The sequence below is a fragment of the Anomaloglossus baeobatrachus genome, chromosome 4, assembly GCF_048569485.1.
Source record: "Anomaloglossus baeobatrachus isolate aAnoBae1 chromosome 4, aAnoBae1.hap1, whole genome shotgun sequence".
NCBI classification, from domain to species: Eukaryota; Metazoa; Chordata; class Amphibia; order Anura; family Aromobatidae; genus Anomaloglossus; species Anomaloglossus baeobatrachus.
Window position 1 is genome coordinate 502,010,568 of NC_134356.1, and position 235,062 is coordinate 502,245,629.

Below are 235,062 nucleotides of genomic sequence, written 5' to 3' on the forward strand. Positions count from 1 at the left end.
AAAATAAATGAAATCATGCAAACAATTTAATGCATAGCTGATCAAAAAGGGAATAGGATCCAAAATTAAAATAATTTTCAAACTTACAAATTTGTTTAATTTGTGTCACTCTAAACAGGTTAAAGGGGTTATCCAATTATTTTCTATGAGGCTAAGCGCCTATCAGCAGGTATTTGCTAACTACCTTCCTGTTTTGGCACTTGATCTCTCTCAGGTCAGAGCGATTACGGATCTCTCTTGGAAGCAATTCTGCTTCCTGTGACATTATGTCTACAGAGCTGTTCCCTCTCTTCTGTTCTGCTCTATTAACGGGGCATTGCCCGAAGTCATGTCGATTGACAGCTGGCTCACCGCACTTAGACATCAAGGAATCGTCTGTCAATCAACACGATGTCAGCAGTGACATTGACAGAGCAAATTAGAAAGATCTGCTCTGTGGAAATGACATTACAGAAGCAGGAGAATCACTGCCAGTAGCATTAGAACAGGCAAGTAGTTAGCAACTACCTGCTGAAAAGTGCTTAGCACCATAGAACAAAACCTCCCAGATAAACCCTTTAAATAGATTCGCTACTATTGGACAAACCAAGTCTAATCAATTGAGTACCCAAATAAAATAAAAACAGTTTATACTCACCTCCTGTAGTGGCTCCTTTCCAACTATATTGGCTTTGCTGTTCGAAGAGAATGACATGCCAAATACAGAATGAGAATGAGTAGCTGTTCTTTGGCTGCTGTTCTTCAATATTATATGAAAGCAGATGTCTGTTTCGATGAAAACAAAAAAGGCTGACGAGCCGACACTCACTGTCTGCAGCCAGCACATGACACAACAAGTCACAATGTCGTGTTGACATCTCTGGAACGGTGCAGATGCAGGAGGTGACTATACACTATTTAATTTTTAATTTAGGTCTTGAATCGATTACAATAAGAAACATATTTTACGAAGATAAAGTCTGTTAAGAAAAAGGAGTCTTCCTATAACTTTAATATACATTGCCCCCAATAAATATCTAAATGAAGTCAAAGATTCAGAACACTATAATTTGAGCATACAAGTGTATCTCAGTAAATTAGATTATAATAAAAATTTAATTTATTTCAGTAATGCAAAAAGCAATGCATATATTATATAGTCATTACAAACAGAGTGATCAGTTTCAAGAGTTTATTTCTGTTATTGTTGTTGACTATGATTTACAGCCAATGAACACCCAAGAGTCATTATCTCACAAAATAAGAATAATTATCACAAAACACCTGCAAAGGCTTCCTAAGCATTTTAAATGGTCCCTTAGTCTGGTTCAGTAGGCTACACAATCATGGGAAAAACTGCTGGCTTGACAGATGTCCAGAAGGAAATCATTGACACACTCCACAAGGAGGGTAAGCCACAAAAGGTCATTGCTAAACAAGCTGACTGTTCACAGAGTGCTGTATTCAAGCATTATAATGGAAAGTTGAGTGGAAGGAAAAAGTGTCGTAGAAAAATGTGCACAAGCAACCGGGATAATCGCAGCCTTGATAGCACCGTTAAAAAAAGGCCATTCAGAAATTTAGCTGAGATTCACAAGGAGTGGACTGCTGCTGGAGTCAGTGCTTCAAGAGCCACCACACACAGACGTATCCAGGACATGGGCTACAACTGTCGCATTCCTTGTGTCAAACCACTCATGACCAATAGACAATGCCAGAAGCATCTTACCAGGACCAAGGAGAAAAAGAACGGGACTGTTGCTCAGTGGTCCATGGTATTGTTTTAATGTGAAAGTAAATTTTGCATTTTATTTGGAAATCAAGGTCCCAGAGTCTGGAGGAAGAGTGGAGAAGCCACAATCCAAGCTGCTTGAGGTCTAGTATGAAGTTTCCACAATCAGTGATGGTCTGGGAAGCCATTTGATCTGCTGATATAGGTCCACTTTTTTTTAGCAATACCAAAGTCAGCATAGCTGTCTATCAGGAAATTTTAGAGCACTTCCTGCTTCCCTCTGCAGACAAGCTTTTTGGAGATGGAAATCTTATTTTCCAGCAGGATTTGGCACCTGTCCACACTGCCAAAAGTATCAATACCTGGTTTAATTACCACAGTATGACTGTGCTTGATTGGCCAACTAACTCGCCTGACCTAAACCCCATAGATAATCTATGGGGTATTGTCAAGAGGAAGATGAGAGACACCAGACCTAACAACAGACGAGCTGAAGGCTGCTATCAAATCAACCTGGGCTTCCATAACACCTCAGCAGTGCCATATTCTGATCGCCTCCATGCCACATTACCGCATTGATGCAGTAATTTATGCAAAAGAAGCCCTGACCAAGTATTGAGGCATTTACTGTACAGACTTTTCAGTAGGCGCCAACATTTCTAAGTGTAAAATCATTTTTTCAGTTGGTCTTATATAATATTCTAAATTTTATCAGATAATGACTTTTGGGTTTTCATTGGCTGTCAGCCATAATCATCAACATTAACAGAAATAAACACTTCTTGAAATAGATCACTCTGTAATGACTCTATATAATATATACATTTCCCTTTTTGTATTAAATTACTGAAATAAATTTTAACATTTTGATGATATTCTAATTTATTGAGATGCACTTGTAGCACTTTAATTAGACACAATCAGACTATGTGGAGGAAATCCACCACATTTATATCAAAATCTCGTTCACCCAGGGAAATAATATTTAATGTTGAATAAAATAGAAGTGTAATGTAACCTATGCACTGGCAGAAATTGTTTTATCTTTGTGATCAACGCTGAGTAATGAATTCTAAGATGATAAAAGAACTCTGAAAAGTGGATACCAAACATTTTCACAACTCACATCTCCCGCTTTCTTGACATATATAATTGCTATAGAGGCAGAACTATTAAAGAAATATGTACACCAGGGAGATTTTTTTATTATTCATTTGCTTCCTAAATCTTGTGTTAAGCAAACTTTATAAATAGGAAAAAGACTGCAGATACAAACTACTAAAGGTTTATTTTTTAAAGTTAGCCACTAATATGAGTAAAAAGCATTTTTTTCATGCCAAGGTGTTCATAGCCTTTAATTTACTTGTAAATAATTAGAAAACAGAAGGTCCATTGTCCAGACTCCTAACATTGCTTAATTAATAGGGATGATCGAATAACACAAATATTCAGCTTCGCAAATATGTGCTGAATAGGTCTCCGCTACTCGACTATTCGCGAATATTCGATGCGCAATGTAAGTCTATGGGAAACCCGAATAACAACTTTTCGGGCTTCCTATAGACTTACATTGCGCATCGAATATTCGCATAGTGATGACCTAGCCGTCGGATATTTGCAAAGCCGAATATTTGTGGTATTCGATCATCCCTCTTAATTATGCAATATTTTGGCAATTTATGTCTTATTTGTTTCATCGATACTTACCACATATGGCATAATTCCCTTATAACAAAAAATATAAGATTTTTCTGAACGATTGTTACCATACAGGGTCACGGAGAGAGAAAGGATTTTTTTTATTGACCCATATATGTCTATTTACAATACAAAAGAAAGATTGCATTGTTAGTAAAAATATAAAGTTACTAAAATTTCATGTGGAACTATGTATATATACATACCAGCTTTGCTTGTTTTCCATTTTAATATGTTCCATATTTTGCAACTTCCAATAATATCATAAAGTTATACACAATATACGGAGTTTTGTAGAGCTGATTGTAATATATACAAAAACATTTAACCTGCTGAGAGTATTCCTTCCAAGGCACATACCTCTGGTTTTGGCGGACTCTGACGTATTATTGGGGGTTTGTGCTTTCATGTGTTATTTGTTTGTATATTTTTATTTAGAACTTTGACAGCTTTTATAGTAGTTGTTGCGCATAGCCCTCTTCCTGAACGCAAATCACATCTATATATGAATAAGAGACCATTATTTATCACATGTCTTTATGAACATTCGAGGTCCATAAGTAGTGTTTACTTATGAACAGAATTTGGCACCTATCCCATAGTTTGTATGCGGGCAATATAACCGCAGTCCTTTCAGCGGTGGAGGGCATCAGCGTCTTGCCTCCTGACTGGTTGCCTCAGACTAAGTTCACTTCCAGATGAAGTAATTGGCAACTCGTTTTCCATGTGGTACTTTATTAGGTGGTTCACATTGTCAAAAACACGATCTTTAGTTCTCACCTATAAGACAAAGAAAAAATTTTAATTACAGCAGTGTGATATTCATAAATTTGTGTTTAGTGTAAATTACTATAGAGAACTGTGTGATAGAGTCTGTATATAGGTCACATTATAGATATTATTCTAAAAGTTCTGCAGTTAATAAAAGCCCAATTCGTACAGAGCAGTTCAAGATGCCTCTTTGTAGACAAAGAAGAGAAGTAAACTAAACATGTTTTCTTTCCCCGCTTTTATCATTCACTCTTGACTTGCTTAAAGGGAACCTGTCACATCTTTCTTCTATATTAAATTGACTCCACTGTCTTCTTAGGGTACGTGCACACAATAAGGACTCGCTGTCCTGGACGCAGCGGGTCCTGACCCGCGGGGCTGCGAGACTCCTCTCCTGGAGAGCGCAGCTGCTCGTGCCCATGATCAGGGTTCGGGGCGCTGCGGTTTCTTGCTGTGTTCTTCCTGCGGAGGACGATTGTGACTCCGCAGAAAACAACTGACATGCTGCAGCTCGGTAAGCTGCACCGCAGGTCAGTTTATGCTGCAGGAAAAACAAGCACAGCGGGCATGGGATTTCTAGAAATCCCATCCACTGCGATTGTACTGTACAACGCAGAATTTTGGATGCAGCTGACACACACTGCATCGAAAACCCTGTGAACCCTGATTGTGGGCACGCAGCCTTAGTGATGCAATGTGCATCGCTAACATGGTGTTCTCAAACAAAAGATCCCATTTTTTATCTTAAAAAAATAACACTTTTTATCATTAAGTAAATGCATCACAGACCTTCTCTTTCAGTCATTCGGGTGGCGCTTTATATAATTTCAGCCACGGTTCTCTTCAAATTATGCACACCCATTGCAGTCTTATTGATTGCACAATGTCACACCAATCTCCTGTTAAATCCCATTCTTGTGCACTGACCATTAGCTCCCCGGACAAGTGCACTGAATCTGGGTCAATGTCCCCAGCTGCATTTCATAAATGCATGGTCCAGAACCACGCTCACAAGGAGACGTCAGATAGCCACTGACTCACAGCGGCTCCGTAGCATACGCATATATGAGATGAAGCAGGGGACATACACCCAAATTCAGTGCACATGCCTGGGGATCTGGATGTCAGTGTGCAAACATAGAATTTAATTGGAGATTACCGTGACGTCGAGCCATTCATGGCAATTCATCACAGTGCAGGGGTCGTGCATAATTTGAAGATAGTCTGACTGAACGTGACTGAAATCATACAACCTAAATACATCTAAATCACATCATTCAGATATTTAAATATAAACATCCAAAAGAAAAAAGGAGATCTAAAGGTGCAAAAAATTATAATCTTTATTTAAAATTTATAAAAAATAGGATGCATATGGGTGCAAAATAAAGGACAGGAAAATGGTCACAATGCCAGTTCATCACCCACAGTAAAGTCATAAGAAATTATAAACATGGCAATGTGTAGTGGACATACACATATGTGCTGCTGTGTATAAAAGTATGCAACTGCAATTATATATGTAACATAGGCACATTAAAGGTGTCTAATCCAAATCCCAGGAGGGGGATTATTATAAACAAACCTCGCCCAAAAACAGAACAGTCCTGAGAGACACATTACAAGGTGCTATAGTGCTATTAAAGTGCAAATGCAAAGAATATAATGCAGACACATAGGGGATGTTTTACCAAGTAGACAGGTGAGGTAACTAGGCACAAGAGATCCCCAAGTGAAGCCTAACAGCCGTTTTGAGGGTCATCCGTCCGCTTCTTTTTTGAGGCGTGTTATGGGACTGTTGGAGTATGCAATATGGGACTGTTGGAGTCAAGAGTTGAGAAGATCTATGTATATACATATAATTGTCATGTATGATTCTGTACATTTATTTCCTTGTACTTTTAAATAATGGTGTGGATAAAACCTATATGATGCATAACTTGATGATACATTGTGTGATTGATATATATATATATAAAAAAAATATATATATACATACACATATATATATATATATATATATATATATATATATATATATATATATATATATATATATATATCTTAACTGTCTTATTAACTTTCATATGTGGTATTATTTCCCCAATATGTACTATATGCTTGTTGGTTTATGTTCACATAACTTACTTTAAAAAAAAAAGTAACACGCCTCAAAAAAAAAAGGGAAGGCCCTGGTGCCAGCCAAGAGACTTTCAATTCTTGTTTGAGGGATTTTCATCTATCCTTCCTTGGAAAAGTCTTCCAGTTTTAGGTCGTCTTGCATGCAGTGCTTTTTTTAAGGTCTAACCACAGATTGTCAATGATGTTCAGATCAGGGGACTATGAGAGGCATTGTAAAACCTTCACCTTGTGTCTTTTGAGGTTGTCTATTGTGGATTTTGTTGTGTTTAGGATCATTATCCATTTGTAGAAGCCATCATCTTTTCAACTTCAGCTTTTTTACAGATGGTGTTACGTTCGCATAAAGAATTTGTTGACATTTCATTCAACCCATTCTTCCCTGTACTCGTGAAATGTTTCCAGTGCCATTGGCTGCAACACAACTCCAAAGCATGATTGATCCACCCCCATGCTTAATGGTGGCAATATACCAGAATGGAACCATGATGTGGGACATATATACCAGGATGGGGGGGACAAATATACCAGGATTAGAGACATATTTACCAGGAAGAGCCCATGATGGGGATCCTATATACCAGGATGGGGAAGATGTATACCAGGATGGAGGACAATATATACCAGGATTAGGGACATGTATACCAGGGTTAGTGACATGTACACCTGGGTTAGGAACATATATATATAACATATATATATACCAGGATGGGACCATGATGGGGATCATATTCCAGGATTCGGGACATATATACCGGTATGGGCCCAGGATTGGGACCATATATAGCAGGATGGGGGACATATATACCTGGAAGGGGCCAGTATGGGGGATATTAATACAGAATTTGGGACATTATCCACATAACAGTGTCAGTAGCAGATCCCCTCATAACAGTTTGTCATGACCACAGTTTTTGCTGCAATTTTTTTCCCTATTTTCTGCCTCTAAAATCTAGGTGCTTCTTATGGTGCAGTGCTTTTTATAGTCTGAAAAATATGGTTATCAGCCTTAAAAATAGGAAGGCCAGATTAGACTTTACAAAAAAACCCCATCTACACTGCAGTAAAGGTCTTGCAAAGCATCAAAGTAGGAAACCCAGTGTTTGGGGACGTCCTTGGCTTCCAAACTTTAGGCAGTCATTACCTGCATAGGATTCTCTTACAAACTATTAAACATGAACATTTTATTTATGGTAAAATTACTTTGTCCAATTATTTTTGAGCCCAGAAATGATATATTTCCTCAACCCCTTTCATTAAACTTGAAAGTCTACACTTCAATTGCCTCTCAGTTTAATTTTTAAATTAAAAGTAGTTGCATGCCGAGCTCAAATCATGAAGATTCAGAAACTGTCCAAATATTTCTGGACCTATATGTTACAGAAATAGTTAAGAATTATAAACTTCATGAAAACTAAAAAAAAAAACTTGGAATAACTTATTGTATAATTTTTTAGAATCCTTTTTTTTTCCATAAAACACTCTCCCAAAAAAATCTTAAAAGAAAATGGATAATACAGTGGGTACGGAAAGTATTCAGACCCCTTTCAATTTTTCACTCTATTTCATTGCAGCCATTTGGTAAATTCAAAAAAAGTTCATTTTTTTCTCATTAATGCACGCTCTGCACCCCATCTTGACAGAAAAAAAATAATGTAGACATTTTGCAAATTTTTTAAACAAGAAAAACTGAAATATCACATGGTCATAAGTATTCAGACGCTTTGCTCAGACACTCATATTTAAGTCACATGCTGTCCATTTCCTTGTGATCCTCCTTGAGATGGTTCCACTCCTTCATTGGAGTCCAGCTGTGTTTAAACTGATAGGGCATGACTTCGAAAGGCACACACCTGTCTATATAAGCCCTCACAGCTCACAATGTATGTCTGACCAAATGAGAATCATGAGATCAAAAGGAACTGCCCAAGAGCTCAGAGACAGAATTGTGGCAAATCTCAAATCTTGCCAAGGTTACAAAAGAATCTCTGCAGGACTCAAGGTACCTAAGAGCATAGTGGCCTCTATAATCCTTAAATGGAAGAGGTTTGGGACCACCAGAACTCTTCCTAGACCTGGCTGTCCAGCCAAACTGAGCAGTCGTGGGAGAAGAGACTCATGAGAGAGGTAAAGAAAAACCCCAGGATCACTGTGGCTGAGCTCCAGAGGTTCAGTAGGGAGATTGGAGAAAGTTCCACAAAGTCAACTTGTATCGCCCTGGTGTTGGTCGGGCTCCTTAGATCCGGGATTGTGGTGGCTCTAGGGGCCCGGACCCGGGTTGGCAGACACTTTGATCCGTAAAAAGGGGGTATTTACAGGGGAGAAGTTCGTGACGCCACCTGTAGGTTGCAGTAATGGGAGTACCGCCGCTGCTGTTAGGAGTACCGGGGCAGATGGAGTTAAGCAGCCTGATGTTAGTCCCTCCACAGGTAGGGAAAGCCCCGGGCTCAGGGTGTTTGGTGGTTATTTGGGAGCGCAGGGTGCAGGGGACCAGGGTACTCACTGTGAGTAATCGTGGTGCTGGATGAGGATTATAAAGTAGACACTCACACTGAAGGTAAACCAAATCCTCTGTGTACCACAGTCACTGCGGGGAGCCCGTCCAGGTATCCACTCCCACCGGTGTCACTTGGTAATCCGGAGCCCACCTCCGTGCATAATTTAGTTGTCTGTTTGTGATCACTTGGCTTGAAGCTGTTGGGGCCTCGCTCACTATGTGTAGTGTAGCTCTGCTCTTGATGGCTGGCACTTGGGATTTCAGTGGGTTGCTTTACTGGAAAACGCTATCCCCCACGGTGTGCTGATGCCTTTAATCTCTGAGCGCTTAGGGAAGTGAAGACACTCTCCCTCCCAGGTTAATTATCAGGACGTCGAATCGGTTCCTGAGCTAGGGTCCTGTACCCCGTCATGCTCGGTACCGGTCAGTTAATTTGGGTTTTCTGATGCCGACAGTCCTCCTAGACTATGGCCATCGCACCCTTTTCCAATGTCACTGCCACCGGTCCCCCAACTCCTCTGGTCCTGGACCACAGTCTGTGACCCAACCTAGGTCTAGCTCCCCAGGAGCTATCTCTCCAGCTCTTCACTCTTTGAGGGCTCTCATTGAACTCTCTAGTTCCTCCCTCAGACCAGTCTGCCTGACCCCTAGGTGGGTGGCCCTATTCCAGCTTGACCAACCCACTGGTGTGTCTGACAGGCCATGATGTGAGGTGTTGATTGGGATTTGTAATGCTGATGGTCGAAACACCAGTTTCTGGGAACCTGGAACCATGGGGGGTAGGTCCTGCACCCTGGGTGAAAAGATGCAGTTCCCTGTGGTACCCTGATATATTCAGGGGCGGCACAAACTCTCACTGCAGCCCTCCACCAGTTGGACCTTTATGGCAGAGTGGCCCGACAGAAGCCTCTCCTCAGTGCAAGACATATGAAAGCCCGCATAGAGTATGTAAAAAAAACAAACCCATAAAGGCTCCCAGACTATGAGAAATAACATTCTTTGGTCTGATGAGATGAAGATTGAACTTTTTGGTGATAATTCTAAGCGGTATGTGTGAAGAAAACCAGGCACTGCTCATCACCTGCCCAATACAATCCTAACATTGAAACATGGGGGTGGCAGCATCATGCTATTGGGGTGTTTTCAGCTGCAGGGGGAGGACGACTGGTTGCAATTGAAAGAAAGATGAATGCGGCCAAGTACAGAGATATCCTGTTAGAAAACCTCTTCCAGAGTGCTCTGGAGTTCAGACTTGGCCGAAGGTTCACCTTCCAAAAAAACAATGACCCTAAGCACACAGCTAAAATAACAAAGGAGTGGCTTCAGAACAACTCTGTGACCATCTTGACTGGCCCAGTCAGAGATCTGACCTAAACCCAATTGAGCATCTCTGGAGAGACCTGAAAATGGCTGTCCATCAATGTTCACCATCCAACATGACGGAACTGGAGAGGATCTACAAGGAAGAATGGCAGAGGATCCCCAAATCCAGGTGTGAAAAACTTGTATCATTCCCAAGAAGACTCATGGCTGTACTAGCTCAAAAGGGTGCTTTTACTCAATACTGAGCAAAGGGTCTGAATACTTATGACCATGTGATATTTCAGTTTTTGTTGTTTAAAAAAATTGCAAAAATTTCTATATTCCTGGGTTTTTTCTATCACGATGGGATGTAGAGTGCATTAATGAGAAAAGAAAACAAACTTTTTTAAATTTGCCAAATGGCTGCAATGAAACTAAGAATGAAAAATGTAAAGGGGTCTGAATACTTTCCGTACCCACGGTAATTATGGCATAATACATCGTACCCTCTGGTCATTTTTAAAATGTGACATTTTCTGTTCTGTTAATAGTGGGTGTGTTTTTGCTTTATGGGAAAAATAGAAAACTAAGATATACTTACTTTACCCTCTGGGTCCACTAGCAGGAGATGTTTTGGATGTCCACCATGAAGGCCACTCAGTACATACTGACCAATTGATGTTGTGCTCTCTCGAACTAAAAAATCTCCATCATGAATGAGCATGCTCTCTGCAAGCTTTCGATTCATCTTCCCATGATACCATGCTTCGTTCAGCACAGAGCTGTTGATGGGTGATTTGCTTGCTTTGCAATTGTCTTCAGGACTTTGAATTACTATGACATGAAGAAAATAAAAATAAATTATGTGTTTCTACTGTTAATAGGGAGCATTGGTGATTAATCTACAGTAGTATGACTACTCATTATCATTAGTATCCTTTACTTAGGACATATTGCCTTCATTAATAAAATAATAAGCTATTTTGTTTATTTAAAAGGTGTCATTTTCTCATCTATATAACTCTTGAAATATTCAAATGAACTATGTCTACACAGTATATGGTTATTCCACCTTATGCAATATTATCTCAGCACAATGTTGCACAGCCTAGTATCACAAATGAGGTCATATGATGTGTAATTAAAGGGAATCTGTCAGCAGGTTTTTACTACCTCATCTAACAGCAGCATGATGTAGGCAAAGATATCCTGAGTTCAACAATGTATCACTTAGATTACTGTTTGCAGCCATTCTGATACAGTGAAAGATTTAGATTTTGTATGTAGTAGTGTTGGGAGAGCTGCCCCCGCCCACACCAGGCTTTCAGTGTACATTTTCTTAGACAGAAGCTGCTAATCACAGAATGGGGAGGAGTCGGACTAGAATTAATGAGCAGCTGAGACCCACAAATGATACCAATAAGAGGCTTAAACTAACATTGCAGGTAAACAAATACAGACAGAGATAAGACACCAGGGCTGAATGTTCAGTTTTAATTCTGCATGCTGTCTTCTGAGTACATTGCAGAAACCTGCTGACAGAGTCCCTTTAACCCCTTCAGCCCCGGGGCACTTTCCGTTTTTGTTTTTTGCTCCCCTTCTTCCGAGAGCCGTAACTTTTTTATTTTTCCGTCAATCTTGCCATATGAGGGCTTGTTTTTTGCGGGACAAGTTGTACTTTTAAATGAAACCATAAGTTTTACCATGTGGTGTACTGGAAAACATTCCAAATGCGGAAAAATTGCAAAAAAAGTGTGATGGCACAATAGTTTTTGGGATGTTTTATTCACGGTGTTCACTATATGGTAAAACTGATGTGTGGGTATGATGCCTGAGGTTGGTGCGAGTTTGTAGACACCAAACATGTATAGGTTTACTTGTATCTAAGGGGTTAAAAAAATTCACAAGTTTGTCCAATAAAAGTGGCGCACGTTTTGTGCCATTTTCCGAAACACGTAGCGTTCTTATTTTTTGGGATCTATGGCTCAGTGATGGCTTATTTTTTGCGTCTCGAGCTGACGTTTCTAATGGTACCATTTTTGCGCAGATGCTACGTTTTGATCGCCTGTTATTGCATTTTGCGTAAAACTTGCGGCGACCAAAAAACGTAATTTTGGCATTTGGAAATTTTTTGCCACTACGCCGTTTACCAATCAGATTAATTGATTTTATATTTTGATAGATCGGGCATTTCTGAACGCGGCGATACCAAATGTGTATATTTATTTATTTTTTAACCCTTTAATTTTCAATGGGGGAAAGGGGGGTGATTTGAACTTTTAGGTTTTTTGTTTTTTTTTATTTTTTAAAACTTTTTTTTTACTTTTTTTTTTTATTTTACTAGTCCCCCTAGGGGGCTATAGCGATCAGCAATCCGATCGCTATTATCTATCTGCTGATCACAGCTATACAGCTGTAAACAGCAGATACAGTCACTTTCTTTTTCCCTCTGCTCCGTGCCAAGGGAAAACGAAAGTGAAACATCATAGCTGCAGGCGTCATCACATGACCCTGTGCTACGATGGCAACCACCGATAGTCACGTGATCACGCACGTGACTTCCGGTGGGGGCGGCGGTAAGTAAAAAACATGGCTGTGCGCATTTAGATCTTGCTGCCAGACTTTGGCAGCAAGATTTAAGGGGTTAATGGCCGCGGGTGGAAGCGATTCCACCCGCGGCTAGCAGGCACACATGTCAGCTGTTGAAAACAGCTGATATGTGTGCCGACCGCCGCCGCATGCCCGCGGCAGGGGGCGGGGCTTAACGGGACACGCTCCATGACGGATATATCCGTCCATGGTCGTGAAGGGGTTAAGCGTTCAGATCATGGCTGCAAAAGGATAATGCTGCTTCTGTCATCTTTCTCGTAATTGAGAAAACCAATAGTGATTCTGCAATGTCCTTGTATGCCACAACTGATGAGGATATTTAATTGGGAAGTACATGTAAGGCTAGTTTCACACTTGCGTTGAACGGCATCCGTTGCATTGCGTTGTGTGACGGATGCAACGGATGCGTTGCATATAATGACACAACGGATGCAACGGATCGTACAAAACAACGGAAAGCTTTTTCTTTTTATTTTATTTATTTATTTTTTTACAGTTTTACCGGCAGCTGACTATTGTGAATGATCAGCTGATCACTCGGCAGCCGGGCACTCAGCTGAGAGCTCTCACATGCCGGCGGCCGGGCGCTCAGCTGAGAGCTCTCACATGCCGGCGGCCGGGCGCTCAGCTGAGAGCTCTCACATGCCGGCAGCCGGGCGCTCAGCTGAGAGCTCTCACATGCCGGCGGCCGGGCGCTCAGCTGAGAGCTCTCACATGCCGGCGGCCGGGCGCTCAGCTGAGAGCTCTCACATGCCGGCAGCCGGGCGCTCAGCTGAGAGCTCTCACATGACGGCGGCCAGGCGCTCAGCTGAGTGCTCTCACATGCCGGTTGCCGGGTGCTCAGCTGAGAGCTCTCACATGCTGGCGGCCGGGCGCTCAGCTGAGAGCTCTCACATGCCAGCTGCCGGGCGCTCAGCTGAACGTTCGGCAACCGAGAGACAAAATAAAGTTTCTGTGATTAAGAAAAAAAAAAAAAAAAGATAAGCATGTGCAGTGAAAAATAGAGGATTCCGCCACTCAAAAAACGTTACATGCTGCGTTCCTTCCGCCCGGCGGATGCAACGCAGCGTTGGCCAGCGGAAGCAATGCAGGTGATTTTGGCACAATCCGTCATTCATACAAGTCTGGGAAACAGCGGAATCCGTTAATGGATTCCGCTGTTTTCCAAAAGGGCGGATTGTGACGGAAGGAAATTAACGCAAGTGTGAAAGTACCCTAACTCACAAAGAAAACATTCAGGAGAAGCTTTGCCTCACTAGACATGCAACTTTTCTGGAACATCTTGTAAGCTTTGGGTAAGGAAACATCACTACATATTGATGCAACAATGTAAAATAGGAAAATAAGATGTCTGCATACTTGATTTTACACAAGCTTTTCCTGAAAACTGAGTTTTATCTTGATTTTCAGTTTTTGTCACTGTATTCATATAACATGGATCATCCAAAATGTCACTGCTGGACAGCATATCTTGCATGTGTTCATTCTGTGTAGTGACACCTGAAAATACAAGTTTGGTTTAATTTATTTGGGAACTAAATTAAAGTATGTAAACTCCAGTTATATAAAGATTTTATGAAACATATATGAAGCCAAAGCAGCTGCTTTAAATCACCACTCCAGCAGATTTTGTTTCAGAGCTAGAGTGGTGTTTTAAACCTAAGCCCCTGTACCCTGTCAAATTCTCACCTTCTGGCGGTGTCATCGTTTTTCGATGCCGCTTCGGTCTTGCGATGCCATCTTGTGCTGGTAACTTCTGACTGGCCGTAAATCACAAGTTACGTCACAAGCTCTCAATGCATCTCTATGAGAGCCAGAATGAGGACAGAATGAGGCTGTCATAGAGATGTATTTATATGAAATACTGGAGCTGTCGGCAGGCCACAAATCACAAGACACCGAAGCACCGCTAACAAAAAGATAAAGCTTTTAGACAAACCCCATTTACCATATCTTTCTACCCTGGCAGGAAGATATATCTGAGGAGGCATAACCAGGGCCATTTAGCAGACCACCAGACAGCAGGGAGCAGACCCAGATCCAGCACTCTCCTAATGTATCCGGGATGGTTGGAACCTATGGATTTATTTTTTGCTCATTCATTCATAGCCATACATTTTTCATTTCTACGTACGGTTTAGTGTATAAGGTCTTGCTTTTTTGCATCTGTAAGACTGTGTACACACATAGTATAAATGCTGCATTCTCCCAGCTTCTTTTTACCTACATGTTTTCTGCAGGTGACTGCACCAAACTATGCAATAACAATCTTCCCTGCTATTGTGTTTTCGCTTTTCTTTTTTTATGTTGTTTTCCCCTTTATTTGGAAAGTTTTTAGTGCAGATTTCAAGCAGCATTTTTAATATGTTTTTTATAGTATACAAATGCTTTGTTGCTGCCCTTTAAAAAGCAACAGCGAGTTTTACACTCTTCATTTTTAGACTTTCCATAGAAGCGTATAGAGAAAAAAAAAGTCACCAAAACTGCAAAGTTCACTGTTCACAAGACTTTTCATTAAAGCAGATCCACACTGCACAGTTAAACAGCAGAATTTCAGTGTCAAAACATTTACCAGAAAAACGCAGCTTTTATCCTCCGAGTGAACACAGCCTCAGTAATGCATTTTTATTACATTTCTTTTATAGGATAAATGGAGAGAGAAATCAATTATGACAGTTTTTACTACTTAATTTACCAATCACCGTAAATAACTTGTTTACTATATTGCACAAATTATTATGATTATAGGGATACCAAATCTAAAATATATCTACAGTTAGGTCCAGAAATATTTGGACAGTGACACAATTTTCGCGAGTTGGGCTCTGCATGCCACCACATTGGATTTGAAATGAAACCTCTACAACAGAATTCAAGTGCAGATTGTAACGTTTAATTTGAAGGTTTGAACAAAAATATCTGATAGAAATTGTAGGAATTGTACACATTTCTTTACAAACACTCCACATTTTAGGAGGTCAAAAGTAATTGGACAAATAAACCAAACCCAAACAAAATATTTTTATTTTCAATATTTTGTTGCGAATCCTTTGGAGGCAATCACTGCCTTAAGTCTGGAACCCATGGACATCACCAAACGCTGGGTTTCCTCCTTCTTAATGCTTTGCCAGGCCTTTACAGCCGCAGCCTTCAGGTCTTGCTTGTTTGTGGGTCTTTCCGTCTTAAGTCTGGATTTGAGCAAGTGAAATGCATGCTCAATTGGGTTAAGATCTGGTGATTGACTTGGCCATTGCAGAATGTTCCACTTTTTTGCACTCATGAACTCCTGGGTAGCTTTGGCTGTATGCTTAGGGTCATTGTCCATCTGTACTATGAAGCGCCGTCTGATCAACTTTGCGGCATTTGGCTGAATCTGGGCTGAAAGTATATCCCGGTACACTTCAGAATTCATCCGGCTACTCTTGTCTGCTGTTATGTCATCAATAAACACAAGTGACCCAGTGCCATTGAAAGCCATGCATGCCCATGCCATCACGTTGCCTCCACCATGTTTTACAGAGGATGTGGTGTGCCTTGGATCATGTGCCGTTCCCTTTCTTCTCCAAACTTTTTTCTTCCCATCATTCTGGTACAGGTTGATCTTGGTCTCATCTGTCCATAGAATACTTTTCCAGAACTGAGCTGGCTTCATCAGGTGTTTTTCAGCAAATTTAACTCTGGCCTGTCTATTTTTCGAATTGATGAATGGTTTGCATCTAGATGTGAACCCTTTGTATTTACTTTCATGGAGTCTTCTCTTTACTGTTTACTTAGAGACAGATACACCTACTTCACTGAGAGTGTTCTGGACTTCAGTTGATGTTGTGAACGGGTTCTTCTTCACCAAAGAAAGTATGCGGCGATCATCCACCACTGTTGTCATCCGTGGACGCCCAGGCCTTTTTGAGTTCCCAAGCTCACCAGTCAATTCCTTTTTTCTCAGAATGTACCCGACTGTTGGTTTTGCTACTCCAAGCATGTCTGCTATCTCTCTGATGGATTTTTTCTTTTTTTTCAGCCTCAGGATGTTCTGCTTCACCTCAATTGAGAGTTCCTTAGACCGCATGTTGTCTGGTCACAGCAACAGCTTCCAAATGCAAAACCACACATCTGTAATCAACCCCAGACCTTTTAACTACATCATTGATTACAGGTTAACGAGGGAGACGCCTTCAGAGTTAATTGCAGCCTTTAGAGTCCCTTGTCCAATTACTTTTGGTCCCTTGAAAAAGAGGAGGCTATGCATTACAGAGCTATGATTCCTAAACCCTTTCTCCGATTTGGATGTGAAAACTCTCATATTGCAGCTGGGAGTGTGCACTTTCAGCCCTTATTATATATATAATTGTATTTCTGAACATGTTTTTGTAAACAGCTAAAATAACAAAACTTGTGTCACTGTCCAAATATTTCTGGACCTAACTGTATATAAAACCAGGTATAAAATGTATAAAAAGTCTGTTATTTGCTAATTCACAATGTTTATTTATTTTTTAAATTGTAATTGTTTTATATATATATATATATATATATATATATATATATATATATATATATATATATATATACTAGCTGTAGTACTCAGGCGTTGCCCGGGATAGTAACTGTCTCTCTCCCAGTCTCTGTCTGTGTGTTGCTGTCTGTTTCTCTCTGTCTCTTTCCTTGTCTGTCTGTTTCTATGTCTCTGTCTGTCTTTGTACCAGTCTATCTGTCTCCATCTCTGTGTCTCTATGTCTGTCTGTCTCTATCTCTGTGTCTGTCTCTATGTCTGTCTGCCTCTCTCTTTTCCCATCTGTCTCTTGCCCCATTTGTGTTGCCCCATCTGTCTCTTTCCAGGTCTGTTTCTTTCCCCGTCTGTCTCTTTCCCTGTTTGTCTCTTTCCCCGTCTGTCTCTTTCCACGTCTGTCTCTTTCCTGGTGTGTCTCTTTCCTGGTCTGTCTCTTTCCAGATCTGTCTCTTTCAAGGTTTGTCTCTTTCCCCGTCTGTCTCTTTCCCCATCTGCTTGTCTCTGTCTGTCTCTTGTCTGTCTCTATTTCTCTGTTTCTTTCCCTATCTGTCTCTTTCCCAGGTCTGTCTCTGTCTGTCTCTTTCATCATCTGTCTCTGTCTGTCTGTCTCTCTGTCTGTATCTCTCTGTCTCTTTCCCTGTCTGTCTGTCTCTATCCATCTCCCCACTGACATCATATTACCTCACATATAAGCTTATTATACTAACACTGTCCTTTGTTTCTATAGCAACCAATCACAGCTGCTATTAATAAACTGTAGTTCCAAGCTCCAGTCACTTTAATGGAGACATGTTTTTTGGAGAGTAACTGTAAAGCGTGGAGTTAAATTTTCCTGTCAAATCATAGTCTACGACGTTCCCTGGGTCACATGAGGCGTCTGTGCAAAATTTGATGATTGTAAATGCGGATTCCATTAGCGGACATACATACATACACACACACATACATACTCTCAGCTTTATATATTATATTTTTTATATATATACACACACACTACAGTTCAAAAGTTTAGGGTCACAGATATTTCCTTATTTTTGAAAGGAAAGCACATTTTTTTTCAATGAAGCTAACATTAAATTAAACATAAATACACTCTATACATTGTTAATGTGGTAAATGACTATTCTAGCTGCACACGTCTGGTCTTTAATGCAATATCTACATAGGTGTATAGAGGCCCATTTCTAAAAACCACCACTCCAGTGTTCTAATTTACCATTGTGTTTGCTAACTGTGTTAGAAGGCTAATGGATGTTTAGAAATCCCTTGAAGATGGGACAACTGGTTTCAATTGAAAGAAAGATGAATGCGGCCAAGTACAGAGATATCCTGGAAGAAAACCTCTTCCAGAGTGCTCTGGACCTCAGACTTGGCTGAAGGTTCACCTTCCAACAAGACAATGACCCTAAACACGCAGCTAAAATAACAAAGAAGTGGCTTCAGAACAACTCTGTGACCATTCTTGACTGGCCCAGCCAGGGACCTGACCTAAACCCAATTGAGCATCTAAAATAACAAAGAAGTGGCTTCAGAACAACTCTGTGACCATTCTTGACTAGCCCAGTCAGGGCCCTGACCTAAACCCAATTGAGCATCTTTGGAGAGATCTGAAAATGACTGTCCACCAATATTCACTATCCAACCTGACAGAACTGGAGAGGATCTGCAAGGAAGAATGGTGGAGGATCCCCAAATCCAGGTTTGAAAAACTTGTTTCATCATCCCCAAGAAGACTCATGGCTGTACTAGCTCAAAAGAGTACTTCTACTCAATACTGAGCAAAGAATCTGAATACTTATGACCATGTGATTTTTCAGTTTTTCTTGTTTAATAAATTTGTAAAAAGTTTTACTTTTCTGTTTTTTTCTGTCACGATGGGGTGCAGAGTGTCCATTAATGAGAAAAAAAAGAACTTTTTTGAATTTACCAAATGGCTGCAATGAACCGAAGAGTGAAAAGTTTAAAGGCGACTGAATACTTTCCATACCCACTGTACCTACAGATTAAACCCGTATCCGCAGGTTAAAAGTATTTTGGGACCTGGCAGGTTCCCTTTAAAGGGTTGATCCTGTGTTATCTACTGTATCTGGAGGTGTTATCCATCATTATTCTGCATGTGATGATAGTGACTGCTGAGCAGTGATCAGATACAAACAGGATTTAGGAATCTGATATTAAGGCTTAGGGGCTACTGTCAAAGCTGTAAGATTTCTCAATTAACTTTTAATACATTGCGATATGGAAAATTGGAAAAATTATGTTATACACTTTTTTTATATTGTTCTATATTACTATAAAGTAAGCTCTAAAATATAATAAATACTGCATACCTACTGTCTTCTGGTTCTCTAAACAATTCTCATATATGTTGGCACTTTGGGGGCAACCCACCTAAGATAGAAAACATCAGTTAAGAAAATATATATAGAGGAAAAGTAACATATGACCTCTGGAATTTATTTTCGACCATGTCATTTTCATTGTACATTGTTGCACATATTAGTTAGTACCCGACTGCAATTCTGTCCTTCAAATGTCAATTAAACCAGTTTTAAGGGCACGATAATGTCATTGGTGTACTTTGTGGTTTAAGAGGAATCTGGAGTTGCCAAAGGAAACCATATAATCTAAACTGTAAATTTTTGTTTCCATTTTTCATCACTAATAAATAATTGCCATGTCTATCCATCCTGTGATTTCCATAATTAAGTAACATTCCTTCTTGGTGTTACCATTTCAATGACAATGTCTATATTGGAAGACTAGGGACAGAATGAGTATAAATAAAAATTAATATACTGCTACATTAAGAACAACATATTGCAACATACGAAGGAACAAACATTTTGACAGTCAATGTGTGGCGCCCTGGACAAGCCAGGTCGTCACAGGTACTACACCAACACACCCCACACCCCGGCTAGGCACACCTAAGTCAAACACAAATCCTTGTTGCCTTCCTCCAGGGGCTGATGTCCACACCAAGGGGTGGGCCAGGCGGTTTGTCCCGTCCACCGAGGAGTTCACAGTCCTGGAGGCGGGAAAAGTAGTCAGTTTAGTGGTAGTGGAGTTTGGGAGAGGAGTGGTAAAGGAGCAGCCTGACGGTGTCCGGGTGTGTGGCCCGGGCACGGACAGCAAGGTTGGCGGACGGTGGTGACCGTCTGCAGGAGAGGCTGATTGAAGTGAACCGTAAGGACCGGGGACAGGCGGTGGCCTGCTGGTACCGGATCGGGGAGTGAAGAGAAGCCAGCACCATTCGGCAGGGCCTACGGACCCCAACCAGGCTAGGAGTCGCCGTAAAACCGGTCAAATCCATTAGCAAAGGGAACCTCCGGGGTTTCCCAGCAGCCAAGACCTGATTGAAGGCAACAGCTCACACCATAGTGGGAAACACAGTCACCGCCAAGGCTACAGTTCCCAGGGCCAGAGCCTGCGGGCAAAAGGGGCTCCCTCAGCATCCATCCAAGCTGGGGAGCGGGTTACCGGTGGGAAGCCATTGGAACCATAAACACAACTCAGGTGCAGGGAAAGGCAGTCACCATCAACCTACCGGAAGGAGAACTACCGCAGCCGCCTGTGGGACCCGTCCATCCAGCCGTTTGTTTGACCAGAGACTCTGTGTGAATTACTGGCTGAGTAAGTACCACCGTGCCATGCGGCACAGCGCTGCCCCCGCGACCCTGCACCTCACCAGGCCCCGTAACCCGCCTGTCATCCCTACCCCCCTCACTGGGCCCCGGGACAACCAATCCCCCACGGAGGGGAGAACCAACATCCAAGCTGCTCCCTGTCATCGCTCCCGGGATACCCGTCCAGAGCAGCGGTGGTGTCACAACCTCACCACAACCGTGGGTGGCGTCACGGACAATATCCCCCCAAACCGCACACCAATTCCCCCTTTCACTCACGGGCGAGGAACGCCGCTCGAGACCCCAGGATCCGGCCCACCGCTCGAGCCACCACCGAGCAGTAGCAGCAGCAGCCGGACCCAAGCAGTGGGTGAGCGCAGCGTCCCCTCCTCCGCCCGCGACAAATGCATTATTTACATGTCATTGGAAAGTTGGGGGACCAACCTTAAGGCCTTTCTTATCTCCATCACTTCTCATATCTGAGATTTCCACCTGCATCCTTTTATCCAGTAATCCTCCAGCAGGGGGCTCTTTTCCTGGTACCTCATTGTAGTACTCTTGGCCTTTTCTTTCCATTTTCTCAGCTGCGCTATTAGTGCTTGATGCTTCACTAAACACAAAAAAATGCAATCATATCAGTTTGACTATAGTAATACATGTCAAGAAGCCATCATCCATTAGAAATTAAAACCCTCTGTCCATTATTGAATTTCAATAGCTAAATAACGGTGCAGAAAACTTTTCATCCTCACTGTCATTTGTGTGCTATCCTTGTATACATTTTTTTTTTGTGACCTAGATTTGTGATCTGTTTTCGTACAACTACATGCAAAAATATAACTGATGAAATACAGTTTCCTATGGTAATAATGAAAATGTATATGTAGGCTACTTTCACATTTCCTTCATTTTCCCTCAGTCACAATTCGTCGCTTTGAGAAAAAGCTGAATCCTGCAAAATAATTTGCAGGATTCCGTTTTTCGCATAGACCTATATTAACGACAGATTGCGACTGATGGTCTTGCGTTGCTTCCGTCGCGCAACGGATCCGTCGAAAAATGTTTGTCGGCGTCCTTCGCTTGTTATAATGGAAGCCTATGGGTGCAGGATCCATCGGATTCCGTGAAATGACGGATTCTGGTGACGGATCCGTCTTTTAGCAACCGAGCATGCTCAGATGTGTGAAATTCCTTTCTGGTTAGAAAAAAATTCTCTCTCTCTCTCTCTTTCCCCTCTCCGGGATGTGTTCATATAGGTTTTCAATTGCAAATAACCTTTGCCATGGAACATACAGTGGTACAATGAATCCGTTCTTTTACTGGATTCGTCGCATCAGTTTTACCACAATCTAAGACGGATCCGTCGTATCAGTCACACAACGGATTGTGACTGATGGAAAAAAACGGATGTCTGAAAGTAGCCTAAGGGCTCGTGCACACGTTGCGTATTTACATGCAGTTACGCTGCATATTGCACTGCAGCGTAAATGCATGCGTCCTGTGTCCCCTGCACAATTTATGTAGATTGTGCATGAGACGTGTGCACGTTGCTTTTTTGAATGCAGCGATTTGGGTGCTAAAATTTTGACCCAAATTTGTGCACTCTTAAAAGCAACATGTCAATTATTTGTGCGTTCTGGATGCAGCTGCCACTCTGTATATGGTGGGGACAGCAGCCATAGCGCATCAAATTGGCTTTTTTTAACAAAAAATACTGCATTCATTGTGCAGTGTTTCTGCAGCGATTTGAAGCGCACATGTGCTGTGAAATCGCTGCAGAATATTCAGCAGGTACGTGCACATGAGCCCTAAAGCTCAGATCCCACACAGATACCCTCTGTGAGATTTAATTTTTATTACATAGAGTTGAATAGGTGATACTCATCTGAGACTTGTCGGTGATTAGTGCATTTTTTTTCCTACAAACACTCATCTGAACAGCCCTATTGAATTAAATTGGTCAGTGTGTTGGTTGATCTTCATTCGGACAGCACACGTGTATAATACTCTAGTCTGAACGAGCCCTTAGGCTATGTGCCCACGGGAGCTCGCACCTGCGGATATATCCGCAGGTACGGCCGCAGGTTTCCCGCATCTGCTCGCCGGAATCCGCAGCTATTTTTACAGCGAAATAGCTGCGGTAAACCTGCGGACATTCATGCGGATTACCTTCGGGAGTCCGATCTCCATAGTGGAGGGCCGGGGTTTCCTCAGGTAGTTCCGCAGAAAGAATTGACATGCAATTACGTGCGGCTGCGGGACATCCACAGCATGTTCCGCAGCCGCACGTATCCGCAGCATGGACACAGCACTCCCCATGTCCCATAGGATAACATGGGGAGTGTCTGTACATGCTGAACCCTGCGGATGTATCTGGACAATCCAGAAAATCAGTGGATTTTCCGCAGATAAATCCGCAGGTTTAATCTCATGTGGGCACATAGCCTTATAACAATTGAAACTAAGATGGAACTGAAGAACAAAGTCTGTATTCCCAGTTAGTTCTCTTTCAAGCTGGCCAAGCAAGATGCTTGATTGACAGCGGTATTTAAGGGGTTATTTGGCCCTGATCGGTTCCAAAACTTGACTCAGCCGCTGTGTGCAGATGTCAGCTGTCATGTACAGTTGTCACCAGCAGGATTGTCGCACACGGGGCAGCGCTATTCACTTATTCCTCACTGCCGTTCTAAAACAGCAGTAAGGCTATGTGCGCACTTTGCTTTTTACCTGCTTTTTACCTGCTTTTTCAACTGCAGCGTTTAATGGCAAAATGGTTGTGTTCTGCTTTTCAAGCAAAGTCTATGGGAATTTGGTTTTCTTGTCCGCACTTTGCAGTTCAAACTGCAGGCTTTTTGTTGCAGAACTTTGGTCAAAAACTCAGCTTTGCAGGGCAAAACCCAAATGGCAAAAACAATTGTCCTGTTTTTGTTTTTGCCATTTGGGTTTTGCCCTGCAAAGGTGAGTTTTTGACCAAAGTTCTGCAACAAAAAGCCTGCAGTTTGAACAGCATAGTGCGGACAAGAAAACCAAATTGCCATAGACTTTGCTTGAAAAGCAGAACACAACCATTTTGGCATTAAACGCTGCAGTTGAAAAAGCAGCAAAAAAGCAGGTAAAAAGCAAAGTGCGCACATAGCCTAAGGAATCAGTACACTTAACTACTGTTTTAAAACATAATGGTGGTCATTAAGGGGTTAAATGTAGAGAAAACATTTGATCAGCAGTCACTGTTGGTGGTATGCTTCCTTCCCATTACATTGCTTTTCTACACAATTTTATCACATATTTCTTCCTGGGTTACAATGTCGATGTCATTTTTTTGTTAATTGCCACATCTGGAAGGTTTCATGTAAAACCCCTTATCATCTTCCATTACAGCATTTTGTGGCCTCAAAGGATTTCTCGGTTTCTCCACTATTCTCCTTGGAAGATAAAGTCTTTTTTTATGTGATAAAACACAAACACGACTTATTTTAATTGGCAAACGCTCTGAAACCTCTCAGAGAAGCACTCAGCGGAAATGTCTGCATTTTATTTCCCAGAACTGCGAGGGTAGAAAAACCATTTCCTTTCTTTTAACTTGTGGATGTTTTCAATTTGTTCAAGTTCTGATATATTTTACACTTGGTAAATTTGCATTTAGGAAATATGCAAAAAAATGTAACCCACAGAAATGAGCAGTGTAATGATTTTTATATTCTTAATTCTTTTTTGCCTGCAAAAAATTGTTAACTTCTACAAAGCACTAAAGAAATGTTTTCTTACCTAAAATAAGACATGATTTAATATTCGAAAAGGGAACCAGTCAATAGGTTCACGCAGCTCAAACAACTGGAGGCGTGATTGCAGTCAGGTACCAGTTTTTCGGATTATAATCACACTTTTTTCCCCCAAAACTGAGGGTAAAATGGGTGTGGGTTTTATAATCCGTAGGCACAGGAGGCAGGGTCGGCGATACTGAGGGCTTGTAGGAGGGGGTGTCACTACAGTAGAGCGGCTCAGGAGGGTCACAGGATGGAGGGTTGGCGATACGGCAGGCGCCATTATCTGACAGCGGGCGGCAGGCGCCATTAAGTTGCCCATGGTTGACGCAATGGACTTCAAGAAAATAGCCGCGGAGGTGGTGGGTGCACAGACTGGCGCAATCGACTTCATGAAAATGGCTGCGGAGTCCTATCTGCACAAGCGCCACCTCCGTGGCCATTTTCCTGAAGTCAATCTCGTCAACCATGGACAATTCAGTGGAGCCTGCAGTCCACCGGCAGATCAATGGCGCCTGTCACCATGACACCCTGAGACCACAGTATCGCCGACCCTCTGTCCACTGACCCTCCTGAGCTGTGACATCCCCTCCTCCAAGCCCGCATCATCACCGACTCTGACTCCTGTGACCTTCCTGAGCCACTCCACCACCACCGCTCCCCCCTGGTGAGATATTATAAGACGCACTAAGATTATAAGATGGACCCTCATTTTAACATAAAAAAAATGTTTTCCTACTTTCCTCCTCTAAATTTGGGGTGTTTCCAATAATCCGATGTGTCTTATAAAACGAAAAATACGGTATGTTTTATTCTGAAACACTGCTGCATTTCAGATTAAGTATACTTAGGTAAACCGGCCAGGGACTAGTTTGTATCAACTGAATAGTCTGTAGATGGTCCTGGGTTATCTTCGCCGCCGAGCACCAGATGACTTATATGTCTCTCTGTATTTATATATGTGAGCAAGGATGGTTGACCTTAGGGAGATCAACATCCACCACTGCGGAGACACCATCACGTGTTTCTCAACGCAGTGATTCTAGAGCAATGCCCCCTGGTAAATATTCAAAGCAAGAAGGCCTGCGGAGTGAAAGACCTGGCTAGTTTCCTGCCAGCGTTGAGAAACATGTGATGGTGTCTCCGCAGGCCTTCTTGCTCTGTATTTATATAGGGAGAGACTTGCCTCAGTCACAGGGGTCATGCGGGGAGAAGCCATGCTTCCCTTTAAGATTTTGCTTCAAGCAGGTGTTATTGCATATATACTGAAATACTGTTTATTTTGCCTTTCTGATTACAAAGCAACTACTTTAATGGGTATTAGAATAGCTAGTGTGCCACCCTTGCAGCAGTCGGACTGCTCAGATCCGGGGTTTGCTGTGGCTCGAGGGTCCCCGGACCCGGGGCTCAGCGGCCACTCAATTAAAAGGGGGAAAATTTACAAGGGATAGTTTTCGTGACGCCACCCGTGGTTCGCGGTAAGGGGAGTACTGCCGCCGATGGGAGTACCCTAGGGTAGATGGAGTGGGGCAGCCAGATGGTGATCCCTCCATGGGTAGGGGAGGCCCCAGGACTCTGGAGGAAGGTGGCGGATAGTGTTGTGCAGGCTATACTGGCAGGCAGGACGCAGGGAGGGCATTGTACTCACTCAGGTCGTGCAGATGTTGATGCAACCAATAAGCAGACTCTGACACAGAAGTAAACCAAGTCTCTGGATAGCACTGCCACTTTGGGGAGCCCATCCGGGTGTCCGTCCCCACTGGCTTAGTGGTCCGGAGCCTGCCTCCATGCACAATTGTGTAGATGTTCCTAGGTGACCCGTCGGCGTAAAACTGTCAGGGTCCCGCTCCCTTTATTTAGTGGAGCAATTCTCTTGATGGCTGGCACTTGGGATCTCAGTGGGTCGCATAAGCTGGAAAACCCTATCCCCCTCGTTGTGCTGATGCCTTCAATCTCTGAGTGCTTGGGGACAGTTCATAAAGAGACTATCCTCCACAGGTTAATTATCAGGTTGCGTGAAACTACTCCCCGATCCTGTACCCCAGTGCTCGGTACCGGTCCGGTTACGCTCTTCAAAACTAAGTCAGTACATCTTTCTCCAATACCCTGCGACCGGGTCTCCGACTCCTCTGGTCCCAGACCACCGTCTGCGACCCAACCAAGGTCACACAGGGAGCTACAACTCCCTCAGCTCCTCACTCTTTGAGGGCTACTACTCAACTGACTAGATCCCTCCCACCAGTCCCACCCCTAGGCAGGTGACCCTTTTCCAGCTAGACCAACCCACTGGTGTGTCTGACAGGGTGTGGTGTGAGGTGTGGTTAGGATTTGAGTGCTGATGGGAGCAATACCAGTGTGTAAGAACCCAGAACCATGGAGGGTGGGTTCAGCACCATGAGAGACTAGAGTGCAGTTCCCTGTGACACCCTGATGTAGTCAGGGGCATCACATTAGCGTTGTTTGATGAACTCTAATGCTTTTATTTTCTTGTGTCTTGACAGCAGGAAAAATTGGCCAGTGTAAGGATCTGAGTGACTTTGACAGAACAAATTGTGATGGCTAGGTGAATGGGTCAGAGTTTCTCCAAAACGTCTCATCGTCATATCTACATAACTCCAAAATACAGGCTGGGGTGCAGTACTCGGCAACAGCCACGACACTGTGCTATATTCACTGTTTAACTCAAAAATATTTCCAGAATCCATCCTTCCCTCAATTCTCAATCTAAGAAAATGCTAGTACATGCCCTCATAATCTCCTGCCTTGATTACGGAAACATCCTCCTCTGTGGCCTCCCTGCTAACACTCTCGCACCTCTCCAGTCCATCCTTTACTCTGCTGCCCGACAGATCCACCTTATTCCTCACTACTACCGCAACTTCTTCCCTCTGCAAATCCCTCCATTGGCTCCCAATTCTCAACCATATCCAATTCAAACTACTAACACTGACCTACAAAGCTGTCCATAATCTGTCTCCTCTGTATATCTCCAAACTAATCTCCCGATACCCTCCAGCATATAATCTACTGTCCTCCCAAGATCTACTTCTCTCCTCTACACTCATTTGCTCCTCACCTAACCGTCTCCAAGACTTCTCCCGAATGTCCCATCTTGTGGAATTCACTGCCTCAACACGTCAGATTGTCTGCTACACTTGCAAGCTTCAAATGGAACTTGAAAAGTCATCTGTTCAGAAATGCCTATAGTCTCCAATAACCCCACTGCCTCAACACCGCTGGAACTGCCGCCTCACCACTGCCAAAGTTGCCGCTTCATCATTGCCAGAGCTGCTGCCTCACCACCGCCTGAGCTTTCACCTCACAACCGCCTGAGCTGTCACATCACCGCCACCCTACCTACTGTCTCCTCCCCAATATTCTATAGAATGTAAGCCCTAAGGGCAGGGTCCTCTTCCCTCTGTACCAGTCTATCTATTGTAACTTGTATATGTATTTTGTATGTAACCCCTTCTCATGTACAGCACCATAGAATCAATGGTGCTCTATAAATAAATATTAATAATAATAATTTACATCCTAAGGACACAATTGTTGAAAACAGTTGATCAGTAGGGGTACTGGGTGTTATACTTCCACCAGTCTGATATAGGTCAACTATCCTGGGTAAAAGTTATCAATATGATGAGGCCAGACAACCAATTTTAAAATTCATCTCATGTAGCAAAAAAACGGATTTTTGTGTACTCACCGTAAAATCGTTTTCTCTTAGCCATCATTGGGGGACACAGGACCATGGGTGTTGTGCTGCTTATCCGTAGGAGGACACTAAGTAGATGCAAAGATGTTAGCTCCTCCCCTGCAGTATACACCCCCTGGCCCAGCCAGGCTACTTCAGTTTTAGTACACAAGCAGTAGGAGAACAAGTAACAAAAAACGTGAGTGAATACTCATAACAAAAAAGTACTGGGAGAAAAAAAAGCTAAGGCCCAACAGGGCAAAAAGGAGGGTGCTGTGTCCCCCAATGATGACTAAAAGAAAACGATTTATACACAAAAATCCGTTTTTCTCTGACGCCTCATTGGGGGACACAGGACCATGGGATGTCCTAAAGCAGTCCCTGGGTGGGTAAACAATAAACAACGCAACCCAAGGACTAGGAACCAGTCCCAGATAGCCAGGAGCGCCTACTGAGATAGGTGCTCCACTATCATTTGCAGAATTTGACTACCTAGGTTCGCCTCAGCCAAAGCCTGGGTATGGACTCGGTAATGCTTTGAAACAGTATGTAGGCAAAACCAGGTCGCAGCCTTACACCTCTGTTCCACTGAAGCCTGATGCCCAAGAGGCACCAACTGCTCACGTGGAATGAGTCCACAGCCCACGAGGAATGGGCTTGAGTTGCAAGCGGTAGACCTCCTGGATCGCAGAGCAAATCCAGCGAGCCAGCGTTGCCTATGAAGCTGCCTCTCCTTTCTTAAGCCTTTCAGGAATGACGAACAAGGAGTCTATGTTCCTAAAGGAGCTGTCCTGGGTACGTAATATCTGAGAGCCCTCACAAGGTCTAGCGACTATAGAAACCTTTCCACCCTATGGACTGGGTGTGGAGAAAAGGAAGGCAGAACAATGTCCTCATTCATATGAAACGGGGAAGTAACCTTCGGAAGAAAAATCCGGAAGGGGGCGTAGAACCACCTTGTCCTGATGAAAGATCAGAAAGAGTTTGCGGCAAGAGAGTGCTGCCAGTTCCGAAACTTGTCTGATGGACGTAATCGCCACTAAGAATGTTACCTTCCAGGAGAGAAGAGCAAGAGAAGATTCCTTAAGAGGTTCAAAAGGGGACCCCTGGATACCGTCCAAAACGAGATTGAGGTCCCATGGGTCCAGCGACCGTTTATACGAGGAAACTAGATGGGAAACGCCCTTGAGGAAAGTCTTGACTTGCGGATTGCAAGCTAGGCGGTATTGAAAGAATATTGAGAGAGATGAAACCTGCCCCTTAAGGGAGCTGAGGACCAACCCCTTTTGCAACCTGACTGCAAAAAAAAAAAAAATCAAGAATTCTGGGGATCACCAGAGGCATAGGTTGGACATTAGATTCCCTGCACTGGGAAAGGAAAGTTTTCCATGTACGGTGGTAAATACAGGATGAAGGTCGGCTTTCGGGCACTGTACATGGTGGCTTTCGGGCACTGTACATGGTGGAGATGACCGCGGGAGAGAATGTCGCTCTTGTTAAAGTCCAGGTCTCAATGGCCAGGCCATCAGCTTCAGGGCTCTGGAGTTCTGATGGGAAATGGGCCCTTGGGTCAGCAGGTCTGGGATGCTTAAGAGGCGCCATGAGCAATTGTACTAATTCAGCATACCAGGCGCACTTGGGCTAGTCCGGTGCTATTAGTATCACCGGGACTCCTTCTGCCTTGATCTTCCTGATTACTTGCGGCAGCAGGGGCAGAGGCGAAAAACATGTAAGGTAGACGGAAACGACTTCAGGAGACTAGAGCATCCGCGCCAATGCACTGTGGATCACGTGACCTGGCTAAGAACGCGGGTACCTTTGCGTTCAACCGTGAGGCCAGTAGATACACGTCTGGTGTACCCCAGCGAGTGCAGATGTGTGGGAACACTTCTGGGTGGAGAAACCACTCTCCGGCGGCCAGGCCTTGGCGACTTAGAAGGTCCGCCTTCCAGTTCTCTACTCCCGGTATGTGTAACGCTGAAAACACAGACCCCCGTCGATTCGGCCCAGGTGAGGATCCTGAGGACCTCGAGATAAGCTGTCTTGCTGCTGGTACCTCCCTGCCGATTGACATAGGCCACAGCTGTTGCATTGTCCAATTGAACCCGAATCAAACGACCTGCTAGCAGAAGGGGGGAATGACCTGAGCACGAGAAGATCGCGCTGATTTTCAGGATGATTTCTAGGAAGGGAAGACTCCTGGGGCGTCCAACGTCCCGAAGCAGTGTGGAACCAGTACACTGCTCCCCAGACTAGGAGGCTGGCATCCGTGGTCATGAGTAGCCAGTCCACTTGGGGGAGAAAACTCCTCGATATAGAAGAGGACTGAAGCCACCAGCAAAGCACATACCTGACTGAAGGTGTAAGGTGAAACGTTCGTCCAAGGAAAAAGGGGCTCTTGTCCCAGGCAGCTAGAAGCGCAAGCTGCAGTGGGCGGTGGTGTGGCTAAGCGAGCAGCACTGCCTCTATAGCCGCCGCTATCCTACCTAGCACTCTCATACTGAATCGTATGGAGCGAGAGGAGTACGTAGAGGGCAGTGTACCGCTTGTTGTAGAGTGGTCGCCTTGTCTTGAGGGAGAAATATCAAGCCTCGAAGGGTGTCCAGGGACATGCCCAGGGAGGTGACGGATTTTGACGAGACCGGGGATGATCTGACTGGAGTCAGAAGCCGCCCTAAGCGGGATAGGATGCCCACAGAGATCTGCACGCTGGTTGAGCCCTTGATGAGGTCATCTAAGCAAGGCAGAGCAGCCACTCTCCTGGCGTGAAGGGCACTCATGGCGGCCGCCATGACCTTTGTTAAGACCCTTGGTGCTGTGGCAGAGCCGAGAATAAGGCAACAAATGAAAGAAAAAAAAAAAAAGAAGTCCTGAACAGCGAAGCGGAGGAACTTTTGGTGAGCTGGAGCGATGGGTATGTGCAGGTACGCGTCCCTGATAGCTAGGGAGGCAAGGAATTCTCTTTCGACCATAAAGGTAATAATTGACCCTAGGAATTCCATTCTGAATCTCCTTACGTGCACATGTTTGCTCAGGTATTAGAGGTCCAGGATGGGTCGAACTGACCCGTCCTTTTATGGGGACCACAAGGGGTTGGAATAGAAGGCCTTGAACCTCTCGCCGTTCGGAACAGGTACCATCGCCCCCGCTGTTTGGAGGGAGTGGATTGCTGAGGAGAAGGCCTTGCGGTGTTTTGGAGCCTTTGGGGGGGGTTGAGAGAAAAGACTGACCAGGGGATCGGGTCCGGAATTCAATGTGGTAACCGGAAGACACAAGGTATCGCACCCATTTGTGGTCTGATGCAGCGGCCCAGATGGAGGAGGACGAGACTCCTCGGTCTTTGTCTAGACTGTCAGGACAAGGTGGACTCGGGGAGGGCTGAGAAGGTCGGGCCCTGCGTGTCTAGTAAAAAACATCCTGGGCTAGAGTTGGGGGAGGGAGGTACTCTTTTTCTCCCGTGGCATCAGAGAAAAAAAGCCTGTCCAGACAATCGGCAAACCATCGGTCTGGAAAGGAGTACTGTGAGAGGCTTCTTAGAGACAGAGTCCGCTCTCCATTATCGGAACCAAAGGGCCTTACGGATGGCTATGGTATTTGAGGTGGCAATAACTGCACAGGTAGCAGCGTCGAGGGAGGCCTGCATGAGGTACTCTGCCGCCGCAGCAATGTGACCTGTTACATCTGTGAGGGTCTGAGGGAAACTGGTAGTCCTGGTGCCTGTGCGACCCACACGGAAGGGGAGAGGGACCCGCAGCCTCAAGGCGGAGCGATCGAGCTGCTCCACTTGTCCGTCTGTAAAAGACAGGAGGGTCCTTCAGGCAGGCGGGAAGCCGGGTGAGGGTCCATTGAGGCCGGATCGGCCCAGCCCTTAGAGACAGCTAAGCCAAAGGGGTACCGGGACTCCATGAGTTTACAGATACCAAAGCGGCATCAAAAAACTTTCTTTTTTTGAGGTTTCTTCACCCTTTTAAAGGAGACCGCAGGGTCAGTAGTAGTGGATGGGAGATCTTCCACAGCAGAGTTTGGTTGATTGCTGCAATAGGGGAGTCCATCGCAGCTTTATCGCTCTTTGAGGTTGAAACCAAAGAATCATCCCGGTACAAACATCATTCCCCTTCCTCCGGTTCCTCAGAGACCGCGGAACATGTGGGAGAACCATTTTTGTGTACCCCGGAGGGAGAACCATGGGGGTCATGCCCTTTTGCTGATCTGTAACTGGTGAAGCAGAGGGCTGAGTCTTATCAGAAGGACCCTCTATAGAGGTGTCATCAGGCTGGTTTCTGTCCAGGGGCCCCGAGGGGTGTGAGGACGATGTTGCATATCCAGCACCAGGTTCTGGGAACTGTGCCCATTCCGGGGGACTGGGAGCCGTAGGCTCTGGGCTGACAGCAGTTGCTGCAGTGCTGGCGGGGGGAGCTACAGGGGCACCAGACTCACAGAAGGAAGAGGTGCTATCATCTCCTAGTAGCTCAGCGTGGCAGGATACATTAAAAGTCTTATAGTTGTTGCTGTAGTTGTGTAGGGCATAAAGCATGTGACTGCAGCCCCTGGCTGATGAGCCACAAACTCTGATTGTAATGAGGGAGCACTGCTCTGCAGAGCTAATGTGTAAGTGAGGATATAACTCACCCAGAACACTGATGACCCCTCCCCCCCTGCTCCTGAGTCTTAGTTCCTGTGGGAAGGAGGAAGCCAGCTCTGAGAGACGCCCACAGGCTCTGATCACAACGAGAGGTGGCAGAGCTCCTGTGTGAGGAGAGTTACCCACGCTTTCATGAGGGGGCATGGCTTATCGAGTGTTGGAGGGGCGGGGCTTAGCTCCGACAAGAAGGCATGAGAAAATATAATAAACAAAAAAAATGGTGGGAAGGGACTCCCCTTCCCCCCTCCAGCCCTGCACAGCAATGGTGGACTAATGTGCAGGTGAGGATATAGAAAAAACTCTATAAGTGTACCACAGCTGCGGGTGCACTGAGTCCTGGTAGCTCTCCCCCTCCCCCCGCCACAGGTGGAATGCTATGCAGGAGTCTGCAATCAGCCCATGTGAATCCAGTCAGGGAGGATCTGACCTTTGCTCCAATTCCTGTCAGGGAGGCAGTGTGAAGATTCTGACGCCTGCTGTGCCTGGTCACAGAGCGTGTATCAACTCAGAGCCTGCCAGAGGAACTGAGGAAGTTTTTTATCTGCTCTGGAAATCGGAAGGATCTCACCTCATGTGGAGATGGCAGTCTGATGCTTGCTGCCTGGTCACGCTGGTGCGGAGCGTGTATCAACTCAGAGCCTGCAAGAGGGACTGAGGAAGTTTTCATCTGCTCTGGGCTCTGGAAAATCGGTGCCATGAGACCCGTCGTCCAGTGAGTAACAGCCCAGGATCCAGCGTCGCAGGAGGGGGTACGGGGAGGCGACACTCCGCGTTCCCGCCTGTTGATGGTTTTTTGAAATCGGTCCCCAAAGGAAACCATCGCCCTCTAAAAACAAAAAATTCTTGCTGCAGTAGTCTGCACAGATGTGCCTCTTATAGACACTAAGCTAAAACTGAAGTAGCCTGGCTGGGCCAGAGGGTGTATACTGCAGGGGAGGAGCTAACATCTTTGCATCTACTTAGTGTCCGCCTATGGATAAGCAGCATAATACCCATGGTCCTGCGTCCCCCAATGAGGCGTCAGAGAAATGTGTAATTTTTAAGGCTACTTTACACACTGTGATATCGGTCCCGATATCGCTAGCGTGGGTACCCGCCCCCATCTGTTGCGCGACACGGGCAAATCGCTGCCCGTGCCGCACAACATCGCCCAGACCCGTCACACTACTTACCTGCCCGGCGACGTCGCTGTGACCGGCGAACCGCCTCTTTTCTAAGGGGGCGGTCCGTGCGGCGTCACAGCGACGTCACTGAGCGGCCGCCCAATAGAAGCGGAGGGGCGGAGATGAGCGGGACATAACATCCCGCCCACCTCCTTCCTTCCTCATAGCAGCCGGGAGGCAGGTAAGGAGAGCTTCCTCGTTCCTGCGGCGTCACACATAGCGATGTGTGCTGCCGCAGGAGCGACGAACTACATCGTTACTGCTGCAGTAACGATAATCGAGAATGGACCCTCATGTCACCGATAAGCGATTTTGCACGTTTTTGCAATGATGCAAAATCGCTCATCGGTGTCACACGCAGCAACATCGCTAATGCGGCCGGATGTGCGTCTCAAATTCCGTGACCCCAACGACTCCGCATTAGCGATGTCGCAGCGTGTAAAGCCCCCTTTATTCTCTACATATGCCACCAACTTTCAGTGAGGTAGGCCAATGCACAGCCATTTTCTGGAATGATAAAGATGCCACTTGTTTATTCACCTTTGTTCATTTATAGTACAGTACTCAGCAAGTACATCCCAACAAATTTGTTAGAAAACCTTTAGTTTCCTTTCAGAATCAACATTTTCTGTGGGATACCCTACTACAAAATACTCCCACACAGGTGAGACATTTATTGCAAAGTAGATTTATTATTTTGGACACAACAAAAAGTACCATATTTTTCGTTTTATAAGATGCGCCGGATTATATGACACACGAAGAGGCAGATGACTGCCTGCCTATACAGAAAGGCAGCCGGCCACCTGCCCGCACAGAGAGGCAGCCGGCTACCTGCCCACGCAGAGAGGGCGCCTGCCCATACAGAGAGGCAGCCGGCCACCTGCCCACGCAGAGAGGCCGTCTGCCTGCACAGAGAGGCCGCCTACTCGCACACAGAGGCAGCCTGCCTACCATCACTCCCTACCCTTGGTAGACATGCATTTTTCCAACATGACAATGCTCCAAAACACACATCTAAGACCACTGCCAGATTACTGAAGAGTGAACACGGTAAAAGTAATTCAGTGACCAAGCATATCTTTTGATCTAAACTCAAACATTGATGGGGAATTATGAAGAGAGAAGATGTCATCACTCTCCATCTAGCTTCCTGGCTCTAAAAGAGGTCATTCTTGAAGAATCGAAAAAGATGTGGCAATATGTCCAGTTTGTTCTTTCCATGTCTAAAAGATGGTATGGAGGTTATACAAAATACTAGATATAATAGTTTTTGATGTGGGGTGTATACATTTTTGCATTAATTAATTTGAATAAAACTAAAGATTTTGTAATGAAAGTTATATTATTAACCTGATTTTCATGTTATGGGTTAAAAAATGTTCTATGAAACTCAGTTTTGTTAAAACTTTAGAAATTGTTCTTGTGTTCAGAGAGATATTGGTTAGAATATTACTTTTCAAAGGGGGTGTACTCATTTATGCTGAACACTGTATGTCAAAATTATTCTCCATCTCTCCTTAAAAAAGCATTAATACCCTGCGAACGTTTGTACATTTTTTCACGTCACACATTTTCAGATGCTGTGTGTAAAACAACAAGCAAACAAAAAAAAATAACGCCCTCCCTCCCCTGGAAATGCTCTGTTTATGGCTGGCTGTATGTGAGAGGAGAGCCAACCTGCTCAATCAGTGAGTTCCATTATACTCGTTTCTTGAGCCAAGCCTGTCAGACAGTCCTGTGGTGTCTGGCTATAGAAGGTCATAGCATTTGGCTGCACAAACTGCTCCCTGACCTTTTAGCATTCCTGCTTGGTTTTCATCCCTTTCCCTCTAGGACCCTGGGGTTCTTCAAGCCTGTTAGCTGCTGTTCATCAGTACTTTCCTTGTCTATATATACCTTCCCTTCCTATCACTCGGTGCTGGTGATATTTGATACATCTTTATCAAGTCTTTACTACAATTAGGCGGCTTGCATACATCAGGAGAATCTTGGTGGTTGTTGCAGCTTTCTCCTCGAGACAACTAGGGATGTTGTTTGTTGTTTTCCCTGTGTGTCCTTTAGTGCCTAGTGGGTTTGATGAAGAGCTCAAACCATCCGCTCCCTACCTAGGGCCCAGATCAGGTTCAACCTAGGGTCAGGTATCCGGTTTGCTGCATAGGTTTAGAACCTGTCTAGGGCGGTGAAGGAAACCAGGGCCCAGCAGTAGGCTTGGTCAGGGGTCACAATCTTCTTCCCTAGACACAGGGTTTTCCATTCCCTTCCCTTTCGCTGTTCGCTTAGTACTTCCCCATATCTAGCATGACAAAGCCCATTAGTTTGAGTCCCCATTTACTTATGTTGGGTTCGGGGTCCAGAAACAAGTTTAGGTCAAGGCTGGGTCCAAAAATAAAGTTTTAACTAAAGTCTAGGCGAACCCGAACATATATGGGTCCGCTCTTCTCTAGGTGGGATCAAAGCATATTCATGTGTGTGAATGGCCCAGGCCCAGTCCAGACCTATATCTCAATCCCATTGAGAATCTGTAGCAAAACTTGATAATTGCTGGTCGCAGACACTCTCCATCCAATCTCAAAGCACTATATAAATATATATTAATTACATACTTAATATTATGCATAATATATATATATATATATATATATATATATATATATATATATATATATATATATATAAAAGCCGATGTGATTACTCGTGGTTACTCGCTAATCCCTCCCCTCCATTTGACATCATCACAGCCGATCGTCCCACACATAAACTTCACCTCATCCAACACCATCACAACCAGCACAACAGAATGCTGCATACACTGAGGAGCTGATCAAGTGACCCCTTACCCCTCCCCTCCATGTGACATCATCACAGGTCCTGTAACCACAGAGACAAATCATGTAACCAGCACAACAGAGTCCTGCATACACTGAGGAGCTGATCATGTGACCCCTGAATTCTCCCCTCCATGTGACATCATCACAGGTCCTGTAAGCACAGACACAAATCCTGTTGTGTACATTGCACACTCGGTTGAGAATAAAATGTACAGGCTGCAGTCAGGACATGGGCGTGACCGGTTTGGCTGGTGGGCGTGGCCGGCGTGGTTGAGGTGATGTTTCTTCCTTTTTACTATACTGATGCAGGAGTGGGCTTTGCCCCCCTGCACCTCCCCCATCTGGGGATCTTACCCCCAGACCTCCACTTCTATTATAATCAACTCTATGCCTACGTGGACTTAGAGAAAGAATGTTTACTCCCTCTGGAAATGTCGGGCTGGAAATGTGACGCCCTGGCCAGCCAGGTGGTCACAGATAGGGCCCCGCATTACACCTGTCCCTCATAGGTAACATACAGCCAAACACATAAACCCTAGTCACCCCCCTCAGGGCTGGATGGACACACCAGGGGGCGGAACCAGGCGGTTGGAAGACGCCCATCAAGGAGTTCAGAGGGCCTGAGGCGGGAAAGTAAAGAGAAAAAGTCTAGAGTTCAAGTTGGAGAGGTGTGTGGGCTGGACCTGTGTGCAGCTCCAGCAGAGGAGAGAAAACCCAATTTGAGCAGGTGCCAGGGTAGGAGCCCTGGTACCTCAGGCTAGGAGGCAGACGGGGGCCTCTGTCTGCAGGAGCCGTGAAGACGGCTCGGTGGAACCGAGGTGGACCGGGACAGGGTAGTGGCCCGCTGGTACCGACCCGGGGAACCGACTCGGAAACTGGAGCACAAAGGGGGGTACTCAAACCCTGAAGCTAGGTCCAGAAGCTACTGGGGGCTAGCTAATTAACTGATTGCGGCCAGGACTAGAGGTCCTGTCCCACCCAAAGTCCCGACTGAAGGCAACAGCCCAATGAGGGGGAAAGCCAACGCCACGGCTCAGAGATCCCACGGGACAGCGTCTGCGGGCAAAGGGCTCCTCAGGCAACCACAAGCCGGGAGCGGACTCCTGAAGTTGCAAGCGCAGGTAGTCCACCATCACCATCAGGTGCAGGAGAAAGGCAGAGACCACCAGCCGGGTGGGGGACCAGACTGCAGCCGGCTGCAGGCACCGACCACCATCACCTTGGTTTACCAGAGACTCGTGTGTTTACTAATAGTGAGTACATCAGTGCCCTCCAGCCGCACATCTCCCTGCACCGCCAAACATCCCCCCAACGGGTCCCAGGGCCACCATCCCTGCCCACGGAGGCGTTAACAACTTGCTGTGCAACATCTCCCCCGGGTGCCCCGTAACTGCAGCGGTGGTGTCCATCTTCACCACATCCCATGGGTGGCGTCACGAACTTAACACGGCCCCAAGCCACAAACCCCCCTTTTGATTGGAGTGACCTCGGGACCCCCGGGTCTGGAGACCCTCGAGCCACCCACTGAGGGTCCGGATCCAAGCGGCTCGGCTGCCAAGCATGGGGCGGTACAGAAACATCAGGCTGCAATTTGAACACGCCCCATCACATGACAAGTTACGTCATACCTGTCAGGAGCCCGTACACTCTAGCATCTGCTTTGCACACTCACACATCTCAAGCTGAGCTAATTCAGCCAATGACAGACAAAGGCCATGTACTGCTAAATTGCAACTCCCAGTATTTTTCACGTCACGTTTTAGTTGATGTCCTGTAGCCAGGTCCTGGTGTGATCAGTAACTACATATATATATATACTAGCTGGTCCCAGCTAGCTAACGCTCTGCACACCCATTCCTATGTTAACGCTGCTGGTGATTCATTAAACTAAAGTTAATAATGACAATAATTACGTGTAAAGGAAGTTGATAATTGACGACTGGCAACGAAAATGTGACGTGAAAAATACTGGACGTTGCAATTTAGCATTATGCGGCCTTTGTCTGTCATTGGCTGAATCAGCTCAGCTTCAGATGTGTCAGTGTGCAACTCCCAGCATTTTTCACGTCACGTTTTCATTGCCAGTTGACAATTATAAACTTCCTTTAGACGTAATTCAACGACTTCAACGCTACTGAATGTTGTCATTATTAACTTTACTGACAGCAGGATAAAGCAGTGGTGAACTGCTCAGGTCAAAAAACTAATGCACTACCAGGATGCAGCCAGACCCCCAACAAATGGAGGCATCACAGGTGCAAGAGGAGCAAATCACTCACACAACTCCAAAACATGGAGGGGGTGATCGCTGGATGATAAAATTGCACACTAGTGTCTTGCATAGGGCGCCATTCACACTTACAGGGAAAGAGACAGGCACAGACAGACAAGGAAAGAGACAGGCAGACAGGGAAAGAGACAGGCAGACAGGGAAAGAGACAGACAGGGAAAGAGACAGAGACAAGGAAAGAGACAGGGAAAGAGACAGAGACAGACGAAAAAAAGAGACAGAGACAGATGGGGAAAGAGACAGACTGGGAAAGAGACAGACGGGGAAAGAGACAGATGGGAAAAGAGACAGACCTGGAACATGACTGACCTGAAACGAGATAAATGGGGAAAGAGACAGATGGGGAAAGAGACAGATGGGAAAGAGACAGATGGGAAAGAGACAGATGGGAAAGAGACTGACAGACAGACACAGAGATAAAGACAGACACAGACAGGCACAGAGAGAGAGAGACAGACAGGGACACTGATACAGAGACAGACAGAGACATAAACACAGACAGATACACATGGATAGAGACAGACACACATGGATAGAGACAGACACACAGACAGACAGAGACAGACAGGGAAAGAGACAGACAGAGAGACAGACACACAAAGACAGACAGAGAGAGAGACAGAGACAGACACACAGAGACAGACATCCAGAGACAGACACACAGACAAAAAGAGACAGACACACAGAAACACACAGAGACAGACAGACAGACAGAGACAGACAGAGATTGGGAGAGAAACAGAGAGACAGTTACTATCCCGGGCAACGCCGGGTACTACAGCTAGCATATTAATAATTTGCAAACAATTACAAAGGGTAAAAAAATCTACAAAGAAAAAGTGTGAAAATGGCAGGTGGTGGTCACTAGCATTATGACTACGACACATTGATTGTTAAATAGTAACACCTGACAGTTATATGGGCCTGACATGAAAGGTTGGGAGGACAACATGGAGTTTCTGTACTGAAAAATCAATGTAAGTCAAAGATTACCTCTCTTCTATGAATGATGGGCTCTTCAAAAACTGTTTAAAACGCAGTTCAAATGCCTGTCCAATTGTATTGATCACCTCTTGAGCTTTGCTGTTTAGACATTCCAAAATGTGACAAGCTAGAAAAATGCAAATTGTAATGAGAAATGCATATTTATTTGCTAAATACAAAACTATATTTGTAAATGAACATAATTAAAGACAAGCTCTTTAGCTCCTCATGAGGGTATGTGCCCACGTAGCAGATTTGAGTGCAGATGTTTTTATCATGTTTTTTTCATGCATTTTTTATGGTTTTTCGTCATGATGATCACGGGGGTTCCTGATCACAGGAACCCAGTTGCTGTCATGGGAAACCTGGGTCGTTACCATGATGGCCCTAGGTTACTGATCTAAGGGGTACTTTACACGCTGCGACATCGCTGCCAATATATCGTCGGGGTCACGTCGTTAGTGACGCACATCCGGTGCCGGTAGCAACATTGCAGTGTGTGACACAAATGAGTGACGATCAACGAGCACAAAAACGTGCAAAATCGTTGCTCGTTGACACGTCGTTCATTTCCATAATATCGGTGCTGCTGCAGGTACGATGTTGTTTGTCGTTCCTGCGGCAGCACACATCGCTACGTGTGACACCGCAGGAACGAGGAACATCTCCTTACCTGCGTCCACCGGAAAAGGAGGAAGGAAGGAGGTGGGCGGGATGTTCCGGCCGCTCATCTCCGCCCCTCCTTTTTTATTGGGCGGCGGTTCAGTGACGCTGCTGTGACGTTGCTGTGACGCTGAACGAACTGCCACCTTAGAAAGGAGGCGGTTCACTGGTCACAGCAACGTCGCAGAGCAGGTGTGTGTGTGACGCTGTCGTAGCGATAATGTTCGCTACGGCAGCGATCACCACATATTGGCCATGCGACAGGGGCAGGTGCTATCATGCTCGACATCGCTAGCTGATGCTAGCGATGTCACAGTGTGTAAAGTGGCCCTAAGGATTGCCTCACAGACCATGCCAGATGCATGATTTGTAAAGTAAAGTGTCAGTGCTGTGATTTCAACACTGACAGATATAATCCACTGCGGGGATCAATCACTGTAGTGGATATCAGATGCAGGAAAAAATGCACAAAGAATTGACATGCTGCAGATTTTTTCTGCACCAAAATCTGCAGGGAAAAAACTGCAACATGTGCACAGCAATTCAGGATTCTCACAGTCTTTGCTTAGATGCGGTTTTCCTTGCAATATTGATTAAAAGCAAGAAAAAAAACACATGAAAAAACGCAGCGTGGGCACACAGCCTGACAGTGCTTGCCGCAATAGAGACCTCCGAAAACATCCTTTGCTATGCCCCTTTCTGTAGACAATTTTAAAAAGGTGAAGCAATGCAGAAGCTAAAACATAATACATTTGGCTCACCCTATGTAATCTACTTTTTGGCACAATTTTAAACAGAATTCTTGCACATTTGCTTTTTACGCCTTGTCTGGTACCATGGGGACAATGTGACCCCATGCAGATTGGTACAACTAGTGATTTTTTTTTCATGGTACCAAACAAGGATTAAATCTCCGAAAATCTTTCTTTCTTCAGGAAAACACATAGATCTGCTGTTACTTTATTCACCACTAGATGTCAGTGCCTCCCAAGGTTGCAATTTATGTTTTCTGCACTCAGTAGAGCCTTATGCTGAGTCTTCATAGCAAGGCATGAACTCTGTACTCCCTAGTGCAGTCATACTGTATATCCTCTGTGTGCTGACAAATAGACTCCTAGTGAATCCGCGTACAGTATTATTTTCCACTAGCTGTAATGATTCTAGGGATAGAGCGCCACACGTCCAATGAAGTACAGTATACATGTATCTGTGACTAAAGTTCCATTAGGTCTACATAGAAAATAATAAGGTAATACTATAAAAGCAGCTAAAAAAGAATGTTTACACAATAAAGGGAAAGGTGCATTTATCAAGAGTATGATTATTCCGTTACCTCATACTTCCACCATAAATGTATATTTCCCCATAGCCCCCCAGACCCAACGATGGAGCACTGCACAGAGAATGATCTTACTTTGACCCCCAGTGGGCTCATGGCCTAATTTTCATGGCCCGTTAGTTAGACAAAATGAATATTCACTGCTTCCCCCGCCCTCCCTCTGTGCTTATGTCGGTGATTAGTTGCAGTCTGCTGTATTGTAGTAAAAAATAAATGAATAATAACAAAATTACATGGGATCCCCTTTATTTTGCTAGCCAGTCAAGGTAAAGCAGTAGCTGTGGGCCGCTAGGAGGTGTCACACAGGCCGGCATCGCAAGCGATGCCGGATGTGCGTCACAAAAACCGTGACCCTGACGATCTATCGCACGATAGATCTTCTGGTGTAAAGCAGCCTTAACTCTGACTCCCAGTCCTCAGTCCGCCCCTCCCACCTGGTCAACTAGTGGACTGGATTGGCTCCACCTCTTGGCGGCCATCCATTGGTCCGACCCTAGCCTTGTACCATTGTATGGGGGATTGTTGGGGGAAACTGGGATTACCTGGAGTTTTTGTCTGTGACCGGCACTGGTCTTCCGGGGACCTAGGGGGTAGGCCCTGCATCCTGATGGGGATGCACAACCTTGTAGCACTCTGATGGCTTAAGGGGGGCTACATATGATTATCCTGTTCTTACCCCCCATTTGCTTCTTTTTGAAGTCCCATAGCCTTTAATATGACCATGTTACAGCACTTAAGTTCGGGTCTCCAGTGACTTATATGGGGTTTTTGTCTGGGTTTGAGTCCAGTTAAAGTCTGGGTTCCCAGACCAAAATTTAGACTAAAGTCCGTTTGAACCTGACGAACCTCAACATCCATGGGCCTGCTCATTAGAGATAAGTGGACTTGTGGAAATCTAGTTTGGCGGGTTCATCCGGACTTTAAATAAAGTTCTGGATCTGTACTTGACATGAACCCCAATGGAGGTCACTGATTTTCAGTTTGGCTCTCCGCCCACATGCAGCCAGCGATAAATAGAACATTTCTGGGGGAGGGAGAGCCGTTTTTTTTTTTCTTATTTTTTTTGGGGGGGGTACACACTGCATCCAATAACACTTGTTGACCCCAGTGCGAGCAGTTCACACTAGTCTTACCTATGCATAACGATGCTCGAGCGAGTGGTTAGCATACATGAAGCATCCGAATTCTGAAGTCGAACATTACTTTTCAAGTTTGCTCATCTCTACTGCTCATCCCTTTGTCACTAGATTTATTTGCAACAATTTATGTAGAATCAGGGCTTTCTTCCTAAACTCATGCCTGCAAGCATGTACCATGTATGTTATATGTACATTTTTAGATCGAGCGCTGACAATTTTATGAAGTCTATTTAGTCTGACATTATAATGAAGCAGCTTGTGTTCCTCATGGAGATACGCAGCGGATGAGGAACCAAAGCTGTTGATAACTGAACAGAAAAACAACTCTGTTACTCTCCCTTCCTGTATCACTGCCGCTGATAAATCAGATTTCCTGGAGGATACTGGAGACTCTGTTCAGCTTCAGTCTGTCTTCTCCATGACTAATGCCAGTCATATAACCACCAAGAAATGCTCTATTTTTTTCCTCTTATCTGTCTAACATATATTGCTTCATATGCCATGTAATGGGATGCCACACAGCTACCCCACACCATTAGGTCCCATCAACAAGGCATTTAGTTGTATCCATCTGAATGCACAGTGGGGAAAAAAATATTTCGTCAGCCACCAAATTGTGCAAGTTCTCCCACTAAAAAAGATGAGAGAGGCCTGTAATGTACATCATAGGTAGACCACGACTATGAGAGACAAAATGAGAAAACAAATCCAGAAAATCATCTTGTCTGATTTGGCAAGATTTTTTTTACAAATTATGGTGGAAAATAAGTATTTGGTCAATAAAAAAAGTTCATCTCAATATTTTATTATATATCCTTTGGCAATGACAGAGGTCAAACGTTTTCTGTAAGTCTTCATAAGGTTGGCACACACTGTTGGTGGTATGTTGGCCCATTCCTCCATGCAGATCTCCTCTAGAGCAGTGATGTGTACCTATGATGTTACTTACAGGCCTCTCTCATCTTTTTAAGTGTGAGAACTTGCACAATTGGTTGCTGACTAAATACTTTTTTTTCCCACTGTACATTGGTATAAATATGTTCATGATATTAAAGGGTAATTCCTATCTCCAAGATCCTATCCCAATATGTAAAAGGTGTAATAATAATAATATTAGCAAATACCTCCAATTAGAAATGTAGTATAGTTAAACTGATATAGCAGTGTCTCTTACCTAATGTGCAGGGCATTTTAGCTTACGTATCCATGGTTCCGGCCATTCATAGTGACAGGTATTTATTTGCTTGTGGTCGTAACCATGGATACCTAAGCTAAAATGCCCTGCACATTAGGTAAGAGACATGGTTATGTAAGTTTAACTATACTAGATTTCCAGTCCATTATAAAACATACGGATACTTTAACCCTTTCACGACCTAGGACGAACCAGTACATCTTAAATCATGAAGAGGTAATCACCGCTGCTGTGAGCAGTGGTCCCGACACATGTCTCCTTATTTGAACAACAGACATGTGTGCCTCGCAGGCGCAGGTGGATCCACGATCCACCCACATCTGTTAACCCGTAGATCACATTTTCACAGCTCAATTTCAATGGTTGCAGTGGGGAAACCACCTTTCCCCACCATCATCAGAGGTCCCGTGACGCGATCACGGGGAGCCTATAGATGCCATGGTAGCGGCGGGTCATGTGATGACTCCTGTTGCTATCATGACATACAGCAGAGCTCTCAACAGAAGTGAATGAGCGATCAGACTACTGATCCTTATAGTAAAAAACTAGTAAAATTAAAAAAAAGTAAAAAAAAAGTTTTAAAAATGTAAAAACAAAAATCTAAAAGTCATCCCCATTCGCCCCATTGAAAACTAATGGGGTTAAAAAGTAAAAATATATATATATATATATATATATATATATATATAAAAATATATATATGTGCATATTTGGTATCACCATGTTCAGAAATGCCCGATATATCAAAATATAAAATCAATTAATCTGATCGGTCAATGGCGTAGCGCCAAAAATTTTCCAAACACCAAAAGTACATTTTTTGGTTGTCGCAAAATTCAATAACAGGTTAGCAAGACGTAGCATCTGTGCAAAGATAATACCATTAAAAACGTCAGCTCAAGATGCAAAATATAAGCTGTCACTGAGCCCCATATCCCATGAGAACACTATGGGTTGTGGATAATGGCGCAAAAAGTGTGCCGCTTTTTTGGGACAAACTTCTGAATTTTTTTAACCCCTTAAATAAAAGTAAACCTAAACATGTTTGGTATTTACGAACTCGTACCGACCTGAGGCATCACACCCACACATCAGTTATACCATATAGTTAATAAAATATCCCAAAAAATAATCATGCAATCACACTTTTTTTGCAGTTTCTGTCGCGGGCAGCGGGGCGCTGCGCTCGCGTCCGGCGCTGCTGCTGCTGCTCGGTGGCTCGAGCGGTGGGCCGGATCCGGGGACTCGAGCGGCGCTCCTCGCCCGTGAGTGAAAAGGGGGTGGGTTGTTTGGGGATTTAGTCCGTGACGCCACCCACGGGTTGTGGTGAAGATGGGCACCACCGCTGCTGGTGATGGGGATCCCGGGAGCGATGGTAGGGAGCAGCTGGGATGTTGTTTTCCCCCTTTGTGAGTAGGGATTGGTGGTCCCGGGGCCCGGTGGTGTGACGGGGAGGCAGGGTTGGTGAGGTGCAGGGTTGCAGGGACAGCGTGGCGCGGTGCCGGTCGGCACTGGTGTACTCACTTAGAAAATCAATGACAAAGTCTCTGGTAAACCAAAACGGCTGGATGGACGGGTCCTGCAGCCGGCTGAAGTGTTGTTGTTGTGCTCTCCCCGGACGGCTGATGGTGGCTGTCTTTCCCTGCACCTTTAGAATGATGTTCTGACTCCTGTGGTTGCCCACCGGTAGTCCGCTCCCTGGCGTATATGTGCCGTAGGAGCCCGTTTTGCCCAAAGGCGCTGGCCCTTGGATCTCTAGCCTGTGGCGGTGGCTGTATATTCTCTCGGTGTGAGCGGTTGCCTTCAATCGGGACTTGGTTGTTAGGAAACCCCTGGGGTTCCTTCACATTTGGATTTGACTATTGGCGGTGGCTCCAAGCCTGGTCGGGGTCCGATGGCCCTGCCTGTGTGTGCTTAGCTTCACTCCGCTCCCCGGTCCGGTAACGGCGGGCCGATGCCCGACCCCAGTCCTTACGGCTCTGCGGAGTTCCACCAACTCCTGCAGATGGCCACCACCATCTGCCAACCTTGCTGTCAGTGCCTGGGCTCCTACCCAGACACCTCAAGTGTTTACTCCTCTCACTTCCACCTCCAAGACTGAACTCCACTTTTCCCGCCTCCAGGCCTGAAAACTCCTCGGTGGGTGGGGCCAACCGCCTGGCCCTGGAGGGAGGCAACAAGGGTTTTTGTCTGACTGTTGTAACTGCCTAGGGTGGGGGTGTGTATGTTGGTATGTATGTGACTTCCTGGATAGTCCAGGGCGTCACATTCCCCCTTGGTAAAATGCAGACCGTCCGCGGGCTGCCCGTCCATCACCGGTTTTATTTTTCAAACTACAAAAATATAAATAACATGGGAAAAACGGTAAAACATGAAACATAAGCATACTTTAGGTCCTCTTAAACGTTATAACACACATAAACATCTTTAATAACAGACGGACGGATGTCTTCCACTCTCCCACCCAAGCAACCTATCCCTGATGCTGCCCCTAAGAAGTGGGCAGCACCCCTTTACCCCAGTCCAGGTTCAGGCTGCCCGAGTGGGAACGGGTACGGTAACTCGCACCCGACTGTCACTTCAGGGGACCCCACGTCCAAGGGGGAACCCCTGACCCCCGGAGGATCGCCACCGGTTACTGTAGTGGCGGGCCTGGGCCATCACTTTCCTCCAGGCCCATCCTCCAAATCAGCCTCTCTGGAGGCGGCAACGGTATCCATCCCACAACATTATTTACAAGCCCACAAGTTCGTGGGTGGCCTGCAAGTTCTCGTCCATGTCCATGAGGAGTTTGTCATGTGGGTATGGGGAGTTAACTTAACAAAAGGGGCTACTCCAGTCCCAATGGGGACGGTTCTCTTCTCGGACGGTAATCTGGTGATTTTTCGGTTTGATTAATTTTCGTTCACTCACATCAGGAACAATCAACATACTGCAGAGGGTCCCAACGGGGACAACTTTGGTGACAATGGTAAACCGCTGCCTTTATTGCTCACTTCCGTACTCCTCACCTGGCTCCAGGTGAAGAAACACAGGCTCCATCCCTTCCAGCGCCCGGCAGGCGCGACGGGGAAGGGCCGCCCGGCATCCGTTATTTCCACTCCGAGGAATGTAGGTGGCCTCCATATCATACAGGCCAAAGATTCCCTCTTCCTCTGAGACAGGCTCCGTGTCAGCTCCCCAGCCACTGTCATCTGACTCCAGGGGGCTGATGACGGGATCTGGCAGGACTGAAACGGTTTCCAACTGAGCCCAGACTTGTGGTTCCTCAGTGGCATGCGATCCGTCATCGGTCGGTATACGGAGGTCTGCCAACGGTTCTTCTGAGTCAACTGTTCCAGCTATTGGTTAGCTGGCGTCCTCTCGGGCCTCCGGGCCCTGGCGGGGCATCAGCGCGGGCTCCACCACTTCCATCGGGGACGGCGGGCTGGGCAAGGCGGTGCGGGTGGATAGCACGGGCGATGGAGCGGGCCCTGCAGGGGCCAGGGATAGATCGAATCCTTCAGCCGCAGCGGCCGGTCCCTCAGGGACACAAGGGTGTGGGTCACTCACCAGCTCTTCCAGCATGGCCTCTATTTCATGCGCCCGCACGACTGCAGCCAGCTCCTCCATCTCAGCGGTCCAGCGATCCAGCAGGTCCCGTACCTGGGCCCGGTTACGACAGCACAGCAGCATCACTTGGGTTTTCAGCCACGCCGCCGTCCCGGGGGCAGGCTCCGGAGACTCAGGCCTCTCAGGTGGTGCGGACATGTTGCAAGCTGCTTCCATGAACCGGGTATGTTGCAGAGTCCTGGCGTCCCTGCTTTTATGGCCTCGGTTACATGAGGCAGGACGCCATCCGTCCCCCCTTGGTTCTCTTCAGCACTTCCCTCTTTAGGGGGCGGGGCTTCGCTTTCACGCCTTCCCTGCTTGGGGAAGATGCTCGAGCGGGAAATCTTCGCGCCAAAGATGGCGGTGCTTCAAATTTTTCGGCCGGACCCCGCCGGCGGAGACTGCAAGGCGCACTTCTACCGGTAGGTAGATCGGTTCTATCTTGTTCGTGACGCTGTGCTCGCTAATGCTTGGGTCCGGTGCTGCTGCTGCTGCTCGGTGGCTCGAGCGGTGGGCCGGATCCGGGGACTCGAGCGGCGCTCCTCGCCCTTGAGTAAAAAGGGGGTGGTTTGTTTGGGGATTTAGTCCGTGACGCCACCCACGGGTTGTGGTGAAGATGGGCACCACCGCTGCAGGTGACGGGGATCCCGGGAGCGATGGTAGGGAGCAGCTGGGATGTTGTTTTCCCCCTCCGTGGGTAGGGGTTGGTGGTCCCGGGGCCCGGTGGTGTGACGGGGAGGCAGGGTTGGTGAGGTGCAGGGTTGCAGGGACAGCGCGGCGCGGTGCCGGACGGCACTGGTGTGCTCAGTCAGAAAATCAATGACAAAGTCTCTGGTAAACCAAAACGGCTGGATAGACGGGTCCCGCAGCTGGCTGAAGTGTTGTTGTTGTGCTCTCCCCGGACGGCTGATGGTGGCTGTCTTTCCCTGCACCTTTAGAATGATGTTCTGACTCCTGTGGTTGCCCACCTGTAGTCCGCTCCCTGGCGTATATGTGCCATAGGAGCCCGTTTTGCCCAAAGGCGCTGGCCCTTGGATCTCTAGCCTGTGGCGGTGGCTGTATATCCTCTCGGTGTGAGCGGTTGCCTTCAATCGGGACTTGGTTGTTAGGAAACCCCTGGGGTTCCTGTCACATTCGGATTTGACTATTGACGGCGGCTCCAAGCCTGGTCGGGGTCCCATAGCCCTGCCTGTGTGTGCGGTCCTTACGGCTCTGCGGAGTTTCACCAACTCCTGCAGACGGCCATTACCGTCTGCCAACCTTGCTGTCAGTGCCTGGGCTCCTACCCAGACACCTCAAGTGTTTACTCCTCTCACTTCCACCTCCAAGACTGAACTCCACTTTTCCCGCCTCCAGGCCTGTGAACTCCTCGGTGGGTGGGGCCAACCGCCTGGCTCCATTCCACCTGGTGTGGACATCAGGCCCTGGAGGGAGGCAACAAGGGTTTTTGTCTGACTGTTGTAACTGCCTAGGGTGGGGGTGTGTATGTTGGTATGTATGTGACTACCTGGCTAGTCCAGGGCGTCAAATTTCCGCACTTGGAATTTTTGGCCGTTTTCCAATGCATTATATGGTAAAAATCAAGGTTTCATTTAAAAGTACAATTTATCCCGGGCAAAAAAACAAGCCCTCATGTCGTAAGATTGATGGAAAAATAAAAAAGTTATGGCTCTCGGAACAAGGTGAGCAAAAAACAAAAACGTTCATGAAAAAGAATAAGACATCCTCTGAAAATATGCTGTAATCCATCTATTGGTGCAAAAAAATAATATAAGACCCTGTCTTATTTTCAGAGACACATGATATATAAGGCTGCAGAGTTTGGGTGAGGAGACCCACAGCTGGCCTGAAAATCACAGTCCATCCACAGAGTGCGAAACTTGGACATGTGAAACCGACCTTACAGGTTCTACTGTATCTACCATCTGAGGATACGTGCCGTCCACAATACCACTATATTTTATTTAAAGAGCCGCCCTCCTCTGCCTACACCGAGTCAGCAGTTGTAAGGCTTTTGATACTACAAACCTCTTCCTAACAATGTTTATTGAATACATTTCTGATTGTGAACTAAGTTAACTGAGAAGAAAAATGAAAATATATAATGTATGTCATACCTCTTTGGTTTACTGGATCCTTAGCTACGTATGCAACATAATCAGTGGTGTCCTGGAAAATAAAGTATATATTCAATATTAAAAATCCATAGATTATGATACTTATGGGAACACTAAACTTAAAGGACAGAGAGTATAAGAGAGTGGTTTACAAAAGAGATCCTAATGACCTTAACTCATTTAATTTGTTTTTTCATAAATCAACAGTGCACATGAAAATAAGCAAGCTTGTAATACATCTTATCAGACAAATCTGCTTCTTTCTCTGCCAGAATTGATCAGTCATTATCAAAATTCACAATTTTGAAGGTAAAAATATGTATTCAGTGAAGACTTTCCCATTACTGAGATAGGAGATGACGGCTGTTACTGATGAGTCTATGTAGTGAAGAGGAGGACAGGCGGAGCTCTGCCTCTAGCTCCTCCTTCTGCCTCTAGCTCCTCCGTCTGTCACTAGCTCCTCCCATCATCATAGAATCTCATCTGTAACAGCCGCTATCTCCTATCTCAGTAATGGGAAAGTCTTCACTGAATACACGTTTTACCTCAGAACTGAGAATTTTGATAATGACTGATCAATTCTGGCGGAGAAAGAAACAGATTTGTCTGATAAGATATATTACAAAGTTGCTTATTTTCACTAATGATTTATGAAATAAAAATGAAAATGACTGTTACCATTTAACACCTTCATGACCAAAGATTTATATATCCGTCCTTGGCCGTGTTTGTCCTTTTAATGTGAGCTTGCACCACTAAGCCCACATTATTCTCCTATCAGAGATCCACCTATGCCTGTTAACCATTTAGACAGTGCTGTCAAACACTGACAGTGTGATCTAACACTCTCCGACAGGGATTGCACTGTTCCTGGGGTGTCAATGGGTTGCTATGACAACATGGGGTCAGATGATACCCCCTGTCGTTGTCATGACATGCCTCCTGTAAGCATTTCTGCTGATTAGAGTGGTACTGAAGCATCGAAGCATCGCTCTGATCAGCAGAAGTGATCAGATAGTGCAGGTATAAACTATAAATATTCACCACTTAGGTAAAAGTAAAACTATACATGTTTGGTATCTACAAACTCGTACTAACCTGGAGAATCATAATGCCAGGTCAGTTTTGCCATACAGTGAGCATGGTAATAAAAAATACCCCAAACAATTGTGGAATTGCACTTTTTTTTTGCAATTTCACTGCACTTGGAATTTTCCCCCCATTTTCCTATACAATATGAGGCAGAATAAATGGTGCAACTTAGTACAACAAGCCTTCATATATTGATAAAAAAAATGAAAAACGTTATGGCCCTTGGAAGAAGGGGAGGGAAAAATGAAAACGAAAAATCGCTTGGGGGGAAGGGGTTAACATACTGTGGCCAGAGAAATATGAGATAGAGTAGCAATCACTGCGCCAGACACTTTTCTGGATATTAAAAGCCCAAATATGTGCTGAGGAATGGTCATTTGTTGGTTAGACATTTGTTATTTGGCAGCGTAAAAAAAAACCATCTCAAACTGCATCGGCTGAGTTGGATTATATTGGTTAATGATACAACCAGAACTATGATTGGCTTAAAAAAAAACAACATACTTTTCTACGGTAACAAATGTTCGGCTGTAGGACTAATGTTCAACTGCACAATTGTTCGTTTATTTGGTCGGAATCAATCATTTCAGCCGGTATGGGGGCCTAATATTACTATTATAGTTGGAGCACATCACAGTTGGCCTCATCCCAGCCCCAAATAATTTCATACATATAGCAGTGTGCCGTTAACAAAGAGAAAAGTGTAATTAGATTATATATAGGATGCGTCCTGAAAGTAATCAGATATAGGCAGGGTGAATACACAGCTTAAGGCTGGAAACACATCTATGCGAGTAAAATCGGTTCGACTGGGCTGAAAAAAACTCGTCTGATTTTAGTTCACGTTAGGTCCGAGTGCAACGCAAGTGCGATCCTTTTTTTGAATAAATTAATGATTTTGCTCGCGTGTGTGTCGCGTTTGTGATGCTAGTTTCCTGCAACATCTTAACTACATTAAATTGATTACACGTGTCATTTATTTTACCTTTGGGAATGGGATGTCACATTCATCTGTTGAATATTTAATGAGCGTAGTTCCTGCCACACTCGCAAATCTGAACGCTGGTGCGCATGTGTGATCCTACTTTTAATCCCCTTCCATAGGAAATCATTGGGACAAATGGTGTGAGAAACTCGCAAAAAAGCAGCATGCTGTGATTTTTTTCTCGATCCGATTAGGACTGAGAAAAAAATCGCAAATGCGAGCCGAATCATTGACTAACATGTGTCCGATTCCAATGCGAGATTTTCTCGCATTGCTCTACTGCGAGAAACTCGCAAGTGAGAAGCAGCCCTTATGCAGTGTTTGTCTGTAGAATGGGTCAGACATATCCATAGTCCTATACTGTATTCACCTGACAAAGACAATAGAGTACTGTATGCTTTTGGCGTCTGTCAAACTACCACATTTTGGTATACCTTTTGTCTGCTATATGGAAATGTGCAGTCCACTGTGCTATTCCATACAGAAGCATATGGTAAAAATATTTATATAATACCATAAAATATATTGTTTTAAAACAGAAAAATATAATACTTACTGGATCTCCACCAGAAGCGAATGATATTGATTGCATATGGTGGTTTGCAACTACCTAGGAAACAGATAAAATTACAAAGAGATCGTGAAAACTATGGGCCAAATTTATCAAAATTTTCACGACAGAATTCTGGTGTAAAAGGATTGAAAGGTCGTTAAATTTTGTTGCAAGTTGAAGTTGTGCCAAAATTTGGCAACTTTTGGCGTTTTCATACTAATTTCTCCTTGATCTGCCAAAATTGTCGGAGCAGACAGGGGTGCGATGCCACAGCTCATCTAATTCATGACAAGCTGTGGCATTCCCTACCTCAGAAATCTCACTCCAGCCCCTTAATAGAGTAAGATTTTTGGCGCACAGAGGTGTAGTCACACTCTTCTGATTCATGAAGACACGTGGATCACTTCATGAATGGTGAGCGTCTGACTCCAGCAAGCCCCCTTATCAAGACAGCCCGTGAACACTTCTGGTCTTGATGAATTAGGCCCTATGACTATGTCACAGTACATCACATAACCCAATGGTGATAAATACCTTCATCCTCTCCTTATTACTCTAGATGCTTCCACAAGTAATTCAGATACTGGTTGGGAGAGCGGTTCATACAACTTTACGTATATTTCCATTTCCTACTGAAATGCTGTCCCTCTGGCCAAAATGAGTATCTTGTACCCAGCTACACCTCCATTCTACAATTCATATATCCATTTGCCTCATTATTTCTTTGTTCATTTGTTTTCCTAACTTGTCCTCTTGCTTTTCTGTCACTTTACCTCTCTTGTATACACGGTACTTCTGAGGTGGTAGGACCATAGGGGTGCTACGGTACAAATCCATAATACAAAATCATGAATTTGAGTGATTGGTGAAAACGTTTCGGTCACCATACATTGACCTTCATCAGGACACCGCTGTTACCCTGCACGCTATCAGTCCAGGCAGCTCAGCAGCTGGCAGTATGTTAACTGAAGGTCAATGCATGGTGACCAAAACGTTTTCACCCATAACTGGATTTGCTGCACTGAAAAATAAAAATATTTGTTTTCACGCTATTGGGAGTGCTCGGATTCATGATTTTACTTCTCTTGTAACATCAGCATGAATTATCAACTAACTAGAAGCACATATTACTTGAGGGGTTATCTGCTTTAGCTTTTTGTCCAAGGGAAATGCTGGTATCCTTGAAACCAATGGATGACATCTATTTTCAAGAGGTGACTATTCAGTATTGGAGAATAGTAACTATATGGATATATTCTCAGGAGGCTGATTTTGTCGTAGACACTTCAGGCTTCTTGTAAAACTGAAAGTGGTGTGTAAAAATCAATTGTATGAAGCTGGTTTTCAATTGCACACATCTCTGCAACAAACCTGTGTAATATACTATACCACAGTCTTCCACACATACCTGCTTGGTGTCAATATTTGTCAACATAAGGCTGTTGGTGGAGATGGTCAACTTGACGTTAACACCAGAAAACTGGAGATTGCTCTTCCCCAGAATGGAAGAAAGGAATTTTACAGGAGGCTAAAAAGAAAAAGACAGAACATCATTTTTAGATTGTAGGAACTGAAAGTCAAAAAGGCGCAGATAGGGTCTTACCTGGGTGGGGGTAATATGCAGTTGGGGAGAGTGCTGCTCACCTCAGGTAGTTGTGAAGGTCACAACTACTATAGGCGCATGAATATAGAGTATCACAGCTCGCCTGTACATGGCCGTAGATTTGCACCCATTGGGCATCATGACTTCACTATATAATATGTTAATTATGAAACTTAATTTTCTACTGTAGACTACATTATTGCTATGCCACAAAAAACTCATTATGTAGCCAATGTCAGGTATGGCCAAAGTCATTTGAGATATTCAGTTCCTGATTATAGAGAGGAGACACTGTTCTTTCTTGAAATTATAGATAAGTTGAAAAAAAGCATTCCACATAAAATTAATTTCGACTCCATTTGCGCAAGTATAAATCAAGTGGTCGGTTCTCAATTCTGTATTTAATACTATGGCTATTCTTAAGTGGTGCGTCATAGATGCAGACGTTATGTCACCCAAAACACTTATCAAGCTTTGTACCCTAATATAAATGTCCCGGCTACTAATGTGCATATTGGAAAATCTGTTTACAGCTTTTGTATATTATGCACCCCTTACATAATAAGTATGGTTCATGACGTAGAACATTCCATGCCATTGAGGCTTATCTTATCTGTTGGATTTAGTATCATTTGGCGACTGCCTTCGTTATAAAACCAGACAAATTTTTGGGATGATGAATTATATGCCAATTTGCTAATTAAAAGGCTGTGCACTTCCCTCTAAAGATTCCTCCCTTACACTGGTCATACAGAGGATAACTTTGCTAAAAACCATCGCAAACAAAGAAGCCTTAGATAACTTCCCGAAGATCACATGTTTGGGATGTTATGTTTCATTTCTTGCTGGAAATTTTATAGACTTGTAAACTGACCTTGTAAACCTCGTTCATTGTAAAATGGCAGCAATGGAACTAGCTGGGTTTCCATTTTCTAATAAGCTCATTATAGTGGAATAGAAGAGTTTTTCTGGACAAGTTAGCAAAACCGGTGTAAAATACTCCTTTAGGGTATGTTCACACAATGTTTTTTTCCAGCAGATTTGGAGTGTGTCCATTTTGCAAATCACCTGAAAAAGCATTCAGAAACCGCTCAAAAGAATGAACACATTCATTTCAATGTGAAAAAAAACAATTGCTGTTCATATGTTAACCCCTTCACGACTAATGCCTTAACTACAGTATATGTCATTGGTCGTGTAGGGTCCTTTAATGTGCGGCGAGCCCCCATTATTCCCTGATCTGATCAGCTAACATGTGCAGCTAAGGTCGGAGTCACACTCACATGAGTCACTTGGCCGCAAGCTCTCCTGACAGGAGCTCGTCAGCTGCATGTATTTCTATGTAGCTGAGACGCTCCTGTCCTTAGAGCGTGTTGCCATGCTGGGTGATGTAATGCGAGATTGTGAGACCCACGCGAGTCACTCGCAAGTGTGACTACAGCCTAACAGTTAGATTGTGCTGTTAATCTCTGACAGCGAGATCTAACATGCGCCATCGGCAGCACAGTGATGAGATCACGGGGTGCCAATCATGACAGTGGGGGGGGGTTAGCTGATGACCCCTGTCACTGTTATGAAAAAGTTCCTGTGAATGCTGATAGACCGCCGGCATTCACAGGAGATCAGCATTTCTGCTTAGGCATCACATTTAACAGCAAGAACGATCGGACAGTGCAAGTTTTACCTATAGGACTAATAAAATCAATGAAAAATGAAAAAATATATAGATAGATATTTGGTATCGCCAAGTTAAAAAATGCCCGATCTACAAGTGCATCTCAAAAAATTAGAATATTATCAAAAAGTTAATTTATTTCAGTAATTCAATACAAAAAAGAAACACATAATGTATATTATATAGAGTCATTACACATAGAGTGATCCATTTCAAGTGTTTATTTCTGTTAATGTTGATAATTATGACTTACAGCCAATGAAAACCCAAAAATCATTATCTCAGAAAATTAGAATAATTACCACTAAAGACCTGCAAAGGCTTCCTAAGCATTTAAAATGGTTCCTTAGTCTGGTTCAGTAGGCTACACAATCATAGGGAAGACTGCTAACTTAACAGATGTCCAGAAGACAGTCATTGACACACTCCACAAGGAGGGTAAGCCACAAAGGGTCATTGCTAAAGAAGCTGGCTGTTCACAGAATGCTGTATCCAAGCATATTCATGGAAAGTTGAGTGGAAGGAAAAAGCGTGGTAGAATAAGGTGCATAAGCAACCGGGATAACCACAGCCTTGATAGGATTGTTAAGAAAAGGCCATTCAAAATTTGGGGGAGATACACAAGTAGTGAACTGCTGCTGGAGTCAGTGCCTCAAGAGCCTCCACACATGGACGTATCCAGGACATGGGCTACAACTGTCACATTCCTTGTATCAAGCAACTCAGGATCAATAGACAACGCTCTTACTTGGGTCAAGGAGAAAAAGAACTGGACTGTTGCTCAGTGGTCCAAGGTGTTGTTTTCAGATGAAAGTAAATTTTGCATTTCATTTCGAAATCAAAGTCCCAGAGTCTGGAGGAAGAGTGGAGAGGCCACAATCCAAGCTGCATGAGGTCTAGCGTGAAGTTTCCACAATCAGTGATGGTTTGGGGAGCTATGTCATCTGGTGGTGTAGGTTCACTGTGTTTTATCAATACCAAAGTCAGCGCAGCCGTCTACCAGGAAATTTTTGAGCACTACATGCTTCCCTCTGCCGACAAGTTTTTGGAGATGGAAATTTCACTGTCAAAAGTACAATACCTGGTTTAATAACCACAGTATCACTGTGTTTGATCGGCCAGGAAACTCACCTGACCTAAATCCCATAGAGAAATTAATGGGGTATTGTCAAGAGGAAAATGTGAGATACCAGACCCAACAATGCAGATGAGCTGAAGGCTGCTATCAAAGCAACCTGGGCTTCCATAACACCTCAGAAGTGCCACCGGCTGATCGCCTCCATGCCACGCTGCATTGATGCAGTAAGGCTGGTTTCAGACGTCCGTGTTTTAGGTACGTGTGACATCCGTTTTTAACACGGATGTCACACGTACCCATGTTACCCTATTGTGCACTCTCACATGGCCGTGTTTTCACCCGGACCGTGTGGCCCCGCTATTTCACACGGAGACGTGCCCGTTTTTTCTCCAGCAGTACGGATGTCACGCGGAGCGCACACTGATGTGATCCGTGTGACATCAGTGTGACACGTCCCGGAGAAAACATGGGTTTTTAAATAAAAAGATTTTCTATAGTTACCTGTATCCAGCGATTCTGTCTCCAGCTCTGCTGCCTCCCGCTCCTGACCCCTGCTCATTATTTTCATTGATTATTCACCGCAGTGAGCAGCTGAGAGCAGGGGCATCGCAGTGACAGCGCTGGAGACAGCACCGCCGAGGATAGCATCGCTGGGGATATCGCTAGTGACAGGTGAGTATCCTGCCAACAGTGTGTGTGCAGGGATGTCCAGGAGGTCATCGGATTTCCCAATGAACTCTGATGACCTCCTGATGACACCCCTGCGACAACTGCGTTACAGCGAGTGTCACGATGGTGACCTCCAGGGGTTCATGAGAGTTCATTGGGAACCCTGATGAGTCCCTGGATGTCACTGCACAAACTGCTGTATACTCACCTGTCACTGGCGATGTCCCCGGTGATGTCCCCAGCGATGCTGTCCTCAGCTGTGCTGTACCCAGCCTGTCCCCGCGATGTTCCGGCTTCCATATCCTCAGGCAGTGAATAATCAATGAAAATAATGAGAGGGGATCAGGAGCGGGTCGCAGCAGAGCCGGAGACAGCATTGCTGGATACAGGTAAATATAGAACATCTTTTCATTACAGAGACACGTTTTTTACCCGGTATGTGTCACACGTATGCAAACACGGATGTCACATGTGTGGCACACGCGTGACAAACGTGTAACACACGTATGACACACGTATGACCATAACCATGCGTGTGACTGGTACCTGATTAAACACGGACGTCTGAAACCAGCCTAATTCATGCAGAAGCAGCCCCAAGCAAGCAGGGCGACCACTAGAAATTTCAGGGCCCCATACTGGCAAAATTTTGGAGCCCCCTCGAGACTCCACCCAGGCTCAACCCCAGCTCCGCCTCCACTTCAGAAACCTTCCACAGCCTCACTGCCACTCTTGGAAAACTGTGTGTGTGTGTGTGTGTGTGTGTGTGTGTGTGTGTGTGTGTGTGTGTGTGTGTGTGTGTACAGTACAGACCAAAAGTTTGGACACACCTTCTCATTCAAAGAGTTTTCTTTATTTTCAGGACTCTGAAAATTGTAGATTCACATTGAAGGCATCAAACCTATGAATTAACACATGTGGAATGAAATATTTAAAAAAGTGTGAAACAACTGAAAATATGTCTTATATTATAGGTTCTTCAAAGTAGCCACCTTTTGCTTTCATTACTACTTTGCACACTCTTGGCATTCTCTTGATGAGCTTCAAGAGGTAGTCACCAGAAATGGTTTTCCAACAGTCTTGAAGGAGTTCCCAGAGATTCTTAGCACTTGTTGGCCCTTTTGCCTTCACTTTGCGGTCCAGCTCACCCCAAACCATCTCGATTGGGTTCAGGTCTGGTGACTGTGGAGACCAGGTTATCTGGCGTAGCACCCCATCACTCTCCTTCTTAGTTAAATAGCCCTTACACAGCCTGGAGGTGTGTTTGGGGTCATTGTCCTGTTGAAAAATAAATGATGGTCCTAACTAAACGCAAACCGGAATAGCACGCCGCTGCAAGATGCTGTGGTATGCATGCTGGTTCTGTATGCCTTCAATTTTGAATAAATCCCCAACAGTGTCACCAGCAAAGCACCCCCACACCATCACACCTCCTCCTCCATGCTTCACAGTGGGAACCAGCCATGTAGAGTCCATCCTTTCACCTTTTCTAGAAAGACACGGTGGTTGGATCCAAAGATCTCAAATTTTGACTCATCAGACCAAAGCACAGATTTCCACTGGTCTAATATCCATTCCTTGTGTTCTTTAGCCCAAACAAGTCTCTTCTGCTTGTTGCCTGTCCTTAGCAGTGGTTTACTGGTAGCTATTTTACCATGAAGGCCTGCTGCACAAAGTTTCCTCTTAACAGTTGTTCTAGAGATGAGAAGATGTGTCCGAACTTTTGGTCTGTACTGTACATATACTTATATGTGTATATATACATATACATACACACAGAATTGTTAGCACCCTTGAACTTGTTCTAGAAAATTAAGTATTTCCCTCAGAAAATTAATAATTCACCCCTACACTGCCCCTCTCCATAATACACCCTCTACACCACCACTCTCGATAATATACCCACTACACCGCCCCTCTCCATAATATCTGTCCCACACTGCCCCATATATAATCTCCCCCCCCCCACACACTGCCTTTCTGGATAATATCCCCCCACACAATGCCCCTGTGTATAATATTTCACACACTGCTCCTCTGTATAATGTCTCTCCCACACACACTGCTCCTGTTACGGTTGCTGTGGCACTGGAGTCTATGTCCAGATTTCTTGCTACTGCACATGTGTGAGCACTGGAGACTATGTCCAGATTTCTTGCTACTGCACATGTGCGAGCACTGGAGACTATGTCCAGATTTCTTGCTACTGCACATGTGCAAGCGCTGGAGACTAAGTCCTATCTTGGAGCCATTGCACATGTGCGGGTGACATCATCGCTGACACGAGGTCACATGTCTCTGACACCTTCTATGCCGATTGGCCGCTGGTCATGTGCTTGTGACACGTGGTCACATGTCTCTGACACCTTCTATGCCGATTGGTCGCTGGTCATGTGCTTGTGACGCTTTGCTCGGTGATAGGCCAGCGTGACGTCATTCCTGTCGTTCTGGCAGCGGATTGGCTCTGGTGTCCTTCATCTTGGATGAGGCACAGAGTCTATATAAGACCCTGACGCACGCCGCTCAGTCCTCTTAGTTCATGCATGAGAGTAGACGCTCTGTGCACGTTCCTCTAGGCATCTCTCTGTCTATGCTAGGTGAGCGCTACCGGCAGGGTAGCGTTCTTATACCTTACAGCTTCGGCTGCAGTCCGTATCCTTACCTCTTAGGGGAGCGGACATAGGCAGGTGCCTGAGGCACATGGTCCGGCTGGGCCTTGTGATTCTACTCGTAGGTGGACATTGCCGCTAGGGTAACGTTCCTTATACTGCGTCTGGCAGTTGTTCGTATCCTCGCACACTAGGGGAGCGAACAGAGGTAGGAGCTTTGTGCGGCTTATGCTGCTGTCTGTCTCTTTTGCACCACTAGAAGAGCGGACCTAGGCAGGTGCCATATCTAGTGGTTCATGTCCTCGCACACTAGTGGAGTGAACGCAGGTAGGAGCTTTGTGCGGCTTACGCTGCTGTTCGTCTCTTTTGCACCAGTAGAAGAGCGGACCTAGGCAGGTGCCATATCTAGTGGTTCGTGTCCTCGCACACTAGTGGAGCGAACGCAGGTAGGAGCTTTGTGCGGCTTACGCTGCTGTCCGTCTCCTGGCACCACTAGAGGAACGGACCTAGGTAGGTGCCATTTCACACTCACTGCCTTTGTCTCTGTGATTATTAACAGAGACCATTGCATACACCCTCCAAGTAAGGGAGGAATTGCCTTATTTACTAATTATATTCCTCTGTGAGTTTAACAGAGGTATTGCACTCTGCCATAGTCTGCAGCAGAGTCTTTACACGGTGGACCCTGACTGTCTGATACTCCTTTAGGTTTTATTATCAGACAGCCCCCTGTAACATTAGGACTGAGCCAAGGGTCTGGCAGTTATGGCAGAATATCAGCAGTTACACCGTTACATACAAGTACTTGAGTCACGGCTCAAGAGTATAGAGGATAAACCTCAGACCATGGTGGCATCTGCACATGATCCTCGACTTGCTCTGCCAAACAGATATTCTGGCGATGCCAGATCATGTCGTGGTTTCATTAGTCAGTGTCAGATACACCTAGAGGTCAACTCCTCTCGCTTCTCTACGGAGAGGTCCAGAGTAGGCTTTATCATCTCCTTACTTCAGGACAAAGCCTTAGAATGGGCGACTCCACTATGGGAGCGCTCTGATGTGATTACTCTGAGACATCAAGACTTTCTTGATGCTCTTAAGGCGGTATTCATGGGTCCGCAGGTTACCCATGATGCGGCCCTGAGACTGTTAGATCTATCTCAGGGTTCGTTATCCACTAGTTCTTATGCCATTGCTTTTAGAACTCTGGTGGCAGAACTAGATTGGCCAGAGAAGGTGTTGATTCCTATCTTCTGGAGAGGGTTGGCAGGCTATGTCAAGGATGCTCTTGCTACTCGTGAGGTCCCTGCTTCTCTGGAAGACTTGATAACAGTGGCAACGAGGATCGACGTACGACATAGGGAACATAGACTCGAGGTCTCTTCCTCACGCCCTAAGCATCGGGCTATTCCAGTTGTTGAGGGTCCACTACCATCTTCCTCAGCATCTGAAACATCTCCCACTCCTATGGAGTTAGGTCATACGTCCTCCAGACTACGCAAGTCTGGTCCTCCTATATGTTACGTATGTCGTCAGGCTGGGCACTATGCCAACAAGTGTCCTAGCCGTCAGGGAAACTCCCAGGCCTAGTAACCATTAGAGGGGGGTTACTAGAGACGTCTTCTGCACCCTCTAAGTGTAGTATCCCAGGTCAGCTCTCATGCTCTGAGAATACATGGCCTATTATGGCTTTTGTGGATTCCGGAGCTGACGGGACTTTTGTGTCCTCAGGATTTGTAAAGAGACACAATATTCCCTCTATCATGTTAGAGGCGCCTATTCCTGTCCGTGTTGTTAATGGAACTATGTTGTCTGACTCCTTTACATTGAGGACAGTTCCCTTGCGCCTTTCCCTGTCTCAGGGTCACATAGAGGAGATTTCTTTTCTTGTTTTGCCTGAGGGTATAGACGACGTCCTTCTGGGTCTCCCATTGCTTCGGACTCATGCTCCTCACATTGACTGGGAGTCCGACAGCATTATTAGTTGGGGTTCGAAATGTCAGTCCCGATGTCTTCCCTTACCACCTAAGGTCGTTGCGGTTGCATCAACTGATCTCTCTCCCATACCTACACCCTATTTAGATTTCGCTGACGTGTTCTCCAAACAGGGTGCTGAGGTTCTTCCACCCCATAGGCCGTATGACTCTGCCATAGACCTTATCCCAGGTTCGGTTCCACCTAAGGGCAGGGTTTACCCCTTGTCGATACCTGAGTCGGAGGCCATGTCGACCTATATAAGAGAAAGTTTAGAGAAGGGGTTCATTCGTAAGTCTGTCTCTCCCGCGGGAGCTGGGTTTTTCTTTGTTCGGAAGAAAGAGGGTGATTTGCGTCCCTGCATAGATTACAGGGGTCTCAACGCAATCACAATAAAGAACAAATACCCGTTACCTTTAATTTCGGAGCTCTTTGACAGACTGAGGGGAGCTCAAGTTTTTACGAAGTTGGATCTGCGGGGTGCGTATAACTTGGTACGAATTCGAGAGGGTGACGAATGGAAGACCGCTTTTAACACCCGAGACGGTCACTATGAATACCTCGTCATGCCTTTTGGTTTATGTAATGCACCCGCAGTATTTCAGGACTTCGTAAACGATGTGTTCAGGGATTTACTGTTATCCTCTGTAGTGGTGTATCTGGACGACATCCTGATTTTTTCTCCTGATCTGGAGACTCATCGTCAGGATGTCGTTCATGTCCTTTCCCGTTTAAGGGAGCACTCATTGTTTGCTAAACACGAAAAATATGTATTCGATCAGTCATCCTTGCCTTTTTTGGGCTACATTATCTCACAAGAGGGTCTGGCTATGGATCCTGCGAAGCTCTCTGCTGTCCTGGAATGGTCCGAACCTCATTCCTTGAAGGCGGTGCAATGCTTCTTAGGATTCATAAATTATTACAGGCAGTTCATACCCCATTTTTCTACTTTGGTGGCCCCTTTGGTGGCCTTGACTAAGAAAGGTGCTAATCCCAAAGTCTGGTCTACTGAGACATCTCAGGCTTTTGAGGCAGTAAAAATACACTTTTCAACTGCTCCCGTTCTTCAAAGACCCGATGAGAATAAGCCCTTCCTCTTGGAGGTTGATGCCTCTTCAGTGGGTGCTGGTGCGGTCTTGTATCAAAAGAACGGTGCAGGTAGAAAAAGGCCGTGTTTCTTCTTTGCTAAAACCTTTTCACCGGCAGAGAGAAACTATACCATTTGGGATAGGGAACTGCTCGCCCTGAGATTAGCCTTGGAGGAGTGGCGTCACTTGCTGGAAGGAGCGAAACATCCTTTCCAGGTCTATACAGACCATAAGAATCTGACGTACTTACAAACCGCTCAGCGTCTGAATCCTCGCCAAGCCCGCTCGTCCTTATTTTTCTCCCGCTTTCACTTCTCCATCAACTATCTGTCTGGGAGTAAGAATAACAAGGCAGACGCCCTGTCTCGCTCTATGGTTTCTACCCAGGAAGAGATTGACGAACCTCGTCTTATCCTTCCCTCCAGGGTTTTTCATACGCTCTCCCCTGTGACGTTAGGCCAAATCCCACCGGGCAAGACCTTTGTTCCGCCTGATCGACAGAATGATATACTGTCGTGGGCCCACACCTCAAAGGTGGGTGGGCATTTTGGTATTAGGCGGACACGAGAGTTACTGGAGAGGTGGTATAGGTGGCCACACTTAGCCAGCCACGTCAAGAGATATGTCGGTTCCTGCAACTCGTGTGCTCGCAACCGTCCATTACGGCAGAGACCGGCTGGGCTCTTGCATCCTTTACCAGTGCCAGATAGACCATGGGAGGTGGTAGGCATGGACTTTGTGGGTGATCTTCCGTGTTCACAGGGACATAGATTTGTGTGGGTCATTACGGACCATTTCTCCCGGATGGTTCATCTCGTACCGTTATCGAGAATCCCATCTTCCAGGGTACTAGCCAAACTATTCCTCAAGCATGTCTTTAGGCTTCACGGCATGCCAGATCGTATCATTTGTGATAGAGGCCCGCAATTTGCTTCCCGTTTCTGGCGAGATCTTTGTAGCCTTCTGCAAATTGAGTTGAATGTCTCTTCGGCATACCATCCGGAGACCAATGGTTTGGTTGAGCGTACCAATCAATCCATGATTATATACCTTCGACACTTTGTTGCTGAGAACCACGATAACTAGTCCTCCCTCCTACCCTGGGCAGAATTTGCCCTTAACAATTCGCTGGCTGAGGCCACTGGGCAGACACCGTTCGTACTCAATAATGGGCAACACCCTAGGGTACCGGTACCGTTTCCCGCTGCTGCACCTCCTCCTCTTGTGGCCGACTGGGCAACTAATGCCAGAGAGGTTTGGGATCGGACTCAAGAGTCGATCCAAGCAGCTAAGGACCGTATGAAGATGGTGTCCGATCGGTTTCGTCGCCCGGCTCCTGTTTTTTCTCCGGGGGACTTTGTGTGGCTCTCTGCAAAACACGTGAGACTTAGAGTGAGCTCTGTCAAATTTGCTCCTCGCTTCCTGGGTCCTTATGAGGTTCTTCGACAGGTAAATCCTGTAGTCTACCAATTGAAGTTACCCGTCCATCTTAGGATCCATGACAAATTCCATGTCTCACTGCTAAAGCCGGCTATTTTACCTCACGCTCGTGAAGTGCACTCTCCTGCCTCTGATTCCTTTCGCTCTAGCTATGAGGTACGAGCCATAGTTGGTTCTAAGATGGTTAGAGGGCGCAGGTTCTTCTTGATAGATTGGGAGGGCTACGGCCCGGAACATCGCTCTTGGGAGCCTGAGGAGGCTGTACATGCTCCCGACTTAGTTGCCGATTACCTGCGTCGCCGGGAGGGGGGCCCTTGAGGGGCAGGTACTGTTACGGTTGCTGTGGCACTGGAGTCTATGTCCAGATTTCTTGCTACTGCACATGTGCGAGCACTGGAGACTAAGTCCTATCTTGGAGCCATTGCACATGTGCGGGTGACATCATCGCTGACATGAGGTCACATGTCTCTGACACCTTCTATGCCGATTGGCCGCTGGTCATGTGCTTGTGACGCTTTGCTCGGTGATAGGCCAGCGTGACGTCATTCCTGTCGTTCTGGCAGTGAATTGGCTCTGGTGTCCTCCATTTTGGATGAGGCACAGAGTCTATATAAGACCCTGACGCACGCCGCACGGCGCTCAGTCCTCTTGGTTCATGCATGAGCGTAGACGCTCTGTGCACGTTCCTCTAGGCAGCTCTCTGTCTATGCTAGGTGAACGCTACCGGCAGGGTAGCGTTCTTATACCTTACAGCTTCGGCTGCAGTCCGTATCCTTACCTCTTAGGGGAGCGGACATAGGCAGGTGCCTGAGGCACATGGTCCGGCTGGGCCTTGTGATTCTACTCGTAGGTGGACGTTGCCGCTAGGGTAACGTTCCTTATACTGCGTCTGGCAGTTGTTCGTATCCTTGCACACTAGGGGAGCGAACAGAGGTAGGAGCTTTGTGCGGCTTATGCTGCTGTCTGTCTCTTTTGCACCACTAGAAGAGCGGACCTAGGCAGGTGCCATATCTAGTGGTTCATGTCCTCGCACACTAGTGGAGTGAATGCAGGTAGGAGCTTTGTGCGGCTTACGCTGCTGTTCGTCTCTTTTGCACCAGTAGAAGAGCGGACCTAGGCAGGTGCCATATCTAGTGGTTCGTGTCCTCGCACACTAGTGGAGCGAACGCAGGTAGGAGCTTTGTGCGGCTTACGCTGCTGTCCGTCTCCTGGCACCACTAGAGGAACGGACCTAGGTAGGTGCCATTTCACACTCACTGCCTTTGTCTCTGTGATTATTAACAGAGACCATTCCACACACCCTCCAAGTAAGGGAGGAATTGCCTTATTTACTAATTATATTCCTCTGTGAGTTTAACAGAGGTATTGCACTCTGCCATAGTCTGCAGCAGAGTCTTTACACGGTGGACCCTGACTGTCTGATACTCCTTTAGGTTTTATTATCAGACAGCCCCCTGTAACAGCTCCATTGTATTATATCCCCCACACACTGCTTCTCTGTACTGAGCTTACTACAGAGATACGAGATCAGAACCGAAGTTACTAGAGAGATACGAGATCAGAGCCAAGATTACTACAGAGATACAAGATCAGAACTGAGCTTACTACAGAGATATGGGAGCAGAAATGTGCTTACTACAGAGATATGGAAGCAGAACTGAGCTTACTACAGAGATACAAGATTGATTAGAACTGAGCTTATTACAGAGATATGGGAGCAGGACCGAGCCTACTACAGAGATATGGGAGCAGAACTGAGCTTACTACAGAGATACAAGATCAGAACCGAGCTTACTACAGAGATACAAGATCAGAACCGAGCTTACTACAGAGATAAGGGAGCAGAATCGAGCTTACTGCAGAGATACGGTAACAGAACTGAGCTTACTACAGAGATGCCGCATGTACACATTTTAACCTATGGTGCTGCCCACAAGTCCGTGTTTTTCCTGCTGAACTAATGACAAAGGCTGATACAAATTTATGGCTCCATGAAAAACCCAAACAGCACATGGATGGCAGCAGTGTACAGTCCATGTGCTATGTGCTGTATGTGTTTAACATTGCAAAGTATAGGCGAAACTTTGTCATTTCATTTTCTATATAATCATACCGAAAAAACACGGATGGCACACTGATAGCACACAGTTTTAATAATGTACACACAAATGGATGATAAAAATAAACACACAGTCAAAACAAAGCGAACCACACATATGTATTTATATATGAATGTGTAAAGGGGCCTAACAGCCACCAGCACCCCAATGTATACAGCGCAACACACAGTATACAGCCCAATATGTCCCCATTATACAGCGCAACACACAGTACAGAGGGCAATATGTCTCCAGTATACAGTGCAACACAGTACACAGGGTAATCTGCCCCCAGTATACAGTGCAACACAGTACATGGGGCAATATGCCCCCAGTATACAGTGCAACACACAGTAAAGAGGGCAATATGTCCCCAGTGTACAGCGCAGCACACAGTACAGAGGGCAATATGCCCCCAGTATACAGTGCAACACACAGTAAAGAGGGCAATATGTCCCCAGTGTACAGTGCAACACACAGTACAGGGGGCAATATGTCCCCCAGTATACAGCGCAACACAGTACACAGGGCAATATGTCCCCAGTATACAGCACAGTACACAGTACTGGACCTTAACAGTAGAGAGTGCAGCACCTCTCCTCACATGGTAAAGTGTAGCAGACCTCAGCCCCTCATAATTAACGTAGCAATAAACCCCAGGCCCATATAATATACACAGCTCAACCCCCCAGCTTTTTATAATATACACAACTCAACCCCACCCCCCTCCCCCCAGCTTCTTATAATATACACAGACCCTAATAGCATACCGAGGTACAGACCCTCTATTAGTCCTCCATCCAGCCCACCACAGTGCATAGTATAGCATATCCGGACCACTATCATGAGCTGTCACCACACATCCATCTTACTAGTCTCTGACTAGCCAGGAGCTCCATGTCGAGGAAAGAAGCCATGAATCACAGCACAGGAGAAGGAGGTGCGGAGCCTGCACTGAAATCCACAGGTCCTGCTCTGGAGCAGAGAAGATGCCGGAATCCTCTTCACGCAGATGATCTGCCAGGACCTGACCACGCACAGTGTGCTATGTAGCCACGTCTGCACCACCAGACAGGAAGATTTAAAGGTACAGTGCCGCCCATGGGCCCTGTGAAGAGGGGGCTGCCGGGGCTTAATAAAGTTATGTAATTACCCCGAGCCCTCCTCTACAGTGGACCTGGTACACCAGTCACGGTTGTAATGCCCTGATGGCGGCCCTGCGACCAAGTATTGAGTGCATTTACTGTACATACTTTTCACGAGGCCAACATTTCTGAGTTTAAAATAATTTTTTCAGTTGTCTTATATAATATTCTAATTTTCTGAGATAATGACTTTTGGGTTTCCATTGGCTGTAAGAGAGTCGCCCACCACAGCGCTGCAGCGGGACACTGTGGGGACTTGTCTGTAGGGACCCTTCTGGCAACAGGTAGGTCAGGTTCACTTGTATAGGGGTCGTGACGCCACTCTCGGTTTTGCGGTCAGTATGAGGGGTGACCGCCACTGCTGTTTAACGAGCGTCTGGGGCTGATGGTGTCTGCAGTTTGGTGTAATTGCCTCTCGAGAGTGAGGCTGGCCCCAGTGGCTCGGGTGTATGTGCGTAGTACCACAGGTGCAGAAGAACTCACACGCAGTCCAGAAATGTCTTTCAGGGTTTTTACTCACGTTCAGTTGTTCACTGTGAGGTTACCCTGGCAATGGTTAGATAGACTGCAGGGGAACCAGGTATCCTTCAGGCTGGTCCAGGGGTGACTGTCAACTCGCCTTCCTAGCCCTTCTTGTTTGAGATGACCCCTAACTTGAAGTATTGCGGGAACCACCCAGGGAAGTCGCAACTGCCTTTTCTCCCCTTTCTGGCCCGTTTGCTGGCAGCGTGGACCAAGTAAAGATGGCTTCTTGCCCTATCTCACTTATGGGCCCCCTTATTGCTACTGATGCTGCGGACTCTGTATTGGTTGGTGAGGCACATCCAGCACCCTCACCAGCAGGTTTAGCAGACCGAGTAAATGGGTTTCTGCTCTAGGGACCTGTTTCCCCGTGCGGGCCTGGTCTACCAGGAGTCCCCGTACTCAATCACCCCGCTTCTTCCTGAGGTGTCTTTCAGTCTGACTCTGTGGCAACCGAACTCCGCCGACAGCCACTACACGTGCAGGGTCTGACTAGTGACACCGCGCACGTCCTCCTTCTGCGACTGCACACTGCACTTCCTCACTTCAGACTGGTTCACTCCTGCCTCCCCTCTGTGCCTGCCAGTGCAACCTAGCAACCAGCTTCTCCACCGCACCACTAGCTGAGATGTGGAGGCCACGCCCCCTCCTGGGTCTGCCCAGGGGTCCCCTCTATGGTGTGTGTGTGTGTTTGAGAACTAGCCACTATGTGTCTGTGTGTCCACACCCTATTCCAGCCATCAGGATTACCTTTTTGTACTCACCCAGCGTGGGTGCAGTACTCAGTGGTGCCTGACCAGGTCAGGGGCGCCACATAAGCCATAATCATCAACATTAACAGAAATAAACACGTGAAATAGATACCTCTGTGTGTAATGACTCTGTATAATAAATGTGTTTCCCTTTTTCTATTGAATTATTGAAAATAATTAACTTTTTGATGATATTTTAATTTATTGAGATGCACTTGTATCAAAATATAAAATGAACTAATCTGATAGGTAAAGGTAATAAGAAAAAAACCAAATTTGTGGCAACCATAAAAACGTAATTCTGACGTTTTGAATTTTTTTCTAACCCTTTGCAATGGAAGCCACGAAAGACTGATGCGGTTTCTGTGTAATAATAACACCCTTACTAAAAGAAATTACTTGACCGTTTTTCAGGAGTTTTCTGCTGGGAACATACTCCATAGTTACTACATAAGTCAATGAGAAGCGCCCAGAAGACTCTTGGGATTCTTTTTCAGCGTTTAGTCATTGTTCTTGCGTTATTTTCAATTTTAAAGGAAATGAAAACACAGCCGGAAAACGACAGTACAAAAGTCACAAATTACTGGAAAAATGCTAAGAAAAGTGCTGGCAGTCAAAAATGTGCTCAGGAAACAGTTAAAAAAATGGAAAAGATGCTTTATGAAAAAATATAATGTCCTTAAGGCTGCTTTCACACTACGTTTTTTTTAACATGCGTCATGAACGTTTTTTTTGCTGTAAAAGTGGATCCTGTTTTTACAAAGAAAAATGCATGCAAACGCATGTGTTATTTTGCAGGATCCTGCCACTTGAAGTTTATGGGCGGGCATTGGAGTCATGTGATCGGGAGTGAGGGGAACTGAACGTAATAGACTGGGAGCCGGCATCTGACAGCTGCAGACGCTGGTGACCAAGGTAAACATCGGGTAACTAAGCGAAGTGCTTTGCTTGGATACCCGATATTTACCTTGGTTACGAGCGTCCGTAGCTGCTAGGAGCCGGGCTGCCTGCTCCCTGCACACGTAACCAAGGTAAACATCGGGTAACTAAGCGAAGTGCTTTACTTGGTTACCCGATATTTACCTTGGTTACGAGCGTCCGCCGCTCTCAGGTGGGGGAGAGAGAAAGGAGAGAGAGGGAGGGGGAGAGAGGGAGGGGGAGAGAGAGACTGATCACGCCAGGCTGGTTTTTGGGCATGCTCAGTAGATCAAGCACGATGCTGTCTATCAGCATGCCAGCATTCACATGCGTTTGCGTACAGTATAGTCAGGATCCAGTGAAAAACAGTATTTGGACGCAGCTCAAAAACGCTACAAGTAGCGTTTTTGAAAAAAGTTAAAAAACTGCAAGTCGCTGGATCCTTACTATAACACACGCAAACGCATGTGAACGCATGTTGACGCGAGTCCATTGCAAATGCATTGAAATGAAAACGCATTTGCACTGGATCCGTTTTTGCGTTAAAAAACGTTCATGACGCATGTTAAAAAAACGTAGTGTGAAATCAGCATAACTAGTTTCCATTTGAAAACTTCATCGTTTTCACCTGCCTGAAAAATACATCATGTGAATATACCCTTACAGGAAAGAACACCTCCACTTCTCTTGGATGTTGGCTCATACCGTAGTATCTGACCATTTGCTGCATATTTGTTTGGTCAGTCTTAGTAAGCAGCCTTTTGCACAAACGTTTTTTCTACTTTTATCAAAAATTGTAACAATTTAATTAACCCAAGCATTGATCAAATTAATGACAGTTTATTCTAAGTAGTTCTGAAGCATACCCTCCAACAATATTGCTAGTGTGTTCACTAAGTTTTCAGTTTTGAATGTATATACAGTACATGCTAAGAATTACCCAAGTATTTTACTTATCATCAATATGTCATAATTTATTTCACAATAGTCCACTTATCATTTAGCTTGTTTATGTTAGAAAAAAAGATCCTTCAGCTGAGATTTCATTTATATATATATATATATATATATATATATATATATATATATATATATATATAAAAATACATGTGTGGCAATACAAAGGACATGACTTATTTCTTCCAAAGCCCAGGGGGGAACTCATTACGTGTGGGGAAAAGCAGATTCTAAATAGGAAAGGATTCTTTACAGTTAAGGCCACTTTACACACAGAGATAAATCTTTGGCAGATCTGTGGTTGCAGTGAAATCATGGACATATTGTTACATTTGTACACAGCCACAAACCTGGCACTGATTGTCCACAATTTCACTGCAACCACAGATTGGCCAAAGCTTTATCTCTGTGTGTGACAGGGCCTTTAGAGCAGTCAGATTGTAGAATGCCCGCCTTCAAGCGCTAGTAATGACAAATACAATATCAGTATATAAAAAAGGCTGGAAGAATTTCTCACAACAAATTACATTGTGGGTTATAAATAGTTTAGCACTGGAGAATGTATAACTGGTGGAGAAGGGTTGATCTTGATGGACCTAGTCTTTTTTCAATCTATATGGTATGTAACATGGCAGGTGGACAAGTGCTGGATGGAGTATATGTGTCCCCAAGGTGCCTAGCCTCGGTGATGTAAAACCCAAACAAAATGGTCCACCCATAATAGTGCTGAGAGGTTCATACAATGGGCTTGTATTTGGGGTCCTGGTTTTAGGAGCAGCTGGAATAGCTGGGTTGGACTGGCTGCTCCCATGTCTGCAATCTAGGCCTGGCTGCTGATATAAAAGGGCAGCCAACTTACTCCACAGTGGAGTGTGAGTGACCGGTACAAAGACCTCTTGGTGCTAGTCTCTCTGACTGGACTTGAGAGACTGTGACTGGACATTACTGTTAAACAGATGAGACCGTACTGATATGTGGACTTATTTTGTTTATTTTCACTGCTACACTGGAGAAGGCTGCTTGTTTATGAACTTTAATAACACTTCTTGTTTTCACAAAGAGACTTTTACCTTTGTGAACACTACCAGCTGCCGGAAAGCGAGTAAATCCCTACAAATATAACTATGTAACTAACTTTATGTAACATAATTTATTACTATGAAATACAACTTTTAATTCTATGTTGCACATGTGGCGCCCCTGAGGCTTCCGTCGCCACAGGTCATTGCACCCCATCCAGCGGTGTGATGCCCCATTCTGGGAGAGAAAGAGAGTGAACTCCGGTCCCCTGGTAAATCCACACTACACCCATTGTTAGGTACATACTGGGACCAGGGAAAGTGGCAGACAACCCTCCCATGCTGCATGCTGGGAGGGGCCGTAAGACCCATCCCTGCTCCTATAGGGTACAGCTTAGCAACTGGGGAGGTGGGAGGAGCCATCTGAGAGCAGACACAGAGAGGAAGGTCAAGTTTAGTTAGTCTACCTCAGGGAGTGAGAGAGTGAGCATGTAGTTGGAGAAGAAGAGCGAGAGAAAGGAGGGAGGAGGAGGCCTGCTGGAGGCAGGCAAGGAGGAGGAAAGAAAGAAAGAAAGAAGGAAAGAAAGCTCCAAGTCAGACAGGAGCAGAGAAACAGAAGGAGACGCTTCCTGGTGAAGATCCTGGGACCCAGAGGTCCAGGTGACACCACATAAGAGGCAGAAGGAGTCGCAGGGCCACGGGTAGTCTGTATAGCTGTCGGGGCAGTTTAGAGCTACGGTGGCCTGTTCCACAATAACATCGGTGGAGGGATCAAGCTGTGACAGGGGACGGTCTCTAGAGACTGGAGGAGTGCAAAATCATCTCCAAACAGTAAAAACCGAGGCCCAGGGAAGGTTGTAGACTCCCAGGGCCAGAACCCATAGCAGACTTCCAGAAAAGGGGTAATCAGCCGACAGGTGACCTCCCAGCCTGGAGGCTGTAGTGGAGGCCAAGCCAGGTTCATCCTAACAAAGGCAAGGCTAAGGAAGACAGCAGAAGAAAGAGACACTAAGAGAAGGGTACCGGCTTTTACTCTCTGAATCACCCAGAAACGGCGGAGGTCCCTGACGGTGGTCCCAGCAGTCCGAAGGTCCCTACAGTACTGTGACAAGAAGTGTGAGTAAAGAACTTGAACTGCACCCTTGGAGTGGTCTCTGTTATTTCAGCTGCATAGAGATTCACAAGCACCAACTGTGCCCCCGGGCATTGCTCCACCTGTGGGGAGCAGTACCACCATTGCTGCTATATCATCACCCCGGAGGCCTCACACAGCAGCGGCGGCTTAATAGCCGCATACCACAGGTGGCGTCACGAACACAAACTTTATTCTCCAAGCCACATAGTCTACTGACACCCACCAGGGCCACGGAGCCGGGCCCAGCCACCACTGACTACCACCGGACTAGTCCGGCCCGGCACCGGGTGTCCCACAGCTCTGGGGTGGGCGAGTCACACATGTGGTCAAATTTTACTTAAATTAATTTGTAGATTACATCCAGTAACCCAAATTATGGTTCAGGACAAAAAATTACATTACATTGATTATTTGTCCTGAAGAAGGCAAACGTATTTACAGAAACGCGTTGACGAATAAAAATCACTATTTTAATACTTGTAATGAATTAGTTCCTCACAGCGGTGCAGCAATTGCCCCATCTCTTCCTTGTGAATTGTCAGCTGGCATCAAGTCCAGAGGTTAGTAATAGAGAGGCGTCTATTAGACACCCAATTACTAACCCAGTAAGTGTAATGTTAAGAAACACAAACAGTAAAAAATAGTTTATTGGAATAAAGACGCCCCCCACACTATCCCGCATTCATCAAATTATTTAAAAAAAAACAAACAAACATGAAGCTCAGATGTAATCCATATTTTAGTAGTCCCATTATGTCCCCCGAATTCATGCTCCAACCTATGGAGCCTTGTTCTGAGAATGAGGCTCTATAGGTTACTCCAGGTGTGTGCCACACGAGGAATTTCTCAAGTATCAGTAACTCAGTGACGTCACCACGCATGAGAATTTCCGAATCTGGCATTGACTGGAAGTGACATATGGAGCCTCATTCTCAACTACACAATGGATTATGTTGGATCTTTATGATTTGGTTTTTTTTGTAAAATAAATTGGTGAACAAGGAAAATATGGGGAGTCTTTATTCAAATATTTATTTTTCCAGTGTGTGTATTTTTATCTTTACACTTACTGTGTTAGTAATGGGGGTGTCTGAAAGACGCATATCCATTACTAGCCCCTGGGCTTTATGACAGCTGACATTACACAGCTGACATCAACCCCATTAACCTATTACACTGATTTCTACCACACCTGGGCAATCGGGAAGAGCCGGGACGGAGCATCAGAATCGGTGCATCTAATGGATGTGTCAATTCTGGGACAGCTGCGGGCTGCTATATTTTGGATGGGAAGGTAAATACAATAGCAGGGACTAAAACTTAATTTTTACTATTATCAATTAAAAGAATAATAAAGTGCAATGCAAAATACATACAAGGTGCCAAGAAGACAAAAATGGAATAATCTCACCCGATCTTTCTCCACAGGCAAGGATAAACACTAGTGATGAGCGAGTACTAAAAAGCTCGGGTGCTCAAGGCTCGGGCCGAGCATCCCAAGATACTCGTGTACTCGGCCCGAGCACCGAGCCCAATGTTATCCAATGGGGGACCCGAGTATTATTCTGAAATGACCACCGGCAGCATGTAGAAACCATAAAACTGTAAATTAAAAAAAAAAACGTGCGTGTGTGTGTAAGCGTGCATATATATATACACGCGGAGTGGAGTGCGGGAGGGGCCGTAGCCGAGCGGGGAAGTGTCGGGCTAAAGGCACGGTCATGCTGTGAGGGCCGGCCAATCACTGCAATTCCACAACAGGGCTGTGGCATTGCAGTGGTCTGCCAGCCAATCCCTGCATAAGGGCTGGCTCTAAAAAGAGCGCCAACATGAAGACCACGAGTACAGCACGAGTATTGCGAGATTACTCGGTCCCCGCCGAGTAGCCCGAGTACAGTGATACTCGTGCGAGTACCGAGTAGTAACAAGCATACTCGCTCATCACTAATAAACACCAATCAGATAAGAGAGGACACACGGGCTGGAAACACCGTACCACCGTCTATCTCTGCACACAAAGGTCTTTGGACCTGAATTAGTCGTACCAATCCCTGCCACTGCAGGTTGATATACAGATATTCCTCTCTCCCCTGATGAACTCTCTTTATTGAGAGGGAAACGCGTCGGGAGGGCGTTTCTTTTTTATGAGGTTGCGGGGCAGACAGCTCACTAGGGTGCTGCCCTTGTAAGAGCGAGAACTTATTCACGGGGCACAACAGGGTATTTTTTACATGACAACCTGATGATTGACCCCGGTGTTTCCAGCCCGTGTGTCTTCTCTTATCTGATTGGTGTTTATCCTTGCCTGTGGAGAAAGATCGGGTAAGATTATTCCATTTTTGTCTTCTTGGCACCTTGTATGTATTTTGCATTGCACTTTATTATTCTTTTAATTGATAATAGTAAAAGTTTTTGTCCCTGCTATTGTATTTGCTCTACTTTGGACTATTGGGCACTACCATTCTGCTTGCAGATTTTGCTTTTCTCATTAGGCTGGGAAGGGCCAAATAACCATGGGCCTTCCAAGCCCGATAATACCCACAGCTGTCTGTTTTACCTTAGCTGGTTATCAAAAATAGGAAAGACCCAACGGCATTATTTATTTATAAATATATTTTGAAAAATGGCATGGGGTCCCCTTTATTTTTGAGAACAAGCTTTTATTTTTATTACTAGCTGTGGTACCCGGGCGTTGCCCGGGATAGTAACTATCTCTCTGTCTCTCTCCCAGTCTCTGTCTGTGTGTCGCTGTCTGTCTCTTTCCTTGTCTGTCTGTTTCTATCTCTCTGTCTGTATTTGCATCAGTCTCTGTCTCAATCTCTGTATCTGTCTGTCTCTCTCTGTCTCTTTGCCCGTCTGTCTCTTTGCCCATCTGTCTCTTTGTCCGGATGTCTTTTTGCCAGGCTGTCTGTTTCTAGGTCTGTCTCTTTCCCAGTCTGCCTCTTTCCCGGTCTGCCTCTTTCTCGGTCTGCCTCCTCCTGGTCTGCCTCTTTCCAGATATGTCTTTTTCCAGGTCTGTCTCTTTCCAGGTCTGTCTCTTTGCCGGGCTGTCTCTTTGCCGGGCTGTCTCTTTCTAGGTCTGTCTCTTTCTAGGTCTGTCTCTTTGTCCGTCTGTCTCTTTGCAGGGCTGTTTTTCCAGGGCTGTTTTTCCAGGGCTCTCTCTTTCCAGGGCTGTCTCTTTCCAGGGCTGTCTCTTTCCAGGGCTGTCTCTTTCCAGGGCTGTCTCTTTGCCCGGCTGTCTCTTTGCCTGGCTGTCTCTTTGGGCGGCTGTCTCTTTGCCCGGCTGTCTCTTTGCCCGGCTGTCTCTTTGCCCGGCTGTCTCTTTTCAGGGCTGTTTCTTTCCAGGGCTGTCTCTTTCCAGGTCTGTCTCTTTCCAGGGCTGTCTCTTTCCAGGGCTGTCTCTTTCCAGGGCTGTCTCTCTCTAGGTCTGTCTCTCTCCAGGTCTGTCTCTTTCCCGGTCTGTCTCTTTCCCGGTCTGTCTCTTTCCAGGTCTGTGTCTTTGGGCATCTGTCTCTTTGCCCGGCTGTCTCTTTCCCTGTCTGTCTCTGTCTTTCTCTATCCGTCTCACCACCGACATCTTTTTACCTCACACATAAGCTTCGTATACTAACAGTTTATTTTGTTCCTATAGCAACCACTGACAGTTGCTATTTATAGCCTGCATCTCCCAGCTCCATTCGGTTTAACGGCTGCAGGATTTTTGTAGAGTAACTGGAAAGCACGGGGGTTAAATTTTCCCGCCCAAACATAGTCTATGACGTTCCCTGAGTCACATGGCGTGTCCGTGCAAAATTTCATGATTGTACATGCAATGGTGCGGATTCCTTTAGTGGACATACACACATACACTGAGCTTTATATATTAGATTAATTTTTTACTTCCCAGCAGTGACCTAAGAATTAGAGATACAGCCAGGTGTCTTCCCCACGCATTTTTCTACCCTCCCCATCAATGTTAAAGTTTGGACAACCCCCTTAACTTTGAAAATCCATGTCACAATTGCTGTATAATCCTGATATTAAAATGAGCATTTTATGAGTGCAGCTGTAGAATGAAATAGCTCATGAGTCCAAGTCCATTCAATCTTAAACCATTCAGCTTGACTGACAGCTGCAGCTTGGACTGAGCAGTGGTAGATCTCAGCAGCAGGAGGAACATGGAGCCAGAAAGAGTTAGATTTTCAGAAAGGATTACATAGTCATTTTGACATGGATATTCAAAGTAAATGCATTATCATTATCAGGTCTAAAAAATCTATTTAGTAATGTATGCAATGTGTATTGTAATATTAAGTAACAGATACGCTTTAACAAGGATTTGATTGATGATAGAGAAGAAACAGACATAGAAAGAGGCTGTGATCTTCCAACTTTTGCATACCATATTCTTTAGTGGTGTGTTTCTCTCACCCAAAAAATTAATCAATGGATGTTTAATAGGAGAATGAAACATAATAGGTATTTTCAGAGAAAAGAACTGCATTATTGAATGTAATCTATGGGAATGTTTTGTTTTTTTTAAAAAAAAAAAAATATATATATATATATATATATATATATATATATATATATAAAACATTTAATATATGAGCAAATAATACTTATGCACAAACTGATAATCACTTTTCGTTTCTTGGCAGCTCCTTTCGCAGAAGGGACGGCCTCACAGAGTCTACTTATTGCTTCCCTGTAAAACAGATATAGAAAACATACATTAGGTCTCTGTAACTTACATAATAATGTTTAGAACATATCCCATCAATTTGCCAATGAGTTCTAAAGACGACAGTGAAAGGACTCACTTGATGCTAGGGACTATCTTTTTCATAAATATTCTGTCAGTTTTGATGGGGTCTATGAGCATGAAATTGGAGTCATACAAAGGTGCAGTATAAACCAATAGACTTATATGGGTGCATATTATTGATATGAACCGCACGGATCTGTAAAGAAACAATTCTCTGGTGGTCTCACATTGTAGATGTATGTGATTACGTCAATGACTCTCCTCAATAGTCTTATACTGTGTATAGCAGCATCTCTATCAGTGAGGCCAGTGATTGGCTATAGAAGACTTGTGTCTCGAGATGAGCAGATTGTTTCATGCAACTCTGGTCCAGGTCAGTGCTCTCTGGCCGTGGACAAGAGCTAGGCAAAATTTCTTGACCTTCTTGATTTGCCAACCTGGAGTGATGTCATCTGTGAGCAGCATGTCACACAGATGGTATCACACCAACACATTAAATCATAAAAATATCCAAGTATCCCAGAAGATTCTATCTATGGCCAGAGAGCACTGACGTGGACTAGAGTTGTGCTAAGCGATCCACTCATCTCTACTTGTGGCTATACGGTATATCATTGCTATTAGTACTGGAGAGATAAGGTATTTAAGAGATAAGTGATGGTTGTTTTTAGAACCTGTAACCCACATAGACTGACAACTAAAAGGTTGTCAAACATAATAATAAAAATGTAAATTTAGAATTTTAGGAGCAAAACAGTAGCCTTGTAGAGACATGACAAGAATCTGTATAACTATCATATGCTGAATAGTTGCAAGTCTAATTTATGTATGAGATAGCCAAGATGATTGTCTATAAAATGAAGGTACTCTCACATTCAAAGATGTAATGGATGTGCGATATCGAGCTTTACAGTCAAAAGTTCAAAACATTGTTACCCTTTTGCTTGTCACAGTAAATCCTATTTATCTACAGATTTTCTGGCAATCTAGTGGTAGTTTGATCAAGTTTTCCAGTATAAGGCGAGGTTTAGACAAGCGTTTGCAAAACCATCTGTTTTTCATCCAGAAAAAAAACAGTTGATTTTTTAAAAATGCATAGTTATCTGTATGCAGTACGTATGTCCTTATTTTTATATCCGTATTGCATCCAGTTTTTCCATGTGCAATACAGTAAAGAGGCAAATTCAGTTCCCTATGTTAAAGGGAACCTGTCACAAGCAGTTCTGGGTGCATATTGCTAATCCCTTCCTAACCGTCCCTGTATACTCTAGCATAGATAAAGGGTTCTTTAGAAAAAGTATTCTCTCTCTCTCTCTCTCTCTCCTCCTCCTCCCCCCCCTCCGGATTCCACTCCCCATTGACATATATGGGGCCGAACTCTGGATCGGATCCAGACTATTTCTCAACCCGCCAGGTAGCTGCCGGACCCGGATTTTTCACTATCCGCTCAACTCTAGTTATATCCCCCAACTAGCCGCCCTCTTAGCATGTTAGCACACCCACAGGGGCATACTAACATGCTATTCAATGCAGCATCACCAGCGGTGCTGCACATACCTGTGTTCGCAGTGACCACGCTTGAGTCCCTGGCACTTGCAGTCATGTGCAGTAGACCTCTCTGTTGCCGGGACATGTACACCCAGCTTCATACTGCACATGACAGGAAGTGCCTGGCATTCAGAAGCGCGGTCACAACGAACACAAGTATGTGCTGCACCGCTCGTGGCGCGGCATTGAATAGCATATTAGTACGTTCCTGTGGGCGTGCTGAAATGCTAAGAGGGTGGACTAGTCGGGGATATAACGCCCTTGGGACTAGTCCCTGGCCTCATTAGCATAGTGTGATGCCCTGGCAAAACCAGGTTGTCACAGAGACTGCACAAATCTACTAGGTGCAGGACTCCATCCTTCTTGCCATACCAACACAAACCCACATTCATGGAACGCAACATCAGCCACAAAAGCCTAATCACCGCCCCCCATGACAGTAGGGACACACCAGTGGGCAGGGCCAGGTGGATGGTGATGCCCACCTAGGGGTTCTGAGGTGTCAGGGGAGGGAAAACGTCAGTGAGTGTGGAGACTCAGAACTGAGTAGACAGTCGAAGTGAGAGGAGTGAAGTGACAGGGTGGTCAGGGGTCGGAGCCCCTGGACTACGAGACGACTGACTAATTGGCAGATGACAGACAGGGCCACAGGTGACGGAGATCCGGTCACGGGAAACCTTAAGTGGACCGAGGCAGGGTTGTAGCTCGCCGGTGCCGACAGCAGGAATACGGTTCGGAGGCCGTGCACAGTCTGGACCCTAGGGCAAGGACAGCTTCAAGCCCCTTGTCAATTAGCCAGCCGGGGACAGGGTTTCAGGCCTTGTTCCACCAGAAAGCCCAGAGAGCGAGACGGAAGCCCGACGTGGGGGATAGGGCATCCACAACCGCTTACAGAAATCCCAAGGGTCAGATCTTGCGGGCCACAGCTCCCAACACATAGAATCACAGGGCGTCGACTTCCTTGTTTCAAGCGGAGTAGTCAAACTAAGGACACAAACATTAAGTGCAGGAGGAAGGGAGCCCTGTTTGCTGTACCAGGGTGTGGGACCCGAATACACCCACTGGAGGTTACCGGTTACTGGCAATTTGGTTTACCATTCGGACTCTGTGTGAATTCCTCTGGAACTGTGAGTACACCAATACTACCCGGTCCAGCCCCTGCAGAACACGCTCCGCAGCATCCTTCCCCATACACCTGGGCCCCGGGACAACACCTCTCCTACCCATGGAGGGGATACCATCCTGCTGCCCCGCTCCATCAGCCCCGGGCATCCCATACCAAGGCAGCGGCGGTGTCACCAACCATCACCGCAACCCATGGGTGGCATCACTGACAAACTTTTCCCCTGTAAATACCCCCTTTTATTATTGTTGTGGGCAACGGGCCGCTGCACGAGCCCCGGATCCGGTCGCCACTCGAGCGGCAGCCACGATCCCCGATCCGAGCACCTCGAGTAGCGCCCCCTGACGTGGTCTGCGCCCCTGTCCGCGACAATAGGACAAAAGATCTTTAGAAATACGAGCAGTTCTGGGTGCATATTGCACCTGACAGGTTCCCTTTAATAGTTGTAATGGATCCATGAGAAAAACGTAAAATAAGATAACTGATATATGATCAGTTTTTGCATACCTATTGACTAATTATAAAGGACAAGTCTTATCCGAAATACAGATCAGAATAGTGCATGCTGTGATTTTTTTACAGTTAGACTATCGATCCCTGTGTAAGGCTGGAATCACAGTAGCGTATGGACTCTTATGTGAGCGCATTGGATATTATATGCAAATGACTCTCAGCTCCTGCTGTGCTGTGATCGAGAGCTGAGTGTCATGCAACTGTGATCCAATCCTGTAATCAGATCACAGCTGAAGAGGAGAAGGGGAGAGTGATCTCTCCATATCTTCAATTGTCAGCCTGTACGTATATCGCACTGCACTCTGATGTCATCCGAGTGCAGTTCAATGTTTCACTCGCACCCAAAGATTTGTATGGGTGCGAGTGATCCGAGACTCACAGACAATCGCAGCATGCTGCAATTTTTTCCTCAGTCTGATTAGGGCTGAGGAAAACTTTAACTACTAACTTCAGCCAAAAGGTGGAAAATGGGAGGAATTAATATATTCAAAAAAATATCACATTAATTTTTTAGTCCCCTATATATATACTAGAAGGTGGCCCGATTCTACGCATCGGGTATTCTAGAATTTACGTATTGTGTAGTTAATGTATGATTTTTGTTATATATATATATATATATATATATATATATATAGATGTTGTTGTGTGTAGTTACCAAGTGTTTGTGTAGGGGCTGTACATGTTCTGGGTGTTGTCTGGGTGTAGCGGGGGGTGAGAGCGGTGTTGTTTGTGTCTTGCGTTGTGTGTCGTTATTTGTGGAGCGCTGTGTGTCTGTATCGTTGTGTATGTGTGTGTGTGTTTTGGGGGGAGGTATGTTTTGTGCAATGTGTGTGTTGTGCGGTATGTGCGTATATTTGTGTGTGCCGCGGTGTTTGTGTGTTGGGTGTTGTGTGTCTGCGGCGTTGTCTGTGTGTGTGGGTGTCTGTGTAGGGTGGTGTTTGTGGTTCCCAGTGTGTGTGTGGTGTGTTGTGCAGTGCGTGTGTGGCAGTGTGTGTGTGTGTTTTGGGGGGAGGTGTGCACCCCCCATCGTGGTCCACCCCCCATCGTGCTCCATCCCCCATGCTGTGCACCCCCCATCATGCTCCATCCCCCATGCTGCGCACCCCCCATCGTGCTCCATCCCCACTCCCCATTGTGCTCCATCCTCCATGCTGCGCATTCCCCATCGTGCTCCATCCCCCATGCTGCGCATTCCCAATCATGCTCCATCCCCCATGCTGCGCATTCCTCATCGTGCTCCATCCCCCATGCTGCGCACTCCCAAACGTGCTCCATCCCCCATGCTGCGCACTCCCCATCGTGCTCCATCCCCCATGCTGCGCACTCCCCATCGTGCTCCATCCCCCATGCTGCACACTCCCCATCGTGCTCCATCCCCCATGCTGCGCACCCCCCATCGTGCTCCATCTCCCATGCTGCGCACTCCCCATCGTGCTCCATCCCCCATGCTACGCATTCCCCATCATGCTCCATCCCCCATGCTGCGCACTCCCAAACGTGCTCCATCCTCCATGCTGCGCACTCCCCATCGTGCTCCAACCCCCATGCTACACATTCCCCATCATGCTCCATCCCCCATGCTGCGCACTCCCCATCGTGCTCCATCCCCCATGCTGCGCACTCCCCATCGTGCTCCATCCCCCATGCTGCGCACTCCCCATCGTGCTCCATCCCCCATGCTGCGCACTCCCCATCGTGCTCCATCCCCCATGCTGCACACTCCCCATCGTGCTCCATCCCCCATGCTGCGCACCCCCCATCGTGCTCCATCCCCCATGCTGCGCACACCCCATCGTGCTCCATCCCCCATGCTGCGCACTCCCCATCGTGCTCCATCCCCCATGCTGCGCACTCCCCATCGTGCTCCATCCCCCATGCTGCGCACTCCCAAACGTGCTCCATCACCCATGCTGCGCACTCCCCATCGTGCTCCATCCCCCATGCTGCGCACCCCCATCGTGCTCCATCCCCCATGCTGCGCACCCCCCATCGTGCTCCATCCCCCATGCTGCGCACTCCCCATCGTGCTCCATCCCCCATGCTGCACACTCCCCATCGTGCTACATCCCCCATGCTGCGCACTCCCAAACGTGCTCCACAGTCACACATCAGACAGTAAACATGCACACATATGATCGCATACACTCACACACACACCCCACTTCTCCCTGTGCCCACCGGTGGGCGGTCCCAGCAGCTGTGCTGCACGCCGTGCTCCTCTGCCGACACTCACAGATCCGATCGCATACACTCACACACACACACACACACTCACACACATCCGATCGCATACACTCACATACACTCACACACATCCGATCACATACACTCACACACACTCACACACATCCGATCGCATACACACACACACTGACGATATCGCACATACGCGCTGACACACTCACAACATCCGGAGATACCACATGCTTCCGGCCATGTGATCCTCCAGCAGGTCCTGGAAGCTCACAGCACAGTATCGCCGCCGAGAAGCAAGCGATATCACGGGATGTTGTGAGTGTGTGGATGCGATGTGAGGTGTGTGTGAGAGTGAGTGTGATCTGATGTGTGTGTGTGTGTGTCTGTTCTTATGTGTGTGTGAGGTGTGTGTGTTCCGCCGCTGCAGGACGTGGATGCGATCTGATGTGTGTGTGAGGTGTGTGTGTTCCGCCGCTGCAGGACGTGGATGCGATCTGATGTGAGTGTGAGTGTGAGTGAGTGTGAGTGTGAGTGTGAGTGTGAGTGTGAGTCTGAGTGTGAGTCTGAGTGTGAGTGTGCATGTGAGTGTGAGTGTGAGTGTGCATGTGAGTGTGAGTCTGAGTGTGAGTCTGAGTCTGAGTGTGAGTCTGAGTGTGAGTCTGAGTGTGAGTCTGAGTGTGAGTGTGCATGTGAGTGTGAGTGTGCATGTGAGTGTGAGTGTGCATGTGAGTGTGAGTCTGAGTGTGAGTGTGAGTCTGAGTGTGAGTGTGCATGTGAGTGTGAGTGTGCATGTGAGTGTGAGTGTGCATGTGAGTGTGAGTCTGAGTGTGAGTGTGCATGTGAGTGTGAGTCTGAGTGTGTGTGCATGTGAGTGTGAGTGTGAGTGTGCATGTGAGTGTGAGTCTGAGTGTGAGTGTGCATGTGAGTGTGAGTCTGAGTGTGCATGTGAGTGTGAGTCTGAGTGTGAGTGTGAGTGTGCATGTGAGTCTGAGTGTGAGTGTGAGTCTGAGTGTGAGTGTGCATGTGAGTGTGCATGTGAGTGTGAGTGTGCATGTGAGTGTGAGTCTGAGTGTGAGTGTGCATGTGAGTGTGAGTCTGAGTGTGAGTGTGCATGTGAGTGTGAGTCTGAGTGTGAGTGTGCATGTGAGTGTGAGTCTGAGTGTGAGTCTGAGTGTGCATGTGAGTGTGAGTCTGAGTCTGAGTGTGCATGTGAGTGTGAGTCTGAGTGTGAGTGTGCATGTGAGTGTGAGTCTGAGTGTGAGTGTGCATGTGAGTGTGAGTCTGAGTGTGAGTGTGCATGTGAGTGTGAGTCTGAGTGTGAGTGTGAGTCTGAGTGTGAGTGTGCATGTGAGTCTGAGTGTGAGTCTGAGTGTGAGTGTGCATGTGAGTGTGAGTCTGAGTGTGAGTGTGCATGTGAGTGAGTGTGAGTGTGAGTGTGAGTCTGAGTGTGAGTGTGCATGTGAGTGTGAGTCTGAGTCTGAGTGTGAGTGTGAGTGTGTGTGTGAGTGTGAGTCTGAGTGTGCGTGTGAGTCTGAGTGTGAGTGTGAGTGTGCATGTGAGTGTGAGTCTGAGTCTGAGTCTGAGTGTGAGTGTGAGTGTGTGTGAGTCTGAGTCTGAGTCTGAGTGTGAGTGTGTGTGAGTCTGAGTCTGAGTGTGAGTGTGAGTGTGTGTGAGTCTGAGTCTGAGTCTGAGTGTGAGTCTGAGTCTGCGTGTGAGTCTGAGTGTGAGTCTGAGTGTGAGTGTGCATGTGAGTCTGAGTCTGAGTCTGAGTCTGAGTCTGCGTGTGAGTCTGCGTGTGAGTCTGAGTGTGAGTGTGCATGTGAGTCTGAGTCTGAGTCTGAGTCTGAGTGGGAGTCTGAGTGTGAGTCTGAGTGTGAGTCTGAGTGTGCGTGTGAGTCTGAGTGTGAGTCTGAGTGTGAGTGTGAGTCTGAGTGTGAGTGTGAGTCTGAGTGTGAGTCTGAGTGTGAGTCTGAGTGTGAGTCTGAGTGTGAGTGTGCATGTTAGTGTGAGTCTGAGTGTGAGTCTGAGTGTGAGTCTGAGTGTGAGTCTGAGTCTGAGTGTGAGTCTGAGTGTGAGTCTGAGTGTGAGTCTGAGTGTGAGTGTGCATGTTAGTGTGAGTCTGAGTGTGTGTGTGAGTGTGAGTCTGAGTGTGCGTGTGAGTCTGTGTGAGTGTGCGTGTGAGTGTGAGTGTGAGTGTGAGTCTGAGTGTGAGTCTGAGTGTGAGTCTGAGTGTGAGTGTGCATGTGAGTGTGCATGTGAGTGTGAGTGTGCATGTGAGTGTGAGTCTGAGTGTGAGTGTGAGTGTGCATGTGAGTGTGCATGTGAGTGTGAGTCTGAGTGTGAGTGTGCATGTGAGTGTGAGTCTGAGTGTGAGTGTGCATGTGAGTGTGAGTCTGAGTGTGAGTGTGAGTGTGCGTGTGAGTCTGAGTGTGAGTGTGCATGTGAGTGTGAGTCTGAGTGTGAGTGTGCATGTGAGTGTGAGTCTGAGTGTGAGTGTGCATGTGAGTGTGAGTCTGAGTGTGAGTGTGAGTGTGAGTCTGAGTGTGAATGTGAGTGTGAGTGTGCATGTGAGTGTGAGTGTGCATGTGAGTGTGAGTCTGAGTGTGAGTGTGCATGTGAGTGTGAGTCTGAGTGTGAGTGTGCATGTGAGTGTGAGTCTGAGTGTGAGTGTGCATGTGAGTGTGAGTCTGAGTGTGAGTGTGCATGTGAGTGTGAGTCTGAGTGTGAGTGTGCATGTGAGTGTGAGTCTGAGTGTGAGTCTGAGTGTGAGTCTGAGTGTGAGTGTGCATGTGAGTGTGAGTGTGCATGTGAGTGTGAGTGTGCATGTGAGTGTGAGTCTGAGTGTGAGTGTGCATGTGAGTGTGAGTCTGAGTGTGAGTGTGCATGTGAGTGTGAGTCTGAGTGTGAGTGTGCATGTGAGTGTGAGTCTGAGTGTGAGTGTGCATGTGAGTGTGAGTCTGAGTGTGAGTGTGCATGTGAGTGTGAGTCTGAGTGTGAGTGTGCATGTGAGTGTGAGTCTGAGTGTGAGTGTGCATGTGAGTGTGAGTCTGAGTGTGAGTGTGCATGTGAGTGTGAGTCTGAGTGTGAGTCTGAGTGTGAGTGTGCATGTGAGTGTGAGTCTGAGTGTGAGTGTGCGTCTGAGTGTGAGTGTGCATGTGAGTGTGAGTCTGAGTGTGAGTGTGCATGTGAGTGTGAGTCTGAGTGTGAGTGTGCATGTGAGTGTGAGTCTGAGTGTGCATGTGAGTGTGAGTCTGAGTGTGAGTGTGCATGTGAGTGTGAGTCTGAGTGTGAGTCTGAGTGTGAGTGTGCATGTGAGTGTGAGTCTGAGTGTGAGTGTGCATGTGAGTGAGTGTGAGTGTGAGTGTGAGTCTAAGTGTGAGTGTGCATGTGAGTGTGAGTCTGAGTGTGAGTCTGAGTCTGAGTCTGAGTCTGAGTGTGAGTGTGAGTGTGCATGTGAGTGTGAGTCTGAGTCTGAGTGTGAGTGTGTGTGAGTCTGAGTCTGAGTCTGAGTGTGAGTGTGTGTGAGTCTGAGTCTGAGTCTGAGTGTGAGTGTGAGTGTGTGTGAGTCTGAGTCTGAGTGTGAGTCTGAGTCTGAGTCTGCGTGTGAGTCTGAGTGTGAGTCTGAGTGTGAGTGTGCATGTGAGTCTGAGTGTGAGTCTGAGTGTGAGTCTGAGTCTGAGTGTGAGTCTGAGTGTGCGTGTCAGTCTGAGTGTGAGTCTGAGTGTGAGTGTGCATGTGAGTGTGAGTCTGAGTCTGAGTGTGAGTCTGAGTGTGAGTCTGAGTCTGAGTGTGAGTGTGAGTGTGAGTCTGAGTCTGAGTCTGAGTCTGAGTCTGAGTCTGAGTGTGTGTGAATGTGAGTCTGAGTGTGCGTGTGAGTCTGTGTGAGTGTGCGTGTGAGTCTGTGTGAGTGTGCATGTGAGTGTGCATGTGAGTGTGCGTGTGAGTGTGAGTGTGCGTGTGAGTCTGAGTGTGAGTGTGCATGTGAGTCTGAGTGTGAGTCTGAGTGTGCATGTGAGTCTGAGTGTGAGTGTGCGTGTGAGTCAGAGTGAGTGGAGGCCAATCCGTGCGGGGGGGGCGGACCCGAGGCGAGGCGAGCGGCCAATCCGTGCGGGGGGAGGAGCCGAGGCGAGGCGAGCGGCCAATCCGTGCGGGGGGCGGGGCCATTGTGAGCCCAGCGGCCAATCAGCTTTGTGTCACCGTAAGGACACAATTTTGGAGCATGACAGACAGACAGACAGATAGACAGACAGACAGACAGAATAAGGCAATTATATATATAGATATAACCACTGTGTAAAGTATTAACACAAGTTGGTGTAAAAATAACCAGAAACAACCAACTCACTTAAAAACCAATTCAAAAAATATTAATCAATATAGATTTTTATTAGTTAAATAAAGAAAAGATAAGGTGTAATGACATTGATGGCACATAAGATGGCACACATCCACAGGCAGGAAAAAACAGGTCAAACAATAACTGTATAACAACCAGGCAAAAACAAAAGCAGATGTATAACGTGGCCAAAAAGTATTCAGAATCACTAAAGAAAAGCCTGGGAAGGTGAAAGTGTCCACTCAAAAGTTCAGATAATAAATAAACAGTGCATCAAAATAAATAAATCTAAATCGTGGACAGACCTGTAGACATGACTCCCTGCTGGGATGGTGTCAGCTCCCTACGCGCGTTTCAGCACAGGGCCTTTGTCCGGGATTTTTGAGTGAGTTGGTTGTTTCTAAGGAAAAACTTGCAGATTTGAGCTGCAGCATTGTCTTAAATGGAGCTGAGTGCAACGCGAAATTTTCACACATTGCTTTCATGCGAATCATATTCCAGTGTGACTCTGCCCTAAAAAGTATTCTTGTGAATAACCATATTTGCTTGCATTGGTGAGTGTGCCATCTGTACAGTACTTGTGTTGCATATGGACAGCACTCAGAACAATTATACTCACATCTGAACAAGTCCTAACTGGAGAAGTGGCACATGGACAAAATTAAGTTAAATTCTCCCTGCAGCCACTCATTTCCAGTCATTTGGGTGGTGAAGGGAGCTGTAAGGCCGGGGCCACACGGGGATTACTGCGATCCCCTTGCATGACACTCGGCTCACACTGGCAGTACAGCAGAGACGAGTGTCATGCTAGTGTCCCTGCGACTGAGGTCCGAGTGTGTGAGCGGACCTCAGCTGCGGGGGGCGGCCGGCACTGAGGAGGGGCGGGCCAGCACTGTAGAGGGGAGGGATTTCTCTCCCTCTCTCCTCAGTTGCTGGCTATTGCCATTCTCACACTGCACTCGTGGTACACCGGTGTACCGCGAGTGCAGTGCGATCTTTCAACCGACCCATATACTTGAATGAGAGAGATAGAAAGAGTCTCACATTACAGTCGTAGCATGCTGCGATTGTTTTCTCTGTCCGATTAGGGCTGAGAAAATAATCGCTCAGCTCCATCCCAAGCTTTCAATAACAGTCTATTGAAAGATCAGTATGGAGCTGAAACGTTCAAATAGTGAATAAAGCAACAAAATGGATTGAATATATTTCAGTGCCGGGTTCTTTTCTTTCTTCCCCTGTACATTGACTGACAGAGTGCTCTGCACATGTACACTGTAGCGTAAGCTGTAAGTCTAGGTGTAGGAGAAATCATAACAATCCGCTCACTACATACTGTGATTGTTACCGCCTCCTGCACTGTCCTGATGAGTGGAAGAGAGCGGCTGCAGGGAGAATATAACATTGTTTTCCTGTTTCCTATTGCAGTTACACTGCCATACGTAATTAAATGCTATATACCTGCAGATTACCACTATGTCAGTAGATAAATATTGTTATAGTAGGAGACAAGTTCCCTTTAATCTCCTAAACTTTTGGGCAGCCCCTTTAATCTATGATTAGGTATGACTAAACATTTCTTCTCATCACTTGCGTTATCCTTTTCTGTGGACCTAATATTATCACATTAACAGGTTTTTTTTGTTACACTGTTATTAATGTGGCATTCACCCAAAAAATATTGTGTTCTTCTTTTTAACACGTGGTCAGGGTTTCCAAGCATTTTTAACAACTTGCATCATCAGACACAGATTTAAGAAACACTTGTAAATCAGATCATATCCTTGATTGACCGCAATTTTCCATTTGTGCCATGAACTTTAAAATGAGCATAATATGAGAAAAACAGACTTAACAGGTCATAAATTAGTGGTTGACTGAAAAAATGATGACTGACTAAGGGGCACTTTGCACGCTGCGACATCGCAGGCCGATGCTGCGATGCCGAGCGCGATAGTCCCCGCCCCCGTCGCAGCTGCGATATCCTTGTGATAACTGCCGTAGCGAACATTATCGCTACAGCAGCTTCACATGGACTCACCTGCCCTGCGACCGTCGCTCTGGCCAGCGACCCGCCTCCTTATTAAGGGGGCGGGTCGTATGGCGTCACTGCGACGTCACACAGCAGGCGGCCAATAGGAGCGGAGGGGCGGAGATGAGCGGGATGTAAACATCCCGGCCACCTCCTTCCTTCCGCATATCCTACGGAAGCCGCAGTGACGCCGGCAGATGTTCCTCGCTCCTGCGGCTTCACACACAGCGATGTGTGTTGCCGCAGGAACGAGGAACAACATCGGACCGTCGCGTCAGCGTAATCATGGATTACGCCGACGCTGCACCAATGATACGATTACGACGCTTTTGCGCTCGTTAATCGTATCATCGAGCCTTTACACACTACGATGTCGTATGCGATGCCGGAAGTGCGTCATTTTCAATTGACCCCACCGACATCGCACCTGCGATGTCGTAGTGTGCAAAGCCCGCCTAAAAGATGGCCAACCATCGGCAGATCCAACTGAAACTACTTATTTCGGCTCATAATGACCTAATCTCCATGACCAGTTTTGGCCTTTGGCGTGTCATCACTAATATGGTTCATTTGCCTATGGCAATGGAATAGCTTCACGGTATTTCCTGATCTGTGAAGTGTATAAAGTATATTTTCTACACTTTTAATGTTGATGTTATAAATTTAAAAAAGACACATTCCCACGATACTCAAGGGCATGTCCAACTTACTGTCTCGGTTATGGTGGGTTAACCAACACTTGGATCTTTTTCTTTAATATTTTGATCTCAGGCCTTGAGGCTACAAGAAAAAAACTTTATAAAGAATTATATTCCCCAAATTCCCATTGAAGTGGGGAAATGCTGTGTGTCAATTCAGAGATGACTAACTGGATAATTTATCTGAAATGGTTGTTACTGGAAAATCTTCTTTTTCATTTTCCTGTATTATGTTTTTTCATACATACCCTTTTTTATCTCTTTTTTTTTTGCCCACTCAGTAATCACAATTACACTAGCCTTCTTTGTGCATTGTAACCACCAGAGAACAGAGGGATGATATAAGAGGTAAAAAATTCTATTGGGAAAAAAAATTGCTTTTAAGCAGAAAAAAAGCACAGCTCGTCACTGAACAGAAAGCTTTATTGTATGAGCAAAACGGAAACATCTTATGCGAACAATGATAGTTATTCAGCAAAAATCTGTCCAACGTAAAATGCCGTATTAGTAAAAAGACATTATTGTCTAGTTCTGGAAATGAGTATGGGGTAAAATGCGTCTCTGATCAAATTGCTTCAGTGCTTCAATTATTCTAGTTTGGTTCGTTCAAGTGCAGAAGTGGTGTAAAATTTGGGAACAGTCACTATAAATTAAGCAATTTTTGAGTCAGAAGAAAACTTTGTAACTAGAGGGGGCTGCGTGGGATATGATCTCTATCTAAAGTGATCCTTTTAAGTCACAAAATGACATTTCATAGCATTCTTAAACCTAACGCTCGCTACACACGCTTCAATATATCTCACAATCCGTCGTTGGGGTCAAGTTGTAAGTGACGCACATCCGGCATCGTTTGTGAGGTATCTTCGTGTGACATCTACATGCGATCAGGATTGAACGCAAAACCGTTGATCGCAAACACATCGTATCTTTGTCTAGAATTGAGCGTTTTGTTGCACGAACCTAGTGAATTGTAACGTGACATCCCTCATACGATTTTGATGTCTGAGGCTATGCGCGCAGGTGTGCGCTCTGCACCGCAGCTTAAAAAAGGTCCGCTTCAGAGCGCAGCTGAAAAGCTGCGTTCTGAAGCGCCTCACAATGTCTGTCATTCACTAATCTCTGTCAGTCGGTCATAATCTCTGTCCCTCACTCTCTGTCCATGTCAGTATATCTCTCTCATACTCACCGATCCCCGATCCCCAGCGCTGCACGGCGTTCACACTGCTCCGGCGGCTTTTACTGTTTTGAAAAAGCCGGCCGCCCATTAAACAATCTCGTATTCCTTGCTATCCCCGCCCACCGGCGCCTATGATTGGTTACAGTGAGACACGCCCCCACGCTGAGTGACAGGTGTCACACTGCACCCAATCACAGCAGCCGGTGGGCGTGTCTATACTGTGCAGTGAAATAAATAATTAAATAATAAAAAAAAATGGCGTGCGGTCCCCCACAATTTTAAAACCAGCCAGATAAAGCCATACGGCTGAAGGCTGGTATTCTCAGGATGGGGAGCTCCACGTTATGGGGAGCCCCCCAGCCTAACAATATCAGCCAGCAGCCGCCCAGAATTGACGCATACATTATATGCGACAGTTCTGGGACTGTACCCGGCTCTTCCTGATTTGCCCTGGTGCGTTGGCAAATCGGGGTAATAAGGAGTTATTGGCAGCCCATAGCTGCCAATAAGTCCTAGATTAATCATGTCAGGCGTCTATGAGACACCCTCCATGATTAATCTGTAAATTACAGTAAATAAACACACACACCCGAAAAAATCCTTTATTAGAAATAAAAAACACAAACATATACCCTGGTTAACCACTTTAATCATCCCAAAAAAGCCCTCCATGTCCGGCGTAATCCAGGATGCTCCAGCGTCGCTTCCAGCGCTGCTGCATGGAGGTGACCGGAGCTGCAGCAGACAACGCCGCTCCTGTCACCTCCACACAGCAACTGAAGACAGCCGCGCGATCAGCTGAGCTGTCACTGAGGTTACCCGCTGTCACTGGATCCAGCGGTGGCCGCAGGTAACCTCAGTGACAGCTCAGCTGATCGCGCTACTCACCTCAGTTGCTGCATGGAGGTGAGAGGAGCGGCGGTGAGTAGCGCGATCAGCTGAGCGGTCACTGAGGTTACCCGCGGCCACCGCTGGATCCAGTGACAGCGGGTAACCTCAGTGACAGCTCAGCTGATCGCGCGGCTGTCTTCAGTTGCTGTGTGGAGGTGACAGGAGCGGCGATGTCTGCTGCAGCTCCGGTCACCTCCATGCAGCAGCGCTGGAAGCGACGCTGGAGCATCCTGGATTCCGCCGGACATGGAGGGCTTTTTTGGGCTGATTAAAGTGGTTAACCAGGGTATATGTTTGTGTTTTTTATTTCTAATAAAGGATTTTTTCGGGTGTGTGTGTTTATTTACTGTAATTTACAGATTAATCATGGAAGGTGTCTCATAGACACCTGACATGATTAATCTAGGACTTATTGGCAGCTATGGGCTGCCATTAACTCCTTATTACCCTGATTTGCCAACGCACCAGGGCAAATCGGGAAGAGCCGGGTACAGTCCCAGAACTGTCGCATATAATGTATGCGGCAATTCTGGGCGGCTGCTGACTGATATTGTTAGGCTGGGTGGCTCCCCATAACGTGGAGCTCCCCATGCTGAGAATACCAGCCTTCAGCCGTATGGCTTTATCTGGCTGGTTTTAAAATTGGGGGGGACCGCACGCCGTTTTTTTTAATTATTTAATTATTTATTTCACTACACAGTATAGAGACGCCCACCGGCTGCTGTGATTGGGTGCAGTGTGACACCTGTCACTCAGCGTGGGGGCGTGTCTCACTGTAACCAATCATACGCGCCGGTGGGCAGGGAAAGCAGGGAATACAAGATTGTTTAATGGGCGGCCGGCTTTTTCAAAATAGTAAAAGCCGCCGGAGCAGTGTGAATGCCGTGCAGCGCCGCGCCACGCCAGAGATCGGGGATCGGTGAGTATATGAGAGAGGGCTGCTAACTTCAGTCACTCCGGGGATTAGCGGTCACTGGTGAGTCCTTCACTGGTGACCGCTAATCAGGACGCGACACAGACAGAGCCGCAGCATGACAATGAAGTCGGGGGAAGTTCACCCGAGTTCATTCTGACAGTGCGGCTCTGTCTGTGGCTGCTGTCATCTGCCATTCAGCTCTGCTACATGGCTGTCTGTGACTGCTGTCAGCGACCATGTAGCAGAGCTGAATGGCAGATGACATAGTAAAAACGCATCCCTACACATTACACACGCTTGTCAAGTCAATAAATAAAAAAAAAAAAAAGGTGCCCAATGCATACGTCACAGAACACATGATCTAAAGGATCGCACATAAAATTGATCAATTTAACATAGACTACTAACGCTTGTGTGACAGCAAATGAACGACCTACGTGCAATCTCATAAGATCCCGTATGCAACCTGGGCGTGTCACATCGCAAATGCGATTGTACAACTAATTGCAACGTGTAAAGCAGGCTTTACAGTATAAAAAATAACAAATTCACAAGATATGAAAATATATAGACATAATTTGTGTTCTATTCCTGTCTTCTTATAGAGATAGATGATGGTTATGGATTTGTTAATAATGTCCAAGGATTCATGAATTATGAAGTGGCAAATCGTGATAATTTGATCATGATGTAGCACATACAATATGATTGGTGCATGTTGATGAAAAAAAGCCTAAAAATATTTGGCACATGCAATGTATTCCATTTTTATGGTAAATTTTGCTTTTCTGAACCCTGCCATTGAGCCTTATGTACAAAGATATTGAACAAATGTATCAGTTTAGTATACAAACTAGTCAGGCTATAGCATTCATTTTTACAGCCTAGCTTAAAGAGGTTGTCCACTACTTTAACATTGATGGCCTATCCGTAGGATAAAATCCAGCACTCAGGGTTTGTAGATGAAGTGAATTTTTTTTTTATTTTGACAGGCGTGAAATTTTGTGTGACAATCAAACATAATGTTTCAGTCACGGATGTCCTACTTCAGATCAGTTTACACAAGCTGCCTGTATCTGCAGGACGCTCCTGTAACAACATGCCTCACATTCTACAGAGGACCTGTGAAGCAGATTGTTTAACAGCATGTTGTTACAGGAGCGTCCTGCAGATATAGGCAGCTTGTGTGAACTGATCTGAAGAAGGTGATCCGTGACCGAAACGTTATGTTTGATTGTCACACAAAATTTCACGTCCGTCAAAATAAAAAAAAAATTTCACTTCATCTACAAACCCTGAGTGCCGGATTCTCTTCTTAATTGATTACGGGGTTGGACCCTATCCGAGCACCAACTAAACAGGAGTGCCGTATTTCCACAATAATAATTCTATCCTTAGGATAGGTCATCAATGTCTGTTCGGACATGGTCTGACACCCCGCACCCCTGACAATCAGCTGTTTTTTGTACCAGCAACGGAAGCAGGTGACTGGAAAAGCTCTGTTGCGGAGCTGTCCCGTCACTGCCGGGTACTGCAAATCCCCTCCTATTGATTTGAATGGGTGGTGAATGTGCAGTAACCGGCCGCTATCAGAAGACGGAGCAGCTCCAGAACTGATCATTTTCGGTCACCTGCTACCACTGCCACACTGACAACAGCTGATCAGCGAGGTTGCTGGGTGTTGGACCCCAGTCGATTAGACATTGATGACCTATCCTATCGATAAGCCATCAATGTTACAGTAGTGGCCATGCTTTTTAATTTCCCATCATCATGGGTGATTACATTAGGCAGGACCTATAGATCCACCAAATCTATGCTACAGACATACAATGTCATGTATATATAGTTACAAATAGCTCTGCGCCATAGAAATGGGTTTAATAAAGCAGTAGAATATGAAGGTGATCTCATTTGTTATTGATTATTTTATAGAACACATGAGGAATATGCAATCTATTACATGTGGTGGGCTATCTAAAAAAAAATCACTTTTCTTTTACAGTGTAACGTGAGTGTAACAATTATTTTTTTCACCCCCGAACTCCCTCTTCTAAACTGTTGAAGTATCAGATTCATCAGGTGTCACAAAGGGGATTTTTAGACCATGTTCTACAAATAGATTACCCACGTTTTGCATTTCTACATAAATATCTGAAGCAAAACCAGTTGTGCAAGTTATAGTAAAGGATTCCGCTTTTGTCAGGTATATACAGAGAAACTTCTGAAAGAGCCCTGCGTTCACATGCAAACCTTGTGACAGAACGCGGATCACATGACGGAGGTTGAGAATGAGCTTTAGGGCACATTTTCCATGTCTGTTTAGTCTGGATGAATAAGAAAATCTGCCTGATTTGTGTTACATAATCCATAAAAACAGTCAAACTAAGAAAAAGCATTGGGAATTAAAATTTTACCCAAGATATAATAGCAAAATGCTAGGAAACCAGAAGCTAAAATGAGCATAAACTGTGGTAATTATATTTATTTTACATACATAATTGTTTTCTGTTATGTTGTAGAGGTCAGTTTTTGCTAAAGTGTCAATAAAAGCACAGTTATATTGGATGCTATCCTAAATATGACCTTGGATATGCCCTGTATATTTTAAATATGCCCTATCAATGTGTCACAAGTGTGTTATGACTAGAGATGAGCCAGCCTCTAGAGGCTCGAGTTCGGTTTGGTTCGTCGAACGGAGGCCGCGTTCAAGTTCGGTTCGGCGAGCCGTTCGACGAAACTCTCAAGCCTTATTGAAACCAATGGCAGGCAAACACAAACACATAAAAACACATTATAAATGTACACATATAGTTAATAAACATTGCCATAACACTTACCTGACCCCGCGATGCGTCCTGCACTCTGTCTCCTGCCGCTTTTCCTTCTGATAATCGCTGCGTCCTCCCAGTAACCAGCACTGATGATAGGATCTATCGTGCTGTCAAAATAGCATGTGACCAGTCAAGTGTCTATTATCTCATTGGCTACAGGCTGGTCACATGGCTAGATATCATGCTAGGTCATGTCATTGCATCTCTTCGGTACGCGGTGCACGTTTGTGCATCCCCGTGTACCAGCAAGATGCTCTGGCACACGGTCTGGCACACGGAGACCCGTTCTGCTTCCCCATTCCGTTATTCACCGGCTGCCACAGCCGGTCAATAACGGAGATCACCGTTGCTATAGCAACGCGCCTGTCAGCAGTGACGTTACCGCTTGCAGCACGCAGCTTCTTCTCACTCACGGAGTGAAAAGACTGCATGGGAAGCAGCAGAGTCCTTCCTCCCATGCAGCGATGTCTGATATAGCAGAGCTGCATGGGTTGAAGGAGAAAGAAGACAGAAGACCATGGATCGTGGAGGGATAAGAGGGAGTAATAAACATGGAGTCTCTAAGTGTGTCTGTGTATTTATTTCTATTAAAGTATTTTTTCTCTGTGTGGTGTCTTTTTTTTAACCCTTTATTGGAGATTCTTAATGGCTGGGTCAAACTTGCCTGACATTAAGAATCTCTGGCTTAATACTAGCTAGTAAAACAAAGCTAGTATTAACTCATAATTACCCAGCAAGCCACCCGGCTTCAGGGCTGCTGGAAGAGTTGGATACAGCGCCAGATGATGGCGCTTCTATGAAAGCGCCATTTTCTGGGGCGGCTGCGGATTGCAATTCTCAGCAGAGGGGCCCAGGAAGCTCAGGCCAACCTGTGCTGCGGATTCCAATCCCCAGCTGCCTAGTTGTACCTGGCTGGACACAAAAATATGGCGAAGCCCCCGTCATTTGTTTTTTAATAATTTCATGAAATAAGTAAAATAATTAAGAAAAACGGGTTTCCCTATATCTTTGGTTCCCAGCTGGGTACAAATAGGCAGCTGGGGGTTGGGGGCAGCCCGTAGGTGCCTGCTGTACCTGGCTAGCATACAAATACATGGCGAAGTCCACGTCGTTTTTTTGGTGGGCAAAAAACTCCTGCATACAGTCCTGGATGGAGTATGCTGAGCCTTGTAGTTCTGCAGCTGCTGTCTGCTCTCCTGCATACACTAGTGAATGGAGCATGCTGAGCCTTGTCGTTCTGCAGCTGCTGTCTGCTCTCCTCCATACAGACAGACAGCAGCTGCAGAACTACAAGGCTCAGCATACTCCATCCAGGACTGTATGCAGGAGTTTTTTGCCCCCCAATAAATTATGTGGGCTTCGCCATGTTTTTGTATGCTAGCCAGGTACAGCAGGCACCTACGGGATGCCCCCAACCCCCAGCTGCCTATTTGTACCCGGCTGGGAACCAAAAATATAGAGAAGCCCGTTTTTTTTTTTATTATTTCATGAAATAATTAAAAAACAAATGACGTGGGCTTCGCCATATTTTTGTGTCCAGCCAGGAACAACTAGGCAGCTGGGGATTGGAATCCACAGCACAGGTTGGCCTGAGCTTTCTGGGCCCCTCTGCTGCGAATTGCAGTCCGCAGCCACCCCAGAAAATGGCACTTTCATAGAAGCGCCATCTTCGGGCGCTGTATCCAACTCCTCCAGCTGCCCTGGTGACGGGTGGCTCACTGGGTAATAATGGGGTTGGGGCTAGCTGTATATTATCAACTGGCCCTAAGCCCGAAATTCATGATGTCACGCCAATATTAGACATGGCCACCATGAATTTCTAGTACCGATAAAAAAAACACAACACACAGAAAAATATTTTTATTATAAATAAAACACAACACAATTAATGACTTGATATTTATTGAAATTAAGAACCCCCTCCGCAGTAATCCTGGGTCAAGGGTCCCACGCCGTCCAATCCGGATCCAATATCATCTGATCGGTTTGCTGGAAGGCAAAGCGATCAGATGATGTGTCAGGTTCAAGGGCCTGAATCACATGACACAGCAGCTGATTGCATAAACGGCTTTTATACAATCAGCTGACGCATCAGTCCAAAAAAAACCTACACACTTCAGTGCAGACTCCTGTCCGACGGCATCAGCTGATAGTTTAGCCGGCCGGGCGGTACGAAGCCGGCCACACTGCTCGACTTATAGTGTCAGCTGATTCCGTCAGATGACCGCATCAGCTGATCACCGCCAGGTCTGAGAATGAGAGAGAGAGAAAGAGAGAAAGAGAGAAAGAAGAGAGAAGAGAGAGAGAAAGAGAGAAAGAAGAGAGAGAGAAAGAGAGAAAAAAGAGAGAGAGAGAAAAAGAGAAAAAGAGAGAGAAAGAAGAGAAAGGAGAGAGAGAAAAGAGAGAGAGAAAGGAGAGAGAGAAAGGAGAGAGAGAAAGGAGAGAGAGAAGAGAGAGAGAAAGGAGAGAGAGAGAGAGAGAAAGAGACAGAAAGAAAGAGAAAAAGAGAGAGAGAAAGAGAGAGAGAGGAAAAGAGAGAGAGAAAGAGAGAAAAAGAGAGAGAGAGGAGAGAGCAGAGAGCAATGTAGCCTCATTCCGTGAACTGCTCTGATTTTAGAGGTGTGTCCCGCGGCTCACAGCTGATGTCCGGCTCCTCCCCTCAGTGCATAATTAAATTATAATTATAATTATAAATATATTATAAATATAATTTAAAATAAAAAAAAAAGTTCTTTACCAGGACTAGAACTCGTAACCTAATGCTTCTTAGGTGAGCGCTCTATCCACTCAGCTACTGGAGCTGATACAGAGCACTCGTGTTCTGTAGTAGAGCTGACAGTGTCATGTGGAGGACGTCGGACCTGGAGGGGTATTTGTGGATTTTAATAAAGTGGTGAAACAGGGTTTTTTTTGGTCTTTTATTCCAAATAAAGGATTTTTTGGTGTGTGTGTTTATTTAATTTCACGTTGATCATGGAAGGTGTCTCGGGGAGACGCCTGGCATGATTAACTCTTTATTACCTTGATTGCCACCGCACCAGGGCAATTCAGGATGAGCTGGGTAGAGTCCCCCGGGACTGTCGCATCTAATGGATGCGGCTATTCCGGGCGGCTGCTGGGTGATATTGTTAGAGTGGAGGGCTCCCCATACCGTGGCGCTCTCCATCCTGACAATACCAGCCTCCAGCCGTGCGGCTTTATCCTGGCTGGTATCAAATATGGGGGAACCGCATTTTTTTTTTATTATTATTATTATTTATTTATTTATTTTACTGCACGATATAGACCCGCCCGCCGGCGACTGTGATTGGTTGCAGTTAGACAGCTGTCACTCAGCTTGAAGACGTGTCTGACTGCAACCAATCATGGGCGCCGGTGGGCTAGGAAAGCACGGAATAACTAATTGACTAATGAAGCGGCAGCCATTTTCTAAAGAGGAAAAGATGCCGCAGATTTGTGACAGACGTGGAGCGAGATGCCCATGATCGGTGAGTAGGAAAGGGAGCGGGATTGTGCTGGGGACGCAGGACGCATGCAGATAGCAACATGTGCACATAGCCTTACTGTGAAAATCCACGTTTATGGTGATCGAATCGTTCTCGAACGTAACTCGAACCGTCGAGCTTTTAGCAAAAATCTCGAGTTTGAGTTCGATCTCTAGCACCCCCAAAATCACTGGAACATGAAATTGGCGAACCTCGAACATCGCTCAACTCTAGTTATGACCTGATGTGACCTCGGGGGAATCTGAGATCAGAAGGTCACAGAAGTTAGTGGATCGCAGATCCTCTTTAGTGCTCGATCACCATTTACCCTAAGTTTGAGCCTATTTAATTCCATCTGGTGCTGAAGGGGTTAAGGATTCTTTTTATCCTGCTGTGATTAAACAGGTAGTTGTAATCTTAGCTGCAGTCGCTCCCTTCGGCTATAGTTCCTTCTAAGCTTTCCTGAGCAGGAGCTTTGGCGAAAGCACAGGTGATCTTTCCAGCATACAGATTAGTAATGTAGGGTCTCAGATGCCTCCCATTACTAATCTAGGCATTAGTGGCAGCTGTGAGCTGTCATTAACCCCTTATTACCCCGATTTCCATCAGACCAAAGCAATTGGGATGACCAGGGTAAAGTTATGAATTCTCACATCTAATGGATAGGACAATTGAAACTGTTATGCCGGTGATCAGAGGGAACTTTTCCTCTGACCACCGGCATAACAGTTTGCTGCATATACTGTATCTATCACCACTGAGCAGGCCTCTTTCTCTTAGTAGAAGCACTTTATCACCCTAGGATTTAAGATACTGCGTTTTTTTCCACTTTTGGATTTAACCTTTTATGTGTTTCACCTCAATATTAACTAGTTTAAGGATTCCATAAATAAAAAAAAAAACAAGGATTGTTATCCTATACATTGAATAAGATGAATTATATCCTCAGGAGGACATATTCAATTTTGTTAGAGAAGCCCTTGTGTGGTATATCCGAAGTACTTGTTTTCATTTTATTAGCTTGAGTCACTGAAGAAGGCCTAAGCCGAAACGTTTGACTGTCAAGCGATAAACAATAAAAAAAAAAACAAAACACAATTGAGTGCCAGAGTTTTTTTTTATTATATTGACTATATTTTCTCCTGAGAACCAACGATTTTGGTGAGCTGAGCCATATCCCTCTATATAATGTCTGCTTTTATGTCAGCATTATTTTACAAACATTCTTTTATTTTGATTGGATGTTAGAAGGGTTAAAAATTAATTATCACAGAAAATTTAATTTTATTAAATATAATGCAAAAATCATTAAAATGCGCAGATTATAACAATGTCCACCATGGGGCCAACAGACTTTGAAGTGACACGGAGAAAAATATTGAGGTGTATCACATAAAAAAAAAAGCACTGGCTTTAACCAGCTATAAATAGGTAATAAATACAATTATTGCACAAGTCCTAGTACATATAGAATAATTAGTTCCACAATTGGATGTGTTTAAAAACATATTCCTGTGCTGAGAAAATCTTATATATGTGTCCATGCTATATACTGTGTAATGGCCGTGTCTGACCGTATAACGACATGATCTGATCATACCACATCTCCTGGGCAGGGGAGGATGGAAAAGAGAGTATATAGACATTACAGCACAGAGCTGAGCCTTTCTCTAAGGCTGGACTCACACGAGCGTATGGCATCCGATGCGACAGCATCGGATGCGACATGCTAATGACCCCCAGCTCAGGCTCTGCTGCGAGCATGAGCCGAGTGTCATGCGCCTGTGACCTGATCCTGCATTCAGGTCACTGCTGTGAAGCTGAGGGCAGGCGCTGCGGAGGAGAAGGAGGGGTTAATCCCCCCATCTCCTCCATTGTCAACCTGTGCGTATATCGCACTGCACTGGGATAACATCCGACTGCAGTCCGATGTATCTCTCGCACCCATTCAAGTGATACAACTCTCGCAGAAAATCGCAGCATGCTGCTACTTTTGTCGCATCCAAAATCTGGATGTGAGAAAAGCTGACCAACTTCTCTCCCTCATTGTCTAACATTGGTCAGAGTGCATATGTGAGATTTTCTCGCATTGCACTCGTCCGATTTTAACGCTTGTGTGAGTGTACCCTAAGGTAAAACATGTCTTTTTTAAATAGGCAGTGAAATGTTTTACCTCAGAAAAAGAGTCAGCTGTGATGCCATGGTGTCTCGTCTGTACTGTTTTTTTTCCTCCCCTGCCAGGATTTGTAATATAACATTATCTCAGCACAGGAAAAATTTTCTTACATTCAATTGTGGAAATTACGTTTATTTTTGTTAGTGGGTCAACCCCGTAAGTGATATAGAAGATGGAATTAATAGTGGTGCTTCTATGGCTCCACGAAACAGCCGTCATCGGCTCTATGCTCTTGTCAGCACCCTCTCCCCCTGTTTCTACGAACACACTGTGGCTGCTGTTTTTACACACCTGGATCAATAAAAGAAGAAAACTTTCATGATTGAAGTATGCCTCCTGCTCTTCTTTGTTCTTGGATTCTTCTTACATCCAATTGTGGAATTTATCTTTATTTTTGTTTATGGAACAACCCCTTTAGCGATATAGAAGATGAGATTAATAGCGGTGCTTTTATTTTTGCAGATGACACCAATTTATGTAATTTAGTGCAGTCTATAGAAGATGTTCATAAGTTACAGGCTAACTGGGAAAGACAGAGTTTGGTCATCCACTTGACTGATGAGGTCCAATGTGCAGCAATGTAAAGTTATGTATTAGTGCTTTAATAACCTAAGGGCACCATATATTCTAGGGGAAACAGTCACTTGCAGAGAAAGATCTGGTTTTACTTATAGATCACAGACAAAATAACAGCATTCAATGTCAATTAGCGGTCATTACAGTGTACCACCCCGCGCTCGGCCGCAGCCGAGCCTCTCGGATCCGAGCTCGTTTGGTGGGTGGCTCGAGCGCCTCTGGACCCGGGGGTCACGTCGCTCTGCAAGGGATTGCTGCCGATCTCGATGGGGGTGGTTAGGTAGGTGTACGGCCGGAGCCGTGTTTTGAGTTCGTGACGCCACCCACGGTGAAGGTGTAGACACCCCCACTGCAGTTACAGGGCACCCGGGGGAGATGCTCGTGCAGCAAGATGTTAACCCCTCCGTGGGCAGGGATGGTGGCCCCAGGACCCGTTTGGGAAGTGTGTAGTGGCTCTGCGGTGCAGGGCGGTGCGCGGCCGGATGGCACTGTTGTACTCACGATTATTGATACACGCAAGTCTCTGGTAAACCAAATTGGTGATGGTCGGTGACTGCAGCCGACTGCGTCTTGTCCCCCACCCGGGTTGGTGGACCTGGTCTTTCTCCTGCACCTCTTTATGTTTTGTTGACTGCCTATGCCTCAGCAACGGGAGTCCGCTCCCTGACTATATATGTGCCGGAGGAGTTTGTTTGCCCGCAGACGCTGGCCCGTGCGATCTCTCTGCCTGTGCGGTGGCTTTCTATCCCCCTCGGTGGGCTGTTGCCATCTTTCGGGTCTTGGGACGGGAAAGGACCTAAGGTCCAGACCTCAATCAGTGAATTCGAAGTGGTCCAGTGGCTTCTGGGCCTCGTTCTGGGTCTGAGTACCCCCTGGTGCTGAGGTTTCCGGTCGGTTCCCCGGTTCGGTACCGGCGGGCCACTACCCTGTCCCGGTCCCTTATGGTTCCACCTGGCTGTCTTCCCGGCTCCTGCAAGCCAGGCCACTGCCTGCCTCCTAGGCAAGGTGTGCGGGCTACGACCCTCACACCTGTCAGTTTGTGTTAGACCTGTCACCACAGGCCTGCTGCGCTCTCCTTCACTCCTGTCACTACAAACTGCTCTAGACTATGTGCTCCCCACCGGGAACTGCACACAACAGACTGACTGCTGTTTTCCTGCCTCAGGCCCCCTTGACTCCTCGGTGGGCGTGGACAACCGCCTGGCTCCACCCCCTGGTGTGCTCATCAAACCCTGTGGGAGGTGACTAGGTTTTATGTGGTTGGCTGTTGTTACTTTATTAGGGAGACGGGTGTTATGCAAGGGCCTACCTGTGACTACCTGGCTAGTCCAGGGCGTCACAACAGCCACTAGGATACTGTCATGTATTAGAAGAGGTATGGACTTACTTAGGTGAATGTAAGACTGTCTGCGCACCCTGCTTTTTTTTATGGATTTTTGCCTCTTTTTTGGTGCAGTTTGTTGCCCAAAACTGTATGTAACAGCGTGTCCCTCCCCTGCCTGTGCTCATGGTGTAATAGTCTGTCACTCCTTGACTGTCCTGTATGTACTACTTCTGGTGGGAGATTGTTTGTTCTTCTCAGCATGGGTCTCCTCCAATCCACAACTTGGTAAACAGAATAGAGCCAAGATGTCTAGAATCCTTTCATGTATCAAATATCCAGAGGGAGGTGGGTCCTTCTGCCCACCTAAGGGGCTGATCCCAGGAGAGGAGAACAATGAGACCCATGTTACTCAGTTAGTTGGATCTCAGCTGGAAAGGACTCGGATCTATAGCTGAGGATAGATCTTAGTGCCTGTGTATGGTCTGTTACAGATTGGAGATCAGTGGCCACGTGGGATTGTGTTTTGTTTTTTCACCCTGTTGGACTCAAGGAACTCACATAAGGACCATTGCCATAATTTCCCTGGCGTTGGAATATCGGGAGGCGCCCCCGGATCTGTTGTTTTGTTGTTAACTCCTTGCAGACTTTAAGGATTTATATTCATATTTGATGCTTTATCTTTGTGGTTCCAATAAAGACCTTTGGATTGTTCCTCGGCCTGGCGTCCCTTACTGCTTTGTCGCATACCCTGTCACACTGTATGTCTCTCCTTCTCCCAGAGAAGTCTATGAGAATTCAGAAAGGCTGTGCACACGTTGCTTCTTATGTCCTAGCAGTTTTGGGTGCAGAAAAAAAGAAGCAGCATGTCAGTTCTTTGTGTGTTCTTGCTCTGCGTTTTTTAATCGCTCCGGCCGTTAAATGAACAAAAAAAAATGCATGGCACAAAAATGCTCCAAAGAAATGCACCACAAACACATAAAAAAATGGATACATTTTTCTGCCAGAAGGTGCATTTTTAGATGCACAAAATGTTTGCACCTAGTCTGCAGCCTGCGCACGAACCCTAATACTACAACTTTCCAAAGTGTTAGTGCAGCCTAATTAGGAATATGTAGTTCAGTTCTGGGAACCAGTTCATAGAAAGTACAAAGCAGAGCCATGAAAGTGGTAAGGAGCACGGAGGATCTTAGTTAAGGAAAGATTAAAAGACGTTCATAAATAGTCTATTCAAAGATATGCTCTAAAGCTGTTTCATGGAAAATCCCTCAAAAAAACAAGAGGGCATGCCCTCCGTCTAGATAAAAAAAGGTTCAGTCGCCATAGGAGGCTAGGCCTCATTACCATGGGAACTATTCATCTCTGGTAGGGCCCGTTTCAGACAAAGTGGGGACCTGGGCAAAAGCTTAAAGTAGGGCCCAGAATGCTCACATATTCACAATGTGTGACAGAAACCCTGTAGGTTACACACACATAGCACACTTGCATGTATACACTGAGCACATACACACATATGTATACACACATAGCACACATACAATACACTGAGCACACACATGCATGTATACACCAAGCACACACAGATATGTATACACACACATAGCACACATGCATGTATACACTGAGCATACACACGTACAGTATGTATACACTGTGTACAGAATTATTAGGCAAGTTGTATTTTAGAGGATTTTTTTTATTATTGATCAACAACTATGTTCTCAATCAACCCAACACACTTATAAATATCAAAGCTTAATATTTTTGGAAGTTGGAGTGGGTGTTTTTAGATTTGGCTATCTTAGGAGGATATCTGTTTTTGCAGGTAACTATTACTGTGCAGAATTATTAGCAACTTAATAAAAACCAAATATATTCCCATCTCACTTGTTTATTTTCACCAGGTAAACCAATATAACTGCTCAAAATAAAGAAATAAACATTTCTGACATGCAAAAACAAAACCCCAAAAAATTAGTGACCAATATAGCCACCTTTCTTTATGATGACACTCAACAACCTACCATCCATAGATTCTGTCAGTTGCTTGATCTGTTTACGATCAACATTGTGTGCAGCAGCCACCAAAGCCTCCCAGACACTGTTCCGAGAGGTGTACTGTTTTCCCTCCTGTCATGTAAAACTCTTGAAGGGTCCTTACCACCCTCCCCACCATCAGCCACAGATCATCATGACGATTATCTGATCGGCCTGAAAGTTTAGGTATTTATGAGTTTGGGTGATGGTAGAGCTGCAGCCAAAGGATGCATAGAAAAGACAATCCTTTGTTCTGTTAGAAGGAAAAACTCCTAATACAGTTTTTTACGTGGCCCGTTAATGCTAGAAAAATGAAAACATACTGCCAGAATCCCTGTGGAGCGCTGAACCCAGCGCACAGTTTAGCTTGACTGGGAGATCACTGGTATCACGACAAATTAGTCAGGGGGGAGTCAGTACTGGAAGTCAGGAAGTGGTGATGCTGGCCGTCTCTCTACCATCTTCTTCTCTTGGAGACCTTCCCTCCCTAAATTCGGACGTCACATCTATGGCACGAGTTTAGTAAGTTTCACGTTTATACCTTTTATTTTTATGTAACTGTCTATACTGTATATGTATTGTTCCCTTTTGTAAATTCTTGTATATATTTATAAACACTGTCTTCTATTTTGGATTAAACATATAAAATTTAATAGTTTCTTTCCTCATGCTTTATAAACGAATCCAAAAACCCGAAGGGCCTTATGCTATCTGTAACGGGTGCCCGGACCGCCTGTGAAACATCCAGTGGTGGCAGCATAATTATTATTGCATAGAATTATTGGGGTGCTATTATTAAGGGTACCGAGGTATATATATATATATTCCATCAGTGGGAATCGTTGATATATACATTTACCCTTGCTGTGATACCTCCAATATTTGGCATTATTAGCTCAGCAGCCTCATTTTATTCATTGTCCTGCAGTACCAAAAGTGGCCCGCCGACAAGAGGGGCGCTAGAGAGTAGCCTGTCTGTGACAAATCAGCGAACAGCTGCGGGATATCTGAGTGACTCCCCCGGCAGTTCATGACACCTCCCTTTAGATCTTATATTTTATGAGGGACCACAGGTTCTCTATAGGGTTCAGATCAGGTAAACAAGTGGGCCATGTCATTATTTTTTCATCTTTTAGACCTTTACTGGCCAGCCCCGCTGTGGAGCAGTTGGATGCATGTGATGGAGCATTGTCCTGCATGAAAATCATGTTTTTCTTGAACGATACCGACTTCTTCCTGTACTACTGCTTGAAGAAGTTGTCTTCCAGAAACTGGCAGTAGGTCTGGGAGTTGAGCTTATTTCATCCTCAACCCAAAAAGGTCCCACAAGTTCATCTTTGATGATACCAGCTCATAATAGTACCTCACCTCCTCCTTGCTGGCTGAGTCGGAGTGGAGCTCTCTGCCCTTTACTGATCCAGCCTCTGGCCCATCCATCTGGCCCATGAAGAGTCACTCTCATTTCATCAGTCCATAAAACCTTTCAAAAATCAGTCTTAAGATATTTTTTGGCCCAGTCTTGAAGTTTTATCTTATGCTTCTTGTTCAAAGGTGGTCGTTTTTCAGCCTTCCTTACTTTGACCATGTCCCTGAGTATTGCACACCTTGTGCTTTTTGATACTCCAGTAACGTTGCAGTTCTGAAATATGGCCAAATTGGTCGCAAATGGCATCTTGGCATCTTAGCGCTTGATTTTCCTCAATTCATGGGCAGTTATTTTGCGCCTTTTTTGCCCAACACGCTTCTTGCGACCCTGTTGGCTATTTGCCATGAAATGCTTGATTGTTCGGTGATCACGCTTCAAAATTTTGGCAATTTCAAGACTGCTGCATCCTTATGCAAGACATCTCACAATTTTGGACTTTTCAGAGCCTGTCAAATCTCTCTTCTGACCCATTTTGCCAAATAAAAGGAAGTTGCCTAATAATTAAGCACACTTTATATCGGGTGTTGATGTCATTACACCACACCCCTCCTCAATTCAGAGATGCACATCACCTGATTTACTTAATTGGTAGTTGGCTCTCAAGCCTATACATCTTGTAGTAGCACAACATGTATAAAAAGTATCATGTGATCAAAATACTCATTTGCCTAATAATTCTGCACACAGTGTACACACATACTGTATGTATACACTGAGCAAACACACATGTATAAATCAAGCACACACACAGTATATATGTATACACACACACATAGCACACACAGACATGTATACATCAAGCACACATAGATATGTATACACACGCATAGCACATATGCATGTATACACTGAGCACATATACACGTACAGTATGTATACACACATATGTATACACTGAGCACACACATGTATACATCAAGCACACACTCACACATACAGAATATATGTATATACAGACACATAGCACACATATATCAAGCACACACATATGTGTTACATCTCGTGGCTCTCCTGAGGCAAGGACTGAGGCAGTCTCCCATTCCTTGCCTGCCACGAGCACTCCTGCTCAGCAGCGCCGAAGGTCTGCCAGACTGCGCAGTGTGCAGGAGATACCTTCTCAGAGAGGCAGCAGAAGGGTGACACCTAGTGGTTCTCCTGTTACAAGGAGTGAAGCGGTCTCCCATTCCTGGCCTGCCGCAGACTCTCCTGCTCAGCGGCCCCGAAGGTCTGCGAGGCTGCGCAATGTGCAGAGGTTTACTGCTCAGGGAAGCAGTGAGATTCCCATTATCTCTGCACATTGTGAGACCGAGGATCCCGCCTCTATTTCCCAGAGGCAGGAGGGTGAGCATGTGCAATGCGTGGTGGGTCCTGATTCGCTCACTGACGTCACACGGCTTGATGACAAGGCTGGTGACGTGGTGAATCCTGACTGGCCAGGCTGGGACGTCGTGGACCCTGATTGGGTCAAGTCCGTCATCTCCGCCTCGCGCCCGCCCTCGGGTGGAGCTGCACCTCCTTAAAAGCTCCCCCTGCCATCATGGCGGCGCGCGACCGTCCTTCTATGTTTGGATGTCTGGCAGCGTGCTGCCACGCCACTGCTCAGGCATTACTGTCTCTTGTGGGCTTGGCCCTTGCTGCTCCGGCAGTACCTCGTTTGCAGGCCGTGTTCCTGCCTTGCTGCTCCGGCAGTACCCCCGTCAACAGGCCGTGTTCCTGTCCCAGGTGAGCTCCTCAAGTCTCCATAGGACTCACCTGGTTATTGAAAGCACACGTGCGTGGGCACCTCTGTGCTACCCTCGTGCCATATTCTCGTGACTTCCACTGGCACACGTGCGTGGGCACCTCTGTGCTTCCCCGTGCAACAGGTACACCGAGCCGTGAGATCTGTGCCATACAACCCTCAGGGGTTAGGGCAGATCGGTGTACATAGATCGTCTGTGACATTCCAGACGATCGCTAGCAGCAACCCGCTCACTCTTCACCCACCATAGCGGCGGTCCCTTACACCGCACAGTGGACCTTGACCGGCGGAAGCAGTCCATTTCCCATCTTGGCACGCTTCCCCGGGTCCCCCTCGTAACACATATGTATACACACATTTATACAAAGACAGACAAACACACAAGCATTCCCATCATTGAGCATCTGTGTCATACAGGACGGGTTCTCCAGGGAGAGACGCTCTTTGTAACCACTTATACTCATACTCTTATCAAGAGATTAGGATTCTGAACATAGAACTTCTTATATTAATTAAGAATTACTATTAGCAGCAACTACAGAGGAAAATTATAATACATAACTTTTATTCAATGAATTAAAAATTGCGCAGTGATGCAATCACCCAAATTTTGTGCAAACAATAAGAAAACAACATTCATGTCCAGAAAGGACCAAAAAAGGAACACAACTCTATCACGGACACCACTCTTGTTAGAGACGGTAGTGTCACTAAATACCAGAAAGCTTAAATACTATCAGTTCACAGTGTCATGCATTCACAGATCACTAAAGACAAAATTCTGGATATCAGGCATAAACTTCAAGTGATAGTAATCCACTGTTTCATAAATTGACAAATTTAATAGCCAAAGAAACCAGCTGTATATGTTCCAGTGGCATATTGATACAATAAATAATATGAAGTTAGTACTTCTTTTAAGAAGAAAACTTGTATCCCCATATATTGTCATGATTTGCAAAAAATGACAGATCTCATGTCGTAATGGCATTACCATGAGCTGCGAAAATTTATCAAAAATATTAATATCTCATGAAAAAGATTATATTGATCACTACCTATATAAATACAACAAAAGTCACAGTGGTGTCATTTGGATTAGGTAGATAGGTATGATCACAGTGACAGTATATGGGAATTAGTTTTGCCTAGTGATAAGATATTCAGTGTGGTCATATGGTAAGAAATACAATCACAAAAATTGATATAAAGGGTTGGTCTCACCCATAGGTCTGGGTCTGTTATTGATAGGGTCAGAGGTATAGAGGGATCAGGTAGCCATCCATTACCAGGCACAGAGCTCTTTCCCTGCGTGGACTATGCTTAATCCTAAATCCCCATTGACTCCTGCCCTTACAAGGGTAGTCTCAAGCTGACCCTAAATAATTAAGCCCTAAAAATCTTCACCATAAAGCTCCCGACGGGTTTCCTCTGCCAGGATTCATCAGGGGAGATGCTTTGCTCAGGTATAGGGCTGCAAATACATAGAAGGGAGACCCACTCTACATAGTCTGATTCCAAGACCAGACTATGTAGAGTGGGTCTCCTTTGATGAATCCTGGCGGAGGAAACGCGTCAGGAGGCTTGCTGTATTTAGGGCAGACGGATCATGCTTTATGGATGTGCTTATACCCCTTTCCTTTATCCTTTCCTATCCATTGCTGAACTTGTTGGACATGTGTGTTGTGTCAACTGTATTATGTAACTGTACACTGTATATGATTAAAGAACAATAGTGACTGCTCACGATGCAGTGGGGGACAGTGCAATTATGATGGTGTTTTCTTGTTTCACCGCTTACATGCTAATTTTAATCCCTATCCTACTTTGCCTTTTTTTCTATGGGGAGTTAGGTTTCATTTGTATTTTCTTTAAGATACTTTGCATGTTATTATTCATGAATGATTAGTGAAATTAACAAAATACATGACTTTTGTGATATATTAATTGGTATACAAGTGTTTATACACACTTTTTGCTTAGTTTTTATTTTCTCATGTATTTGTATTGTTTTAATAGATTATTCTTTAAAAGATTAAAGGGGTTGTCCTGTCTAAAATGAAAAGGGTGCAGTAACTCTAAGTGACTTATGAATCCTCCAGCACACACATTGGACGCTGCGAGGATTCACCGGTTTCTGAGCCCAGAACAGCGGTCACAAGACTGCAATTGTGCGCTATGCATGTTCCCAGCCAGAAACCAACTAGTGGGTGTGGCCTCACTTCATACAAGTGTATGGAATGGGCATGTGTAACTAGTAGGCGTGTCCATCTAGTGGGTGCGGCCTTGCTCAATACACTTGTATACAGTGAGACCATGCCCACTAGTCCAGTTCTGGCTGGGAATATGCATAGCGCACAGCTGCAGTCATGAGATCGCCATTCCCGTCTCAGAAACTGGCAAATCCCCACAGCGCACAGTGCGTGCACTGGGAGGATTCATAAGTCTGCAGTCACATAGAGTGACAAAAGAATGACTGCAAACTTATCATTTTAGACTGGACAACCACTTTAAGGTTGGAATTGAAGGGGCAGAAAATAGAATAATAAGAAAACTATTAATTATGTCACTATCACTAGTTACTAATGATAACACGTATATTACAATAATGAACTGACAATCTATAGCATCCTTTTTACCTTGTAACTTGTGTTCTAGTTCCGAAATCAAGAGACCTCATGGACTGCAACACTTCAATACAACCCATATACTGCAAAGCACAAACACACGTTTATGAAAAGGTTATTCATGTCATTCTAATGGCAAACACAGGGTTAATACATTTTTAGATGCATTGAGTAAATGGGCTATACATTATGTAGCAAATAATTGAGCCACTGTTTAACTGTAATACGTTTTTGGTTAAACAAATGTCTTTCTTCCCACTCCGAATTACTTCAGAAGGGAGTCTTTGACCAGACTCAAGATTAATGTGTATTGCAAATGACCAGTCAGTTAAAGGAAATCTGTCAGCAGGTTTTTTTTTAAGTAAAGTGAGGACAGCATGCTGTAGGGCTTAAAACACAGAATTCAGAGATGTGTCTCTTATCAAGGTACGTGCTATTGTTTATTTGCAATGACTGGTTTAGCACCAGAATGTTATGGCTCGGACTACATCAGCAACACCAGCATATGAGCCCTAGTCCGACATACCCCCTCCAGTAATAAGCAGCTTCACACATATGATTATAAATCTATGCTTTCTATAAGACCCCCTGGTCAAGCATCAGTGTAGTAACATTGAACATGTCATAACTTGTAAGCTTGATGTTGGCATGATCATTGTTTGCACCCCTTTGCATAACTTTTATAATTTATTTTGAGAGAGCTATAGTAAGAAATTAAACCACACAATGCTCCGATCATATAAACTCTTATTTCCACTGGAAAGTTTCCTATCATGTGATGGGTAGTGCACAAACTAATTATCATTGACGTCTAGACTCTTACATTTCCAAGAACTTATTGTTAATACTAGATTATATTACAAAAAGTTGACTGGCGATACTGGTTGGTTGAACCTTTCATTTCATATCCATTTGGATTTATTTTTTAAGTTTGGATGGGTTTATTAAGGAAATTGAGTAATATGTTGTTGGCTCAAAAAACCCACCTTCTTATTAAAGCAAGGATACATTATAAAGAAAGGGAGTTACAGAAATCTGATTAAGTATTCTGCAGGGATCAATTTTCTATACAATGCTTTATGTTAGTCTACTGTATATATAATTTGCAGTGCATAGTATGTACAGCCAAGACTGTAGATCCAGGACCAAACTATATTTTAACAGAATGGTGCAAAATTCATCTTTAATCAATATTAAAGAAGCACTCCTATCAAAATGTTAATCCTCTTAATATCTTGCAATCATATTACATAGAACTTTGTACTTACAATTACTCATTTTGCCTTTCTACCCAATTAATTCTTCCGCTTTCTCTTCTCTATGTAGAAATAGGAAAACACTTTGCCCTGCATGAGTATCTGCATGAGTCATCCTGTTCTTCAACTCCTGACCCAGCTGCTCTGCTCCTCCTCCTGTCATGAATTATGCAGGGAAAAGTGACTTCCTCTTTTTATATATAGCTTAGAAGGATTCAACTATTTTGTTTTTAATCATGTGATGTCATAGACCTACTGGAAAAGAGAAGAATTAACTGTAAAGAAAAGCAAAATTAGCAATTGTAAGACCACAGTGTTATGTAATATGAAGATTGCAATATATTAAGAGGATATAAAATTTGATGAGAGGGCTTCATTTAAGGTGTTTTCCCACAAAGTTAATTTTAAAGTTCATTTTAATCAATAGATCTTGGAATAATAAGTTTCACAATTGGATATGCTTATTTTTTTTCCCCTGTGCTAAAGGCCGCTTTACACGCTGCGACATCGCTCAAGCGAACTCGTTGGGGTCACAGAATTTGTGATGCACATCCGGTCGCTTTAGCGATGCCGTTGCGTGTGACACCTTTGAGCGATTTTGCATCATTGCAAAAACGTGTAAAATCGCTCATCGGTGACATGGGGGTCCATTCTCTAATATCGTTGCTGCAGCAGTAACGAAGTTGTTCCTCGTTCCTGCGGCAGCACACATCGGTACGTGTGACACCGCAGGAACGAGGAACCTCTCCTTACCTGCGGCCGCCTGCAATGCGGAAGGAAGGAGGTGGGCGGGATGTTAAGTCCCGCTCATCTCCGCCCCTCCGCTTCTATTGGGCGGCGCATCAGTGACGCAGCTGTGACGTTGCTGTGACGCTGAACGAACCGCCCCTTTAGACAGGAGGCGGTTCGCCGGTCACAGCGACGTCGCAGGGCAGGTAAGTAGTGTGACTGGTCTGGGCAATGTTGTGCGCCACGGGTAGCGATTTGCCCATGTCGCACAACCGCACAATCTCTGTACAGTCTCTTCATATATGTGTACGTTATAATAACACGCTCCCACTCTAGTTCAGCTATGTCCTTCTTGTATACTGGACACTGGAGTCCAGAATTATACACTGTATTCTATGTGTGACTACATTAGTGTCGTGTATGGAGGCAAAACTATGTTCTAGTCATTAACAGTGGAAGTACCTGTGAGTCAAACTGAATTCACTGGTACTGCCTGTCATTGTACCAACTAGATAAACAGCAGTACAGCTGATCCTGCCACTCCTTAGATGTTGTGGTCAATGTAATATATAGCATATAAGTGATTAGACAAAAGAAGGGGGCTCCCTCTGTCAGTCTTATGACCCCATATTAGATATACACACCGACAAAAATAAAACAAAACAAAATTGCTTTGTTCTAAGAGGAGTAAGGAGTCAGATGCAGACAGTAATTAGAATACAAATAATACCGCCATCACAACCTTGCTTGTTAGCTATGAAGAGCATTGTTTTCAACACTGCCCTGACTGAAAACATACTTTGTAAAGATTCTAGATTTTACTTTGGCCAATTATCGGACTTTAATATATATATTTAAAGGGAACCTGTATCGTTATTTGGGCAGCATGAATTAAAGCCCGGTTGCTCAATTGCAGCCATTTATATTTCTCTAAAAAATGCTAAACGGGAAATGGAAATGGAGAAGGCGCGGCTGCACTTAACTGGTTCTGGTACACACTAAAAAACCCTAGCCATACAACTAACAGCACTACCTCAGACCTGGCTCCCTAAAAGGCTGTTGAGGGGTTTCTAGTGGCTCCTAAAGAACCAGAGGGGAGGACGTCGTGCACTGGCTAGAAGAGAAGAGGTAGGAACAAATAGAAGCCCAGGGTGAGATTAACTGAAACAAGTTCAAATAAGGTGAAAGAATTACGGGCTGGGAAGGAAAACGCACCAGCTTACAGCAGACAGTGAACTGGTGTTTACTTCAAAAGTAAACCCCTAAGCTGAAATGCTTGAACTCCCATAAACAAATCCACATAGAGGTATATAGCTGGCAAGGAAGTGCAGTGAGAGGTGAACATATATAACCCAACCCAAATTAAGAAAGGGCAAACAATAACTGTAAAATGAGAAACACCTGGAGAGGAGCAAACCAAGAAAGAAAAACAAAGACTATAAGAACCATCATCATTTGGACATGGAAGAAAATATATTAGCCAAGCAGACAGAGGAACTGACCATGCAGCAACAGGTCACCAAATTGAATGCCTAAATTGAACCTTAACAGTAACATTAAATCCTGCTTTAATCTCTATGAATATATGGTATATCCTCTTACACCTACTGGTTACTTATCACTGAGGGGCTACCCAGAGCTCTGGTGGTGTTATACGAATCTGGGTTTGCAGCATAAAAATGAAAACGTTTACCTTTATGTAGGCAGGTATTTGGAGTAGAAATATATAATGCACTGCTCAACAATAAGGTTTTACAACTGTAAAATATGTATGTATGTATATATATATATATATATATATATATATATATGTATGTATGTATATATATATATATATATATATATATATATATATTTATATTAGCTGTAGTACCCGGCGTTGCCCGGGTTAGTAACTGTCTCTCTGTTTCCCTCCTGCTCTCCTTCTCTACCAGCCCCTGTCTCTCTCTCTGTCTCTCTCGCTATCTCTGTCTGTCTGTCTCTGTCTGTCTTTATTTGTGTCTGTCTCTCTCTGTCTGTGTCTGTCTGTCTCTATGTCTGTCTGTCTCTTTCCCTGTCTGTCTGTCTCTATCTCTCTGTCTGTCTCTGTCTGTATCTTTTCCTGTCTGTCTCTCTGTCTGTCTGTTTCTTTCCCCGTCTATCTCTTCCCTGTCTGTCTCTTTCTCTGTCTGCTTCTGTCTTTGTCTGTCTGTCTCTTTCCCTGTCTGCCTCTATCTCTGTCTCGTTCCCTGTCTGTCTGTCTTTTTACCTGTCTGTCTCTTTTCCTATCTGCCTCTGTCTTTGTCTGTCTGTCTCTTTCCCTGTCTGACTCTGTCTTTGACTGTCTCTATCTGTCTGTCTCTTTCTGTCCGTCTGTATCTTTCCCTGTCTGCCTCTGTCTATCTCTTTCCCTGTCTGTCTGCCTCTTTCCCTGTCTGTCTCTATCTCTCTCTCTCTCTTTCCCAGCCTGCTTCTGCCTGTCTCTGTCTGTCTCTTTCCCTGTCTGTGCCTATGTCTGTCTGTCTCTATCTCTGTACATCTCTCCACCGATATCATATTACCTCACACATAAGATTCTTATATTGAGAATGTCCTCCATTGCCTATAGCAACCAATCACAGCTCCTATTAATGACCTGCAGCTCCCAATTCCATTGACTTTAATGTAAGGAGGTTTGTTTGCGAATAACTGTAAAGCGCGGGGTTAAATTTTCCCCTCAAAACATAGTCTATAACATTCCCTGAGTCACATGAGGTGTGTGTGTGTAAAATTATGTGATTGCAAATGCGACAGTGCGGATTTCTTTAGCGGACATACATACACACATACACACAAATATATATACACTCGGCTTTTTATATACATATATATATATATATATATATATATATATATATATATATATAGCCAGGTAGTACAGCTAGTATGTATATATATATATATATATACACACACACTATCTGTACTACCCGCCTTCGCCCGGGTTAATGACTGTTGATAGAATGAATTAACAAAAATTTATTCTGCACACAAAAACCACAAAATAAACAGATAGAAATGTAATTAGGCAAAAACTAAGCTAATAGAAGCATTTCACGACATATATTTCAACACCACAGATATTCCACACAGATTTAACTAAATTGGCCAAGTAATGTGCTCCGTCTGTCTCTTTCCCCGTCTGCCTGTCTCTGTCTGTCTCTTTTTTGTCTGTCTCAATCTCTGTTTCTTTCCCCATCTGTCTCTTTCTAGGTCTGTCTCTTTCCCAGGTCTGTCTCTTTCCCAGTCTGTCTCCCCGTCTCTTTGTCTGTGTCTGTGTCTTTTTCTGTCTGTCTCTTTCCCTGTCTGCCTGTCTCTGTCTGTCTCTTTCCTTGTCTGTCTCTATTTCTCCATCTCTTTCCCCGTCTGTCTCTATCAAGGTCTGTGTCTTTCCCCATCTATCTTTGTCTGTCTCTCTGGCTGTCTCCTCCTTCCCTGTGTACCTGTCTCTGTCCCTGTCTGCATGTCTGTCTGTTTCTTTCCCCATTTGTCTCTTTCCAGGTCTGTCTCTTTCCAGGTCTGTCTCTTTCCAGGTCTGTCTCTTTCCAGGTCTGTCTCTTTCCAGGTCTGTCTCTTTCCAGGTCAGTCTCTTTCCAGGTCAGTCTCTTTCCAGGTCTGACTCTTTCCCAGTCTGTCTCTTTCCCAGTCTGTCTCTGTCTGTCTCTTTCACCGTCTGTCTCTATCTCTCTGTCTCTTTCCCTGTCTGTCTCTCTGTCCGTCTCTCTGTCTGTCTCTCTATCTGTCTTCCCACCGACATCTTATTACCTCACATATAAGCTTCTTATACTATGAATGTCTTTTGTTCCTATAGCAACCAATCACAGCTCCTACTAATAACCTATAGTTCCAGGCTCCATTTACTTTAATGGAGGCATGTTTTTTGGAGAGTAACTGTAAAGCGTGGGGTTATATTTTCCTGTCAAAACATAGTCTACGACGTTCCCTGGCTCACATGAGGTGTCTGTGCAAAATTTTGTGATTGTAAATGCGACGGTGCGGATACACTTTTCGTTTCACTTTTTCCCCATTATGTAGATAGGGGCAAAATTGATTGGTAAATTGGAACACGCGGGGTTAAAATTTTGCCTCACAACATAGCCTATGACGCTCTCGGGGTCCAGACGTGTGAGTGTGCAAACTTTTGTGACTGTAGCTGCGACGGTGCAGATGCCAATCCCAGACATACATACATACATACACACATTCAGCTTTATATATTATATATATATATATATATATACTAGCTGTAGTACCCGGGCATTGCCCGGGATAGTAACTGTGTCTCTGTCTCTCTCCCAGTCTCTGTCTGTGTGTCGCTGTCTGTCTCTTTCCTTGTGTGTCTGTTTCTATCTCTCTGTCTGTATTTGCATCAGTTTATCTGTATCAATCTCTGCATCTGTCTGTCTCTCTCTCTCTCTCTTCCTCTTTGCCCGTCTGTCTTTTTGTCCGGCTGTCTTTTTGCCCGGCTGTCTTTTGCTCGGCTGTCTCTTTACCCAGCTGTCTCTTTGCCCGGCTGTCTCTTTACCCGGCTGTCTGTTTCTAGGTCTGTCTCTTTCCAGGTCTGTCTCTTTTTAGGGATGTCTCTTTCCAGGGCTGTCTTTCCAGGGCTGTTTCTTTCCCCGTCTGTTTCTTTCCCGCTCTGTCTCTTTCCCGCTCTGTCTCTTTCTCGCTCTGTCTCTTTCACGGGCTGTCTCTCCAGGGCTGTCTCTCCAGGGCTGTCTCTTTCCCGCTCTGTCTGTTTCCCGCTCTGTCTGTTTCCCGCTCTGTCTGTTTCCCGCTCTGTCTCTTTCCAGGTCTGTCTTTTTCCAGGTCTGTCTTTTTCCAGGTCTGTCTTTTTCCAGGTCTGTCTCTTTGGGCATTTGTCTCTTTGGGCATTTGTCTCTTTGCCCGGCTGTCTCTTTGTCCGGCTCTCTCTTTGCCCGGCTGTCTCTTTCCCGGACTGTCTCTTTCCGGCATGTCTCTTTCCCGGCATGTCTCTTTCCCGGCATGTCTCTTTCCCGGACTGTCTGTTTACCCGTCTGTCTCTTTGCCTGTCTGTCTCTTTCCAGGGCTGTCTCTTTCCAGGGCTGTCTCTTTCCAGGGCTGTCTCTTTCCAGGGCTTTCTCTTTCCAGGGCTTTCTCTTTCCAGGGCTTTCTCTTTCCAGGGCTGTCTCTCTTCCAGGTCTGTCTCTTTTCCTGTCTGTCTCTTCGCCCGTCCGTCTCTTTGCCCGTCCATCTCTTTGCCCGTCCGTCTCTTTGCCCGTCCGTCTCTTTGCAGGGCTGTCTCTTTCCAGGGCTGTCTCTTTCCAGGGCTGTCTCTTTCCAGGGCTGTCTCTTTCTAGGGCTGTTTCTTTTCCAGGTCTGTCTCTTTGCCCGTCTGTCTCTTTTCACGTCTGTCTCTTTGCCCATCCGTCTCTTTCCAGGGCTGTCTCTTTCCAGGGCTGTCTCTCTCCAGGTCTGTCTCTTTGCCTGTCTGTCTCTTTGCCTGTCTGTCTCTTTGCCCGTCTGTCTCTTTGTCTTTCTGTCTCTTTGCCCATCTGTCTCTTTTCCGCTCTGTTTCTTTCCCGCTCTGTTTCTTTCCCGCTCTGTTTCTTTCCCGCTCTGTTTCTTTCCCGCTCTGTCCCTTTGCCGCTCTGTCTCTTTGCCCGGCCGTCTCTTTGCCCGGCCGTCTCTTTGCCCGGCCGTCTCTTTGCCCGGCCGTCTCTTTCCAGGGCTGTCTCTTTCCAGGGCTGTCTCTTTCCAGGGCTGTCTCTTTCCAGGGCTGTCTCTTTCCCGCTCTGTCTCTTTCCCGCTCTGTCTCTTTCCAGGTCTGTCTCTTTCCAGGTCTGTCTCTTTCCAGGTCTGTCTCTTTGGGCATTTGTCTCTTTGGGCATTTGTCTCTTTGGGCATTTGTCTCTTTGGGCATTTGTCTCTTTGCCCGGCTGTCTCTTTGCCCGGCTGTCTCTTTGCCCAACTCTCTCTTTGACCAGCTGTCTCTTTGCCGGACTGTCTCTTTCCAGGGCTGTTTCTTTCTAGGTCTTACTCTTTCTAGGTCTGTCTCTTTCCAGGGCTTTCTCTTTCCAGGGCTTTCTTTCCAGGGCTGTCTCTTTTCCAGATCTATCTCTTTGCCCGTCTGTCTCTTTTCCCGTTTGTCTCTTTGCCCGTCCGTCTCTTTCCAGGGCTGTCTCTTTCCCGCTCTGTCTCTTTCCTGCTCTGTCTCTTTCCCGGTCTGTCTCTTTCCCGGTCTGTCTCTTTCCAGGTCTGTCTCTTTCCAGGTCTGTCTCTTTCCAGGTCTGTCTCTTTCCAGGTCTGTCTTTTTCCAGATCTGTCTTTTTCCAGGTCTGTCTCTTTGGGCATTTGTCTCTTTGGGCATTTGTCTCTTTGCCCGGCTGTCTCTTTGCCCGGCTGTCTCTTTGCCCGGCTCTCTCTTTGACCAGCTGTCTCTTTCCCGGACTGTCTCTTTCCCGGACTGTCTCTTTCCCGGACTGTCTCTTTCCAGGGCTGTCTCTTTCCAGGGCTGTCTCTTTCCAGGGCTGTCTCTTTCCAGGGCTGTCTCTTTCCAGGGCTGTCTCTTTCTAGGTCTGTCTCTTTCTAGGTTTGTCTCTTTCCAAGGCTGTCTCTTTCCAGATCTGTCTCTTTGCCCGTCTGTCTCTTTTCCCGTCCGTCTCTTTCCAGGGCTGTCTCTTTCCAGGGCTGTCTCTTTCCAGGGCTGTCTCTCTCCAGGTCTGTCTCTTTGCCCTTCTGTCTCTTTGCCCGTCTGTCTCTTTCCCGCTCTGTCTCTTTCCCGCTCTGTCTCTTTCCCGCTCTGTCTCTTTCCCGCTCTCTTTGCCGCTCTATCCCTTTGCCGCTCTGTCTCTTTCCCGCTCTGTCTCTTTGCCCGTCTGTCTTTTTACCCCTGTCTCTTTCCCCGTCTGTCTCTTTCCTCGGCTGTCTCTTTCCCCGTCTGTCTCTTTCCCCGTCTGTCTCTTTCCCCGGCTGTCTCTTTGCCCGGCTGTCTCTTTGCCCGGCTGTCTCTTTGCCCGGCTGTCTCTTTGCCCAGCTGTCTCTTTCCCGCTCTGTCTCTTTGCCCGTCTGTCTCTTTTGTCGTCTGTCTCTTTGCCCAGCTGTCTCTTTGCCCGTCTGTCTTTTTACCCCTGTCTCTTTCCCCGTCTGTCTCTTTCCTCGGCTGTCTCTTTCCCCGTCTGTCTCTTTCCCCGTCTGTCTCTTTGCCCGGCTGTCTCTTTGCCCGGCTGTCTCTTTGCCCGGCTGTCTCTTTGCCCGGCTGTCTCTTTGCCCGGCTGTCTCTTTCCCGCTCTGTCTCTTTGCCCGTCTGTCTCTTTTGTCGTCTGTCTTTTTGCCCGGCTGTCTCTTTCCCCGGCTGTCTCTTTGCCCGGCTGTCTCTTTGCCCGGCTGTCTCTTTCCCGCTCTGTCTCTTTGCCCGTCTGTCTCTTTTGTCGTCTGTCTCTTTGCCCGTCCGTCTCTTTCCAGGGCTGTCTCTTTCCAGGGCTGTCTCTCTCCAGGTCTGTCTCTTTGTCCTTCTGTCTCTTTGCCCGTCTGTCTCTTTCCCGCTCTGTCTCTTTCCAGCTCTCTCTTTCCCGCTCTATCCCTTTGCCGCTCTGTCTCTTTCCCGCTCTGTCTCTTTGCCCGTCTGTCTTTTTACCCCTGTCTCTTTCCCAGTCTGTCTCTTTCCCCGTCTGTCTCTTTCCCCGTCTGTCTCTTTCCCCGTCTGTCTCTTTCCCCGTCTGTCTCTTTCCCCGGCTGTCTCTTTGCCCGGCTGTCTCTTTGCCCGGCTGTCTCTTTCCCGCTCTCTCTCTTTCCCGCTCTGTCTCTTTGCCCGTCTGTCTCTTTTGTCGTCTGTCTCTTTGCTCGTCTGTCTCTTTTCCCAGCTGTCTCTTTCCAGGGCTGTCTCTGTCTGTGTCTCTGTCTTTTCCTGTCTGTCTCTATCTGTCTCACCACCGATATCTTTTTACCTCACACAGCTTCGTATACTAACAGTTTATTTTGTTCCTATAGCAACCACTGACAGTTGCTATTTATATCCTGCAGCTCCCAGCTCCATTCAGTTTAATGGCTGCAGGATTTTTGTAGAGTAACTGGAAAGCACGGGGGTAAATTTTCCCGCCCAAACATAGTCTATGACGTTCCCTGAGTCACATGGAGTGTCTGTGCAAAATGTCGTGATTGTACATGCGACGGTGCTGATTCCTTTAGCGGACATACACACATACACTGAGTTTTATATATTATATACATACACATATATATATAGTGAATAAAAGCTATATGAATGTATATACTGTATATAGTGACATAGGGTTTATATTTATGAAAGCCTATCCTATAGCTGGGATATGACCTTATTACTTTATTTCCGCAGCCTTTGCTGGGATTTGTAGTTGCACACGTATCCTGCAGTGCTCACTCTGCAGATCTAGTGCTGGTCTTCATTATGTATTCCCACTACGTTGCGCGCAGAGATGCTGTTAGCCAGCACCTCTCCCCTGTCATTGATAAAATGAAATATTCAGTGGAGTAGGTGAGTCATGCACTGAGATCATATGATGATGAGTAAGTGTTCACTTGCCTCTGTGCCCTGTGCGTGGGAAGCTACTCTAAACTAAGATGAGAAAATCAATATCAGAATTACTCAGAGGAGAATACAGGCCGATGTTATCTTTTATTTACAGATGAAGCGTTGTGCCTGGAATTGAAATACAGATCCTTTTAATTCTCAAGTAATTGAAGGGCTTGAAACCGCTATAAAAATGTTTAATAAAATGCTCATTATGGATTTTGCTACAAAAAAAACCCCACATCTCATGGGGTTTCTGTGTAAGTAATAGACTGTTAAATAAACGCACACCCACACAAAAAAACAATTTGACCTTTTAGCAAATGATTTTCCTTTAGTCTCTAAAATGTATATATAAGTCCAATATGCAGTTTACAATGCTTTCTTTTCTTGCTTTGTTTATTTCTGTTTCATAAAAATATGAGTCTATTGCAGCTCCCTACAAATGTCCCAGTTGCACAAAGCCGTAATATTGATGTCTAAACTTCCATTGTGGCCCTACTGATCCTATGTATGCCTCACTTTTCCTAGAGAGACATACTAATGTTATTTCCTGTTGGATTTATATGGAAAATTTGCATGTACTATTATGCCTTCTGATTGAGCATTCCTGCTCTTCAGCCTCGAACGATTTTGGTTCTCCATTTGCAGGTTCCTGTCCGTCCATAAATTGTAAGTTTTTTAACCTACAGAGAGGCATTAGTTTAATAGGTACTCAACAAAAAGAGGTCGCCTTGCGGCTGACTGTTGGGCTTACCTAAACCGGGCCAATTTTGTGTACTATCTCAATTTTTACGTTTTTCATAGCAGTAATACATGTCTATATTCCCATATTCATTGTTCCACATATCTTAGCACTACAGAGTGCAGCTGTCTTCCTTTTTCTTACTATGTTTCATATTCAGTTTGCACCTGTTCACATTAGAAACGTAGGATATGCCATCAGTCTTTTTCTTAGGTTACAGGGTTATGCCTTCTGAATGAACACTCCTGCTCTTCAGCCTGTGGGGATTTTGGTTCTCCATTTGCAGGTTCCTGTCCACCCATAAATTCTAGATTTTTTTAACCCAAAGAGAGGCATTAGTTTGATAGGGACTCAACAAAAAGAGGTCGCCTTGCCGCTGATTGTTGGGCTCACATAAACCTGGCCATTTTTGTGTGCGAAGTATCTAAATTTTTACATGCTTTTTCATAGCAGTAATGCATGTCTATAGTCCCATATTCATTGTTCCATATATCTTAGCACTACAGAGTGCAGATGTCTTCCTTTTTGTATTATTACACATATAGACAAGGACATATGTCGCGGGCGGAGGAGGGGACGCTGCGCTCTCCCACTGCTCGGGTCCGGCTGCTGCTGCCGCTGCTCTGTGGTGGCTCGAGCGGTGGGCCGGATCCCGGGGACTCGAGCGGTGTTCCTCGCCCGTGAGTGAAAAGGGGGGTTTGATTGGATGGTGGGGATTGGATTATTGTCCGTGACGCCACCCACGGTTGTGGTGAAGTTAGTGACACCACCGCTGTTCTGGACGGGGATCCCGGGAGCGGTGACAGGGAGCAGCTTTGATGTTAGTTCTCCCCTCCGTGGGTAGGGGGTTGGTTGTCCCAGGGCCCGGTGATGGGGTAGGGATGGATGACAGGCGAGTTAAAGGGCCTGGTGAGGTGCAGGGTCTGGTGAGGTGCAGGGTCGCGGGGGCAGCGCTGTGCCGCACGGCACGGTGGTACTCACTCAGCCAATGATGAGGACACAGTTTCTCGGTAAAACACACAGCTGGACGGACGGGTCCCACAGACGGCTGCGGTGTTGTTTCTCCCGGCAGGTTGATGGTCACTGCCTTTCCCTGCACCTATATACGGTAGATGGTTCCAATGGGTTCCCACCGGTAACCCGCTCCCCAGCTTGGATATGGGCTGGAGGAGCCCCTTCTGCCTGCAGGCTCTGGCCCTGGGAAACGGTTGCCTTGGCGGTGGCGGTGTCTCCCTCTCTTGGTTGGACTGTTGCCTTCTGTCAGGACTTGGCTGCTGGGAAACCCAGGAGGTTCCCTTCACTAACGAATTCGGCAAATTCACGGCGACTCCTAGCCTTGCCGGGGTCCGTAAGCCCCTGCCAGATGGTGCTGGCTTCTCTTTGCATACCGGTCCGGTACCGCCGGGCCACCGCCCGTCCACGGTCCTTACGGTAGACTCCGATAGGCCACTCCTGCAGACGGTCACCACCGTCTGCCAACCATGCTGTTCCGTCCGGGCCACACACCCGGACGCTGTCAGTTAGTTGCTCCACTACCACTTTCCTTCCTTCCCCTTTTACCTCCAAAACTAATCTGTCTGCTTTTCCCGCCTCCAGGACTGTGAACTCCTCGGTGGGCCTGGCCCACCCCCCCTGGTGTGAACATCAGCCCCTGGAGGAAGGCAACAAGGGTTTTGTGTCTCACTTCGGTGTGCCTGACCGGGAGTGTGGGGTGTGTGGGTGTTGTGCTCTGTGGCCCCTGGCTTGTCCAGGGCGCCACACATACATGTATTATTACACACAAGTACCAGGAGAATATCTTCACAATACAATGCCAAATGAAGGCATTTTGTGACAGCACATGAAGTGCCTACAGCTGCATAGTAAGGGACCCCAAGTTTGCCTCCATATAGGATAGGTGATAAATATATGATGACCGGGGCTCATATTGATCACAAAACTAATAGATAAACCTGAGTCTCAGTGTGAAAGAAGTGAATTAGAAAGTTGACACTTTACGAGGAACCCCTGTACACGTAATCAGACGGGGACCCAGCTACTCTATGTGATAACCCCCTATAATAGGAATTAGATTGGAAATGTCTCAGAAACATTGCAGAAGTTAAGGGACATTTTCATTTACACTATAAGATAACGGTGAACAAGCATTCTTATAAACGCTAGTTTCACAATTATATTGCCGTGTATACAGGCTGCCGACCACCCAATGAAGGAGCAAAAGCTCATTTATCAGGTGAACTGATCTTTTATGCAGCACATTGTTTCCTTTGCTCTACCAGTATAAACAGGCCATTAAAAGATCACCAATCGGTAAACGTTTATCTATTGGCAGTCGTATTCTGCTGCCGGTCTTTCCTGTAAGCGGACCCTTAGCATCAGTGGCAGACTGGGAGATTGGGGCGTTTCATAGTATCATCAACTTTCATACTGGTCAACTAGCATAATATAAATTGTTATAACAAAGTCCTAATAATGTTATCAGTCTAAAATTCACTTCACAGAACTGTGTTTTCTTCCCGACTATAAACTATTTTACTCTCTTTAGCAAAAACCACAGTTCAATGCAGGATTACTTCAATATCATATTATCCATTTTAAAGGGAATCTGTCAGCAGGTTCTTGCTACCTCATCTGAGAGCAGCATGATGTAGGCAAAGAGATCCTGAATCCAACTGTGTGTCACTTAGATTACTGGGTGCAGCCACTCTGAAACAATCAGAATGTTTAGATTTAGTCATGCAATAGGGTTGAGAAAGGTTCCCGCCCACACCAGGCTCTCTATAGAGATTGTTCATTGATAGTGAGGTGTCAATCAGTGCACGGGCATGCCGGACTACTGTGCATGTGAGTTTCTAGTCCTGTAATGATAAGGGTCCTGCTGCTTAAACAAACATAGCAAAGAAACAACAGATTGGACAGGCTTCCCTGAATTTTCTGTGTTAACCCTTGCAGCATGCTGTCTTCAGCTTACATAGCAAGAGCCTGCTGACAGATTCCCTTTAAATAAAATTATTTCTTAATCTAACTTTGTTTTTTCAATTTTGTTAGTTTCAGAATTTAAAGAATAAACACTCTTTTTAAAGAAGACAAAGACAATCACAAACCCTTATTAGGTGCTTAACAATTGTTTTATTAGAGAAGAGAGAACCTTTCACAAACTGACTCATTTCTGGCTATCCTATCAGAAAGGAAGGTTGTCACTCTTAAGAGTCCCTTACACATTAGATATTGATGGGTTCGACTGACAGTCTAATGGATGGGGGCCCCAGACAATTCATTATCAAGGATGATATCAATCTGGCATGTCTGATTTTGGATCTATGATCTTTTTGTCACAGAAATATAAGAGTGCTTGGCCGAGCGCTCCTGTGAATGGAAGAGCCGGCTGAGATAGCTGCCGGCTGAGGAATAAGCCAGAGTATTGTTTGAGTGACAGCCATTTCTTCTATATGGCGGGCTATATAATGTCACTCAAAAATAATCCCTGGATCAATTAGTTAATATGAACCAGTTGCATAACTACAGGGGAGCAGAGGAGGTGGTTGCGCTGGGCCCCGCGCTCTGAGGGGCCCACCTGGAGCTACTGCTACCGTTAACTATATAAGCATATTGATGTAGTTAATCTCTGTGTCAGAACAGGGAGGAAAGAGCTGATGTCAGGGCCATTATACAGCGTAGGAGCTTACTACTTGTATTCTGAGTGATTTCCGTGTGCCATCATTTTTTTTACAAAGCAGAAGGAGAAAAGGGGTTAATGCCACACAATCCGCCAGGAGACTATATGGAAATGTTGATTGATTAATAACTCTTTTATTTCATAGGTCTACGCGTTTCGAGGTATGAAACCTCTTCCTCAGGACCGAAATATCAACAATGCATGAATCGGGGAGAGATGACACCATTTTTTTTACTCAGCAGCTATTAATCAGTTACAGGACCATTTACCGTTTTTATGTTACAGAATTGTAATGTATCCGTAAACATCGGATGCACTATTTTGGGTCTCCCTACGGTATTCCATATTTCTCTTGCACCCGTCCAATTTCGGAGAGATATCGCAGCATGCTGTGACTTTATTCATAGACAGATTGTCAGAGATATAAATTGCTCATCAGCACTGCCCCATTGAATAACATTGGTACAAGTGATACAGGACAGCACTTGTCCGATTTTATACGGTGATGTGAGCGAGCACTGGAATTGAGAAAAGAGTAGAGAAGACACACAGTATTTGCATTCCCTGTATCTTCCCTGATAATTCATGAACAAATATAGATTGTTTTACATCACCAGCCTATTGCATAATGAGCATCGTTCCAGTTGCTATAAATGACATTCTGTGTTCTGAATTGTATCACTGGAGGGCAGAGCGGCAGTGCATAATGTTTTCTTCATGCCACTGCCCTACTTTATTGTTAAATTACCTCTGGCTCTAATGACAATTGCTACGCAGTTCAAAAACAAATATGACTCGTGAAAGAGAGTCTGGATCATTAATAACGATATATTACTGTATTAAGGCAATTTTATTTGCAATCATATTAGCAGTTAGGACTTCCATTTGTATTTACACCCGCTTTTCCAGTATTATTGATGCTAGAATAGTCTTTAATTTCTTTCATGCAATCGAAAATACTGGAACCCAGTAAAATGTGAAACCCTAATATAATAATAAGTATTTATATCTGAGTGTCTTGCACAAATCCATGTATCCTGCATATCCTGCATGCATAGACAGATTATAAGGGTAATCTGGGCTACAGCCTGGGGCCAAATTGTCCTCATTATAATGCTTTATGCAATCATACTGTATATTAGAGGATATGTGAGAGCTATTACTGTATATTGGGGCAATGTGGGGGCTCTTGCTGTATATAGGGGCTAGGTGAGAGCTTATACCGTAAACAAGAGCTATGTGAGGGCTCATACTGCATATAAGGGGGCTGTGTGTGGGCTCATCCAGTATGTAGGGAGATTATGTGGGGTCCATACTGTATACAGTGTGTCCACCCATATCCTGTCAACCGCCATTAACTTGAGAACAGCGGCAGCTATAGGCATAGAAGTGGTGTCTAGGTATAGTAAAGTATCCATGTGCTACGCAATGAAACCACCTATAGTGCCACCTGGTGGAAAACAACGGAGTTAGCATTTTTATCTCGAAAACAGAACGACATAGAGAAAAAAAGTGAATTACAAAGTTGTAGGGCATCATCAATTCAATACGAATTGACACCTTGCATACAGAAATGCTATGATTAGAACGTGTAAAACTCACAAGGCTGCAGACGTTAAGCGATACCTCATGGAGACCTTCCTACAAGTCATTGGGTATGGTGGCTGCGTGGAGTGGCCTCCAGGCTCACCTGACCTTACCCCATTGGACTTCTTTCTGTGACGTCACATCAAACAGTAGGTGTATGCGACCCCTCCACCAACATTGCAGGACCTACGATGACATATTACAGATGCTTTTTCAAACGTGTCACCTACCATATTGCACAACATGCAGCAAGATACAGTATGCTGTCCAGAGTTCAGATGTGCATTGCAGCTGACGGGGCCACTTTGAGCATCAAATTTAAATGAGAGCCATTTAATATTTTGGGGTTTCATATCATAGCACTTCTGTATGCAAGGTGTCGATTCGTATTGAATTGATGATGCCCTACAACTTTGTAATTCACTTTTTTTCTCTATCTCGTTCCGTTTTCAAGATAAAAATGCTAACTCCGTTGTTTTCCACCAGGTAGCGCTATAGGTGGTTTCATTGCGTAGCGCATGGCTACTTTACTATACCTAGACACCACTTCTATGCCTATAGCTGCCACCGTTCTCCAGTTAATGGTGGTGGACAGGATATGGGTGGACACACTGTATATGGGTGACTGTGTAAGCTCATCCGGTATCTTGGAAGGCTATATGAGGGCTCATACTGTAAATGTGTGGCTATGTGAGGGCTCATACTGTACCTAGGTAGTTATGTTGGAGCTAAATACTGTATATAGGTAGCTTATACTGTATATATAGGGGCTATATGGGTACTCATACTGTAAAACAAGGGGCTATTTTAGGGCTCATACTTCTTGTAAGGGCCTGTGTGGGGCTCATACTGTTCATAGGGAGGTTGTGTGTGAGATACTGTATATAGGGGTTATGTGGGGGCTCATACGGTATATAAGACGTGTATCAGCATTCTTAATTCTGCTCAATATTAAGTAATACAATTAATATACAGTAATAATTATGGTATAACTAATATGGTAATATTAATATTGAGCATAATTAATTTCAGCTATTTGTTCAGCCTTCATAATAGTCAAGGGTCTTTAATGTGGCCCCCTCTGGAAAATTAATTTTCACCACTGCTCAGTTATGTATAGCGCTATGTTATGTCTAGCGCCGTACATAAGTGAAAAAAATTGATGTGGCGCTGTATCTATTGCTTTTCATCTACATATGTCCACCTGTGTATTAATCACATGATGTAATAAAAGGGGATCATGTGTGATGTCACATGATGCATCGTTGCTGGGGGGCCCACTCCTGCTAAACTGCCCGGGGCCCTAGCTACTCCTTATTCCCCCTTGTCCTCATGCAATAGTGAGCTGCACATGTGATATGTTCCTAAGCCACATGTCTTATCAAATATCATTCAAATTAATTTCTTTGCTGAAAACACAAATATTTTAGCATTGACAATTACATTGGTGTGTGTGTCATGTGGATTAGGTTACTAGGAAAACAAAACATCAATGCATTTTCTTTTAATTTCATAATAAAATGGACAAGTACACGGCTACACCAGGCTGAGCCCAGGAAATATCTGAATCACTGATGAGATTGAACCATGCATGAGTCACCTATGTTAATTCAACTTCCGACAAGGTCGGTCTGTTTTTATTTAATGGTAAAGATAAGTGCCAGGAAGAGCTGGTATCCATACAGTGTCTCAGTGACTCATAACTTGCTCCACTCTATAATATGGAGCTGTTTGTCCTGTGTTAAATCCATTGTCTAATTTACTTAGACATTCTGTTGGTCGGAATAATAAAATCTAGAGATAGCAATGAAATATAGAAATCATTGAAAAAAATCTAAAGCTGGTTTAGTTTACTAGATAGGATTTGGGTCACAAAATATGACTAATATAGAACTTGTTCATGGTACAATTTAGTGTTTCCACTAAGGTCATAAACACCTTTTAAGTTGACCACACACATATAATTTTCCTCATACGACACCAGTATATCTCTAATTGTAGATGGGCAAATTTTCTATTTCTGAGCCAAATATCCTCTTTTAAAATAACAGGGTCTGAAATATGGATCTGTATGAGTCGTTCATCATTGTCTTATATGTAGGGAATACAGCTCCGCAATTGGAGTGAGTTATAAAAAAATACTGTCATGGCAAATTATTATAGATTTTCTCATCTCCTATTACAACTTTATTCTTGATTTGGATGTGCCCAAAAAATTCTACTTTTCTAACAATTGTTAGTCAATATTTTTTTGATCAGTTAAAATTTAAATGAGCAAAAGTAATTTATATAATCATTTTTGTTACATCTCCTTGATGATATCAAAAATGGCAATGGCTTATCTGAAGCAGACTTTGTCTCTGAATCCCACCACGTCTCCTCTGTACTAAAGTGATGGAGGTACATAGACGACATCTTCCTTTTCTGGACTGGAGACTTTCTATCTTTGTACCTACTTGTTAGGTTTTTGAACTCTTCACATTAAACTTACAATGGTTTATTATTTTGATTTTACATATTCTGAATATGAAAATTTCTATTTTAGATGATATTCTTAAAATGGACTTATTTGTGTAACTGAGGGATAGCAATATTTGTACTCTAATATGACAGCAGCTCAAAAGTATAATCAGGATTTTAGTCTTTAGCAAGCTCCTTCAAATAATGAGTTTTTTGATGATCTAACTACTAAAAGAATAAGTGAGATGGAATAGAAATATAATTCTCGAGGCTGCATGAAATACAGTATTTGATTAGTAAGCAAGGTTATAATAATTTTTATTTCTACAGCCCCAACATATTCCACAATTCATAGATGTCAATTAGGAACCACAATTATTAATATTTGCCAAATGCCAGAATAATGAGAGAGAGAATGTTTGAAGCCATTTTTATTACTTTCTGAAAAGTCAAAAGTTTACATACATTTCATTAGTATTTGGTACCATAGCCCTTAGGCCCCTTTCACATTGCGTTTCAGTGGCTCCGTCGGGGCATACGTCCGAAATCCCGCCTCTCCCCCTACAAAACGAGTTTCAGACGTATGCGCCGACAGGGCCATTGAGTATAATTGAGCAGACAGAGCAAGCGTATGCTCTGTCTTGCACCATTTTCGAGTATATACGCTTTCTGCAGGCGGATGCCCAGACATAGCAGACTACGTTTGAGTGTCCGCCTGCAAAAAGCGTATACACCTGCATATGTCCATGTGGGGGGAGGGGCGGGATTTTGGACGTATGCCCTGACGAAGCCACTGAAACATAATGTGAAAGGAGCCTTAAACTATATGAATTAGGTCAAACATTTTGGATATCCGTCCACAAGCTTCTCACAATAGTTGGTAGGAATTTGGGCCGATTCCTCCTGACAGAACTGGTGTAGCTGAGTCATGTTTGTAAGTCACCTTGCACACACCTGCCTTTTCAGCTTTACCCATAAATTTTCAATAGGTGTAAGATCAGGGTTTTGTGATGGCCACTCCAAAACATTGACTTTGTTATTCTTAAGTCCATTTGGAAGACCCATTTCCGTCCAAGTTTTAAGTTCTTTAAGTTAAAACTTTAGTTTAAGTTAAACCTTAAGTTAAGTTGCTGATGTCTTGAGACATTGCTTCAATATTGCCACATAATCTTTTTTCCTCATGATGACCTCTATTTTGTGACATGCACCAATCACTCCTGTAGTAAAACAACCCCACAACATGATGCTGCCACCCCCCGTGTTTCATAGTTTGTATGGTGTTCTTAGGCTTTAAAGCTTCTCCCTTTTTCCTCCAAATGTAACGATGGTCATTATGGCCACAGTTCAATTTTAGTTTCGTCAGACCACAGGACAAGTCTCCAAAAATTAAGATCTTTGTTTCTGTGTGCATTTGCAAGCATTAGTCTGGCTTTTTTATGTTTCTTTTGGAGTAATGGCTTCTTCCTGGCAGAGTGGCTTTTCAGCCCATGTTGATACAGTACTCGTTTCACTGTGGATAATGACACCATCTTACCAACTTCCGCCAGCATTTGCATAAAGGCTATTGCTTTTGTTCTTGGGTTGATGTGCACATGTCAGACCAAAGTACGTTCATCTGTGGTACACAGAACCCATCTCCTTCTTCCTGAGCGGTATTATGGCTGGACATTCCCATCTTGTTTGTACTTGCGTATAATTGTTCGTACAGATGAACAAGACACCTTCAGGTATCTGGAAATTGCACCAAAAGATGAACCAGAAGTTCAAGTCCACAATTCTCCTCCTGAGATCTTGGCTGATTTCTTTTGACGTTCCCATGAGGCTACACAAAGAAGCAGTGTGTTTCAGGTCTGCATTAAAAAACATTTACAGGTGTGTCTGTAATTAACTCAGCTGTTGCCAATAAACCTATCAGAAGCTCCCAAAGACATGACATCATCATATGGGCTGTCCCATATTGTTTGAAGGCAAAGTACTCTTGGTGTATGTAAACTTTTGACTTTGCCAAAAGTACCGTAATAAAAATGCCTTAAAACATTCTCTCTCATTATTCTGACATTTGGGAAATATAAATAATTTTGGTTCCTAACTGACCTAAAAGGGAAAGGTTTATTCAGATTTCATGTCAGATAGTGAGAAAAACCTGTAGATGTGTCTTCTTAGATAGTGCATGTAAACGTCTGGTTTCAACTGTACCTGTGTTAGCAGTTTAATTGGAGCTTAGGTGGGGACAAACTACATTTAACCATTTCACAACCAGGCAATTTTCGGGGGTTTTTTCACTTTCATTTTTTCCTCCCTTTCTTCCAAGAGCTATAACTTTTTTTTAATTTTTCCTTCCACATAATCATTTGGGGGGTTGTTTTTTTGCGGGACGAGTGGTACTGTTGAATAACACGGTTCACTTTATCATGTGATGCACTGGAAAGAGGGAAAAAAATCCAATGCGTGGAAAAAAAAAGTTCAATTGCGCAATGTTTGCTTTTCTTTTTTACCATGTTCACTGTATGGTAAAACCAATGTGGTAATATTATTATCCAGGTCACTATGATTACAAAGATACCAAGTATGCCTAGTTTTATCTTTATTTAAATAGTAAAAAAAAAACAGAAATTTGTAGAGAGAAAAACAAAACATTTGATGTGGTCCTCTATCTTCGTGTGAGCTCAATATAACCCTCAACCCCCTACACACACACACACACACACACACACACACACAGGTAGGTCTTTGGCTATGCGTAGTGTACCGAGAAAGTTGGCTATCAGTGGTGTGGATGAGGTTATACAGAATTCAGCAAACTGGAAATTCAGAGAACTGGAAGATCTACAGCAGAAAAAAACTGTGATTTTATCAAAACTGCAGCACACAGCCCAGTAAGTGACACATCGCTGGGATCAGAGTCTCTGCCCCTACATTGTGTTGCTCTCAGATTATGTAGCAAAAAACTAATTATGAGACATCTGATGTGGAAATACAGTATTATCTGATTTACAAATGCATGAAATGCTCTGACTCTTTACATTACGGTGTTGGTATGCTAACCCTGAGTATGAACCTTGAGCATTGCATCATCAAACCGATTCCATCTGTATGTATTGCCTATATAACAGTGTGCAAGGACTCAGTGCGCACATAGAAATTAATGTATGAGTCATGAAGACAATGCACGGACACGTGTCTGTATGGACGTGAATAGTCCTACTACTCTGACTCTGCCTTTCAACATATAACTCAATATTACAAGTGCTTTGGTGAGCTATTTTTTTTTGCAAGTGTCTGCACCATTATAATTTCTGCAGATATCTAATATATTCCCTCTTCATCATTCAGTCTTTGATCAGCGTTACCAGAGATGGATGACACATTACTTTAAAGCAATTCTACATATCTGAATGGGCAGGACGACAAACATTAGTGACAAGTCACCCAATACCTCACAGCATAATTACACATTTGTAGGGCAATTTATACTCTGCATTTTTAACACCTTGTGTGATATCACCAGTCGCTACCGTCATTCTCAGGTTTTAGTGAAGGTGTTAATGAGTACAAACTTTTTCACACAAACTGTATTAGAGAATTTAATGGTTTGATGCAATGCATGTTCTATCTGAATGGTGCTATGAAGGATAGTTAAGCGGGCTTTACACGCTACGATATTGCTAGCGATATCGTACGCAAAAGCACCTGCCCCCGTCGTGCATGTTATATCGTGTGATCGCTGCCGCAGCGAACATTATCGCTACGGCAGCGTCACACGCACTTACCTGGTTGGCGGCGTCGCTGTGACTGCCAAACAATCCCTCCCTCAAAGGGGAGGTGCGTTCGGCGTCACGGCGACGTCACCGTGACGTCACTAAGAGGCCGGCCAATCAAAGCCGAGGGGCGGAGATGAGCGGGATGAACATCCCACCCACCTCCTTCCTTCCTCATTGCGGGCGGGACACAGGTAAGGTGAGGTTCATCGCTCCTGCGGTGCCACACACAGCGATGTGTGCTGCCGCAGGAACGACGAACAACATCTATAAACAACCATTAACAATTTTTGGTTTTAGGACGACCTCTCCATGGTGAACGATTTTCACCACTTTGGAGGACGTTTAAGGTCGCTGGTAAGTGTTACACGCTGCGATACCGTTAATGACGCCGGATGTGCGTCACTAACGACGTGACCCCCGACTATAAAACATTAATGATATCTTAGCGTGTAAAGCCCCCTTAAGTCACCATCACCCCTATGTTATCAGAATGTAGAAATGTATAGAGGTGACTCATTAACTGTACACATGCAAGTATTGTATATCAGTCATTAAAGGGCTATTCTCAAGTTTGGAAGTTATTATCCTTGGCATGGGGAATAACTTCCTGATCACTGGGGATCTGAAAGCAGATGTTGGCACCCCCACATCGTGTGAATGGAGCGGTGACCTATCATGCGCATAGCCGCTCCATTCATTCTTATAGGCGAACTAAAGACCAGCCAAGTGCAGAACTACGATATCTCTAGGAATCCCTTTAAAAGGAACCTGTCACGTGCAATATGCACCCAGAGCCACAAGCAGTTCTGGGTGCATATTGCTAATCCCTGCCTAACCGTCCCTGTATACACTAGCATAGATAAAGAGATCTTTAGAAAAAGTATTTCTAAAGATCCTTCATTATATGCTAAAGAGGCCAGCAAGTAGTCGCGAGGGCGTTAGTTTACTTGGCTAGTCGGCCCCCTTAGCATGTAAGCAAGCCCCTGTTAGCGTGCTAACATGCTAATGAATGCACAGAGTCAGAGGCATGGTTGATCTCACTGCTCTCTGCTGCCAACTCACCAGACGCTGGATTTTGGCTCAGTGCGCATCATCAGAAATCCTGGACTTCCAGTAATGCGCACTATGAAGCCAGGTGTACGCGTCCCAGCTTCAAACTGGTGTAGTGTGCATGACCAGAAGTCCAGGGACGTTCTGATTGTGTGCACTGAGCCAAAAACCAGCGGTGGCAGCAGAGGTGAGAGTGACCATGCCTCTGTCACTGCGCAATCATTAGCATGTTAAGCCTGCTTTACACATTGCAATTTCGCATACGATATCGTATGCGATTTGCTACGCCCCCATCTTATGTGTGGCATGTTCTATTTGTTGAACGTGCCGCACAAACGATTAAACCCCGTCACACGTACTTACCCGTCCATATGACCTCGCTGTGGGCGGCGAACGTCCACTTCCTGGAATGGGAGGGACGTTCGGTGTCACAGCGACGTCACGCGGCAGCGGCCAATACAAGCGGAGGGGCGGAGCTGAGCGGGATGTAAACATCCCGCCCACCTCCTTCTTCCGCATTATCGGCGGCAGCCGCAGGAGGCAGGTAAGTTCTGTTCAATGTTCCCGGGGTGTCACACACTGGGTTGTGTGCTGCCACGGGAACATTGAACAACCCGACGTGCAATTCTAGAGAAAGGTACGATGTGTATGCAATGAACGTTTTAACATTCAATCGTAATCGCACGTACCTGTCCCACACTGCAATGTAACTTACAATGCCGGATGTGCGTCACTTACGACGTGACCCCGCCGACACATTGTAAGATATATTGCAGCGTGTAAAGCAGGCTTTAGTATGCCCTTGTGGGCATGCTAACATGCTAAGGGGGCCGACTAGCCAAGCTAACGCCCCTGCGACTACTCCCTGGCATCTTAGCATATCATAGAGGATCTTTAGAAATACTTTTTCTAAAGATCGGTTTATCTATACTATTAGATACAGGGACAGTTAGGCAGGGATTAGCTATATGCACCCAGAACTGCTCATGGTTCTGGGTGCACATTGCACCTCACAGGTTCACATTAAGAATGAATGGAGAGGTAGTGTGCACAATCGACCACTGTTCCAATCCCACGGGACCCTTCTGAGCCCAGTTTCTCCAAATTGGTCGTGGTGCAAGTGGTCGTACCACCATCAATTAGGAATTTATCCACTATCCCGTGGATTAGAGAAAATTTCCAAACTTGAGAATACCTTTTTAAAGCAAAACCTAACCTCTAAAAGGCTTTAATTTTTATTCCTGTATGCATTTCTTAAGCTATCTCTTATTATCTGGTACTTGCAAAGGTGTGTGACAAAAAAATACATCCAGCATCACACCTTACAAGCATATGACAAGCTGCTGCCTATATATACTGTGTAGACATTTAGTAACTCAAAAATCTTAATGATATTAGCCAAGCATGTCCCCTAAATATTGCATGCAGTCCCATAATAGACTTTATGTACTAACACATATAGTATATATACAGTATATATACATACGGCATAAGGCTACTCACTTTTACACAGTAGGAGAGCACTGGTCCCATGTTCACATGCTGAATGTAGCTGTTCTCATCAGGTGCAGACTTCTCACTTTCGGGCAGGGCACAATCCTCTTGGGGTTTTGCATTCACCTCCACATCCTGTCGTATTTGAGAAGAGCTCATGTAGCTGTTGAAAGTGTTTTCTGCAGATGTTGGGCTATTTGGAGCAGTGGGACTATCTGTCAGTTTTAATCTTGGCACTTGTTTAGTGCCCAGAGAGAAATGCCTCAATCTCATCAGGCTCGCTGAGCTGGACAGTTTAAAATGTGGCATTTTGGGCATAAAAGTGCATAGCGTAGTTGTATTGTCGTGGGTCACCAAGGTGAGGTCTTCTACTGGTATATAGGACATAGCGTTTGTATGAGAGTTGGCACAAGCTTTGGCATTTAAAGCTGGATTCGGTGAACATTCTTCTGTCGTGGTTATAGAGTCATTCCTAAATCGACTGTACTTGGCCCTTTGAAGCATTACTGGGTATCTACAAAAGAACTGATGCAGAATGTGTCCACTGTGTGGACTGTGGTCTTTCATAGCCTGATGATAATACCCACAGACATTTTATACCAGACCCGGCCGTCAATCAGTCCTCAATCCACCTGAAAGTTTGTGATTTTGTAGCATAATTATACATTAATTATATACACTATAAAAAAACAGACTATAAAATTTCCAAAAAGTACAATACAGATGTAAGGTACATACAGCTAAAAATCCAGAAGTCTAAGAAGACACCTTAACTAGCTAGAGCCCAAAGTGTGTAGCCTCTTGTAGTATATCCATGAGATCCAGCTGTCAATATATAAGGAAAATAATCCAGGATAGAAGCCTGGCAGCTTCCGAACAAGAGCTGGCTTCTTTCACAGAAAGTGAGGCATCAGAAAGTCCATATATCCTGTAAAATGAGCTCTTCTTCACCCATGCATAAGCCATGTCATCCAGGCATCATTCTCTAGTTAAGGATGTTGGGGGCGTTGCAGATTTTCATGAATGAACTCTACTGAATGAAATGCTCCCTAGGTTTGCACGCTAGCAATCTGTGAATGGAGCTATGAATGGCTGGATTTGCCTCACAATCCCGAGGGAGCTCAGCGCACATCCAATAGGAGACGGAGAGGATGACTCACACAGGACAAAAACAGAACACTACTAGTTACAGCTCGGATCTGTGCTTGTACTGACAATGTGGCAGAGATGATGGATGGATGGATGGATACACAGATAGATAGATAGATAGATAGGCAGATATATCATTTATACAGCCGCTCAGGGGCCCATTTCTACCTCCAAAGCTGGTGGAATTTTGCATTATGATGAGCTGTTGCACTGCAAAAGACCCATATATTGTTCTTCCAGAGAGGTCCAGATAGATATATAGATAGATAGATAGATAGAAAATATAGGTGTGTACCGCCCCAGCGCCAGCAATCGGGCTGCTGCTTGGATCCGGATCCGTGGTGGCTCGAGGGGTTTCCGGACCCAGGAGGGGTCGCACAGACACTCGAAATAAAAGGGGGATATTTACATGGGATTTTGTGGTTAGAGTTCGTGACACTACCCATGATGTGTGGTAAGGTGGAGTACCACTGCTGCTGTTGGAAGTGCCCGGTGGCGATGGAATGGCAGCCAGGTGTTTAACCCCTCCGTGGGTAGGGGGAAGTGCCCCGGGGCTTGGTGATGGTGAGAGGGGAGCACCGTTGGGGAGGAAAGCGTCGTTGCGTACTCACTCAGTCCAATAATACTGACACCGACAACTTGTAATCCGGAATTCTTAGCACCGCTGTAGCAGGGAGAGAGTGCGCTGGGGTCCCGTGCCCGATGGTGTTGCTTGTTAGCCTGTGACCTTTTCCTTGGCACTTTCTTTACTGGTTGGCCCCTGTGCTATAGAACTAGTCAGGTCCCGCTCAACCGTATGGCTAACGGTGTGAGCTTGCTCTCAGGGTTCACGCTTAGGATTTTCTGGACTATGTATTGGGAAAGTCCTATCCCCCTCGTTGCGCTAGTACCCCGATTTTGGAGCGGGTGGAGGACGAATCATGAAGTCTTCGCCCTCATCGGGTAAATTACCAGGACGCTTGAAGCTACTTCCCGGCCTAGGGTCCACGTACCCCGCCGTGCCCTAGCCCCTGCCCGGAGATGGCTCAAGGCCGCCAGCTGCCCTTCTCGGCAGTTCCGTGCCCCTTGACACGATCCCCTGCGACCGGGGTTCCAGCTCCTACAAGGCCCAGACCAACGTCTGCCACCTAGTAACTGAGTAGCCCAGCTCCTAACCTCCTCCAACTAACTTGTGACCTCTCCTCTCGAGAGTCACCACTCAACTGAACTGCTCCTGACACTCTTGACCCTCCCTTACCAACCCCCCAAGTGGGCAGCCCTATTCCCTTCAGGCAACCCATTGGTGTGTCTGGTGGGTGTGGTGCAGAGTGTTTCTAGGGTTTTGATTAGCTTGTTCTTAGCAACCAAGGAGGAGATGGACACCATGCAGAAGGGCAGATTGCACAATGTCCTGTGACGACCTGATAGGCAAGGGCATCACAGGTCCATGAATATACTGTAAAGGAAATAATTATTTGATCCCTTGCTGATTTTGTTAGTTTGCCTACTGACAAAGACATGTACAGTCTATAGTTTTAAGGGTAGGTTAATTTTAACAGTGAGAGATATAATAAAATCCAGAAAATCACATTGTATAAATTATATAAATTTATTTGCATTTTGCAGAGAGAAATAAGTATTTGATCCCCTACCAACCATTAGGAGTTCTGGCTCATATAGACCAGTTAGACGCTCCTAATCAACTCGTTACCTGCATTACAGACACCTGTCTTAAATTGTTACCTGTATAAAAGACTCCTGTCCACAGACTCAATCAGTCAGACTCTAACCTCTACAGCATGGGCAAGACCAAAGAGCTTTCTAAGGATGTCTGGGACAACATCGTAGACCTGCACAAGGCTTTAATGGGCTACAAAACCATAAGTAAGATGCTGGGTGAGAAGGAGACAACTGTTGGTGCAATAGTAAGAAAATTTAAGAAATACAAAATGAGTGTCAATAGACTTCGATCTGGGACTCCACCTCGTGGGGTATCCATGATCATGAGGAAGGTGAAAGATCAGCCTAAAACTACACAGGGGGAACTTGTTAATGATCTCAAAGCAGATGGGACCACTGTCACCAAGAAAACCATTGGTAACACATTAGGGCTGTAATGGCTTAAAATCCTGCAGTGCCCGCAAAGTCCCACTGCTCAAGAAGGCACATGTGCAGGCCCATCTGAAGTTTGACAATGAACACCTGGATGATTCTGACAGTGATTGGGAGAAGGTGCTGTGGTCAGATGAAACAAAAATTGAGCTCTTTGGCCTTAACTCAACTCGCCGTGTTTGGAAGAAGAGAAATGCTGCCTTTGACCCAAAGAACATCATCCCCACTGTCAAACATGGAGGTGGAAACATTATGTTTTGGGGATATTTCTCTGCTAAGGGCGCAAGACTACTTCGCTGCATCAATGGGACAATGGATGGAGCCATGTACCGTAAAATCCTAAGTGACAACCTCCGTCCCTCCGCCAGGTCATTAAAAATGCGCCATGGCTGCGCAGCACGACAATGACCCAAAACATACAGCCAAGGCAACAAAGGAGTGGCTCAGAAATAAGCACATTAATGTCATGGAGTAGCCTAGCCATTCTGCAGACCTTAACCCCATAGAAAACGTATGGAGGGAGCTGAAGCTCCAAGTTGCCAAGCGACAGCTTCAAAATCTTACTGATTTAGAGATTATCTGCAAAAATTCCTCCTGACATGTGCGCAAATCTTATAATTAACTACAAAAAAGTCTGACTGCTGAGCTTGCCAACAAGGGGCTTGCCACCAAGTACAGTATTAAGTCTTGTTTGCCAGAGGGATCAAATACTTATTTCTCTCTGCAATATGCAAATAAATGTATACAATGTGATTTTCTGGATTTTATTTTGGAAATTCTCTCTCTCACTGTTAAAATTAACCTACCCTTAAAATTATATACTGTTCATGTCTTTGTCCGTTGGCAAACTTATAAAATCAGCACGGGATCAAATAATTATTTCCTTCACTGTATGGATATAGATGATAGGCTTGTGAAATGCTCAATGTGTATGTGTGTCACTCAAAACTACAACTTGTGTTGCAATAAAACCAGCTGTGACACAGTTATATCACAGCAGCTCTTCTATCTCTATGTATCATCATCATCTTAAAAAGCTTGGAGATGTAATTAAAATAAATAAATTGGTATTAACCATCATACTTATCTATTTAGGGTACATAAGATGCCAAGGATCTGGTGGTACTTACAGTAACTTGTATATCTCCTTATTACTGTCAATGTTGGCGGAGGGGAATGTTGTCCCAAAGCTCTGACTTCTCATGCACCATGAATGACCCACTCCACATACATACGGTAGGACAGGACATTGCTGATCAAAGAAGACCTTTGAAGTAATCAGAAGTGCTCTGGAACCTAAAATGAGATGATAGTGGTGGACACAGACAAAAAAGGGCCTCTGTGCAAGAACAATACATGGGCCTTTTGCAGTCCAATAACGTGTTTTTGACAGAAGCTGCTTGGTGTTTTGGATGTGGATGTGGACTCCTTACCTCTTGGGCCACTATGCAGCTGCACTGGTTACTTCAATGATATGTCCACCCCCAACATAAATTCAATGATATGTCCACCCCCAACATAAATGAAAAACTGAAGGGGGAAAAAGCGCAATAGGGTCTTATCCAACAAACATGCAAATATAATAAGGGAATGTGTTCACCTTATGGGGTTATGTGTCACACAACCTGATTCAAAGCATGTAATCAGCTGCTGCAGAGTCCACGTGCTTGTCAAGCCGAAGCAGATGAGGAACAAAGGAAAGGTGGAGCTGTCACTCTGTTGCCGAAGATATGACATAAATCGAAGTGTCGCCCCACTTCTTCATCAGGAAATCCACCAGTATGGTGGATTTCCTGATGAAGAAGTGGGAAGACACTTCAAAACGCGTTGCATAAAAAAACACCTTCATTTGATCATCTTTGGATTTATGTCATATCTTCAGCAGCGCAGTGATAGGTCAATATTTACTTTGTTCCTGATCTTCACCCCTAACATACGTATATCCTTATGTGATTAGTTTTATGCAGACCCAATGACTTTGAATGACAGAGTTGTTTTTTTTTGCAAAAACAGATCATGATAGCGTATGCTGCATTTTTTTTAAGAACACAGAGCATTGATCTATACAATATACCAAGATGGGAGACAAATATACCAGGATGGTATACATATATGTCACGGGGTGTGACGGGATCTCTAGAGACAGGAGAGCCTAACTGGCCCTCAGGCTAGGGAAACACTAGCTGACTCTGATCCCAAAGGTACGTCTGAAGGTGATGATGTTTGGGACAGCCTTCATTGCCCTAGCTTCTGAACAACCCTGGTCTATTGACCCCCCTCCCTCTACATAGGAGAGGGCTGGGACAGAAGTGGTAAATCCTACACAAATAAACATATGGGGGAAATAAACAAAACTCAAACTCACAGCAATGACACACAGAGGTATACAGTCATATCAAAAAGTTTGGGCACCCCTATTAATGTTAACCTTTTTTCTTTATAACAATTTAGGTTTTTGTAACAGCTATTTCAGTTTCATATATCTAATAACTGATAGACTCAGTAATATTTCAGGATTGAAATGAGGTTTATTGTACTAACAGAAAATGTGCAATCCGCATTTAAACAAAATTTGACCGGTGCAAATGTATGGGCACCCTTATCAATTTCTTGATTTGAACACTCCGAACTACTTTATACTGACTTACTAAACCACTAAATTGGTTTTGTAACCTCATTGAGCTTTGAACTTCATAGGCAGGTGTATCCAATCATGAGAAAAGGTATTTAAGGTGGCCACTTGCAAGTTGTTCTCCTATTTGAATCTCCTATGAAGAGTGGCATCATGGGCTCCTCAAAACAATTCTCAAATGATCTGAAAACAAAGATTATACAACACATAGTTGTTCAGGGAAAGGATACAAAAAGTTGTCTCAGAGATTTAAACTGTCAGTTTCCACTGTGAGGAACATAGTAAGAAAATGGAAGAACACAGATACAGTTCTTGTTAAGCCCAGACGTGGCAGGCCAAGAAAAATATCAGAAGTCAGAGAAGAAGAATGGTGAGAACAGTCAAGGACAATCCACAGACCACCTCTTAAGATCTGCAGCATCATCTTGCTGCAGATGGTGTCAATTTGCATCAGTCAACAATACAGCGCACTTTGCACAAGGAGAAGCTGTATGGGAGAGTGATGCGAAAGAAGCCGTTTCTGCAAGCACGCCACAAACAGAGTCACCTGAGGTATGCAAAAGCACATTTGGACAAGCCAGTTACATTTTGGAAGAAGGTCCTTTGGACTGATGAAACAAAAATTGAGTTGTTTGGTCATAGAAAAAGGCGTTATGCATGGAGGCAAAAAAACATGGCATTCCAATAAAAGCACTTGCTACCCACAGTAAAATATGGTGGAGGTCCCATCATGCTTTGGGGCTGTGTGGCCAATGCCGGCACCGGGAATTTTGTTAAAGTTGAGGGTCGCATGGATTCAACTCAGTATCGGCAGATTCTGGACAATAATGTGCAAGAATCAGTGACGAAGTTGAAGTTACGCAGGGGATGGATATTTCAGCAAGACAATGATCCAAAACACCGCTCCAAATCTACTCAGGCATTCATGCAGAGGAACAATTACAATGTTCTGGAATGGCCATCCCAGTACCCAGACCTGAATATCATTAAAAATCTGTGGGATGATTTGAAGCGTGCTGTCCATGCTCGGCGACCATCAAACTTAACCCCTTTACGACCGCCGATACGCCTTTTAACGGCGGTAAATAAGGGTACTTTTTCCGATCCGCCGCTTTTTAACGGCGGTCGGAAAAAAGGGTCTAGCGCCCCCCAGAGTCAGAAAATTTCCGGGGTCTCAGCTGCCGGGGGTAGCTGAGACCCTGGAGATCATGATTCGGGCCGGTTTTTCCGGTCCCCAGTCACGTGATGACCGGTATACACCGTATACCGATCATCAAGTTATAGTAAATGACCGCGCCGGTAAAAAATGATTTATCTCCCATCTGGCATGTTCAAACATGCCAGATGGGAGATAAATCTTTTTCCCGGTTCCCTCCGGTCCCCCGGTGTCCCCAAAGTGCCCCCCCGACCCCCAACCCCCTCCCGAAAATCCAAGATGGCCGCGCGCACCGGCGATCACAGCAGCGCGCCGGCCGCATTTCAACTGTTCCTATGGTTTCTGTCGCATGTGCCATCACACATGCGACAGAAACCTGCTCCCTAGGCCCTGCCGGGTCCCCCCCTACCCTCCCCCTGGTGTCCCCCGGTGTCATACATACCGGAGCGCTGATCCCCCGCGGCCCCCTCCTCCGGCTCCTTCTCTGCAGACTCCGGTCACATGTGCCGAGCAGATGACAGCTTCCTGTGTTCAGGACGCTGGCTGCTGCTGCACAGAGTCTGCAGCTGTGACCCGGGGAGAGTGGGTGCAGATTCTTTGCACCCACTCTCCTCAAATGGAGGGTCTGCCCTCCTAGAAAATGGGGGATACGTTCCCTGAACGTGCCCCCCATATTCTAGAAGGTCCAGAGGCGACGTGGGACATCCAAATGGATTATTGTGGATTTTTTTTTTTTTCTTTTCAATAAATTGGTCAATCAGGGAATGTTTTGGGGAGTGTTTTTTCAAATAAATTTTTTTTTTGTTGTCAATTTTTTTTTTATTACTGTCAATTAGTTATGTCGGGTATCTGATAGACGCCGTGACATAACTAATTGCTGGGCTTGATGCCAGGTGACATTACACACCTGGTATCAACCCCATTCATTACCCCGTTAGCCAACGCACCAGGGCGCGGGATGAGCTGGGGCGAAGCGCCAGAATTGGCGCATCTAATGGATGCGCCACTTCTGGGGCGGCTGCGGCCTGCTATTTTTAGGCTGGGAAGAGTCCAATAACCGTGGCTCTTCCCATCCTGAGAATACCAGACCCCAGCTGTCAGCTTCACCTTGGCTGGTGATCTAATTTGGGGGGACCCCACGTTTGTTTTTTTTTTTTAATTATTTATTTATAAATAATTAAAAAAAAAAAACAGCTTGGGGAGCCCTCCAAATTGATCACCAGACAAGATGAAGCTGTCAGCTGTGGTTTGCAGGCTACAGCTGTCTGCTTTACCCTAGCTGGCTATCAAAAATAGGGGGGACCCCACGTCATTTATTTTAATTATTTTTTTTTTTTTTGGGCTAAATACAAGGCTAGGCATCCTTTAGTGTCACATGAAAGGCACTAAAGGGCGCCAGCTTAGAATATGCAGGGGGGTGGGACGTTATATATGTTTGACATCTATCCATTCATCCATTGTAGCATTTTACGCTGTGTGCCCACAATCAGGGTTTGCAACATTTTGGGCGCAGAGTGTTTTCCCTGCGTCCATAACGCTGCGTTGTGCAGTAGAAGCACAGTGGCAGGATTTTTAGAAATCCCGTGCCCACTGTGTTTCTTTTCTCCGCAGCATAAATCGACCTGTGGCGCAGCTTCCCGAGCCTCAGGATGTCAATTTATGCTGCGGAGATGAGTGTTCTTTGCAGGTAGAATAGAACTAAAGTCCACAGCAGCCTGAACCCAAATCGTGGGCATGGGCAGCTGCGTTCTCCCGTGGACAACACTCACATTTCTGCAGGAGGCTGACACTGGGTACTAGACGCCGTGTCGCTGGATCATGGCCACATAGCCTAAAGGCTACTTTACACGCTGCGATATCGGTCCCGATATCGCTAGCGTGGGTACCCGCCCCCATCTGTTGTGCGACACGGGCAATCGCTGCCCATGCCGCACAACATCGCGCACATGCGTCACACATACTTACCTGCCCGGCGACGTCGCTGTGACCGGCAAACCGCCTCCTTTCTAAGGGGGCGGTCCGTGTGGCGTCACAGTGACGTCACTGAGCGGCCGCCCAATAGAAGCGGAGGGGCGGAGATGAGTGGCCGGAACATCCCGCCCACCTCCTTCCTTCCTCATAGCGGCCGGGAGGCAGGTAAGGGGAGCTTCCTCGTTCCTGCGGCGTCACACATAGCAATGTGTGCTGCCGCAGGAGCGACGAACTACATCGTTACTGCTGCAGTAACGATAATCGAGAATGGACCCCCATGTCACCGATGAGCGATTTTGCACGTTTTTGCAACGATGCAAAATCGCTCATCGGTGTCACACGCAGCAACATCGCTAATGCGGCCGGATGTGCGTCACCAATTCCGTGACCCTAACGACTCCGCATTAGCGATGTCGCAGCGTGTAAAGCCCCCTTAACAGTGAGAAATTTTTTGCTACAGCAACAGTTTTGTGAAGTACCTGTGGATTCAAAATGTTTACTATACTCCTGAATAAAATCCTTGAGGGGTCCAGTTTCCAAAATGAGGTCACTTGTGGGGGGTTTCTGATGTATAGGTGCCCAAGGGGCCCTGCTAATGTGACATGGTGCGCGCAATTTACTTCAACTTTTCCAAAATTCAAATGGTGCTCCTTCCATTCCAAGCCCTCCCATTTATCCAAACAAAGGTTTTTGGCCACATATGTGGTATCCCTGCGTTCACAAGAAATTAGATAACAACCTGTGGGGTACACGTTTTGTTGTTGCCTCTTGAAAAAGTGAAAAATGTGTCGCTAAATCAACATTTTTGTGAAAAAAATGAAAATTTCAATATGGCAACCTAAGCTTATCAAATTCTGTGAAGTATTCGTGTATTCAAAATGCTCAATATACACCTAGATTAAAGCCTTGAGGGGTCTTATTTCCAGAATGGGGTCACTTGTGGGGGACCTCCACTGCTTAGGCACCTCAGGGGTTCTCCTAATGCAACATGGCGTCCGCTATTGATTCCAGCCAATTTTGCAGTCAAATTGCACTCCTTCTCTTCTGAGCCCTGTAGTGTGCCCAAACAGTTGATTTCCACCACATACAAGATATCAACAAACTCAGGAGAAATTGCGCAATAAATTTCATGGTGATTTTTTTCCTGTTACCCTTGTGAAAAAAAAAGCTACCTGGTTGAAGTAACAATTTTGTGGTAAAATTTTATTTTTTTATTTTCATGGCTCAACGTTATAAACTTCTGTAAAGCACCTGGGGGTTCAGGGTACTCACCAAACATCAAGATAAATTCCTTGAGGGGCCTAGTTTCCAATATGGGGTCACTTGTGGTGTTTTTTTGCTGTTTACGTACCTTAGGGGTCCTCCAAATGCGACATGGTGCCCGCAATCTTTTTCAGCCAAATTTCCTTTCCAAAATTCAAATATTGCTCCTTCCGTTCCAAGCCCTCCCATTTCTCCAAACAAAGGTTTCAGACCACAAGTGAGGTATCACCGCACTCATAAAAAAGTGGGTAACAAACATTGGGGTCACATTTTTGGAATTACCTCTTGAAAAAGTGAAAAAATTGATGCTAAAGCAACATTTTTGAGAAAAAAATGAAAATTTTCAATGTGACAACGTAACGTTATCAAAATCTGTGAAGTACCTGTGTATCCAAAATGCTCACTATACCCCTAGATAGAAGCCTTAAGGGGTCTAGTTTCCAAAATGGTGTCACTTGTAAGGGGTTTCTGCTGTTTAGGTACCTTGGCGGACATGTAAATGCAACATGGTGCCCGCAATCTATTTCAGCCAAATTTGCTTTCCAAAATTCAAATATTGCTCCTTCTGTTCCAAGCCCTCCCATTTGTCCAAACAAAGGTTTCTGACCACATGTGGGGTATTGGCGCGTTCATAAGAAAGTGGGTAACAAGTTTTGGGGTTCATTTTGTTGTGTTATTTCTTCTAAAAGTGAATAAATTTGGGGTAGAGCAACATTTTAGGTAAAATTTTATTTTTTGCTTTTTTTCATTCCACTTTGCTTTAGTTCCTGTGAAGCACCTGAAGGGTTAATAAACTTCTTGGATGTGGTTTTGAGTACTTTGAGGCGTGCTGTTTTGAGAATGGTGTCACTTTTAGGTATTTTCTGTCACTTAGGCCTCTCAAAGTCACTTCAAATGTGATGTGGTCCCTAAAAAAATGGTTTTGTGAATTTTGTTGAAAAAATGGGAAATTGCTGATGAACTTTGACCCCTTCTAACTTCCTAACCCCAAAACATTTTGTTTCAGAAATTGCGCTAATGTAAAGTAGACATGTGGGAAATGTTATTTATTAACTGTTTTGTGTGACATAACTCTCTGGGTTAAGGGCATAAAAATTAAAAGTTTGAAAATTGCAAAATTTTCAAAATTTTCATCAAATTTCCGATTTTTTCACAAATAAAAGCAAAAAATATCGTTCTAAATTTATAACTATCATGAAGTACAATATGTCACGAAAAAACAATGTCAGAATCACCGGGATCCGTTGAAGCGTTCCAGAGTTATGACCTCATAAAGTGACACTGGTCAGAATTGCAAAAAATGGCCTGGTCATTAAGTACAAAACTGGCTTCGTCCTAAAGGGGTTAACTGAATTGGAATTGTTTTGTAAACAGGAATGGTAAAATATACCTTCATCCAGCATCCAGGAACTCATTAAAAGCTACAGGAAGCAACTAGAGGCTGTTATTTTTGAAAAAGGATGACCTACAAAATATTAATGTCCCTTTTATGTTGAGGTGCCCATACTTTTGCACCGGTCAAATTTTTTTTAAATGCGGATTGCACATTTTCTGTTAGTACAATAAACCTCATTTCAATCCAGAAATATTACTCAGTCCATCAATTATTAGATATACGAAACTGGAATAGCTTTTGCAAAAACCCAAATTGTTATAAAGAAAAAAGGTTAACATTAATAGGGGTGCCCAAACATTTTCATATGACTGTACCTTCACAGACCCTGAAGTTGACAGTGGGGTTTTACAGAGGGGCTGATATTGAGAACTGCCACACAGATTCACCTTTAACATAAAGTTATCCTCTTCTCACCCACTCCCCCCCCCAGGGGCATGTAAAGCTCTTGTCTCCACGCTGCCCAGAGGGAGTAGTGAGGTTAAGCCCCCTTCCTCTCTATCTGAAAATAATAAGTGATCGACTTCAATATGGTCAAAATTGGCAACAAAATGGCCAGTTCTTTGCCTAGACCAGCTGCGGTCACTACCCAGGCAAATGTTGATAAGTTTCTTAGAAAACACTTACACCCAGCAGAAGCTGAAACTGACAACTCCCAGAGCACATCTAATAAAGACGTCCAGGATGTAGAAGATGATGAAAGTGACACAGAGGGTGATGATACCAGCAAGGGCCTCCATATCTCCAGATCTTTTATTAAACACAGGTACAGTTCTTGTTAAGCCCAGAAGTGGCAGGCCAGGAAAAATATCAGAAAGGCAGAGAAGAAGAATGGTGAGAACAGTCAAAGACAATCCACAGACCACCTCCAAAGACCTGCAGCATCATCTTGCTGCAGATGGTGTCAATGTGCATCGGTCAACAATACAGTGCACGTTGCACAAGGAGAAGCTGTATGGGATAGTGATGCAAAAAAAGCCGTTTCTGCAAGCACGCTACAAACAGAGTCACCTGAGGTATGCAAAAGCACATTTGTACAAGCCAGTTACATTTTGGAAGAAGGTCCTGTGGACTGATGAAAGAAAGATTGAGTTGTTTGGTAATACAAAAAGGCGTTATGCATGGAGGCAAAAAAAGACGGCATTCCAAGAAAAGCACTTGCTACCCACAGTAAAATTTGGTGGAGGTTCCATCATGCTTTGGGGTTGTGTGGCCAATGCCGGCACCGGGAATCTTGTTAAAGTTGAGGGTCGCATGGATTCAACTCAGTATCGGCAGATTCTGGACAATAATGTGCAAGAATCAGTGACGAAGTTGAAGTTACGCAGGGGATGGATATTTCAGCAAGACAATGATCCAAAACACCGCTCCAAATCTACTCAGGCATTCATTCAGAGGAACAATTACAATGTTCTGGAATGACCACCCTAGTCCCCAGACCTGAATATCATTGAAAATCTGTGGGATGATTTGAAGCATGCTGTCTATGCTTGGTGACAATCAAACTTAACTGAACTGGAATTGTTTTGTAAACAGGAATGGTCGAATATACCTTCATCCAGGATCCAGGAACTCATTAAAAGGTACAGGAAGCGACTAGAGGCTGTTATTTTTGAAAAAGGAGGATCTACAAAATATTAATGTCACTTTTATGTTGAGGTGCCCATACTTTTGCACCGGTCAAATTTTGTTTAAATGCGGATTGAACATTTTCTGTTAGTACAACAAACCTCATTGCAATCCAGAAATATTACTTAGTCCATCAGTTATTAGATATATGAAACTGAAATAGCTGTTGCAAAAACCCAAATTGTTATAAAGAAAAAAGGTTAACATTAATAGGGGTGCCCAAACTTTTTCATATGACTGTATATAATACGTTATCAGGAGGAAACTAAAGAAAGTAAGGAAATAATCAGACAACAAGAGTATTTCCACAACACACCAAACAGCCCACAGAACTCACCAGCAACTGGATAACAAAGCACAAGGACCAGGATCACATAAAGCTATCATCAGCAAGGGAGAACAGGCTCCACCATCTTAAAAAGGGTGAAGGTGACTGTGATAGGTCTCCTGCAACATGTGACTCCAGCAATCCACAGGCTAGCAGACATTAACTACTGAAAGCCCGCTTACTAACAAAAGCACACTTGGTCAACACCCGAGCCATTCTGTGCAACTCAAAAACAGCATTGTATAGAGTGTCCAACTCTGTTGTGTGAACAGCATTAGAAGTAGTCCTAACACCCAGCGAGTTTTGAGCCAGACACTGTGTGACAATATATACCAGGATGGGAGACAGATACACCAGGATCGGGCCTAGGATGGGGACATATATACCAAGGTGGGAGACATAAACAGTGGGGAAAATAAGTATTTGATATACTGCCGATTTTGCAAATTTTCTTACCTACAAAGAATGGAGAGCTCTGTAATAGAGTTGAGCGCGGTTCGCGGTTCGAGGTTCTCCAGTTCGCGGCTCGAGTGATTTTGGGGCTGTTCTAGATCGAACTAGAACTCAAGCTTTTTTGCTAAAGCTCGATAGTTCTAGATACGTTCGAGAACGGTTCTATTAGCAAAAAAAACAGCTAATTCCTAGCTGGCTTTCCACTGTAATAGTGTAAGTCACTCTGTGACTCACACTATTATGACATTTCAGTGTATAGTGTGCAGGAACAGCGCATTCAGATCACTGCTGTATGGATAATCGCCATTTTTTTTTTCCTTGTCTTCCTTCCCTAAGCGCGCGCGTGTAGTGGGGCGGGCCAGCATGTCAGCCAATCCCAGACACACACACAGCTAAGTGGACTTTTAGCCAGGGAAGCAATGGCATGTGTGATAGGATGTCCATGTCACATGTCCCTGCATTATAAAACCGGACATTTTCCTCCAGCACGCCATTATCTGCCTTCTGCGTCTTTGGTGTCAGACATCACTGGCGCACCTCCTATCGCCGATACTGCTGTATACGCTCCATACACAGCGCTGGACAGCTTAGGGATAGCACTTTCTATCAGTCCTTTTAAGGGCTCATACCGGCAGGGTCAGAGCCATAGGTGACAGAGTTTAAAACAGAGTTTAACAGCTACACAAGATGACAGCGTCTGTGTAGCTAAGGTCAGGGATTTCCTCGCTGCATTTCCCCATTAGGAGGGATAGAAAGGCAGGCTTCCTTTCCTCTACCCAGAGACCCACAACCCTGCCACTGTACCCTCCTGCCCTTTGCACACTCAAACTCATTGTTACTAAGCCATTATACTAGCAAACACTGAGTGAACCTAGTGGCATCCTAAACGTGGCTGTTGGACTGCTGTAATGCCCCAGTAGTGCAAAGATATTTGCAGCACGTCTGCCTGCATTGCACACTCCAACTCATTGTTACTAAGCCATTATACTAGCAAACACTGAGTGAACTTAGTGGCATCCTAAACGTGGCTATTGGACTTCTGTATAGTCCCACTAGTGCAAAGATATTTGCAGCACGTCTGCCTGCATTGCACACTCCAACTCATTGTTACTAAGCCATTATACTAGCAAACACTGAGTGAACTTAGTGGCATCCTAAACGTGGCTATTGGACTTCTGTATAGTCCCACTAGTGCAAAGATATTTGCAGCACGTCTGCCTGCATTGCACACTCCAACTCATTGTTACTAAGCCATTATACTAGCAAACACTGAGTGAACTTAGTGGCATCCTAAACGTGGCTATTGGACTTCTGTATAGTCCCACTAGTGCAAAGATATTTGCAGCACGTCTGCCTGCATTGCACACTCCAACTCATTGTTACTAAGCCATTATACTAGCAAACACTGAGTGAACCTAGTGGCATCCTAAACGTGGCTATTGGACTTCTGTATAATTCCACTAGTGAAAAGATATTTGCAGCACGTCTGCCTGCATTGCACACTCAAACTCATTGTTACTAAGCCATTATACTAGCAAACACTGAGTGAACCTAGTGGCATCCTAAACGTGGCTGTTGAACTGCTGTATTGCCCCAGTAGTGCAAAGATATTTGCAGCACGTCTGCCTGCATTGCACACTCCAACTCATTGTTACTAAGCCATTATACTAGCAAACACTGAGTGAACTTAGTGGCATCCTAAACGTGGCTATTGGACTTCTGTATAGTCCCACTAGTGCAAAGATATTTGCAGCACGTCTGCCTGCATTGCACACTCAAACTCATTGTTACTAACCTATTATACTAGCAAACACTGAGTGAACTTAGTGGCATCCTAAAAGTGGCTATTGGACTTCTGTATAGTCCCACTAGTGCAAAGATATTTGCAGCACGTCTGCCTGCATTGCACACTCCAACTCATTGTTACTAAGCCATTATACTAGCAAACACTGAGTGAACTTAGTGGCATCCTAAACGTGGCTATTGGACTTCTGTATAGTCCCACTAGTGCAAAGATATTTGCAGCACGTCTGCCTGCATTGCACACTCCAACTCATTGTTACTAAGCCATTATACTAGCAAACATTGAGTGAACTTAGTGGCATCCTAAACGTGGCTATTGGACTTCTGTATAGTCCCACTAGTGCAAAGATATTTGCAGCACGTCTGCCTGCATTGCACACTCCAACTCATTGTTACTAAGCCATTATACTAGCAAACACTGAGTGACTTAGTGGCATCCTAAACGTGGCTATTGGACTTCTGTATAGTCCCACTAGTGCAAAGATATTTGCAGCACGTCTGCCTGCATTGCACACTCCAACTCATTGTTACTAAGCCATTATACTAGCAATTTATGCTGCCAGTTTAAGGGCCGTAGTTGCATTGTCAGGGATAATTATTCTTTATTATTCTGCTGTTAATAAAGCTAGACCACCGCTGCAATCTACACCACCTCTCAATTTTTACTACCACATTTTAAGTGCACAATCTTGTCGCAATCAACATGAGTGGCAAAATGGCAGATGCTGGTGGAAAGGGGAAGAGGCGTGTTGGAAAAGGAAAAAAAGGGTTTGTCCGTGGGGAAGGTGGCAAAGCTCCATTAACATCTGCTGAAGATAGACCATCTACCAGCAAAAGTAAGATGTCTACTACTTACCGTGGACAATCCGATGTGCTCCCTTTTTTACGGACACGAACAACAGGAACAAAGGTAGATGATGGCCAAAAAAGGAAAATGCTTGAATGGATCTCAAGTGGTCCAACAAGTGCCTTCTCAGACACCTCAACTACCGCATCCAAAAAACACCAGTCCTCTGAGTTGTCATCCCAATCAAACTTGCTTTCTCCCAGCTCTGAAGTCTCCATCAGCCCTGCACAGTATGGTGGAAGTGAGATGGCTGAGTCTGCAGAGCTGTTCAGTCACACTATAGCCTGGGAATCAGAGGTCTGCTCCCAAGCTACAGTGAGTACAGACCAGGAAATGGTCTGCAGTGATGCCCAGAACATTTGTGACTCTGATTCAGGCCGTGAGGACCAAGTTTCTGAGCATAATGTTGACCCTTTGTCACAAACTGTAACACCTGTGGTTATAGACAATGAGGAACATACTGATGACGATGAGACGCAGATACCAGATTGGGATGACAACTTAAATATTCGGTCAGGGCAAGAAGAGGCTCGGTCTGAGGGTGAGGGGAGTGCAAACACAACAATTGATGATGAAGTTCTAGATCCCACCTACTGTCAACCCACAGTCAGGCACTCGAGGAGGTCAACAGAGGCGGTGGAGGAGGATGCAACCGACGACGAAGTTACCTTGCGCCTTCCTGGACAGAGTCGGAGCACTGGTAGCACGTCTACAACTGCATCATCAGCCACCACTCTGCCTCTGAGCACTAGTCGGGGGGGGGATCAGCAGGTCGCATGCCATCTAAGCCTTGCCTAGCCTGGTCCTTTTTTGACATAGAAAAAGATCGCCCAAATTATGTGATGTGTAAAATTTGTCGTGATTCTGTTAGTAGAGGTCAAAACCTCAGCAGTTTGACAACTTCTTCCATGAATCGTCACATGAATAAATATCATAGGTCCCAGTGGGAAGCTCACCGTGCTGCAATGCGGCCTAGCGGAGCGAACCATCCACCGCCTGCCCCTTCCAGTGCATCCGCGCGCTCTTAATCTTCTAGGACTGTGGAGACAGCTGTCACACCTGGTTTTCCACGCACAACTTCCAGCACTGTAACCGCAACAGGTAGTTTGCTTGGTAGGTCGTCAGTTGGTTTGGAAGGGGAAACAAGTGCGTGTGTACAGCTCTCTCAGACATCGATAGCACCAACGTTGGATGAAGGCAACATCATGTCTCCGACTGCACTTTCCTCACAAACCTGCATTTTTCCAGGGACACCCTACTCAACACCGTCTACACACAGCAGCCAGATCTCTGTCCCTCAGATGTGGACAAATAAAAGGCCATTTCCTGCGACCCATGACAAAGCTAAGAGGTTGACTTTATCCCTCTGTAAGCTCTTGGCTACCAAAATGCTGCCTTTCCGCCTGGTGGACACACAGGATTTTATAACCTTATGTCTGTCGCTGTGCCCCAGTACCAGATGCCCAGTCGCCACTACTTCTCTAAGAAAGGTGTGCCCGCGCAACACCAGCATGTCGCACACAACATCACCACTTCCTTGAGAAACTCTGTGTGTGAACGGGTGCATTTTACCACCGATACTTGGACCAGTAAGCATGGACAGGGACGTTACATGTCGCTGACTGGGCACTGGGTAACTATGGTGATAGATGGTGAAGGGTCTGCTGCACAAGTCTTGCCGTCCCCACGACTTGTGTGTCAATCCTCTGTCTGTCCAAGTTCCGCCACTGCTTCTGCCTCCTCCACCTCATCTGTGTCCTCCACCTCCGCCCCGAGCCTGCCTGGTCAGGCCACCAGCGTTCTCACTGCGCAGAAGGAATCACGCACCCCTCATTACTATGCTGGCAGCAGAGCGCAACATCATCAGGCGGTCTTTAGCTTGACATGTCTTGGGAATAAGAGTCACACAGCTGAGGAGTTGTGGTCAGCTCTGCGGTCCGAGTTTAATAAATGGTTGTCTCCACTCAACCTGCAGCCTGGTAAGGCCGTGTGCGACAATGCTGCAAACCTGGGTGCAGCCCTTCGCCTGGGCAAGGTGACACACGTACCTTGTATGGCTCACGTGTTGAACCTTGTTGTCCAGCAATTTTTAACACACTATCCCGGCGTAGATGGCCTTCTGACCAGGGCACGAAAACTGTCTGCTCACTTCCGCCGTTCAAGCGCCGCAGCTGAGCGACTTGCATCGCTCCAGAAGTCTTTCGGCCTGCCGGTTCATTGCCTGAAATGCGATGTGCCGACACGCTGGAATTCGACTCTCCACATGTTACAGCGACTGTGGCAGCACCGCCGAGCCCTGGTGCAATACGTCATGACGTATAGCCTGGGCCAACGAGATGCAGAGGTGGGGCAGATCACCCTGATGGAGTGGTCTCAGATCAAGGACCTATGCACCGTCCTGCACAGTTTCGACATGGCGACGAATATGTTTAGCGCTGACAATGCCATTATCAGCATGACAATTCCAGTCATTTACATGCTGGAGCACACACTAAACACTATTCGGAGTCAGGGGGTGGGACAACAGGAAGGGGAGGAACTACAGGAGGATTCATATGCGCAAGACATAACAACATCTCCAAGGTCCAGACGTTCATCATCACCAACGCGGCAGGCATTAGACCATGGGGGACAGGGATCAACAAGGGCGCATGGTAGCAGGCGAAATGTTGAGGAAGGTGCAGGAGAACATGAAGAAATGGAGGACGAACTGTCCATGGACATGGAAGACTCAGCGGATGAGGGAGACCTTGGTCAAATTTCAGTTGAAAGAGGTTGGGGGGAGATGTCAGAGGAAGAAAGAACGGTTAGCACCTCTATGCCACAAACACAGCGTGGACTTGGTCCGCATGGCTGCGCAAGACACATGAGTGCTTTTTTGCTGCACTAACTCCAACATGACCCTCGTATTGTCAAAATTAGAAGTGATGATGACTACTGGCTTGCCACACTATTAGATCCCCGGTACAAGTCCAAATTTTGTGACATAATTCCAGCCATAGAAAGGGACGCACGTATGCAGGAGTATCAGCAGAAGCTGTTACTCGATCTTAACTCGGCTTTTCCACCAAACAACCGTGCAGGTGCAGGGAGTGAATCTCCTAGTTGTAAGTTGTAACTTGACAAACATGGGACGGTCTCGTCATCTTCAACAGTCTACCCGTACCAGTAGGACTGTATCTGGTGCTGGTAACAGCAATTTTATGGAATATTTTCATAATTTTTTTAGACCCTCCTTTGCAAGGCCAACAGAGACAACAAGTCTAACACATAGTCAACGGCTGGAGAGGATGATACAGGAGTATCTCCAAATGAACATCGATGCCATGACTTTGCAAATGGAGCCTTGCTCATTTTGGGCTTCAAATCTTGAAAAATGGCCAGAGCTCTCCACTTACGCCTTGGAGATTTTGTCGTGTCCAGCTGCCAGCGTTGTCTCGGAACGTGTCTTCAGTGCTGCTGGGTGTGTGCTGACAGATAAGCGCACGCGTCTGTCCAGTGACAATGTGGACAGACTAACGTTCATCAAAATGAACAAGTCATGGATCCACAAGGAATTTACTACCCCTGTGTCATCCTGGGGAGAGTAAATGCTTGTGGATTTGGAATGTGCTTGATGCAAATCAAAACATCCTGTTTGCAACTAGGGCACAAGTGCTGCCACTGATGGGGTGTCTGTGTGGCCCAATTTTTTGAAAAAAGGGAGACTCCGCTTGGAGTAACCCTTGCTTGCTGTGTTTTTTAAAAATGATCCAAGATGAACAGAGCTGGGATCAGGAAAGACTTTGCTACCTACCCCGGTGTCATCCTGGGGACGGTTAAGAATGGCGTATTTTTGAATGTGCTTGATGCAAATCTAGCTGTGAAGTGTACAACTAGGGCACAAGTGCTGCCACTGAATGGGTGGGTGTGTGTGGGGCACAATTTTTGGAAAAAAAAGGGAGACTCCGCTTGGAGTAACCCTTACTTACATTGTTTTTAAAAATGATCCAAGATGAACAGAGCTGGGATCAGGAAAGACTTTGCTACCTACCCCGGTGTCATCCTGGGGACGGTTAAGAATGGCGTATTTTTGAATGTGCTTGATGCAAATCTAGCTGTGAAGTGTACAACTAGGGCACAAGTGCTGCCACTGAATGGGTGGGTGTGTGTGGGGCACAATTTTTGGAAAAAAAAGGGAGACTCCGCTTGGAGTAACCCTTACTTACATTGTTTTTAAAAATGATCCAAGATGAACAGAGCTGGGAACAGGAAAGACTTTGCTACTTACCCCGGTGTCATCCTGGGGACGGTTAAGAATGGCGTATTTTTGAATGTGCTTGATGCAAATCTAGCTGTGAAGTGTACAACTAGGGCACAAGTGCTGCCACTGAATGGGTGGGTGTGTGTGGGGCACAATTTTTGGAAAAAAAAGGGAGACTCCGCTTGGAGTAACCCTTACTTACATTGTTTTTAAAAATGATCCAAGATGAACAGAGCTGGGATCAGGAAAGACTTTGCTACCTACCCCGGTGTCATCCTGGGGACGGTTAATTATGGCGTATTTTTGAATGTGCTTGATGCAAATCAAAACATCCTGTTTGCAACTAGGGCACAAGTGCTGCCACTGATGGGGTGTCTGTGTGGCCAAATTTTTAGAAAAAAGGGAGACTCCGCTTGGAGTAACCCTTGCTTGCTGTGTTTTTTAAAACTGATCCAAGATGAACAGAGCTGGGATCAGGAAGGACTTTGCTACCTACCCCGGTATCATCCTGGGGACGGTTAAGAATGGCGTATTTTTGAATGTGCTTGATGCAAATCTAGCTGTGAAGTGTACAACTAGGGCACAAGTGCTGCCACTGAATGGGTGGGTGTGTGTGGGGCACAATTTTTGGAAAAAAAAGGGAGACTCCGCTTGGAGTCACCTTGCGGTGTTTTACATGATTTTAGAAGGGCGTGCCATGCCTATATCTGTATCTCGTCCTCTTTTTCCTCGTTACGCTCTTTTGTTTTCGCATGAGAATTTGTTCTTGTCACTTTCCCATGTGTTTGTGTTGTGTTGTGAGTTGTTTATCACCTTTTGGACACCTTTGAGGGTGTTTTCTAGGTGTTTTTATGTGTTTGTGATTGCCTGCCATTGTTTCCTATGCGGTTCGAGTTCGGTTCGTCGAACGTTCGATGAACCGAACTCGAACGGGACCTCCGTTCGGCGAACCGACCTCGAGCCGAACCGCGACCGGTTCGCTCATCTCTACTCTGTAATTGTTATCGTAGATACACTTCAACTGTGACAGACAGAATTAAAAAAAATCCAGAAAATCACATTGTATGATTTTTAAATAATTAATTTGTATTTCATTGCATGAAATAAGTATTTGATCACCTACCAACCAGCAAGAATTCTGCCTCGCACAGATCTGTTATTTTTTTTATTTAAGAAGCTCTCCTACTCTGCACTCATTACCTGTATTAATTGCACCTGTTTGGTGAAAAGGCGACAACTATTGGTGCAATTATTAGAAAATGGAACAGGTAATATATATATATATTTGTACCGTGTTAGCCAGTAGGGATAAAAAAAAGTTTGTTTAAAAGAACTGAGAGTCCTCAGTGATTGATACCTTTTAATGGCTAACTGAAAAGATGGTAATAATTTCAAACTTTCGAGACTACGCAGGTCTCTACTTAGCCTGATGAAGAGACCTGAGTAGTCTCGAAAGCTTGCTATTATTACCATCTTTTCAGTTAGCCATTAAAAGGTATCAACCACTGAGGACTCTCAGTTCTTTTAAACAGACTTTTTTTTAGAAAATGATAGAAACACAAGATGACTGTCAATCTTACTCAGTCTGGGGCTCCATGCAAGATCGCACCTCATGGAGTAAGGATTATTCTGAGAAAGGTCCAGGTAAATGACCTAAAAAAATCTGAACCCACGGTCTCAAAAATTACCATAGTAACATACTATGACATCATGGATTAAAATCCTGCAGGGTATGCAAGGTCCCCCCCGCTCACACCCTCAAATGTCCAGGTCTATTCGAAGTTCACCAATGACCATCTGGATGATCTAAAGGAGGCATAGAGAATGTTATGTGGTCAGATGAGACCAAATTATAACTTTTTGGTATCAACTCCACTCAACTCCACTTAGAGGAAGAAGAAGGATGAGTACATCATACTTTGGGGGTGCTTTTCTGCAAAGGGGACAAGACAACTGCACCATATGGATGGGGTCATGTAGTGCAAGATTTTGGCCAACAACCTCCTTCCTTCAGTGTGAGCATTGAAGCTAGGTTGTGGCTGGATTTTCAAGCATAACAGTGACCCGAAACACATAGCCAGGGCAATTAAGAAGTAGCACCAAAAGGTCCTGGAGTGGCCTAGCCAGTTTCCAGTCCTGAACCCAATAGAATATCTTTGGTGGGAGCTGAAACTCAATATTGCCCGGAAAAGGCTTCAAGACTTGAATGATCTGGAGAATATATGTATGGAGAAGTGGTCCAAAAATAGAATTTATCTTACCGTTAATTCAGTTTCTAGGAAACCCTCCACAACAGCACACAGGAGGTTAACTCTCCGCCCTATTAGGGACAGGAAACACAAAGAGGTTGAATAACCCCTCCCCACCTCCCATCTCCAGTGTTTTTCAAGTACCACAAACAAAATCATGAATGGTTTCAATCTTTTTATTTTCAGAAATAATCCATTAATATGCATAGCAAGTAATTTAATAGGGAGGGATAATTGTGCTGTCGTGGAGGGTTTCCTAGAAACTGAATTAACGGTAAGATAAATTCTATTTTCTCTAGTCACCCTCCACGACAGCACACAGGAGTACCAACAAACAGGCTAGGGAGGGACAACAGCCTGTAGGACTTTACGTCGAAAGGCTAAATCTCTATTGTATTGGAAAGCCAGTCCAATCGGTAATGTTTGACAAAATTATGGACAGAGGACCAGGTCGCTGTTTTGCAAATCTGATCAATTGAAGCTTCAGCCCTCTCAGCCCAGGAGACTGACATAGATCGAGTGGAATGTGCGGTCAAGTGATCCAGAGGAAGGAGGCCTTGGGTAGCATATGCTTCTTTAATAGCGTACTTTATCCAGTTGGATACTGTGCTCTTGGCTGCCTTCTTTCCAGCATTCTGACCCACAATCTGCACAAAAAGATTGGAATCCTTTCTGAAGGACTCAGTTTTCTGTAGGTATAGCATAATTGCCCTATGTACATCGAGGGAATGAAAGTTCATCTCTTTTTGGTTAGCTGGGTCCTGACAAAAAGATGGTAGAATAATTTCTTGGTTCCTATGAAAGTTCGACACCACTTTCGGGAGAAAGAAAGGATCTAGACCAGTCATGGCAAACCTTTCACAGGCCAAGTGCCCAAACTGTAGCCCTAAACCCACTTTTTTTCCCGAAGTGCCAACCAATCCTATTATGTAAATAATTGATTTTAACCCTACCTTTGCAGTCTTCTCTTCTCTTCAGCAGGGGGCATCACGCTCATGCATGCTTACCACACATTGAAGCTGAGCCCCTGCCCTTTCCAGACACAGCAGTTGGATTGATCTTTCTGGAAAAAATTGCAGCATATTAGACAGAGATTTTAGCATGGAATGCAATAAGATGTCACCCTATAATCGACATCTACATCTCAAAGTCTGAACATCTTGAAATCCCATAAAGATGTACGAGTTGCTCCCCTCCCCCTTCATTGTGTAGTTATGTCCCCCTTCCTGGGCCACTTCCTGGTAAACATGTCCCCCATCCTGATATATATTTCCTACATTCTGGTATGTTTGTCACCATCATGGCCCCATCCTGGTAAATGTACCCCATCCCAGCATATTCCCAATCCTGGTAAATGTACACCATTCCTGGTAAATGTCCTCCACTCTGGTAAATGTACCCCATCCTGGTAAATGTACCCCATCATTGTAAATATATCCCATCCTGGCATGTTCCCCCATGCTGTTAAATGACCCCATCCTGGTAAATGTACCTCATCCAGGCATGTTCCCTTATCCTGGTAAATGTCCCCTTTCCTGGTAAACGTATCCCATACTGGTAAATGTACCCCATCCTGATAAATGTTACCCTTCCTGCTAAATGTTCCCCATCCTGGCATTTTTCCTCATTCTGGCATGTTCATGTACCCCCATCCTGGCATGTTTCCCCCCATCCTTTCATGTTTCCCCCCATCCAGGTAAATGTATCCCCCCATACTGGCAAATGTATCCCCCATCCTGGTAAATGTACTCCTTCCTGGCATATTTCCCCCATCCTTTCAGCTATGTTTCCCCCCATCCTTGCAGCCATGTTTCCCCCATCCTTGCAGCCATGTTTCCCCCATCCTTGCAGCCATGTTTCCCCCATCTTTGCATGTTTCTCTCCATCTTTGCACGTTTCCCCCATCTTTGTACATTTCTCTCCATCTTTGCATGTTTCCCCCATCCTTGCAGCCATGTTTGCCCCATGCTCTGTATGGCCCGTGCTCTGTATGCCCCGTGCTCTGTATGCCCCGTGCTCTGTATGCCCCGTGCTCTGTTTGTTTGCCCCGTGCTCTGTTTGTTTGCCCCATGCTCTGTATGCCCCGTTCTCTGTATGCCCCATGCTCTGTTTGTTTGCCCCGTGCTCTGTTTGTTTGCCCCGTGCTCTGTTTGTTTGCCCCGTGCTCTGTTTGTTTGCCCCGTGCTCTGTTTGCCCCGTGCTCTGTATGCCCCGTGCTCTGTTTGTTTGCCCCGTTTGCCCCCGTGCTGGCACTGTCCCCCACACCTTGGCACAGCCACACGAAGCTTAAAAAAAAACAAAACAATTCACCTTCCAGCACTCGCTCCACCGCTGCGCGCCGCTGGGTCCTCAGTCAGTTCAGTTCCCGCGCGGCCACAAGACGCTGGCGCCGCCTACTGATGCTCCTCCGTCTCCTAGGCAACAGGCCTGTGGTCCAGGAGAGGAGGAGTGTCAGAGTGAGGAGAAATTAGATAATGGTATAATGCCTCAAGCATATGGAAAAATATTGGAATATACAATGAAAAATGCTACTTTCTAATTTGAACATGTGAATAATGAATTGCATACCTGCCACGAATATTAGGAAAAAGGAGATATTTAGCAATCGCATTGATCAATGTAACTGAGCCCCAAGACCTCGTCAAGGTATATGTTTTTTCTATCTCCTATATAAGACAGTCCTTAGTTACCCCTCTCCACCCACAGCAGTTTTTAATTGCAATGAGATGACACACAGTTAGGGTCACAGAGCTAGGGACCCCAATATAGAGATATACCTTGACGAGGTCTTGGGCTCAGTTACATTGATCAATGCGATTGCTAAATATCTCCTTTTTCCTAATATTCATGGCAGGTATGCAATTCATTATTCACATGTTCAAATTAGCAAGTAGCATTTTTCATTGTATATTCCAATATTTTTCCATATGCTTGAGGCATTATACCATTATCTAAGTTTGATGTGCAGCCTTATCCTTATATAGTATGTATTTTTTGGCTTGCACTCATAATATATATATATTAGTGCTCACTTCAGTTATCCTATTCAGTTATATGTAGTTTTTTTCTGAATGTGAACACAGCTCCGCCCCTTTCGGCCATGTTTTTTCCATCTCCTATATAAGAAAGTCCTTAGTTACCCCTCTCCACCCACAGCAGTTTTTAATTGCAATGAGATGACACACAGTTAGGGTCACAGAGCTAGGGACCCCAATATAGAGATATACCTTGACGAGGTCTTGGGGCTAAGTTACATTGATCAATGCGATTGCTAAATATCTCCTTTTTCCTAATATTCATGGCAGGTATGCAATTCATTATTCACATGTTCAAATTAGCAAGTAGCATTTTTCATTGTATATTCCAATATTTTTCCATATGCTTGAGGCATTATACCATTATCTAAGTTTGATGTGCAGCCTTATCCTTATATATTATGTATTTTTTGGCTTGCACTCATAATATATATATATTAGTGCTCACTTCAGTTATCCTATTCAGTTAGAGTGAGGAGAAATGTCTCCTCTGCTAAACACCACTTTGAACTGCCGGCTAGATCACACCGACAGTTCAAAGTGGCTGAATGTGGCGACAGTGCGCGTGCCAGCACAAAGGGCTCTGCGTGCCCAGTCTGGCACGCGTGCCATAGGTTCGCCATCACTGATCTAGACGGAAGAAGATTGGATCATCCAGAATCTTCATATAGATCTCTCGTATGGTAAGAGTCTGGATTTCACCTACTCGCCTGGCCGTAGTAATTGCAATCAAAAATGCTGTTTTCCAGGCCAGACACCTCAGGGTTGAGGAAACCAGAGGTTCAAAGGGAGCCTGAGTTAATCACTGAAGAACTGTGTTAAGATCCCAGGGGGGAACTATCGCCAGCTGTTTAGGACGAGATCGAACCGCTGAAGAGAGGAATCGCTTCACCCAGCGATGATTTGCCAGGTCCTGGTCAAAATACACAATTAAAGCTGATACTTGGACCTTGAGAGTGCTGGGGCTGAGACCTTTTTCAAGTCCCAACTGTAAAAAGTCCAGGATGTGAGCCACGTTTGGGTGGAACAGGTCAGGAACTGAGGACTGCATCAGTTGGTAAAGGTCTTCCAGATTTTAAAGTAGATTAAATTAGTGACAGGCTTACGGCTTTTCTGTAGCGTGTCAATGACCCTCTCAGACAGGCTCCTAGCTCTCAGAATGACGGATTCAGAAGCCACGCAGCCATATTCAGTCTCTTGAGGTCTCGGTGGAAGAGTGGACCCTGATGGAGAAGATCGGGGACCTGAGGCAATAGGAAGGGTCCGTCCTGAGCCATGGTGATCAGGGCCTTCGTCTGGGTCATAGTGTCGTGACCAGGATGGTAGGAACTCTGTCTGATCTGACTTTCTGAAGAGTCCTTGCCAGTAACGGGATTGGTGGAAAGGCGTATGCCAGTTGAAACCTCCAAGGATGAGAGAAGGCATCCACTGCTATCACCTGATCCCTGAGACTTAAAGAGGAAAATTGATTTACCCTTGCTTTCTGCCGAGTCGCAAAGAGATCCACCTCCGGTTGTCTTCACCTTTGGACTAAGGAATGGAACACAGCTGGCTTCAGGGACCATTCCCCAGGATAAATGACCTGCCTGCTGAGGTAATCCGCTCGAGTATTGTTGGAGCCTCTCAGGTGGACAGCCGATAGTGACAGTAGATGTCTTTTTGCCCAAAAAAAGATTCCTGTGGAAATCCTCTGTAAACTTTTGTGGCGCGAGCTTCCTTGATGACGAAGGTGAGCTACTGAGGTCATATTGTTGGAGTACACCATGACATGTGCTCCTTGGAGCATGGGTTTCACTGCTCTGAGCGCCTGAAGGACGGCTTCCCGTTCTCGATAATTCGAGAATTGGTGGCTGACGTCCGGGGACCAAAGGCCTTGGAAGGGAATCTGAGAGATGATCGCCCCCCAGCCTTTCTGGCTGGCATCTGTGGTGATTGTCACCAAAGGCTCTCAATTCCAATATACTCCTTTTTGGAGATGGGCTGGAATCATCCACCATAACAAGGAGGCTTTCACCAGACCTGGCAGGGATATTTTTTGTTTAGGGAGCTCTGGGCACCGTCCCAAGATGCCAATATATGAGCTTGAAGGGCGCGTGAGTGGACCTGAACCCAGGATACCGCTGGGATGCAAGATGTCATAGAGCCCAGCACGGACATTGCGAATCTCAGGGTTACAACCCGTTGGCTATGCAGAAATGAAATCTTGGCCTTTATCTCTTACTGCTTGTCTCTTGGAAGGAAGGATTGTTGTTTCACAGAATCCAACATGACTCCGAGGAAGACCTTTTTTGTGGAGGGAAGAAGGTCTGCCTTTGGAGGGTTCATCACCCATCCCAAGTTGTGGAAGACTCTTAAGGCCCTGTCACACACAGAGATAAATCTGCAGCAGATCTGTGCTTGCAGTGAAATTGTGGACAATCAGTGCCAGGTTTGTGGCTGTGTACAATTGGAACAATATGTCCATGATTTCACTGCAACCCCAGATCTGCCAAAGATTTATTTCTGTGTGTGACGGGGTCTTTAGTGTCATCTGCACATGATGGTGCAGCAATTGGGCAGAGGGGGCCACTACCAGGAAGTCGTCGAGGTACGGGATTATACAAATGTTTTGATGCCGCAGGAATGCTACCACCTCCCCCATTATCTTTGTGAAAACCTGAGGTGCAGATGAGAGGCCGAACGGGAGGGAGTTGAATTGATAATGCTGAAGACACCCCCTGTGGAATACTGCAAACCGAAAAAAAATTTGTGAGCGTGAAAGAGCGGGATATGATAGTACGCATCATTTAGATCTATAGTGGCCATAAAAAATCCCGGACCGACAAGGGGCGTAGTGGACCTGACTGACTCCATCTTGAAACGCCTGTCGATTATGTTACGATTTAAGGGCTTGAGGTTTATGATTAACCGAGGGGTGCCATTGGGTTTTTTTTATCAGGAAGAGATGGGAGTAATGGCCGAGACCTGCCTCCGACTCTGGTACTAACAATACTACCCCTATTTTTTGGAGGTTTTGAATGCAGCCCATGAGAGAGTCGTGACCCCCCTGGAGGGAGAGGGAGTGACCCTTATACAGTGAGGAGGATAAGTGCCGAACTCTACCTTGAGACCCTCTTTGATGGTGCTTAAGACCCATGGGTTTGATGACACCTCCTGCCACTGACTTAAGAATGCTGACAGCCGACCTCCTATCCTGTTGGCGTCATTGCTTGTCTTGTTGCGGTCTCCAATCTTCAGACCTTTGGGACTGAAAGATGTTCCTTTCCCCGCTCCCTTTAGGGTAACTCCTACGGCCTGTCTTACTCTTCCCTCTGTAATGGGTAGATGGGTTTTGGTGGGGCCGAAACAATTTTCTATGTTGTCTCTCTTCCAGCAACAGTTTCTTCTTGTCCGTAGCCTTCTCCAGAATCTTTTCTAGGGCTGGACCGAAAACATGATCCCCTCGAAATGGGAGAGAGCACAGCTTAACCTTGGAGGCCGCATCAACGCTCCAAAGCTTAAGCCAAAGCGCCCTTCTTACTGCATTAGAAAGGACTCCACTTCTTGCAGCTACACGTACGGACTCCGCCGAAGCATTGGAGGAGTGGGAGGGAAGCCAGGATATCTTCCTTGGGGGTGTCTTGGCTAAGATGTTCCTCCAGCTGCCCCAGCCATCTGAACAGGGATCAGGCCACACAGGTGGAGGCTACCCCCCGTCTTATGGAGAACCGCGGATGTCTCCCAGGATTTCCGAAGGAGGCTGTCCATCTTACAGTCCATGGGATCTTTAGGTTGAGACGAATCCTCAAATGGGAGAGTTGTCTTCCTTGCCACTCTGGCAACCTGAATATCCACCTTAGGTACATCCCAGCAGCAGGTGGAATCTTCTTCTTCCAGCGGGAATCTATTCTTCAATTCACGGGAAATGGTGAGGCGTTTCTCAGGGTTCCCCCACTCTTGTAGAACCATCTCACGGATGATTTTGTGGACTGGAAATCCCACCTTCTTACGGGTCCGTAAGCCCCAGGGTCGGACTGGGGTGTCTGGGGCCCACCAGGGGAAAAAACTCTAGGGGCCCACCCTACAGCTACATGCAAATATCTATTAGCTGCTATGCCCATTATAGTTTAGCGCTGTGTCACGTCCCCACCGGAGTCCGCTCCTGCGACTTCTGCTCCGATCGCCAGACGACGTCATGTTCCCACCATGGATAGTGCTGGTGATGGGAGAGGAGTCGGTGCCCGAGGTTCTGCGGAGCACACGCTCCGCTCAACCACTAGGCTGGGTTTCCCTGGAACCTGCAGTACCACTGGCTTACTGTAGGTGGCGTGTCTCTCCCGGCTGAAGTGGCCAACATTGACCTGCAGCCTATGGGAAGACACCACACACTTCTTATTCCCCCTCCTGTCACATGACCACTGCCAGTGATCGTTCTGTTCTCCTGGCTCATGTGCTGTTTGTATTGTGATTCCTGTGCGCTGACCTTTGCTTGTTGTTTGGCTACCCTCCTGCCTGTCATTTTTGTACCTTGCTGCCAGTTCCGGATTTGACCCCTGCTTTGTCTCCTCACTACGCCCCTGCCTGCCGATTCTGTTCCTGTTTTGCATCTCCTGGATTTTGACCCTGCCAGACGACCACGGACTACAGTCTACCACAGGTAGCGATCTCTGAGGCTCTGTGTAATTCCAAATCCCTGTAAAGGGGTTAAAGGGTTGCAGAGTTCTTGGGGTCCTGCTTTGTGAGTGGCTTTTCTCTAGATTCCCCTTACAGTTAGTCTGAGTCTGTGGCTCCTATCAGGCATTACACGCTGACTGTAAAGCACAGGCGGCTCCTGCACATCTCCTGTGCACACACACAATAACTCTGTACAATTACAGTAGAGGGTCTTTGGTGAAAAGTTATCACCGATCCTCAGGTTAGGTTGGTGATAACTTATTGACTGGTGGAACCAGACCAGTGGAAACCGCACCGATCAGGAGAATGAGGAACTTTTATTCCTGACAGGGCACTTATATGCCCATTATACAATGCAGCAGCAGGTGGGGTGTGTGACCGCAGCTCCATTCAACCTCTGTGGAGCAGTCAGATAAAAACAAGGGCAGCGCTCGCAGCCACTGAGGGAATGAATGGATCAGGGGTCGAGTCGGACACGAGCTCCAGTGTAATGGGGATAAAAGTTGAACATTTTGCCGATCAGTTCGGGTCCCAGCAATCAGACCCCACTGATGAATAAGATATCACTTATACTTAGGCAACGTTCACACTTTCAGTATTTGGTCAGTATCTTACATCAGTATTTGTAGCCAAAATCAGGAGTGGGTGAAAAATGCAGAAGCGGTGCCCGTCTTTCTATTATACTTTTCCTCTCATTTTACTGATTTTACAATTCCTGGTTTTGGCTTCAAATACTGAGGTAAAAACCTCAAATACTGTGTGCACGTAGCCTTAGTAAAGGAGATTACTTGTTTTCACTGGAGAACCTATGTTTGTTTTAATGTTTTATTTATTGAAACAATTATAAAATTACAAAGTCAACAGATAACACGATCAGACCTAGTATCATTGCAGTTAAACCTACTGCTATTAATTCACCCCCCTTTCTCGAAACCATATATATGAGATCAGAACTAAACCAAGTAATAAAACTTTCAATTTGATAGTGGGTGAGACCGGAGCTAGATCATTAACCTGTTTTCCAAATTATTATGGATCTATTTTTTATAGTTAATACAAGAAGAACTGTGGATTGGGAAAGATAGCTGAAATCCAAGAAAGCAATATTTTATCTCAAGAAATTCAGTTTTGGGAAGAAAATTAGTGGGTTCAGGAAATTGAGAGAAGAAGAGGAAGAAGGGAAAGAAGAAAAAGAAAAAAAAAAGGATTGGTCCAGAATCCATTCATCCAGTGCTAAAAATAACGAGTGCTCTACCAATGGCACGTTCACCCCCTTGGTGGGGAAATGTGACTTAAGAGCCTCTATTCTGTCTCCTTTTGCTGGGCTACTTCACATGCCTCCCTCATGTGTGAGGGCTGAAACTTCTTCAGCATAATACAGTTGATCAGTTTTCAGCAGAAGTTGCTGGAGGGTGGGTATCTTCGTTGTGCGCCACATTTGGGCAATAAGAAGCTTATAGGCTGAACCCACAAATGACACCAGATTCGAGTTAGCCTTATCTTTAAGCCACATTGGGAAATTCAAGAGCATTTGCCTCGGGTCTAGGTTGACTGCTTTGCCTGTGAGGTCAGACAAGAGTTGTGATGCTGTCTTCCAGAAGGGCTGAAGGGTTGGACATGTCCACCACACATGAAGATACGTTCCTTTATCCCTCTCGCATCTCCAGCATTGATCCGAGGAGGAGGAGCTCCATGTATTAAATGAGGTGGGGACAATGTACCATCTCGCAATAACTTTGAATGAATTCTCTTGGACTCTTACACATCATGACGGCCCATATGAGGCACTATAAATTTGGTTCGTTTGTACATCAGTGAATGTAATGTTCAAATCTCTTTCCCATCTCAATAGATATGGTCTCTTCACCACCAACTTTTTTTGTAAGCAAGGTGTTGTATAGATAAGATAGTATTTTTTTGGGTGTCCTTGTTTGCATGCAAAATGATTCAAAAGTTGTTGGGGGTCTGTCAAGAAAGGATTGTATCAGTAGTGATTGGATCACGTTTTATTTTCATATAGTCGAGAAATGTAAGTTTAGAGAGGAGGGGAGTCTTACACATATCCTGTTTAGAAACCAGAGAACCATCTACCAAAAGATCTGTCACTGGGACTTGCTTAAGTGAGTGGATTTTGTGGAATTAGCTAGGTTTACACTGGCATCTAAGTTATCAGAGATTTGGGTTAGAGGGGAGATAGGTGGTGCCAAAATCTCACTATTTTTATTCCAGTTTTTCAAAAGTGTTCTCGTTAGTTCATTGGAGAAGGTTCTTCTATCTCTATGGCAAGGAGGGGAGAGTAATAAGTCTCGTAAAGGGGTAGGAGACAAATATTCCTCTACTGTCGTCCATAACTTATTCGGGGGACATCTGATCCAGTCTACTGCTCTAGAAAGAACGGTGGCTTGGTATTAGGTGGAGATATTGGGTAGCCCCATGCCCCCTTTACCCTTTGGGAGGCTCAATGTATGAAAGCTGATTCTCGGTTTATGTTTATTCCAGACATAATTGGAAATTAAAGAGTTACTCTGGGAAAGAAATGATTTGGGAACTGGTATGGGTAACATTTGGAAAAAATAAATTAATTTTGGGAGCATGATACTTTTAATTAGGTTTTTCCGGCCCATCCACGATAGAAATGGTGCTTTCCAAGAGGATATTTGTACGGTAAGTTTAGGGAGGAGGGGGCTTGTAATTGAGATCAAACAAGGACTTGAAGGTTTTTCCTATTTTGATGCCTAGATATGTAATGTGACTTTTTGGCCACCGAAAGGGAAATGATTTTTGGAGAGATTTGATAACATTGCATGGGATATTTAAGCTTAGTGCTTCTGACTTGGATAGATTGATTTTGAAATTAGACCATTGACTATAGTCCTCTAGTTTTTTCATGAAGGCAGGAAAACCCCTTTCTGGTCTGGACATTACTACGAACAAGTCATCTGCAAAAGCGGCGGACTTGTGGTGTATTCCCTGTAGGTTGATCCCCTCAATTTCCCGATCCTGCTGAACGGAACTTATTAATGTCTCCATTACCATGACAAAGAAAAGAGGAGACAAGGGGCATCCCTGCCTTGTTCCATTTTTAATGGCAAAGGAATCAGTGAGGTTGTTATTTATCTAGCTGTGGGGAATGTGTACATCTGCATTATTGCGCATATAATATCAGGGGGGAAGTGAAAGGCCTCCAACGTTCCCTGCAAAAAAGTCCAGTCTACTCTATCAAATGCCTTCTCAGCGTCCGTTCCCAACAGCACTAGAGGCAAGTTGTGGGCTCTGGCGTATTGCATTAAATTCAGCAGACGTAGCGCGTTATCTTTCCCTTCTCTTCCTCTTACAAAACCAGATTGCTCCGGGGAGATAAGGTCAGGGAGGATTGCCGCCACCCGATTGGCAATTTAAATAGCATACATTTTTAGATCCACATTTAGGAGTGAGATGGGTCTATAACTTCCACAACACTCCGGGTCTTTCCCTTCTTTGTGTATTAATGATATATGAGCTTCCAAAGCTTGTTTAAGAATAGGATCGCCGAGTAGTAAAGCATTGCACGTCGCTAGGAGATGATCTCCCAGGATATCGAAGAATTTTTTATAATATACAATGGGTAGGCTCCCCAATGGACTTTTTGACAGAATAGACTGAACCTCAGCGCGAGAGAATGGTTTTGTCAAGGATACTTGTAGCTTGGAAAGTTTCTGGAGATTGAGTTTGACTAGAAAATTATGTATGCCGCATTTCCTATTGTCCCTTTCTATTATTGATTCGTCTGGTCGAATTTGGTATAAGTCTTTATAAAATCGTAAAAATGATTTTGAGATTTGGGAATAGTCCTGTGTTTGTTGGCCCTGACAAGTTTTAATTGCATGAATAAAGTCGCGAGCCTGCCTTTTTTTTTTTTATCAGGGACATCATAAGTTTAGAAGCTTTATCCCCATGGAGAAACATGCGATTTTTCCAGCTTAGATATAGTTTGGCTGACTGTTTATTAAGTGAGTCTCTAAGTTCCACACGCTTCGCGGTCAATTGTTCCAAAGTCTGTTGGGATAAAGATTTCTTATGCTGAGTTTCCAATGTGGCTATCTCTTCATACAGATTTTGTAAATGCAGTTTCCTTTGCTTATTAAGGTGTGAGGAAATGGAAATCAATTCTCCCCTTATGACCACTTTGTGCACTTCCCACAAAATTGGGGCTGTGATATCCTGTATCTTAGTCACCGCAAATTAATTGTGAAGACATTCAGAAATGCGTTTCCTATTGTCTTCTGAGGAGAGAATTGACTCATTTAACCTCCACGTACAATGGAGCAAATATAGCTTCTGAAGTGAAAAACTAGCCGAAACAAGAGCATGGTCAGAGTAAGGTGTTGACTGGATTGCTGTCTCAACGAGATGTCTTGGTAGAAAAATTTAGTCTAACCTATGATATGATTTATGGGGGTGAGAGAAGAAAGTAAAGTCTTTGGTTGTGGGGTGTTGATAGCGCCAGATATCAGTTAAGGAAAGGGAGAGGAGAGAACTTTTGATCCGAGAAAGGTCCCGAAGGGAGATGTGGCTCTTTTTTGCGGTGGAGTCTAATTTAGGTTCCAGGGCTAGGTTAAAGTTCCCGCAAAGTATAGGAGTACCTTCCAGAAAAGCCCGAAATTTTTTGAGCGTAGACATTAGCCATCGGATCTGCTTGACATTCAGGGCGTATATATTCCCTAGGGTTACCATTGAGCCGGCTAATAAACCTTTAATAAATATAAACCGACCCTCAGGATCTATAGTTACATCTCGAGGTAAAACAGGTATATCTTTGGCAAGAGCCACTGAAACCCCCCTGGAACCTCTGCTTGGGGAGGGGGCATGAAACAAGATATTGTAGTTTGCTTTTTCAAAGCATGGAATTTTGCCTTCACGGAAGTGGGTTTCCTGCAAAAAGAATGTATCAGCGTGCTTCTTATGTAGGCTAGATAGGGTTTGTGATCTTGGTATGGGAGAGTTTAACCCATGTGCATTGAGACTTATCACATTAAATACCTTATGGTGTGTCGACATGAAGAAGGCTGCGGGTAGATTATCTTATTTCCAGGAGGATGAATGGACCAGACCTAAGACCAAAGAGGGAGAAGAAAAAAACAGAGAAAACAGAGTGCAGAAAGAGGTTCGGAAGGAGAATAGGGTAATAATTTCAACAGAAATTCAAAAGAAATACAAGTAAGCATCAGAAGGGAGCAGTAAGTGCAAAACCCCTATAATGACTTAATGCTTTTTACGTGCATAAACAATAATAGGCAGTAATTGACCAGAGCCTAGACCCCTTCAGTGGGGCTCGCTTTCTGAGTTCATCAGAAGTTCCTTTGGTGCTTTACATCTGGATCTGTGGGTCTTCGGAGTGAGGGTATGCCACGGTGACGACTCCTGGAGCGGCTGTAATGCAGATGTCGAGTGGTGTATGTGGAGACACGTGGCTCAGTGGGTGCTCTCGTCCACTAAAACCCACCGCCTTTAGAAAGACAGCGTGGCTCAGGGCTCATCCCAACTGAACGCCGGCCTCCTTAACCGTAGGCGTAACACTACTCAGACAACACAGGGTGAGGGAACCACAATAATTAGACTTTATTGGATCCCCAAAATATTAACGGCACCTAACACATAACCAGCAAAACACACAAATGTAACAGGCAACAGTGTCTCACCCTTCCGCTGGCTCACCAGGGATTTAGAATGTCCTTGCCTCAGAGCTTCCAAGGGCCGCTTACTCCAATCCAGCAGCACCCCGCTTTCGGCGGGCACCCACCAAGATAGAATAACGCCAGATTTAGGAAGCTGTGTGAGGTCTGCAAAGTCTGTAGCCAGGTGACCGGATTGTTCCAACCTGAGTGTCCTCCTTAGGTAGTCCTGGTATGATGATCTAATCCTGGCAGCCGGGGTCGAAATCCCTAGGCTGTGGATATGGTCTCCAACCGGAACCGGAGTCCCTAGATTGAAGCCATAAGATATCCTGATCCTCTAGTCAGCTCCTAAGAGCTTAGACTGGATCCACCAGCATTCATCAACAACCACCTGGTGGCTTAAAAAAATCCCTTTTATAGCCACAGCCTTCCACTTGGATACACTGTGTCCTCATCGATTGGTTGGACAAGATCGCCTCTCCCATTGGATGAATCTCAAGCTGCAAGGACAATGTTCATCCAAATGATGTGCATAGAAAGACTGAAGATATCTACATGGAGTCTGCAAGTCACAGACTCGACAATGGCTACTAAGGTAATTTACATTAGATTAGCAAGACACAACTACATTACAATGAATGCTCCGAAGGGTCTGGTCCCAAACAATAGTTAAGCAAACATGAGTTACAACACAGTAGAACAATACGTCTGGCTGAATGTTAAGAAACTTTAACCCATGAGAGTCCATGTCGTCACAGTGTATTTCTAACTCAGGGTATTTCTGCAGAATGATCCCCAGATCATCGCAGACTCGTCTTATTTCAACAGATGTTCTGCCTTGGTAGTGTTTCCCTTTCACTGTTATTGCAATGCCAAATGGAAATAGCCAGCGGTATGGAAATTGGTTTTGGCGTAACACTTCTGTAAAAGGTTTTAGTAATCGCCTCTTGGTTAAAATGGTGAAGGCAAGATCTTGAAATATCAGGATTTTTGAGACTTCATAACTTATGGAATCAGCCTCTCTAGCTTTTTTGAGTGTAAGTTCTTTGATTCGGTAGTCCAAGAAGCGGCAGATGACATACCTTGGTGGCTCCCCCTGTTTAGGTCGGGGTCTCAATGATCTATGAGCTCTGACTAGTTCCACTGTTGGTGTGGGGTCAGAGTCCAACAGATCAGAAAATATAATTTGTAGAGCCGAGACTAGAGCTTCATTTGCTACCTATTCTGGAAGACCTTTTAATCTGAGGTTGTTTCGCCTTTCTCTATTTTCATGGTCCTCCAGAATGGCATGTATTTGGTTAACAGTATCCTCCTGTTGGTGCAGGCAAGAGATGATAGCGTTGGAGGTGGTGATAATAGTGGCATGTGAGGCTTCCAAAGTTTCCACTCTATGGCCTATTTGGCCGATATCTTGTTTGATGTCTGAGAGTTCTTTTACCACTAGATCCATAGCTTTAGTGAGAATCCGTTTACTAAAAGATCTGGAGATATGGAGGCCCTTGCTGGTATCATCACCCTCTGTGTCACTTTCATCATCTTCTATATCCTGGACGTCTTTATTAGATGTGCTCTGGGAGTTGTCAGTTTCAGCTTCTGCTGGGTGTAAGTGTTTTCTAAGAAACTTATCAACATCTGCCTGGGTAGTGACCGCAGCTGGTCTAGGCAAAGAACTGGCCATTTTGTTGCCAATTTTGACCATATTGAAGTCGATCACTTATTATTTTCAGATAGAGAGGAAGGGGGCTTAACCTCACTACTCCCTCTGGGCAGCGTGGAGACAAGAGCTTTACATGCCCCTGGGGGGGGGGGGGGGGGGGGAGTGGGTGAGAAGAGGATATCTTTATGTTAAAGGTGAATCTGTGTGGCAGTTCTCAATATCAGCCCCTCTGTAAAACCCCACTGTCAACTTCAGGGTCTGTGAAGGTACAGTCATATGAAAATGTTTGGGCACCCCTATTAATGTTAACCTTTTTTCTTTATAACAATTTGGGTTTTTGCAAAAGCTATTTCAGTTTTGTATATCTAATAATTGATGGAATATTTCTGGATTGAAATGAGGTTTATTGTACTAACAGAAAATGTGCAATCCGCATTTAAACAAAATTTGACCGGTGCAAAAGTATGGGCACCTCAACATAAAAGTGACATTAATATTTTGTAGATCCTCCTTTTTCAAAAATAACAGCCTCTAGTCGCTTCCTGTACCTTTTAATGAGTTCCTGGATCCTGGATGAAGGTATATTCGACCATTCCTGTTTACAAAACAATTCCAGTTCAGTTAAGTTTGATGGTCACCGAGCATAGACAGCACGCTTCAAATCATCCCACAGATTTTCAATGATATTCAGGTCTGGGGATTCGGGTGGCCATTCCAGAACATTGTAATTGTTCCTCTGCATGAATGCCTAAGTAGATTTGGATCGGTGTTTTGGATCATTGTCTTGCTGAAATATCCATCCCCTGCGTAACTTCAACTTCGTCACTGATTCTTGCACATTATTGTCCAGAATCTGCCGATACTGAGTTGAATCCATGCGACCCTCAACTTTAACAAGATTCCCGGTGCCGGCATTGGCCACACAGCCCAAAAGCATGATGGAACCTCCACCAAATTTTACTGTGGGTAGCAAGTGCTTTTCTTGGAATGCCGTGTTTTTTTGCCTCCATGCATAACGCCTTTTTGTATGACCAAACAACTCAGTCTTTGTTTCATCAGTCCACAGGACCTTCTTCCAAAATGTAACTGGCTTGTCCAAATGTGCTTTTGCATACCTCAGGTGACTCTATTTGTGGCATGCTTGGAGAAACGGCTTTTTTTTTGCATCACTCTCCCATACAGCTTCTCCTTGTGCAACGTGCACTGTATTGTTGACCGATGCACATTGACACCATCTGCAGCAAGATGATGCTGCAGGTCTTTGGAGGTGGTCTGTGGATTGTCCTTGACTGTTCTCACCATTCTTCTTCTCTGCCTTTCTGATATTTTTCTTGGCCTGCCACTTCTGGGCTTAACAAGAACTGTACCTGTGTTCTTCCATTTCCTATGTTCCTCACAGTGGAAACTAGCAAAAACTGTGGAAGGAAAGCGCACATAGGGTTTTAACCGATAGAGATAGGTGCAGAGAATAGGACAGGTACTCACCTGCTTCAGTTGTGACAGGCACAACTCCTTGTCAGCATGGAATAAATGAATACAAAAGTGGTCAGCTGCAGCCCCGATGTTGCAACAAGATGGGGGATGATCAAAAGAAATCGGGTTACATGCTGCGCTAAAAACCACAATCCAAAGATATATCGTGAATTCCTTTTCTTTATTTTCACAGGTCAATGTGTTTCAAAGGCATCTCCGCCTTCTTCATCAGGACAAAAGTCAGAAAGGAACAGCATAATCGGGTTTTGCTGTTCCTTTCTGACTTTTGTCCTGATGAAGAAGGCGGAGAGGCCTTTGAAACACGTTGACCTGTGAAAATAAAGAAAAGGAATTCACGAAATATCTTTGGATTATGGTTTTTAGCGCAGCATTTAACCCAATTTCTTTTGATCATCCCCCATCTCACAGTGGAAACTGACAGTTTAAATCTCTGAGACAACTTTTTGTATCCTTCCCCTGAACAACTATGTTGAATAATCTTTGTTTTCAGATCATTTGAGAGTTGTTTTGAGGAGCCCATGATGATACTCTTCAGAGGAGATTCAAATAGGAGAACAACTTGCAAGTGGCCACCTTAAATACCTTTTCTCATGATTGGATACACCTGCCTATGAAGTTCAAAGCTCAATGAGGTTACAAAACCACTTTAGTGCTTTAGTAAGTCAGTAAAAAGTAGTTAGGAGTGTTCAAATCAAGAAATTGATAAGGGTGCCCATACTTTTGCACCGGTCAAATTTTGTTTAAATGCGGATTGCACATTTTCTGTTAGCACAATAAACCTCATTTCAATCCTGAAATATTACTGAGTCCATCAGTTATTAGATATATGAAACTGAAATAGCTGTTACAAAAACCTAAATTGTTATAAAGAAAAAAGGTTAACATTAATAGGGGTGCCCAAACTTTTACATATGACTATATATGGAGCAAGATCTTAAAGGACTGTCAGTATTCACTCCCTGTATCTTCACTTATGAGGGTCCTGCCTCTGACTGTCAGGCCACCAGGCGGTGTAGATATTCTAGGGTTAATTCCTTTGAGTTTGTTCTCTCTTTACTCTGGTTGCAAAGGAACCCTCTTTTCACAGGGCTCCGTCCCCCCATTACCCCCTCACCACAGACTGAGCCTCTCACTCACAGTCCCCGCTCCAGATCCCCAGGTCGCCCGGCACCTCTAACCGGGCTCCAGCATTGGCTCTCTTCACGGGTAAGTGCCGGGTAGTTCCCCAGATCTCAGCTCAGCGTGCGGTAGCCGGCCCTCAGGGAGAAGGACGCCAAAATGGCGGGTGCCCATCTCTAAAAGGAGGAAGAGGAGCAGGTCAGTCCCAGAGCTCGCCGAGGGTCCGTGGGGTGGGTGGGGGATTACGCACTCATCGCCCGTTCTCCTCTCAGGTCCCAGGCAGGTCTCCCGATGTGCCGCCGCCGCGTGACTTCCAGCCGGGTCTCAGAAGCTCTGAGCAGCTGCCAGTGGATCAAATGCAGCTCGCGATCTCCTCCGTTTCAGCCCTGCGTCCTTCTGGGGCAGGTAAGCGACGGCACCCTCTACCACCGCAGGTCTCCGGGCTCACCCCCAAACCAGGCATAGTCACCACTTCGTCCTCGGGTCTGAGCGCCCGCCCTCTCCCACTGGAGAACCTCTGCAAGTGCATATTTGCTGCAGTGTAATAGTCACAGGATGACGAGGGGTTAAACAGTCAAATATTTAAACTATTGGAAATAAAGAATCTTCCCCATATTGATAGAGAGAAAAAGTGACCTCCATACACAACACAATCCACTATACCAAGACCAATAATTTCACATACAAGGGGGAAATACAGCCACACCGTGACCAGACAACATATTACCACCACAGACTGTGGTGACCGAATACAATCACATACAAGAGAGAAATACCGCCACACCATGACCAGATAACATATTACCAATACATAGTGATCAAACACAACCACATACAATGAGAGTAATACCGCCACACCATAATCAGACCACATAGTAACCAAATATTACTACAATATGTTGATGCACTGGTCCTGAAGAAGAGGTATATCCTCGAAACGCGTAGACCGATGGAATAAAAGAATATGTTTATAACATCAACGTGCTACATCTTCATTTTGGCTGATGCGCGGCATTAACCCCCTCTTCACTCTGATTTGTATGCACATCCATGTGGGGCTGCAGCAGACGCCATCATCCTATGCTTTATCAGTGGTTGTAACTATCACAACCTTTTCAGGTGAGTGTATTTTTCCTGATCTACCTCACTGATCTGTTGGTATTACACTATCAGCGCTCCTTATTTTTCAGTTTATTACTACAAACAAGGGAGAAATACCATGACACTATGACCAGACTACCAAATAATACTACATACAAGAGACAAATACCATGACAAGACCACATATTACAACTACACAATAACGAATACTACAAATAATGATCATGAAAAAAACCCACAATACTAATAACATTAATATTACCATCAGTGCCATTATACACAGGAGCTCTGTATATAGTGTCAGTGTACAGGTAATACAGTGATCACAGATGACTTTATAAACAGGAGATCTGTATATAGGTAACAGGCCCCCCCCATCCTTGTGCCGTGTACCAACAGCCCCCCCCATCCTTGTGCAGTGTAGCAACGGGTCCCCCCCATCCTTGTGTAGTGTAGCAATGGTCCCCCCCAATCCTTGTGCAGTGTGTGAATGGGCCCCCCCATCCTTGTGCAGTGTGTGAATGGGCCTCCATAATTGTGCAGTGTATGAATGGGCTCCCCATCCTTGTGCAGTGTAGCAATGGTCCTCCCCCATCCTTGTGCAGTGTGTGAATGGGCCCCCCATCCTTGTGCAGTGTGTGAATGGGCCCCCCATCCTTGTGCAGTGTGTGAATGGGCCCCCCATCCTTATGCACTGTATGAATGTGCCCGCCATCCTTGTGCACTAAATGAATGGGGCCCCCCATCCGTGTGCAGTGTGTAAATGGGCCCCCCATCCTTTTGCAGTGTGTGAATGGGCCCCCCCATCCTTGTGCAGTGTATGAATGGGCCCCCCATCCTTGTGCACTTTGTGAATGGGCCCCCCATGCTTTTGCACTGTATGAATGGGCCCCCCATCCTTTTGCAGTGTGTGAATGGGCCCCCCATCCTTGTGCAGTGTATGAATGGGTCCCCCATCCTTGTGCAGTGTATGAATGGGCCCCCCATTCTTGTGCAGTGTGTGATTGGTCCCCCATAATTGTGCAGTGTATGAATGGGCTCCCCATCCTTGTGCAGTGTATGAATGGGCTCCCCATGAATGTGCAGTGTAGCAATGGTCCCTCCCATCCTTGTGCAGTGTAGCAATGGTCCCTCCCATCCTTGTGCAGTGTATGAATGGCCCCCCCCATCCTTGTGCAGTGTATGAATGGGGCCCCCATCCTTGTGCAGTGTGTGATTGGGCCCCCATAATTGTGCAGTGTATGAATGGGCTCCCCATTCTTGTGCAGTGTATGAATGGGCTCCCCATGAATGTGCAGTGTAGCAATGGTCCCTCCCATCCTTGTGCAGTGTATGAATGGGCCCCCCCATCCTTGTGCAGTGTATGAATGGGTCCCCCATCCTTGTGCAGTGTATGAATGGGCCCCCCATCCTTGTGCAGTGTATGAATGGGCCCCCCCATCCTTGTGCAGTGTGTGAATGAGCCCCCCCATCCTTGTGCAGTGTGTGAATGGGCCCCCCATCCTTGTGCACTGTGTGAATGGGCCCCCTATCCTTGTGCACTGTATGAATGGGCCCCCCATCCTTGTACAGTGTGTGAATGGGACCCCATAATTGTGCAGTGTATGAATGGGCTCCCTATCCTTTTGCAGTTTAGCAATGGTACCCACCATCCTTGTGCCATGTTTGAATGCCCCCCCCATCCTTGTGCCGTGTATGAATGGGCCCCCCCATCCTTGTGAAGTGTGTGAATGGGGCCCCACCCCCATCCTTGTGCACTGTGTGAATGGGCCCCCATCCTTGTGCAGTGTGTGAATGTACAAGGATGGGGGGGGGCATTCACACACTGCACAAGGATGGGGGGGTCCATTCACACACTGCACAAGGATGGGGGGGCCCAGTGTGTGAATGGGCCCCACCATCCTTGTGCAGTGTGTGAATGGGCCCCCCATCCTTTAGTAATGTCCTCATTCCAGTCCCCTTCCTGTGCCCTATTAGGGTAAGTTCACACAGTGCGTTTTTCGGTTGCATTTTTGCTCAGAAAACTGCATGACTTTGCTTCCCCAGCAAAGTCTATGAGTTTTCATTTTTGCTGTCTGCACACAGCGGGTTTTTTTAGCTGCGTTTTTGTGGTGCCCACAAAAACGAAGCATGTCAATTATTTTTGCGTTTTTCACTGCATTTTCCACCCATTGAGTTCAATGAGATGTTCAAATAAAGCAATGAAAAACGCAAATTGCAAATATAGCTGCGTTTTAGTGCGTTTCTATAACTAAAAACGCAGCTATAAACGCAAGGGGTGGGTAGTAAAGTGGCATGTACAGGAATTGGATTCCTTCTGTCAGTAAACACAGAAGCGTGAATCCTCCCGGTACCGCCACCGCTGCTTCCACCTTCCGTCCGGCGCCATGGCCGGGTGGGAGTTGGAAGCAGCTACAAAATCAAAAGTGAGCAGTAGAAAAAAAAATGTCATACTCCCCTGTCTGCAGACTCCCAATTCATGTCCGTTCCCAGCTCCTCTTCCCGGTACCGCCACCCCAGCTCCGGCTGTGTGCAGAGTCTCCCGGGCATGTCCGATAGCTGCAGGACCTGGCGGTGATCACCTGATGCGGCACCTGACGCATCAGCTGATCTTAAGGCTACTTTCACACTTGCGTTGGATGGCTTCCGTTGCTGTCCGCAGCCTTTAGGAATTACGGTAACCGTTGCAGGAAACAGTTTTATTCCTCATAGACTTCTATTAGCTACGGATAGCAACGGATGGTCTTGCGTTGCATCTGCTGCACGACGCAGCATCGTTATTTTGACGCTACGTTGGGCGGAAGGAACGCTGCATGTAGCATTTTTTGTCGTTAAAATAGCGCACCTTGACGGATTCCGTTGGAATCCGCCACGGTGTCTAATGATTGTCTAAGGTGGCGGAATCCGCTGACGGATTTCGTCACGTTCTACTGTGCATGCTCATCATGTCCAGCAGAACGATCGAAATCGTTTAAAATCACTCCTGGTCCCCCCCCCCCCCTCTTTCATACTCACCGATCACGGGCGCGATGCTGCACAGTTGTCACAAAGCTCCGGCGGCTTTTCCTCTTTTGAAAAAGCCGGCTGCTCATTATTCCATCTAGTACTCACTGCTTCCCCCGCCCACCGGCGCCTATGATTGGTTGCAGTCAGACCCGCCCCCACGATGAGTGACAGCTGTCTCACTGCAACCAATCACAGCCTCCGGTGGGCGGGTCAATATCGTACAGTACAATGAATAAATGATTTAAAAAAACGGCGTGCGGTCCCCCCCCCCCCCCCCCCCCCCCCAATTTTGATACCAGCCAAGGTAAAGACACACGGCTGAAGGCTGGTATTCTCAGAATGGGGAGCCCCACGTTATGGGGAGGCCCCCCCAGCCTAAAAATATTAGCCAGCAGCCGCCCGGAATTGCCGCATCCATTAGATGCAGGACCAACACAAGCAATTGTCCCCAATCAGGAAACAAATCAGTGGTTCATGGTTAAAACATTAATTTTATTACATAATTAAATAACACACATTTTTTTAAAAAACAGAAAAAATCCCGTAGGGACACTATTGATTCCCAGAAACCATGTTACATCCAGACATGAGTGGGGCTATATAACAGGTACTTCCATAAATGTGGCAGAATACCATAACAGTGCTGCTAGTAAGACCATACATGCACTAATATACACATTATATCCATAAGGCTGCCCATATATAGAAGGAGTCTGATAGCTACAAAGTATATAATGCCCTGTTATAATAGACACAGACAGACACAGATCAGGCTATATGCTAAACTAACAAGTACTTCCATAGACTCATGTCTGGATGTAACATGGTTTCTGGGAATCAATAGTGTCCCTACAGGATTTTTTCTGTTTTTTTTTAAAAATGTGTGTTATTTAATTATGTAATAAAATTAATGTTTTAACCATGAACCACTGATTTGTTTCCTGATTGGGGACAATTGCTTGTGTTGGTCCAGTTGAATTTAGTGGCATGAATATATGGTCAGGTGTTTTGTTGATTAATCCATTAGATGCGACAGTCCCGGGACTCTACCCGGCTCATCCCGAATTGCCCTGGTGCGGTGGCAATCGAGGTAATAAGGAGTTAATGGCTGCAGCTATGTCCTAGGTTAATCATGGCAGGCATCTATGAGACACATTCCATGATTAACCTGTAAGTGAAAGTAAATAAACACTTACACCCGGAAAAATCCTTTATTTGGAATAAAAGACAAAAAGACAAAGAAAAACACCCTCTTTCACCACTTTATTAAAATTCCCATATACCCCTCCAGGTCTGGCGTAATCCACGAGGTCCCGCGACACATCCAGCTCTGTTACATGAAGCTGACAGGAGTGGCCGTAAAACACCGCAGCTCTCCGTCAGCTCCACGCAGAAACTGAAGTGAATCGCGCTGTCAGCGGGAATGTCACTGAGGTAATGCCGGTGTGTGTGCGGTGATGATGAGTGCGGTAGTGCCTGCGTGTGCGGTGATGATGTGGGCGGTAGTGTCTGGGTGTATGCCGTGAAGATGAGGGCTGCAGTGTCGGGATGTGTGTGGTGAAGATGAGGGCTGTAGTGCCGGGATGTGTGCAGTGATGATGTGGGCGGTAGTGTTGGGGTGTGTGCAGTGATGATGTGGGCGGTAGTGTCAGGATGTGTGCGGTGATGATGTGGGCGGTTGTGTCGGGCTTTGTGCGGTGATGATGTGGGCGGTAGTGTCGGGATGTGTGCGGTGAACATGAGGGCGGTAGTGTCGGGGGGGCGGGTGCGGTGAAGATGAGGGCGGTAGTGTCGGGGGGTGTGCGGTGAAGATGAGGGCGGTAGTGTCGGGATGTGTGCGGTGATGATGTGTAGTGCCGGGGTGTGTGCGGTGAAGATGAAGGCTGTAGTGTCGGGATGTGTGCGGTGAAGATGAGGGCTGTAGCGCCAGGGTTTGTGTGCGGTGAAGATGAGGGCTGTAGCGCCATGGTTTGTGTGCGGTGAAGATGAGGGCTGTAGTGCCAGGGTTTGTGTGCAGTGAAGATGAGGGCTGTAGTGTTGGGATGTGTACTGTGAAGATGAGGGCTGTAGTGCCGGGGTGTGTGCGGTGAAGATGAGGGCTCTCTCTCGGCTAAAGCAAACTTAACGCAACGCGTTATTTCACTGGAATCCGTTGCCTTTATTATCACACTTTTTGCAAGGCATCCGTCACATGCATTACACAACGCATTGTGACGGTTGCCATTCAACGCAAGTGTGAAAGTAGCCTAAAGGGGGATTTACACGGTGCGTTATCGCTAATGAAGTCCTTAGCGACATCTCAGCGTGTGACACGTACGAGCAATCTTAAATGATCGCAAAACAGGCAAAAATCGTTGGTTTTGGAGAGGTCGTCCTAAAACCAAAATTCGTTGCCTGTTTATTAGCGATGTTCCTCGTTCCTGCGGCATCACACATCGCTGTGTGTGACACCGCAGGAGTGACGAACATCTCCTTACCTCTGTTCACCGGCAATGAGGCAGGAAGGAGGTGGGCGGCATGTTACGGCCGCTCAGCTCCACCCCTCCTCTGCTATTGGATGGCTGCCGTGTGATGTCGCTGTGACACCGCACGACCCGCCCCCTTAGAAAGGAGGCGGATCGGTGGCCAGAGCGACGTCGCTGACCAGGTATGTGTGTGACGCTGCCGTAGCGATAATGTTCGCTACGGCAGCGATCACACAATATCGCAAGTACAACGGGGGCGGGTGCTATCGCGCTCGACATCGCTAGCCAATGCTAGCGATGTCGCAGCGTGTAAAGCTCGCTTAAGTCTCACGGTGACGTCGGCTTTTTACCGCCCGGCCGACTTAAACTATCAGCTGATGCCGTCAGGAGACCGCTTCACTGATTACCGGCAGTTCCTGCAGCGATCGGACGAGAGTCAGCACAGACGTGTAGTTTTTTTTTTTTTTTTTGCACCGATGCATCAGCTGATTGTATAAAAGCCGTTTATACAATCAGCTGATGTGTGATGTGATTCACATCATTGAACCTGACATCATCTGATCGGTATGCCTTCCAGCAACCAGATGATATTGGATCCGGATTTGATGGCGCGGGACCCTTGACCCAGGATTACTGCGGAAGGGGGGGGGTATTTGTTTCAATAAAGATGGAGTCACTAGTTGTGTTGTGTTTTATTTCTAATAAAAAAAAAACACAAAAATATTTTTATCTTTACTAGAAATTCATGGTGGTCATATCTAATATTGGCGTGACACCATGAATTTTGGGCTTAGGGCTAGCTGATAATATACAGCTAGTCCTAACCCCATCATTACCCAGCGAGCCACCCGGCCTCAGAGCAGCTGGAAGAGTTGGATACAGCGCCAGAAGATTGCACTTCTATGAAAGCGCCATTTCCTGGGGTGGCTGCGGACTGCAATTCGCAGCGGGGGTGCCCAGAAAGCTTGGGCACTCTGCACTGGATTCCAATCCCCAGCTGCCTAGTTGTACCTGGCTGGACTCAAAAATTGGGCGAAACCCATGTCATTTTTTAAAAATTATTTCATGTAGGAATGCTCAGACCTGACACCCATAATGTGGTGGTGCAACATCTCCAAAGTACGTGATTCAGGTGAAAACCCCAACAGATCCATTTACTAATGAGGCAGCAAAGTTACTCTGGACTCAGTTCAGTGGTATCCTTTTCAAAAGGCACATAAAACTGTTTACCACACTGTTTACCACACTTTTGTGCACGTCTAAAAAGACGCGTAAAGATGGGACAACCCTGGACCACAGGACAGATGTAAATACAAAGTATCTCCATCTCCATCTACCTCATTACACTGAATTTTCTATTGGGAATTTTGTCTGAATCACATTTTTCAGATATTTACACAATTCTCAATGTTACAGCTCAGCATAGAGTGCAGGATAAATGTGAGCAGCGCCTTACTGCGATCATTAGGAGGCAGAATAAACAAACAGTGGTGGAAGAATTTACATTATCAATATTTTTTTACACCGTTCATCCAGAGGTAAAAGTCATAACTTTATTTCTCTGTTCCTCAGGTCAGTACAATTACAGTGATACCAGATTTATATAAAGGGTTTTTTTAAAGTTTGGCTATGATCACTTAAATACTTTTTTTTACATAATAAAGGTTTTTTGCATCACCGAATTTTGAAGGCTATAGCGGTTTTTTTATTTTTCTACCAAGAGTCGTGAGGTTTTTTTTTTCCGGGATGAGTTGGAGTTTTTATTGGTACCATTTTGGGCCACATAATATTTTTTGATCACTTTCTATTTTCCTATTTGTGAGGCAGGATCAAGAAGAAACCGTAATTGAGGGGCAAAAAAAAAAAAAAAAGTCAAAATTAGACAGCTTTATTCTTTGGGTCAGTACGAATACATTGATACCACATTTATAATTTTTTTTATGTTTTCCCGATTTAAACAATTTTCTAGAAAAAAACTGTTTTATATTGCTGGATTCTGAGAGTTATAGATTTTTTTTATTTTTTCAACTGACAGCTGTATGTTTTTTTGCAGGACAAGCTGACATTTTCACATATACCATTTTTATTACACTTTTTTTTGTCTGCTCTATGATGACAAGAAAGTTTTTCCATTTTTTTTAGGGTGTTCACTGAAGGGGTTAACTAGTGTGACAGTTTTCTAAATCTGCTTGTTCCGGACATGGCAATACCAAATGTGTATTTTTACATAAATATACATATTTGTTATAATTTTTTTTCTTTATTTTGTAGTTTTTTTAAAAAATATTTTTTTGCCAATATTTTTCACTTTAGCCTTCACATGAAACATTAACTTATTAGTCTGATTGCTGGTATAATGCATAGCAATACAACGGGATTGCAATACATTATACCTATCAGTTCTGCACTGACACTGACTGACTGCCTTTTAGACACGCTCCAGGGATGGTCTAACAAGCTTGCCGTAGCTGGCTGACCCTGAAGTCGTCATGATGACCTCAAGTTCCCATGGCACCGATGGGTCACTGTGATTATGTCATGGGGGTCCCGATCAAGTGAGAGAGGGAGCTCATTCCCTCTCCTGGGTCATTAAATGCTGTGATAGCTATGGATCGTGGCATTTAGGGGGTTTAACAGCTAGGGGCGGCAGAGGGACTGTCCCTGGTTGTGATAGCTGGAGCTCTGCTATACGTTATGCCAATCTCCCAGTGATGGTCGTGCGGGCACAGTCCCTGCGCCTGCATGATCTCCATGACATAAATTTACGTCATTTTGCAGGAACCCCTTCCCATCCGTGATGTAAACTTGCATCAAATATAGTGAAGGGATTAAATATTTGGATAGTTATATATTTGGGTGTCATAATACTTTGTTTCCACTCATCACTATCCACAAGTAGCATATTTGCAGATTTATCCCAAGACGTTGCAATTGCAGGTGCTGATCTGTGGGTGGATTGCATGAGTGCCCAGTGGTGATCTTGATTTTAATTTAAACAATGGATTCAGAAATTCTGCAACATCAAAAACTCACCAAGAGCTCATTGTGGGAATGTAACTGTAATGTGACCGCATGTCTAATGTCCAGAGGAGCATTGCACATTGTAATAAGGGCCATTGTCCCCATAACACTTGATTCTATTCTGAGAGAAAAAAAAAATATATGTATTTTGTTCCTTTTTCCCTGAAACTGCTTTTTGTTTTAGGGAGGTGCTCCTGGATATTCCAAATATTATAAAAAGCTTTGCAACCTGCAAAGAAAACATTTTCTCCTTGAGCGGTTCCTATTCCGGTAGTCTTCTGGACTTCAGGACTAAGTGGTGATACATCCCTAGGAATGCCACTATATTGGGATATCACATTCCTATAGATCAATCACCGAAATGTACTGACAGGATTGTCACTGAGCCCTAGTTATTGCATCAGAGCACGAGATATTTTAGACATTGTCGGACTGCTGTAATGGATAGGTAGCACAGTACTTGGGCAACTGTGCTACTTAGTCTTGTATTATAAACATAGGACACTACAAATATCTACCGATCGGTGGGGGTCCAGGTCCCGACACTACCATAGACCACACAAAACACCACTGATTTGCATAGCTCTGGCATGGAGACCAGAGTGGTGTATGAGCTCAATAGTCTATGGGTTCATTCACCACCCTGTGAGGTGAAGTGTTCGGACCCAGAGACTTGAGGCCGCTTTACACGCAGCGACATCGCTAGCGATGTCATTAGCGCTAGCACCTGCCCCCATCGTTCGTGCGTCACAGGCAAATCGCTGCCCGTGGCGAACAATATTGCTAATACGCGTCACACGAACTTACCTTCCTAACGACGTCGCTGTGGCCGGCAAACCACCTCTTTTTTTAAGGGGGCGGTTCGTGCGGTGTCACAGCAGGCCTCCAATAGAAGCGGAGGGGCAGAGAGCAGCCGCATGAACGTCACTCCCACCTCGTTGCTGGAGGACGTAGGAACGCTGTTAGTCGGTCCCGGGGTGTCACATGTAGCGATGTGTGCTGCCTCAGGAACGACAAATAACCTGCGTCCCAAACGATCAACGATATTTGGAAAATGAACAACGTGTCAACAATCAACGATTTGGTGAGTATTTAGGATTGTTAGCGGACGCTCGTAAGTGTCACACGCAACGTCGCTAACGAGTCCAGATGTGCGTCACGAATTCCGTGACCCCAGCAACATCTCGTTAGCGATGTTGTTGCGTGTAAAGCGGCCTTTAGTATTGAGCCTGTATACCTTCTGTGCTTGTTTCATATAAGAGTGTTTTGTGTGATCGATTGTGGTTTTAGGACCCTTACCTATACAAAAATCTGTGTATTATATGTAAATCATTTGCATAATGACTTACACTTTAAGTATACATTAATATTTTGCATTACAAGTACATACAATAATGAGACATCACATCTAAAATCATTCATTTATTAGGTAAGGAGGAAATTTAACTAGTATTTACATAGTGCAAAAAGCTATTATTTCTCCAAAATGAACAATAAAAATATAATTATCCTTCATACAGAAAAAAAATTCATTTTATTAGGAAAATGTGTTCCCATACATTTTTTTTCCTTTTCAATATGAGAAAGATGTTAAATACAAGAATTACACGCCATAAAGACTGTAAGAGGGGGGGGTAGGGGGGGGGATAAAAATAACAGTACAGAACAAAAAACACTTGCTGGCCTAATATACATTAGAAATACAAAAACCCATGAGGAACTGTGAAAAGCTAAAACAAAACTAGCACAATCAGGACAAACTGTTAAGAGGAAATTTTAGTGAAGCAAGCCATTAATAAATGAACATTTCACAATGCAGGGGGCATTGGCACGGTCAAGAATGTTGCATACGTATTGGACCTTGAATAGTAATAGTTAAACATATGTATATGGTGATAAAGAAAAAGCCACTGGCGCAGATTCAACGTTACAGACAAGCGTTCTAGTTTAATGTAAAAATAGGAAAAAATGTCATTAAACAGGGAAAGCTCTGATCGCAGAGTCTAGAATACTAATGAATGTTACTGAACAGGCACTAGGGTTGTACCGAGTCTGACCAGCGCACATGTGCTGCTTCTTTTAAGACAAAACACTGTTTACAGCACATATTTTTGTCACCCAATTTATTTTTTTTAGGCTTTTCATTGAATACCTTGAGAGGTCTAGGTCACTATGTAGGCTGACTTATGGTATTGCCTATTGTGGGACTACAAGTTGAGAGCTCAGGAGGCAAAAAGCTCTTTCCATAGTTGTTCAGGATCACAAACATCACAACATTCTTGCAAAAAACATATCATTTGTCCACGGTTGTCTGTCATTGCAACACATCTGTGATGAACTAAATAGAGTGGATCTCTGGTAGCACCCACTACTACCTATGGACAGGAGTGTTTTTTCTAATCCTGGACATTTTTGTATAAGTTGTGATTTCTGAAATAAAATACATCTCTATACGAGTAACTCTGACCTGCTCTGATCAAACGAGCCTCTATGCCTGCAGGATCCAGACTAGATACAGGGAAACCCTAAATACACAGGTCTGTATAGGAGCCATATACTCAGACGACTATAGCAAGATACAGAATATAGGAAAGCAGTACTTTACAAGCACTGGCGCAAAGAATATAGCTGCAAAAGGTCTAAAACATTTATATCTAAAGCCAACCTCCACCAACCCAATACCTGTACACACTGGCCCCATTAATGTGTATGAATGAGATTAATAAAATAAATATATATATATATATATATATATATACATATATATATATATACATATACACACATACACACATTATATATATATATATATATATATAATGTATATCTGTCATACAAAAAAGGTATATAAAAAAAATGTATATATACATTTTTTTTATATACCTTTTTTGTATGACAGAGATATATATATATATATATATATATATATATATATATATATAATGTGTGTATGTATGTATATATGTATATCTGTCATACAAAAAAGGTATATAAAAAAAAAGTATATATACATTTTTTTTTTTTTACAAACATTGTATAATAGTCCAAAATAACAAAAGTAGTAATCAAAGGTCAGAGCCTAGTTGACCATATCATTTCAGAAATGTGATACTTAAAATAGGTGGTGTACTAGGGGAGAATCTGCAGGGAATCGATAAGGCCAGCATTACTCAATTCACAATTTGGGACCATTGTAAGAGATTTGTAAAGAAAAAAAAAATCATGGGGTTAGATAAGGGCTTGAGGTGGTGCAAGTCTCTTAGAAATTCCTCCTTTGATAATTTTGCAAGTTCACCTTCATGCATTCCTGTAAATCCATAGGTGCCAATGACACGATTGTAAGTTGGTAGGCAATGCCTTATCTACAGCTGTACCACACAGAGGCCTGCACCACACTTCACAAGAACACATGGAATTGAGATTAGGTTCAATTTGGGTACAATTCAATGCCTGCTACATCTGTACATAAAATACAATTCAAGATTACATATTGGTAAAATAAAAATCACCAGTAACACTTTAATGAGCAAGAGATTAATGTAAGCTTTACTTCATTGGCCTTGCCCTTAAGCTGAGAAACTGTTAGAGACATAGGCAAGATTAAATTTCCATTAAATACTTTATATGTAGACCAATTCTCATTCACAGTCCTAAATTTATACTTTTTACAAGTACTTCATCATTATGTGCCATACCATCCAATGGCAACTGTTAACGGAAAAACAGAAGGTAGCAATAAAAACAAGTAGAATTAATTTAAACTATATACATATACCATGTAGAAGAGATAATTTATCATGGAGCAAAGGCATTATTTACAGAAATACTTAGGAAAATATCCTAAAATATCCCCAAGTCAAAATTAAATGGAACTAAGCCCTTAAAAGGGAATTTGTCAGCAGATTTTTGGTACCTCATCTGAGAGCAGTAAGACGTAGGCAAAGAGATCCAGAATCCAATCATGTATCACTTAGATTACTGGCTGCAGCTCTTCGGACAGTGGTATATTCATGGTTTGTATGCAGCAGAGCTCTGGGAGCTGCCCCCGACCACACCAGGTTCTCAGTGTACATTTCCATAGACAGAAGCAGCTAATCACAGGAGGGGCGGAGTCAGATTACAGATCACCCACTAATGATAAAGGAAGGAAGCTTAAACTTAAGGTCCAGTCACACTAAGCAACTTACCAGCGATCCCAACAACGATGGGGATCGCTGGTAAGTTGCTAGGAGGTTGCTGGTGAGATGTCACACTGCGACGCTCCAGCGATCCCACCAGCAACCTGACCTGGCAGGGATCGCTGGAGCGTGGCTACACGAGTTGCTGGTGAGCTCACCAGCAACCAGTGACCAGCCCCCAGCGCCGCGTGGAAGATGCTGCGCTTGGTAACTAAGGTAAATATCGGGTAACCAACCCGATATTTACCTTGGTTACCAGCGCACGCAGCTACACGAGCAGGGAGCAGCGCACACTGAGCGCTGGCTCCCTGCTCTCCTAGTTACAGCACACATCGGGTTAATTACCCGATGTGTGCTGCAGCTAAATGTGCACAGAGCAGGGAGCAGCGCACAATGCTTAGCGCTGGCTCCCTGCTCTCCTAGCTACAGCACACATCGGGTTAATTAACCCGATGTGTCCTGCAGCTAAATGTGCACAGAGCAGGGAGCAGCGCACAATGCTTAGCGCTGGCTCCGTGCTCTCCTAGTTACAGCACACATCGGGTTAATTACCCGATGTGTGCTGCAGCTAAATGTGCACAGAGCAGGGAGCAGCGCACAATGCTTAGCGCTGGCTCCCTGCTCTCCTAGCTACAGCACACATCGGGTTAATTAACCCGATGTGTCCTGCAGCTAAATGTGCACAGAGCAGGGAGCAGCGCACAATGCTTAGCGCTGGCTCCCTGCTCTCCTAGTTACAGCACACATCGGGTTAATTAACCCGATGTGTCCTGCAGCTACATGTGCACAGAGCAGGAGCCGGCACTGACAGTGAGAGCGGCGGAGGCTGGTAACAAAGGTAAATATCGGGTAACCAAGGACAGGGCTTCTTGGTTACCCGATGTTTACATTGGTTACCAGCCTCCGCAGAAGCCGGCTCCTGCTGCCTGCACATTTAGTTGTTGCTGTCTCGCTGTCACACACAGCGATCTGTGCTTCACAGCGGGACAGCAACAACTAAAAAATGGCCCAGGACATTCAGCAACAACCAACGACCTCACAGCAGGGGCCAGGTTGTTGCTCGATGTCACACACAGCAACATCGCTAGCAACGTCACAAAAGTTGTTCGTTAGCAGCGATGTTGCTAGCGATGTTGCTTAGTGTGACGGGGCCTTAACATTCAGGTAAATAAAAACACACTTTGAGATAAGAGATGCAAGGCTATAATCTGAATGTCAACACTTGCAGCATGCGGTCTTCAGATTACATAGCAAAAACCTACTGACCGATTCCTTTTGACATGTATCACCATGCTGCTCTCCACTGTAGCCTGTCCTTAGCTTTTGGCTTTAAGTGTCTGAAATTAACAAAAATAATAAATATATGTATAATTTTTAAAGAGGACAAAAAAAAAAAAAAACTCCTTTAAGCTTCTTGTATTTGAATAAAAAGAGCCTTGACAAAGTGGAAATTAATAATGTAGGAAAGCAATGTGGAGATGCAGGAGCATCTCAGGTAGTCTGAAAGGTGATCCACAATAAGAAAGAAAACCACGGCACTCACAGTAAAACTACAAATCCGTTCTTTATTCATTCCATAAAGCAGGGTAAAAGAGCGGTAAATGGACCGGGTGCAGGCTCCTTGGGGATAGTCCCCAAGGAGCCTGCACCTGGCCCTCTTACCGCTCTTTTACCCTGCTTTATGGAACGAATAAAGAACGGATTTGGAGTTTTACTGTGAGTGCCGTGGCTTTCTCTCTTATTGTGGACTCAATCTGGATCTCCTTCCTGTTTCCACGAGCACCCAGGACTAGTGCAGTAGTCTGTTGACCAGATCGGACTCACTCCTCCCTGGCACCAGCATATGGCACAATGCGGTGGTGCAGACCCACTTCTCTTTTGATTTAGTCTGAAAGGTGACCAATATCCAAGAGCTGTTACAGAACAGGTCCACCATCCAGATGACCTGACCAGGTTGAGTCCTCCTAAAGCAGGCAGTGTTCAGTACAGTCCTCCAGATAATGGCACGACGTCTGTTGATTGGTTGAACCTGGAATTGCAGCTAAGTGACTGAGGCTAAGCTAAAATACACATAACCGCAGTAATGATATATGGTCAGATTCATTATTGCAGTCAAGCCTGTTTTTTCTCAGTTTTTGGTATTTTTCAAATTACAACTTTTTTAAAAAGCCATTAAAATTTGTCTGAAATGTACTCCAGTCCCCCTAAACCGTAGTAATTTTACCTATGCCAGGTATTTTGGCACTAATTTAGTACAATTTTTTTTAGGAAATTTATGCTCAAAAATTTGGGAAAATCGATCAAACAAAAATAAAGAGAATATTTTTTTTTCTTGGTGGATTTGATTAATGAATTTTGCGGAATTTGGTTAAAAAAAACAAAAATAAAAACATTAACCCTAGAACGCATACCTGGGGCCTCGCAGGCCTGCTAGGTTACTTGTTTTCTATGGTAGATTTCTATGGTTGCCCGTTCTAGGAATAATAAATACCAAGAGACAGAAAAATGAAACAAGTGACTAAAAAAAAACTAAGGAATCAGGCCACAGTGGTGTTTTTAGAAGAAATTAGTGATGATTTTATAACCTTGTACAACCCCCTTGACTCTCTTTCAAAGTTTTGATCACCTGTCCCGTGCCAGGTGTGTTTTTTAATAGCCATGCTGGAGGCAGATGATTGGCCATCTCCATGCTAGTTCCTCTAACTTACATTGTAAGTAGTCACAGATTCTTTCCTTTTTCAAGATATATAGGACATTTGGTTGAAAGCCAACTGTGAAAACATTCCCTAGCGATGTATTACAGCCCATCTGGATCAAGAATTTGGCGATCACGTAGACATACAGAAAGTTGAGTGTCCTGTACCAAACCCCATCATTTCCACAGGAGAGGCAACGCTTGAAATGTAAAGGCTAAGGTCTGTCATGTACCACAAATGATTAAGACGACCTCACTCCTTACCCTTTATACGCTCAAGACTCTTTCTAGATAATTAAATACATTTACTTTAATAAAACTGTACAATGTTGCCAATTCCACATAGGGAAGTGACGAATACTAACTATCAAGAAATTCATCAATTCTAAAATACTTAAATACAAATTTGTTATGAATGCATGAAATCACAATACCAAAAGACTCAATTTATCAGTAGAACCATTAAGCCACATCCTATGTACATGTATTACATATTGTCCCTTTAATGGACGACAGATATTTCATGACTAAGCATGCTTTGGGGGACAGTTACCCCTAATGCTAACATTTACTGTATAAGATGATTATGAACAAATAGCATAGAGCAGAGAGATTTGCAGGATCCTGATCCAGCAAACACATCGGAAGTCCATGGCTGCCAGACCAGAGCCCTTTGAACCTCCTCCAAAAATGACATTATGCCAAGATTGGCACAGCTCTGGTCCAGTGGCCAAGGACTACAGAAGTGTCTGCTGGACCAGGAGCCTGTAAATCTTTGCTTAGCAAAGTAACCCCATGCCACAAATGTTATAGGGAACGCTGGAGCATTCCAGAAAAATATATACCTGGCTGTAGTTTTAAAGCAAGGCTCCGATTCATGCTGTCCGCGGTTTGGACAGCAGGAGTCTGGTGACAGGTTCCCTTTAAAAGGGTGCCTCCGTAATGCTTCAGTAGCACCGCTGTTCTGCTTCCTGCATGCCAAGGGCCAGTGTGCTCTTGATTGACTGAGAGTTTGGAGCAGGGGCAAGGTTGTGCCGCTGGTCCCAGAGGTTGGCTCTCCGATGTAGCAAGCAAAGGCAGCTTTGTCTCTGCCGTATTGGTCGATTGCTACGATCCAGCCAACTGCAAAACAGTGTAAGTAGTATTTGCAAGTAGTGATGGGCGAGCACTAAAATACTCAGGTGCTCTGTACTCAAGTTGAGCACGTCAGGTGCTCTGAAAGTGCTAAAACAAGCAATGAGTACAATGGAAGTCAATGGTGGGCAGCTCTGTTCTCCGCCCATATACAGCCAGCCATATGCAAAGCATTTCCGGGAGGAGGGAGGGCAGGGTTGTGTAGTTTTTTCTTTTGACACACTACATCTGAAAACGTTGCTTCAACCCCAATGAGTGACGACACATCCGAGCACCCATTAAACTCTTCCGCGCAGCTCGAGTACCCAGATGCTCAATCGAGTACTGAACAGTGGCGAGCAATCTTGCTCAATACTATTTGCAAGTTCTAAAGAAAATAGCTTACAAGCATTATGAGCTCCTCGCACAGGAGACCGGCCATAGCCGATAAAACTACAGAGGTGGCCTGCAACCTTGGCAGCAAGCCTAAGGGGTTTATCTCGGAATTTGTGGGGGGGTTATTATGGTGCTAAGAGCCTACAAGCAGGTAGTTCCAAACTACCTGTCTGTTCTGCCTTGCAATAATCTGTCCCAACTTAAGCAGATTCTCAGATTTTGTATCAACACACCAGTTCATTTCACTTCAGGCTGCTCTGTCGATGGGGCGTCACTCACAACGTCATGTTGATTGACAACCGTTACAGCCCAATGCAATGGGGAACCAGCTGTCAATCAGAACGACATTGACGCCCCATAAACAGAGCAGAGTGGAGAAAAAAAAGTTTGTCAACGGAACACCACCAAAGGTCGGAGAATCGCCAGCAGTAGCAGTCCATGACAGCTTGGAGCTGGAACAGATTGTTAGTAACTACCAGTTCTTGGCCCCATAGCCGCCCATTCAATTCTAGCCATTTATGGTCTTGAGAAAACACCTTTAATTGAAAAACAATGACCAAATAAAGGAACTACATATGTTTTAGTAACTAAAGTTAATAAAACATAACTAGAAGTATCTAAATGCCCTAATTTGCAATATTCAGTTCCTGAAATCTCTGACAGAGGGGCAAAAGATACATTCCTTTGGAGGACTTCGCATTGCTGCAAAATGCCTTGATGCAGCCCAGGCCTTAACCATCCAGAACTGGTAATTCACTCTACTAGTAAAGGTAATGAAACGTGCCTGCAGTAAAGGTGTCCATAGCTGATAAATCTGCATCTATCTCTAGATACTTGGGGCCTTCACTATACCAGTGAATTTGACACTAATGCCTTTCTATCAGAAAAGCTTACTAATACCCTCTACATGGCCAAATTGCTTTCTCATTTTGGGCAGACAAATTAGGCAATAATATATTACAATCAGTTCAGCTCTAATGGGGAAAAAAAAACAAACAAAAAAAAAAAACTTTATGCCACAGAGGTGGTACACTTTGTCTATGGGGCTGTTTGGACACACATGCCCTCCCTCATTCAGCCCCATGCCAACTTAAAAGCCCTAAGCCCTATTTAGTAAACTTTCAGGCTACACCACGTGACATAGTTACAAATATTCCGTTTCTGACCCAATCATGCATTATTGCATTTCATAGGGTTATTTTTCTTGTGTATATTTTTCAACGGACCAATAAGTTAGTTGCCATTGCACATCCCCAGAAAACTACTATGTTCTAAAGCTCCTTTACTTAGGTTCATTGAGTATAAACAATTTCATAAAAAATTGAAGGAAAAGCTGAAAACTAGATCAGAATGATACCGCTTTTCTTAAAATGGAAATTTCCAAACTAAAAAAAAGGAAAGAAAAATTAAACTACAACAAAGCTTAAAACTAAATGCAAAAAAATATTGATTTCTCAAATGTGAAATGCTATATTAATAGATATATACAATAAGTTAATAATCTGTGTGCACATAGAGGAAAATACTTTTTGAAATGTTTCTTTCCAAGACTATTAGGTTCATTATGACTTACTACACAGATGTAAGTACACCCCCACCTGGATCATTGATTTCAAAACACTGTAAACTCAAGAGGATAACATTGTACTGATGGAAAACTATAGGATTAACAGACCCTACGGCTTCAGAGGGCCCATTCGATATCTGGTTAGAGATGTGAAAGCTTAGGTGTGGTCAATGGAAATATCTACATTTCTGTAGAACAGAGCGGCAATAAAATGTAAACATGGCTACTGTAAGACACAAACCTAAAACAATAGTGTCATTTGTAAAATGGATTCCATTGAACCAGATGTGACCAATGTGATATCCAGCACGTCAGATACCAACAACTATCTACAGGTATCTTATCACATGGAAAGATGAGAGTTTTACTTTTTGTGTGTGTACATATATCCATTGTTGAAAGAAGAGGGGGGAAAGCTGGAAAATTCAGAAATCGCCCCTAGTGCCGAAGTGGAGGAAAAGCAGCAATTCAGCTGGACATTGAACAAAAAAAACATCATTTGTAGGGAATCAGGTGTAGGTTAACATTTATGCAGTGTGTAAAACATTGAGATGAACTAGGTATGGGAATGGCTGCAACTCTCCCAAAAGTGTAGTTCTGTGAGTGGACCGATTCCTGAGTTTGTTTCATTTACATTAGAGGAGTTAGAACGTGCTTAGAATAAAGACTTTGCACCACTTTGTGTATGGGCTCCATTTCTGACAAGCTATTCTTTGTCTAGATATTCTCCACAACGTCCTCTTCACTTTGTTCAATGTTATCTTCCTCCGGACTGTTCACAAGCTGCAGAGTTTCCATAGTTCGCTGAGTTTCTGATACCCAAGACTCTATTCTGCTGACTGAAATAGGTTGCTGGGGATACTCATCATCATCTTCCTCCTCCTCATCATCTTCATCCAGCATTTCGGGCACCAGAGTACTTGTTGTGCTTGTCATGGAGGAATTGAGGACATCTCTGCCACTACCATCCCATGATCCAGTTTCTGTGCTCTGCTGAGAAGCCCATTCCAGATTGTCATCTGGCTTTGCTTCTTCTTTTTCAACCGGAGCCATCTTGCCAAGTTTAGAAACTGAGGATGTGCTACCAGGACCCAAAAGTGGTTTGTGTGCATTGTTATCAGACTGAACATTAATCGTGTGATGAGAAGTCGTCGTTCGTACAGAAGAATCTTCATTTTCAGATGCTTCAAGTCCATCAGATGTTTCCACCATACTTCTCCAATTGGTTTCTGCAAATATAAAATGTTCATTAAAATATCAGCCAAGTTCTAGAGTTTTTTTACTACCACTGACATGATCTGCAAGAAACTCAACTGGTATACATCCCTGAATGGACAATCCCTTACCATAGTCCTTCTCATTGACTTCTGAGATAGGTTCCGAGATGACACTGCAGAATGAAATTGCACTGGCTGCAGAAGGGTTACGGGAATGACCCATGTGGTGTGGGACCTTTTTGACATTCTTTAAAGCTTCTTCAGCTTGCTCCTGCTCCATCGAGGACACCATATCTTTGTAGGCTTTTCTTGCTTCTTCCGTCAGAGAGACTAAGTTGTTAAATAAACTCTGGGTTGGAAGAAAAAAGGCCAAAGATTTTATTCATATATTCATAAAGAAATAAAAAAATCATTACTATTTAAAAAAAAACAAAAAAACAAAACAAAACCCCATCATCTTAAAAAAAAACAAACAAAAAGAAATACATATTGCATTTATGTTATATGTATACAAATGGAAGACATAGGAGGGCAAGATCTAGATCCCAAATGAAAGACCACAATAGAAATGCATACAATTGGTACAATATAAGGCTGCTTTCACACTACGTTTTTTTAACATGCGTCATGAACATTTTTTTGCTGCAAAAGCGGATCCTGCTTTTACAGCAAAAAACGCATGTGTTACTTTGCAGGATCCTGTCACTAAGTTTATGGGCGGGCATTGGAGTCATGTGATCGGGAGTGAGGGGAACTGAACGTGACAGACTGGGAGCCGACATCTAACAGCTGTGGAGGCTCGTAACCAAGGTAAGCATCGGGTAACTTGCTTGGATACGTGATATTTACATTGGTTACGAGCGTCTGCAGCTGCTAGGAGCCGGCTCCCTGCACACGTTACCAACGTAAACATCGGGTAACTAAGACCGCGGTTACCCGATGTTTACCTTGGTTACGAGCGTCCTCCGCTCTCAGGCAGGGGAGAGTGGAGAGAGAGGGAGGGGGAGGCAGGGAGGTGGAGAGAGAGAGGGAGGAAGGGAGAGAGGGAGGGACTGATCACCCGAGGCTGGTTTCTGTGCATGCTCAGTAGAGCAAGCAGGATCCTGTCTATCAGCATGCCAGCGTTCACATGCGTTTGCATGCTGTTTAGTCAGGATCCAGCAATTTGCAGTATTTGGACGCAGCTCAAAAACACTACAAGTAGCGTTTTTGAAATAAGTAAAAAAACTGCAAGTCGCTGGATCCTTACTATAACGCACGCAAATGCAGGTGAACGCATGTTGACGCGAGTCCATTGCAAATGCATTGAAATGAAAACGCATTTGCACTGGATCAGTTTTTGCGTTAAAAAAACGTTAATGACGGACGTTAAAAAAACGTAGTGTGAAAGCAGCCTTACACGATACAAAAGTGTTGTGTGTATATATATATATATATATATATATATATATATATATATATATATATATATATATATATATATATAAAAAAAAAAACAAATCCCCCACAATATATGGCAAGTATTCCACCTAAAAAAGGTTGGAATAGGCAACAACTATTTATAAATTATGTATTTTCACCTTTTGAGTGTTAATACGTCTGGCTGCACATTATGGCCGTGTCACATGCTGCAGATTTCAAAGCAAATCCGCCACTAAGCGTACACATGCGACATGTAAACTGCAATGCAAAATTCACAACACACTTTACCACCTGGCTACTACACTTCCTTTCCACCGACATCCCCACCATCATCATGGGCGATTTCAACATCCCCATTGACATTTCTCACTCATCTGTCTCTAAACTTTTAACACTCACTTCCTCCTTCAGCTTCGCTGAATGGTCCTCTACAGCTACTCACAAACATGGCCACACGCTGGACCTCATCTTCACTCGCCTCTGTTCCCCATCTAACCTCTCTAACTCACCCCTCCCCCTGTCTGACCACAACTTACTTGCATTTTCTTCCCTTTCCCTCCACAACTTTCACACCCCCCCCCCCCCCCCGCAGAAATCTCAAACACTTTGACTTGCACTCACTTTCTTAGTCCCTTCTCCCCTCTTGCAGATATTGCTTCTTTACACGATGCAGGTGCTGCTACCGAAACCCAACATGTCGTGAAGGTATTAAAACCAGATTCACATATATTGTAGTGTACATTCCTGCAGAATCCACATGGACAATCTGCAGTTGCAGAGCTTGTGAATTCCCCCTTATCATATACTGAACGATATCATGAACAAACTCACCTCAGCCCCAGAGTAGCTGAAGATGCCAACAACGCTGACCGGCACCAACTTGTTCACACATCGCCCTAGAGCTTTTCGTCCCAGGGCAAAAACAAATGGAATTTCTTGCTCTCTTGCCATGGCTATTACATTATAGAGTGCCTCATCCAATCCACCTGAATAAAAAGCACAAGAGACCCTGAGTCCACTATATAGTCAGTGGTAAAGCTCATCTTAAAGTGCAAAAAAAGTAAGAAATACTTGATGTTTGGTCTCAAGTCCAACTCCCCCTAAACTGCATAATGAAAGAGCGGCTGGAAATACTTCATAACTTGCCTATTACTTTAATTTGGGACACGTGGTATTGTTTTTTGGGATGTCACATTACATTGTTTTTCCTTCTAGGCTACATTACACGTGACAAGTTTACTTAACCCCTTCACGACCATGGACTGATATATCAGTCATGGAGCGTGTCCCGTTAAGCCCCGCCCCCTGCCGCATGTCAACAGCTGACATGTGTGCCTGCTAGCCGCGGGTGGAATCTCTTCCACCCACGGCCATTAACCCCTTAAATCTTGCTGCCAAAGTCTGGCAGCAAGATCTAAATGCGCGCGGCCATGTTTTTTACTTACCGCCGCCCCCACCGGAAGTCACGTGCGTTATCACGTGACTATCGATGGTTGCCATCGTAGCACAGGGTCATGTGATGACGCCTGCAGCTATGATGTTTCACTTTCGTTTTCCCTCGGCCAAGAGCAGAGGGAAAAACAAAGTGACTGAATCTGCTGTTTACAGCTGTATAGCTGTGATCAGCAGATAGATAATAGCGATCGGATTGCTGATCGCTATAGCCCCCTAGGGGGACTAGTAAAATAAAAAAAATAAAAAAAAAAAAAGGTAAAAAAAAAAAAGTTTTAAAAAAACAAAAAACCTAAAAGTTCAAATCACCCTCCTTTCCCCCCCATTGAAAATTAAAGGGTTAAAAACTAAATAAATATACACATAGGCATCGCCGCGTTCAGAAATGCCCGATCAAAATATAAAATCAATTAATCTGATTGGTAAACGGCGTAGTGGCAAAAAAATTCCAAACGCCAAAATTACGTTTTTTGGTCGCTGAAAGTTTTACGCAAAACAGGCGATCAAAATGTAGCATCTGCGCAAAAATGGTACCATTAGAAACATCAGCTCGAGACGCAAAAAATAAGCCATCACTGAGCCATAGATCCCAAAAAATAAGAACGCTACGTGTTTCAGAAAATGGCGCAAAAAGTGCGCCACTTTTATTGGACAAAATTGTGTTTTTTTTTTTAACCCCTTAGATACAAGTAAACCTATACATATTTGGTGTCTACAAACTCGCACTGACCTCAGGCATCACACCCACACATCAGTTTTACCATATAGTGAACACCGTGAATAAAACATCCCAAAAACTATTGTGCCATCACACTTTTTTTGCAATTTTTTCGCATTTGGAATTTTTTTGCTGTTTTCCAGTACACCATATGGTAAAACTTATGGCTTCATTTAAAAGTACAACTTGTCCAGCAAAAAACAAGCCCTCATATGGCAAGATTGACGAAAAAATAAAAAAAGTTACGGCTCTCGGGAGAAGGGGAGCAAAAAACAAAAACGCAAAAACGGAAAGTGCACCAGGGCTGAAGGGGTTAAAGGGGTTGTCTGGCCTGCTGAATCACACACTCCCGATTCCCTGATCCCCTGTGGCCGCATGTATGTGATTTACATACTTGTGTTTATGTGCCATCTATTCTCACCTACTCTTAAAGAAGGGAATTTTGTTTACTTACCGTAAATTCCTTTTCTTCTAGCTCCTATTGGGAGACCCAGACAATTAGGGTGTATAGCTTCTGCCTCCGGAGGCCACACAAAGTATTACACTTTAAAAAGTGTAAACCCCTCCCCTCTGCCTATACACCCCCCCCGTGCATCACGGGCTCCTCAGTTTTGGTGCAAAAGCAGGAAGGAGGAAACTTATAAATTGGTCTAAGGTAAATTCAATCCGAAGGATGTTCGGAGAACTGAAACCATGAACCCAGAACAATTCAACATGAACAACATGTGTACACAAAAGAACAACAGCCCGAAGGGCACAGGGGCGGGTGCTGGGTCTCCCAATAGGAGCTAGAAGAAAAGGAATTTACGGTAAGTAAACAAAATTCCCTTCTTCTTTGTCGCTCCATTGGGAGACCCAGACAATTGGGACGTCCAAAAGCAGTCCCTGGGTGGGTAAAAGAATACCTCGGTAATAGAGCCGTAAAACGGCCCCTTCCTACAGGTGGGCAACCGCCGCCTGAAGGACTCGCCTACCTAGGCTGGCATCTGCCGAAGCGTAGGTATGCACCTGATAGTGTTTCGTGAAAGTGTGCAGACTCGACCAGGTAGCCGCCTGACACCTGCTGAGCCGTAGCCTGGTGCCGCAATGCCCAGGACGCACCCACGGCTCTGGTAGAATGGGCTTTCAGCCCTGAAGGAACCTGAAGCCCAGAAGAACGGTAGGCTTCAAGAATTGGTTCCTTGATCCACCGAGCCAAGGTTGACTTGGAAGCTTGCGACCCTTTACGCTGGCCAGCGACAAGGACAAAGAGCGCATCCGAGCGGCGCAGGGGCGCTGTACGAGAAATGTAGAGTCTAAGTGCTCTCACAAGATCTAACAAGTGCAAATCCTTTTCACATTGGTGAACTGGATGAGGGCAAAAAGAAGGTAAGGAGATATCCTGATTGAGATGAAAAGGGGATACCACCTTAGGGAGAAATTCCGGAACCGGACGCAGAACCACCTTGTCCTGGTGAAACACCAGGAAGGGGGCTTTGCATGACAATGCAGCTAGCTCAGACACTCTCCGAAGTGATGTGACTGCCACTAGGAAGACCACCTTCTGCGAAAGGCGTGAGAGAGAAATATCTCTCATTGGCTCGAAAGGTGGTTTCTGAAGAGCCGTTAGCACCCTGTTCAGATCCCAGGGTTCTAGCGGACGCTTGTAAGGAGGGACTATGTGGCAAACTCCCTGCAGGAACGTGCGGACCTGCGGAAGCCTGGCTAGACGCTTTTGAAAAAACACAGAGAGCGCCGAGACTTGTCCCTTAATAGAGCCGAGAGACAAACCCTTTTCCATTCCGGATTGAAGGAAGGACAGAAAAGTGGGCAAGGCAAATGGCCAGGGAGTAAAACCCTGATCAGAGCACCAGGATAAGAAGATCCTCCACGTCCTGTGGTAGATCTTGGCGGACGTTGGTTTCCTGGCCTGTCTCATAGTGGCAATGACCTCTTGAGATAACCCTGAAGACGCTAGGATCCAGGATTCAATGGCCACACAGTCAGGTTGAGGGCCGCAGAATTCAGATGGAAAAAATGGCCCTTGAGACAGTAAGTCTGGACAGTCTGGTAGTGCCCACGGTTGACCCACCGTGAGATGCCACAGATCCGGATACCACGACCTCCTTGGCCAGTCTGGGGCGATGAGGATGGCGCGGCGGCAGTCGGACCTGATCTTGCGTAATACTATGGGCAGTAGTGCCAGAGGAGGGAATACATACGGCAGCCGAAACTGCGACCAATCCTGAACTAATGCGTCTGCCGCCAGCGCTCTGTGATCTTGAGACCGTGCCATGAATGCCGGGACCTTGTTGTTGTGCCGGGACGCCATTAGGTCGACGTCCGGCTTCCCCCAGCGGCAACAGATCTCTTGAAACACGTCCGGGTGAAGAGACCATTCCCCTGCGTCCATGCCCTGGCGACTGAGAAAGTCTGCTTCCCAGTTTTCTACGCCCGGGATGTGAACTGCGGAGATGGTGGAGGCTGTGGCTTCCACCCACAGCAGAATCCGCCGAACTTCCTGGAAGGCTTGCCGACTGCGTGTGCCGCCTTGGTGGTTGATGTATGACACCGCCGTGGCGTTGTCCGATTGAATTCGGATCTGCCTGCCTTTCAGCCACGGCTGGAACGCCTTTAGGGCCAGATACACTGCCCTTATCTCCAGAACATTGATCTGAAGGGAGGACTCTGGCTGAGTCCAGGTACCCTGAGCCCTGTAGTGGAGGAAGACCGCTCCCGACCCTGACAGACTCGCGTCCGTCGTGACCACAGCCCAGGATGGGGGTAGGAATGATTTCCCCTTCGACAAAGAAGTGGGAAGAAGCCACCACTGAAGGGAGGCCTTGGCTGCCCGAGAAAGGGAGACGTTCCTGTCGAGGGACGTCGACTTCCTGTCCCATTTGCGGAGAATGTCCCATTGAAGTGGACGCAGATGAAACTGCGCAAATGGAACTGCCTCCATTGCTGCCACCATCTTCCCTAGGAAGTGCATGAGGCGCCTCAAGGGGTGCGACTGGGCTCGAAGGAGAGATTGCACCCCTGTCCGTAGTGAACGCTGTTTGTCCAGCGGAAGTTTCACTATCGCTGAGAGAGTATGAAACTCCATCCCGAGATATGTCAGCGATTGGGTCGGTGTCAATTTTGACTTTGGGAAATTGATGATCCACCCGAATCTCTGGAGAGTCTCCAGAGCAATGTTCAGGCTGTGTTGGCATGCCACCCGAGAGGGGGCCTTGACAAGGAGATCGTCTAAGTAAGGGATCACCGAGTGTCCCTGAGAGTGTAGGACTGCTACCACTGTTGCCATGACCTTGGTGAAGACCCGTGGGGCTGTCGCCAGGCCGAAAGGCAGCGCCACGAACTGAAGGTGTTCGTCCCCGATGGCGAAACGCAGGAAGCGCTGATGCTCTGGTGCAATCGGTACGTGGAGATAAGCATCCCTGATGTCGATTGATGCTAGGAAGTCTCCTTGGGACATCGAGGCGATGACGGAGCGGAGAGATTCCATCCGGAACCGCCTGGTTTTCACGTGTTTGTTGAGCAGTTTGAGGTCGAGAACGGGACGGAAAGATCCATCCTTTTTCGGCACCACAAACAAGTTGGAGTAAAAACAGTGACCCAATTGCTGAAGGGGAACAGGGGGATCACCACTCCTTCTGCCTTCAGAGTGCTCACTGCCTGAAGAAGAGCGTCGGCTCGCTCGGGGGGTGGAGATGTTCTGAAGAAACGAGTCGGAGGACGAGAGCGGAACTCGATCCTGTAACCGTGAGACAGAATGTCTCTCACCCATCGGTCTTTGACATGTGGCAACCAGGCGTCGCAAAAGCGGGAGAGCCTGCCACCGACCGAGGATGCGGTTTGGGGAGGCCGAAAGTCATGAGGAGGCCGCTTTGGGAGCGGTTCCTCCGGCGGTCTTTTTAGGACGTGACTTAGACCGCCATGAATCAGAGTTCCTCTGACCCTTCTGTGGCCTGTTGGACGATGAGAATTGAGACCTGGCTGAGGGCCGAAAGGACCGAAATCTCGATTGTACCTTCCGTTGTTGAGGTCTGTTTGGTTTGGACTGGGGTAAGGACGAGTCCTTTCCCTTGGATTGTTTAATGATTTCATCCAATTGCTCGCCAAACAGGCGGTCGCCAGAAAATGGCAAACCGGTTAAGAACTTTTTGGAAGCAGAGTCTGCCTTCCATTCACGTAGCTACATGGCCCTGCGGACTGCCACCGAATTGGCGGATGCTACCGCCGTACGGCTCGCAGAGTCCAGGACAGCATTCATGGCGTAGGACGCAAACGCCGACGCCTGAGAGGTTAAGGACACAACCTGCGGAGTAGAGGTACGTGTGACTGCATTAATCTCAGACTGACAAGCTGAGATAGCTTGGAGTGCCCATACGGCTGCGAATGCCGGAGCAAAGGACGCGCCGATAGCTTCATAGATGGATTTCATCAGGAGCTCTATCTGCTTGTCAGTGGCATCCTTGAGTGATGCACCGTCTGCCACTGCAACTATGGATCTAGCCGCCAGTCTAGAGACTGGAGGATCCACCTTGGGACACTGAGCCCAACCCTTGACAACGTCAGGGGGGAAGGGATAACGTGTGTCATTAAGGCGCTTAGTAAAGCGCTTATCTGGAAAAGCTCGGTGCTTCTGGACTGCGTCTTTGAAGTCGGAGTGATCAAGAAACGCACTCCGTGTACGTTTGGGAAACCTAAAATGGAATTTCTCCTGCTGAGAAGCTGACTCCTCAATCTGAGGAGTTGGGGGAGAAAGATCCAACACCTGATTGATGGACGCTATAAGGTCGTTTACTATGGCGTCCCCTTCAGGTGTATCAAGGTTGAGAGCGGCGTCAGAATCAGAGCCCTGATCTGCCACCTCCGCTTCATCCTCCAGAGAGTCCTCATGCTGAGACCCTGAACACTGTGATGAAGTCGAGGGAAGCTCCCGGCGAGCCCGCTTAGCCGGTCTGGGACTGCAGTCTGTGTCAGAGTCCTCACCGTGGGACCTATGAGTCGCCCCAGGAGCACCTTGCTGCGCCGACCGAGGGGGGACTGAGGGCAATGATTCAACAGTGCCCGGGGCCTGTGTTACAGGTCTGGACTGCAAAGCTTCTAGTATCTTAGCAGACCATTTATCCATAGACTCAGAAAGTTTGTCAGCGAATACTGCAAACTCTGTCCCTGTCACCTGGACAGTGGCAGCAGGTGGTTCCACCTGGGCCGAGGGTCCCACCAGTGGCAGAGGCTCCGGCTGAGTGAGTGTCACAGGGGCCGAGCATTGCACACAATGAGGGTAGGTGGAACCTGCAGGTAGCATAGCCGCACAAGAGGTACAGGTTGCAAAGTAAGCCTGTGCCTTGGCACCCTTGCTTTTTGCGGACGACATGCTGTTGTCTCCTCTTAGAGCAATCAGAGAGGGTATATAGCCAAAGCACTAGTGCGGCCGTACAGAGTAAATGTATACAATATAAGCATATAAATATACACTTCGGCACCCAGTGGGGCAAGCACCTAGTAACAGGTGCTGCTTACCAACCGCCCTCAGCGTTTGTGTGACCACCAGATTCCCTGCCTGTGCCTCCCAGAGCTGTGGAGCTCGTCTCTGAAGTTCTCCAGCGTCAGAAGTGCGGATAGGAATGGCTGCCAGCGTTCTGAGAGGAGGAGGGAGTCGTGGGCGTGCCTTAGAAAGTGCGGGAATCTGGTGCCCCACGGTGCTCAGTGAGGGGGGAGGAGGATACAAAGTATGCTCCAGCCCTCAGCGCTGACGTCCAGTGCAGCGTCCCGCCCTTACCCCTGACTGGCAGGCCCGGGGGCGGGAATATGCGGTACTAGGCCGCAAAAGCCGGGGACTAAAGTTATAAGCGCGGCCGGCAAACAAGCGCGGTCAGCGCGGTAGTCCCGGCGCACCAACACAACCAGCAGCTGCTGCAGCGTCCATTAGACAGGCGCTGTATGCGCCGTCCCCAAGGGGACACAGAGTACCTCAGAGGAGCAGGGCCTGTCCCTGACGATACCCGGTCTCCTGTCCAGCAGATTCCCTCAGGGGCTGCGGAGGGAGCACGGTCCCAGTGCCTGGTGACCGATTAGGATCCCACTTCACCCAGAGCCCCTAAGGGATGGGGAAGGAAAACAGCATGTGGCTCCAGCCTTTGTACCCGCAATGGGTACCTCAACCTTAACAACACCGCCGACCAGAGTGGGGTGAGAAGGGAGCATGCCGGGGGCCCTGGGGCCCTCTTTTCTTCCATCCGATAAAGTCAGCAGCTGCTGCTGACCAAATTGTGGAGCTTGCGTGCATGTGTGCCTCCTTCAACACAAAGCATAAAAACTGAGGAGCCCGTGATGCACGGGGGGGTGTATAGGCAGAGGGGAGGGGTTTACACTTTTAAGTGTAATACTTTGTGTGGCCTCCGGAGGCAGAAGCTATACACCCTAATTGTCTGGGTCTCCCAATGGAGCGACAAAGAAAGAAGAGACTTAACAAGTGCATGAGTCTACTAGGCCAGTGACATGTACATGCTTTCACGCTGCTGGTTACTAATTGTTTTCATCATGTGAAAAAATCCTGACAAACAGATTTTTAATAAGGTAAATGACTATTTTCTTCCCTATATTCTAGGTGTTCACACCAGAGCGGTGTCAATTTCCTCCCAGCTGCCGGCATTCCCAGCAGTATTTCTGATGCGTTGGCCTGGTGGCACTGCAGCTGCCAGCAAGTAGGAGCTCACAGAGCTCTAGTCTATCAGCAACCGATGAGGCCACTGGATCAGCTCCAGTGCCAACTTTTTGTGTGTGTTCCCTTATTTGAATGTAGTTCCTCGTTACTTCCTTTGTACACATGTATAGCACCCAATGTTATTTTTGTTAGTAGTGCCCCCTCGCCCTTCAGTGATATTTCTTTGCCGTGACTGTGAAATTATGAAGGGGCCTGGCCTCACTAGAGAATCATGGCCCCTTCACTCAGCTGAAGATACCATTGGCAGTACCCCATGATCAAACATTGATGGCTTATCTTAAGATCAAGGTTTGCCTCCTGAAAAAAAACGATTGATTTTAATGCCATATTCTGTAGTTCACATTTGAGTCAGACCGCAGTACAATTCCTATAAAACACGTCATACCTTTAGACTGAATTTTCTCACAGTTGGGAGAGATGATGACACACTTTATTTTATTCAGCTTCATATGCTTGGTGACTTCTCGCAGTCCCATCACAAGTCTCCGCTTTGACTTCGCTTTGATGGGGTCTTTCTGGTATACACGTTCTTGGAAGCTGACCAGTTCTTGCAGTAATACGGTCACACATTCATCAATTTCTTTACTTAATACCTGATTACAGTACCTGTAAGACAAAAAAGTGCAGATCCAATGATAAAATAAAATGTAAAACTGTAGTCCTAAAAGGATCAGTTACCATAAATTTCCAACCAGCAGACATGTTATAGAGCAGGAGGAGCGGAGAAAACTGATCTATAGATTTGTGAGAAAAGATTCAGTACATCTTGTGTTTTCATCAATTAAACTTCTGGCCATTCTGGGACCTTGGGACCAATGGGCCGTCCCATCAGTGACTGACAGATATTCCATTATGTAGACTTATACAAAGAAAGATATGGACCCCTGCTGTTCTCCATCTACACTTTCGGCCTGGGACAGCTCGTAGAGGCCCTATCACCTCTACGCTGATGATACGCATATCTACCTCTCTGGACCGGACATCACACCTCCTTACTAACCAGAATCCCACAATGTGTCTGCTATTTCATCCTTTTTCTCTGCTCGATTTCTAAAACTTAACATGGACAAAAAAACAGAATTCATAATTTTTCCTCCATCTCATTCACACCCCCCAACAGACCTATCCATCAAAGTGGATGGCTGCTCACTCTCCCCAGTCCTGTACGCTCATTGCCTGGGGGCTACTCTACACTACTCTCTCCTTCAACCACACATCCAAGCACTCTTCACCTCCTGCCAACTACAACTCAAAAATATTTCCTGGATTCATACATTCCTTAACCAAGAAGCAGCAAAAACACTAGTGCATGCCCTTATTATCTCCTGCCTGGACTACTGCAACCTCCTGCTCTGTGGCCTCCCTTTGAACACTCTTGCAATCCTACACTCTATTCAAAACTATGCTGCCCGACTAACCCACTTCTCCCCTTGCTATTCCCCGACATCTCCTCTCTGCCAATCCCTTCACTGGTTTCTCATTGACAACAACTTCAGTTCAAAACCTTAACCATGACATAGAAAGCCATCCACAACCTGTCTCCTACATACATCTGTGGCCTAATCTCCCGGTACTTACCTGCACATAACCTCCGATCCTCACAAGATCTCCTTCTCTACTCCTGTCTTATCTACTCCTCTCACAATCGCATACAAGATTTCTCCCGTGCATCCCCCATACTCTGCACCTCTCTGTCCCAACATATCAGACTGTCGCTTACCTTGGAAAGCTTTAAGACCTACCTATTTTAACAAGCATACAACCTACAGTAACCCTCAGTCCAATTCAGGGCCGCATGATCATCCCTACCCTCATCTACTATATCCTCACCCATCCCTTGAAGGCTGTCAGCCTTTGTGGGCAGGGTTCTCTTTCCTCCTGTACCAGTCTGTTTTGTATTGTTCACGATTATCGTACTTGTCCCTAATATGTATAAACCTTTTCATATGTAAAAAGCCACAGAATTAATGGCACAATAATAATAATAATAATAATAATAATAATAATAATAATAATATGGGCGCCACCTCTCCCCTCGCTACTCCCTAGCCTCGGAACTCTGCCAATCCCTTCACTGGCTTCCCATCACCCAACGACTCCAGTTCAAAACATTAACAATGACATACAAAGCCATGCACAACCTGTCTCCCCCCTACATCTGTGACCTAGTCTCCCGGTACCTACCTGCACGCAACCTCAGATCCTCACAAGATCTCCTTCTCTGCTATTCTCTTATTTCCTCTTCCCACAATCGCATACAAGATTTCTCCCGTACCTCCCCCATACTCTAGAATGCTCTACCTCAGCACATCAGACTCTCACCTACCGTGGAAAGCTTCAAGAGGAACCTCAAGACCCACCTCTTCCAACAAGCCTACAACCTACAATAGCACTCAGTCCAGTAGACCACTGCGCAACCAGCTCTGTCCTCACCTATTGTACCATCACCCATTCCCTGTAGACTGTGAGCCCTCGCGGGCAGGGTCCTGTCTCCTACTATACCAGTCTGTTTTGTACTGTTAATGATTGTTGTACGTATACCCTCTTTCACTTGTAAAGTGCCATGGAATAAATGGCGCTATAATAATAATAAATAATAATATCAATCACTGATGGGTCCAGTGGGTGGTACTAAAATCCCACTCGCTACCACCCATAATAAATGTTTAAATAATGAAAGGACAGACCATACTGAATTATTTCTCACAAAACTATGTCAATCTACTCCGCTCAACCTACTCTATAACATGGTGACTGCAAGTTCGACTGTATTTTCATGTTGAGAGGTTTACTTTAACTGAATCATAATAGAAAGTTCAGCTACCAGTTAGGCTAAGTTCACACATCCTGTGTTTTGCATCAGTCACAATCCGTAGCCTTGAGGAATTACGGAATCCTGCAAAATATTTTGCAGGAATCCTGTATTTCCCCATAGACTTCTATTAGTGACGGATTGCGACTGATGACCCTGTGTTGCATCCGCTGCGTCGCGGTCCGTCGTTTTTGACTGACCGCCGAGCGGGGAGCAACGCAGAATGTAACGTTTTTCGGGCCGTCAAAATTAACGCGCCGCGCAGGAATCCGTCACCATCCGTCAAGCTTGTAATGCATGTCTATGGTGCTGGATTCCGTCGTAATCCGTCTTACAACGGAATCCAGCGCAGGATTCCGTCATGCTCTACTGAGCATGCCCAGCATGCTTGGCACGCCCACTGGGCTGTCCCAAACACAGACGGATCATGACTGATCCGTCAAAAAACGGACGCACAGCGGATGTAACGGACGCAACTGATCCGTTTTTTCACAGGATTCCTGTGAAAGGAATCCTGTGAAAAACACATCAGTTGCATCAGTTGACATCTTGAAAATGACTGATCCGTTGCTGACGGACCTGACGGATTGAAAACACAGGATGTGTGAACTTAGCCTAAGCAATCTACAGGCATTACAGTCATGAAAACATGTTAAAGAAGGGAATTTTGTTTACTTACCGTAAATTCCTTTTCTTCTAGCTCTAATTGGGAGACCCAGACAATTGGGTGTATAGCTACTGCCTCCGGAGGCCACACAAAGTATTACACTTAAAAGTGTAAGGCCCCTCCCCTTCTGCCTATACACCCCCCGTGGGATCACGGGCTCCTCAGTTTTAGTGCAAAAGCAAGAAGGAGGAAAGCCAATAAACTGGTTTAAGCAAATTCAATCCGAGGGAATATCGGAGAACTGAAACCATTCAACATGAACAACATGTGTATACAAAAAAACAGGGGCGGGTGCTGGGTCTCCCAATTAGAGCTAGAAGAAAAGGAATTTATGGTAAGTAAACAAAATTCCCTTCTTCTTTGTCGCTCTATTGGGAGACCCAGACAATTGGGATGTCCAAAAGCAATCCCTGGGTGGGTAAAATAATACCTCGTAATAGAGCCGTAAAACGGCCCCTTTCTACAGGTGGGCAACCGCCGCCTGAAGGACTCGTCTGCCTATGCTGGCATCCGCCGAAGCATAGGTATGCACCTGACAGTGTTTCGTGAAAGTGTGGAGGCTGGACCAGGTAGCCGCCTGACACACAAGCTGAGCCGTAGCCTGGTGCCTCAAGCCCAGGACGCATCCACCTCTCTGGTAGAATGGACCTTCAGCCCTGAGGGAACCGTAAGCCCCGCAGAACGATAAGCTAGAGAATTGGTTCCTTGAACCACCGAGCCAGTCTTGATTTGGAAGCCTGCAACCCTTTACGCTGGCTAGCGACAAGGACAAGAGTGCTTCCGAGCGGCGCAGGGACGCCGTACGATCGATGAAGAGTCTGAGTGCTCTCACCAGATCTAATCAAGTGCAAATCCTTTTCACATTGGTGAACTGGATGAAGACAAACAGAGGGTACGGATACCCTGATTGAGATGAAAGGGGGATTCCACCTTAGGGAGAAATTCCGGAACCGGACGCAGAACCCCTTGACCTGGTGAGACACCGGGAAGGGGACTTTGCACGACAATGCTGCCCCGACAGATACTCTCCGAAGTGAAGTGACTGCCCCTAGGAAAACCACTTTCTGCGAAAGGCGTGAGAGAGAAAAATCCCTCATAGGCTCGAATGGTGGTTTCTGCAGAACCATCAGCACCCTGTTCAAATCACAGGGTTCTAACAGTCGTTTGTAAGGAAGGACTAAGCGGCAAACCCCCTGCAGGAACGTGCGTACCTGAGGTAGTCTTGCTAGGCGCTTCTGAAAAAAATACAGAGAGCGCTGAGATTTGTCCCTTAAGGGAACCGAGCGACAAACCTTTTTCCAACCGAATTGCAGGAAGGAAAGAAAGTAGGCAAGGCAATTGGCCAGGGAGAAACTCCCTGAGCAGAGGACCAAGATAAGAATATCTTCCACGTTCTGTGGTAGATCTTGGCAGATGTGTGTTTTCTGGCCTGTCTCATAGTGGTAATAACCCCTTGAGATAACCCTGCAGATGCTAGGATCCAGGACTCAATGGCCACACAGTCAGGTTGAGGGTCGTAGAATTCAGAAGGAAAAAACGACCCTTGAGACAGCAAGTCTGGTCGGTCTGATAGTTCCCCCGGTTGGCCTACCGTGAGATGCCACAGATCCGGGTACCACGACCTCGTTGGCCATTTTGGAGCGACGAGGATGGCACGGCGGCAGTCGGACCTGATCTTGCGTAACACTCTGGGCAACAATGCCAGAGGAGGGAACGCATAAGGGAGTTGAAACTGCGACCAATCCTGAACGAAGGCGTCTGCCGCCAGAGCTCTGTGATCGTGAGACCGCGCCATGAATGCCGGGACCTTGTTGTTGTGCTGAGACGCCATTAGGTCGACGTCCGGCATCCCCCAGCGGCAACAGATCTCCTGAAACACGTCCGAGTGAAGGGACCATTCCCCTGCATCCATGCCCTGGCGACTGAGAAAGTCTGCTTCCCAGTTTTCTACGCTCGGGATGTGAACTGCGGATATGGTGGGTGCTGTGGCTTCCACCCACAGCAGAATCCGCCGGACTTCCTGGAAGGCTTGCCGACTGCGTGTCCCACCTTGGTGGTCGATGTAAGCCACCGCTGTGGAGTTGTCCGACTGAATTCGGATCTGCCTGCCTTCCAGCCACTGCTGGAACGCTTTTAGGGCAAGATACACTGCCCTGATCTCCAGAACATTGATCTGAAGTAAGGACTCTTGCTGAGTCCACGTACCCTGAGCCCTGTGGTGGAGAAAGATCGCTCCCCACCCTGACAGACTCGCGTCCGTCGTGACCACCGCCCAGGACGGGGTTAGGCAAGATTTCCCTTTCGATAATGAGGTGGGAAGAAGCCACCACCGAAGGGAAGCTTTGGTTGCTTGAGAGAGGGAGACGTTCCTGTCCAGGGACGTCGGCATCCTGTCCCACTTGCGTAGGATGTCCCATTGAAGAGGACGCAGGTGAAACTGCGCGAAAGGGACTGCCTCCATTGCTGCCACCATCTTCCCCAGGAAGTGCATGAGGCGCCTCAAGGGGTGTGACCGACCTTGAAGGAGTGATTGTACCCCTGTCTGTAGTGAACGCTGTTTGTCCAGCAGAAGCTTCACTATCGCTGGAAGAGTAAGAAACTCCATGTGACTTTGGAAAATTGATGATCCACCTGAAACTCTGTAGAATCTCCAGAGTAACGTTGAGGCTGTGTTGGCATGCCTCTTGAGAGGGTGCCTTGACCAGCAGATCGTCTAAGTAGGGTATCACTGAGTGACCCTGAGAGTGGAGGACCGCAACTACTGTAGCCATGACCTTGGTGAAAACCCTTGGGGCTGTCGCCAGGCCGAACGGCAGTGCCGCGAACTGAAGGTGTTCGTCTCCTATGGCGAAGCGCAAGAAGCGCTGATGCTCAGGAGCAATTGGTACGTGGAGATAAGCATCCTGATATCGATCGATGCTAGGAAATCTCCTTGGGACATTGAGGCGATGACGGAGCGGAGGGATTCCAACCGGAACCGCCTGGTCCTTACGTGTTTGTTGAGCAGTTTTAGGTCCAAAACAGGACAGAAGGACCTGTCCTTCTTTGGAACCACAAACAGGTTGGAGTAGAAACCGTGACCCTGTTGCTGAAGAGGACCCGGGACCACCACTCCTTCTGCCTTCAGAATGCCCACCGCCTGCAGCAGAGCCTTGGCTCGCTCGGGAGGCGGAGATGTTCTGAAGAATCGAGTCGGAGGACGAGAGCTGAACTCTATCCTGTAACCGTGAGACAAAATGTCTCTCACCCAACGGTCTTTTACTTGTGGCAGCCAGGTGTCGCAAAAGCGGGAGAGCCTGCCACCGACCGAGGATGCGGTGTGAGGAGGCCGTAAGTCATGAGGAAGCCGCCTTGGTAGCGGCGCCTCCGGCGGTCTTTTTAGGGCGTGATTTAGAACGCTACGCGTCGGAGTTCCTCTGATCCTTCTGAGGCCTTTTGGACGAGGAGAATTGGACCTGCCTGCGCCCCGCAAGGACCGAAACCTCGACTGTCCCCTCCTCTGTTGGGGTATGATCGGTTTAGCCTGAGGAAAGGATGTATCCTTTCCCTTGGATTGTTTGATGATTTCATCCAGTCGCTCACCAAACAAGCGGTCGCCCGAGAATGGCAAACTGGTTAGGCTTGGAAGCAGAATCTGCCTTCCATTCCCACAACCACAAGGCTCTGCGTATTACCACTGAATTGTCGGACGCAACCGCCTTCCGGCTCGCCGAGTCCAGGACAGCATTAATGGCGTATGACGCAAACGCTGACGTTTGAGACGTTAAAGACGCAGCCTGCGACGCAGACATACGTGTGACTGCCTCAATTTGCGCTTGAGCCGCTGAGACCGCTTGGAGTGCCCAGACGGCTGCGAAAGCTGGAGCAAAGACACGGCAATAGCTTCATAGATGGATTTCAACCAGAGCTCCATCTGTCTGTCAGTGGCATCTTTGAGTGAAGCCATATCTTCCACTGCAACTAAGGATTTAGCCGCTGGAGATAGGAGGTCCACATCGGAACACTGAACCCAGCCCTTGACAACGTCAAAAGGGAAGAGATAACGTGTATCCTTAAGGCGTTTTGAAAAAACGATATCTGGACAAGCCTGGTGGTTCTGGACTGCCTCCCTGAAGTCAGAGTGATCCAGAAAGCGTACTCAATGTACGCTTGGGGAACCTGAAACGGAACTTCTCCTGCTGAGAAGCTGACTCCTCAGGCGTAGGAGCTGAGGGAGAAATAACCAACATATGATTGATGGACGCCGTAAGATCGTTCACTACGGTGTCACAATCAGGTGTATCCAGGTAGAGAACGTTCTCAGGATCAGAATCCTGATCAGATACCTCCGCCTTATCATAGAGAGAGTCCCCATGCTGAGACCCTGAATGATGCGGTGACGTCGAGGGATGCTCCCAGCGAGGTCGCTTAGGGGGTCTGGGACTGCGGTCCGAGTCAGACCCCTCACCCTGGGATCCCTGAGACACTCCAGGAGCACCTTGTTGTACCAACTGGGGGGGGGGGGGACCAGGGGCAATGAATCAACAGAGCCCATGGTCTGAGGGACCGGTCTGGACTGCGAGGCTTCTAGCATGTTAGCCATAGTCTCAGAAAGTCTGAAGTAAATACTGCAAACTCCGTCCCCATCACCTGGACCATTAGCAGAGACTCCGGCTGAGTAAGTTCCACAAGGGCCGTGCATTGCATACAATTGGGGTCCGTGGAACCTGCCGGCAGTATAGCCGTACATGCTGTACAGGCTGCATAGAAAAACCTGTGCTTCTGCACCCTTGTTTTTCACAGACGATATGCTGTTATCTCCCCCGAACCATCAAGGAGGGTATATAGCCAAAATACAAAAGTGCGACCGAACAGTGCAATGTATAGCGTACAAGCATATATCTATATGTGCATTTCGGCACTAGTGGGGTCAGCACCACAGGTGCTGCTTACCGCCCGGTCACAGCGGTTGTGTGACCACCAGAATCCCTGCCAGGGTCTTCCCAAACTTGTCTCTTTTCTCAGTCACAGAAAAAACTGACATGAATGGCTGCCGGCGTCCTGTGTAGAGGAGGAGGCCGTGGGCGTGCCCCAGAAAGTGCGGGAATCCGGTTTCACACTGTGTACAGTGAGAGGGGTGGAGTATGCAAAGCATGCTCCATCTCTCAGCGCTGCCGTGCTGTGCAGCGTCACGCCCTTACCCTGACTGGCAGGCCAGTGGGCGGTAACGAAGTGAGAGTAGGCCGCAAAAGCCGGGGACTAGAGTGATAAGCGCGGCCCGGCATATAAGCCCTGGTCGGCGCGGAAGTCCCCGGCGCACGACAAGTCCCAGCCGCGCCTGGGATAAAAATGGCAGCGGCGGTTAGCGCGGCAGTCCCTCAATACACTAACACACCCAGCACGCTGTAGTGTGCGATGGCACCAGTGCGGGCAGCGCCGCCATCCCTGGCGCACTAACACACCCAGCAGTGCTGCCGTGTGTCTGTGCGCGGTCCCCTTTATGGGGACACAGAGTACCTCAACGTAGCAGGGCCATGTCCCTGAGGATACTCAGCTCCATGTCCAGCAGATTCCCAGGGGCTGTGGATGGAGCACGGCCTCAGTGCCTGGAGACCGATAAGATCCCACTTCACCCAGAGCCCTAAGGGGATGGGGAAGGAAAGCAGCATGTGGGCTCCAGCCTCCGTACCCGCAATGGGTACCTCATCCTTAACAAACACCGCCGACAAAAGTGGGGTGAGAAGGGAGCATGCTGGGGGCCCTAGTATGGGCCCTCTTTTCTTCCATCCGACATAGTCAGCAGCTGCTGCTGACTAAACAGTGGAGCTATGCGTGGATGTCTGACCTCCTTCGCACAAAGCATGAAAACTGAGGAGCCCGTGATCCCACGGGGGGTGTATAGGCAGAAGGGGAGGGGCCTTACACTTTTAAGTGTAATACTTTGTGTGGCCTCCGGAGGCAGTAGCTATACACCCAATTGTCTGGGTCTCCCAATAGAGCGACAAAGAAAACTCAAAAGTACTTGTTAATTTGATGTTAAATATGTTACATCGTCTGAAAGGTCGTCTAAACATGGATTACTAATTGTTGGAGCTTGTCTCATGCCTTGAGAGAAGCAGTAACATTTGAGCTAAACTCTCCCATGCTGACAGATTCCCTCTCATGTACAACATATCAACAGAGGGGTGTAAATACTAAGGCTGCTTTCACACTACGTTTTTTTAACATGCGTCCTGAACGTTTTTTTGCTGCAAAAGCGGATCCTGCCTTTACAGCAAAAAATGCATGCAAACGCATGTCTTATTTTGCAGGATCCTGTCACTGGATGTTTAGGGGCGGGCATTGGAGTCATGTGATCGGGAGTGAGGGGAACTAAACGTGCCAGACTGGGAGCCGGCATCTGACAGCTGCGAGGCTCGTAACCAAGGTAAACATCGGGTATACTTGCTTGGATACCCGATGTTTACCTTGGTTACAAGCATCTGCAGCTGCTAGGAGCCGTCTGCCTGCACACGTTACCAACGTAAACATCGGGTAACTAAGATAAGTGGTTACCCGATATTTACCTTGTTTACGAGTGTCCGCAGCTCTCAGGTGGGGGAGAGGGTGGGGGAGAGACAGAGAGAGAGGGAGGAGAGAGATAGACTGATCACGGAGGCTGGTTCTGGGCATGCCCAGTAGAGCAAGCAGGATCCTGCCTATCAGCACGCCAGTGTTCACATGCGTTTGCGTGCTGTTTAGTCAGGATCCAGCAATTTGCAGAAGTTGGACGCAGCTCAAAAACGCTACAAGTAGCGTTTTTGAAAGATGTTAAAAAACTGCAAGTCGCTGGATCCTCACTATAACGCACGCAAACGCAGGTGAACGCATGTTAACGCGAGTCCATTGCAAATGCATTGAAATGAAAACGCATTTGCACTGGATCCGTTTCTGCGTTAAAAAAAACGTTCAGGACGCATGTTAAATAAACGTAGTGTGAAAGCAGCCTAAGCTGTATATAAAATTAGATAAACCACAGCTGTCCACAGATGGGGTGCAGCATTGCAACCGAGACCCATTCTCTTCTATACTGTAGAGCAGAGCTACAATAACAAGTATAACCATGGATGTTGATGGCGTCATTTGATTATAAACACCATTTGAGTTTTTCACAAATCGCCAGCAGATTTCCATTTGAACAAAGTGCCATTTCCCACAATAAATTTATTTTATCTGTCAGAGCAAAGTATAATCTAAAATAAAAAAATCTAAATGAATGCCTGTTCTCCACTTACTCTCTGAACCTTTTGCTGTGAATTTTGGTGATGGCAGAGGAAGCCATGGGGCTACCGATGCCAGAACTTGCTGGTGATCCCTGAGATACGGGCGTCATGCAGTAGGGAGAGTTCTGACTTGCTGGAGACAATGAAGTATCACTCGGTGCACTCAGACCAGCTTCTAATCAGGAGGAAATAGTAACATTTTTAAAAAGGTCTTGCAAACTAGACAAGCTGTCTACTAAGAAGGTGGCTTAAACATGGTACTGCTATTTTCAGTTACCATCTTGAGATGCAAGCTCCTCGGACTGATCCTCAGTGAAATTTAAAGGCATGTCCTTCTGTTCATCTGAACTAAGTACATTCTGGTCCACTGTCAAACGTCCTTTCTTTTCTTCTCTTTCTTTCAAGATTATCTAAAAGACATCACACAATTGATCACTTCGTATATTCTAAAGTTTGGTTTGTGTTAAGGTCCAGTCACACTAAGCAACTTACCAGCGATCCCAACAACGATAGGGATCGCTGGTAAGTTGCTAGGAGGTTGCTGGTGAGATGTCACACTGCGACGCTCCAGCGCCGCGTGGAAGATGCTGCGCTTGGTAACTAAGGTAAATATCGGGTAACCAGCCCGATATTTAACCTTGGTTACCACCGCACGGAGCTACACGTGCAGAGAGCAGGGAGCAGCGCACACTGAGCGCTGGCTCCTTGCTCTCCTAGCTACAGTACACATCGGGTTAATTACCCGATGTGTGCTGCAGCTAAATGTGCACAGAGCAGGGAGCAGCGCACAATGCTTAGCGCTGGCTCCTTGCTCTCCTAGTTACAGCACACATCGGGTTAATTAACCCGATGTGTGCTGCAGCTACATGTGCACAGAGCAGGAGCCGGCAGCACAGGCAGTGAGAGCGGCGGAGGCTGGTATCAAAGGTAAATATCGGGTAACCAAGGACAGGGCTTCTTGGTTACCCGATGTTTACATTGGTTACCAGCCTCCACAGAAGCCGGCTCCTGCTGCCTCCACATTTAGTTGTTGCTGTCTCGCTGTCACACACAGCGATCTGTGCTTCACAGCAGGACAGCAACAACTAAAAAATGGCCCAGGACATTCAGCAACAACCAACGACCTCACAGCAGGGGCCAGGTTGTTGCTGGATGTCACACACAGCAACATCGCTAGCAACGTCACAAAAGTTGTTCGTTAGCAGCGATGTTGCTAGCGATGTTGCTTAGTGTGACGGGGCCTTTAGTTTTCTACATGAATTTACAAGACCGGTATGACCCCAATACACAGCTACCAGGAATGTGTGTCCGTTTAGTTTTCACAGACTGATGGGAAATCCTTGAGAAATTTTTTTCACCTTAAAATGTTCAGTGTCAGTTTTTACCACAAAACTCTCAAAAAAAAACAAACAAAGAAATCACTGACGTCTGAATGAGCCCAAAACCATGTTCTAGACATAATAGCACTAAGTTTTGCAAGTGCAAATTCGGCTTTGCAACACTGAAACGTTGTCACAGTGTCAAAGATGCCCTGCAACAGGCTTGTCAGATCACACAGAGCTGAATAGGACACACTCAAACTCACCTTTTTTAGAGGGGTTGGGCGTTTTAATTTTGGAAGTTCTTTTTCTTTTCCCCTTTTCATTCGTGGTGCAGTAGAATCCAAAGGGTTAGGGGAAGCCATTAGTGCCTGGCTACTGGTGATGAGATTTCGGTTTGTGTGTTCTTTGGTGTGAAATGGAACAGTGCTGCCAACTAAATAAAAAAAACATTTTGTATTGAAAAGTTTTGAAACATTTTCATAAATTGTAAAATTAAAATCGGTAACATCCACTATAATCAGACAATACCTCGGACCATATCTAAGTAGTACAATAGAGTTGTAAGATAAAACCTTCAAAAGAAGGGAATTTTGTTTACTTACCGTAAATTCCTTTTCTTCTAGCTCCAATTGGGAGACCCAGACAATTGGGGTGTATAGCTACTGCCTCCGGAGGCCACACAAAGTATTACACTTAAAAGTGTAAGGCCCCTCCCCTTCTGGCTATACACCCTCCCGTGGGATCACGGGCTCCTTAGTTTTAGTGCAAAAGCAAGAAGGAGGAAAGCCAATAACAGGTTTAAAGACAAATTCAATCCGAAGAAACATCGGAGAACTGAAACCATTCAACATGAACAACATGTGTACCCGAAAAAAACAAAAATCCCTAAGAAAACAGGGCGGGTGCTGGGTCTCCCAATTGGAGCTAGAAGAAAAGGAATTTACGGTAAGTAAACAAAATTCCCTTCTTCTTTGTCGCTCCTAATTGGGAGACCCAGACAATTGGGACGTCCAAAAGCAGTCCCTGGGTGGGTAAAAGAATACCTCGTGATAGGGCCGTGAAACAGCCCTGTCCTACAGGTGGGCAACCGCCGCCTGAAGGACTTGTCTACCTAGGCTGGCGTCCGCCGAAGCGTAGGTATGCACCTGATAATGCTTGGTAAAGGTGTGCAGACTCGACCAGGTAGCCGCCTGGCACACCTGCTGAGCCGTAGCCTGGTGCCGTAATGCCCAGGACGCACCCACGGCTCTGGTAGAATGGGCCTTCAGCCCTGAAGGAACCGGAAGCCCCGCAGAACGGTAGGTTTCAAGAATTGGTTCCTTGATCCACCGAGCCAGGGTGGATTTGGAAGCTTGCGACCCTTTACGCTGACCAGCGACAAGGACAAAGAGTGCATCCGAGCGGCGTAAGGGCGCCGTGCGGGAAATGTAGATCCTGAGTGCTCTGACCAGATCCAACAAATGCAAACCTTTCTCAAATTGATGAACTGGATGAGGACACAAAGAAGGTAATGGGACATCCTGATTGAGATGAAAGGGGGATACCACCTTAGGGAGAAACTCAGGAACCGGACGTAGAACCACCTTGTCCTGGTGAAACACCAGGAAGGGAGATTTGCATGAGAGCGCCGCTAGCTCGGACACTCTCCGAAGAGACGTGACCGCTACTAGAAAAGCCACTTTCTGTGAAAGACGAGAAAGGGAAACATCCTTCATAGGCTCGAAAGGCGGCTTCTGGAGAGCAATTAGAACCTTGTTCAGATCCCAGGGCTCTAACGGCCGCTTGTAAGGAGGGACGATATGACAAACTCCTTGCAGGAACGTGCGTACCTGAGGAAGTCGTGCTAGGCGTTTCTGAAAAAATACAGATAGCGCTGAGACTTGTCCTTTAAGGGAGCTGAGCGACAAACCTTTTTCCAACCCGGATTGCAGGAAGGAAAGAAAAGTAGGCAATGCAAAAGGCCAGGGAGAAACTCCCTGAGCAGCGCACCAAGATAAGAATATCTTCCACGTCCTGTGGTAGATCTTGGCGGAGGATGGTTTTCTAGCCTGTCTCATGGTGGTAATAACCTTTCGAGATAATCCTGAAGACGCTAGGATCCAGGACTCAATGGCCACACAGTCAGGTTCAGGGCCGCAGAATTCAGGTGGAAAAACGGCCCTTGAGATAGCAAGTCTGGTCGTTCTGGTAGTGCCCATGGTTGGCCTACCGTGAGGTGCCACAGATCTGGGTACCACGATCTCCTCGGCCAGTCTGGAGCGATGAGGATGGCGCGACGGCAGTCGGCCCTGATCTTGCGCAGCACTCTGGGTAACAATGCCAGAGGTGGGAACACATAAGGGAGCCGGAATTGCGACCAATCTTGAACTAAGGCGTCTGCCGCCAGAGCTCGGTGATCGTGAGACCGTGCCATGAAAGCCGGGACCTTGTTGTTGTGCCGTGACGCCATCAGGTCGACGTCCGGCGTCCCCCAGCGGCGACAGATCTCCTGAAACACGTCCGGGGTGAAGGGACCATTCCCCTGCGTCCATACCCTGGCGACTGAGGAAGTCTGCTTCCCAGTTTTCCACGCCTGGGATGTGAACTGCGGATATGGTGGAAGCCGTGTCTTCCACCCACGTTAGAATCCGTCGGACTTCCTGGAAGGCTTGCCGACTGCGTGTTCCACCTTGGTGGTTGATGTACGCTACCGCTGTGGAGTTGTCCGACTGAATTCGGATCTGCTTGCCTTCCAGCCACTGCTGGAAGGCTTGTAGGGCAAGATACATTGCTCTGATTTCTAGAACATTGATCTGAAGTGTGGACTCTTCCTGAGTCCACGTCCCTTGAGCCCTGTGGTGGAGAAAGACTGCTCCCCACCCTGACAGACTCGCGTCTGTCGTGACTACCTCCCAGGATGGGGGTAGAAAGGACTTTCCTTTCGACAAAGCGGTGGGAAGAAGCCACCACCGAAGAGATTCCTTGGCCGCCTGAGAAAGGGAGACGTCTCTGTCGAGGGACGTCGACTTCCCGTCCCATTGGCGGAGAATGTCCCATTGTAGTGGACGGAGATGAAACTGCGCGAAAGGGACTGCTTCCATTGCTGCTACCATTTTCCCTAGGAAGTGCATGAGGCGTCTCAAGGGGTGAGACTGGCCTTGAAGGAGAGATTGCACCCCTGTCTGTAGTGAACGCTGTTTGTCCAGCGGAAGCTTCACTATCGCTGAGAGAGTATGAAACTCCATGCCAAGATATGTTAGCGACTGGGTCGGAGTTAGGTTCGACTTTGAAAAGTTGATGATCCACCCGAAACTCTGGAGAGTCTCCAGCGCAACGTTCAGGCTGTGTTGGCATGCTTCTTGAGAGGGTGCCTTGACAAGTAGATCGTCCAAATACGGGATCACAGAGTGACCTTGAGAGTGCAGGACTGCTACTACTGCTGCCATGACCTTGGTGAAGACACGTGGGGCTGTCGCCAGCCCGAAAGGCAGAGCTACGAACTGAAGGTGTTCGTCTCCTATAACAAAGCGTAGAAAACGCTGGTGCTCTGGAGCAATCGGCACGTGGAGATAAGCATCCTTGATGTCTATAGATGCTAGGAAATCTCCCTGGGACATTGAGGCGATGACGGAGCGAAGGGATTCCATTCGGAACCGCCTGGTTTTTACGTGCTTGTTGAGCAGTTTTAGATCCAGAACGGGACGGAATGACCCGTCCTTTTTTGGCACCACAAACAAGTGGGAGTAAAAACCGTGACCTTGTTCCTGAAGAGGAACGGGGGTCACCACTCCTTCCGCTTTTAGAGTGGACACCGCTAGCCGCAGAGCATCGGCTCGGTCGGGAGGTGGAGAAGTTCTGAAGAAGCGAGTTGGAGGACGAGAGCTGAACTCTATCCTGTACCCGTGAGACAGAATGTCTCTCACCCAACGGTCTGTGACCTGTGGCAGCCAAATGTCGCCAAAGCGGGAGAGCCTGCCACCGACCGAGGATGCGGAGAGAGGAGGCCGAAAGTCATGAGGAAGCCGCCTTGGTAGCGGGTCTTCCGGCTGTCTTTTTTGGGCGTGACTGAGTCCGCCAAGAATCTGAGCTCCTCTGATCCTTTTGAGTCCTTTTGGACGAGGAGAATTGGGACCTGCCTGAGCCTCGAAAGGACCGAAACCCCGACTGTCCTCTCCTCTGTTGGGGTTTATTTTGTCTGGGCTGAGGTAAAGATGAATCTTTACCCTTGGAGTGTTTAATGATTTCATCTAAGCGCTCCCCAAACAGTCGGTCACGAGAAAATGGCAAACTGGTTAAACACTTTTTGGAAGCAGAATCTGCCTTCCATTCCCTTAACCACAAGGCTCTGCGTAAAACTACGGAGTTGGCGGACGCCACTGCCGTACGGCTCGTAGAGTCTAGGACAGCATTAATCGCGTAAGACGCAAATGCAGACATTTGAGAGGTTAAGGGTGCCACCTGCGGAGCAGATGTACGTGTGACCGTGTCAATCTGTGTAAGACCAGCTGAAATAGCTTGGAGTGCCCATACGGCTGCGAATGTTGGAGCAAACGACGCGCCGATAGCTTCATAGATGGATTTCAACCAGAGCTCCATCTGCCTGTCAGTGGCATCTTTAAGTGCCGCCCCATCTTCCACTGCAACTAAGGATCTAGCTGCAAGCCTGGAGATTGGAGGATCCACCTTGGGACACTGGGTCCAGCCCTTGACCACGTCCGGGGGAAAAGGATAACGTGTATCCTTAAGCCGTTTGGAAAAACGCTTATCCGGATAAGCGTGGTGTTTCTGGATTGCCTCTCTAAAGTCAGAGTGGTCCAGAAATACACTTAATTTACGCTTGGGATACCTGAAATGGAATTTCTCCTGCTGTGAAGCTGTCTCCTCCACAGGAGGAGCAGGGGGAGAAATGTCCAACATTTTATTGATGGACGCTATAAGATCATTCACTATGGCGTCCCCATCTGGTGTATCCAAATTGAGAGCGGTCTCAGGATCAGAATCCTGATCAGCTATCTCCGCCTCATCATACAGAGAGTCCTGCTGGGACCCTGACCAGTGTGATGAAGTCGAGGGCCGCTCATAGCGAGCTCGCTTAGGCTGTCTGGGACTGTCGTCCGTGTCAGAGCCATCACCCTGGGATGCAAGAGACACCCCCGGATCCCGGAGCTGTTCCGACTGAGGGAGACCAGGGAGCAATGAGTTAACAGTGTCCATGGCCTGAGTTACTGGTCTAGACTGCAATGTTTCAAGAATTTTAGTCATAGTCACAGACAATCTGTCAGCAAAGACTGCAAACTCCGTCCCTGTCACCTGGACAGTATTCACAGGAGGTTCTGCCTGGGTCACCTCCAGTAGAGGCCCCGGCCGAGCAAGTGCCACAGGGGCCGAGCACTGCACACAGTGGGGGTCAGTGGAACCTGCCGGTAGAACAGCCCCACAAGCGGTACAAGCAGCATAGAAAGCCTGTGCCTTGGCACCTTTGCTTTTTGCGGTCGACATGCTGTTGTGTCCTCTGAGAAATCTAGGAGGGTATATAGCAGAGGATCCCCAGCGACTGTACAGTGCAATGTAAAGCTGCAAGCATAAAATACAATATACACTTCGGCACCAGTGGGGGTCAGCCCTTGAGGGCAGCTTACCGCCCGCTGAAAAGCGGGTGTGTGGGCACCAGAATCCCGTGTCTGGGTCTCCCAGTCTCCTCTCTCCAGCTCAGACTGCACACAGGAATGGCTGCCGGCGTCCTGTGAAGAGGGGTGGACCGTGGGCGTGCCTCAAACAAAGTGCGGGAAACTGGCGTCCCACTGTGCCCAGTGTGAGGGCTGGAGTATGCAAAGCAGACTCCAGCCCTCTGCGCTGACGTTCTGTACAGCGTCCCGCCCTTCCCCTGACTGGCAGGCCTGGGGGCGGGAACGAAACGAAACTAGGCCGCAAAAAGCCGGGGACTCGAGTAATAAGCGCGGCCGTGATATATGCACGGCCAGCGCGGAAGTCCCCGGCGCACCACAAGTCCCAGCCGCGCCGCAGCGAAAAAAACTGACAACAGCGGCCGCGCGGCAGTTTCAAATACATGTCCCCTCTCAGCCAAGCTGTAGATAGGAATGGCACCAGCGCGCAGCGCTGTTGTCCCCGGCGCACTAACACACCCAGCAACGCTGCGGTGTGCGCGCGATATGTACGGGGACACAGAGTACCTTGACGTAGCAGGGCCTGTCCCTGACGATACTCAGCTCCATTCCAGCAGATTCTCCAGGGGCTGTGGATGGAGCACGGTCTCAGTGCCTGGAGACCGGTAAATCAAGAAGGGTAATCCCGGCACACAGCATATGAAAAAATGGTAAGTCCAGGTATGATATGCTTGAACAAAATTTCTTTATTTTTCAACAATTATTGTACTGCCCGCCCAACGTTTTGGCTCACGCAGGAGCCTTCATCAGGGGTCAAGAGCACTAAGAAAAAGAGATATGGTATACAAAGAAAAACAAACAGAAACAGTGTTTACAAAATGCATCATAACATTACATCAAACAAGTAATAAGGTAAGTAACCTATTGGGGACTATGTAAAAGAGGGGGAAACCATTGTCGTAGTGTGAGGGGTAACCTAAAGGGATCTAACCGCTAGAAAAAGAGAAATCCTATGAGTATGAAGGGTGAAAGGAGGAAGAGAACAATGCAAAGGAAAAAAGAGATATAGTGAGAAGGAGAGGGAAACAGGGAAAAGAGCAAAGCTGAAAAGTATGCAATAGTCAAGAAGTAAAGGAAAAAATGGGAAACATACCCGTGAAAATGGTTATAATGGTTATAATGAAGAATCATGTAGGTACAGCAGGACCTATGAGCAAGAGGAAAATATAAGGAAAAAAAGGGGGAGGAAAAAAAAGGGAGATGCATAAGATGTCACCAAGTGTAACTAAGGTGGTAAAAGTAGTAGGACCATGTTTGACTTACTTAGTAAAGTCAGCAGATGGATTAGTCCAACAGGAGGAATTGGTTGCTACCGATAAGGTAGGCAAGGAAAACCCTGATATGAGGACATATAATTAGTATAGGTGGAGAAAGAGTTAAAGGGACAACAGGGAAAAAAAGGGGGAAGGGGGGGGGGAAAAAAAGAGGGGGTTGTATATAACGATACATACCAAAAAGGGAGGGTGAGGTAGGCATATAATGAGTCCCAGCCGCGCCGCAGCGAAAAAAACTGACAACAGCGGCCGCGCGGCAGTTTCAAATACATGTCCCCTCTCAGCCAAGCTGTAGATAGGAATGGCACCAGCGCGCAGCGCTGTTGTCCCCGGCGCACTAACACACCCAGCAACGCTGCGGTGTGCGCGCGATATGTACGGGGACACAGAGTACCTTGACGTAGCAGGGCCTGTCCCTGACGATACTCAGCTCCATTCCAGCAGATTCTCCAGGGGCTGTGGATGGAGCACGGTCTCAGTGCCTGGAGACCGGTAAAATCCCACTTCACCCAGAGCCCTAGGGGGGATGGGGAAGGATGCAGCATGTGGGCTCCAGCCTCCGTACCCGCAATGGGTACCTCAACCTTAACAAACACCGCCGACAAAAAGTGGGGTGAGAAGGGAGCATGCTGGGGGCCCTAGTATGGGCCCTCTTTTCTTCCATCCGACATAGTCAGCAGCTGCTGCTGACTAAACAGTGGAGCTATGCGTGTATGTGTGCCTCCTTCGCACAAAGCATGAAAACTGAGGAGCCCGTGATCCCACGGGAGGGTGTATAGCCAGAAGGGGAGGGGCCTTACACTTTTAAGTGTAACACTTTGTGTGGCCTCCGGAGGCAGTAGCTATACACCCCAATTGTCTGGGTCTCCCAATTAGGAGCGACAAAGAAAGAACCAGGAGTATAACAGCCAAAGTAAAGTAGAAATCATTAATAGAATACAAAAATAGGAAAAATTAAAAAAAAAATAAAAAAAAAAAAAAATGCATCAAAGGAGGCCGTCAGACAGAAGGCTAAAGCCGCACAGGGAGCCCCAATGTCAAAGTGACATCAGCTAATCAGGCACAAAAGGGAGACATAAGTTGCATTAATATATACCATACTAGAAGGTGGCCCGATTCTACGCATCGGGTATTCTAGAATTTACGTATTGTGTAGTTCATGTATGATTTTTGTTATATATATATCTATATATATAATTGCCTTATTCTGTCTGTCTGTCTGTCATGCTCCAAAATTGTGTCACCGTGACATGTCCTTACGGTGACACAAAGCTGATTGGCCGCTGGGTTCGCCATGGCCCCGCCCCCCCACACGGATTGGCCAGCCGCTCGCCCAGGCTCTGCCCCCCCCCCCACAGATTGGCCTCTCGCCCCGGCACCCTGCAGGCATTGGCAACTCGCCCACGCCACGCCCCGCCCCCCTCACGCAATAGACGTTAGCTCTCGCTCCCCCCCCCCCGCATTGCCCGAACTGACACGGTCACGGAGCCACGAATCCCAGGTGAGTACTGTACTCCCCCCCCCTTTCCCCCCTCACCAACGGGAGCCCACATCAGCGTACGCCGCCGCCGTATGCTGGTGTTGGCTCCCATGCGAGCAGGGGACGTGTTGCGCTGGTAACCATGCTTGCATAGTTACCAGTAAATCAAGGTCCTGCAGCGGCAGGACTTCCACACTCACAAACATAACAGCACACACACACGCATACACACACACACATCAGATCGCACTCACTCTCACACACACCTCACACACACCTCACACACACCTCTCACACACCTCTCACACACCTCACACACACCTCACACACACCTCACACACACCTCACACACACCTCACACACACCTCACACACACCTCACACACACCTCACACACACCTCACACACACCTCACACACACCTCACACACACCTCACACACACCTCACACACACCTCACACACACCTCACACACACCTCACACACACCTCACACACACCTCACACACACCTCACACACACCTCACACACACCTCACACACACCTCACACACACCTCACACACACCTCACACACACCTCACACACACCTCACACACACCTCACACACACCTCACACACACCTCACACACACCTCACACACACCTCACACACACCTCACACACACATCGCATCCACACACTCACAGCATCCGGCGATATCGCTTGCTTCTCGGCCTCGATACTGTGCTGTGAGCTTCCAGGACCTGCCGGAGGATCACATGGCCAGAAGCATGTGGTATGTCCGGATGTTGTGACTGTGAGCGCGTATGTGCGATATCGTCAGTGTCTGTGTGTGTGAGTGTATGCGATCGGTTGTGTGTGTGTGTGAGTGTATGCGATCGGTCGGGTGTGTGTGAGTGTATGCGATCGGTCGGGTGTGTGTGAGTGGATGCGATCGGTCGGGTGTGTGTGAGTGGATGCGATCGGTCGGGTGTGTGTGAGTGGATGCGATCGGTCGGGTGTGTGTGAGTGGATGCGATCGGTCGGGTGTGTGTGAGTGGATGCGATCGGTCGGGTGTGTGTGAGTGGATGCGATCGGTCGGGTGTGTGTGAGTGGATGCGATCGGTCGGGTGTGTGTGAGTGGATGCGATCGGGTGTGTGTGAGTGGATGCGATCGGGTGTGTGTGAGTGGATGCGATCGGGTGTGTGTGAGTGGATGCGATCGGGTGTGTGTGAGTGGATGCGATCGGGTGTGTGTGAGTGGATGCGATCGGGTGTGTGTGAGTGGATGCGATCGGGTGTGTGTGAGTGGATGCGATCGGGTGCGTGAGTGTCGGCAGAGGAGCACGGCGTGCTGGAGGAGGCTGGGAGCAGAGAGGCTGATCATGGGGAAGGCTGGGAACGGGAGGCTGATGCTGAGGGAGGCTGGAAGGACAGAAGCTGATGCTGGGGAGGCTGGAAGGAGAGAGGCTGATGCTGGTGGAGGCTGATGCTTGGGGAGGCTGATGCTGGGGGAGACTGGGAGCGGAAGGCTGATGCTGAGGGAGGCTGGGGGGGGGAGGCTGGGAGGAAGGAGGCTGGGAGGAGAGAGGCTGATCCTGGGGAAGGCTGGGAAAGGGAGGCTGATGCTGAGGGAGGCTGGAAGGAGAGAGGCTGATGCTGGGGGAGGCTGGAAGAAGAGAGGCTGAGGCTGGGAGGAGAGAGGCTGATGCTGGGGAAGGCTGATGCGGAGGGAGGCTGGGAGGGGAAAGCTGATGCTGGGGAAGGCTGGGAGGACGGAGGCTGGGAGGAGAGAGGCTGATCCTGGGGAAGGCTGGGAGAGGGAGGCTGATGCTGGAGGAGGCTGGAAGGAGAGAGGCTGATGCTGGGGGAGGCTGGGAGGAGAGAGGCTGATGCTGGGGAAGGCTGATGCGGAGGGAGGCTGGGAGGGGAAAGCTGATGCTGGGGAAGGCTGGGAGGACGGAGGCTGGGAGGAGAGAGGCTGATCCTGGGGAAGGCTGGGAGAGGGAGGCTGATGCTGGAGGAGGCTGGAAGGAGAGAGGCTGATGCTGGCGGAGGCTGATGCTGGGGGAGGCTGGAAGGAGAGAGTCTGATGCTGGTGGAGGCTGATGCTTTGGGAGGCTGGGAGAGGGAGGCTGATGCTGAGGGAGGCTGGGAGAGGTAGGCTGAGAGAAGAGAGGCTGATGCTGGGGGAGGCTGGTGCTGGGGGAGGCTGGGAGAGGGAGGCTGATGCTGGGGGACGGTGGGAGGACGGAGGCTGGGAGGAGAGAGGCTGATGCTGGGGAAGGCTGGGAGGAGAGAGGCTGATGCTGGGGACAGAGAGGAGAGGCTGATGCTGAGAGGAGAGAGGCTGATGCTAGGATGAGAGAGGCTGATGCTAGGATGAGAGAGGCTGATGCTAGGATGAGAGAGGCTGATGCTAGGATGAGAGAGGCTGATGCTAGGATGAGAGAGGCTGATGCTAGGATGAGAGAGGCTGATGCTAGGATGAGAGAGGCTGATGCTGGGAGGAGAGAGGCTGATGCTGGGGGCAGAGAAGCTGATGCTGGGGGCAGAGAGGCTGATGCTGGGGGCAGAGAGGCTGATGCTGGTGCAGCATGGGGGATGGAGCACGATGGGGGGGTGCGCAGCATCGGGGATGGAGCATGATGGCGGGGTGCGCAGCATCGGGGATGGAGCACGATGGGGAGTTCACAGCATGGGGGATGGAGCACGTTTGGGAGTGCGCAGCATGGCGGGTGGAGCACGTTTGGGAGTGCGCAGCATGGGAGATGGAGCACGATGGGGGGTGCGCAGCATAGGGGATGGAGCACGATAGGGAGTGCGCTGCATGGGGGATGGAGCATGATGGGGAGTGCGGAGTATGGCGGATGGAGCACGTTTGGGAGTGCGCAGCATGGCGGATGGAGCACGTTTGGGAGTGCGCAGCATGGCGGATGGAGCACGTTTGGGAGTGCGCAGCATGGGAGATGGAGCACGATGGGGGGTGCGCAGCATAGGGGATGGAGCACGATGAGGAGTGCGCTGCATGGGGGATGGAGCACGATGGGGAGTGCGCTGCATGGGGGATGAAGCACGTTTGGGAGTGCGCACCTCCCCCCAAAACACACACACACACGCGCACTGCACAACACACCACACACACACACTGGGAACCACAAACAACTGCCCTACACAGACACCCACACATACAGACAACGCTGCGCACACACAGCACCCAACACACAAACACCGCGGCACACACAAATATACGCACATACCGCACAACACACACATTGCACAAAACATACCTCCCCCCAAAACACACCACACACACACAAACCGCGCAACACACACACAACGCTACAGACACACAGCGCTCCACAAACAACGCAACACACATACAACACCGCTCTCACCCCCCGTCACACCCAGACAACACCCACAACATGTACAGCCCCTACACAAACACTTGGTAACTACACACAACAACATCTAATTATATATATATATATATATATATATATATATATATATATATATATATATATATATATATATATATATATATATATATATATATATATATATATATATAAACAAAAATCATACATGAACTACACAATACGTAAATTCTAGAATACCCGATGCGTAGAATCGGGCCACCTTCTAGTATATATATATATATATATATATATATATATATATATATATATATATATATATATATATATATATATATAGAGAGATGTTGTTGTGTGTAGTTACCAAGTGTTTGTGTAGGCGCTGTACATGTTCTGGGTGTTGTCTGGGTGTGACGGGGGGTGAGAGCGGTGTTGTATGTGTGTTGCGTGTGTTGCGTTGTTTGTGGAGCGCTGTGTGTCTGTAGCGTTGTGTGTGTGTTGCGCGGTTTGTGTGTGTGTGGTGTGTTTTGGGGGGAGGTATGTTTTGTGCAATGTGTGTGTTGTGCGGTATGTGCGTATATTTGTGTGTGCCGCGGTGTTTGTGTGTTGGGTGTTGTGTGTGTGCAGCGTTGTCTGTGTGTGTGGGTGTCTGTGTAGGGCAGTTGTTTGTGGTTCCCTGTGTGTGTGGTGTGTGGTGTGTTGTGCAGTGCGCGCGTGTGTGTGTGCGCATCAGCCTCTCTTCTCTCAGCCTACCTCTCCCAGCCTCCCTGTTCCCAGCCTCCCTCAGCATCAGCCTCCCTCTCCCAGCCTCCCCAAGCATCAGCCTCCACCAGCATCAGCCTCTCTCCTCCCAGCCTCCCCCAGCATCAGCCTCCGCCAGCATCAGCCTCTCTCCTTCCAGCCTCCTCCAGCATCAGCCTCCCTCTCCCAGCCTTCCCCAGGATCAGCCTCTCTCCTCCCAGCTTCCGTCCTCCCAGCCTTCCCCAGCATCAGCTTTCCCCTCCCAGCCTCCCTCAGCATCAGCCTTCCCCAGCATCAGCCTCTCTCCTCCCAGCCTCAGCCTCTCTCCTTCCAGCCTCCCCCAGCATCAGCCTCTCTCCTTCCAGCCTCCCTCAGCATCAGCCTCCCCTTCCCAGCCTTCCCCAGGATCAGCCTCTCTCCTCCCAGCCTCCTTCCTCCCAGCCTCCCCCTCCCAGCCTCCCTCAGCATCAACCTTCCGCTACCAGTCTCCCCCAGCATCAGCCTCCCCAAGCATCAGCCTCCACCAGCATCAGCCTCTCTCCTTCCAGCCTCCCCCAGCATCAGCCTCTCTCCTTCCAGCCTCCCTCAGCATCAGCCTCCCGTTCCCAGCCTTCCCCAGGATCAGCCTCTCTCCTCCCAGCCTCCTTCCTCCCAGCCTCCCCCTCCCAGCATCAGCCTTCCCCTCCCAGTCTCCCCCAGCATCAGCCTCCCCAAGCATCAGCCTCCACCAGCATTAGCCTCTCTCCTTCCAGCCTCCCCCAGCATCAGCCTCCCCAAGCATCAGCCTCCACCAGCATCAGCCTCCCTCGTCCCAGCCTCCCCCAGCATCAGCCTCCCCCTCCCAGCCTCCCCCAGCATCAGCCTCTCTCCTCCCAGCATCAGCCTCTCTCATCCCAGCATCAGCCTCTCTCCTCCCAGCATCAGCCTCTCCTCTGTCCCCAGCATCAGCCTCTCTCCTCCCAGCCTTCCCCAGCATCAGCCTCTCTTCCCAGCCTCCCCCAGCATCAGCCTCCCCCAGCATCAGCCTCTCTTCTTCCAGCCTCCCCCAGCATCAGCCTCTCTCCTTCCAGCCTCCCCCAGCATCAGCCTCCCTCTCCCAGCCTTCCCCAGGATCAGCCTCTCTCCTTCCAGCCTCCCTCAGCATCAGCCTCCCCTTCCCAGCCTTCCCCAGGATCAGCCTCTCTCCTCCCAGCCTCCTTCCTCCCAGCCTCCCCCTCCCAGCCTCCCTCAGCATCAACCTTCCGCTCCCAGTCTCCCCCAGCATCAGCCTCCCCAAGCATCAGCCTCCACCAGCATCAGCCTCTCTCCTTCCAGCCTCCCCCAGCATCAGCCTCCCCCAGCAT

The 235,062-nt window shown here is 45.9% G+C and overlaps 2 protein-coding genes across 3 annotated transcripts in view; both read right to left on the reverse strand.

The window, feature by feature from the left end:
• Positions 1–3,292: 3,292 nt before the first annotated feature.
• On the reverse strand, positions 3,293–138,313 carry SHC4 (SHC adaptor protein 4). The gene is made up of 12 exons (XM_075345806.1): positions 137,284–138,313; positions 112,002–112,072; positions 78,213–78,276; positions 54,315–54,434; positions 52,910–52,963; positions 50,277–50,328; positions 40,242–40,359; positions 21,309–21,474; positions 19,566–19,626; positions 14,088–14,228; positions 10,720–10,952; positions 3,293–4,189 (listed from the first exon to the last, which is right to left on the reverse strand). The coding sequence occupies exons 1-12, from the start codon at positions 137,839–137,841 to the stop codon at positions 4,043–4,045; spliced, it is 1,785 nt and encodes a 594-aa protein (XP_075201921.1). The 5' UTR covers positions 137,842–138,313; the 3' UTR covers positions 3,293–4,042.
• Positions 138,314–193,583: 55,270 nt separating this feature from the next.
• The window catches only part of SECISBP2L (SECIS binding protein 2 like), a 138,871-nt gene continuing 97,392 nt past the window's right edge, over positions 193,584–235,062 (reverse strand). For both annotated transcript variants that reach the window (XM_075345809.1, XM_075345808.1), the window contains exons 12-18: positions 221,465–221,634; positions 220,157–220,289; positions 219,892–220,054; positions 209,545–209,765; positions 201,106–201,260; positions 198,982–199,201; positions 193,584–198,864 (exon numbers count right to left, since the gene is read on the reverse strand). In XM_075345809.1, coding sequence (XP_075201924.1) covers positions 198,353–198,864; positions 198,982–199,201; positions 201,106–201,260; positions 209,545–209,765; positions 219,892–220,054; positions 220,157–220,289; positions 221,465–221,634 — 1,574 coding nt within the window. In that variant the 3' untranslated portion in view covers positions 193,584–198,352. The remainder of the gene's footprint in view (positions 198,865–198,981; positions 199,202–201,105; positions 201,261–209,544; positions 209,766–219,891; positions 220,055–220,156; positions 220,290–221,464; positions 221,635–235,062) is intronic.

Excerpts from the sequence above, each read along its gene's own strand:
- SHC4 (XM_075345806.1), bottom strand. The coding sequence starts at position 137,841 with ATGAAAGACCACAGTCCACACAGTGGACACATTCTGCATCAGTTCTTT. Across the intron at positions 54,435-78,212 it reads GAGCTGCCAAGAAACGAAAA|CCTCCTGTAAAATTCCTTTC; the intron begins GTGATTATCAGT and ends TTTTCTTTTTAG. Across the intron at positions 21,475-40,241 it reads CCATCATTCATAGAAGAGAG|TGAAGCATCAAGCACTAATA; the intron begins GTAATCTTTGAC and ends TTTTGTGTTTAG.